The sequence below is a fragment of the Vipera ursinii genome (assembly GCF_947247035.1).
Source record: "Vipera ursinii genome assembly, chromosome: W".
Lineage (NCBI taxonomy): Eukaryota > Metazoa > Chordata > Lepidosauria > Squamata > Viperidae > Vipera > Vipera ursinii.
In genome coordinates, this window is record NC_139522.1 from 4,920,623 (window position 1) to 5,208,980 (window position 288,358).

Below are 288,358 nucleotides of genomic sequence, written 5' to 3' on the forward strand. Positions count from 1 at the left end.
TTGATTTAGTCCCTGATGCGCCTCTCCCAGTGGGGTGTTTGTACTCCATGTCGGACCCCGAGTTGGCTGCATTGCGGGACTTTCTGGAGAAGAATTTGGCTCGCGGTTTCATCCGGCCCTCGTCCTCACCAGTGTCTGCACCCGTGCTCTTCGTCAAAAAGAAGTTGGGCGAATTGCGGCGTTGCTGCGATTATACGAAACTCAATGCCATCACGGTGCGCAATCGTTACCCGCTGCCCCTCATCTCCGATCTCTTGGACCGACTCCGGGAGGCTAAGATCTTCACAAAACTGGACCTGCGTGGAGCTTACAACCTCGTCAGGGTTCGGCTGGGTGATGAGTGGAATACGGTGTTTGGTACTCGCTATGGACATTTTGAGTACACAGTGATGCAGTTTGGCCTGACCAACGCCCCCGCTGTGTTTCAGCATTTCATGAACGACAATTTCCGGGATTTGTTGGATCAGTTTGTCGTGATCTACTTGGACGACATCCTGATCTACTCCCCGTCACGTGAGGTGCACCATCAGCATCTCCATCAGGTCCTGCAGCGACTCCGAGAACATCGGCTGTTTGCCAAGTTGGAGAAGTGCCAGTTCTACCGGGTGACCATCGATTTCCTGGGTCACCGCATTTCTCCTGAGGGCATCGCCATGGAGCCGAGTAAGGTTGAGTCTTTGCAGAGTTGGCAACCCCCGCATCGCGTGAAGGATGTTCAGCGACTTCTTGGGTTCGCCAACTATTACCGAACTTTCATCCCTGGGTTTGCTGCCTTGACAGCCCCCCTCACCCGGCTCCTGCAGAAGAAGATTCGGTTCCAGTGGAACGCTCCAGAACAACGGGCTTTCCAGACTTTGAAGGAAGCCTTCATGAAGGAGCCAATCTTGAAGCGTCCTGAGTGTTCTGTACCAGCCTGCTACCGGCCCTGCAGAAAAGGCAACCCCTTTACAAACGGCAAGAGGCTGGAATTACGTCTGCCAAATTTATTACTACAAAAAATAAACAAGACACGAAACAAGAAACAGGAGCTTTGAAACACTATCTGAGCGGTTGCTTTCAGCAAACCAGCCCTCCCCACACATTCCCTTTATAAAGAGTTCAGGGCGTGGCCTCTCTCTGCCTCCTTCCGAGAAGCCCCACAGCCTTCCTCTGTTTACTCCTACTTGACTGCCTCCTGCGTCGGGCGTCCTTGAACAGGGCCAGCTGTGGGTCATCTTCATCCACACTGTCAGGCTCACACAGCTGGGTCTCCATGGTGACCAAGTGGGAGGGGCCTGCCTGAGGGCTATCAGCAAGATCTTCAACCCCCTCAGCAAGGTCTTCAACACCCCCCTAGTCCTCTGAGTCGTCCGACCCAACTGCCGAACCCACAGGCTGACCCTGAATCACAACACTATCCCGCACCGCAGGGCCCTTCCCCCGGGTCTGCCGATCAGGATGCGGTCGAGATGGAAATTGTTCATGAAAAGCAGTCACCAACGCAGGGGCATGAACGGTGGTCGCGTCTTCCCAGGTGAAGTCCTCTGGTCCGTAACCTTTCCATTCAATCAGGTACTGGAAACGACCTTTCAGCCAACGGGAATCCCTGATGCTGGCGACCTCGTACTCGGAGGTGCTGCCTCCATCACGAGGTCCTGATGGGGGAGGTTCCGCTCGGCGGAGTGGACAGGCCGGTTGCTCGGGGACCAACAGAGACCAATGAAAGACTGGGTGCACGCGCAGGAAACGTGGCAGAGTTAAGCGATAGGCGACCGGATTGATGACAGCCTCGACTGGGAACGGTCCTAAATATCGGTGATCTAACTTTCTCACCGGCCGAGTTGACGGTAGGTTCCTGGTGGACAACCAGACTCGATCTCCCACCGATAGTGGAGGCGTATCCCGTCTTGACCGATCAGCAAACCTTTTGTAATCGGCCTTGGCCTTCTCTAACTGACGTCGCACCAATCGATGGATCACCTGTAACTCTGCCATGAAGTCGTTCGCTGCCGGCTCCGGTGAGTCCACGGGAGAAAGGGGGAAAAACCGGGGGTGATATCCCACATTGGCCAAGAACGGTGTCATCTGTGTGGAGGTATGCTGCGAATTGTTAAATGCAAACTCAGCAACGGCCAGATAGTCCACCCAATTGTTTTGCTGCAGATTGACGTAGCAGCGCAGATATTGTTCCAGGATACCAATGACCTTCTCGGTTCCCCTGTCAGTTTGAGGATGATGCGCGGACGAGAGGCAAATCTTGATATCCAACGCATGCATCAACTCCTGCCAGAAGCGGGCTGTAAACTGGGGCCCCCTATCAGAGACGACTCTATCAGGGAGGCCGTGCAGCCGAAACACCTGCTGAATGAACATACGAGTAGTGGCGTGGGCTGACGGTAAGCCGCGACAGGGGATGAAGTGCGCCATCTTGGTCAGCATGTCCACCACCACATACACTGTCGTAAAACCAGAGGATGGGGGTAAATCCGTCAGAAGGTCCATGGACACAGCCCCCCAGGGTCTTTTCGGTGTTGGCAAAGGCTGCAGTAATCCAGGCGGGGTCCCTGTCGCTGACTTGGCCTGCCTGCATGGGATGCAGGAGGTAACATAGGACTGGACGTCGTGTCGGACTCGGGGCCACCAGAAGGTACGGGAGACCAGGTTCAGGGTCTTGAACAGGCCAAAATGCCCCGCCGCCGGGTTATCGTGACACTGGCTGAGGATGAGTCCCCTGAGTGGCCCTCCCGGAACGTAGAGCCGGTCACGATAATACAAGAGTCCATCCGTGACCGTCCAAGGAGAATCTGGCCCCACCTCCTCCTTCCGCTGAGCCACCCACACCTCCTGCTGCTGTGCCTCCCGGATCCGAGCCCGTATATCAACCGGCTCCCGCACCGCAGCAAAAGACTCGACGGGGATCACTGTCCTGGGCAGAAGCTTGTCTTCCACTCGGGAATATTCGGGCTTCCTGGACAGAGCATCCGCTCTTTGATTGTGCCCGCTAGGTATGTACCGAACCCGGAAGTCAAACCTCGCAAAGAAAAGAGACCACCGGATCTGGCGTTGGTTCAAATTCCGAGCGGTCTGCAGGATTTCCAAATTCTTATGGTCCGTCCGGACCTCGATTTGATGCCGTGCTCCCTCCAGATGATGCCTCCAGGCCTCGAACGCCGCTTTGATGGCCAGCAGCTCCTTCTCCCAGATTGTATAATTGCGCTCCGAAGGGTTCAGTTTTCGCGCAAGGGAAGAGGGTACCGCTGGGCGTCGTTGCCTGGAGTAACACCGCCCCAATGGCAATGTCGGAGGCGTCCGCCTCCACGACAAACGGCCGTTGCGGGTCAGGATGCTTCAAGATGGGCTCCTTCATGTAGGCTTCCTTCAAAATCTGGAAAGCCTGTTGTTCTGGAGCGTTCCACTGGAACCGAGTCTTCTTCTGCAGGAGCCGGGTGAGGGGGGCTGTCAAGGCAGCAAACCCAGGGATGAAAGTTCGGTAATAGTTGGCGAACCCAAGAAGTCGCTGAACATCCTTCACGCGACGCGGGGGTTGCCAACTCTGCAAAGACTCAACCTTACTCGGCTCCATGGCGATGCCCTCAGGAGAAATGCGGTGACCCAGGAAATCGATGGTCACCCGGTAGAACTGGCACTTCTCCAACTTGGCAAACAGCCGATGTTCTCGGAGTCGCTGCAGGACCTGCTGGAGATGCTGATGGTGCACCTCACGCGACGGGGAGTAGATCAGGATGTCATCCAAGTAGATCACGACAAACTGATCCAACAAATCCCGGAAAATGTCATTCATGAAATGCTGAAACACGGCGGGGGCATTGGTCAGGCCAAACTGCATCACTGTGTACTCAAAATGTCCATAGCGAGTACCAAATGCCGTCTTCCACTCATCACCCGGCCGAACCCTGACGAGGTTGTAAGCTCCACGCAGGTCCAGTTTCGTGAAGATCTTAGCCTCCCGGAGTCGGTCCAAGAGATCGGGGATGAGGGGCAGCGAGTAACGATTGCGCACCGTGATGGCGTTAAGTTTCCTATAATCGTAGCAAAGCTGTAATTCGCCCGACTTCTTCTTGACGAAGAGCACGTGTGCAGACACTGGCGAGGATGAGGGCCGGATGAAACCGCAAGCCAAATTCTTCTCCAGAAAGTCCCGCAATGCAGCCAACTCGGGGTCCGACATGGAGTACAAACGCCCCACTGGGAGAGGCGCATCAGGGACTAAATCAATGGGGCAGTCATAGGGCCTGTGCGGGGGTAATTGATCCGCCTCTGTCTCGCTGAACACATCAGCAAAGTCGGACAGTTCTTGAGGCAAGGAAACCCCTGGGGAAACCTCCACCTGGCCGGCACAGATATGGTGGGAGTGGTCCACGCACTGCAAGCTTGGAAAGGTGACCAAGTTCTGTGACCAATAGATCTGTGGGTCATGCGTCCGGAGCCACGCCAGTCCCAAGACCACGGGGAAGTGCAGATCTGAGGTGATATAGAACTGGATGGCCTCCACATGGGAACTGATGGCCATACATAATGGTTGCGTGGCGGCTGTAATTGGCCCAGACAGGAGCACTCGACCATCGATACTCTCCACTAACATGGGCGGATCCACCGGGCACTGGGGAACAGCCCATTTGGCCACAAATGCTGAGTCCATAAAATTTGTGGTGGCCCCAGAGTCAATTAAGACATGGACTGGAATCCCCTCTGGCTTGCCAGGAAGGATCAGACGTGCCTCCAAAATCAAATGCCGTGGAGGTCCACAGGCAGCATCGGAAAGACGTCGCTCTGTTGTTGTGGGACGCCCGATCTATCACACCGTCTAGATCGGGCTCGGGGCGTTTCCCGACAGAAAAGTAGGGGACTTTCTCGGGGCAGGCTCGGTCACTGATGCCCGCTTTCGCTTCTTTGGGCAAAAAGCAGCCAAATGCCCAGGGTCCCCACAGTAAAAACACAACCCCCCTGATCGTCGTCTGTTCATTTCAGTCACCGATAGACGAGATCTGGCGGCACCCAGCTCCATTGGCTCCTCCCTTTGAACTGGGGGCTCACGCACAACAGGGGCTGATGGGGTCTGTGGGGTGGCACGGCGACTCCTTCGCTGCTGCAACCGAGCATCGATCCGCAGGCAGAGATGGATCAGCCCATTCAGGTCTGAGGGAATATCCACACGGGCCAGCTCATCCAACATCTCCTCCGACAATCCATCCTGGAAGGCATCCACAAGCGCAGCCTCATTCCAGGCGGAATCCTGGCTAAGCAGCCGGAAATCGCTGATATAGCCTTGTAGGGGGCGTTGACCCTGCCTCAGAGCTTTCAGACGTTGAGTAACAGTCTGCGTCTTAATAGGGTCCTCATACATCAGACGCATATGATCACAAAACCCCACAAAGTTGTCCAACAATGGGCTAGGTGGAGCCAGCAGAGGCGTGCCCCAACGAGCTGCATCACCCGAAAGAAGGCTTAACACAAACCCCACCTTATCCCGGTCAGTGGGGAAATCAGCTGCTCTCACGCTGATAAAGAGCTGGCATTGTCCCAGGAAAGCAGGAAACAGTTCTGGAGTGCCTGTAAATTTTCTCCTGGGTGGGGGTGATGGTGGGGGTGCAGCATGAACCTGAGCTTGCAGTTGAGCCACCTGAGCTGCCAGCAAAGTGAGTTGCTGGGTGAGCTGGGCATTCTCAGCATGTAGCTGCTCCATAATATTAGTAAGGGGTGGGAGGCTGAAAGCAAACTGTTCTGTACCAGCCTGCTACTGGCCCTGCAGAAAAGGCAACCCCTTTACAAACGGCAAGAGGCTGGAATTACATCTGCCAAATTTATTACTACAAAAAACAAACAAGACACGAACCATGATACAGGAGCTTTGAAACACTATCTGAGCGGTTGCTTTCAGCAAACCAGCCCTCCCCACACATTCCCTTTATAAAGAGTTCAGGGCGTGGCCTCTCTCCGCCTCCTTCCGAGAAGCCCCACAGCCTTCCTCTGTTTACTCCTACTTGACTGCCTCCTGAGTCGGGCGTCTTTGAACAGGGCCAGCTGTGGGTCATCTTCATCCACACTGTCAGGCTCACACAGCTGGGTCTCCATGGTGACCAAGTGGGAGGGGCCTGCCTGAGGGCTATCATCAGCAAGATCTTCAACCCCCTCAGCAAGGTCTTCAACACCCCCCTCCTCCTCTGAGTCGTCCGACCCAACTGCCAAACCCACAGGCTGACCCTGAATCACAACACAGAGGACTTCACCTGGGAAGACGCGACCGCCGTTCATGCCCCTGCGTTGGTGACCGCTTTTCATGAACAATTTCCATCCTGACTGCATCTGGATCGGCAGACCCGGGGGAAGGGCCCTGCGGTGCGGGATAGTGTTGTGATTCAGGGTCAGCCTGTGGGTTTGGCAGTTGGGTCGGACGACTCAGAGGAGGAGGAGGAGGGGGGTGTTGAAGAGCTTGCTGATGGGATTGGACAGCTTGATGAGAGCCCTCAGCCAGCCCCCTCTCACCTGGTCACGACGCAGACCCAGCTGTGTGAGCCTGACAGCGTGGATGAAGATGACCCACAGCTGGACCTGTTCAAGGACGCCCGACGCAGGAGGCAGTCAATTAGGAGTAAACAGAGGAAGGCAATGTGGCTCCTTGGAAGGAGGCAGAGAGAAGCCACGCCCTGAACTGTATTTAAGGGGGAATGCGTGGGCGGCTGGTTTGCTGAAGGCAACCGCTTGAAAAGCTTCTGTTTCTTGGTTCGTGTCTTGTTCTATTTGTTTTTGTAGCAATAAATTTGGCAGGCGTAATTCCAGCCTCTTGCCTTCTTGTAAAAGGGGTTGTCCCTGCCTTTTCTGCAGGGCCGGTAGCAGGCTGGTACAGAACAACTGTCTTTGTTGATTTTCCACGTCCTCTATGTTAGCATCACTATCTTGTACATAGTATACTTCTAAAAGTATAGGCTCTTTTGATGGAGTCAAAAGTTGAGTATTAAGTTTTCCCATAGTTTGTTGTTGGTCCTTAAGGTTATTTGCCATAGTGATAGTTCCTTGTGCTTTTAGAGTTGTCTGTTCTTTGGATAGTTGTTGCTTATATTCCTCTGTCTCAATCTTCCAATTTTGTTATATTCTGAAGTATAAATTGTTTAGTTGCAGTCTGGGTTTCAATTTGTGACTTAAGTTTGGCATGTAAATTATTAAATCTGGAGATAGACATTTCAGTGACTCTGTAGATTGTTTCAAGTATGAGGTTATAATCAAGCAAGGTTTGTGACTGATCCTTCTCCATTTTGTAATAATTATAAATAGTCCTTGGTGGAGGCTACTTTTCAAACAAAAATCAGTAAGAGTCCACCTCCACAAGTCTAAGCCAAATTCATCTCCAGCTGTTTCAGGTTTTTATCTTAATGCCAAGGTCAGTCCAAAATGTAAGCAAGCTTGTCTGCCAATAGTATTCACTAGACATCCCCAGAAAACTTCAAATCCTTTTCAGACAGTATCTTTTTATTTATTTCTTATTTTGTCCCCTTTTTTAGACTAATAGGTAGAATAGTCCATTTCTGTAAATATAGGAACTTTGGGCCAAAAGTAGAAAGGCAGTAAGTCCAATAAATCAGTATAATTTAGTAAAAGGCTTTTTCTTTTCTCTCCCAATGTAGGCAAAGGCCGCTCTTAAGGAGGGTGGGGGGAAAAATCCCTTCCCTCTCTCCTTGCAGGGGGAAGCAAATTCAAGAAGCTTTTGACAGGGAAAGTAGACAATTAGGAAAACAAGAAGGCAATTCTTACCCAGTTTTCAAGTGCTTTCAAGTGCTTTGTTGTGCTTTTGGTTTTGGCAGGACACGGCTAAATAATGGGCCATGGGAGTGGCCCATCCTTTCTTCTTCGGTTTGGAGAGTAGCTCCAAGCTGACGGGAGAGCCGCCGCCGTTCTACCGCTGACTGGAGAGACCTCTCCCCCGCTCATCGCCCCTCCAGGGCGACTTTCAACCCCTTTACAGGGGCCCCCAATGAAGAAATCCAGGCAACACGAGGAGCGATTCCCTCGTGAGTCTGGCTGCACCGAAAATCCGGAATTGGAAGCCCAGATGACCACCTTTCTAAGGCATGTATCAACCCAGCTGTGCCTGACCAGCTGCATGAATGGTACCAGGCAGTGATGAAATTAGATGTTCAGCTCGCCTGCTATAAGAAGCCTCTCTTCCCTGAAGCCGAGTCAAGGTCAGAACAACCCAAATGGCAATCACCCCCACGAAAATCTCCAGCTACTGTGATGGCTGAAAGACCCAGACCACCTGTAGGCCCGGCATTTAAGTGTTTCTGATGTGGACAGCAGGGTCATCGAGCAGCGAAATGCCCAGTCCCCATCCCCCAACAGCAGAACAGACCAGGACCAGTAGTGAGAAAGAAACCTGCACAGCGGCTAATGGGAGAGAAATCCAACCGGATGACGCAGGAACCTGTTGCCCAGGTCACATCCCCCACACAGGAGGACGCTGGAACTCAGGCTGAACCCAACCCCATTCTACCCTCTTTCGACAGCAACAACAAAGGAGAGAACGACCTGATGGTGAGCCGACACGTCCCACCTTTCTCGCTACCTGCCAAGCTTGTAATCCCTAAGTCGGGTACACAGGTAGATTTAAAGGTGCTAATTGATTCTGGACACTCCCAATGCATCATTAGCTTGCCATTTGCCATGAAACTGAGCATACGAGCAAAACTACTCTCCAAACCTGTGACTTTAGTCACACAATTAACGGAGCCCCTACGTCTAGAAATAGGTGAGCACTAGGAATTTATTTGCTTCCTGGTGACTCCAAAAATGACTGAGGCTGTGATTCTAGCCTGGTTGGATAAACGGAAACCTTTTATCTGGTGGGAGAAAAGATTGATAACTGTGAGACTACCCATAGGGCCCGATCCCCCCATTGATTCAACAGATGTTACATGGGATTTTAGCCCACCCAATGAGTGAGCGCACATGGCTACCTCACGGCCACCAGGTGAGCTGCTCATCCCCAGTGAGTACCAGGACCTAGCAGAGGCATTTAGTGAGAAAGAATGCGATACCTTGCCTCCTCACCGGCCCAATGATTGTTCCATTGAACTGTTGCCGGCAGCCAAACTTCCACGACCAAGAATGTACGCTATGTCCCCCCTTGAAATGGAGGAGATGCAGCAATATGTGGATACAAACCTAGCGAGGGGATTCATTAAACAGGCCAAGTCTACTGTGGGAGCCCCTGTGTTGTTCAAAGAAAAAAAAGATGGGTCTCTGTCTCTGCGAAGACTATAAGGGCCTAAACGCTGTGAGTGTGGAAAATAAATACCCTGTCCCCCTCCTGAAAGAGTTACTAACCCACCTGGCGAAGGGGAGTATCTTCACCAAGTTAGACCTGAGAGAAGCGTATTACTGGGTGAGAATAAAAGAGGGGGATGAGTGGAAAACTGCCTTTAACTGCCCCTTGGGAAGCTACCAGTTCAAAGTCATGCCATTTGGACTGCAGGGGGCCCCAGCCATATTTATGCAGTTGATTAATGAGGTCCTACATGAACATTTATACAAAGGGGTTCTGGTGTATCTTGATGACATTCTAATATACAGTACGAATATAACTGATCACATAAAAATGGTCAGAGAAGTGTTAAAGAAACTATTGAATGCCAAACTTCATGTCAAATTGTCGAAATGTGAATTTCACCAAACCTGATTAGATTATCTTGGCTATAGAATTTCCGACGAGGGCATTGAAATGGACCCAGCCAAAGTGAAAATAATTGAATGGCAGCCCCCCAAAACAGAGGTTCCTAGTGTTTGCCAATTTCTACTGTCAATTCATTCCCTCTTTTGCCGAGATTGCTTTACCCCTTACAGTACTAATCAAAACGGGTAAGGGAGGGGGGAAACCGTGACCTGGCCAACCACTAGCATGGACTATGAGTTGTCAGAAAACCTTTGAGAATTTAAAAAGACTATTTGTGGCTGAACCGGTCCTAAAGCATCCCTGCCCTGGGGAGCCATTTGTAATTCAAGCAGATGCCAGCGACGTGGCAGTTGGAGCTGTGTTACTACAAAATAATAAAAGTGGAGTCCTACAACCTTGTGCCTACACCTCTAAGAAATTCACGGAAGGCGAGAGGAGATGGACAGTCTGGGAGAAGTAGGCCTTCGCAATTAGATGGGGGCTATTAAACTGGCGACACTATTTAGAAGGGAGCAAGGTGCCTTTTGAAGTATGGACAGATCACAAAAATTTAGAGGCACTAAAAACTCCCCGCAAATTGTCCCCAAAGCAAGTGTGATGGGCACAGTACTTTAACCGTTTTAACTTTACTTTAAAGTACATACCGGGAAGGAAAAACTTCCTAGCTGATGCGCTATCCCTACTGCCACAATACAAAAGTGAAAGCGAAGAGGTCTACGAGGCAATTATCCCCAGTTCACAATCTGCAGCACAACTCACACCTCGCAGAACCCCTAATCCTGATGGCCCGGGAGTGAAGAAAATAAAACGAGAGCTCCTTACCGATCAATGGTTCAAAGATAATCAAACCTCCCTAACACGCAGGGATGGTTTGGCATACATGGGGAAAAATTGTATCTACCTGAAACCCTCCGTCTCAATGCTCTCCAACACAGTGTTCTGTACCAGCCTGCTACCGGCCCTGCAGCAAAAGCAGGGACAACCCCTTTACAAATGGCAAGAGGCTGGAATAAAGCCTGCCAAATTTATTAACATAAAACAGAGCAAGACAAGACACCAACCATGAAACAGGAGCTATGAAACAGGAACTATCCAAGCGGTTGCCTTCAGCAAACCAGCCCTCCCACACATTCCCCTTAAATACAGTTCAGGGCGTGGCCTCTCTCTGCCTCCTTCCGAGGTGCCCCATTGCCTTCCTCTGTTTACTCCTGATTGACTGCCTCCTGCGTCGGGCGTCCTTGAACAGGGCCAGCTATGGGTCATCTTCATCCACGCTGTCAGGCTCACACAGCTGGGTCTCCGTTGTGACCAGGTGGGAGGGGCCCAGCTGAGGGCTCTGCAGAGCCTCAAGGCCATCATCAGCAAGCACTTCAACACCCCCCTCCTCCTCCTCTGAGTCGTCCGACCCAACTGCCGAACCCACAGGCTGACCCTGAATCACAACAGGAACCTTTACCTTTACCTTAGCATAGTAAGGGTCAAATGGCATCACCGTGTACTCAAAATGTCTGTAGCGAGTACCAAACGCCGTCTTCCACTCATCACCCGACCGAACCCTGACCAGGTTGTAAGCTCCATGCAGGTCCAGTTTCGTGAAGATCTTAGCCTCCCGGAGTCGGTCCAAGAGTTCGGGAATGAGGGGCAGCGGGTAACGATTGCGCACCGTGATGGCGTTGAGTTTCCTATAATCGCAGCAAAGCCGCAATTCGCCCGACTTCTTTTTGACGAAGAGCACGGGTGCAGACACTGGCGAGGATGAGGGCCGGATGAAACCACGAGCCAAATTCTTCTCCAGAAAGTCCGGCAATGCAGCCAGCTCGGGGTCCGACATGGAGTACAAACGCCCCACTGGGAGTGGCGCATCAGGGACTAAATCAATGGGGCAGTCATAGGGCCTGTGCGGGGGTAATTGATCCGCCTCTGTCTCGCTGAACACATCAGAAAAGTTGGACAGTTCGGGAGGCAAGGAAACCCCTGGGGAACCCTCCACCTGGCCGGCACAGATATGGCGGGAGTGGTCCACGCACTGCAAGCTTGGGAAGGTGACCAAGTTCTGTGACCAATAGATCTGTGGGTCATGCGCCCGGAGCCACGCCAGTCCCAAGACCACAGGGAAGTGCAGATCTGAGGTGATATAGAACTGGATGACCTCCACATGGGAACTGATGGCCATACATAATGGTTGCGTGGCGGCCGTAATTGGCCCAGACAGGAGCACTCGACCATCGATACTCTCCACTAACATGGGCGGATCCACCGGGCACTGGGGAACAGCCCATTTGGCCACAAATGCTGAGTCCATAAAATTTGTGGTGGCCCCAGAGTCAATTAAGGCATGGACTGGAATCCCCTCTGGCTTGCCAGGAAGGATCAGACGTGCCTCCAATATCAGATGCCGTGGAGGTCCACAGGCAGCATTGGAAAGACGTCGCTCAGTGTTGTGGGACGCCCGATCTATCACACCGTCTAGATCGGGCTCGGGGCGTTTCCCGACAGAAAAGTAGGGGACTTTCTCGGGGCAGACTCGGTCACTGATGCCCGCTGTCGCTTCTTTGGGCAAAAAGCAGCCAAATGCCCAGGGTCCCCACAGTAAAAACACAACCCCCCCGATCGTCGTCTGTTCATTTCAGTCACCGATAGACGAGACCCGGCGGCACCCAGCTCCATTGGCTCCTCCCTTTGAACTGGGGGCTCACGCACAACAGGGGCTGATGGGGTCTGTGGGGTGGCACGGCGACTCCTTCGCTGCTGCAACCGAGCATCGATCCGCAGGCAGAGATGGATCAGCCCATTCAGGTCTGAGGGAATATCCACACGGGCCAGCTCATCCAACAACTCCTCCGACAATCCATCCTGGAAGGCATCCACAAGCGCAGCCTCATTCCAGGCGGAATCCTGGCTAAGCAGCCGAAAATCGCTGATATAGCCCTGTAGGGGGCGTTGACCCTGCCTCAGAGCTTTCAGGCGTCGAGTAGCAGTCTGCATCTTAATAGGGTCCTCATACATCAGACGCATATGATCACGAAACCCCACAAAGTTGTCCAACAATGGGCTAGGTGGAGCCAGCAGAGGCGTGCCCCAACGAGCTGAATCACCCGAAAGAAGGCTTAACACAAACCCCACCTTATCCCGGTCAGTGGGGAAATCAGCTGCTCTCACGCTGATAAAGAGCTGGCATTGTCCCAGGAAAGCAGGAAACAGTTCTGGATTGCCAGTAAATTTATCTGGCATTGCAACTTGGCATTTTCTCCTGGGTGGGGGTGATGGTGGGGGTGCAGCATGGACCTGAGCTTGCAGTTGAGCCACCTGAGCTGCCAGCAAAGTGAGTTGCTGGGTGAGCTGGGCATTCTCAGCACGTAGCTGCTCCATAATATTAGTAAGGGGTGGGAGGCTGAAGGCAAACTGTTCTGTACCAGCCTGCTACCGGCCCTGCAGAAAAGGCAGGGACAACCCCTTTTAAAAGAAGGCAAGAGGCTGGAATTACGCCTGCCAAATTTATTGCTACAAGAACAAATAGAACAAGACACGAACCAAGAAACAGGAGCTTTTCAAGCGGTTGCCTTCAGCAAGCCAGCCCTCCCACGCATTCCCCCTTAAATACAGTTCAGGGCGTGGCTTCTCTCTGCCTCCTTCCGAGGAGCCCCATTGCCTTCCTCTGTTTACTCCTGATTGACTGCCTCCTGCGTCGGGCGTCCTTGAACAGGGCCAGCTGTGGGTCATCTTCATCCACGCTGTCAGGCTCACACAGCTGGGTCTGCGTCGTGACCAGGTGAGAGGGGCCTGGCTGAGGGCTCTCATCAAGCTGTCCAATCCCCTCAGCAAGCTCTTCAACACCCCCCCCCTCCTCCTCCTCTGAGTCATCCGACCCAACTGCCGAACCCACAGGCTGACCCTGAATCACAACAACAGTTTTCTGAAAGGCTGGATAGCCAAGCATTACTTACAAAATTGGATAAGACTCTTTACTTAAAGTAGATGAACCCAGTCCCAGACAGAAGAGGAATCCAGATCGAACTGAAGATAAAGTTTTTAGAGCAAATACAGAGACTAGATCTAACAGGGCAACAACATAATGATTACAAATGGTTTAGTTTTTGTGGATCACTGATGGCTAGATGGCCTCGTTCGATTCAAATAATATGTATTGGAGTGAAGGGAGACCTATCTGGCAATTCAAAGGCCTTGGTTTGGAAACCTGATTGGCAAAAAAAGAAACCCAGAGTTATATTTAAAAAGTGGGAGGAGCAGGCTGAGGCAGGCCTGGGCCCTTCAGGTTTGGAACAGGGAAGGCAGAGTTCAGGCGTAGAGCAAGCCCCTCCCCACCTGATCCTAGAGCAAGGACAGCAGAGAGGAGGAGAGAACAACGGAGGCAGGCTCAATTGCTCGGGAGGAGAGCGTCCCGCCCCACTCCACAAGGCACACCTGGGGATTAAGATTTAAAGAGACCCTGTGGGGTGGGGCATTTGCCGGGAACAAACATGTTATCTTGAGATAGTTGTGAATTGTGCTCTTGTCTTTGTTTACCCTGGACACTTTGAATTCTGGACCAGTTGGTTTCCTGCTTCAAGACCACAGACTGCATTTCTGAGTCTCTCCTTGCAGACTGCAGGCAAACTGAGAGTTAAAAGGACTCATTACATTTCTGTTTTGCTTTCTTGTTATCTGTCTTCCCTTGAGGACATTGTAAACTTCTCCGGCTGTATTGAAATTGCCTTTAGCCAGAGGCAGCTGGAAGGAATGTGTGTGTGCGCTATGGTTGAACTCTTGCCAGAATATGTGGGAGTTTTTGGGGAACACTGGCAGTGATTAAAGGACTGTTTCTCTTGCCAGCCAACTGCTTTGCCTCCATTCGGGGCCCTGGATCATCACAGCTCCCCCTGCTTTCTGGCAATTCTACAATAAAGTCCATGGCTATCTCCTCCCAAGGCTGGGAAGGATCTGCCACTTGTAACAGACCAGGAAGCTTGCCAGGATCCTTTTTCCTAGTGGCACAGGTAGCACAGCTTTGTACATAACTTTCAATGTCCTTTTTCATGCCTGGCCACCAAAACTGCCACTGCACCAAATGAAAAGTTTTTTTAAATCCAAAATGACCGGCTTGATTTGCATCATGACTATATTGAAGGGCTTGAAGTCTGAGGGATGCTGGAAGGCACAACTTGGAGCCCTTCCAGGCTAGACCATCTTGATGGGTCAATAGTGATTTATTGTCATTGAACCAAGAGTGTTTTTAGTTAAAAAGTGAGTTCTTAGAGAACCATTAAAGGTTATCCTTTTAGTAATCAGTGATCTATCAGGATCTAAAATAGAAAATGCTTATGAGATAGAACTAGAATGTGTTTATGTATCTATTAGGCTTATTTTAGACATTATAATTTGTGCACTGACATAATGGAAATTTGGTTTATAGATCCCACTTTTGATGTTAAAACACATTTGATTATTCTATTTAAGAATTAGCTAAAATTTAAAACAGAATCTGGTTGTGTATAAATAGTTGTAGATTGATAAACATAGGCTGTGGTCCTGTCTGTAACATGTGATGTATTAGGATGTGAAACAGACGATGTTTATTAGGTAGAACATAGCTACTCAGCCACTGCGTACATGTTAGATGCTATAGTTTTTGCTGTAATGAAATAAGGGAAATTTGGGTTGTGAATATTATTTGGGATGTTAAAGGCTAAATTTGAATAATATAATTAAAATTAAAATTAGGTAAACTTTAATAAAAGGACATAGATATATTTCAATGAAATTGAATTGACAAATTTTTCAACTGACCATGCTATTTGTAGAAATTTATTAGTTTAAACTGGTTGTATGAAATGTTAAGGTAAATTGAGAAGGATGTTTTGATAATGTAACCTGATTTTTTTTTATTAAAGTGTTTTACAAATACATTTTAAACATAAAAAACATCCTCCCCCTCCCTCCCCCCCGACTTCCCAGAGCAAATACAGGGTATTGACCCTAACAATCTTAAACTAAAATATGCAAACTAACTATAATAACACTTTAAACCCTATCACACTTTAACTCTCCTTAAAAATAACTAAATAATAACCAATCTTCTAAATCTAATACTCATTCAAATGCTAAATGAGACTTTTTGGTCCCATATTTATTCTAGATATAATCAATCCTTCTTCTCCATTCCAAAATATATCTTTGCTGCGAATGGTCCTTCAAATATGCTAAGATTTTTGCCATTTCTGCCAGGTTCGAAACTTTTAAAGTCCATTACACTTTAAATGCCCATTCTTCTACGGTAAACAAATCTTCCTTCTTCCAATATTGCTCCACCAAAAGTCTTGCTGCAATCATTAAACTCAAAATCAATTCAGTTTCTGTATCACAGTCTATGGTGATGCCCAAGAAAAATAGTTATAGAAAGGACCTCATCTTTTACCTAAAAAACCTATACATATTCCACCAAATTTTAATCCAATAAGCACAGATCCACCATACATAGTAATACATCACAACCACATCCCCTACATTTAAACTAACAATTTAAATACATACATACTAATTTTAAGATCTGCGTGCCATTTACAAAACACTCTATAAATATTCCCTCCCAAATTTTGTGTCTATATAGGTTTACATTCCTAATCCAAATTTCCCCAGATGTCCAACATTAATAGTTCTTAAATATTCTGGGCCCACCTTGTCATACAATCTTTAACAAATTCCATTTATGAATCTATGTCCATCAATACATTATATAACCTTCTTATCTACACTTAATTTTAATCTCTACTGTTGTCATTGCTGTTCCTTACAGCTAAGTGCAGCTCTTATTCTTTGAGTCTTTAGTTCTTCCAATAACACCAAAGATTGCACAATTTTCAAAATATGCTGTGTTTTTTGTAACTGTCGGTCTCCTTCTTCCTTCCCTTTTTTAACTTCTGAAGATGGCGGTAGGTCTGTTTTCAATACGTTAGAATAAAAATCACGTGCCTTCAAGACTGTATTAAGACGATATCTGACTTCAGCATAATTCACCACAATCCCTATTGGTATCTCCCATCTGAACTGAAGCTGTTGTTTTTTTAATTCATCTGCCAAAAAGGCAAAATCTTTTCTTCTTCTCAGAATTCTTGAAGGAATCTCTTTCAAGATCAAAACCTCCTGTTTAGCCACTTTGAATCTTTTATTGTAAAAAATTTGAATAATCTCATTTCTGATCTTTTTATTTATAAAATACACAACCACATCTCTTGGCAGTTTCCTTTGCCTGGCAATCCATGAATTAACACGGAATACTTTATCTTCCCAAAAAATTCTTCGGGTTGAAACCCCAAAATAGGCGACAGAGCATCCACCAATATCTCTTCCAGATTTTCCTGCGGCTTCTCCTTTAAACCTCTTATCCTCTTGGCAAACTCCATATCTCTATATTGCGTCATCAACATTTCGTCATCAATTTTATTCATTTTTCCTCAATTTCACCTATTTTAGCCTCCATCATCAAATTATTTTGTTTCACTTCTTCCACACATTCGTCCAGATTCTCAATACAGCCTGAAAGCGCCTGAAATGCCAGCAAAATATCCTCCCGTATTTTCTTATTTTTCTCTTCAATAAGTTCTGCCACCTGCTCAAATATTTTTTCAGACTGAGTTTTTAAAGCATCTTTTAAAGCATATTGTAAATCTTTTGAAGTCAGTACCTGTGCAGCAACTTCAGAGGGTGACTTCAAACACTGCATTCCAAACTGCTGAACAGGCAATACCACTTTTAAAAACATATCTAGATGATTTGGAAGCCATTTTTGCAACAAGTTAACTTTCGTTACTCACTTTCACTTTTCTAGTCCATTTGCTACTTTATAGTTTGACTGTTAAATAACCAAGTCTTATAGATCACATTTATGCATCTCCAAATTTTAATTAATTCTGTTAAGGTTTTAAAAATCAAGTTTACAAATTCCTCCTCAGTATCCAGGCAATCACTTTCACTTTAGAGAAAAACACTTTCACTTCTTGTTACAAAAAAGTCACTCAGACGCCATCTTCCCCTTCTCTTAGAACGATCGTTGAAACATGAAGAAAGTTAAAATTCCGGAGTTAAAGCCTTGTACTTGCTGTTTATACGACTCCCGCATCATTGTCGGCTGTTCCGCGGCTTAAACGGTGACGGAGGGCTGGCGGTCGATTTCGACCGTCCGCGCTGCTGAAGCGCCACCTGGAAGTCCCTGATAATGTAACCTGAATTATGTACTGAAAACTCTGTTACTGAATCTCTGATTACCCAGTCATCGTGATGCTTTCTAAATATGTAGATTTTAACTGAAAAACCAATAAAACTTGTTTAAAAAAATGAAAGGTGGTCATCTAACCCTTCTCTAAAAAGTTTAATTATGGATTGATCAGGTCATCTCTCTATCCGACCTGCCATCTTTCAAAACTCCCGCACGTACTCTAGGGCAGGCTGGCCAGCTTGCTTTATCTTATGGATTTGTTCTTCCGCTTTGAGGGCAATGGATGGGTCCTCAAATCTTTCCCTCAGCCCCAAGAGGAAAAGGTGGGGGTCCTCCAATTCAGGGGCCTGCTTGTTATATAAATTGTTCAACCATTTGGATGCTTCTCCCTCTAGGTTGGACGCAATCACATTGACCATAGCAACTGGGTCCAGGTAGAGGTGAGCCCAGCGATTCAAGTTAGAGCGTACTTGGTTGAGGAAGAAAATCAGTTTCTCTGGGTCCCCATCGAAGGTTGCTCTGAATGGTGGGCTCATCATTGGTTGCTGGGCCCCCCATTGCTGCTGGCCCCACACTGGTTGTTGGTTAAATGGTTGCTGGGGTCCCCACTGCTGTTGTTGTGTCTCCAGTTGCTGCTGGCCCCACTCTGGTTGTTGATTTAATGGCTGCCAGGGCCCCCACTGCTGCTGGCCCCACTGGTCCTGCTGTATCTTCAGGGGTTGCACGTTTGGGTCCTGCTGCTGCCACCCTTGCTGTTGTCCTCCCACCAGCTCCTGATCTCCAGGCTTCTGCACCACCCCCAGCTGTTGCAAGGCTTCTATTATCTGGGGCAAGCTCAGAGGTTGTTGAACTTTCACTTGTGGGGGTTTCCCAACCTTCCATTGCTGCAGAGGCCCCAGGCTGGGGTCCTCTGTCTCTATGGGTCTGGGGGGCTTGGCAGGGGACTCCTGTGGCTGGCAGGCAGTCTGGTCTGCAGACAGGATGTTCCACTCACCCAGATTCTCAGTGGTAGATGGTCTGGCAGCTCTACACCATTCTGCTTTTCGGGGCTCCAGCATTACAGTCTCAAGGCATGTGTAGTCTCCACTGGAATGGTTCCAGCCTGACGACCAGCTGACCTCTGCTAACTGCTCGGATTCTGCCCCCAGATGGGAGTTCTGCAAAAATTCATCTTCCCACAACATGCTATCTGTTAATTCCTGCTCTGGATTGTCAGCAGCCGCCAAATCTCCATCTCCCAGCCAATTCTCTGTTTCCATGATAAAGATTCTCCTCTGAATCTTTGCCAACTTCTCTCAAGGCCATATACAATGGCAGGTTGTTTGAAAGAATGTAGATTCTGGCATGATGTCATGGTTCTGATAAATGAGACAGTTCAAACAAAATGCAGGCACTGTTTATCTAAAAAGTCTTAATAATGAAACGAAACATCGGCATTCATGGAGGGATGCCAGAATCTGAAATCTCCTCCTCCCAAACCCACCGCAACACACAGAATCCCCGCCCCCATCCACACGTCATAAATCACATTATCTAATTAGTTTTATGTATGAAGTTTCACTTCTTATTCTGTACGCCGGCTTTCTTATCTTCTCAAAACATCCGGCTGACGTTTCCTCCCAAAGCGAAGCAATTAAAGTAACAGGCTGTCTCTTATATTGTCAGTGCAAAAACATGTCAATGTTTGCAGCATTGACAATTATATTTTATAATAGAGGTTTTTTTTTACTGTGGATGTTTAATCTGCATCAGTGATGGATGTTGCAGTTGTATACTGTATACTACTGGGAGTCACTGTAGTTGAAGTTATTTAATCTCTGCTAACTTCCCTACACACTACATAACTTGCCTCAACAGCTTGACCTAGAATTATTGATTCAATTAGGGGACATTTCCATAGCAGAATGCTGTCAGTAACCCAGAAAGTGTGGCAAGGCAGAAAAATAAGGCCTCATTTATTTGGAGCAAATGCAGTAACCACTGTAGGTAATACTGAACTATAACGTATTGGGCCTTTAGAATGCAATTACTTACAAAGTTTGGTTCTCCTCTCCCTGAAGAACATATTTCCTGGGCTGAAAGTAGACATCTGTTAATCAATATCCAAAAATTTAACCTGCAGTTAGGGAAAAATAATGCTTTTGTTGCTGTTGTTAAAGCAGCTTAATTTAAATATATGCAATCAAGAGAGCTCATGTAGCATAATGATTAAAACCATGATCTAGGAGTCAGCCACCCTCCCACCCATCCAGATAACTGCTCAGCCTAGTTCCAATTTCAAAGTTCAACAAAAACTCACTTGGAGGCCTTCCACAAGCTGTGATCTTTCAGCCTTCAGGGTCTGGTCTGAAATTTCAAGATTTGAGCCTGCTTCCCTGGGTCTCTAATGGAAATCTCAGAGTAAGGGGTCAAAAGCAAGGACCATATTATTATTGTTATATTTGGCTCAAAAACAAGGTCATGTTCTTTTTTTCTATGCTACCATGCTCCACCCCTTGCTCCAAGGCTCCACCTCCCAGTCAGCTCGAAATCTGTTACCCAAATGTGGGCACAAGAACAATATAGGTGTATCTTAATTACTACAGAGTCTATTACTAAGATGTCACTCTTTGTATCATTAAAAAAATCAGAACTATAAATACTAAGGGGTTTGTAGAGGCATAATACTGTAAATAATTTTCTACTGCATAAATCAGAACTGTTTTAGAACATCTGCAAACATTCAGATGTATACACGGTCATCAGAGTTTGCAGTCAAACATCAGCAACAAGTGTTTGACTTCTAATGGCAAAGCATTCTGAACAAAATCCTTGCAAATTCTATGCCTATAGAAAACTTAAGGTGCCATAGGTTGGCTGCATCTTATATAGACAGCTTTGCATTGGAAGGTCCCAGGAGTCACGGTTCCAATAGACAAGGCCAAACAAATCAGAACTCAGAGGCTAGAGATTTCCTCAAAGAACATGTTTATTGGTTACATAGTACCGGCACAGTCAAAAGTGAAACCAAGTCTGAAATCCCCTTCAAAAAGAAACAATATTACAAAGTTAAACTTCCCACCCCATTGCTATGCAATCAGCTATGCTTCCCAATAGAATAGTTTGGTGTACTTTCTAACCAAATACTCATGCCCCACACCTAACAGAGAGAAATGATCCTGGTTCCCACGGGACAGTGAAATGTTTAAACTAGCAGAAATCCTCCGCACCCTCTCCCATTCTAGTGGCAACCTAGAATGAGCAAAATGGCTGCAGACAGGTTCGTTGACAGTCGGAACCCCTAGGAAGAAAGCAAGTCCTGCAAATGAAACAAAATGCAAGTTAAGAATCCTCCCTGGGTTTACGTGGATATTTATCATAAAACTTCTGAATCAATCTGTCTGCTTTCACATCACTACTTTTTACCCAGGTAACCTCTGACAAAGGGTAGCCCTTCCACTGGACCAGATATTGTAATTTACCCTTATACCATCTGGAGTCAAGAATACGTTTTACCTCATAATGAGTTTCTCCCTCTACTACTGTAGAATGGGGCCGGGCGCTTTTTTGGGAATCAGCCTCAAGGACGATTCCATAACTGGTTTTAACAAACTGCAATGGAAAACAGAGTGGGAGTTGCAATTGAACTGTGTTGTGAGAGTTGCAATTAAACTGTGACAGAATTTATAATTTTGACTATGGGAAAAGGACCAAGGAATTTAGGTCCCAATTTTTTACTCAGTAATTGTAATCTTAGATATTTTGTGGAAAGATAAACCTTCTCCCCCACATGAAATGGCTTCTGGGGAGATCGTTTTTTTATCAGCCTGTTCTTTGTATGTATGTTCCTTTGCAGCCTGGGTTAGAGCTTTTTTCACAGTGGCCCAAACCACTTGCAAAGAGGTGACCCACTGATCTAAGGTTTGCGAAGTAGGAGGTTCCTAGGGTTATTTGGGCATAGAGACCAAATTCGGACCAGTAGCTATTTTAAATTCTATTGCTACTGTGTACAGTGTTGTTGTATGCCACCTCAGCAAAAGGAATTAGTCTGTTGGTAATTAACATAACATCTGAGGTATCGTTCCACTGTTGCGTTCATTCGTTCAGCCAATCCATTCATACTCGGATGAAAAGTAGATGAAAGCCCCTGGGTAGACCCAATAAGCCTCACAAACTCCCTCCAGAATTTTGCAGTAAATTCAACCCCTCTGATATAATCCGTTTCGGCGCCCCATGGAGCCTATAGATGTGTTTTAAAAACAACTTGGCTAGCTTTGGGGCAGACGGGAGTCCCAAACAAGCGATCAAGTGAGCTTGCTTCAAGAAAAGATCAATGACAGTCCAGATCACTGTGCTCCTGTCATGCCTCCATCCGAGCCTGAATCTGAGGAAGACATGGAGTTAGAGCAGGACTCTGTTGAGGCCCAGGAGGGGGTGTCTGTGGCTTCAGAGGACTGTAGGGAGGAGCAGGCTGAGGCAGGCCAGGGCCCTTCAGGTTTGGAACAGGGAAGGCAGAGTTCAGGCGTAGAGCAAGCCCCTCCCCACCTGATCCTAGAGCAAGGACAGCAGAGAGGAGGAGAGAACAACGGAGGCAGGCTCAATTGCTCGGGAGGAGAGCGTCCCGCCCCACTCCACAAGGCACACCTGGGGATTAAGATTTAAAGAGACCCTGTGGGGTGGGGCATTTGCCGGGAACAAACATGTTATCTTGAGATAGTTGTGAATTGTGCTCTTGTCTTTGTTTAACCTGGACACTTTGAATTCTGGACCAGTTGGTTTCCTGCTTCAAGACCACAGACTGCATTTCTGAGTCTCTCCTTGCAGACTGCAGGCAAACTGAGAGTTAAAAGGACTCATTACATTTCTGTTTTGCTTTCTTGTTATCTGTCTTCCCTTGAGGACATTGTAAACTTCTCCGGCTGTATTGAAATTGCCCTTAGCCAGAGGCAGCTGGAAGGAATGTGTGTGTGTGCTATGGTTGAACTCTTGCCAGAATATGTGGGAGTTTTTGGGGAACACTGGCAGTGATTAAAGGACTGTTTCTCTTGCTTTGCCTCCATTCGGGGCCCTGGATCATCACAGGTCCCCCTGCTTTCTGGCAATTCTACAATAAAGTCCATGGCTATCTCCTCCCAAGGCTGGGAAGGATCTGCCACTTGTAACAGACCAGGAAGCTTGCCAGGATCCTTTTTCCTAGTGGCACAGGTAGCACAGCTTTGTACATAACTTTCAATGTCCTTTTTCATGCCTGGCCACCAAAACTGCCACTGCACCAAATGAAAAGTTTTTTTAAATCCAAAATGAGTGGCTTGATTTGCATCATGACTATGTTGAAGGGCTTGAAGTCTGAGGGATGCTGGAAGGTACAAATTGGAGCCCTTCCAGGCTAGACCATCTTGATGGGTCAATAGTGATTTATTGTCATTGAACCAAGAGTGTTTTTAGTTCCTCTTTGAAGTTTTGCATTAATAGTCTACCAACTTCATTGGATCTCCTTTGCATTTGGCCTCTTGCAGTTACCTGAGAGGCTGACTGGGGCACAGGAATAATGGAATTAATGAGCTCCTCTTGATGGCTCTTATATTGGGGCATTCTGGTCAGAGCATCTGCCAGAATGTTCTCCCCCCCCCCCCAGGGAGGTATTTGAGAGTGAAATTAAAATGGTTTCAGTACTGGGCCCACCTAACTTGCTTAGGAGATAAGTTTTGAGGGGTTTTCAGTGCCTCTAAGTTTTTATGATCAGTCCAGACCTCAAAAGGCACTTTACTCCCTTCCAAGAAATGGCACCAAGTTAGTAAAGCCCATCTCACTGCAAAAGCCTCCTTCTCACACACAGCCCATGGTCTCTCTGTTTCTGAAAGTTTTCTCGAAGTGTAGGTGCAGGGTTGTAGATTCCCTCTAGGGTTCTTTTGTAGGACTGCGCCCACAGTGACGTCACTGGCATTGGCTTGGATGATGAAAGGTTCCTCAGGGTTAGGGTGTTTAAGAACCAGTTCTGCTGCAAACAGTCTCTTTAACTGCTCAAATGCTGCCTGGCATTCTATAGTCCATTGTAAGGGCTGACAAGGTCAAGACTCCCCCCCCTTTTTTTTTTCTTCTGGTTTCAGTAATAGGCATGGAGATTTTCACAAAGGAGGGGATGAATTGCCGATACAAATTTGCAAACCCCCAAAAGCGTTGAAGTTGCTTGCAGGTTCGTGGAGGCTGCCATTCCAGCATGGCTTTGACCTTGGCAGGGTCCATTTCCACTACCTCACTAGAGATTCAGTAGCCTAAGTAGTCGAGGCGTGTCTGATGACATTCGCCTTTAGAAAGTTTGGCATAAAGACTAGCTTTCAACAGTTTCTTGAGAACCTCCCGAAATAACTTGATGTGTTCTTCTGTGGTTTCAGTATAGATAAGGATATTGTCAAGGTAAACCAAAACCCCCTTGTATAGGTGATTGTGCAGCACTTGGTTTATTAGTTGCATAAACACTGCAGGAGCTCCTTAGAGTCAGAAAGGTATCACTTTGAACTGGAAACTCCCTAAGAGGCAATTGAACGCTGTCTTCCATTCATCTCCCTTCCTAATTCACACTCAGTAATAGGCTTCCCTCAAGTCTAATTTTGTGAAGATTTTGCCTTTGGCTAGGTGGGCTAACATGTCTTTCATCAGGGGGAGGGGGGACATATTTTCTACGCTGACAGTGTTTAACTCTTTAAAATCAATGCAGAGCCTCAAAGACCTGTCTTTCTTCTCTTTAAACAACACTGGGCATCCACGTGTGAGTTTCCCGGCTGGATTAAACATCTGGCCAGATTTTTGTCAATATATCTTCCATCTCCCTAGGCATCATAGAGTACATTTTTGGCTTTGGGAACTTGGCTCCTGGTAGTATTTCAATTGTGCCGTCAGTAGCCCAATGAGGGGGGAGGGTATTGCATTCCTTTTCACTAAAAACTTCTGCCAAATCGCAATACTCGCTGGGGATAGGTTGGATCCCTGGCAATTGTTCCATGGCAACCTTTAACATCTCAATAGACTCCCCCTGAGCTCTGATAGCAGCAGCCCCCTTTATCTCACTGAGGTTGGTTGGTAGGAGAGGGCCAGTGGCTAATCTCAGAGTTCACACACCGTTCTCCCACCAAATATTGGAACGCCACTTGTCAAGCCAAGACTAGAATCACTGTCTCTTTCATCTTAGGGACTACTATGAAGTGAATGATCTCCCAGTGCTGTCCCATTTCCAGACACAACAGCTGTTTGGTGCATTCCTGGGGAACCTCTGATAAATGACCCATTTGCCTGTTCAAACTTCATGGCTAGGGGCAACAATTTGCCACGAATCCCCAACTTAAGAACTGTGGGCAAGTTAATTAAGCATCTGGTGCAGCCTGAGTCTATTAAAACGTCTAAATCTGTTTAGGCCCATTTTTTGCACTATAATCTTGGGAATAGCGAAAGGTGGGATGGGTCGACTTACCATCGGGTCGTCTTCATCATCCTCATCACTCTTGTAAGGTGCCGGTAGGGGCAGATGTTCAAGTGGGGCTCCTGCTTCGCCTTGGGGCAGGGAGGAAATTTGGACAGCTTGCTCCTGTTTGGCCCAATTAGATTTCTCTTGTCCTGCTCGTGGTGGTTGTTTTCTTGGCTTAGCAGTTGAAACTGATGCAGCTTTTGCTTGGGGGGCAGGGGCTAAGCACTCAGTAGCACGATGGCCCTGCACCCCACATCAGAAGCACTTTATGGGAGCCCCGGTGGTTTCTCAAGGAGCGTCGGCGGTTGAAGTGGCTTGTGGTCACCGTCCAAACAGGCACTTCTCTGGGCCTCGGCTCAGCTTCGGCTCGGTGGCAGTTGATCTCTTGACACGATCCAATTCGATGTCCAAGGTTACTGTCATGTTATATCACTCTCACAGCTGGTTCGGGATCCTTCGGTAGATGCATGCTTGGAGCAGGTCACGGTCCAGCCCTTGTTTAAAGTAGTGGATCAGGGACCGCTCTGGCCACTGTTCAAAGCGACCAGCGACTCTCCGGAACTCTCGGACATATTCTTTCGCTGGGCGACCTCTCTGCTTCAAGCAATGGATCTCCTCTGCTTGCAGGGCTTGGGACTCATTCTCAAACCTGACCTCAGCTGTTCCATGAATAAATTCACATCCAAGAACTTCAGAGCCCCTTCAACATGAAGGTTGGTCACCCACTCTGCTGCTTTCCCTTCCATGTTGACCATCTCTGCATTCACCATTGTGGCATTGTCAGGCTAGGCATGGACATAATGATCCATATGAGCCCACACTTGGTTGAGGAAGAACGACAACTTTTTGGGGTCTCCATCGAAAGTGGGCTTGATCGGTGGTGGCTCCAGGTGTTGTGGTGCCAGGTACACTGGTTGCTGAGCAGCTTGCTGATCTCAGGGCCGAGGCCGCATCACCCTTCGGAATCCCCTCTGCTGGGGCTCACAGTGAGGCCACTGCAAAGGGCTTTGCTGGGATCGAGAGCTCAAGCCTGCAGCCTATGGAGGAGTGGGTGAAGTGGCAAGGGTGCCAGCAACAGGACTGGGACTTTGGCGAGGGGGTGGAAGCGATGGATAAGTCTTCGCCTTACCACCCTTCACACACTCACATTGGGTGGCAGGAACCCCTTCTTTGACTTCCAGCTGGTCAAATTTCTTCTTTAGTTGCTCAACTGAAGGACTGTGAACTGCAGTCTGGTACTTCCAGTCAGCGGAGTTGTCCCATCCAGTTGATACCTTCCCCTTCTTTTGTGCTGACCCTGGAGTGGAATTAACAACAGCTCCTCTTCGGCACTTAGGGGTGCTTCTGCGCTGAGGGATCAGTTCCGATTGATAGAGGTCCGCCAGGATAGTGGTCCCTTCTTGAGGCATCAACTTCCCTGGCTGGACGATCCTGCTTTTTGGCCGGGCCCCCATCATCAGACCCTCTTTGGTGGCCAGAGCAGCCACTATGTGAACCAACTACACCACACACCGGCCTCCCAAGTCAATTCTGCATAAGATTATGTCCCATTTAAAAGCCTAACAGCCCACGGATAAAAGCTATTTTTCAGCCTGTTGGTACGGCTGGCTATATTCCTATATCTCCTACCGGATGGTAGGAGAGTAAAGAGATACCGTCCAGGGTGTGAGTCATCCCTGAGAATCTTCCTCACTCTTCCAAGGCAACGAGCCCTGGCGATGTCATCCAGTGGTGTCAGGGAGCAGCCCACAATGTCTTGTGCTGTGTTCACTACCCTCTGTAATACTTTCCTATCCGCGGCTGTCAGACCAGCATACCAAACCACAATACCATACGAGAGGACGCTCTCTATGGTAGACCGGTAAAAGAGGGTCATTAGCTGTTGTTCTACCCTGTTCTTCCGCAAGATCCTAAGAAAGTGAAGCCTCTGTTGGGCCTTTCTAGCCACCTGGGTTGTGTTAACTTTCCAGGTCAGATCTTCACAGAGGTAGACTCCCAGAAACTTAAAGGAGGAAACTCTCTCTACACAGTCCTCCCTGATGTAAAGTGGGGCAGGTTCCTCCTTTTTTCTCCGGAAGTCTAACACCATCTCTTTCGTCTTGCCGATGTTTAGGTGCAAGTTGTTGTTACTACACCATATGGATAGTTTTTGTACCTCCGCCCTATATGCTGTCTCATCCCCACCTGTAATAAGACCCACCACAGTTGTATCATCTGCGAACTTGATTATCGCAGTGGATGGGTCAGATGATACACAATCATAAGTGTATAAAGAGTACAGGTAGGGGCTAAGCACACAGCCCTGTGGCGTGCCGGTGCAAAGCTTCAGGGGGGTGGACAAAGCAGACCCGACCCTCACTGTTTGTACCCGATCCCTAAGAAAGTCTTGAATCCAATCGCAGATAGCGGGGGAGAATTTCAAGTCAGTCAGCTTCTCGATGAGAATGCTCGGCAAAATGGTGTTGAAAGCCGAGCTGTAGTCAACAAAAAGCATCCTGACGTAACTATCGGCTTGAACTATCTTGCTTTGCATGTAATGAGTCTATCTCATATATTAGTTTCCCCTTTTAAGTTGCATTACTGAAATAAACAAACTTTTGCACGATATTCTAATTTTTCAAGTTTCACCTGTAAATGACATGGTGTAATATGTCATGTGTTGTTCATCTGAGGTTGCATTTACCTACTTGTAAGAACTGCTAAGGACCAGATGATGTTTACTATGTCCTGATACGTAAAACCATAGAACTCACAGAGGGTATACTTTCTTTTTCACATGACTGTATAATCTCTTCTATTGGAAATACATGACTGCCTATAATACCAATTTCCTATCCAGTTTTGTTTTCTAAATAAAATTTCAAAGGACAAATGACATTCTGCTGTTTACATTTATGTTTGTATGTTGATATATCTACATATATCCATATATAGAAGTGTGTGTGTGTGAATATGTGCATGCACACTTGTGCTACCATGGAAATTTGAAAGTTAAAATGTATGTATGTATGTATGTATGTATGTATGTATGTATGTATTTATTAAATTCTTACACCGCCCATCTCCTCTACAAGGTGACAATAAACTGTTCTTTAAAGGAAGACCATTCAGAAAAGTACAGGATACCAAAATGTACAACATATAGCTTTCTTTACACTGAATCAAGGAAGCCTGTAAAAAGGAAGCACAAATTTGATAGCAGGAAATTTGAGTTAAAAATTTACCTATAAAATATATACTAATTGGCACAATGACCCAATATTGAAGTAGCGATAGCAGAATGGTGTTGTACCAGCAAGTATCAATGTACAGTAGTGACATGATGTGAAAAGTACAGGAAGGGCTTTCCCTGGAATTAGTCATGAATGCAGATTTGGGCTTCTTGAAACTGTTTTTTCATTGATTAAAAGAGCATGTTGCTAGTCCTTGTGGTTACAAAAAGAAATACCATATATACAAATAGCTGGATTAACTACCTTCTATATCTTAGTCTTTTGAATATTCTGTTTTGGTACTTCAACTGAGACATTTTGAATTGAATATTGTGAATTAGTTTGCAGTATATTAACTGCTATTAAAATGCTAATTGTAAGCAAGCATTCACTAACTTGCAGATCAAAAGCTGGAATTATATTAAACTCAATGTGGTTTCTGCACAAATATGTACAGTACCTTTTTGTTATATATTTCTTACACTGTAATAGTAGGAGTCACAGGTAAATGCTGGATCATAAAGGTTTACAAATACAGTACAATAGGGGTCTTCAAACTTGGCCCTTTTGTGACTTGTGGACTTCAACTCCCAGAATTCCTCAGCCAGGCACGCTGGCTGAGGAATTCTGGGAGTTGAAGTCCACAAGTCAGAAAAGGGCCAAGTTTGAAGACCCCTGTAGTAGAATAATGAACAATTCACAGGACAGAGCCACAGACCAGTACCAGTAGCATCACTTTTTCATTTTTGTTTCTGTCCCCACATTTTACATGTTTGAGCAACCCTTTCTCAGACAAAATAACATGGCAGAATGCATCCAGTAAAGTAGATTTTGTGTATCAGAGCTGGAGTCTTCTTGTCTGTTACAGCTTCAGAACTACAGTACTCATGGTACATAACATTAGGTTTTCTTGTCAAGTACATTAATTATAGCACCCTTGGGGATCATTTCAAAAGTCTTTACTTACAATTTTTTTTACAAAACAAAACAAAAATGCTAATATTTCATGCTAATACCTTAGGGAGTACCTTAGGGAGCACCTGCTGCCGGTATCAACTTCCCTCCGCCCTGTGCGCTCCCACAGAGAGGGCCTCCTCAGGGTGCCACCAATCAGAGAATGTCGATTGGTGGCCCCCAGGGGGAGGTCCTTCTCTGTGGGCGCCCCGGAGCTATGGAATCGGTTGCCAGTTGAGCTCCGGATGGCGCCCGACCTTCGCTCCTTCCGTCGCGATCTGAAGACATTCTTATTTGAACAAGCCGGCCTGGCCTGAAGGGGGATGGGTTGGGTTTTTATGTCATTTTTAATATCTGTATTTATTGTTTTTAGCTGGGCATATGTTTAATTTTCTTTTAACTTTTGTATTTTTGTATTTTTTATATATCTGCCCTGTTCACCGCCTTGAGTCCTTCGGGAGAAGGGCGGTATATAAATAAAATTATTATTATTATTATTATTATTATTATTATTATTATTATTATTATTATTATTATTATTATTATTATTATTATTATTAGTTTGGTATGTTTAAGACCATGTTTATTCTTGGGTGGAGGAAAAATATTGCAGTTGCTGCCTGCAAAATTCCAGTGTACAAAGATGAGAGAGGACTTCTATCTGTATTCTGGCAAATTCATTTAAGGTTCAGATCAGTGATGACAAGTGCCTTCCTTGAAGGACAGTTTGTTCACTGATCTTTCCTATACAATATATAGATAAAGTATAGGCAAATAATATATTGATTTCCAACTCTGCAAAGCACATGCAAGACACAAACCTGGACAGTACCAAGTGTGAACAGCATTTGTGATCTTAAAAATATATTTTTAAGGGATATATTATAACCCTCCCTTTTATTTACCATACTCTACACATATAATTTTTTGCACATTAAGTATGAACTGAAGATTCAGTTTAAAAGTACACACAACATTTACACTTTGAATTTTGCAAACTTTCTACACTTTGAAGAATGGAGAAAAACAGTAGTTTTCTAATATAATGTGGCATATTATAGGTAGTCCTCAACTTACGACCACAATTGTGACCAGAATTTCTGTTGCTAAGCAAGGTGGTGGTGAAGTGAGTTACACCCAATTTTACAAGCTTTTTGCCAAGGTTAAATGAATCACTGCAGTTGTTAAGTGAATCATGGAGTCATTAAGTGAATCTGGCTTCCCCCACTGACTTGTCAGAAGCCAGCTGACAAGGTCACAAATGGTGATCAGATGACCCTGGAATGCTGCACCTGTTACATGCCACTAGCCAAGCACTCAAATTTTGATCACGACTGTGGGGATGTTGCAACAGTTGAAGTGCGAGGACTGGTCATAAGTCACTTTTTTCAGTGCTGTTGTAACTTTGGCCACTAAACAAATGGTTGTAAGTTGAGGACTACCTGTATTGAACTTAATGATCCCCCCCTTTCAGCTTCCAATTATGACATCATTCCCTCATCAAGTTTAAGGCATATTCAGCAACAGTGTGCTTCCCCAAATATTGCAGCTTTTCTTCTCTACAATATGAAAGCAGTTAAAAGTCCAAGTTTTATTTATGAATGATCTGTAGCAACTGTCACAATTCCCTGTACCTTTCAATTTCTGGCACACCTCTCCCTTTGAAAACTCAATTTAAAAGAATTGGGATTGGGGCAAGATGGAGATATGTTACTAAGAAATTACAGTATGTCTCTCCATAATGCTGAATTATGAAATCTTGGAGCATAATACAGTCTCCAGTGAAACTTTTCACAAAGATCTATATGTGGGAGAGGGAGCAAAAAAAATGAAATTGAAAATGAATTAGTATGAGTGAAACTAATAAAAACAAAAATGAAAACAGAAGAATTAAAAATAAGTATTGAAGAATGGTGCAAGAAGTCTTCTCAAACACTGAAAACTTTTATCACATAAGACAGGGGTCTTCAAACTTGGCCCTTTTATGACTTGTGGACTTCAACTCCCAGAATTCCTCAGCCAGCGTGCCTGGCTGAGGAATTCTGGGAGTTGAAGTCTACAAGTCATAAAAGGGCCAAGTTTGAAGACCCCTGATATAAGAGGTAGCAGCATTTACAGTCATGTGAAAAAGAAAGTACATCCTCTGTGAGTTCTACGGTTTTATGTATCAGGACATAGTAAAAATCATCTGGTCCTTAGTAGTTCCTAAAAATAGGTAAATAGAACCTCAGATGAACAACAACACATTACACAATGTCATATTTTGTTTTACACAAAGAAAGCCAAAATGGAGAGGCCATGTGTGAAAACCTAAGTACACCCTTACTGCTTCGATAGGTATGAAGAGGCTAAGTAGCAGCCAGGTGCTGCTAATCAAGTGATCAATTGATCATCACCAAGTGCAACTACCTCTATTAAAGCCAAAATTTTAGGAGTTTGCTGGTCTCAAGCATTGAGGTGTGTGTTAACACAATGCCAAAGAGTAAAGACATCAACAGTGATCTTAAGAGAAGCAATTGTTGCTGCCCATCAATCATGGAAGGGTTATAAGGCCATTTCCAAACAATTTAAAGTCTATCATTCTACAGTGAGGAAGGTTATTCACAAGTGGAAAACATTCAAGACAGTTGCCAATCTCCCCAGGAGTGGCCATCCCAGCAAATTCACCCCAAGGTCAGCAGTGCAATGCTCAGAGAAATTGCAAAAAATCCAAGAGTTACATCTCAGACTCTACAGGCCTCAGTTAGCATGCTAAATGTTCAAGTTCATGACAGTACAGTTAGGAAAAAGACTGAACAAGTATGGTTTGTTTGGAAGGGTTGCCAGGAGAAAGCCTCTTCTCTCTAAAAAAAACATGGCAGCACAGCTTAGATTTGCAAAGCTGCATCTGAACAAATCGCAAGACCAAAGTGGAGATGTTTGGCCATAATGCACAGTGCCACATTTGGTGAAAACCAAACAGCATATCAGCACAAACATCTCATACCAACCATCAAGCATGGTGGTGGAGGGGTGATGATTTGGGCTTGTTTTGCTAACCACAGGAACTGGGCACCTTGCAGTCATTGAATCAGCCATGAACTCTGCATATCAAAGTATTTAGAGTCAAATGTGAGGTCATCTGTCTGACAGCTAAAGCTTGGCTGACATTGGGTCATGCAACAGGACAATAATCCCAAGCACACCAGGAAATCTACAACAGAATGGCTGAAACAGAAAATCAAGGTGTTGCAGTGGCCCAAAGACCAGACCTCAAACCGACTGAAATGCTGTGGGGGGACCTCAAAAGAGCTGTGCATAAACAAATCCCCACAAACCTCAATGAATTGAAGCAATGTTGTAGACTGGGCCAAAATTCCTTCACATATATGTGAGAGATTGATGAAGTCATACAGAAAACAATTACTTCAAGTTATTGCTGCTAAAGGTGGTTCTACAAGCTATTGAATCATAAAGTGTACTTACAGGTGAAACTCGAAAAATTAGAATATCGTGGAAAAGTTCATTTATTTCAGTAATGCAACTTAAAAGGGGAAACTAATATGAGATAGACTCATTACATGCAAAGCAAGATAGTTCAAGCCGTGATTTGTCATAATTGTGATGATTATGGCTTACAGCTCATGAAAACCCCAAATCCACAATCTCAGAAAATTAGAATATTACATGCAATCAATAAAACAAGGAGTGTACATAGAACAATATCGGACCTCTGAAAAGTATAAGCATGCATATGTACTCAGTACTTGGTTTGGGCCCCTTTTGCAGCAATTACTGCCTCAATGCGGCGTGGCATGGAAGCTATCAGCCTGTGGCACTGCTGAGGTGTTATGGAAGACCAGGATGCTTCAATAGCCGCCTTCAGCTCTTCTGCATTGTTCGGTGTCAGGTCTCTCATCTTTGTCAGGTCTCTCATCTTTCTCTTGGCAATGCCCCATAGATTCTCTATGGGGTTCAGGTCAGGCGAGTTTGCTGGCCAATCAAGCACAGTAATCCCACGGTCATTGAACCAGGTTTTGGTGCTTTTGGCAGTGTGGGCAGGTACCAAGTCCTGCTGGAAAATGAAGTCAGCATCCCCATAAAGCTCGTCTGCAGAAGGACTGGACTTCAAGCATCTTGCAGTGTGTGCCTCTCCATTCTTCCTCCAGACTCTGGGTCCTTGGTTTCCAAATGAGATGCAAAAGTTGCTCTCATCAGAAAAGAGGACTTTGGACCACTGAGCAACAGACCACGTCTGTTTTTCTTTAGCCCAGGTAAGACGCTTCTGACGTTGTTTGTTGTTCAGGAGCGGCTTGACAAAAGGAATACATTTGAAGCTCATGTCCAGGATCCGTCTGTGTGTGGTGTCTCTTGATGCACTGACTCCAGCCTCAGTCCACTCCTTGTGAAAGTCCCCAACCCTTTTGAATGGCCTTTTCCTGACAATCCTCTCCAGGCTGCGGTCATCCCTGCTGCTTGTGCACCTTTTTCTTCCACACTTTTCCCTTCCACATAACTTTCTATTAATGTGCTTTGATACAGCACTTTGGGAACATCCAACTTCTTTTGCAATTACCTTTTGAGGCTTTCCCTCCTTATGGAGGGTGTCAATGATGGTTTTCTGCACAACTGTCAGGTCAGCAGTCTTCCCCATGATTGTGATTCCTACTGAGCCAGACTGAGAGACCATTTAAAGGGTCAGGAACCCTTTGCAGGTGTTATAGCTTAATTCGCTGATTAGAGTGGGACACTTTGAGCCTAGAATATTGTACCTTTTCACAATATTCTAATTTTCTGAGATTGTGGATTTGGGGTTTTCATGAGCTGTACAATTATGACAAATCACAGCTTGAACAATCTTGCTTTGCATGTAATGAGTCTATCTCATATATTAGTTTCCCCTTTTAAGTTGCATTACCGAAATAAATGAACTTTTGCACAATATTCTAATTTTTCGAGTTTCACCTGTAGTTTTTCACACATGGCTTCTCCATTTTGGCTCTTTTTGTAAAATAAATGATGACATGGTGTAATGTGTCATGTGTTGTTGTGCATCTGAGGTTGTATTTACCTACTTTTAAGAACTGCTAAGGACCAGACGATTTTTACTATCTCCTGATACGTAAAACCACAGAAGTCACAGAAAGTGTACTTTGTTTTTCACGTGACTGTACTTTTTAAAGACTGAGAAAAATAAACCTATTCAGGTTTCCTTCACTTTAGTATTAAATACCCTCCACTCCAATAATTTAAGAATTACAAAGTTCATATTTTTTATTTTATTTTAGCCATTCACTCGGGCTGTATGAACTACAACAAAAAGACACGTTCCATTCTTGAGAGAAAAATTTAAAAAAATCATTCCATCCACAAGTCAGTGGACTCATGGGCACTACAGAAACTTAGTTCAGCTAATGTTTGAAATGTGAACATAACAGCATAGGGATTTTCACAGTAAACCAGGAAACAGGTTACCCTTGGAAGAACGTAGCATCCTGCCTTTTCACATAAAGGAACTATAAATAAGAAGCGTGAAAATATCCCAAGACTTATATAACATAAACAAAGTTCTCCTAATTAAGTATAAAAGGCATGTAGGCACCATCTCACAAATCTTGAAATTCAGAAAGCAAGGGAAAAGCAAAACATGCATGGACTTTGCAATACTTAAGATTAGATCTACAGGAGCTGTAGAATAAGCTGGTTGAGTGACTGAAGGTGTTGACCTGCACTTTTCAAATGTTCTTCTTTCCATAAAGGCACAGTCTTGTTTTTAGAAAGAAATGAATACAGCCAAGGGTGGGCTGGCCTAGTATCTCTTTGCACAATATGAATATGAATTTTCTACCTGCAGGTGGGCAAATTTCTGTCTCTTGGTCCACATGTGGATTTCTCCACCTGCTATCTGAAACAGTACAGCTCATTCTAAGTCCTCATTCTGCAACATGGATAGACCAGGACACCAATTCACCTGATCCAGATTTTCAGTGGGCTGTCAGAAATAATGGCTCAAGTCTTGCAAGCACATTCATGTTTTCAATTTATTGTTTCAAGGAATCTTTCCTTTTCCCCCTCCCCCCATCTCAATGTAGCAAAACTCACCATATCAAACCCAAATCAGTAGATTTGGGGGAGAATGGAATGAGGTCACAAGAAGGCTAAAGAATTCTCACTCTAAAGGCCCTGAGGGGAAAGAAACAGCAGCAGCCTGGTGAGCAAAAGGGGGGAAAGTTATCAACAATAAACCATTTCTATGGTAGGTGGTCAATGGTCTTGCCCATCAAACTAGTTGCTCTAAGGTCAAGAGAATATAGTGATACCCCTCCCCATGCCACCTCTTTAGTCATTTTAGTAAGGTACCCCTCCTCCTCCTCTGGGAGGTACTCTATTCTGCCCACGAAAAGCTTTCCCATAAGCAGTGGACTGGATTGCGTTTCCCCACGTGTGACTTGTACCTGTGTCACTCAAATGAGCCTTTGTTACTCCCACCTCTTTGTTATGAATTTTGGCCTCTGAGTGTACCAGTGTATTATTACTCCCTTCAGTTTTGATGAAGGACTGCCCAACAGCAGAATGTATCCCTAAAGGGACTCGGGTGAAACGGAGGTCCTGGTCACCAGGGAATTGAATTGGTCCTGCGCTCTGGTAACTGCTTGACTCTCTGATGTCACTTGTGAAACCCAGGAAGGTCCTACTTTTCCCCATGGGTGATGATGATGTCTCTGCTATAGTCTGGTTGAAATTTCTTTCATCAATATCCAAATTGCAGCTCTCACGCCTGACGGTGGTATAAGTCCTGGATGAAGTTTGTGACCTGGTGTATTCCAAGAAGGGCCTTACAACTTGGGGTTCCTGCTTTGGGTGGCTCAGCAGCCCTGTCTCTTGCCGAGTTAAAAGTTGGAGGAGAGTGGCTGTCACAGCCGGGTTCAACTCCTGAGCTGCACTAGAGTTGTTTTCTTCAGTCAGATTGGGTGGTGGCAGCAGTGGTGGTCCAGGAGGCTCAGGGGGTCTCTTCTCTGGTGGGAGAATGTGATGACAGGCTGTGTGGAATGGTTACTTCTTTTAAACACCATCTCATAAGTACATGTGAACAAACATCAAACATTTCAGACACAGATATATAGGAAGTAGCCAAACTTAGGGAAGAGCACATTCTTTGAATAACTTCCAGATTATCAGACATAAAAAGGATTTCATATTACAGGACTCAAAAATTCTCTGAGATGTTTGAGAGCCAGTGCCAATCAGGGTAACAGTACTAGGTATGACATTACTGTGCATGCTTTAAAGCTTTTTTTAAAGCTTTAAAAGAGGTAAACAAAAGCAAAACAAATTTCTGCATCAAAGTAATCCAAATTCTGAGACCCATGTACAAGATAAGCATTTCTCTGTTTATTGTCACAGTCAGTTGCAAAGATCTAGGCAGGGTGTCCCCCCCACCCCAAAAATATGGTGCTGAGTCCCTCCATCTTCTAAAATGTTAGCAGTCATTGCCCATAGTATTTTCAAATACTATCTCTGAAAATAAAATGGCTAAATATACTCCTTTAAACAAATGAACGTATTTTCACTATGAAGAATATTACAGACAGAAAATTCCATGTAGAACATACAATAGCCCTTCCCATAATCAAAGCCCATATGGAATACCCAAAAGAAAGAAATGTACACTGATCCAATTGTACAAGAGACCAAGTAATATGCTGCTCATTTCTGTTCTGGTAAAATGTAGGGATTCTCCCCATAGTTACCTTGGAGTACTGCTGATATCCCAAACCAGTATAGCTGAATAAGAATGGACCCTCTCCACCAAATTTAGCCTAGTTCAGACTAAGCACCTGGCATTTCTACTTCAGTTTAGACCACAGTAGTTTTGTCCATAAGAAGGGCAAGATGATGGGACAAGCCTCAGTCTCAATGGGAGAATCTGTGTCCTCTCAAAAGTAGAGCAGACTTCTTTTGAAATCCTTTCCTCGGCACAGATCAGCACCAATTTTAAGTTCACCTTCATTAAAGGGCTTAAATATTTAATTTGAATAACATTAACTACAGGTTTAACTCATAGTCATAAGGTTTCGAAGCACAAAGCTAGGGCAGTAATGAGGAGGACCATGACCTAGCCTTCTCAGTACCACACTAGCTTTCACATACGTGAAAATTGACATGAGTATCTGAGCAATCACTTTTCAAGTTAATGTGGTACAAGCCAAGACTTCCCAAACTTACACTCTGAAAATTCTTTTACATGAGGGGAGCTGGGGACAAGAGTACACAACCTGCTCAAGGTTTTACCAGTATTTTCAGGAACCCAAAGCTGTCACCAGATTCCACACACACTCAGAGATGACTACCAGGCATGGTTAAAGAATATTCAAAGTGTTTTTTATTTACCACATGGAAAGACCCACATAATTTTCCCCCTTAAGTCCTGGGAGCAAGGGGGTGTCACAATTATTTACCTGCAGTTTCCTCCTGAGGCAAAGTGGGGGTTTTCTGTGGCCCCCACAGATCACTGTTCTTCTCACTCCTATTCTCTGTGTTTGTTGCAGGCTCTTGGGTTTTAATTAGCTGGCTCAGCAAAACTGCCAGGATGCTTTGCATGTCTCCCTGAGTGCTTGCCGCTTCTGGAGTGGCGTGCTCTTCAGAGGGACCGGCTGGTGGGGATGGTTCCTCAGCAGCTGTTTCCTCTTCAGGCACTTTCTGAGAATCCTGCAGTTGCTGAGTGGTGGTAGCTTCATTAAGTGCATTGATTGACTGGTTAAGGGCCTCTAGATGTTGCTGCATCTCAAGGTTTGAATGGATGTTGAGTAGTTGGGCCATCTGTGGAACACTTAGGTCTGTCTGGCTCTGCAACAAGTTCAATAAGACAGCCAGCTCACTCTGATTCAACTGCTGTGTGATGTCACCAAGACCTACTGCAAACATAAGGCAAGGCACCAGGGAATAGAAAAACGAGAAAAAAAGGCCTTAGTAAAGGTAGAACAGAAAATGTCTACATGTAACTTTACCCCATGCTTACAGACACATTTGGAGAACTATTTCTCTCCTCCTTTCCTTCAAGAAATAATTTAAAAAATTATTCAATGTAAGACCAATAATCTGGAAGTTGAGTCATGGCAACTGGACTTTTTTTATTTGAAATGTTTCACTGCTTATCTTTCAAAGCTACTTGGATAAGCAACAAAATGTTTCAAACAAACAAACAAAAAACAGTTACCTTGAATCAACTTCTAGACAACTCTACCTGGATGACTGAGAATCTTCATTGTAAGACCAGTAAATGAATTAACAATCTAAGGATATAGGGTGCATACATAGGGCCACAGCAAAAAATGTCAAACAGAATATTCATTCAAAATACTGGAGAGAGAACTACTATGTAAGTCCAGCTTCTAACCTGACATACCAGGATGGTTTGTCTACTTTCAGAGGTGAATATATAGAAACTTCTCTCAATCTGGTATCCTCTAGTCATAAGAACTGAAGTTCAGAAAAACTGACATTTACCAATTTGGAGAGATCAGTCTAAATTATAAAACAGGAAGGCACACGTTCCAGTCTTGCTATTGTGTTTCCCCGAAAATAAGACCTATCCCGAAAACAACCCATAGCTTAATGTGTGCACCTAATATAAGCCCTACCCCCAAAATAAGCCCTCCATCTGGTTATACAAGGTGGGGCAAGGCGCACACGTAAAAAGCTAGGGCACGGGTGGGGGGGAGCTACCCCAAGTGCCCTACACCAGCTTACCTCAGGACCGCCAAAGCCAGGCCTCCCACACCCCACCTGTCGCACCGCTGCCTGACTTCGTTTGCAGCAGGACCACCACTCGCAGGAGCTGCGTGGTGCGTTGCACCAGTGCCACTGCTTGTGTGTGCCACGGCACATGCCACATGGCATCCTGCCGCAAGCAGCAGCACTGGCGCAACATGCCATCCTGCCACAAGCAGCAGCACCAGCACCACATGGCCTGTCACAAGCGGCTGAAGTCGGGTGGCAGCACAACAGGTGTCAGGGCATGGGAGGCCTGGCTGCGGTGGTCCTGAGGTAAGCGGGTAAGACATCCCCCGGAAATAAGACCTAGTGCCTCTTTTGGAGGCAAAAAAAAATATAAGACCTGGTCTTATTTTCGGGGAAACACGGTATGTATGACTACAGCACTATTAAGCAATTTCTTCTGTTTGTTCCAGTTTTATACACCTGCTAGATCACACTACTGCCTATTGTAATTGCAGCCTCAGCCCCCTTGGTGCATTTGCCTCATCTGTCTTCAGCTTCCAGAATACTCTGCTCTGGTCAGTGTGGTGGATGAGAGATGTCAGGAAAGACAAAAGAATAACCCTGTTAATTTTTCTGGAACTCTTCAGCAACTATTGATTAATCTTCTACAAAGATCTTCTAAACTGAGAGTGAAAAGCAGCATTTTAGGGATCTATACTGTTTTTACAACTCCACAGGACTGTTTTGGTGTGATTTGTAACCAGGTTCTCAGGTGAGCAAATATGCTAAATAAGACTTTGAAGCCAGTGACACACTGAGTAAGGAACAGAAGGAGACGCTAGGAATAGATGCTTCAACAGTCAAGTTTAATTCATTGTAGGTGTATGCCTCAATGACTAAAATAATTGTGTATCTCAAATCTGAAACAGAATTTAATTCAAACTGGAGACCATTCTTCAATTATAAATCAATACATTAATTTATACCACAACCAAAATTTGGATTCCTTTCTGCATAATTTTTTACTAATAAAATACAGTCAATGACCAGCAGGACTGCATAAAGTCTATATTGTAGCTTTATAGGACTTCTAAAGTAGAATAGACTTTTAGTAGTATGGACTGAGTTTACCATTGTTCACAAATTTCATTTCCTGATTTATACTACTATTAACTATGGTTCTTGATATTTATGCTTTGCTTAGAGCTTACAATTGATGTTCAAGCTTTTAAGAAGATATAATGTATTCCATTATTCAGCATCAATTAATTATATTCTAGAAAATTATAATCTTTATGACATTTGTAAATCCCTTGCTTCTTCTTTTGTCCCTTTTGTTCTTTTTCCTTCTCTCTTTATATAATTACCTAAAACGTCTAATAAAAACATATTACAGAAGAGACCCAGCTGCTTAACAGGCACAGATAAACCCTGTCTGAAGAACACATTCTATTTATTGAAGTTAGTACATAATACATATGTACAGCATACTTTTTATTATATACAGTTTATGCATGTATAAATATGAATGGGATTTTATGCACATGTAAAATGGTAATGAGATTTCCATTAAGAGACTGCTAAATTGAAGTCCAGTAAATAAAGGATTTGCTGGCTCTTCACCCAGGCCTTTGGTGAGGAAGAGTAAAACCACTTGGTTCATCATGCTTGCCATCTTTTATCTTTTATTGATTTTATTTTAATTTCTTTGATTGTTGTGAGCTGCCCAGGGTCACTGACAATCAGGCGGCACACAAGTTTAATAAGTGATGATTCTTACTGGATAAATTTCCAGAAACTGCTCAGAAATGTAAGATAGAATATAGCTGTGAAGTGTCTAATCAAAATTGGATGTTGTCAACTTGAACTGGGCCTTTATTTATAAAGTAGTGGAAAAATGGACTTTGGATTGAGCTTTATACAGGGTCTGAAGTCCATCTATATACTCTAGAAAGCTCAGATCACAGTGAATAGAGATTTTATAAAACCATGTGAAATCCAAAATGGAACAAGACAGGGGTGTCCTTTATCCCCTTTATTATTTATTCTAGTGTTGGAACTGTTAAATAGAGATATTAGACAAAAATAACAGAGTAAAAGGACTACAAATTAAAGTGCATAATTACAAATTACATGCATTTGCTGACAATTTGGTATTGATTGTGCAAGACCCGCTAGAGAACACTGAATGTTATGAGGAAGATCAAAATGTTTGGAGAAATGGCGGGTTTAAAAATAAATAAAAGACAACAATACTAAGAATATCAATGTGGAAGATCAGAGGAAATTGGAATTTAAAACTGATTTTAAAGTTATGAAAATGGTACAGTATTTGCGGGTGACTCTTACTGAGGAAAATTGTAAGCTTTACAAAAATAATTATGGTAAAATATGGAAGGAGATAAAATTGGATTTAAATAGAAGGCAAAAAGATTTGTCATTAATGGAAAGAATTTCAGTAATTAAAATGAATGTACTACCTAGAATGTTATTTTTTATTCCAGACTATACCGATATTGATTAGAGATTCCACTTGCAAACAGTGGCAGAAAGACATATCTAAATTTATTTGGCAGAATAAAAAACCAAGAATTAAATACAAGCTCCTACAAGATTCTAAAAATAGAGGAGGTCCAGGTTTGCCTGCTTTTAGATTATATTACAATGTTTGTTGTCTGGTATGGTTAAAAGATTGGATAAGCTTAAAAAATTCAAGGCTGTTATACCTTGAAGGCTCTGATTTGAGATTTGGGTGGCAATTATATAAAGATGATAGTCAGGAGAAAGCGGAGGATTGTTTCCAAAAAGCCAAACTACCCAAAGTCACAGAGGAAATTAGAAATATGTTGAATGAAGGAATTAGGTTGTCTGAGGTGATAACGGCTATTAATAAACAAAAAAATAATAAAGCATCGGGTCCTGATGGCCTCCCGATAGAAATTTATAAGGAACAACAAAATATTTTAGTACAACACTTATTGGAGGTGTTCAATGCAGTCTTGGAAGAAGCAAGAATTCCTAAGTCATGGTCTGAGGCAAACATAGTCCTTATCCCGAAAGATAATGCCGATCATACATTAATTCAAAATTACAGGCCTATATCTCTACTTAATTCTGACTACAAGATATTTACAACAATTATAGCAGAGCGACTAAAAAGGTTCCTAAATGATTTTATACATGTGGATCAGAATGGTTTCCTTGCTAAAAGGCAAACTAAGCACAACATTAGGGTAATATTGGACACATTAGAATATTACGAATCACATAGAGGACAACAGATGGTGTTGTTATTCTTAGATGCCCAGAAGGCCTTTGATAATGTTAAATGGTCGTTTTTATATCAACAACTTAGATATATGGCTATGGGTGAAAATTTCACAAATATAATAAGGGCAATTTATACTAATCAGGAAGCAAAAGTAATTATAAACGGGGAAGCATCTAGGAAATTTCAAATACAAAAGGGAACACGGCAAGGCTGTCCCTTATCTCCATTACTGTTTATATTGACATTAGAAGTCCTAACGAGGATAATTAGAAATGAACTGCAGATAAAAGGATTGGACATTAAAAAGGAAACTCCCATGATTTCTGAAGGCAAGCTGTTCCACTGGTTAACTGTCCTCACTGTTAGGAAGTTTCTCCTTAATTCCAGGTTGCTTCCCTCTTTGGTCAGTTTCCAAGCATTGTTTCTTATCCTGCCCTCTGGTGCTTTGGAGAATAGTATGACACCCTCTTCTTTGTGGCAGCCCCTCAAATACTGAAATACTGCTATCATGTCACTCGTTTCTTTTCTTTAGACTAGCCAAACCCAAGTCCTGCAGCCGTTCTTCTTATATTTGTCTCCAGGCCTTTGATGAATTTAGTTGCTCGTCTCTGAACTTTTTCCAAGGTCTCAACACCCTTTTTATAGTATGGTGACCAAAATTGGTTGCAGTATTCCTGGTGTGGTCTTGTTAGGTTTTTATAAAGCGGTCCTAATACTTCGCGTGATCTTGATTCTATGCCTCTGTTTATACAACCCAGGATTGTATTAGCTTTTTTGGCTGCTGCTGTACACTGCTGGCTCATAGTCAAGTGATCATCCACTAGGACTCCAAGGTCTCTCTCACAGTTGCTGTTTTTGAGCCAGGTCTCGCCTAATCTGTACTTAAACCTTTGATTTTTCCTGCCTAAATGCAAAACTTTGCTTTTCTCCACATTAAAACTCATTTTGTTAGACAGGGCCCATTGTTCAAGTTTATCAAGATCTTTTTGGATCCTAAGCTTGTCTTCTGGCGTGTTGGCTATTCTTGCCAGTTTAGTGTCATCTGCAAATTTGATGAGTTCCCCTTTTATTCCCTCATCTAAGTCATTAATGAAGATATTGAAGAGCACTGGGCCTAAGACGGAGCCTTGTGGTACCGCACTGCTTACTTCTCTCCATGTGGATGTAGTACCATTGAGGACTACTGGATGGACTACTACTGGATGGACAAATAGACTAAAATTTACATTAAATTATAGCTTGAAAGTAAGTTTTTATAAAATGATGTATCGTTGGTATTTGACCCCAGGTAGACTAGCGAAAATATATAAAGGGACTTCTCATAAGTGCTGGAAATGTACTCAAAATCCAGGTTCATTTTATCGCATGTGGTAGTCTTGTAAATATGTGGAAACATACTGGATAAACATAACAATGACAATGCAGAAAATATTTAAGATACAAATATTAATGAAACCTAAAGTTTTTCTTTTAGGTATGATGGACAAGCCAATTGAAAAACAATCTGGGGTGCTATTCCTTCACATGGTAATGGCTACGAGGGTTCCACTTGCCAAGCACAGGAAAGAAAAAGGGATGCCAACTGTTGAAGAATGGATTTTGAAATTGAGTGAATTAGCAAAGATGGCGAAATTAACTGCTTTGATTACAGATAATGGACTACAAAACTTTGAGAGACTGGAAACTGTGGACTTTCTAGGCACTAAATACAACAACAGATGGTTAAGAGAGGGACTTGAAGATTAGTGTTTAACTTAACCTGATGACTTCTTCTTTAATATATATATATATATATATATATATATATATATATATATATATATATATATGTGTGTGTGTGTGTGTGTGTGTGTGTGTAAATTTTAAATTGCTAACAAAGAATTAAGGGAGATTGATATGCATTTCAAACTTATTAGTTTTCATCAGTCAGCCATACCCTTCTGAGATTCGAACCTGGGCTGATTGCACATTAGGCAGTTGTTTTCATCAGTATGGCTGACTGATGAAAACTAATAAGTTTGAAATGCATATCAGTCTCCCTTAATTCTTTGTTAGCAATTTAAAATTTACACAAATATGAGCTGTCACCGGTGTGACTACTGCCTGTCGATGGCCTTCAGGTTAGGCTGACACAGGAAATAAAGATTTGTCCCATGTTTGGGGCCTAGCAAGGTAATCTAAAAATAGTTAACAAGCATTTGACATATATCTCCCCTTGCTTCTCAGCTAACAAAGCGAGAGAGATCCTGTGGCTTAGAGGTGAAAACAACTGCCTAATGTGAAATCAGCCCAGGTTCGAATCTCAGAAGGGTATGGCTGACTGATGAAAACTAATAAGTTTGAAATGCATATCAGTCTCCCTTAATTCTTTGTTAGCAATTTAAAATTTACAGAAATATGAGCTGTCACCAGTGTGACTACTGCCTGTCGATGGCCTTCAGGTTAGGCTGACACAGGAAATAAAGATTTGTCCCATGCTTGGGGCCTAGCAAGGTAATCTAAAAATAGTTAACAAGCATTTGACTATATACAGTCAGGTCCAGAAATATTGGGACATCGACACAATTCTAACATCTTTGACTCTATACACCACCACAATGGATTTGGAATGAAACAAACACAATGTGCTTTAACTGCAGACTGTCAGCTTTAATTTGAGGGTATTTACATCCAACTCAGGTGAATGGTGTAGGTATTACAACAGTTGGCATATGTGCCTCCCACTTGGTAAGGGACCAATAGTAATGGGACAATTGGCTTCTCAGCTGTTCCATGGCCAGGTATGTGATATTCCCTCATTACCCCAATTACAATGTGCAGATAAAAGGCCCAGAGTTCATTTCAAGTGTGCTATTTGCATTTGGAATCTGTTGCTGTCAACTCTCAAGATGAGATCCAAAGAGCTGTCACTATCAGTGAAGCAAGCCATCATTAGGCTGAAGAAACAAAACAAACCCATCAGAGAGATAGCAAGAACATTAGGCGTGGCCAAAACAACTGTTTGGAACATTCTCAAAAAGAAGGAACGCACCGGTGAGCTCAGCAACACCAAAAGACCCGGGAGACCACGGAAAACAACTGTGGTGGATGACCGAAGAATTCTTTCCCTAGTGAAGAAAACACCCTTCACAACAGTTGGCCAGATCAAGAACACTCTCCAGGAGGTAGGTGTATGTGTGTCAAAGTCAACAATCAAGAGAAGACTTCACCAGAGTGAATACAGAGGGTTCACCACAAGATGTAAACCATTGGTGAGCCTCAAAAACAGGAAGGCCAGATTAGTGTTTGCCAAACGACATCTAAAAAAGCCTTCACAGTTCTGGAACAACATCCTATGGACAGATGAGACCAAGATCAACTTGTACCAGAGTGATGGGAAGAGAAGAGTATAGAGAAGGAAAGGAACTGCTCATGATCCTAAGCATACCACCTCATCAGTGAAGAGTGGTGGTAGTGTCATGGCGTGGGCATGTATGGCTGCCAATGGAACTGGTTCTCTTGTATCTATTGATGATGTGACTGCTGACAAAAGCAGCAGGATGAAGTCTGACATGTTTCGGGCAATATTATCTGCTCACATTCAGCCAAATGCTGCAGAACTCATTGGACGGCGCTTCACAGTGCAGATGGACAATGACCCAAAGCATACTGCAAAAGCAACCAAAGAGTTTATGAAGGGACAGAAGTGGAATGTTATGCAATGGCCAAGTCAATCACCTGACTTGAATCCCATTGAGCATGCATTTCACTTGCTGAAGACAAAACTGAAGGGAAAATGCCCCAAGAACAAGCAGGAACTGAAGATAGTTGCAGTAGAGGCCTGGCAGAGCATCACCAGGGATGAAACCCAGCGTCTGGTGATGTCTATGCGTTCCAGACTTCAGGCTGTGATTGTCTGCAAAGGATTTGCAACCAAGTATTAAAAAGGGAAAGTTTGATTTATGATTATTATTCTGTCCCATTACTATTGGTCCCTTACCAAGTGGGAGGCACATATGCCAACTGTTGTAATTCCTACACCGTTCACCTGAGTTGGATGTAAATACCCTCACATTAAAGCTGACAGTCTGCAGTTAAAGCACATTGTGTTTGTTTCATTCCAAATCCATTGTGGTGGTGTATAGAGCCAAAGATGTTAGAATTGTATGTATGTATGTGTGTGTGTGTGTGTGTGTGTATATATATATATATATATATATATATATATATATATATATATATATATATATATATATATATATATATATATATATATATATATATATATATATATATATATATATATATATATATATATATATATATATATATCCTAATAAGCAGGCATATACATAGAATGAAGGCTACTGCTAAGCTTGTAAGCCGCCCTGAGTCTTCGGAGAAGGGCGGGATATAAATGGAATTAAAATAAAATAAATAAAATAATATATATATAGATGTATATATATAAAAAAAATAAAGGGAACAGAAAATAAGACATCCTACTATTAAATACAGTACACTGTGTTGTTTAAGTGTTCCCTTTATTTTTTTGAGCAGTGTGTGTATATGTATGTATGTGTGTGTATATATATATGTGTGTGTGTGTGTGTGTGTGTGTGTGTGTGTGTGTGTGTGTAAAAGGGGAGGAGTTTACTTTTTTTTTCAGCACCCAACCAGGGTAGATCCTACGTTAAATTTATTTGATCACTTTTTTCTTTTTTGTACACTATTTTTTTGTTGTTGTTAGTGCTAAATGTACACTTTTGTTCTGTTTAGTATTTCTCTTTTTATGATAAAATAAATACACAGTGAGGGGGAAAAGTATTTGATCCCCTGCTGATTTTGTATGTTTGCCCAGTGACAAAGAAATGATCAGTCCATAATTTTAATGGTAGGTTTATTTTAACAGTGACAGAATAACAACAAAAAAAATCCAGAAAAACACATTTCAACGAAGTGATAAATTGATTTGCATTTTAATGAGTGCAATAAGTATTTCACCTTCACAAAACATGACTTAGCACTTGGTGGCAAAACCCTTGTTGGCAATCAGAGGTCAGACATTTCTTGTAGTTGGCCACCAGGTTAGCACACATCTCAGGAGGGATTTTGTCCCACTGCTCTTTGCAGATCATCTCAGTCATTAAGGTTTTGAGGCTGACATTTGGCAGCTCGAACCTTCAGCTCCCTCCACAGATTTCCTATGGGATTAAGGTCTGGAGACTGGCTAGTCCACTCCAGGACCTTGAGCTACTCCTTTGTTGCCTTGGCTGTGTGTTTTGGGTCATTGCCATGCTGTAATACCCATCCACGACCCATTTTCAATGCCCTGGCTGAGGGAAGGAGGTTCTCACCCAAGATTTGACAGTACATGGCCCCGTCCATCGTCCCTTTGATGCGGTGAAGTTGTCCTGTCCCCTTAGCAGAAAAACACCCCCAAAGCATCTGATCACAACACTTTTACCCAGTTCTCCTCTGAATCATTCAGATGTTCATTGGCAAATTTAGACAGGCCTGTACATGTGCTTTCTTGAGCAGGGGGACCTTGCGGGTGCTACAGGATTTCAGTCCTTCACGGCATAGTGTGTTACCAATTGTTTTCTTGGTGACTATGGTCCCAGCTGCCTTGAGATCATTGACAAGATCCTCCCATGTAGTTCTGGGCTGATTCCTCACAGTTCTCATGATCACTGAAACTCCATGAGGCGAGATCTTTCATGGAGCCTCAGACTGAGGGAGATTGACTTATTTTGTGTTTCTTCCATTTGCGAATAATCGCACCAACTGTTGTCACCATTTCACCAAGTTACTTGGCGACAGTCTTGTAGCTCATTCCAGCCTTGTGTAGGTCTACAACCTTCTCCCTGACATCTTTGGACACCTCTTTGGTCTTGGCCATGGTGGAGAGTTTGGAATTTGATTGCTTCTGTGGACAGGTGTCTTTTATACAGGTAACAAGCCGAGATTAGGAGCACTCTCCTTAAGAAAGTGCTCCTAATCTCAGCTCATTACCTGTATAAGACACCTGGGAGCCAGAAAACTTGCTGATTGATAGTGGATCAAATACTTATTTCACTCATTAAAATGCAAATCAATTTATCACTTTTTTGAAATGCGTTTTTCTGGATTTTTTGTTGTTATTCTGTCTCTCACTGTTAAAATAAACCTACCATTACAATTGTAGACTGATCATTTCTTTGTCAGTGGGCAAACATACAAAATCAGCAGGGGATCAAACAATTTTTCCCCTCACTATATATAAACTTAGCGCCTTGCTGTAATCCTGCCATCAAAGGCTAGGGGGAAGAGGGCATGGGGACAGTGGCGTAGCGTGGGTTGTCAGCACCCGGGGCAAGGCAAGTAATTTGCGCCCCCTAACCCGTGGATTTTAGCACTCGAGTCTGCCGCAGGGAGCCCCGCATCCTGGGCGTCCGCTGCACCCCCCACCCACGCCTCCCCCGGGAAAAGGGGGAAGGTCCGGCATCCCCTCCCTCACGTGCGGCAGAAGCGCCGGTACCCGAGGCCGTGCCAGGAGGCGGGCGGCGCAGCGGAGCCTCCGCTTCGGAGCCATCGGGGGGGCGGCTGGGGGCGCCGCCGTCCCTTTCTTACCTCTGATGCCTGGAAGAGAGCGGGACCCGCCAGCGCAGCTGCCCGTCTCGCTCAGGCATGCACCGCGGCTGGCCGGGGTTTCCGCCGGGGGCGCATCCGGGCGCAGGGAGCGAGGGAGGGGGCCGGCACGACGCCCCGTGAGCTTGGCAGCCCTTGGCCGGAGCTGCGGCTGAGCCTGGAGCCGCACCAGCCCGCACCTGCTGCCCCGGGAGAGCTTGGCTCGCTCCTCTGACCCCCCTCCCGCCACCCGCCGCCCCCTCAGCCACGTGCGCCAGGCCGCCACCGCGGCGGGGCCGCTCTAGCGCGGAGAGGGGGAGGCCGGTCCCTGTTCGGCCCGCCAGCCCCGGGAGAGCCCCGCGCGAGCGCCTCGCCAGCCGCTGAACTCTGGCTTTTCAGCAGGAGCGACCTTGCCCTGCTTGCCCTTGCCCGGCGCCGGGAGCAGCCGCCGCCGACTGCCCCGCTTTTCGCAAGCCCCGCTACGACGCCGCCACCTGCCGCGGGGTGAGGGAGTCGGGGCCGCACTGGCGGGCACTTCTCTGGCAGTGGGGCATGCTGGTGCCCTGCACTGCGCTCCGTCTGCGGGGGCCGCCCTGGGAAAGGTGGAAGTGCAGCTGTGGTCTGGGATGGCTCCGAGCCCTGTCTGGCCGGCTTTGTGCCTCCGTCCCCCAAGAGTAGCTGGTTGTGAGTTGCTGCTTCCCCGAGTGCGCCTCAGCCCCGGATCCCCCCCGCGGGACTCCAGCCGCGCGAAGGGCGCTTCGGCGCGTCTTCCATCCCTCCCGAGTGCGAGCGCGCCCCCCCAGATGTTGCGCCCGGTGCGGCCGGCCCCCCCTGCAGCCCCCACGCTACGCCACTGCATGGGGAGGAATGAACAAATGGGCAATACACCTGTGTCAGTATGTGATGGGAAATAGGGAGGGGGGAAATGACAGCTTGATGAAGAACAGAGCTCAGAACCAGTTTGTGCCAGCACTCAAGGCCATGCACCCCGAGAAGGAATGTGGATTACCCCAAACATCTCAGTGTTCTCAAACACCTAGGCAAGTATCTTAATTGGCTGAAGACAAACTGGTCATGGGGGGAGGGCTTGGATGAAGGGAAACCTTCTGTATCTTTTTAGTGCGGGAAATTTAATTCTACTCTGACTTTACTACAGCCAGCATCTTTTAGTAAAAGAACCTATCACTTCAACCAAATGGAGTTGAGGGTCTTCCTTTCGTAAGAGATTGGACTGGGGCAGGTTTGACATTAGGCTAGAACTGCAATTGTGGTCAACCCAGAGAAGTCACCTCTACTGTGGGGACCGTGCACACGATTTCGGCTCAAGGGCGTGATCAAGAGGAGATCGAAGTCTAGGGGGAAGCATCTTCAAAAACCCCTGGAGGGCTAGATCTCTCCAAATGGATGGAAGAGGTGGAAAGTTGTGGCGACCCACCAAGGCCCCAATGGTCCCTCAGGGTTGGGAAGAAGGAAGAGTGGTAAGAAAAACCCATGGGGGTAACTTTCACCTGCGGGAGTCATGACAGCCAAGAGCTGTGAGTGGAATTGGAGGAGCTGGAGGTAGAACTGATCACGGGGGACCTGGATCAACAACACTGGATGCTAGAGCAAGACAAAGTTCCTGAGAGGGGCTTTTGACAACCTCAAAGCACACAAAACCTTGGTGTGAGTGATGCATTCCACCATCCAGCTGATTCCAGCCATGATGTGCAATGGGGTGACCACTTCTGCCGCTGCGAGTACAGTGGCACCAGGTTCCACAGCAGCAGCAGCTGCCCCGGCGCTCGGCCCTGCAGCCCAACCTGCACCGCCTGTGGGAGCAGCACCGGTGAGGCAAAGACGTTGCAAGCCAGCAGAGCTTGGCGTAAAATTTAATGGAGACCACAAGCAGTTGGGATTCTTCCTGGTGCAAGTTTGCACCTACATGCAAGAGTATGATCCAGAGATAGCCACCGAAGGGGCCAAGGTGCGGTACATAACTATGGCATTGGTGAGGACTGTGACAGAATGGATGGTCATCCTCCACAACAACGATGCCCCGGAGCTAAGAAACTTTGACCGTTTCATGGTAGCACTTTGGAAGCGTCTTGAAGACCTCCTAGATGACCGCAAAGCTAGGGACCACATAAAAACCATCAGCAAAGGCCAGAGAGGAATGGCTGAATACACCCAACAGTTTCACCACCTGGCTTGTCGACCAACTGTAGGACATCCTGATTGGGTGTTTCTGGGATGGGCTGAGTAACAATGTCTACAACACCTGTATCTCGAGGGGCACCGCATGGCTGGTACGTTCTGACAGAGGAAGTGGAAATTCACCTGCCTCAGTCCAAATATCGCCCAAGCCACAAGTGGCGAAGATCTCTCCCTGAAAAGAAAGAGGTTCCAAAGCCACTGCCACACAACCAGAGCCCATACCGATGATCCACTAGCTGCTTCAAGTGCAGGAAGGAGGGACACCGAGCTGCCGCTGCTGAGCTGCGCATCTAACCCAGAAGGCACCTCTGGGACCTGCCAAAAAAATGGTGAACCTGCCACAGAGAAACCACAAGACAGCCCTGAAGGGAATGGAAGTCGTATAGTTCACTCCATTCCCCAAAGATGGCGAGAGAACTCCAACCGGCCCCACAGATAGCCCGATGGAGAATGACACTAATGATGACCCCTTGGTAAGTCACTCAGTCAATCCAGTGACCATCCCCATAGAGTTGATGGTTCAAACCTCGGGGTGCAAGGGGACCCTAATAGCCCTCCTGGACTTGGGTTGCACCAGATGTCTGGTCAAGCCCGCCCTGGTTGAGAAACTGGGCGTGAAACTCAAGCAGCGTAAAGTGCCTGTGGCTTTCTGCCAACTGGACGACTCAGTGGCAGGGGGGATTCCGGTGATGTTCATTACCAAGCCAATGGAGATGAGGATGGGGGCACAAACAGAAACTTTTGAGTTTTATTGTGGCCCCTGGTATGGAGAGACCCCTTGTACTAGGACTGGCTTAGGTATTGAAGTGGAACCCCTACGTGAACTGGAGGAGGGGGCTGTTAAAGATCCAGTGAGCTGGCCACAAAGGGGGACAGGAGAACTGTGAGAAACCTGGCCCTAAGTTACCGTGGGCGATACCAAGAAGGGAAGTGGGAGCGACAACGAAGGAACGCCCCAAAGATGATCGTCGGATCCCCAGAGAATATTGGGACCTACGGGATGTTTTCAATGAAAAGGGATTGGACCCACCAGCCACCTGACTGCTCCACAAAGATCCTGCCAGGGGCTAAATTGCTCAAGCCTAAACTGTACTCGACCCCTAGGGAATTAGAGGAATTATGAACTTTCATAGACAAAAACCTGAAGCGTGGCTTCATCCAGCCTGCCAGACCAAGGGTGCCTGCTCTGGTACTATTCAGGGAAAAGAACGATGGGTCCCTTCGTCTATACATTGACTATTGCAGGTTAAATTCTGTTTGCATTGAAAATATCTACCCGCTACCCGTAATGCAGGACATGTTAGCCCATTTGGCAAAGGGGAAAATCTTTACCAAACTGGACTTGCGAGAAGCATACAGTATTACCGGGTTAGGATCAAAGAGGGTGACGAGTGGAAGACAGTTTTTAATTGCCCCTTAGGATGTTTCCAGTTCCAGGTCCTTCCTTTCAGACTGCAAGGGGCCCCTGCTGTGTTCACACAGCTGATAAACGAAGTGCTGTATGAGCACCTACACAAAGGAGTGCTAGTTTACCTGGCTGACATTCTAATCTATACTGAGACTATGGCAGAACATGTAAAACTGGTCAGGGCTGTGCTCAAAAAGCTCCATGCAGCCCAGCTGTATGCCAAGCTGTCAAAATACGAATTCCACCAGAGTAAAATTGACTATCTAGGCTACTGCATTTCTTTCAAGGTGATAGAGATGGACCCTGAGAAGGTATGGGTGGTACTGGACTGGGCTCCTCCCTGTACTAGGAAGCAACTACAAAGTTTCCTGGGGTTTGCAAACTTTTACCGCCAATTCATCCTGTTTGCCTGAATAGCCCTCCCTATCACCTATCTGCTAAAGACAAAAGGGGAGGAGAAACCCAAGCCTAGCCAGCCACTGAAATGGACAATGTAATGCCAAGTGGCATTTGAAAAACTCAAGCACCTGTTCACAGCAGAGCCGGAGCTGAAACACCCAGACCCCAATGCCCCCTTCGTCATCCAGGCAGATGCTAGTGATGTGGCAGTGGGGACAGTACTCTTAGAAAAGAATGAGCAAGGGGCTCTACAGTTGTGTGCGTATACTTCCAAAAAAACTCACTGAAGCCGAGTGCAGGTGGGCGGTCTGGGAAAAGGAGGCATATGTGGTGCACTGGGCACTCCTAACTTGGAGATATTTCTTAGAAGTGAGCAAAACGCCTTTTGAGGTGTGAACTGACCATAAAAACCTAGAGGCTCTAACCCACCCACCCACCCCTGCAAGTTGTCACCCAAACAGGTCCACTGGGCTTAGTAGTTTAACCAATTCAATTTCACCCTGAAATATCTCCCAGGGGGAAAAAATTCTTAGCGGATGCCTTGTCTAGAAGGCCACAATATAACAGCTCAAAGCCAGAAGTGATCAGACCAGTCATCCCGTCCCACCAATTAGCAGCTCCAGTCACCACTAAAGCACAAGCCAAGTTAAAGTCCCAAGTAGCTGAGGACATTAGGGCTGCCCTGAAGGCAGCACTAGAGGACAAATGGTTTCAAACCCGTAAGGGCGAGTGTATGATACAGGATGGTTTAGCCTGGATGGGAGCCAAACTATATGTCCCTGAAAGTCTTGCAAAAAAGCCATGATTCTAAAGCAGCAGGACAGTTTGGCTTTGTAAAAACTGTGCATCTGGTTAAACAACAATTCTGCTGGCAGTCATTGAAAAAACACACAGGCACGTAGCTAGCTGTCCTATCTGTGCATCTGCTAAAAGACGACAAGGGAAAACACCAGGCTCCTCCAGCCAGTAGCTGACCCCAATGCCCCATGGAAGGAGATCTCAATGGACTTCATAGTAGAGCTGCCCAAGAGTTCTCAGAAAACCGTAATTTGGGTGATAGACCTGTTCTCTAAACAAGTGCACTTTGTGTCTTGCTGTTCTGTTCCAGCAAGGACAACAACTTTTTTCTTTTTAAATCAATAGGCTGGAAAAACCCAACCCAAATTTATTTACAGTTGCAAGCCCTTCAAACAAAAAAGCAGAATATTTTCCTTAACAAAAATAAATGATTCAAACCTCAAACAAGAGTCAAACAGGAAGATTAGCAAGAACAGACCAGGATTTTCTTTGGATTTCTATGAACGGTTGCTTTCAGCAACCAGCTCCGCCCACACCTTCCCCTTTTATTAACAGCCCCAAGGTGTGGCTTCTCAATGCCTTCTCCTCCTTTTGCTGAGTTGCTTCATAGACTTCCTCTGGTCTGGTCTGCTCAACTGCCTTCTGCTTCTAGCATCTCTAAACAGATTCAGCTGTGACTCCTCTGAGTCTGAACCCTCCTCCTCACACAGCTGAGCCTCATAATGAACATGACTGGAGGCGCCCCCCCCTTCCTGTGACTGAGAGTCTTGCATCAGAGCCTCCCTCTAACACCGAAGGCTCTTTAACCCCCCCCCCCTCCTCCTCAGATCCCTCGGACTCAGCTGCTGGGAGCACAGGCTGACACGGAATCACAACACCTGCCAAAAAAATCCCTCCTGAATGTGCCCTTGCCAAACTGCTTACAAAAATTCCATGAACAATATCCTGATCAGCCTAGATGACCATCCATCTAATTATGTATTTTATGTGTGTCTCTCCCTCCCTTCTTTTGTTTCCTCTGCACGACTAATGTCTCTGTCAAGGAGGGGCAGCATGTCAGGTCTGTCATCTTTGGCTTAGCACCTCGCTGGCATCCTGCCATCAAAGACTAGGGGGAAGAGGGCATGAGGAGGAATGAACAAATGGGCAATATGGGAAATAGGGAGGAGGGAAATGACAGCTTGACGAAGAACAGAGAAGCTCAGAACCAGTTTGTGCCAGCACTCAAGGCCATACACATACACACACACACACACACACACACACAGAAGGAATGTGGATTACCCCAAACATCTCAGTCTTCTCAAACATCTAGGCAAATATCTTCATTGGCTGAAGACAAACTGGTCGTGGGGGGAGGGCTTGGATGAGAGGAAACCTTCTGTATCTTTTTAGCATGGGAAATTTAGTTCTAGCCTGACTTTATTGCAGCCAGCATCTTTTAGTAAAAGAACCTAACACTTCAACCAAATGGAGTCGAGGGTCTTTCTTTCCTAAGGGATTGGACAGATGTAGGTCTGACAGATGTAGTCTAATAAAGTTACACTTATTTGATGTTTGGGTCATTTTTTTCTTTTTTTGTACACAATTTTTGTTTTGTTTTGTTGTTACTGTTGGATGTTTTTGTTTTTGTTGTTTTGCATTTTGTGTTGATAAAACATAATAAATATAAAAAAATAAAAACTGGATGTAGATAATATATTACTAATGTAGATGTGGTGTTAAAACCACACCTTTTACTATTCTAAGTATATCTAAAAGTGTTGATGCTTAGCTTAAAAGCCCTACAATGTCTTGGCACCCAGGTACCTGAAGAAATGCAATTCCCATGTCAACCTGAATGCATTGTAATAATCCATGGAGATACATCTTTGGATTTGAAACAAGGTGACAATACCACTAAATTTCAAATGAAGAGTTAGTGCCTCCAAGATCAGAAATGAAGTTGCAGTCCCCAGGATCTAAAATGATGTAGTTTGTGGATTGGCCAATTTATAGAATTCCCTCTTTAAAAGATTTGTCAGGTCCTACTCCAATTCCCTCCCCTCCAAATTCAGTATTTTAATTGTAACCTCCTGTTTTAACTTAAAAGTTATAATAATAAAAATATTATACCAGTTTTTATGCTGGGTTTCTTATGACTTGGTTTTCTTGAAAGCCATCTGGGAACAAATTAACTAAAGCTGTGATATAAATATATAAATTTAACATTTGCAATAGGATTATCTTTTTTCCCTGCTGTGGTGCATAGCTCCTTTCAAAATAGTTACTTCCATTTAATTAACTTCCCAAATATTTAGGGAAGCAAGAGGTTATGCTACTTGATTAAAACTTGAAGGCTTTTGCTAGGCTATGCACTAACCAAATGAGTGTCCAGCACCAGGTTGTGTTTTGATCTGAGCAGGCTGGGGGGGTACTGGGTTGCTATGATTCTTGATGGCATCAGTGCTTATTACAGAGGCTATCTCCTTCCTGGAAACCTTTGCCAAGGGGAGTTCCTCCACCACAATTCCACTTTGCCGTTGCCGCCGGCGTTTCTTGCTCCATAGTTCATGACAATCCTGCCAATGAGGAAGGCTAGAAAGACAACACACAAACATTAGAGACAATATTGGCAAGGGTAGACAATCAAAAGTAAAATTCTAATATTAGATTACTGGTATTTTTCTCCTCACAGATGATGTTTACCCTAATAGTCCAAAGCAAAACTTCTCTTCTTCCCCATGTTTTAGCAACTTAGTCCAAAAAGGAGGTCATCTGGGGTGAGTGAATGACTGAGGAGGACTAAAACTTGTCTTAAACTTCACAAAAGGTTTTAAAGGCATACAGAGGCTGCAAGAATTGCACTACTGCTTTTTGCAAAGCTTAAGACATATACTGTATATCATTGGGCCATTTCAGTAAATAAAATTTAGAATTGCAAGAAAATGTGGTTTCTAATCTGGACATGCCTATTGTTTTCTTTGATCAAAATATTCTCTCCTTGCCTCATCTACCTGTAGCTTCCACACATTTCATATGACCCTTGGTAAAAAAAGGGGGTGTATACAAGTATTACAGGAATACAGGAGATGGCCAGCAGCATCTCTGTATGTACTAAGAAAGAGCAGACATTGGGATTGAAACACAAGGAAGACAATTAATAAGCCACTCACATCCTCCAAATTTTAAGTACTTTGTAAACCAAGGGTGGGGTTCCTTTTCCCTGTGACATGCAGGTTGACTAAGATCCTTGAATCGTCTCCATTTCTTCTTGCTAGCATATTTATGAACATGCCTCCTTCCTAATTGTACAGGCAGCGATTCTAAAGGCATACAGTGAGGGAAAAAAGTATTTGATCCCCTGCTGATTTTGTATGTTTGCCCATGCACAAAGAAATGATCAGTCCATAATTTTAATGGTAGGTTTATTTTAACAGTGAGAGAGAGAATAACAACAAAAAAAAATCCAGAAAAACAGATTTCAACAAAGTGATAAATTGATTTGCATTTTAATGAGTGCAATAAGTATTTCACCCCTTCGCAAAACATGACTTAGCACTTGGTGGCAAAACCCTTGTTGGCAATCAGAGGTCAGACATTTCTTGTAGTTGGCCACCAGGTTAGCACACATCTCAGGAGGGATTTTGTCCCACTGCTCTTTGCAGATCATCTCAGTCATTAAGGTTTTGAGGCTGACATTTGGCAGCTCGAACCTTCAGCTCCCTCCACAGATTTCCTATGGGATTAAGGTCTGGAGACTGGCTAGTCCACTCCAGGACCTTGAGATACTCCTTTGTTGCCTTGGCTGTGTGTTTTGGGTCATTGCCATGCTGTAATACCCATCCACGACCCATTTTCAATGCCCTGGCTGAGGGAAGGAGGTTCTCACCCAAGATTTCACAGTACATGGCCCCGCCCATCATCCCTGTGATGCGGTGAAGTTGTCCTGTCCCCTTTGCAAAAAAACATCCCCAAAGCATAATGATTCCACCTCCATGTCTGACGGTGGGGATGGTGTTCTTGGGATCACAGGCAGCATTCCTCCTCCGCCTAACACGGCGAGTTGAGTTGATGCCAAAGAGCTCGGTTTTGGTCTCATTTGACCACAACACTTTCACCCAGTTCTCCTCTCAATCATTCAGATGTTCATTGGCAAATTTAGACAGGCCTGTACATGGGCTTTCTTGAGCAGGGGGACCATGCAGGCACTGCAGCAGTTCAGTCCTTCACAACGTAGTATGTTACCAATTGTTTTCTTGGTGACTATGGTCCCAGCTGCCTTGAGATCATTGACAAGATCCTCCCGTGTAGTTCTGGGCTGATGTTGTGATTCAGGGTCAGCCTGTGGGTTCGGCAGTTGGGTCGGACGACTCAGAGGAGGAGGGGGGTGTTGAAGACCTTGCTGATGATAGCCCTCAGGCAGGCCCCTCCCACTTGGTCACCATGGAGACCCAGCTGTGTGAGCCTGACAGTGTGGATGAAGATGACCCACAGCTGGCCCTGTTCAAGGACGCCCGACGCAGGAGGCAGTCAAGTAGGAGTAAACAGAGGAAGGCAATGGGGCTTCTCGGAAGGAGGGAGAGAGAAGCCACGCCCTGAACTCTTTATAAAGGACTTGTGTGGGGAGGGCTGGTTTGCTGAAAGCAACCGCTCAGATAGTGTTTCAAAGCTCCTGTATCTTGGTTCGTGTCTTGTTTGTTTTTGTAATAAATTTGGCAGACGTCATTCCAGCCTCTTGCCGTTTGTAAAGGGGTTGCCTTTACTGCAAGGCCGGTAGCAGGCTGTTACAGAACAGTTTGCCTTCAGCCTCCCACCCCTTACTAATATTATGGAGCAGCTACGTGCTGAGAATGCCCAGCTCACCCAGCAACTCACTTTGCTGGCAGCTCAGGTGGCTCAACTGCAAGCTCAGGTTCATGCTGCACCCCCACCATCACCCCCACCCAGGAGAAAATGCCAAGTTGCAATGCCGGATAAATTTACAGGCACTCCAGAACTGTTTCCTGCTTTCCTGGGACAATGCCAGCTCTTTATCAGCGTGAGAGCAGCTGATTTCCCCACTGACCGGGATAAGGTGGGGTTTGTGTTAAGCCTTCTTTCGGGTGATGCAGCTCGTTGGGGCACGCCTCTGCTGGCTCAACCTAGCCCATTGTTGGACAACTTTGTGGGGTTTTGTGATCATATGCGTCTGATGTATGAGGACCCTATTAAGACGCAGACTGCTACTCGACGCCTGAAAGCTCTGAGGCAGGGTCAACGCCCCCTACAGGGCTATATCAGCGATTTTCGGCTCTTTAGCCAGGATTCTGCCTGGAATGAGGCTGCACTTGTGGATGCCTTCCAGGATGGATTGTCGGAGGAGATGTTGGATGAGCTGGCCCGTGTGGATATTCCCTGCGGATCGATGCTCGGTTGCAGCAGCGAAGGAGTCGCTGTGCCACCCCACAGACCCCTGCAGCCCCTGTTGTGCGTGAGCCCCCAGTTCAAAGGGAGGAGCCAATGGAGCTGGGTGCCGCCAGGTCTCGTCTATCGGTGACCGAAATGAAAAGACGACGATCGGGGGGGTTGTGTTTTTACTGTGGGGACCCTGGGCATTTGGCTGCTTTTTGCCCAAAGAAGCGACAGCGGGCATCAGTGACCGAGCCTGCCCCGAGAAAGTCCCCTACTTTTCTGTTGGGAAACGCCCCGAGCCCGATATAGATGGTGTGATAGATCGGGCATCCCACAACAACACTGAGCGACGTCTTTCCGATGCTGCCTGTGGACCTCCACGGCATCTGATTTTGGAGGCACGTCTGATCCTTCCTGGCAAGCCAGAGGGGATTCCAGTCCATGCCTTAATTGACTCTGGGGCCACCACAAATTTTATGGACTCAGCATTTGTGGCCAAATGGGCTGTTCCCCAGTGCCCGGTGGATCCGCCCATGTTAGTGGAGACTATCGATGGTCGAGTCCTCCTGTCTGGGCCAATTACGGCCGCCACGCAGCCATTATGTATGGCCATCAGTTCTCAGGTTTAGGCCATCCAGTTCTATATCACCTCAGATCTGCATTTCCCTGTGGTCTTTTTTTTTATTTTATTTTTTAATTCCATTTATATCCCGCCCTTCTCCGAAGACTCAGGGCGGCTTACAAGCTTAGCAGTAGCCTTCATTCTATGTATATGCCTGCTTATTAGGGCTTTTGCCCCCCCCCAAGCGGCATTATTACAAAGTCAGATTATTGCCCCCAACAATCTGGGTCCTAATTTACCTACCGCGGAAGGATGGAAGGCTGAGTCAACCTTGAGCCTGGTGGGATGCGAACCTGCACTAATTGCAGGCAGCTGGTGTTACTTAAGGAGGCATTAGCCCACTGCTCCACCAAGGCCAGTCTTGGGACTGGCGTGGCTCCGGGCGCATGACCCACAGATCTATTGGTCACAGAACTTGGTCACCTTCCCAAGCTTGCAGTGCGTGGACCACTCCCGCCATATCTGTGCCGGCCAGGTGGAGGGTTCCCCAGGGGTTTCCTTGCCTCCCGAACTGTCCGACTTTGCTGATGTGTTCAGCGAGACAGAGGCGGATCAGTTACCCCCGCACAGGCCCTATGACTGCCCCATTGATTTAGTCCCTGATGCGCCTCTCCCAGTGGGGTTTTTGTACTCCATGTCGGACCCCGAGTTGGCTGCATTGCGGGACTTTCTGGAGAAGAATTTGGCTTGCGGTTTCATCCGGCCCTCATCCTCGCCAGTGTCTGCACACGTGCTCTTCGTCAAGAAGAAGTCGGGCGAATTACGGCTATGCTACGATTATAGGAAACTTAACGCCATCACGGTGCGCAATCGTTACTCGCTGCCCCTCATCCCCGAACTCTTGGACCGACTCCGGGAGGCTAAGATCTTCACGAAACTGGACCTGCGTGGAGCTTACAACCTCGTCAGGGTTCGGCCGGGTGATGAGTGGAAGACGGCGTTTGGTACTCGCTATGGACATTTTGAGTACACGGTGATGCTGTTTGGCCTGACCAACGCCCCCGCCGTGTTTCAGCATTTCATGAACGACATTTTCTGGGATTTGTTGGATCAGTTTGTCGTGATCTACTTGGACGACATCCTGATCTACTCCCCGTCGCGTGAGGTGCACTATCAGCATCTCCATCAGGTCCTGCAGCGACTCCGAGAACATCGGCTGTTTGCCAAGTTGGAGAAGTGCCAGTTCTACCAGGTGACCATCGATTTCCTGGGTCACCGCATTTCTCCTGAGGGCATCGCCATGGAGCCGAGTAAGGTTGAGTCTTTGCAGAGTTGGCAACCCCCGCGTCGCGTGAAAGATGTTCAGCGACTTCTTGGGTTCGCCCACTATTACCGAACTTTCATCCCTGGGTTTGCTGCCTTGACAGCCCCCCTCACCCGGCTCCTGCAGAAGAAGACTCGGTTCCAGTGGAACGCTCCAGAACAACGGGCTTTCCAGACTTTGAAGGAAGCCTTCATGAAGGAGCCCATCTTGAAGCATCCTGACCCGCAACGGCCGTTTGTCGTGGAGGTGGACGCCTTCCGACATTGCCATTGGGGCGGTGTTACTCCAGGCAACGACGCCCAGCGGTACCCTCTTCCCTTGCGCGTACCATTCATGAAAACTGAACCCTTCGGAGCGCAATTATACAATCTGGGAGAAGGAGCTGCTGGCCATCAAAGCGGCGTTCGAGGCCTGGAGGCATCATCTGGAGGGAGCGCGGCATCAAATCGAGGTCCAGACGGACCATAAGAATTTGGAAAGCCTGCAGACCGCTCGGAATTTGAACCAACGCCAGATCCGGTGGTCTCTTTTCTTTGCGAGGTTTGACTTCCGGGTTCGGTACATACCTAGCGGGCACAATCAAAGAGCGGATGCTCTGTCCAGGAAGCCCGAATATTCCCGAGTGGAAGACAAGCTTCTGCCCAGGACAGTGATCCCCGTCGAGTCTTTTGCTGCGGTGCGGGAGCCGGTTGATATACGGGCTCGGATCTGGGAGGCACAGCAGCAGGAGGTGTGGGTGGCTCAGCGGAAGGAGGAGGTGGGGCCAGATTCTCCTTGGACGGTCACGGATGGACTCTTGTATCGTGACCGGCTCTACGTTCCGGGAGGGCCACTCAGGGGACTCATCCTCAGCCAGTGTCACGATAACCTGGCGGCGGGGCATTTTGGCCTGTTCAAGACCCTGAACCTGGTCTCCCGTACCTTCTGGTGGCCCCTAGTCCGACACGACGTCCAGTCCTATGTTACCTCCTGCATCCCATGCAGGCAGGCCAAGTCAGCGACAGGGGCCCCGCCTGGATTACTGCAGCCCTTGCCGACACCCAAAAGACCCTGGGGGGCTGTGTCCATGGACTTTCTGATGGATTTACCCCCATCCTCTGGTTTTACGACAGTGTATGTGGTGGTGGACATGCTGACCAAGATGGCACACTTCATCCCCTGTCGCGGCTTACCGTCAGCCCGCGCCACTAGTCGTATGTTCATTCAGCAGGTGTTTCGGCTGCACGGCCTCCCTGATAGAGTCGTCTCTGATAGGGGGGCCCAGTTTACAGCCCGCTTCTGGCAGGAGTTGATGCATGCGTTGGATATCAAGATTTGCCTCTCGTCCGCGCATCATCCTCAAACTGACGGGGGAACCGAGAAGGTCATTGGTATCCTGGAACAATATTTATTTATTTTTTTATTTATTTTAATTCCATTTATATCCCGCCCTTCTCCGAAGACTCAGGGCGGCTTACAAGCTTAGCAGTAGCCTTCAATGCAGATTGCTACGTCAATCTGCAGCAAAACAATTGGGTGGACTATCTGGCCATAGCTGAGTTTGCATTTAACAATTCGCAGCACACCTCCACACAGATGACACCGTTCTTGGCCAATGTGGGATATCACCCCCGGTTTTTCCCCCTTTCTCCCGTAGACTCACCGGAGCCGGCAGCGAACGACTTCATGGCAGAGTTACAGGCGATCCATCGATTGGTGCGACGTCAGTTAGAGAAGGCCAAGGCCGATTACAAAAGGTTTGCTGATCGGTCAGGACGGGATACGCCTCCACTATCGGTGGGAGATCGGGTCTGGTTGTCCACCAGGAACCTACCGTCAACACGGCCGGTGAGAAAGTTAGATCACCGATATTTAGGACCGTTCCCAGTCAAGGCTGTCATCAATCCGGTCGCCTATCACTTAACTCTGCCACGTTCCCTGAGCGTGCACCCAGTCTTTCATTGGTCTCTGTTCGTCCCCGAGCAACCGGCCTGTCCACTCCGCCGAGCGGAACCTCCCCCATCAGGACCTCGTGATGGAGGCAGCACCCCCAAGTACGAGGTCGCCAGCATCAGGGATTCATTCCCGTTGGCTGAAAGGTCGTTTCCAGTACCTGATTGAATGGAAAGGTTACGGACCAGAGGACTTCACCTGGGAAGACGTGACCGCCGTTCATGCCCCTGCGTTGGTGACCGCTTTTCATGAACAATTTCCATCCCGACCGCATCCGGATCGGCAGACCCGGGGGAAGGGCCCTGCGGTGCGGGATAGTGTTGTGATTCAGGGTCAGCCTTTGGGTTCAGCAGTTGGGTCGGACGACTCAGAGGAGGAGGAGGGGGGTGTTGAAGAGCTTGCTGAGGGGATTGGACAGCTTGATGAGAGCCCCCAGCCAGGCCCCTCTCATCTGGTCACGACGCAGACCCAGCTGTGTGAGCCTGACAGCGTGGATGAAGATGACCCACAGCTGGCCCTGTTCAAGGACGACCGACGCAGGAGGCAGTCAATCAGGAGTATTGTTGTGATTCAGGGTCAGCCTGTGGGTTCGGCAGTTGGATCGGACGACTCAGAGGAGGAGGGGGGGTGTTGAAGACCTTGCTGATGATAGCCCTCAAGCAGGCCCCTCCCACTTGGTCACCATGGAGACCCAGCTGTGTGAGCCTGACAGTGTGGATGAAGATGACCCACAGCTGGCCCTGTTCAAGGACGCCCGACGCAGGACACAGTCAAGTAGGAGTAAACAGAGGAAGGCAATGGGGCTTCTCGGAAGGAGGGAGAGAGAAGCCACGCCCTGAACTCTTTATAAAGGACTTGTGTGGGGAGGGCTGGTTTGCTGAAAGCAACCGCTCAGATAGTGTTTCAAAGCTCCTGTATCTTGGTTCGTGTCTTGTTTGTTTTTGTAATAAATTTGGCAGTTGTCATTCCAGCCTCTTGCCGTTTGTAAAGGGGTTGCCTTTTCTGCAAGGCCGGTAGCAGGCTGGTACAGAACAGCTGATTCCTCACCATTCTAATGATCATTGAAACTCCACGAGGTGAGACCTTGCATGGAGCCCCAGACTGAGGGAGATTGAGTTATTTTGTGTTTCTTCCATTTGCGAATAATCGCACCAACTGTTGTCATCCTGTCACCAAGCTCCTGGCGATAGTCTTGTGGCTCATTCCAGCCTTGTGTAGGTCTACAACCTTCTCCCTGACATCCTTGGACACCTCTTTGGTCTTGGCCATGGTGGAGAGTTTGGAATCTGATTGATTGCTTCTGTGGACAGGTATTTTTTATACAGGTAACAAGCTGAGATTAGGATCACTCTCCTTAAGAAAGTGCTCCTAATCTCAGCTTGTTACCTGTATAAAAGATACCTAGGAGCCAGAAATCTTAGTGATTGATAATGGATCAAATATTTATTTCACTCATTAAAATGCAAATCAATTTATCACTTTTTTCAAATGCGTTTCTCTGGATTTTTTGCTGTTATTCTGTCTCTCACTGTTAAAATAAACCTACCATTAAAATTATAGACTGATCATTTCTTTGTGCATGGGCAAACATACAAAATCAGCAGGGGATCAAATACTTTCCCCCCGCACTGTATATTTTTTTGAGTGAAGCTAACTTATCTGCCTTGCTATGAATCCAACAAATCCAACACATATACTGTAGGTATATGAAGAGTGCATCTAAAAGTCTAGGTATTTTATTCAACGTTTCCTTCCCTTAGAGAGTGGGATACTTACTCTGGAGGATCCATCTTGCTGATATCAACATCCTTCAGGAAATCACTCTGCAAGGCTTGCTCTGCTGTACATCGTTTGCTGGGATCCAGTGTTAGCATATGGTCTAACAGGTTGAGGGCAGCAGAAGGAATACTGGAAGATGAGAAAAAATATGGGGAGGGGAAGCCCACAGTCCACACAATAATCAGCAATGCTATTTGATATAATTTTCAAGTATTTAAGGCAACCTGCATACTTTTATCACGCACAGCCAACTTGTAGCACACAAGTATAGGTGAAACTCGAAAAATTAGAATATCGTGCAAAAGTTCATTTATTTCAGTAATGCAACTGAAGAAGTTTGAAGACCTCTGCTTTAAATGGTCTCTCAGTCTGGTTCAGTAGGAATCACAATCATGGGGAAGACTGCTGACCTGACAGTTGTGCAGAAAACCATCATTGACACCCTCCATAAGGAGGGAAAGCCTCAAAAGGTAATTGCAAAAGAAGTTGGATGTTCTGACTTCCGGTGGCGACGCGACGTCGAAAGACAGCCGTTTTCGGGCTGCCCGCTCAGCAGCTGTGTTTTTCCATCGTAAACAGCGCCGATCAGCTGTTTAGATGGATTTGAAGCCCCCTCCTCGGGAGAAGAGGAGGGGGTGAGGCCCCAGGTAGGGGTTGAGCTCTCCGGGGCCGCCTGAGCTGAGAGCTTGGGCGGCTGAAGGATGAGCCCCCCCGAAGCCTGGGTTGCTCCGAGCTGCGCAGAGCCTCTGCTCTGGGATTTTTGGAGCAGAGCCAGGCGTTAGCAACCACCCCTGCCAAAAGGAAATACTTTTGATTATCAAGATGCAGGCAGAGCGGTACAGGAGGTCAAGGTGAAGTGGACTCTTTATTTTTACTCTCTAGCTCAATGGATTTTATAGCTTTAAAGTGAAAGTGCGTAATAAGTGAAAGTGGGGGAAGATGGCGGCTAAAACTTCTAAAGCTCTTCGGAATGCGGGGTCTTCCCTGGTGCAAGAGACCTCACTGCAAGCTTTGCTTCCTCCTGCATCTCCCCCGGTATTGACGCTTAAGGATTTACAAGACACTCTTGGAAAGCATGCACAATTGATGTCTGATATGATGGATGAAAAGTTGAAAAAGCTGGAGGAGAAATTGGAGGAGAAAATGGAGAAATTGGAGAAGAAGATGGAAGAGAAGCTGAGAGCAATGAGGGTGGACATCTTGTCTAAGGTTGAATCCGTAGCTGAATGTGTGCTACAGCTGGATATAAAAGTGGAGGATCTCAGTCAAAAGAACTCTATATTAGAAGCAAAGGTATTAGAAAATGAAAATATAAGGGATAAAATGGACGAAGAATTGAGCCTTGTTCAGTATAATCAGATGCAGTATGCTATTAGAATCAGGGGTTTAAAGGAGAATTGTAAAGAAGATTTAAAGCAGCTGATTTCTGAGGCTCTGGAAGGGGTACTGGGCCAGTCAGCATCTGAAATTGAGGGAAATATGGACAAAGTTTTTCGTGTAAATTCATGGATTGCAAGACAGAGGAAGTTACCCAGAGATGTGGTGGTCTATTTTACAAAGAGAGTAATTAGAGATGAAGTCATTCAAGCTGCTTATGATACTAATTTGGTAGTGGCTGAGCAAGAAGTTTTGGTTTTAAAAGAGATCCCTCCGAAGATCCTAAGGAGAAGGAAAGATTTTGCATTTCTAGTACAGGAACTTAAGAAACGTGATATTAAGTTTAGATGGGAGATTCCAGTTGGGTTGGTGGCGACGCACGAAGGTAAAAGACATCGTTTGGTTACTGTGGCTCAGGCACGTGATTTTTATAGTAATGTGTTAAAAGCAACCCCCCTATCATTTTTGGAAGCTGCAAAAGGATACGGTGTGGGAAAGCTTCAAGATGTTGCAGATAGACAGACAGAGGACAATGGTGTTGGAGGGGATCAAGCCACAGTCTCATCGGTTGCTGCAGGAGGCCAGAAGATGACGCGTGCCGCCCTAAGAAGAGCGAGACGAGAGCAAGAGCAAGACCAGCAGAAAGTTATGGAATCTTCAAAGTGTGCTTACAGTGAAGATGTGGGAGGAGAGCGGTCTAAAGAAGTTTTGGGGGTCATGACAGAGGTGCTCCAAAAGTTTTGGGGCGTTAAGATTGCTGATTAAATTTTTTGATTAGAATGTCAATGGAGTAAAATTATTATAGAGGAGAAAGAAAGTTTTTTTTTCTTTTTTAATATTTTACACAATTTAAGATTGACGTTATTTGCTTGCTAGAAAAGTATATTAGGGTTATGGACTTAAAGTATGTGTTGAACTAAGAATGGGTATGTAAGCTCCTAATTAACAACAAGTTGTCTTAGAGATTGCCTAAATTTTTTTTTTTATATACTCTTTTTATTTGAACTTTTATTTGAACTTAAGGATGATTTGGAACTGCGAGACATTTGGCGTGATACATGCAAGAACTATTTTTGATTATAGTTTAGTTTGGTCGGAGATTATTAAGATTAACAGAGATAGGCGCTTTTGGCACGTAACTGAGAATTTGTTTGGAAATTAGAGAAAGGTGGGAGAATGCAAATAGGTGAAAGTTTTTTTTTTTGAAATTAATATGAAGGACTGGGATTAAGAAAATTTATTTTGAGTAAAGCTCTTTTTCTGTTTTCCTCTTTTTCTTTTCTACTTTATTTGTAATATTAATATTGTTTGTACTCATTTTATATGAGCTAGAGAGAGATAGAATTTATAGTTTATTGTTGATAACATAGGGGTGTTTATGTTTGTTTTTTGATTTTATGCCCTGTATTTAGCTCTGGGAAGTCAGGGGGGGGGGGAGGAGGGAGTGGGGGAGAGGGATAGGGGTGGGGGAGGGGGGGATTAAAGTCAAAATGTATTGTAAAACTTTTTAAATAAAAAAAAAGAAGTTGGATGTTCCCAAAGTGCTGTATCAAAGAACATTAATAGAAAGTTATGTGGAAGGGAAAAGTGTGGAAGAAAAAGGTGCACAAGCAGCAGGGATGACCGCAGCCTGGAGAGGATTGTCAGGAAAAGGCCATTCAAAAGTGTTGGGGACTTTCACAAGGAGTGGACTGAGGCTGGAGTCAGTGCATCAAGAGCCACCACACACAGACGGATCCTGGACATGGGGGTCAAATGTCGTATTCCTCTTGTTCTCTTTTGGTAAGTGAGCACCTGTCCAGCCTAGACGAGTTCAAATCACCAGGACCAGATGGATTACACCCCAAGGTTCTCAAGGAACTGGCAGACGTGATCTCAGAACCACTGAACTATATTTTTCAAAGATCCTGGAGCAGTGGGGAACTACCAGAGGACTGGAAGAGAGCTGATGTAGTTCCCATCTTCAAAAAAGGGAAAAAAAACAGATCCAGGAAACTACAGACCTATCAGCCTGACCTCAATACCTGGGAAGATTCTGGATAAGATAATCAAACAACAAATCAGCGAACACCTTGATGCGAACAAAGTTATCACTAAAAGCCAACATGGGTATGTCAAAAACAGATCGTGCCAGACAAACCTTATTGCATTCTTTGACCAAGTGACAAAACTAGTGGACCAGAGGAATGCTGTAGATTTAATTTACTTGGATTTCAGTAAGGCATTAGATAAAGTAGATCACAACCTACTACTTGATAAGATAGAAAAATGTGGGTTAGATAGCATCACCACCAGATGGATTCGTAGCTGGCTGACAGGCCGTACTCAGCGTGTGGTCCTCAATGGAACTGCATCTACATGGAAGGAAGTGTGTAGTGGGGTGCCCCAGGGCTCTGTTCTGGGCCCAGTGCTCTTCAACATCTTCAACGATTTGGATGAGGGGATAGATGGGGAACTCATCAAATTTGCAGATGACACCAAGCTGGCAGGAATAGCCAATACTCCAGAAGATAGGCTTAAGATACAGGGGGATCTGGACAGACTCGAACACTGGGCACTATCTAACAAAATGAAATTCAATTGTGAAAAAAGTAAGGTTCTGCATTTAGGCAGGAAAAATCAAATGCACAGGTATAGTATAGGTGGTACCTTGCTCGATAGTAGTAACTGTGAGAGGGATCTCGGAGTCCTAGTGGACAATCACTTAAATATGAGCCAGCAGTGTGCTGCAGCTGCCAAAAAAGCCAACACAGTGCTAGGCTGCATTAAAAGAGGGATAGAATCAAGATCACGTGAAGTACTAATACCACTTTACAATGCCTTGGTAAGGCCACACCTGGAATACTGCATCCAGTTTGGGTCACCACGATGTAAAAAAGATGTCGAGACTCTACAAAGAGTACAGAGAAGAGCAACAAAGATGATTGGGGGACTGGAGGCTAAAACATATAGGGAACGGTTGCTGGAATTGGGTATGTGTAGTTTAATGAAGAGAAGGGTGAGGGGTGACATGATAGCAGTGTTCCAATATCTCAGGGGCCGCCACAAAGAAGAGGGAGCCAAGCTATTCTCCAAAGCACCTGAAAGTAGGACAAGAAGCAATGGATGGAAACTAGTCAAGGAGAGAAGGAACCTAGAACTAAAGAGAAACTTCCTGACAGTTAGAACAACTAACCAGTGGAAAAACCTGCCTCCAGAAGTGGTGAATGCTCCAACACTGGAAGTTTTTAAGAAGAAACTGGACAGCCATCTGTCTGAAATGGTATAGGATTTCCTGCCTTAGCAGGGGGTTGGACTAGATGACCTCCAAGGTCCCTTCCAACTTCTTCTTCTTCTTCTTCTTCTTCTTCTTCTTCTTCTTCTTCTTCTTCTTCTTCTTCTTCTTCTTCTTCTTCTTCTTCTTCTTCTTATTATTATTATTATTATTATTATTATTATTATTATGCCGCTCCTGAACAACAAACGTCAGAAGCGTCTTACCTGGGCTAAAGAAAAACAGACCTGGTCTGTTGCTCAGTGGTCCAAAGTCCAACTTTTGCATCTCATTTGGAAACCAAGGACCCAGAGTCTGGAGGAAGAATGGAGAGGCACACACTGCAAGATGCTTGAAGTCCAGTGTGAAGTTTCCACAGTCTGTGTTGATTTGGGGAGCCATGTCATCTGCTGGTGTTGGTCCACTGTGCTTCATTAAGTCCAGGGTCAATGCAGCCGTCTACCAGGAGATTTTGGAGCACTTCATGCTTCCTTCCGCAGACGAGCTTTATGGGGATGCTGACTTCATTTTCCAGCAGGACCTGGCACCTGCCCACACTGCCAAAAGCACCAAAACCTGGTTCAATGACCGTGGGAATACTGTGCTTGATTGGCCAGCAAACTCGCCTGACCTGAACCCCATAGAGAATCTATGGGGCATTACCAAGAGAAAGATGAGAAACATGAGACCAAACAATGCAGAAGAGCTGAAGGCCGCTATTGAAGCATCCTGGTCTTCCATAACACCTCAGCAGTGCCACAGGCTGATAGCTTCCATGCCACGCCGCATTGAGGCAGTAATTGCTGCAAGAGGGGCCCAAACCAAGTACTGAGTACATACGCATGCTTATACTTTTCAGAGGTCCGATACTGTTCTATGTACACTCCTTGTTTTATTGATTGCATGTAATATTCTAAGTTTCTGAGATTGTGGATTTGGGATTTTCATGAGCTGTATGCCATAATCATCACAATTATGACAAATCATGGCTTGAACTATCTTGCTTTGTATGAAATAAGTCTATCTCATATATTAGTTTCCCCTTTTAAGTTGCATTACTGAAATAAATGAACTTTTGCACGATAATCTAATTTTTCGAGTTTCACCTGTATATACTGCTTCACAGTGCTTTACAGCCCTCTCTAAGCGATTTACAGAGTCAGCATATTGCCCCCAACAATCTGAGTCCTCATTTTACTGACCTCAGAAGGATGGAAGGCTAAGTCAACCTTGAGCCAGTGAGACTCGAACTGCTGGCAGTTGTCAGAATGAGCCTACAATACTGCATTCTAACCACTGCGCCACCATGGCTCTTAACATTAGGATTAAATCACTGCTAAATGAGCCACATGTATGGATTTTCTCATTTCTTTCCTGCTGAAAGCCTACTGTCTAAGGACATGGATCACCATGATGTTCAGAGGTCTAAACCTCTTCCTTTGCTGGCTAACCAGATGTCTCCATTCACTTCCAGTAGATGTAGAAGTCACCTAAATCAGGGGTCCCCAATCCCCGGTCCGTGGCAGTGGCGTAGCGTGGGTTGTCAGCACCTGGGGCAAGGCAAGTAATTTGCGCCCCCTAACCCGTGGATTTTAGCACTCGAGTCTGCCGCAGGGAGCCCCGCATCCTGGGCGTCCGCTGCACCCCCCACCCACGCCTCCCCCGGGAAAAGGGGGAAGGTCCGGCATCCCCTCCCTCACGTGCGGCAGAAGCGCCGGGACCCGAGGCCGTGCCAGGAGGCGGGCGGCGCAGCGGAGCCTCCGCTTCGGAGCCGTCGGGGGGGGGGGGCGGCTGGGGGCGCCGCCGTCCCTTTCTTACCTCTGATGCCTGGAAGAGAGCGGGACCCGCCAGCGCAGCTGCCCGTCTCGCTCAGGCATGCACCGCGGCTGGCCGGGGTTTCCGCCGGGGGCGCATCTGGGCGCGGGGAGCGAGGGAGGGGGCCGGCACGACGCCCCGTGAGCTTGGCAGCCCTTGGCCGGAGCTGCGACTGAGCCTGGAGCTGCACCAGCCCGCACCTGCTGCCCCGGGAGAGCTTGGCTCGCTCCTCTGACCCCCCTCCCGCCACCGCCGCCCCCTCAGCCACGTGCGCCAGGCCGCCACCGCGGCGGGGCCGCTCTAGCGCGGAGAGGGGGAGGCCGGTCCCCGTTCAGACCGCCAGCCCCGGGAGAGCCCCGCGCGAGCGCCTCGCCAGCCGCTGAACTCTGGCTTTTGAGCAGGAGCGACCTTGCCCTGCTTGCCCTTGCCCGGCGCCGGGAGCAGCCGCCGCCGACCGCCCCGCTTTTCGCAAGCCCCGCTACGCCGCCGCCACCTGCCGCGGGGTGAGGGAGTCGGGGCCGCACTGGCGGGCGCTTCTCTGGCAGTGGGGCATGCTGGTGCCCTGCACTGCGCTCCGTCTGTGGGGGCCGCCCTGGGAAAGGTGGAAGTGCAGCTGTGGTCTGGGATGGCTCCGAGCCCTGTCTGGCCGGCTTTGTGCCTCCGTCCCCCAAGAGTAGCTGGTTGTGAGTTGCTGCTTCCCCGAGTGCGCCTCAGCCCCGGATCCCCCCCGCGGGACTCCAGCCGCGCGAAGGGCGCTTCGGCGCGTCTTCCATCCCTCCCGAGTGCGAGCGCGCCCCCCCAGATGTTGCGCCCGGTGCGGCCGGCCCCCCCTGCACCCCCCACGCTACGCCACTGGTCCGTGGTATACCAGCAACCGGTCTGCAGAAACAAGCAAAGCCCCATCCATGGGATGCAGGCAGCACACAAAACCACACACTCTACGGTCCGCGGAAAAACCTTTCTCCACAGAACCGGTCCCTGGTGCCCAAATGGTTGGAGACCTCTGACCTAAATTCTGTGGCTTTATGCCCATTAATGTTTTACGAACCATAGAAGTTCACAGGTATTGAAGTTCATAGCCCAGTAAAATTAACAACACACATTGAGCCAATAAAGTTATCTAAAACTGCAATAAGCATACATAAAACATTGTAGCTGCCAACAATTTCACCCTTCTCTTTCCCATCCTCAAAAGTTGGTTTAGTGGTTAAGACACCAGGCTAGAAACCAGGAGACTGTGAGTTCTAGTCCCACCTTGGGCATGAAAACTGGCTGGGTGACTTTGGGCCTGTTATTCTTTCTCAGTCCAACCTATCTCACAGAGTTGTTGTGGGGCAAACAGGATGAGGAAGGAATATTAGATAAGTCTGCCACTTTATTTATAAAAATTAAACTAACATTAAATTTATTATTTAAAAAAGGTTGCTCCCCAAAAGTCTATCTTAACCTGTTTCCTGAAAAGGAGGATCCCAAGCTGCACACCATGCTATGCTCTCACCTAAAGAGCACTACACAAACTTACAAGGAAAACTCCTCCCGTAGACGCCTACGATATTGCTTCTTTGGTTTCATGGTGTTGAAGTAGGGGAGTTTGATGACATCTGGCCATACAGCTGGACAGGGGCTCCCACAAAGACGGCTGAAAGAAAATGTAAGCATTGTTTTGAATCTCTCAATAAACATAATACTTGAATTAAAGTCACTCAGTTCTTTATTTTCAAATTATCCACCCAACTCTAACACCAAATAGTGCAGTAATCACATATATCATCATGCATGCATCATTTTCCCCGACTGCTTGATATCTTGCAATGTGGAGAGAAGATGGATAACTTTATAAGAAAGTTCAGTGTAGTGTTTAAGGTGCTGGCCTACAAACTAGACACTGTAAATCCTAGGCCTCCCTTAGGCATGAAAGCCAGCTGGGTGACTTTAGGCCTGTCACTCTCTCTCAGCCCAAACCACCTCACAAAGGTTGTTGTGGTGGGAAAACTAGGAGGCAGGAGTATTAAGCATGTTCGCTGCCTTGAGTTGACCAAAATATTTTTTAAAAGGCAGGGTAAAGTAATAATAATAGACTAAAGCATGAACAGAAAAAAGCAATTTTCATAAACTTTATGAAGATTAGGCACAAAATTAACTATATACAATCACTCAGGATTTTCCTATTTGAAGAACTATCATGATTGATTTAACTTTTAACCAGGATTTTTTTCACATTAAAGGTAAGAGATAAATTTAGCTACTAAATATTAAAGAGGAAATACACAAAGAGTATACATAAATGATTTTCAGTTTTGTCTAGTTAAACTCCAATTTTATTTTAAATATCCCAAAGGTTTTATAAATAGCTATTGGCCTTGTCTTTACAATTGAAGTAGAAAGGGCATCAGGGAAAAAATGAAATATAATTTGAGCAGTAGGAGTGAAATTTCCATTAATGATCTCTAAATACAGAAGATATATAAGTACTGTGACCTTAAGTAAGGAAGAGCCTATTTTTCTGTGGTATTCAGAGCATGCAGAAATGTCCCCCCATTCATATATAACAGAATTGAACTTTCCTTGTACAAACTGAAAATCACGACAAGCACAGAGATGATTAAGATTAGCTAAAGACACTTGGATATGAATAATAAAAATGTGTCAAAGCAATGGTTTTCAGATTTTAGAAAGATCCCCAACAATTAAGTTACTTGAGAAGAGAATGACGTTCCAGGAAAGATTTTGCAGTTGATGAAACTGGAAACACTATTTTCTGAGCATTTTTTTGACTATTTTTTTGTGACAAGCTAAATAAGCTGCATAGCCATTCTTTTCTGATCCTGCCTCTTTCCCAACTTTGTATGGGATTTAAAGGGAGCCTAAATGCCAGCTTCTAGTCCTCTAACAGTACCATTAGAACCACAGTTCAAAATTATAGCTAGGAATAAGCTGCACATATAGAATTCTGGGTTCCTGTCTGCTGAAGAGTGGATTGACAGGCTGGAGACAGAGACTCAGAAGATAAGAAACAGTTACATAAGTTCAAGAAACACAAGAAAGGCATTTGTCTCCTAATAAGAAAACATCTATATACATTTTTAACATGAGCAACCAGTTGGTACATATTGTTCATAGGTCTGATCTGGACCTAATGTAATTGCTGGCAATTCCAGCAACTATTACAACTGCTGGCACTGCCAAGGCAAAATACACACACTATTTTCTATGCCCAATGTCCTTTCCACCACTCACAGAATGCTTTACCTGATTAATTCAAGCTGAGACAACTCAAGATTAGCTTGAAAAACAGGTTTCTTTGTGAACAGTTCCCCAAGGATGCAGCTAGGAAGAAAACAGAACAAACTAAAACACCAATAGCAGAAATTGGGGGTTGGGGGGGAGGGGTGGGGTGGCAAGCTTCTCTTGGCTGCCTAGGGATCTTATCAGATAACCAGCAAATTCCCAATGAAACATGCATGCAAAGGAGTTCATAATGCTATCTCTATTTACAGAGCAGCATTTTCCCATTGCCTTGTGGAATGCCTTGTCTTCATCATTTCTAAAGAAAATTATTGCAATGAACAGTAGTAATATTTCAGTTCACATTTATAAAAAAGAACAGTAGAGTATCTTAAATATAAAAACCTGAAGGTTCTTTTTTAAGAAATGAGCTCTTGCATGTGCTTGTGGCTACTGTCCCAAAGAAACAGTAAAAAATTATATCATACTTATTTAAGGTGGATCAAAAGTATATGCCATTTCAACCAAACTATGCTTACAGTTTGAGGTATGAGTGACTGCAGATAGGAGCCACATGCTAACATCAGAGATGAAAACATGAAAGAGTCAATGGCTTACCCACAGCTCCAGACATCTATAGCTGGTGTGTAACGCTCCTCACCTAGCAGCAACTCAGGTGGTCGATACCATAATGTAATGACTTTATTGGTATATGGACGGCTAAGTAAAAAACCAATTATATAAAACAACACTTTAGGCTCAATTCTGTAAGAATCAAAGTAAACAGATGGTGCAATCAACAGAATACAGGTGAAACTCGAAAAATTAGAATATAGTGCAAAAGTTCATTTATTTCAGTAATGCAACTAAAAAGGGGAAACTAATATATGAGATAGACTCATTACATGCAAAGCAAGATAGTTCAAGCCCTGATTTGTCATAATTGTGATGATTATAGCGTACAGCTCATGAAAACCCCAAATCCACAATCTCAGAAAATTAGAATATTGTGAAAAGGTGTAATATTCTAGGCTCAAAGTGTCCCACTCTAATCAGCTAATTAAGCCATAACACCTGCAAAGGGTTCCTGAGCCTTTAAATGGTCTCTCAGTCTGGTTCAGTAGGAATCACAATCATGGGGAAGACTGCTGACCTGACAGTTGTGCAGAAAACCATCATTGACACCCTCCATAAGGAGGGAAAGCCTCAAAAGGTAATTGCAAAAGAAGTTGGATGTTCCCAAAGTGCTGTATCAAAGCACATTAATAGAAAGTTATGTGGAAGGGAAAAGTGTGGAAGAAAAAGGTGCACAAGCAGCAGGGATGACCGCAGCCTGGAGAGGATTGTCAGGAAAAGGCCATTCAAAAGTGTTGGGGACTTTCACAAGGAGTGGACTGAGGCTGGAGTCAGTGCATCAAGAGCCACCACACACAGACGGATCCTGGACATGGGCACCAAATGTCGTATTCCTCTTGTCAAGCCGTTCCTGAACAACAAACAACGTCAGAAGCGTCTTACCTGGGCTAAAGAAAAACAGACCTGGTCTGTTGCTCAGTGGTCCAAAGTCCTCTTTTCTGATGAGAGCAACTTTTGCATCTCATTTGGAAACCAAGGACCCAGAGTCTGGAGGAAGAATGGAGAGGCACACACTGCAAGATGCTTGAAGTCCAGTGTGAAGTTTCCACAGTCTGTGTTGATTTGGGGAGCCATGTCATCTTCTGGTGTTGATCCACTGTGCTTCATTAAGTCCAGGGTCAACACAGCCGTCTACCAGGAGATTTTGGAGCACTTCATGCTTCCTTCCGCAGACGAGCTTTATGGGGATGCTGACTTCATTTTCCAACAGGACTTGGCACCTGCCCACACTGCCAAAAGCACCAAAACCTGGTTCAATGACCGTGAGATTACAGTGCTTGATTGGCCAGCAAACTCGCCTGACCTGAACCCCATAGAGAATCTATGGAGCATTGCCAAGAGAAAGATGAGAGACATGAGACCAAACAATGCAGAAGAGCTGAAGGCCGCTATTGAAGCATCCTGGTCTTCCATAACACCTCAGCAGTACCACAGGCTGTGTTGTGATTCAGGGTCAGCCTGTGGGTTCGGCAGTTGGGTCGGACGACTCAGAGGAGGAGGAGGGGGGGTGTTGAAGAGCTTGCTGAGGGGATCGGACAGCTTGATGAGAGCCCCCAGCCAGGCCCCTCTCATCTGGTCACGACGCAGACCCAGCTGTGTGAGCCTGACAGCGTGGATGAAGATGACCCACAGCTGGCCCTGTTCAAGGACGCCCGACGCAGGGTCAGTCAATCAGGAGTAAACAGAGGAAGGCTATGGGGCACCTTGGAAGGAGGCAGAGAGAGGCCACGCCCTGAACTGTATTTAAGGGGAATGTGTGGGAGGGCTGGTTTGCTGAAGGCAACCGCTTGGATAGTTCCTGTTTCTTAGCTCCTGATTCATGGTTGGTGTCTTGTCTTGCTCTGTTTTATGTGAATAAATTTGGCAGGCTTTATTCCAGCCTCTTGCCGTTTGTAAAGGGGATGTCCCTGCTTTTGCTGCAGGGCCGGTAGCAGGCTGGTACAGAACAGTTTGCCTTCAGCCTCCCACCCCTTACTATTCTTATGGAGCAGCTACGTGCTGAGAATGCCCAGCTCACCCAGCAACTCACTTTGCTGGCAGCTCAGGTGGCTCAACTGCAAGCTCAGGTTCATGCTGCACCCCCACCATCACCCCCACCCAGGAGAAAATGCCAAGTTGCGATGCCGGATAAATTTACAGGCAATCCAGAACTGTTTCCTGCTTTCCTGGGACAATGCCAGCTCTTTATCAGCGTGAGAGCAGCTGATTTCCCCACTGACCGGGATAAGGTGGGATTCGTGTTGAGCCTTCTGTCGGGGGATGCAGCTCGTTGGGGCACGCCTCTGCTGGCACAGCCTAGCCCTTTGTTGGATAACTTTGTGGGGTTTTGTGACCATATGCGCCTCATGTACGAGGACCCAATTAAGGCGCAGACTGCCACCCGACGCCTGAAAGCTTTGAGGCAGGGTCAGCGCCCCCTACAGGCCTATATCAGCGATTTCCGGCTGCTTAGCCAGGATTCCGCCTGGAATGAGGCTGCGCTCGTGGATGCCTTCCAGGATGGCTTGTCGGAGGAGATGTTGGATGAGCTGGCCCGCGTGGACATTCCCTCAGACCTGAATGGGCTGATCCATCTTTGTCTGCGGATCGATGCCCGGCTGCAGCAGCGAAAGAGTCGCCGTGCCACCCCACAGACCCCTGCCGCTCCTGTTGAGCGTGTGCCCCCAGTCCAGAGGGAGGAGCCAATGGAGCTGGGTGCCGCCAGGTCCCGTCTATCGGTGACGGAAATGGACAGACGACGATCGGGGGGGTTGTGTTTTTACTGCGGGGACCCTGGACATTTGGCTGCTTCTTGCCCAAAGAAGCGTCAGCGGGCATCAGTGACCAAGCCGGCCCCGAGAAAGTCCCCTGCTTTGCTGTCGGGAAACGGCCCGAGCCCGATCTAGACGGTGTGATAGATCGGGCGACCTACCACGACCACGCCGAGCGACGCCATTCCGACGGTGCCTGTGAACCTCCACGGCATTTGATTTTGGAGGCACGTCTGATCCTTCCTGGCAAGCCAGAGGGGATTCCGGTCCATGCCTTAATTGACTCTGGGGCTACCACTAACTTTATGGACTCGGCCTTCGTGGCCAAATGGGCTGTTCCCCAGTGTCCGGTGGATCCGCCCATGCTAGTGGAGACTATTGATGGTCGAGTGCTCCTGTCCGGGCCTATTACGGCCGCCACGCAACCAGTGTGTATGGCCATCAGTTCCCATGTGGAGGCCATCCAGTTCTACATCACTTCGGATCTGCACTTCCCCGTGGTCTTGGGACTGGCGTGGCTCCGGGCGCATGATCCACAGATCTATTGGTCTCAGAACTTGGTCACCTTCCCAAGTTTGCAGTGCGTGGACCACACCCGCCATATCTGTGCCGGCCAGGTGGAGGGTTCTTCAGGGGTTTCCTTGCCTCCCGAACTGTCCGACTTTGCTGACGTGTTCAGCGAGTCAGAGGCGGACCAATTACCCCCGCACAGGCCCTATGACTGTTCCATTGATCTAGTCCCTGATGCGCCTCTCCCAGTGGGGCGTTTGTACTCCATGTCGGAGCCTGAGTTGGCTGCATTGCGGGACTTCCTGACAAAGAATTTGGCTCGTGGTTTCATCCGGCCCTCGTCCTCGCCAGTGTCTGCGCCCGTGCTCTTCGTCAAAAAGAAGTTGGGCGAGTTACGGCTTTGCTGTGACTACCGGAAACTCAACGCCATCACGGTGCGTAACCGCTACCCGCTGCCCCTCATCCCCGAGCTCTTGGACCGACTCCGGGAGGCTAAGATCTTCACGAAACTGGACCTGCGTGGAGCTTACAACCTCGTCAGGGTTCGGCCGGGTGATGAGTGGAAGACGGCGTTTGGTACTCGCTATGGACATTTCGAGTACACGGTGATGCCGTTTGGCCTGACCAACGCCCCCGCTGTGTTTCAGCATTTTATGAACGACATCTTTCGAGATCTGTTGGACCAGTTTGTCGTGATTTACCTGGACGACATCCTGATTTACTCCCCGTCGCGTGAAGCGCATCATCAGCATCTCCGTCAGGTCCTGCAGCGCCTCCGGAAACATCGGCTGTTTGCCAAGTTGGAGAAGTGCCAGTTCTACCAGGTGACCATCGATTTCCTGGGTCACCGCATTTCTCCTGAGGGCACCGCCATGGAACCGAGTAAAGTTGAGTCATTGCAGAGTTGGCAACCCCCGCGTCGCGTGAAGGATGTTCAGCGACTTCTTGGATTTGCCAACTACTATCGAACATTCATCCCTGGCTTTGCTGCCTTGACAGCTCCCCTCACCCGGCTCCTGCAGAAGAAGACTCGGTTCCAGTGGAACGCCCCCAAACAACAGGCGTTCCAAGCTTTGAAGGACGCCTTCATGAAGGAGCCCATCTTGAAGCATCCTGACCCGCAACGGCCGTTTGTCGTGGAGGCGGACGCCTCCGACATTGCCATTGGGGCCGTGTTACTCCAGGCAGCGACGCCCAACGGTACCCTTTTCCCTTGCGCGTATCACTCTCGGAAATTGAATCCCTCGGAGCGCAACTATACCATCTGGGAGAAGGAGCTGCTGGCCATGAAGGCGGCGTTCGAGGCTTGGAGGCATCATCTGGAGGGGGCGCGGCATCAAATCGAGGTCCGGACGGACCACAAGAATCTGGAAAGCCTGCAGACCGCTCGGAATTTGAACCAATGCCAGATCCGGTGGTCCCTCTTCTTTGCGAGGTTTGACTTCCGGGTGCGGTACATACCAAGCGGGCACAACCAGAGAGCGGATGCTCTGTCCAGGAAGCCCGAGTACACCCGAGTGGAAGACAAGCTTCCGCCCAGGACAGTGATCCCTGTCGAGTCTTTTGCTGCGGTGCGGGAGCCGGTGGATATACGGGCTCGGATCCGGGAGGCGCAGCAGCAGGAGGCGTGGGTGGCTCAGCGGAAGGAAGAGGTGGGGCCAGAGTCGCCTTGGTCAGTCACGGATGGACTCCTGTATTATCGTGACCGGCTCTATGTTCCAGAAGGGCCACTCAGGGGACTCGTCCTCAGCCAGTGTCATGATAACCCGGCTGCGGGGCATTTTGGCCTGTTCAAGACTCTGAACCTGGTCTCCCGTACCTTCTGGTGGCCCCGAGTCCGACACGATGTCCAGTCCTATGTCACCTCCTGCATCCCATGCAGGCAGGCCAAGTCAGCGACAGGGGCCCCGCCTGGTTTACTGCAGCCTTTGCCAACACCCAAGAGACCCTGGGGGGCAGTGTCCATGGACTTTCTGACAGATCTACCCCCATCCTCCGGCTTCACGACAGTGTTTGTGGTGGTGGACATGTTGACCAAGATGGCGCACTTCATCCCCTGTCGCGGCTTACCGTCAGCTCGCGCCACTAGTCGCATGTTCATCCAACAGGTGTTCCGGCTGCACGGCCTTCCCGATAGAGTCGTCTCCGATAGGGGGGCCCAGTTTACAGCCCGCTTCTGGCAGGAGTTGATGCGGGCGTTGGACATTAAGGTTTGCCTCTCGTCCGCGCATCATCCTCAGACCGACGGGGGTACCGAGAAGGTCATCGGCATCTTAGAGCAGTATCTGCGCTGCTACGTTAACCTGCAGCAGGACAATTGGGTGGACTATTTGGCCATAGCCGAGTTTGCCTTTAACAACTCGCAGCACACCTCCACGCAGATGACACCGTTCTTGGCCAACGTGGGTTATCACCCCCGGTTTTTCCCCCTTTCTCCCGTGGACTCACCGGAGCCGGCAGCGAACGAATTCATGGCGGAGTTACAGGCGATCCATCGGTTGGTGCGACGGCAGCTGGAGAAGGCCAAGGCCGACTACAAGAGGTTCGCCGATCGGTCGAGAAGGGATACGCCTCCACTATCGGTGGGGGATCGGGTCTGGCTGTCCACCAGGAACCTACCATCCACTCGGCCGGTGAGGAAGCTGGACCACCGTTACCTTGGACCGTTCCCAGTCGAGGCCGTCATCAATCCGGTCGCCTATCGTTTAACTCTGCCACGTTCCCTGCGCGTGCATCCCGTCTTCCATCGGTCCTTGTTGGTCCCCGAACAACCGGCTTGTCCACTTCGCCAAGCGGAACCTCCCCCATCAGGACCTCGTGATGGAGGCAGCACCCCCGAGTACGAGGTCGCCAGCATCCGGGATTCCCGCTGGCTGAAAGGTCGCTTCCAGTACCTGATCGAGTGGAAAGGGTACGGGCCGGAGGACTTCACATGGGAAGACGCGACCGCCGTTCATGCCCCTGCGTTGGTGACTGCGTTTCACGAACAATTCCCATCCCGACCGCATCCGGATCGGCAGCCCCGGGGGAAGGGCCCTGCGGTGCGGGATAGTGTTGTGACTCAGGGCCAGCCTGTGGGTCCGGCAGCCAGCGCACATGTATCGGATGACTCAGATGAGGGGGAGGAGGGAGACGAACTGGCTGATGATGGCTTGGAGGCTTGGCAGAGCTCCCAGCCGGGGCCCTCTTCTCAGCTGCGTGAGCCCGATAGTGCGGAGGATGATGACCCACAGCTGGCCCTGTTCAAGGACGCCCGACGCAGGAGGCAGTCGAGCAGGACCAAGCAGAGAAAGGCTGCGGGTCTCCTCGGGAGGAGGCAGAGGGAGGCCACGCCCTGAACTCTAAATAAAAGGACTGTTTGGGGAAGGGCTGGTTGCTGAAAGCAACCCTTCCGCTTGAGGATTCAAGTTCCAGTGTTTTTGTTTGTTGTTCTGTTAATTGAGTAATAAATCTTGGCAGACGCTTTGCAGCCTCAGACCCTCTCCAGTCTCTACTGTTTGAACAGGGGTTTGCCTTATTACAAGGCCGGTAGTTGGCTGGTTCAGAACAAGTTTGCCTTCAGCCTCCCACCCCTTACTATTCTTATGGAGCAGCTACGTGCTGAGAATGCCCAGCTCACCCAGCAACTCACTTTGCTGGCAGCTCAGGTGGCTCAACTGCAAGCTCAGGTTCATGCTGCACCCCCACCATCACCCCCACCCAGGAGAAAATGCCAAGTTGCGATGCCGGATAAATTTACAGGCAATCCAGAACTGTTTCCTGCTTTCCTGGGACAATGCCAGCTCTTTATCAGCGTGAGAGCAGCTGATTTCCCCACTGACCGGGATAAGGTGGGGTTTGTGTTAAGCCTTCTTTCGGGTGATGCAGCTCGTTGGGGCACGCCTCTGCTGGCTCAACCTAGCCCATTGTTGGACAACTTTGTGGGGTTTTGTGATCATATGCGTCTGATGTATGAGGACCCTATTAAGACGCAGACTGCTACTCGATGCCTGAAAGCTCTGAGGCAGGGTCAACGCCCCCTACAGGGCTATATCAGCGATTTTCGGCTGCTTAGCCAGGATTCCGCCTGGAATGAGGCTGCGCTTGTGGATGCCTTCCAGGATGGATTGTCGGAGGAGATGTTGGATGAGCTGGCCCGTGTGGATATTCCCTCAGACCTGAATGGGCTGATCCATCTCTGCCTGCGGATCGATGCTCGGTTGCAGCAGCGAAGGAGTCGCTGTGCCACCCCACAGACCCCTGCAGCCCCTGTTGTGCGTGAGCCCCCAGTTCAAAGGGAGGAGCCAATGGAGCTGGGTGCCGCCAGGTCTCGTCTATCGGTGACTGAAATGAACAGACGATGATTGGGGGGGTTGTGTTTTTACTGTGGGGACCCTGGGCATTTGGCTGCTTTTTGCCCAAAGAAGCGACAGCGGGCATCAGTGACCGAGTCTGCCCCGAGAAAGTCCCCTAGTTTTCTGTCGGGAAACGCCCCAAGCCCGATCTAGACGGTGTGATAGATCGGGCGTCCCACAACAACACTGAGCGACGTCTTTCCGATGCTGCCTGTGGACCTCCACGACATCTGATATTGGAGGTACGTCTGATCCTTCCTGGCAAGCCAGAGGGGATTCCAGTCCATGCCTTAATTGATTCTGGGGCCACCACAAATTTTATGGACTCAGCATTTGTGGCCAAATGGGCTGTTCCCCAGTGCCCGGTGGATCCGCCCATGTTAGTGGAGAGTATCGATGGACGAGTGCTCCTGTCTGGGCCAATTACGGCCGCCACGCAACCATTATGTATGGCCATCAGTTCCCATGTGGAGGCCATCCAGTTCTATATCACCTCAGATCTGCACTTCCCCGTGGTCTTGGGACTGGCGTGGCTCTGGACGCATGACCCACAGATCTATTGGTCACAGAACTTGGTCACCTTTCCAAGCTTGCAGTGCGTGGACCACTCCCGCCATATCTGTGCCGGCCAGGTGGAGGGTTCCCCAGGGGTTTCCTTGCCTCCCGAACTGTCCGACTTTGCTGATGTGTTCAGCGAGACACAGGCGGATCAGTTACCCCCGCACAGGCCCTATGACTGCCCCATTGATTTAGTCCCTGATGCGCCACTCCCAGTGGGGCGTTTGTACTCCATGTCGGACCCCGAGTTGGCTGCATTGCGGGACTTTCTGGAGAAGAATTTGGCTTGCGGTTTCATCCGGCCCTCGTCCTCGCCAGTGTCTGCACCCGTGCTCTTCGTCAAAAAGAAGTCGGGCGAATTGCGGCTTTGCTGCGATTATAGGAAACTCAACGCCATCACGGTGCGCAATCGTTACCCGCTGCCCCTCATCCCCGAACTCTTGGACCGACTCCGGGAGGCTAAGATCTTCACGAAACTGGACCTGCGTGGAGCTTACAACCTCGTCAGGGTTCGGCCGGGTGATGAGTTGAAGACGGCGTTTGGTACTCGGTATGGACATTTTGAGTACACGGTGATGCTGTTTGGCCTGACCAACGCCCCCGCTGTGTTTCAGCATTTCATGAACATTTTCCGGGATTTGTTGGATCAGTTTGTCGTGATCTACTTGGATGACATCCAGATCTACTCCCCGTCGCGTGAGGTGCACCATCAGCATCTCCATCAGGTCCTGCAGCGACTCCGAGAACATCAGCTGTTTGCCAAGTTGGAGAAGTGCCAGTTCTACCGGGTGACCATCGATTTCCTGGGTCACCGCATTTCTCCTGAGGGCATCGCCATGGAACCGAGTAAGGTTGAGTCTTTGCAGAGTTGGCAACCCCCGCGTCGCGTGAAAGATGTTCAGCGACTTCTTGGGTTCGCCCACTATTACCGAACTTTCATCCCTGGGTTTGCTGCCTTGACAGCCCCCCTCACCCGGCTCCTGCAGAAGAAGACTCGGTTCCAGTGGAACGCTCCAGAACAACGGGCTTTCCAGACTTTGAAGGAAGCCTTTATGAAGGAGCCCATCTTGAAGCATCCTGACCCGCAACGGCCGTTTGTTGTGGAGGCGGACGCCTCCGATATTGCCATTGGGGCGGTGTTACTCCAGGCAACGACGCCCAGCGGTACCCTCTTCCCTTACGCGTACCATTCACGAAAACTGAACCCTTCGGAGCGCAATTATACAATCTGAGAGAAGGAGCTGCTGGCCATCAAAGTGGCGTTCGAGGTCTGGAGGCATCATCTGGAGGGAGTGTGGCATCAAATTGAGGTCCGGACAGACCATAAGAATTTGGAAAGCCTGCAGACCGCTCGGAATTTGAACCAACGCCAGATACGGTGGTCTCTTTTCTTTGCGAGGTTTGACTTCCGGGTTCGGTACATACCTAGCGGGCACAATCAAAGAGCGGCTGCTCTGTCCAGGAAGCCCGAATATTCCCGAGTGGAAGACAAGCTTCTGCCCAGGACAGTTATCCCCGTCGAGTCTTTTGCTGCGGTGTGGGAGCCGGTTGATATATGGGCTCGGATCCGGGAGGCACAGCAGCAGGAGGTGTGGGTGGCTCAGCGGAAGGAGGAGGTGGGGACAGATTCTCCTTGGACGGTCACGGATGGACTCTTGTATTATCGTGACCGGCTTTACGTTCCGGGAGGGCTACTCAGGGGACTTATCCTCAGCCAGTGTCACGATAACCCGGCGGTGGGGCATTTTGGCCTGTTCAAGACCCTGAACCTGGTCTCCCGTACCTTCAGGTGGTCCCGAGTCCAACACGACGTCCAGTCCTATGTCACTTCCTGCATCCCATGCAGGCAGGCCAAGTCAGCGACAGGGGCCCCGCCTGGATTACTGCAGCCCTTGCCGACACCCAAAAGACCCTGGGGGGCTGTGTCCATGGACCTTCTGATGGATTTACCCCCATCCTCTGGTTTTACAACAGTGTATGTGGTGGTGGACATGCTGACCAAGATGGTGCACTTCATCCCTTGTCGCAGCTTACCATCAGCCCGCGCCACTAGTCGTATGTTCATTCAGCAGGTGTTTCGGCTGCATGGCCTCCCTGATAGAGTCGTCTCTGATAGGGGGGCCCAGTTTACAGGCCGCTTCTGGCAGGAGTTGATGCATGCGTTGGATATCAAGATTTGCCTCTCGTCCGCGCATCATCCTCAAACTGACGGGGGAACCGAGAAGGTCATCGGTATCCTGGAACAATATCTGCACTGCTACGTTAATCTGCAGCAAAACAATTGGGTGGACTATCTGGCCATAGCTGAGTTTGCATTTAACAATTCGCAGCACACCTCCACACAGATGACACCCTTCTTGGCCAATGTGGGATATCACCCCCGGTTTTTCCCCCTTTCTCCTGTGGACTCACCGGAGCCGGCAGCGAACAACTTCATGGCAGAGTTACAGACGATCCATCGATTGGTGTGACGTCAGTTAGAGAAGGCCAAGGCCGATTACAAAAGGTTTGCTGATCGGTCAAGACGGGATACGCCTCCACTATCGGTAGGAGATCGGGTCTGGTTGTCCACCAGGAACCTACCGTTTTTCATCAGTCTCTGTTGGTCCCCGAGCAACCGGCCTGTCCACTCCGCTGAGCGGAACCTCCCCCATCAGGACCTCGTGATGGAGGCAGCACCCCCGAGTATGAGGTCGCCAGCATCAGGGATTCCCGTTGGCTAAAAGGTCGTTTCCAGTACCTGATTGAATGGAAGGGTTACGGACCAGAGGACTTCACTTGGGAAGACGCGACCGCCGTTCATGCCCCTGCGTTGGTGACCGCTTTTCATGAACAATTTCCGTCTCGACCGCATCCGGATCGGCAGACCCGGGGGAAGGGCCCTCCGGTGCGGGATAGTGTTGTGATTCAGGGTCAGCCTGTGGGTTCAGCAGTTGGGTCGGACGACTCAGAGGAGGAGGAGGGGGGTGTTGAAGAGCTTGCTGAGGGGATTGGACAGCTTGATGAGAGCCCCCAGCCAGGCCCCTCTCATCTGGTCACGACGCAGACCCAGCTGTGTGAGACTGACAGCGTGGATGAAGATGACCCACAGCTGGCCCTGTTGAAGGACGCCCGACGCAGGAGGCAGTCAATCAGGAGTAAACAGAGGAAGGCAATGGGGCACCTCGGAAGGAGGCAGAGAGAGGCCACTCCCTGAACTGTATTTAAGGGGAATGTGTGGGAGGGTTGGTTTGCTGAAGGCAACCGCTTGGATAGTTCCTGTTTCTTAGCTCCTGTTTCATGGCTGGTGTCTTGTCTTGCTCTGTTTTATGTGAATAAATTTGGCAGGCTTTATTCCAGCCTCTTGCCGTTTGTAAAGGGGTTGTCCCTGCTTTTGCTGGAGGGCCGGTAGCAGGCTGGTACAGAACAGGCTGATAGCTTCCATGCCACGCTGCATTGAGGCAGTAATTGCTGCAAAAGGGGCCCAAACCAAGTACTGAGTACATATGCATGCTTATACTTTTCAGAGGTCCGATATTGTTCTATTTACACTCCTTGTTTTATTGATTGCATGTAATATTCTAATTTTCTGAGATTGTGGATTTGGGGTTTTCATGAGCTGTACGCCATAATCATCACAATTATGACAAATCACGGCTTGAAATATCTTGCTTTGTATGTAATGAGTCTATCTCATATATTAGTTTCCCCTTTTAAGTTGCATTACTGAAATAAATGAACTTTTGCACGATATTCTAATTTTTCGAGTTTCACCTGTATCAGGAGATCAAGGAGGATACCTTCATTGGCAGAGAAAGATAGGTCAATGCTTTATCTTTGGTTTTAGTTTTAAACAAAATTAGGAAAATCATTGCTTTTATGGTCAGGGATCTAAAGCTTAGAATAATTTGCCTAATGGCTTCAAATCAATTTCAACACTGAGGTGTGTTATAAGTAAGCTATAAATTTAGTTATAAGTCCGAAACAGAAACAAAATTACCAGGCAATAAACAGGTAACGACAGTGCAATCAGCTCACTCATTAACACCAGACTCAAAAAGAGAGACAACAAAGAGAATTCCTATACGCTTGTATGCAAGTGTGAAATGGGACAATTAACTACAGGTACATGGCTATGCCCACTTCACCCCCTACCGCAGCCAACCCATTGGGGGCATTTATCGTTGATGGCGTCCAATGGGAAGGCAGAGCAGGGATGCACCGTTACTTGTCCTGTGCTGTGGATTGGCCAGGGACAAGTATCCTTCAGCAAATTGCCTAGGAGGAGGGTGCGTTGGAGGAGTGCCGGCAGACCATTTGCAGGCAAGAAGGGCTGGCAAAGGGCAGCCAACGATAAATGCCAGCGATGGGTCAGCTGTGGTGGGGGGCCCGCGGTGAAGTGGGCACAGCTATGTGGCCATGGTTAATTATCCTAGACCCTGCAAGTGAATTCAATAAGGTTTGTACAAAAGTCCATCCTGGTGTATTATGCGTAAAATATCTAAAGCAGACATGTCAAACTTGCGACGTCACATGACGTCACGCAACGTATTGGGACAGTTTTGCCATTGCTGGCAATGGGGTGGGCATGGCTTCCAGATGACGTGTCCGGCCCGTGGGCAGGCAGTTTGACACCTCTGATCTAAAGTCATGTCTACAGGCGTTTTAAACATCTTACCTTTCTTCTGAACTGTAAAGTCGGGCAAGACCAAAATCTGCCAGCTTGATCTGCCCACTGCAAAAAGATAATAATGGACATTTAATAATAAGGTTTTACACAAAAGGGCAACAATACATGAACAAAAATTATTGAATTGGCAGCAGACAATCACTCCTATAAGTCACTTTCAAAACAGAGAGATCTCTTACAGAAGTGGTCTATACAAAATTATCGTACAAATTTTTAGATATAATTCTATTTTCCAACTAAAAATCTATCTTTTATATAAATCTTGGGGGCAGGAAGAATGCATGGAAATGCTATTTCAAGTCATGTACCAGTTCCTTGACTTTTTTCTCTTGCCAGTGTAATAGTGGGGGAAATATGCAGCAGGAACAAAATTACAAATGGTGAAGGAAGGCAATTGAGAAATAGCCTTCTATTTCTCTCTGCCCATTCTCTGAACTGTTTTCATAATGAGAACTACTATTTTAGTCTTTCCTACAATGTATTTTACTTTGTAAACATGAGGTTGGGAATCCAAAATGTAACTGTCTCACCCCATGGGAATGGCCCGCCCCACCCGTGTCAGCAGCGGGGGCATACTACGGATGATTGTAAGTCAACTAGAGTTACCTTGAGGTAAGACAGGCGGCCTATAATATTTATAAATAAATAAATATAAATAAATAATAAAATCCCATCAGCCAAAGAATTTCAGCTGGCAGAATCCAGAAAAATCTTCTCTGCCATGGCTCCTGCCCTCTGGAACATCCTACCCCGAGGTGAGACTGGTTCCCACCCTCTAGACTTTTCGTAAAAGCCTTAAGACCTGGCTCTGCCAGATGGTTTGGAAACTCAGTGCGGAAGCGTCATGCTGGAGGTGGTGACCTAATTAATATCTAATCCCACCTCCCTCCCCTATGTATCCAGCTCCCTCATTTGCCATCTTGCGTTAATGATTTTTGTGTTAATTTACTTGGACTTCATTAAGGCATTTGATAAAGTAGTCCACAACCTACTACATGATAACATAGAAAAATGTGGGTTAGACAGCATCACCACCAGATGGATTCGTAGCTGGCTGCCCGGCCGTACTCAGCATGTGGTCCTCAATGAAACCGCATCAACATGGAGGGAAGTGTGTAGTGGGGTGCCCCAGGGCTCTGTTCTGGGCCCAGTGCGCTTCAACATCTTCATCAATGGTTTGGATGAGGGGATAGATGGGGAACTCATCAAATTTGCAGATGACACCAAGCTGGCAGGAATAGCCAACACTACAGAAGACAGGCTTAAGTTACAGAAGGATCTTGACAGACTTGAACATTGGGCGCTATCTAACAAAATGGAATTCAATGGTGAAAAAAGTAAGGTTCTACATTTAGGCAAGAAAAACCAAATGCAGAGGTACAGTATAGTGGGTACCTTGCTCAGTAGTAGTAACTGTGAGAGGGATCTCAGAGTCCTAGTGGACAATCACTTAAATATGAGCCAGCAGTGTGCTGCAGCTGCCAAATAAGCCAACACAGTGCTAGGCTGCATTAACAGAGGGATAGAATCAAGATCAAATGAAGTGTTAATACCACTTTATAACGCCTTGGTAAGGCCACACTTGGAATACTGCATCCAGTTTTGGTCCTCACAATGTAAAAAAGATGTTGAGACTCTAGAAAGAGTACAGAAAAGAGCAACAAAGATGATTAGGGGACTGGAGGCTAAAACATATAAGGAATGGTTGCTGGAATTGGGTATGCCTAGTTTAATGAAAAGAAGGACTAGGGGTGACATGACAGCAGTGTTCCAATATCTCAGGGGTTGAGAAGAGGGAGTCAAGCTATTCTCCAAAGCACCTGAGGGCAGGACAAGAAGCAATGGATGGAAACTAATCAAAGAGAGATGCAACCTAGAACTAAGGAGAAATTTCCTGACAGTTACAACAATTAATCAGTGGAACAACCTGCCTCCAGAAGTTTTGAATGCTCCAACACTGGAAGTTTTTAAGAACAGACTGAACAACCATTTGTCTGAAATGGTATAGGGTTTCCTGCCTGAGCAGGGGGTTGGACTAGAAGACCTCCAAGGTCCCTTCCAACTCTATTATTATTATTGGTATTGTTATTTGCTGTGTTATTTTATAATTCATGATTTTAATGTTTTTTAATGTTTTTATGTTATAAGGCACCCAGAATTGTTGGACACGACATGAACAGCAAATAAATTTCAAATAAAAATTAAATTAAATTAAATTAAAAATAATAAACAATAAAATAATATTCCAAGAAGTTCTCCAGCTGAGATCAGATTAAAATATGGCGTTTAGTTCAGCTGTTCAGCAGCACATATGATCAGCTGTTTGGCAGCAACAGCACTGTGAACCTGAAGGCACAGGTATCAGAGGGCACCCGGAACCAGAGCTGGGACCTGAACCAGAGCTGTGGCTTGACTGCAGGGGTAGGACCAAGGGTAGTGATGGCATTGGCGGCAGCGACAAGGGTCAGGCTGTGGAGATGGAGCTGAAGCTGGTACTGGAGCTGGCCAAGGTTGGATCTGCAGCTTGCTCCAGAAGCGTGGAGTGAAGCCCCACAGTTGAGACTGAGGACAAATGTTGCTGAAGGTGATGGCAGTAGCATTTGATGCTGGGACGTGGAGTGGAGCCCCGCAGGTGAGACTGAGGGTGGTGGCGATGAGAGGCTAACAGCAGAGACTGGGCGGTGCCATGAGGACTGAGGCTGAGCAGCAATGCTGCAACAGGGCCTGAAGTCAGCGGCCAGTGAGTTGAAAATGTTTGAGCTGGTGACTTATGACCAGGGCCTCTGCGGAAGAAGTGGTGGTGGTCAAGGGCTGGCAGTCCAAGATTGGGACCCAGAGCAGATGTTACAAGACCACGGCTGGAGCTTTGTGGCCCCTAGGAAATATTTTGGAACACCTAAAACCAAAGCCGAAGCGGGGTGACTTGAAGCCATGGCCAACACCCAGCGGCCCTCATAAGGAGAATAGGAAAGAACGTGAGGACAGTGTAGCCCCCCAAGCGGAATGGGACAACTTGCCGTGGCCAGCTTGGTGCAACCAGCACATTGTCAAGGTTCTGACTGATGAACCCAGCCAAGTAAACACCTTCGAGGCTTTTTGAATTCTTAATGTAAAACTTTATTGAGTACATCAGTAGACCCTGGAAGGCTTTTCTGGGACACTCACACGCTCAAGCATTACAAATCCTCAGTCGAATAGTATAAATAGTAGAGCCTCAAAAGGTAAAAGTGGGCTTCGGGGTGGGATCTCGCATCTGGTTTCGCCCCGCTGGGGGACCCTGGAAAGGGTCGAAAGTCACCCCGTAGAGGCAGCAAGCGAGGAGGGGAAGCTCGTTGATCGTGTGTGTGTGTGTGTGTGTGTGTGTGTGTGGCAGCCGCCCCCCCGTTTGATCCGAGGAAGTCCTCCAAACTGGCGGGGGAAAGACTGGCTGTATTCATGCAGCCAGCCCTAAGTTGTGCACTACTGAAGTCAATAAGCACCACCAAGCAACTTTACAGCAACGTGGATGAAACTGGGTGAGACCTGATCCTTTCTTTATGATTTTGAGACCTCTTCCTGAAAAGTTGCCCAAAGCACTCCCCACAATGAAAGAGGGAAAGGGAATTTCCGCCCCACTCCCTCAGAAAACAAAAGCAGTGAATTAATACTTGGGGATACTGGCGAACCTATAAGACCTATCTGGAAATAAAATATACCGTATTTTCCGGCGTATAAGACGACTGGGCGTATAAGACGACCCCCTACATTTCCTGTTAAATTATAGGGTTTGGGCTATACTCGCCGTATAAGACTACCCCTCTTCCAACGCACACTAAATAAAAATTAAAAAACATCAGATTTGATTTTAATATGGTAATTTTAATTCAAATGCTTATGACATGCAGGTGCTTAGTAGGAAAACTGTCACTTATAAACATAAGGCTGTTTGTCATCAAACATGTAAACATAAAACAGTGCAAGTGGATTAAACAACAACAACAACAACAATAATAATAATAATAATAATAATAATAAGTTCGAGGGGACCTTGGAGGTCATCTAGTCCAACCCCCTGCTAAGGCAGGAAACCCTATAAACCCTGTAAAAAATCACAGACTGCAGCTTCTCCAATTGGTCCTGCTTTCCCTGCACAGACTAAATGGGAGATCCGCTCCAGGTTTTCCAGCCAGCCCTGTCCCTAAATTTTCAGCACCCGGCATATAAGACGACCCCTGACTTTTGAGAAGATTTTCATGGGTTAAAAAGTAGTCTTATACGCCAGAAAATACAGTACTTACAGCTTGAAAATTTGGAGACTAAAAGTGTTTTTAAGACATTTTTATTTTTTGTAAAGAAAAAGACTTGAAAAGTTTAACAATATGTTCTGGATCTAAAAACCTGGAAGTGGCGTTGATGACATCTAGTGGTGGATTACAGCACTACAACTTTGTTGTTGTTAGCTGCTAAGTCGTGTCCGACCCATCGCGACCCTATGGTCAACGTTCCTCCAGGCCTTCCTGTCATCTACAATCTTCTGGAGTCCATTTAAGCTCACGCCTACTGCTTCAGTGACTCCATCCAGCCACCTCATTCTGTCGTCCCATTCTTCTATTGCCCTCAATCTTTCCCAGCATTAGGCACTTCTCCAGTGAGTCCTTCCTTCTCATTAGGTGGCCAAAGTATTTGAGTTTTAGCTTCAGGATCTGGCCTTCTAAAGAGCAGTCAGGGTTGATCTCCTCTAGGACTGACCGGTTTGATCACCTTGCAGTCCAAGGGACTCGCAGGAGTCTTTTCCAGCACCATAGTTCAAAGGCCTCAATTCTTTGGCACTCAGCCTTTCTTATGGTCCAGCTTTCACTACCATACATTGCAACTGGGAAGACCATAGCCTTGACTATATGCACTTTTGTTGACAGGGTGATGTCTCTGCTTTTTAGTTTGCTGTCTAGATTTGTCATGGCTTTCCTCCCAAGGAGCAAGCGTCTTTTAATTTCTTGGCTACAGTCCCCATCTGCAGTGACCTTGGAGCCCAGGAAAATAAAATCTGTCACTACCTCCATTTCTTCACCATCTATTTGCCAGGAATTGAGAGGGCCGGATGCCATGATCTTGGTTTTCTTAATGTTAAGTTTCAACCCAAGTTTTGCACTCTCCTTCTTCACCCGCAACAAGAGGCTCTTTAGTTCTTCTTTGCTTTCTGCCATTAGAGTAGTATCATCTGCATATCTTAGGTTGTTGATATTTCTTCCGGCAATCTTAATTCCAACTTCTGATTCATCTAGCCCTGCCTTTCTCATGATGTGCTCTACATATAAGTTAAATAGGCAGGGCGACAGTATACAGCCTTGCCGGACTCCTTTCCCAATTCTGAACCAATCAGTGCTTCCGTGTCCAGTTCTCACTGTTGCTTCTTGGCCCACATATAGGTTTCTCAAGAGACAAATAAGATGGTCTGGTATGCCCATCTCTTTAAGATCTTGCCAGAGTTTGTTATGATCCACACAATCAAAGGCTTTAGCATAGTCAATGAAGCAGAAGTAGATGTTTTTCTGGAACTCTCTCGCTTTCTCCATGATCCAGCGTATGTTGGCAATTTGATCTCTAGTTCCTCTGCCTCTTCAAAATTTAATTTAATTTTAATTTATTAATATTTCTATACCGCCCTTCTCCCGAAGGACTCAGGGCGGTGTACAGGGCAAGAATAAAACACAAAGTTACAAAAATTAAAAAGTAATTAAATACATGCCCATAAAAACAATAAATACATTAATAAAACCCCAATAAAATGATAATAAAAAACCCCACCAATCCCCCCTCAGGCCAGGCCGGCTTGTTCGAACAGGTATGTTTTCAGATCGCGGCGAAAGGAGCGAAGATCGGGCGCCGTCCGGAGCTCAACCGGTAACTGGTTCCATAGCTCCGGGGCGCCCACAGAGAAAGATCTCCCCCTGGGGGCCACCAATCTACATTCTCTGACCGGTGGCACCCTGAGGAGTCCCTCTCTGTGGGAACGCACAGGGCGGAGGGAAGTTGACCCCGGCATCAGGTGTTCCCTAAGGTACTCCGGACCCCTGCCATGTAGGGCTTTAAATACCATAACTAGTACCTTGAATCTCACCCGGAAGACAACTGGCAACCAATGCAGCTCACGGAGCAGAGGTGTGACATGGGAGTATCGGGAAACTCCCAACACAACTCTCGCGGCTGCATTCTGTGCCAGTTGGAGCTTCCGGGTGGTCCTCAAGGGCAGCCCCATGTAGAGAGCGTTGCAGTAGTCTAGTCGAGAGGTCACGAGCGCGTGAGTGACCGTGCATAGATCATCCCGGCTTAGATAGGGCCGCAACTGGCGCACCAGGCGAACCTGGGCGAAAGCCCCCCTAGTCACAGCTCCTATGTGGTCTTCCAGGGTGAGCCGTGAATCTAGGAGGACTCCCAAGTTGCGAGCCCTATCTACGGGGGTAATAATTCGCCCCCCATAGCGAGAGGTGGGATGTCCGAGTAAACCCGGGATGAAGGTATGCAAAGCCACTCGGTCTTCTCGGGGTTGAGTTGAAGTCTGTTCCTCCCCATCCAGACCCGAACCGCCTCCAGGCAACGGGACATCACGGTGAGGGCATCACTGGGGTGGTTTGGGGTCGAAAAGAAAAGCTGGGTATCGTCAGCATACTGATGATACCCAACTCCAAAACCACGAATGATCTCACCCAGCGGTTTCATATAGATGTTGAACAGGAGAGGCGAGAGGACCGACCCCTGAGGAACTCCACAAATGAGAGACCTCGCGGTCGACCTCTGCCCTCCTGCCAACACCGACTGCGAGCGTCCCTGGAGATAGGAGGAGAACCACTTTAAAACCGTGCCTCCCACTCCCAATCCCCCGAGACGCCGCAGCAAGATACCATGGTCGATGGTATCGAAAGCCGCTGAGAGGTCTAATAGGACCAGAACAGAGGAATGCCCCCTGTCCCGAGCCCTCCAGAGATCATTCAACAGCGCGACCAATGCCGTCTCCGTGCTGTACCCGGGCCTGAAACCCGATTGGTACGGGTCTAGATAATCCGCTTCATCCAGGACCAGAGGGAGCTGATGTGCCACCACACTCTCAACAACCTTCGCAAGAAAGCGAAGGTTGGAGACAGGACGAAAGTTGTTCAATACAGCTGGGTCCAAGGCAGGCTTCTTGAGGAGAGGCCTCACCACCGCCTCTTTCAAGACGGCGGGGAAGCTGCCCTCACTCAAAGAAGCCGATATAACTGCCTGGAACCAGCTGCGTGTCCTCTCCCGGGCTGCATAGACCAGCCAGGAAGGGCACGGGTCCAATAAACATGTGGTGGTGCTCAGCCTCCCCATGATCCTGTCCACTTCCTCCGGAGTCACAGAATCAAACTCCTCCCAGGTGATATCGACAAGACCACCCGTGTCCTGCTCGACAGACTCTACCCAGTCACAGTCCAGACCGGTCCAAATCCGAGCGATTTTGTCCGACAGATGCTGGTTAAACTCCTCGGCACGACCCTGCAAGGGATCCTCCCTCACCTCCTGATTCAGGAGGGAGCGAGTCACCCTAAACAGGGCGGCCGGGCGATTATCTGCGGACGCGATAAGGGTGGCGAAGTGGTTAGACCTCGCCTCCCTTATCGCAGCGAGATAAGACCTAGTATAGGTTCTTAGTCGCAATCGATCGGATTAGGATCGGCTGGATCTCCAACCGCTCTCTAGGCCCCGTCTCCGACGCTTCATCTCCCGGAGCTCCACAGAGAACCATGGGGCTCGACGGGATCTGCACCGGGTCAGGGGCCGCAGGGGTACAACTCGGTCAAGAGCCTCAGTGGCTGCCCTTTCCCAGGCTTCCACTAAGGTGTCTGCCGAGCTGTGAGCAAGGGAGGCAGGTGGGGACCCCAGCGCCGCCTGGAACCTCTGGGGATCCATTAAGCATCTGGGGCGGTACCATTTGATAGGTTGCACACACCCACGGCGGGGGGTTGCAAAACGGAAGACCAGCCGCAGGAGATGATGACAGGGGAATAACAATTGGGGAGCCCCCACCAAGATCATCTAACCACCGTCCAGATAAGAAAACTAGGTCAAGGGTGTGGCCTCCCTCATGAGTCGGTCCCGAAATTACTTGCGTCAGGTCCATGGCCGTCATGGAAGCCATGAACTCCCGAGCCAACTCAGATGATCCTCCCAGAGATGGTAGATTGAAGTCCCCCAAAACTATAAGTTTCGGGAACTCAATCACCAACCCAGAGAGGACATCGAGAAGCTCAGGCAGGGCTGCTGCTGCGTGACTAGGCGAAAGGTACACCAGCAGCAAGCCCAACTGCGCACCAGGGCCGCATCTCAAAAAGAGAGACTCACACCCGACTATCTGGGGAACGGTGGCCTCCCGTGGGCACAAGGTCTCCCTCATAACAACAGCCACTCCCCCACCCCTTCCCTGAGCCCGAGGCCGGTGCAGCACCCGGAAACCTGGTGGGCAAAGATCAACCAGAGGAATACCGCCCTCTGGGCCCAACCAAGTTTCCGTGATGCAAGCCAGGTCCGCCTGCTCACCCTCGACCAAGTCACGGACGAGAGGAGCTTTGTTAACGACCGACCTGGCATTCAAGTACACCAGCCGGAGCTCAGGAGGCTGCACATCCTCACTGTACTGCTGGTAGTTCTCGGTCCACATACTGCTGGAGTCTAGCTTGTAGGATTTTAAGCATAACTTTACTAGCATGAGAAATGAGTGCAATGGTGCGATAGTTTGAACATTCTTTGGCACTGCCTTTCTTTGGAATTGGAATGTAAACTGATCTTTTCCAATCCTGTGGCCACTGTTGAGTTTTCCAAATTTGCTGGCAAATTGAGTCTAGCCCTTTTACTGCATCATCTTTTAAGATTTTGAATAGCTCAGCTGGAATAATGTCACCTCCACTAGCTTTGTTGTTGCTCAGCTTTTCTAAGGCCCACTTCACTTCACACTCTAGGATGTCTGGCTCGAGGTCAGTGACCACCTCATTGTGATTATCAGGGACATTAAGCTCATTCTTGTATAGTTCTTCTGTGTAATTTTGCCACCTCTTCTTAATCTCTTCTGCCTCTGTTAGGTTCCTGCCATTTTGGTCCTTTATCATGCCCATTTTTGCATGAAACGTTCCCTTCATCTCTCCAATTTTCTTGAAAAGATCTCTGGTCCTCCCTATTCTATTGTTTTCTTCTATTTCTTTGCACTGTTCATTTAAGAAGGCATTCTTATCTCTTCTAGCTATTCTTTGGAATTCTGCATTTAATTGGGCATATCTTTCTTTTTCTCCCTTGCCTTTCGCTTCCCTCCTTTCCTCAGCTATTTGCAAAGCTTCCTCAGACAGCCATTTTGCTTTCTTGCATTTCTTTTTCTTTGGGATGGTTTTGGTTGCTACCTGTTGTACAATGTTGCGAACCTCTGTCCATAGTTCTTCAGGCACTGTCTATCAGATCTAATTCCTTAAATCTGTCACCTCTACGGTATATTCAACAGGGATATGATTTAATTCATACCTGAGTGGCCTACTGCTTTTCCCTACTTTCTTCAGTTTAAGCCTAAACTTTGCAATGGTCTGAGCCACAGTCAGCTCCTGGTCTTGTTTTTACTGACTGTATAGAGCTTCTCCATCTTTACCTGCAGAGCATATAGTCAATCTGATTTCTGTGTTGACCGTCTGATGATGTCCATGTGTAGAGCCGTCTCTTGGGTTGTTGGAAAAGAGTGTTTGCTATGACCATCGTATTCTCTTGACAAAATTCTATCAGCCTGTGACCTCCTTCATTTTGTACTCCAAGGCCAAACTTGCCTGTTATTCCGGTTATCTTTTGGCTTCCTACTTTTGCATTCCAATCCCCCATTATGATAAGGACATTATTTTTGGTGTTAATTCTATAAGGTGCTGTAGGGCTTCATAGAAGCAGTCAATTTCATCCTCTTCAGCACTGGTGGTTGGGGCATAGACTTGGACTACTGTGATATTGAATGGTTTGCCTTGGATTCGAACTGAGATCATTCTGTCATTTTGAGGATTGTATCCCAGTATTGCTTTTCCTACTCTTTTATTGACTATGAAGGCTACTCCATTTCTTCTGAGGGATTCTTGCCCACAGTAGTATACCTGATGGTCATCTGAATTAAATTCACCCATTCCTGTCCATTTTAGTTCACTGATTTCTAAGATGTCGATGTTCAGTCTTGTCATCTCTTGTTTGACCACGTCCAGATTGCCTTGATTCATGGATCTTACATTCCAGGTTCCTATGGAGAAAAAATCTTTACAGCATCGGACTTTCCTTTCACCACCAGACACATCCACAGCTGAGCGTCCTTTCGGCTTTGGCCCAGTCGCTTCATTCTTTCTGGCGCTACTAGTACTAGCCCTCTGCTCTTCCCCAGTAGCATATTGGACGCCTTCCGACCTGAGGGGCTCATCTTCCAGCGTCATATCGTTTTGCCTTTTGGTACTGTCCATGGGGTTTTCATGGCAAAGATACTGGAGTGGGTTGCCATTTCCTTCTCCAGTGGATCATGTTTTGTCAGAACTCTCTGCTATGACCTGTCCGTCTTGGGTGGCCCTGCACGGCATAGCTCATAGCTTCATTGAATTACACAAGCCCCTTCGCCACAACAAGGCAGTAATCCATGAAGGGGCACTACAACTTATTTATGCCTAAAAGAAATTTGGCTTGAAGCCCAGAACTAGGTAAGGTTTTGACTGGCCTTGAAACTATTTTATTATTGAAAAATACAGTTGAAAAAAAAGGAACAACCTTGGGGGCTGCTTATCTATGTGGCAGAGATGATAAACATATTAAACTTGGCCTGTCTGAATTTTGAACATAAATACTGACTTCCAGAACTGTATTCTAGATTTTTTTTTGTAGAAGAAATATATGGAACACTTGGGATTATAAATTTTGGCTGTTAAACAACCCTCAATGATTCTTTTTTTCTTCCTGGACAGAAAGGATATATTTCTTATTGGACAGAAAAAATTTGAACTTTACCTATATCTGCTTAGGGGAGATTCAGGAATGGACAGTCGGTTGGATAAATCTATAAAGGCTACTTATAAAGCTAAAATAAAATAAAATAAAATTGATGTTTCATACTCAGCATTAAATAGTAAAAAATCATCTTTAACATCTGTTCCCAGCAGCCTTAACTTGCTATATCACCAAGAAAATACTGATGAAACACAGAAAGAAATTCTCTCCATGCTGAAATTAATACAAAAAAACAATTATTCTAGCTTCTGAACAGGTTACTAATAACACAAAGGAGATAAAAGAACAATTTTTTAACTCAAATCTACAAACTCAGAAGACAACTAGAGAAGGAACCAGCAACCCAGAAAATAGAAGGAAAACTAGAGAATGTTGACGCAAACATTGATAATTTAAAGGAGGAAATAAACTACCAGACTCAGATAAATGAAAACTCAGAAGATATAATGATAATATTGGAAACGGAAAGACATTTTATAAACCAAGGTTTCAAAACATACTGGATGACAAGAAAGGAGAGCCGATGGAATGGAAGACAAAGTCGTTAACAGAACCATGGAGAACCAGAGAAGGAGGGAGGCGGTTTAATGAATATCAATGGGCTAGCTCTTCCAAAAGCATTTTAACCAAATTGTTTATCTTGTTCCAAATAATATATATAAAAATAGAGGAAGAATTATTTGATGATCCAAATGCACTAACTTGGAAAGTTAGTCGGCAAAGAAAGAAAGCTAAAGTAAGACTGAAGGAAACAGAAGCTTTGACCTATTAGAGGGGATGCTATATTATTGATTAGAGGTTTAAATATGGTTAAGAATAGATTGCTAGAAATAGAAGTATTATCATAACTAGATAGTTAGGATTTGTAATCAGAATATTATATCTTGCTATGAAAAGGGAAATAAGAATATGTTAAGAACTTTGAATAAGGGATGCTTTTGGTTGCCCAAATATAACTTGGTTTGAAATTATAAATGATTGGATACTTTGAACATGGATGGGAAACTAAAATTGGAAAAAAAGCAAAAATAGGATATGGGTTACATATGTGGAAATTGAGTGCAAATGCAATTAAGATATGCTTTGGCTAGGAAAGATATATTAAGCTGATATTATTATTATTAGAAAAATGTAATAAATGTTGATACGCAATTGTATGTTTACTAACAATAATAATTGTATTTGCCTAATGTGGAAAAATTGTTATTACCAGAAGAGAGGATGTACTGGTGGGTGTAACACTGGACTTAGTTGGAAAAACTTAGATGCATCACCAAATTATTAATGCAGGGCTTTTCAACCTTTTCACCTATTGTACCACTTTTTAGGATAAGGCAATATCCGAGTACCACCAGTTGCCCAGCAAGGTGTCAAAAACTTGACAAAAAAGAGGAAAAAGTGATAAACTACAGGTAGTCCTTGACTTACAACAATTTGCTTAGTGACTGTTCGAAGTTACAACGGCACTGAAAAAAGTGACTTATGACCATTTTTCACACTTATGACTGTTGCAGCATTCCCAGGGTCATGTGATTTACATTTGGATGCTTGGCAACTGATTCATACTTATGACGGTCACAGTGTCCCAGGGTCATGTGATCACCTTTTGCAAACTTTTGACAAGCAAGTCAATGGCCGTGGGGGGGAGAGCTCATCACTCAGGTCGCAGGGTGCCTGTGGGGGGGAAATCCATGGGTCTCTGGTGGAGGGGGGTGGGACTGGGGTGGTTGCCCTTCTTCCCTCCCTCTCTCCCATTGTCCCTTCCTTCTTTCCTTTTCTTCCATCCTTCTTTGTCCCTTCCTTCCTTCCCTCCCACTGTCCCTACCTTTCTTCTTTCCTTCCTTTCTTCCTTCCTTTCCTCCCTCTTTGTTCCTTTCCTTTTGCAAGCAGGAAATCTTCCACAGAAATTGCAGCCGGGGATTACACACACACACACACACACACACACACACACACACACACACACACACACACACACACTTTCCCTGGCTTGCCCCACATCTGGGGGTTTCATCATTTCTTCTTTCCTTCCTTCCCTCCCTCTTTGTCCCTTCCTTCCTTCCTTCCTCCGTCCCTCCTTCTTCCCTCTTTGTCCCTTCCTTCCTCCCGCTGGGAGCTCTCCGTGGACTGGAGCCCATCGGCAGAGGTCGAGGCCAGCTGTACGGAGTTGCCAACAGGGGGGGAGGGAGTCAGGCGGGCGCGTTTTTCCCTCCACACCCACGTTCTGATGGCTTCGCCTGGTGTGCATCAGCAAAACAAACATGGGCCTCGATTCCCACCTGCTGCCATGGGATGAGTCCTCAGGGAGGGCGCGCACCATCTGGCCGCTTTGCTTTCCCCTCTGTAAAGCCAGGCACCTCAGGAAGAGGAGAGGGGGAAAAGTCTCGAGCCCCGGGAGGCAACGTGAGGGCCATGAGGGGTATCGCAAGCTCAGGGGGGGGAGGAAGAGGAAAAGAAGATGGAAGAGAGTGAGGCCGCAACAGAGAGAGAGAGAAGGGGGGAAAGAGGGAGGGGGCGGTTCTGAGGTTGGCGCTGAGGGCCATGACGCGAGTGGTTTCAAACACCTACCTGCCAAGGGAGTGGATGGTTCTGTCCCCTTCAGGCTCGTGCTTGCTTATGAAGAAGACGGGGGGAAGGACGACACGGATCCCGCACGAGAAGAGTTCAATACGGTTGCTGCACAATGAGTCCCTGGGGAGGGCGGGGCCTCGCTCTGCGCCTGCGCTCTTCGTGCGCCCTTGGTAGGGTTCCTGCAGGCCACCACCAAGCAGCATGTTTTCCGGCAGCAAGTAAGCTGGGAAGGAGCGGAGCGGGGGGGAGGCGGGGGGGAGGAAGGCGACGCCGCATACCACCAGCCAGGTGCTCACGTACCACTGGTTGAAAAGCCCTGTATTAATGGACTCAGTCATCACGTTGTTTATTGAGCACTTGTTTGTGAAAATAGAAAATCAATAAAATATTTATACAAAAAGGTAAAAGTGAATTTACCTTAAAAATAATTTTATACCTACAATAAAAATGGATAACAAAGCTATTCACAAACTCCGTGCTGTTGCAAAACAACAAGGATTGGTGTATAAACTCAGAAAGGCTGAGTTGATTGCTCTACTTAATAGCCCTACAAAAACCATTACTTGATGAGTCAGTTCCTGTCATACAGGATGCACCTAAGAGTCTTTGGGACAAGACCAAATCCGTCATCAACACATTTGCCGATTGGATTATTAGCTATCTGCCTGACAAACCAAAGAGAATTGTGAATGAATACTTGGAAGAGCTCGGGCCTATCTTTGACAGTTATTACAAAAGCAAAACAGCAAGTGAGAACCTCGGAGAGTCGGTTCTAGATATCGTGAAACTTGAAGTTGAAAGAGGGTGTGTTCCTGTTGAGATACTTGCAAATATGCAGATCATGATCGATCATGATCCAAGGTACAGGTACCTTAAAAAGAAATATTCACTTTCTGTCCTGAAGCAGATAAAGACAACAATATTATAAGGATATCATTTATGAACAAACCAGATATCTTGGAACTTCTCAATGACGGAGGGCTTCTTCCTGATGAGGTTCCCACAAAGCCATCAAAGATTGTAAAAGAGATTCACCCAAGGTACAAGCTCCTTAAAAAGAAATACAGAGCTCCTGCCCTAAAGCAGATAATAATAGACAACAATATCTTTGGCGTATGGCCTTAGAACAAATCAGGGATGTTGAAAGTTTTAGGCCCCCACACCCCCCTGGACAAATGGCTGTCCAGTCTCTTCTTAAAAACTTCCAGTGTTGGAGCATTCACCGCTTCAGGAGGCAGGTTGTTCCACTGGTTAATTGTTCTGTCAGGAAGTTTCTCCTTAGTTCTAGGTTGCTTCTCTACTTGATTAGTTTCCATACATTGCTTCTTGTCCTGCCTTCAGGCGCTTTGGAGAATAGCTTGACTCCCTCATCTTTGTGGCAGCCCCTGAGATATTGGAACACTGCTATCATGTCCACCCCCCGTCGTCCTTCTCTTCATTAAACTAGACATACCCAATTCCAGCAGCCGTTCCTTATATGTTTTAGCCTCCAGTCCCCTAATCATCTTTGTTGCTCTTCTCTGTACTCTTTCTAGAGTCTGAACATCTTTTTTACATCGTGGTGACTAAAACTGGATGCAGTATTGTAAAGTGATATTAGTACTTCACGTGATCTTGATTCTATCCCTCTGTTAATGCAGCCTAGCACTGTGTTGGCTTTTTTGGCAGCTGCAGCACACTGCTGGCTCATATTGAAGTGATTGTCCACTAGGACTCCAAGATCCCTCTCACAGTTACTACTATTGAGCAAGGTACCCACTATACTATACCTGTACATTTGGTTTTTCTTGCCTAAATGTATAACCTTACTTTTTTCACAATTGAATTTCATTTTGTTAGATAGCGCCCAGTGTTCAGGTCTGTCCAGATCCTTCTGTATTTTAAGCCTGTCTTCTGGAGTGTTGGCTATTCCTGCCAGCTTGGTGTCATCTGCAAATTTGATGAGTTCCCCATCTATCCCCTCATCCAAATCGTTGACGTTGAAGCGCACTGGGCCCAGAACAGAGCCCTGGGGCACCCCACTACACACTTCCCTCCATGTAGATGCAGTTCCATTGAGGACCACACGCTGAGTACGGCCAGTCAGCCAGCTACGAATCCATCTGGTGGTAATGCTGTCTAACCCACATTTTTCTGTTATCATGTAGTAGGTTGTGGTCTACTTTATCAAATGCCTTACTGAAGTCCAAGTAAATTATATCCACAGCATTCCTCTGATCCACTAATTTTGTTACTTGGTCAAAGAATGCAGTAAGATTTGTCTGGCATGATCTGTTTTTGACAAACCCATGTTGGCTTTTAGTAATGACTTTGTTTGCCTCTAGGTACTCGCTGATTCGTTGTTTGATTATGTTTTCCAGAATCTTCCCAGGTATTGAGGTCAGGCTGATAGGTCTGTAGTTTCCTGGATCCATTTTTTTTCCTTTTTTGAAGATGGGAACTACATCAGCTCTCTTCCAGTCCTCTGGTAGTTCCTCTATGCTCCAGGATCTTTGAAAAATATAGTTCAGTGGTTCTGAGATCACATCTGCCAGTTCCTTGAGAACCTTGGGGTGTAGGCCATCTGGTTCTGGTGATTTGAGCTCATCTAGGCTGGACAGGTGCTCACTTACCATTTTCTTGCCTATCTTGTGTTTCTATTCTGTTTTTTATGGCACTATTTTTGATAGGTTGGTCTGTTTTTTCCGTTTGTGTAAAGACAGATGCAAAAAAATGAGTTAAATAGTTCTGCTTTCTCCCTGTTGCTTGTCACCTTCTTGCCACTTTCACCCACTAATGGACCAATAATTTCCTTCACTTTTTTCTTGTTTTTTACATGTTGAAAAAAGCTTTTTTGTTATTGTTGACTTTGGTCGCAAGCCTTAGTTCATTTTGAGCCTTAGCTTTCCTCACTTCATATTTGCAGGCTCGGGCTATTTGCTGATATTCTGACTTAGTTATGTGCCCCTCTTTCCACTTTCTATACTTGTCCTTATCTTTCAATTTATCAGAGTGTTCTTTATACAGCCATGCTGGTTTCTTTTGAGAGCTGTTATTTTTCCTCTTTGTTGGTATTGTGCTAGACTGGGCTTTTATTATCTCATTTTTCAAAATTTCCCAAGCTTCTTGAGTTGTTTTCCCCTTGAGGATTCTCATCCATGGAATCCTTCTCAAGCCCTAAGTTTATTGAAATTAGCTCTCTTAAAGTCCAAGACTCTAGTTTGACTGTGTTCCATTGCTTGTACTTCCATAATGTTGAATTCCAATATTGCATGATCACTTCCTCTCAATGTTTCTGTGGCTTCAGCACCTTCTATCATTTCATCTCTGTTAGTGAGAATTAGGTCCAATGTGGCTGATCCCCTAGTTACCTTCTCTACTTTTTGGGTGACAAAGTTGTCTGCTAGGTTTGTCAGGAATCTGTTTGATCTTCCACTTGGTGCAGAGTTTGTCTCCCAGTTGATGTCAGGGTAGTTAAAGTCCCCCATTACTATTGTGATGTGCTTCCTACACACCTTGGTTAGCTGACTAGCAAAAAGTTCATCTATTTCCTCTGTTTGGTTGGGTGGCCTATAGTATACACCTATGGCAATGTCATTTTTTTCTCCCTTTTATATTGACCCAAATGCATTCAAGTATATAGTTTTCATCATTGTTGTGCTCTATTTCTGTAGAGATGTAGTTATTTCTTATAGAGCAACTCCACTTCCTCTTTTATTTGGTCTGTTTCGTTTGAATAATTTAAATCCCTCTAGCTGTGTGTTCCATTTGTGGGTTTCATCCCACCATGTTTCCGTAATAGCAACAATATCATATCTGCCCTCATTAACCTGAATTTCTAGTTTACCCTGTTTGCTGTTCATACTCTGTGCATTGGTGTATAGACATTTGAGTCCTTTATGACTGACGATGTGTTAACTTTCTACATAACCTGTGTGGTGCCTGAGTTCCTCTATTTTCTTACCACTTATTTGGTTAGTGCACTTTGTGTGGCACTCGCTATTACACGCTTGATTTTGCTTGACAGCAAGGTTGATATTCTTGTCCACACACGCATCTATGTTACATGCACTGATAGCCCTATAATTTTTAGATTGCCAGGGACAGGGATGTTCTGTATCAATTAACTCACTGTCCCCGCTGTTTAGTTTAAATATTCCTCCAGAAAAGCTGTGAATTTATAGCCGAGTAACTCAGTCCCTTTCTTTGATGGATGCAACCCATCTCTTTGTACATTTTTTCATTGGACCAGCTACAGACATTGTGACTAATATATCCAAAGCCTTCCCCTTTACACCACTCCTTTAGCCACATATTAAATTCTGCTATACACTGGCCTTTTCCATTTTGCTCCTTATACACTGGTAAAACCTCTGAAAAGGTAAGCCTACAGCCTATTCTGCTAAGTTCCTGCCCCAAGCTCTGGAAATCATTTTGCACAGAGTACATATTTTTGGGACAGATCGTTAGTGCCAAGATGTACAATAGCCTCCACATCACAATCCTTGCTGGCATTCTTGATTATTTTAGAAATACGCTTCTTGTTCCTACTGGCAGTAGCACCTGGAAGACACCTGACCTCTTTTGAAACCTCTGTGTCCTTTCCTAAATTTACATCCCTTATAATTGAATCACCAACCAGAAGGTGGCTTCTCTTTTTGGATGCCTTTCTGTTCTTGCATGACTGATGTGTAATACCTGATTCGCACTTCTCGCTCTCAAAAACAAGTTCTTCGCCTCGAACCACGATCCCCTGCTTATTTGAGTTATCATCACAGATACCTTTACCTGTCTCCTTAATGTCCCTATTAAGGTCAGCAAGGGCACTGTATCTGTTGTTCAGGGACACAGCGAAAGCTTTGTGTTTATGGTTCACAGCTTTCACCCTGCCAGATCCCACGGTTGTCCACACTGCCCTTCTCCTGCAGGAACTTTGTGCTAGAGGGGACTGATAGCGCGGAGGCTCAATAGAGTAGAAGGGCTGAACTGGAGACCTAATTTCTGCCTGAAGAGCACAGATTACAGACCCTAGATAAGTAATCTATCCTTGTAGACTAGTGATTTGTTTACAGATAGGACAGTTTCCAAGTTTGAAAAGATTACTGTGAAAGACAGCTGCAAAACAAGTGTTGCACTGAACTAAGCCAGACATTCTTAGATACAAGGAGTCTGAGAAGCACTTGCCCTGAATGTACCGCTGTTCTTTTTCCGTTATATAATTTGTGCGCCGTTACGCATACAGGCCGCTACTTTTCTGCTCCAGCCTCCCCAAACTTACAGACTGTAGCACTTCCCAGCAAGCTCTGGGCAGTTTAAATACAATGGGGATCCAGGACTTCTGGTTTGTCACGCAGCCGCTATGAATGGCTGAGAGACTTGCTCTCTCTCCCCCGTCCAGTTTCGCATCGCTGGGGGGCCCTGAAAAGGGCCAAAAGTCGCCCCAAAGAGGCAACCATCAAGGAGGGGCACTCGCTGGATTGCGGGAGAGCCGCAACTCCCCCATTAGACCTGGCGATCCCTCCAAACCCACGGACGAAAGGACTGGCCATTATGGCTTGTCCCTAGGTTGTGAACAGCCGAAGTCACATTTTTCACCAGGCAACTCTTAAAGCAGCGCGGAAGAGACTGGATGAGATATACCTCTTTTACACCCTAATTACTTTCTGTACCTCCTTAAGCTGCTAAGCATTTTTCTCCCTGCGTTGAGGGAAGGGGAACTTTTGCCCTCCCTCCAGAAAGAGCGGCGACTAAATACCCAGGGGTGTTTTAAACGTTGAAAAAGTAACTGAATCCCAATTGGAACTTTATTTCTCAAAGCATGTGACTAAAAGATTTTTTATTTCTTATTTTTCATTGTCTACTTCTGTTGGAAATCTGGATTCTTTCTTATGAAAAAAAGAAAAAGAAAAACTGAAAAGATTAAGACAACTTTGGGACTCAAAGGGAAACTTTAAAAGGGGCCTGGCTGACTGCCCAGGGAAATAGATAAGATACATAACCTTGAGAACTTTGAAACAACAGCTGTGAAAGGCTTTGTGTTCCTTACCTAGAAAAAAATTCTCTTTTGAATTTTGTAAGTGTAAAGCCTTTAGCTTAAAATACCAATATGGAAGAAGACCAGGAACAAAATTTATTTATGAATGAAGATCAACAAACTCTCGCTATGTTAAAAACACTAATCCAAATTCTTACTACAACCAATGAAATACAAAGAGGCTATGTGAAGGAACAAGAAGACAGCCTAGATATGAAAACCCAAACTTTGGCCACAACTAAAGAATCATCTATACAATATACAATAGAAAAAATGAAACATTCAAATACAATGACAGAAGAATCTACTATTAACCCAAAATTGATATTTGAAAATCCAGAAAAGGCATTGACAACTTGGAAAAAGGAAAAGGTTTCTTATACAACTCAGAAGGAACTATAGGATCTAGAAAAAGAACAGTTGGATGAGAAGACAAACAATTCATAACAACTACGTCGATATGGAAGAATAAAGAGACGACCCACTATTGATTTGTGCATAAAGGTCATGTAAAGGTGAATAATGTAGACAAGCTAAAAACCTATTTATTGTTGAAAGTAATAAATAGGTCTATATAGAATGTTAAAAACAAAAAATATCAGTTTAAGCAAGAGATAGCAGATACAAGGAGGAAGAGAGGAAGTATTAAATACTGAAATAAAAATAAATTTTGATTACTACTTAAAAAAACAACTGAAAATTAGCAAAAAGGAAAGGATATCATATTGTATCCTTAATTTGTTGACATAGAGGGTGAGAAGTTAAGTAAATGGGATGTGTATTTTGAATATTAGATTTTGTGAGGATTGGTGATAGATGAATTGGAAGTATGTTAAAAATGTTGGGAATGATAAATATCAAACGTTAAATCTAAATGTTAGTGGAAATTAAAATTGAAAAATCTATTAGGTCATTGATTGTCTAAAAGATTGTATGTTAAAATAATTAGAATATGTCTAAACTAAAAGCTATGGATATATGTAAGAAAGTTATTTTCTATGTGATTGATAGGATGAAACTTCTCCTTAAATCTACAAATAGACAGTATATATGAAGGGAAAAAGAGAGGAAATGTTTATGGTGGCAATTTGAAATCTGTACTAATGATATCTGTATGTAATTGAGTTACTACTACCCAGCCACCACGTTGCTTTTCAAATATGTGAATGTAATATCAGAAAATCAATGAAACTTGTAAAAAATAAAAATAAAAATAAATACAATGGAGATCCAATCAGGGCCTTAGCTACTTTTCTGCTCCAGCCTCCCCAAACTTACAGATTGTAGCACTTCCCAGCAAGCTCTGGGCAGTTTAAATACAATGGAGATCCAATCAGGGCCTTAGCTACTTTTCTGCTCCAGCCTCCCCAAACTTACAGATTTTAGTCTCTCTGTGTGTGTGTGTGTGTCTATACACACACACACACACACACACACACACAGAGAGAGAGAGAGAGACACTACAATCTGTAAGTTTGGGGAGGCTGGAGCAGAAAAGTAGCTATATATAATTATTGTCATATATATATGTGTATGTGTATGTGTGTGTGTGTGTGTCTGTGTGTGTGTGTGTGTGTATATATATATATATATATATATATATATATATATATATATATATATATATATATATATGGATCCTTGGTTTTTCGGGTTTTTCCCCGCGTAGAACTAGAGGTGTAGGCGCAACGTTTCGACGGAATCCCATCCGTCATCATCAGGCTTTAGCTTCCTTCTTCTGGGAGAAGCATGTGGCTGTTTGTTCCTCTTTTTTAAACTGCCAGAGGGGGTGTGTTCTGTGGAGGTGTGCTCTGATTGGGTAGGGGACCAAGTGTGTTCTGATTGGGTGGGAGTGTGTTTTGAATGGTGGGTTTGTTCTGATTGGGTGGGGGGGTGTTCTGAGTGGATGGGCTGGTCTCAGCTGCCAGCTCCAGACCTGAGCTGGTGAGTTGTGCTGCTTTTGTTCGGCTTCGTGTTTGTGGTGGTGCCATGTTTTTATAGTGGGTGTCAGTTTGCTTATTGTGTGGTTTGGAGGGGTTTAGAGTGGCTGATGTTGCAGCTATAGTTAGGTTTCTGTTTTGTGGTTGTGTGTCTTTATCGTTGTGGGTTCGGATTTGCTTTTTGAATGGTTGTGTGGTGGTGATGTCATGTGATGTTATCATGAGTTTGGGTCTGGTATCATTCTTGGTGGTTGGGTCTCGTCTGTCAATCAAGGCGGGTTTCCAAATGTCTGGTAGACGAGAGGTATCATCTCGTTTATTCATGCTGTGGGGGCGTTTTTCTATCTCAATGGCTTCTCTGATTATTCTGTTGTTAAAATGTTCAATTTTGGCAATAGTTTTGGTTTTTTTAAAATCAATTTCATGTCCCGTGGCTTCAAAGTGTTGGACCAGGGATGAAGTTTGTTCTCCCTTTCTGAGTGAGTTTTTGTGCTCTTCAATGCGTGCACTTATTCTTCTGTTGGTCTGTCCGATGTATGTGGTGGGGCAGGTGGTGCATGGGATTTCGTATACTCCTTGGTTTTCTAACCCAATTATGTCCTTGGGGTTTCTTAGGATGGTGGATATTTTTCTGTCTGTGTAGAATGCTGTTTTGATGTTGTGTTTTTGGAGGACCTTGCTGATTCTGTCTGTGGTCCCTTTTAAGTATGGGAGGAGGGCTTTGCCATTTTCTTGTTCTCTGTCTTGGGTTTTTGTGGGTGTCTCTCTTCGGATTAAGTTGGTAATCGTGTTTCTTTGGAATCCATTGGCTGTTAGTACATTAGTGAGAGTGTGTAGTTCGGTTTTTAGGTGTTGTTCGTCAGCTAGGTGTTTTGTTCTGGAGATGAGTGTCTTGGCTACGGAGTTGATCTGTGCTGGGTGGTGGTGTGAGAGTGCGTTCAGATAGCGGTTTGTGTGTGTTTTTTTATGGTAGATAGTGTGTCCTAGGGAGCCGTTGGATTTCTTGTAGACTAAGACATCAAGGAAGGGAAGTTGATTGTTAGCTTCTGTTTCCATGGTGAATTGTATTTTGGGGTGTAGGCTATTGAGGTGTATGAGGAAGTCATCCAGTTTTTCTTTGCCGTGTGGCCAGATTACGAAGGTGTCATCTACGTATCTGAGCCAGAGTTTGGGTTTGTGGTTGGATTTTTCTAGAGCGAGGGTTTCAAAGTGTTCCATGTAGAGGTTTGCGATGACAGGTGAGAGGGGTGATCCCATGGGTGCTCCTTCCATTTGTTTGTATCTTTGTCCATTGTAGATGAAGTATGTGTTAGATAGGCAGTGGTTGGTCAGATCTAGGATGTGTTTTGGGGGGTTGTATTTATTTAGGATAGCTGTCAAGGCTTCTTTGATTGGCACTTGGGTGAAGAGGGATACAACATCGAAGCTCACAAGTAGGTCACAGGGCTGTAAGTTTAGTTTACTTATGATCTCTATGAATTGGAATGAGTTTTGTACGTGTGAGGTGATGGAATTTGCATAAGGCTGTAGTTGTTTGGCAAGAAATTTGGCTAGATTTTGTAGAGGTGAGCCTATGGAGCTGACTATGGGTCTGAGTGGAGTTCCTTCTTTGTGTATCTTGGGCAGACCATAGAGCTTAGGACATCTGGATGATTTTTCTCTGGGAATGATTGTTTTCTGGATCTCTTCACTGATGGGGGTGGCTTTTATTTTTGATTTTGTGGTTTTTTCCAGGTAGGTGGTGGGATCTGTCTTGAGGAGTTTGTATGTGGAGTCTCGGAGTAGGTTGGATAATTTGGTATGGTAGTCAGATGAGTTCATTACCACCGTGGCGTTGCCTTTGTCTGCTGGCAGAATGATTATGCTGGTGTCATTTTTTAGGTTAAGTAGTGCTGTCTGTTCCTCTTTGGGTAAGTTGCTTTTGGGTGGTTTGCTGGTGCAGAGGATGTTGGTAACTTCGAGTCTGATTTTGTTGGCGTCATCAGGGTTAATTTTGGTCAGGCTGGATTCGACTCCGCATATAATGGTTTCCGTGGGAATGTGTTTGGGAGCGACTGCAAAATTAAATCCTTTAGACAGGACGTTGGTTTCGGCTTTGGTGAGAATCCTATCTGAGATGTTGTGCACAGTTTGTTTCATGTGTTGCTGTGGGAGAGGAGGGGTTTGTTTCACCTCACACGTACAAAACTCATTCCAATTCATAGAGAGCATAAGTAAACTAAACTTACAGCCCTGTGACCTACTCGTGAGCTTCGATGTCATATCCCTCTTCACCCAAGTGCCAATCAAAGAAGCCTTGACAGCTATCCTAAATAAATACAACCCCCCTAAACACATCCTAGATCTGACCAACCACTGCCTATCAAACACATACTTCATCTACAACGGACAAAGATACAAACAAATGGAAGGAGCACCCATGGGATCACCCCTTTCGCCTGTCATCGCAAACCTCTACATGGAACACTTTGAAACCCTCGCTCTAGAAAAATCCAACCACAAACCCAAACTCTGGCTCAGATACGTAGATGACACCTTCGTAATCTGGCCACACGGCAAAGAAAAACTGGATGACTTCCTCACACACCTCAACAGCCTACACCCCAAAATACAATTCACCATGGAAACAGAAGCTAACAATCAACTTCCCTTCCTTGATGTCTTAGTCTACAAGAAATCCAACGGCTCCCTAGGACACACTATCTACCATAAAAAAACACACACAAACCGCTACCTGAACGCACTCTCACACCACCACCCAGCACAGATCAACTCCGTAGCCAAGACACTCATCTTCAGAACAAAACACCTAACTGACGATCAACACCTAAAAACTGAACTACACACTCTCACTAACGTACTAACAGCCAACGGATTCCAAAGAAACATGATTACCAACTTAATCCGAAGAGACACCCACAAAAATCCAAGACAGAGAACAAGAAAATGGCAAAGCCCTCCTCCCATACTTAAAAGGGATCAGACAGAATCAGCAAGATCCTCCAAAAACACAACATCAAAACAGCATTCTGCACAGACAGAAAAATATCCACCATCCTAAGAAACCCCAAAGACATAAATGGGTTAGAAAACCAAGGAGTATATGAAATCCCATGCACCACCTGCCCCACCACATACATCGGACAGACCAACAGAAGAATAAGTGCATGCATTGAAGAGCACAGGAACTCACTCAGAAAGGGAGAACAAACTTCATCCCTGTTCCAACACTTTAAAGCCATTGGACACGAAATTGATTTTAAAAAAACCAGAACTATCGCCAAAATTGAACATTTTAACAACAGAATAATCAGAGAAGCCATCGAGATAGAAAAACGCCCCCACAGCATGAACAAACGAGATGATACCTCTCGCCTACCAGCCATTTGGAAACCCGCCTTGATTGACAGATGAGTCCCAACCACCAAGAATGATACCAGACCCAAACTCATGATAAAATCACATGACATCACCACAACCATTCAAAAAGCAAATCCAAACCCACAACGATAACGACACACAACCACAAAACAGAAACCTAACTACAGCTGCAACATTAGCCACTTTAAACCCCTCCAAACCACACAATAAGCAAACTGACACCCACTATAAAAACAGGGCACCACCACAAACATGGAGCCGAACAAAAGCAGCACAACTCACCAGTTCAGGTGCAAGGCTGGCAGCTGAGACCAGCCCATCCACTCAAAACACATCCCCACCCAATCAGAACACAGCCCCCATTCAAAACACACTCCCACCCAATCAGAACACAGCTAAGCCCCCACCCAATCAGAGCACACCTCCACCCCATCAGAACACAGCCAAGCCTCCACCCACAGAACACACCCCCTCTGGCAGTTTAAAAAAGAAGAAAAAACAGCCACTATCACACACTTCTCCCAGAAGAACGAAGCTGAAGTTACCAGCCTGAGGATGAGATTTCATCGAAACGTTGCCCTGATACCTCCAATTCTACGTGGGAAAAACCCCAAATGACCAAAGATATCTCTCTCTCTCTCTCTCTCTCTCTCTCTCTCTCTCTCTCTCTCTCTATATATATATATATATATATATATATATATATATATATATATATATATATATGTATTTGTCAAGGCTTTTTGAATGGACCTTGCTAACTAACTCTTTCATTCCTGTTTTGGCCCGGCTCAGGGCTTATCCACAGGAACTAGTCAACTTATGACAGCTCATTATTTGTGCAAATTATTCAAATTGCTAATAAAGAATTTGGGAGGCTAAGATGATCATTTCGAACTCATTTATGTTCTCATCAGTTAGTCATACCCTTTATCTGAGATTCGAACCCGGGCTGATTGTATATCAGGCAGTGTTTTAACCTCCTGAGCCATGGGGTTCTTTCTCTCTTATATTAGCTGGAAGGCAAGGCAAATGTATGTTTAAGTATTTGTCAAGGCTTTTTGAATTGACCTTGCCAATTAACTCTTTCATTCCTGTTTTGGCCCGGCTCAGGGCTTATCCACAGGAACTAGTCAACTTATGACAGCTCATTATTTGTGCAAATTATTCAAATTGCTAATAAAGAATTTGGGAGGCTAAGATGATCATTTCGAACTCATTTATGTTCTCATCAGTTAGTCATACCCTTTATCTGAGATTCGAACCCGGGCTGATTGTATATCAGGCAGTGTTTTAACCTCCTGAGCCATGGGGTTCTTTCTCTCTTATATTAGCTGGAAGGCAAGGCAAATGTATGTTTAAATATTTGTCAAGGCTTTTTGAATGGACCTTGCTAATTAACTCTTTCATTCCTGTTTTGGCCCGGCTCAGGGCTTATCCACAGGAACAAATTTGCACAAATAATTTGCACAAATAATGAGCTGTCATAAGTTGACTAGTTCCTGTGGATAAGCCCTGAGCCGGGCCAAAACAGGAATGAAAGAGTTAATTAGCAAGGTCCATTCAAAAAGCCTTGACAAATACTTAAACATACATTTGCCTTGCCTTCCAGCTAATATAAGAGAGAAAGAACCCCGTGGCTCAGGAGGTTAAAACACTGCCTGATATACAATCAGCCCGGGTTCGAATCTCAGATAAAGGGTATGACTAACTGATGAGAACATAAATGAGTTCGAAATGATCATCTTAGCCTCCCAAATTCTTTATTAGCAATTTGAATAATTTGCACAAATAATGAGCTGTCATAAGTTGACTAGTTCCTGTGGATAAGCCCTGAGCCGGGCCAAAACAGGAATGAAAGAGGTAATTAGCAAGGTCCATTCAAAAAGCCTTGACAAATACTTAAACATACATTTGCCTTGCCTTCCAGCTAATATAAGAGAGAAAGAACCCCGTGGCTCAGGAGGTTAAAACACTGCCTGATATACAATCAGCCCGGGTTCGAATCTCAGATAAAGGGTATGACTAACTGATGAGAACATAAATGAGTTCGAAATGATCATCTTAGCCTCCCAAATTCTTTATTAGCAATTTGAATAATTTGCACAAATAATGAGCTGTCATAAGTTGACTAGTTCCTGTGGATAAGCCCTGAGCCGGGCCAAAACAGGAATGAAAGAGTTAATTGGCAAGGTCCATTCAAAAAGCCTTGACAAATACTTAAACATACATTTGCCTTGCCTTCCAGCTAATATAAGAGAGAAAGAACCCCGTGGCTCAGGAGGTTAAAACACTGCCTGATATACAATCAGCCCGGGTTCGAATCTCAGATAAAGGGTATGACTAACTGATGAGAACATAAATGAGTTCGAAATGATCATCTTAGCCTCCCAAATTCTTTATTAGCAATTTGAATAATTTGCACAAATAATGAGCTGTCATAAGTTGACTAGTTCCTGTGGATAAGCCCTGAGCCGGGCCAAAACAGGAATGAAAGAGTTAATTAGCAAGGTCCATTCAAAAAGCCTTGACAAATACTTAAACATACATTTGCCTTGCCTTCCAGCTAATATAAGAGAGAAAGAACCCCGTGGCTCAGGAGGTTAAAACACTGCCTGATATACAATCAGCCCGGGTTCGAATCTCAGATAAAGGGTATGACTAACTGATGAGAACATAAATGAGTTTGAAATGATCATCTTAGCCTCCCAAATTCTTTATTAGCAATTTGAATAATTTGCACATATATAGATAGATAGATAGATAGATAGATAGATAGATAGATAGATAGATAGATAGATAGATATATTTGTGTAAATTACTAACAAAGAATTAAAGGGAAACTGAGATGCATTTCTGACTCCTTAGTCGTCCTCAGTCAGCTATACCCTTCTGAGATTCGAACCTGGGCTGATTGCATATGAGGCAGTGTTATTTGCCTCTGTTAGTAATTTACACAAATATATGAATTGTCCGGTGTGACTACTGCCTGTTCGATAGCCTTCAAGATAGGCTGAAAACAGGAAATAAAGATTTGCCCCATGTTTGGGGCCTAGCAAGGTAATCTAAATAGTTAACATTTGAAACATATATGTATATATATATATATATATATATATATATATATATATATATATATATATATATATATATATATATATATATATAAAATTAGTTTTTTAATTTTACAATTAAGCATTTAAAAAGCAACGTGGGGACTGGGTTAATCAATAGTTCAATAATATACATAAATGTTTAGTACAAATCTCAAGTTACAATATCAGATATTTCCTTTCTTTTTCCCTTAATATCTACTATCTCATATTAGGTTAATATAGTTCTTATTATAAACTAAGTAAAAACATTGTTATTACATGTATCAATAATTTTTAGCTTATACATATCTTAACTGTGTTTACATTCAATCCTTATATACAATGTCCTATTATTGCTTTTTTCCCAAGCTTTAATTTCCCATCAATATTCATGTTAACATTTGATATTTATAATTTCCAAGCTTTAGATAATCAGTTTCCCTTATCTCAACGTTTTTCCTTTTTCATAACAAAATCTAATATTGTAAATACACATCTTATCTATTTGAGTATAATCTTGTTCTGTTTTCTAAAAGTTATTTATCCATATTAAACCATCTAATTAATAATACAGTATCCCCTTCAATAAATCAAAGCCATTATATGTATTGTCTGGGTTAACCAATAAATCAGTAATATTTATATTTTTTTTTCTTTTGGGTCTAATTTTTAAAAGTTCAAATACTCCCTCTCTTTTTCTGGTAATATCTTTTATCGGAGGTTGAGCTCACAGACGATGACCAAATCTGCTTGCATCACAAAGCAATGTATCTGAAAAAGTATGACATGAAGCAAGTCATGCTGCAAACCATTTGACAAAAACACATAGCTAAACATGGGCTGTTGAAAGTTGATCTAGCCATGTTTAATGATTTAACAAAAGTGGCGAAAACAAATGTGAAGCCGGGTGAAAAGATTTGTTTCAAGTGACAGCAGACTTGTCGTCGGATAATTACGATATGGACATTTCAGACACTGTTAATTGAAGTTTGACCGATTTAGAGACTTCTACGTTAAAAATTTGGAAGTTGAGCAGTAGGGATAAAACTGGCTATGTGAAACGAAAAATTGAACATGTGCAGAAAGTGGTAGCAGACAAAATAACATTAGCCGCTGGAGTAGCAGCTGAAGATATTGGACAAACTATCGAGTCTGCTCCTAAGGAATGCCATTTATGCCAGGATTACACTGACCTAATCGAAGACAGGAAAACAAAAATTAAAACATCTGATAGATCGACGAAAGTTCAATTATTGACTTTGGCCCCAAAGAGTTGGTTGATACCGGTGACAGCAAAAACATTTGGTGTTTCAGAACGTATGGTTAAAACAGCGAGAAAAAGAGAGAGGCATTTGTGCACTACCAGATGTAAAAGTTGGCAAACTGCTGCCAAATGAAATCACCAACAGAGTTCGAGATTTCTACGAGGATGACGAATTTAGAAGGATGTGCCCCGGCAAAAAGGATTGTGTTTCTGTTCAGCTTGATGGCGTCAAGGTTCACAAACAAAAGCGGTTGCTACTGTGCAATCTTAAAGAACTGTATGCGGCATATTTTTTTTCCTACCCAAGATGGCGACGGTTGTTCCTTGAGTTCCATGCTCTCTGCGATGGGCTCCAAATGTGCTTTTGGGGAAGTCCAATCGTGGTGTGGTGACCCGATGGAGAGTTGGAGGTATTAACAGCAGTCGGGGGCCACTTCTTAGCGGCGTGGAGGCTCTCCTCTCTTTTTTGTAATCCCGCTGGCCCGAAGATCGGCCGAGGCATGGTTGTGCCGTCTGGAGCATTATTGCTTCTATGAATCAGCTGGTGGGCTCCCTTCTCCCTCCGGAAGGCCTCCCGGCCTGAAGATCGGCCGAGGTGTGGCCTTGCTATTCGGTGCGCTGCCGCTTCCAGGAACACCAGGGGGGCTCTCTTCTCTCCCCAGAAGGCCCGAAGATAGGCCGAGGTGTGGCCATGCCGCTCGGAGCGTTGCCGTTTCCATATACAGCAGGTGGGCTCCGTTTTCTTCCTGGAAGTCCTCTCGGCCCGAAGATCGGCCGAGGTGCGGCACGCTCAGATTGCTTCCGCTTCCATCGACAGCAGGTGGGCACCGTTTTTAGCTGCGCGGAGGCTCCTTCTCTCTCGGGAGGCCTCCCGGCCCGAAGATTGGCCAGGGTGTAGCTTTGCGGTTTGGGACGGCTGCTGGACGCTTTTTGCTCTGTGGAGCAAAAACAGTGGGTGGGCGCCCTTTTTGGTGGCATGGAGACCCGCTTCTCCGTTTCAGAAGGCCTGCTGGGCCGAAGATCAGCCGAGATGTGGCCTTGCTGTCTGGACTGCTGCCGGGCGCTTTTCTGCTGAGGATGGTGGCTTAATGGCTTGTGGACTTTCCGTGGCATGGCCCTCGTGCTTTGTTCGGTTGGGGGGGCTGCTTTGAGCCCCTTGGATTGGCTGATATATATTGTTTTGGCACAAAGGACTGCCTCCTTAACGCCCGGTTGGTTGGAGCAGGGTGGAATACGAACATTTGTCCCCACTCCTAAGGCTTCCTATTGCCAGTTGGATCAGGCCGTAGTAAGAGGGCGGTCTGGACTGGCCATCAACCACCCACTGATGTGAGAGATCAGTGGGATGGGTTTTCCTGGTACTCTGGACTCAGTCCACCCTAGGTGGGCTTCCCTCAGCAGCGGTGAGAAAGTGGCTGTGGTTGCTCTACCTGGTTGACTCGGGTGAGAGCCAAGTTGAAATGAGTTGGTGGACTGAGATATATCCTGGACCTATAACATCATTATAGTCATCTAATTTTCCATTTGGTTTATTGCCCTATGCAGTTTTTATTATGTTATGGCTTGTATTTGATATTCTAGCACGGACTTGTACGCTCTCAGGGGGGCTCCTCCCTCCTGGATACAACCTGTCGCCATGTCCCTCACTTCCCTTAAGGACAGGCCCAATTGTTGGGACCCCGAGAGGTGGTTGGGCTTAGATAGGGGCCTCTGGTGGAAAAGCATTAAGAGGCCCCAGGTATGTTTTTTAGCTGGTTATTTTAAAGGGTTAGGGAGGGGGGAATGGTAGGGAGGGGAGGGAATCGGGGTGTGTCTCATCAACCGGCTGTCAGTCTGGGCCTACAATGGTTCCCGGTGAGATGGGGTTGGGGGTATGGGCTTTTGGTTCCGTTTGTACTGGGGTGGGGTTGCAAATCCCCACGACGATTGGGAATGGCAGCAGGCAGTCACACGGAGGGCAGTATCAACATCTGGGATCGTGCCCCTGCTGTCTTTGAGCAGTGGCGTGCTCTGACCCTCCGGTTGGTACCCTTTTATCCGTGTTCTATACCAGCCTGCTACCGGCCTTGCAGAAAAGGCAACCCCTTTACAGACGGCAAGAGGCTGGAATACGTCTGCCAAATTTATTACAAAAACAAACAAGACACGAACCAAGATACCGGAGCTTTGAAACACTATCTGAGCGGTTGCTTTCAGCAAACCAGCCCTCCCCACACAAGTCCTTTATAAAGAGTTCAGGGCATGGCTTCTCTCTCCCTCCTTCCGAGAAGCCCCATTGCCTTCCTCTGTTTACTCCTACTTGACTGCCTCCTGCGTCAGGCGTCCTTGAAAAGGGCCAGCTGTGGGTCATCTTCATCCACGCTGTCAGGCTCACACAGCTGGGTCTCCCCCAAGTGGGAGGGGCCTGGCTGGGGGCTCTGCGGAGCCTCAAAGCCATCATCAGCAAGTTTTTCAACACCCCCCTCCTCCCCCTCATCTGAGTCATCTGACCCAACTGCCGAACCCACAGGCTGACCCTGAATCACAACAATCCGGGGGTGAGGGGGATCAGGACCCTGAGCTCAGGCTTGTGTATTTTAATGCCAGATCCGTTGTGAACAAGGCTCCCCTTGTCCGGGAGTTGATCGAGGAGGAATACGCGGATCTGGCATGCATTACAGAGACCTGGTTGGGCCCAGAGGGCGGTGTCCCTCTGGTTGAGTTGTGCCCTCCGGGTTTCTGTGTGCTACACCAGCTGTGAGCTCAGGGCAGGGGCGGTGGGGTGGCAGTGGTTATACGGGAGACCTTATGTCCGCGGGAGACCACTGTTGTACAGATAGGCGGGAGCGAGTCCCTCCTCCTGAGATGTGGCCCTCGGGCTCAGTTGGGCCTGTTGCTAACATACCTGGCGCCCAGCTGTGTGGCAACGGTCCTACCCAAGCTGCTCGACACCCTCTCAGGGTTGACGGTGGATTTTCCCAGACTCATAGTTCTGGGCGATTTCAACCTGCCTTCCCTGGGAGAGTCGTCAGAGTTAGCTTAGGAGTTCATGGCTTCCATGATGGCCATGGACCTGACCCAAGTAATTCAGGGCCCGACTCATGGGGGGGTCACACTCTCAACCTGGTTTTTCTATCTGGGCAATGGTTGGATGATTTGGGAGGGGGCTTGCCAACTATTGTCCCCCTGTCATAGTCCGATCATTATCTCCTGCGGTTGGTCTTCCGCTATGTCACCCCCCGCCGCTGGGCTGCAGAACCGACCAGGTGGTTCCGCCCCAGGCGCCTAATGGACCCAGAACGGTTCCAGATGGCGCTTGGGTCCTTACCTATCTCCCTCACTCACAGCCCGGCCGATGCCTTGGTGGCGGCCTGGGAAAGGGCTGCCACCGAGGAACTCGACCGTGTTTTACCCTTGCGACCCCTGACCCGGCACAGATCCCGTTGGGCCCCATGGTCTTCTGTGGAGCTACGGGAGATGAAGCGTCGGAGACGGGGTCTAGAGAGCGGTTGGAGGTTCACCCGGTCTGAATCTGACCGATTGCGACTAAGAGCCTTCACAAGGTCTTACCTCGCGGTGATCAGGACGGCGAAGTCTAATTACTTCGCTGCCTTCATCGCGTCCGCAGATAATCGCCCGTCTGCCCTGTTTAGGGTGACTTGCTCTCTCCTTGATCAGGAGATGAGGGAGGAACCCTTACAGGGGCGGGCTGAGGAGTTTAGTCATCATCTGGCGGACAAAATCGCTCAGATCCGGACCGGTTTGGACTCTGACTGGGCAGAGTCTGACATGGAGGAATCGAGTAGTCTTGAGCATGTTATCTGGACTGAGTTCGACCCTGTTTCCCCCGATGACGTGGACAGGATTATGAGGAGACTGAGCTCCACCACTTGTTTACTGGACCCGTGCCCCTACCGGCTGGTTTATGCGACCCGGGAAGAGACACGAGGCTGGTTCCAGGCAGTAATAACTGCTTCCTTGAAGGAGGGTATCTTTCCCGCCGCCTTGAAGGAGGCGGTGGTGAGACCCCTCCTCAAGAAGCCTGCCCTGGACCCGGCTGTTTTAAATAACTATCGTCCGGTCTCCAACCTTCGCTTTTTGGCGAAGGTTGTTGAGAGTGTGGTGGTGCATCAGCTTCCTCTGTTCCTGGAGGAAACTGATTATCTTGACCCAAACCAATCGGGTTTCAGGTCCGGGTACAGCACGGAGACGGCATTGGTCACGCTGGTGAATGATCTCTGGCGGGCTCGGGACAGGGGTTGTTCCTCTGTCCTAGTCCTATTAAACCTCTCAGCGGCTTTCGATACTATCAACCATGGTATCCTACTGCAGCGTCTCAGGGGGTTGGGAGTAGGAGGCACTGTTTTACAGTGGTTCTCCTCCTATCTCCTGGGCCGCTCGCAGTCGGTGTTGACGGGAGGGCAGAGGTCCACCCCGAGGTCTCTCGTTTGTGGAGTCCCTCAGGGGTCGGTCCTCTCTCCCCTCCTGTTCAACATCTACATGAAACCGCTAGGCGAGCTCATTCGTGGTGGGGTATCATCAGTACGCTGATGATACCCAACTTTTTCTTTCTACCCCAAACCAACCCAGTGATGCACTCGACGTGATGTCCCGTTGCCTGGAGGCGGTCCGGGTTTGGATGGGGAGAAACAGGCTTCGTCTCAATCCTGCCAAGACTGAGTGGCTGTGCATACTGGCATCTCGGGTTAGCCAGGCTGTTCCATCATTAATGATGGGGGGTGAGGTGTTACCCCCCGTCGATAGGGCTCACAACTTGGGCGTCCTCTTGGATTCACAGCTCAGCTTTGAAGACCATATAGGAGCCGTGACCAGGGGGGTTGAGAGCCACACGTGTGGACGGACCACAGGAACTTAGAAGCCCTACAATCCCCACGTAAGTTGGCCCCTAAACACGTACGGTGGGCTCTGTATTTCAGGCGGTTCAGGTTTACCCTGAAATACGTTCCAGGGGGGAAGAATTTTCTGGCGGATGCCCTCTCACGGCTTCCGCAGTATGATAACCAGTGGGAGGAGGTGGTACAAGCTCTTATCCCTCCTCTCGGTCCCGAGGTGGTACAGGCCGTACAGGACAAGACTGTGGATGACCTTGTACAGCGGCTGAAAGAGGCTCTTGTGGGGGACAGCTGGTTACAGCAGCACCCGCGACTCCTAACTCGACAGGGTGGCTTGGCATGGTACGGGAGTAAGATGTACGTGCCGCAGGCCCTGCGTGAGACTGTACTTTATAGGTGTCATGATGCCAAACAGGCCGGACACCTCGGGTTCCTAAAAACCCTGCACCTCGCCAGACGTCAGTTCTGGTGGCCCGGAATGAGACGGCAGGTCAAGGATTATGTTCGGCGTTGCCACACATGTGCTATGGCCAAACCCCAGCCCGGGAAACCAGCAGGGCTTTTACAGACAGTGGCAGACCCTAGCCGGCCATGGCAGGACATCGGGATGGATTTCATTGTGGACCTACCAGAGAGTCGAGGATACACTGTCATCTGGACCGTGATTGATCTGTTTTCCAAACAGGTCCATTTTGTCCCGTTGAAAGGCCTGCCTTCAGCCCGGCGTTTGGCTTGGCTGTTTATAACCCACGTGTATCGTCTACATAGGGTGCCTAGACGCATTATCTCAGACCGGGGAGTGCAGTTTACCGCCAGGTTTTGGCGTGAATTCCTCCGGTTTATAGGGTCATCCCAGGGACTAAGCTCGGGGTACCATCCCTGCACGAACGGCGCTGCGGAACGGGCCAATGCAGCAGTGGAACAATATCTGCGTAGCTATATTTCGTACCGGCAGGAGGATTGGGCAGACCTACTGGCGTTTGCGGAAATCGCCCACAACGCTATACATAGCAGCACTGGCCTCCCACCGTATACAGTGGTGTCCGGCTACGACTTCCCTCCCGTACCCGAGTGCGACCAGGGGTCGCCCTCTTCCTGTCAACCCCAGGAGTGGATGCTGCAGATCAGGAAGGCATGGGCAGCAACTAAGGAGGCACTGAACAAGCAAGCCAGTATTGTGAAGGCCCAAGCAGACAAGAAGCGCCAACCGTTCTACACCCTAGGGGTTGGGGACTGGATGTACCTGTCCACGAAATATTTGCGATTGCAACTACCCAGCAGGGAGCTAGGCCCTAAGTATATAGGCCCCTTCCAGGTTACCCACATCATCAACCCGGTCACGGTGCGCCTTCGGCTGCCTAAGTTCCTAGGCAGGGTGCACCCTGTATTCCATGGAAGCCTGTTGAAACTGGCTCCCGTTCCTGTTAGGGGGGAGTCAGTGGGCCCAGGGCCTGTGGGGGATGGCCAGTACGAGGTTCAGGAGATTCTGGATTCCAGGGTGCGGAGGGGGCGGCTGCAATACCTGGTGCTTTGGAAGCAGTATCCGGCTACTGAGGCATCTTGGGTGGCGGAGCCGAACATTCAGGCCCCTCGGCTGGTCAGGGCCTTCCACCAAAAGCACCCCAGTAAACCCTCGGGAGGGGGTCGGGGGGACTCTGCTGTTCATCTCGGTGCATGTATAAACTCTGTGTCTTGCCTTCCAGGAGGAACACTGGTAGGAGGGGCCGACTGTCAAGCCCTACGGGCTCGACACTACAAGGGGAACCAGGGGAGCACTTCCAACAATGCCCGCGCAGCACCGAAGGCCCAGCCGCGCCCGCATCCCCCAACTGTTCGGCGGGCGAACGCCAGACCCGCTGCCGCACTAACAGCTGTTCGGCGGGCGAACTCCAGACTGGCGGCCGCACCAACAGCTGATCGGCGGCCGGAGGAGATTGTGGACGGGCGCAGAGGGTCCGCGCCGGCACAGACAGCTGATCGGCGGCTGAAGGAGACTGCGAGCGGCTGCAGAGGTTCCGCGGCCGCACCAACAGCTGATCGGCGGCCGGAGATTGTGGACGGGCGCAGAGGGTCCGCGTCGGCACAGACAGCTGATCGGCGGCTGAAGGAGGCTGCGAGTGGCTGCGCAGGTTCCGCGCCAGCACAGACAGCTAAGGGGCGGCCGGGGACGTCTACCGGTGGTCACGCAGCGCGGTCAGCTGAGCGGCAGCTAGAAACAGCCGCCGGCGGTCGCACGGGCCTCACGGGACTTTGCGGGACCGATGGCGGCTTGGAGAGTGTGGACGTGGATGGCTGCTTCGCGGACCTGGCGGCTGTAGCGGCATGCAGGCCTGCAGCGACACAGGGCGCTATTCAGTTGTGCCCAGACTTTGGGGACCGCCAAGGGGCCATGGGTGTGGCGCAGGGGGTTGCAGTGGTGGAGGGGAGCACAACCGGGACTTTAGGAGGGGGGTGGGCTTGTGTCTTTTTCCACGCTGGGAATCACGGTGCCGGTAGAGGGAGCTGGGCGTGGGTTAATGGAGTAGGGGGGTGGACTATTTACGCAGGCCAGGCGGATGCTGGTCTGCGCAGGGGAGGGGTGGGGCCTAAGGGTGGGGCTGCTACCTAGTTACAGGCATAGAATAAAAGGCGCGTTGGAGCGTGTGGCTCTCAACGCTGACTTTGCAATTGCTTGGATTTCCTGCTAGTAAAGGTACTCTCGCAGTCAACCGTACTACGTCGTCGTTTTTGCTTGCTTGCATTTCCCGGCGTAGACGAGGATTTGACAGTGGGCTTTTGCCCAGGTTCGCCTGGTGCGCCAGCTGCGGCCCTATCTGGACCGAGATGCCCTACGCACAGTCACCCATGCACTCGTGACTTCCCGGCTAGACTACTGCAATGCTCTGTACATGGGGCTGCCCTTGAGGACCACTCGGAGGCTTCAACTGGTGCAGAATGCAGCTGCGCGAGTTGTGATGGGAGTTTCCCGATACTCCCGTGTAACACCTCTTCTCCGCGAGCTGCACTGGCTTCCGGTTGCCCTCCGGGTGAGATTCAAGGTGCTGGTAATGACCTATAAAGCCCTAAATGGCTTGGGTCCGGATTATCTAAGGGAACACCTGCTGCCAGCATCAACTTCCCATCGTCCTGTGCGCTCCCACAGGGAGGGCCTTCTCAGGGTACCGCCGGTTAAGGAATGCCGGCGGGTTATTCCCAGGGGAAGAGCGTTCTCTGTGGGCGCGCCGGCCCTATGGAACCAACTTCCCACGAAACTTAGGACTGCCCCCGACCTTCGTTTATTTCGCCGAGACCTGAAAACCTGGCTCTTCGAGCTGTCTGGCCCAGACTGAGGGGTTTTAATTTTAATTGGGTTTTAGTTTTAAATTTCGGGGACTTGAATTAATTAATTGTTTTAACTGATTTTAATTTTTGTATGTTATGCTTTTAATTTTCCCTGTAAACTGCCCTGAGTCCTACGGGAATAGGGCGGTATATAAATTTAATAAAATAAAATAAAATAAATAAATATTGAAACAAATATGGTGCTGAAATTGGTTTCTGCAAATTCTGTGAACTCAGACCAAAGTGTTGTGCCACCATCTGTGCCTCAGGCACACATTCCATCTGCATCTGCACCATTCATCAAAATGTTAAGTTTATGCTACAAGGTGCCAACATTAAAGACTACAAGCTGCTCTTGGGAAAGGCAGTTTGCGATCTGAACACCAAAGATTGTATGTTGCAGGGATGCCAAAACTGCCCTGGTGAAGAGGCACTGATAGCGCATTTGGATGAAATATTTGAGGACTGGGATTCGGAAGAATCAATAGAATTCAAACAATGGGTTCATACTGACCGCGAAACACTGGAAACAAATGTTCTCACTGTTGATGGCGTCATCAAAAAAATTGCTAGCAAAATGTGGAAACTGACTGGCCACCACTTCGTTTCAAAACTTCAAAGCAAGTATTTGAAGTCGTTGAAAGCCGGTTTTGTGGCCCGGACCCCCGAGCCTGTCCTACCCGAGGAAGAGGACTCTGAGGATGATGGGGAGGAACTGGCAAGGCCTCCCTCTCCGGGACCCTCCCCTCTGGCAAGACCTTAACCCTTGCTAGTCGTGCCTGCTTGTCTGTCTGTTTGTACCCCGGGGGGGAAACAGAACAACTTGTTCGTCACCCCAAACAGACCATCTTTTAACCAAGATGGACCAACAACAGGAGCAGCAGCAGCAGCAGCAGGCTGACAATCAACTCCTGCAACAGCAAGTGGCACAATTAACTGCACAACTCGCCTTGCTGAATGCTCCTGCAATTCACCTCCCCAGTCGGAAATGCCCGGTAGCAGTGCTGGATAGGTTTTCTGGACAGCCTGAGATGTTCCCAGCCTTCATTACATTACAGAACAGAACAGCCGGCCTAAAAGAAACCGAACTGATTGTATTGATGGATTTTGCAGAGAATTACTCGTTTGTTGTCCAAGATTCTGCTCAAGGCTTTCAATGGGAGAATTCGCAAACCACAGTGCATCCGTTCATCGCTTATTATGTCGATAAAGATGGCGCACTGCAAATTGTCAACTGTTGCATAATTAAAGGACGGTGAAATTTCAGACGACGAATACTCTCTCATCCTGAGCAAGCTCAAAAAATTTAACCAAATGAAGGAAGAAATCAGGACTAAAATCAAAATAGCCATCGATGAGGAGACAAAACTATCCCTTATCGCTAAAGGACGTGAAGACGCAATAGAATCTTTTCAAAACATGTTTAGTAAATCACAAGACTTTAAACATGCATTAACATTAAAAATCACATTAAAAATCAAGTTTCAACACATGACGTTATGTTGAAACATTATGTTACTAAAAATGTCGTTCTTAAACATAATAGATCCATCAAAGAGAGACTTTTTCGTGGAGGAGTTTCAAAAGACAAAGAGGAACATTCAACAAAAATTTTTATCTGATTAGGCGACATTGGGTTACAGAGAGAGCTAGCGAAGCTTTACAAACCCATAACCGAGTCACAATCAGCTCAAATAGCGACACTAATGAATGCTTTATCATCGACAGCACTGCTGGCGGTAACATTTCCTTTTTTAAAAAAAGTATTTTATTGATTTTCCAGTTTTACATATAAGTATTTAGAAGGCAATGTGGTACTTGGGTTAAACAGTAATTCAGTAATACAATCTTTAGTAGGTATCTCAGGTTACATCATCAAAAATTTCTTCTGTTTCCCTTGACATTTGCTATTTCATATTTAAACTAATAAATTTCTAGTTGTATCAAAATTCAGTATAAACTTCATTATCGCATTTATAAATACATTTTTGCTTATACATATCTTAATAAATCTTGATAAATGATGTCCTGTTATTAAATTTTACCTAATTTTAATTTAAAATTATGTATTTCCAGTTTAATCTTTAATAGCCATAGTATTTAACTTTCAGGTAACCCAAATTTCCTTTATCTCACTTCATAAAAATTATAATGTCTAAAATACACATATTAGTTACTTAACTATATTCTTATTCTATTCCATAAACATTTTTTACTTCCCACCCTAATACACCTCCACCTTAATAATAGAGTGTCCTTTATTAGTTCAGATCCGTCATCTATATTCTCTGGGCTAGTCAATAATTCAAGCCTATTTCCTAATAATTAGTTTACATTTCCCTTAGAAATCTAAATCTTCAATATCAGACAAATTAATCCCTTATTTTTTACTATTTTCTGACTCTTTTAAATCTAGTAATCAAATTTCCCTTTGTCTCAAAATCTCCCTTTAGCCCACTAGCTAACAGTGTAGGGTCCTCTCTAATAAATTAAAAGGCCCCAATTTTTCAACCTAATTCTAGCTTTCTTCTTTTGCCAACCAGGCTTCCATACCAATGATTTTAAATCATCAGATAGATCTCCCTTCATTCTTGTATAGATTATATGGATTAAAGGAGACCATCTAATTGCCAATTTTCTGAAAGATCTGGCCCATTTATAATCATTAGGTTGTCGCCCTGATATCCCAGATCCTCGTGTTTGTTCTGGTATAGTTGTCTTCAATTCAATCTGGTCTTTTTCTTTCTCACATTTTTTTTATTGAAAAGTTTTACAATACATTTTTTTAACAAAACAAAACCCCTCCCAAACCCCTCCCCTCTCCCCAACCCTCCCCAACCCCTCCCTCCCTTCCCCCTCCCCCCTCCCCGACTTCCCAGAGCTAAATACAGGGTATAAAAATACAAACAATCATAATCTACGTTATGCAAACAACCATAAACTATTAACTCTATCGCACTTTAACTCTTATAAAATAACTACAAGCAATATAAATATCACATCAATACTTATTCAAATGCTAGATGAAACTTTTTAGTCCCATATTTATTCTGGATATAATCAATCCATTTTTTCCACTCCACAATATATCTCTGTTGCGAATGGTCTTTCAAGTACGCTGAGATCTTTGCCATTTCCGCCAGGTTGGAAACTTTTAAAGTCCATTCTTCTATAGTCGGCAGTTCTTCCTTCTTCCAATATTGCCCTACTAAAAGTCTTGCTGCCGTAATTAAATTCAACATCAACTTAGTGTCCACAACAGTAGTATCAGTAATAATGCCCAATAAAAACAATTGCGGACAAAACTTTATCCTTTTCTTAAATATCTTTTGCATGTTCCACCAGATTTTAATCCAAAAAGCTTTAACCTTTTTACAGGTCCACCATATATGAAAATACGTTGCATCTTCACCACCACACCTCCAATCTGGTATAGTTGTCTTCAATTCAATCTGGTCTTTTTCTTTCTCACATTTTGTCTGGTTTGCATAGAAGGTAATTTCCAGTTTTGGAGTTATTATTTTGTTGTCTGTATTTTCAGTAAACTGTGCTTGTTCTGTAAAGGCCTCTGTCTTGGTATTCACTTGTTCCATTCCTGTTGTTTTTTGAGTTAGTAGTTTTCTAGCTGCAATCAGGGTTTCGCTTTCTGGAGGTAAGCTGGCACCTTTGTCTTTCAGATTAGCTTTGAGTTTCTCAGTATTTGCCAAAATACTTTCAAGTAAAGATTTTAACATATCCAAGGTCTTTTGCTGATTCTCCTCCATTTCTGACAAAGTTAAAAACGGTTTTTCTAGTGAAGGCTATTTATTAAACAAGAGTCAGTAAATGTTCACCTCCACCATTCCTAGAAGCCAATTTCACTGCCCAGCTGCTCTATCCAAGATAAGTCTCTCATAGATAGTACCAAGGTCAGATCTGGGTTGTGGGCAAGTCTCTTTGTCACAGGTAATAAAAGCTGCTGTACCAAGCTTCACCACAAGAAGTCCCTGATAGCATTTAGAGTCTTTTTCAGATCCCGGGCTAGGTTCTTATCCAATTTAAGTTCTTTTTACAAATAAAGTAGAATAGCAGGTTCCAGTAAGAATAGGAACTTTTTGAGCTCCAAATTCCAAACAGAAAATAGATATCCAATTATATTAAGTTGATGTTTTCAAAGCTTTGTTTTCCCTGCGTAATCAGACACCGCCATTTTAGAGGGTGGGGGAAAGGAGTTCCCATCCCTCTCACCTCAAAAGGAGATAAATTTTCAAGAAGCTTTTAACAGGAAAAGTACTTGGGGTACAGAGAAGGTAAAATCTCACCCAATTTCTCCACGTTGCTTTCAAGGTGCTTGTTAGTAAGTTTAGCCTCAGCTGTCAGCAGCTTGGTGATGGGCCATAAATGGCCAATCTTTTCCCTGTCAGTTCGAAAAGCTGCCTCGGATCAAACGGGAGGGCTGCCGCCCTTCCGCGGTCACTCGGGGGTCCACTTCATGCACGTCGCCCCTACAGGGTGACTTCCGACCCTCTTCAGGGTCCCCTGGCGGGAGAAAACCGGACGGTGGAGGGAGTGATCACCCCACACATCCGCCAGGGCCACGACTGCAAACCGGAAGCCCCAGTAACATTTCCTAATTATCCTAGCATACAAGCAGAAATGTATGAAGAAAGCCGATTAATAATAGGACCGACAGCCGCCCATTACCTGAGATCGATGACGAGCAAAACAGCAACAGATAAAATATTCGGGCTGTACAACAGATGGAAAGTTCACCAAAGTTGTTATTTCGGGGGATTATATCATTGGATCAAACACCTATCAAGGCACACCAGGATTATGGGAATTAATAACATCAAAGAGTTCAAATAGAGGTGCATGCACTTCAGAAGACCTTGAAATGTACAAGGACATTTTACTGGAAATGCCGTCGTTCTGGTGATTAATCGATAGAACGGCACCTATTACACAAAAATTAAAAGAGGAAACAACAAATATACATGATCTGTTAGCGGGCATGGATGTTAACACTAACGGTATTGCTATTCAAGACTTGGTGAAAAGATTAAACAATGAATAATCTTTGCAATATAAAATGTCTTGTCTTGGTGATATTCTCAGCTTTAGAGAATCTGTTAAACTCAATGAAGACGTAGAGTTATGTGTTTCACGAGTATGAACCCGCTGCTCGCACACACCGCTGGTGAGATTCATATCAACATTGAAATGCAAGATCTCTTTACTCATCCTGCAGAATCTTATCTGCTGTTTGAGGGATGTTTAACCAAAACCGACAATGGAGCATATATGAACATCGATGCTGTAGCTTTGGCAAACAATGGTCTGATGCACCTGTTCTCGCAGATTCCATACTACTTGTTAAACCAAGAAATTGAGACCAAGTTTTATCCAGGGCAGACCACAACTAAACCAGCTTTGGACAAAGGATACCATTGCGGCAGCCGTACTTGCAAACAATGCAGGATTTGCCATTTGTCAAGCATACTTGATCAAAAAGCCAAACGACAAATGAACGTTTTTGTTCCTCATTCCTGTGAAACACATTTTCAGGTTTTGCAATGACTATGACAAGATTGTCTACGGGTTCAAGCACACACTGGTGCTAGTTAGAAAGTCTGACAATGCAACCTTCCGAGCAAGCAGCTGTTCTGTTTCAGCCTACGACCGGCCCTGTTTGAATGTCAGGGACAACCCCTTTTTATAGTCAACAGGCTGGAAAAACCCAACCAAATTTATTTACAAAGAAACCAAAAGTTCAAAAAAGAGTTAAACCAAAACTTCAAACAAGAGTTAAACAGGAATAACAGACCAGGACCCTAGCAGAAGATCTTCAAACAGTTGCCTTCACCAACCAGCACCTCCCACACCTTCCCCTTTTATCAGCAGTCCCAAGGCGTGGCTTCTCATTGCCTTCTCCTCCTCTCACCGAGTTGCCTCATTGCCTTTCTCTGTTCTACTCTACTGGATTGTCTCCTGCTCCTAGCGTCCCTGAATAGATCCAGCTGTGAATCATCTACGTCCAATACCTCGTGCTCACACGGCCGAGTCTGATGAGGAACATGACGGGAGCGGCCAGGCTGAGAGTCCTGCAGTGCATCAGAGCCTCCCTCTGACACCAAAGGCTCTCCAAACCCCCCCTCCTCCTCCTCTTCAGAATCATCAAACTCAGCTGCCGGTATCAAAGACTGACGCTGAATCACAACAGCAGTGTTACCACCAGAAAGGTGGAGCTACATAAAATTTCATGGTTCATGCTGCACATTCTGTCAGATTTAGAGCGAGTGCAGTTCTACAAAACGATCGAAGGCAACAATACCAGTGAGTTTTTGATCCAGACACTGCGATACTATACAGGGAGTGCAGAATTATTAGGCAAATGAGTATTTTGACCACATCATCCTCTTTATGCATGTTGTCTTACTCCAAGCTGTATAGGCTCGAAAGCCTACTACCAATTAAGCATATTAAGTGATGTGCATCTCTGTAATGAGAAGGGGTGTGGTCTAATGACATCAACACCCTGTATCAGGTGTGCATAATTATTAGGCAACTTCCTTTCCTTTGGCAAAATGGGTCAAAAGAAGGACTTGACAGGCTCAGAAAAGTCAAAAATAGTGAGATATCTTGCAGAGGGATGCAGCACTCTTAAAATTGCAAAGCTTCTGAAGCGTGATCATCGAACAATCAAGCGGTTCATTCAAAATAGTCAACAGGGTCGCAAGAAGCGTGTGGAGAAACCAAGGCGCAAAATAACTGCCCATGAACTGAGAAAAGTCAAGCGTGCAGCTGCCAAGATGCCACTTGCCACCAGTTTGGCCATATTTCAGAGCTGCAACATCACTGGAGTGCCCAAAAGCACAAGGTGTGCAATACTCAGAGACATGGCCAAGGTAAGAAAGGCTGAAAGACGACCACCACTGAACAAGACACACAAGCTGAAACGTCAAGACTGGGCCAAGAAATATCTCAAGACTGATTTTTCTAAGGTTTTATGGACTGATGAAATGAGAGTGAGTCTTGATGGGCCAGATGGATGGGCCCGTGGCTGGATTGGTAAAGGGCAGAGAGCTCCAGTCCGACTCAGACGCCAGCAAGGTGGAGGTGGAGTACTGGTTTGGGCTGGTATCATCAAAGATGAGCTTGTGGGGCCTTTTCGGGTTGAGGATGGAGTCAAGCTCAACTCCCAGTCCTACTGCCAGTTTCTGGAAGACACCTTCTTCAAGCAGTGGTACAGGAAGAAGTCTGCATCCTTCAAGAAAAACATGATTTTCATGCAGGACAATGCTCCATCACACGCGTCCAAGTACTCCACAGCGTGGCTGGCAAGAAAGGGTATAAAAGAAGGAAATCTAATGACATGGCCTCCTTGTTCACCTGATCTGAACCCCATTGAGAACCTGTGGTCCATCATCAAATGTGAGATTTACAAGGAGGGAAAACAGTACACCTCTCTGAACAGTGTCTGGGAGGCTGTGGTTGCTGCTGCACGCAATGTTGATGGTGAACAGATCAAAACACTGACAGAATCCATGGATGGCAGGCTTTTGAGTGTCCTTGCAAAGAAAGGTGGCTATATTGGTCACTGATTTGTTTTTGTTATGTTTTTGAATGTCAGAAATGTATATTTGTGAATGTTGAGATGTTATATTGGTTTCACTGGTAAAAATAAATAATTGAAATGGGTATATATTTGTTTTTTGTTAAGTTGCCTAATAATTATGCACAGTAATAGTCACCTGCACACACAGATATCCCCCTAAAATAGCTATAACTAACAACAAACTAAAAACTACTTCCAAAAATATTCAGCTTTGATATTAATGAGTTTTTTGGGTTCATTGAGAACATGGTTGTTGTTCAATAATAAAATTAATCCTCAAAAATACAACTTGCCTAATAATTCTGCACTCCCTGTAATGGTACTGCAATCGACCACGTTCAGTTGGAGGTTGGGCATCAGGACCTTGCCGAAAAAGCCTAGGTGGATACTAGTTGCGTTCCATACCAATCGTGCCGGTAGCCAAGAACCAAACCCGTCAATCTTTTATCATTGTGACCTGAAGAACATGTACATTATGTTAAACCAAAAACAATATCCCGCCGTTGACTGCAACTTACCTTTCCCCAATCAAAAGTTTTCAACAGCTTACCGGGATGCGGCAAGTTCTATGGGATGGAACCACTAGTTACACAGAGCAACATCTCCCTGGCAGAGTTCAAAGATTTCTTCCTGGGAGTTTCCGCTGATGTCAGCTGAAGACAGACTCGGGGAATTGTCTCTCTCTTCCCCGGGTCCGAATTCTACCAGCTGGTGGGTCCAAATGGACTGAATACCGCCCTGTAGAGGTGGCCCCCAACGGGCGAATGTCTGAGGATTGCGGCTAGGTGGCAGCCAGACCGCTGGTCCCAACAGAGCCCCTGGAACCGGCAGGAAGAAAGGCGGACCGCATCTTGCGTTCTGCCATTAGCAGCTGTTTGGTGGAGACAAAAGAACGGCAACTGAAAGAGCAATCAGCTGAGCTGAGTGAGAAAATTCCTTTTACTCTCCCTACAAGCCAAGATCTTTAGCGGAAAGCACTTTTCCAGCCCTTGAAAGCCAACCCTTACTATCAGGGAGGGGGGTGGAATTTTTTCCTTTCATTGCCCCCCCCCTCCCAAATTACAAGCGGCGGTTTAAGTGTCTGGCTAAGTGAAAACTTAACCTTATTACATGGCTGTCTGTGACATAAAGGTTTGGGACACTTTTGTTTTTATAGAAGTGGGCATTTTGCTAAAAGCCTTTATAACTTCTATTTTTCCTTTCTTTTCCCTTTCTATTTTTATTTTTACTTATATTTTTCAAACCTTTTAAAATCGAAAGTTATATATTTTTTTTCCGTCTCTCCCGGCAAAAAGGGTGGGAATGTTAATGCCATCTACTGGCAAAACATGAAAACTACATCCTCCACCACCCTGAACGGAGTTATCTATGCCTGAAACTTGGCTGTTTGCCCAGACATTCCTTTCAAAGTCCTTGAAGACTTTGTTTCAAAAAAAAAAAAAAAGACTCCCTGTTGTCTTTTTGGCCTGCCTGGTGTGTTTCTACTTTTCTCAAGATAGACTATTGCCTAAACAAATTTGTCTTTGAAGATTTTTGACTCCCTTTGATTATAAATATAGAGAAGCTTGGAATTCTTATTATTGGTTTTTGAATATAATTTCCTGGATTACAATTTTGAAAATTTTACTTATTTTTACTACATTTTACGTATTCCCACCACCTACTTTGATCATTTTTTAGTTCTATTTTTTGTCTTTTACTTTTTCCTTTTACTCTTTCGTGTGACTTCATTTTTTTCTTCTTTTTCTTTTCTCATTTTTTATGCTTTTTGGGGTAACCTTTTTCTTTTGCCCTACTATTTTTCCAGATACCTCCTATTTTGCTCCTTTTATTTTTGCCTGGTCTCTATTTTTTTTCTTTTTGCTCCCCTTCCATTTTTGGGGTGTGTGTGTGAATCTTTATTTTTGTTGATCCCCATATTTCTTACTATTTTTACTACTTTGATGGTTCTCCTCTCCTAACCATTAGGAGCCTATTGGATTACAAAATTTGGCCATTTGGCAGACACACCATATGACTTGAAGACAAAGATGAGCACCTCTAACTTATCCAAACTTGAAAAAAAAGGCTCTTCTGCCCCTGCTTCAACTTTTGCAAGCCCAGTCTATCAGAAACCAATTACTACAATGTTACAACAGAAGACCGATACCCAACAGAAAGACACCCAAACAATTCTACAAGCAATCTATGATTGAACCAAAAAATTAATAATATAGACTCCCAACTGGAAAACTTCAAAAAGATGATTGCAGAAAATCAACAAAGAATCCAAAAAATGGAACATAAGTCAACGGAGGTTGACCAGAAACTGGAAGACCTGAAAAATGAAAACCAAAAACTGATGCAAATAAATGGAGAACTGGAAGATTCTTTGGCGATCATAGAAATGGAGCAGGCATCATACTTTTTAAGATTCCAAAACATAGAAAGAAGACAAGGAAGAAGATCTCTTAAAATTGATAAGAGAGTTGCTGGCAGACATATTAGGATGGGGGAAGTCACATATCAAAGGGGAGGTCGATCAGGTGTTTCGCATTAATTCCAACTATGCTAGAAGAAACAAAGTGCCCAGAGAAGTGCATGTCAGATTTTTAAAAAGTGCTACAAGAGACGAGATCCTGAGAAAAATAAGAGATGAACCATTGAAATATAAACAAAAAGAAATTGTGGTTCTTAAGCAAATCCCTAGAAGGATAAGAGAGGCTCGAAGAGACTACCAATTTCTAACTAAGAAACTTGTTGAAAAAGGAGTGAACTTTAGATGGTTGATTCCAGAAGGGATCTTAATCTACTGGGATACGAAAAGATACAGACTGGATACAACGCTTAAAGCATTGGATTTCTTTGATAGCCAAAGAGCCTTTCTGGAGAGAGATGATTCGGAACCCAAAAAGCAAGATGAAGTGCAAGTGGAAGGTGAGACCGACCAAACAGTAAGAGAAGAGACTAAAGAAACTAAAACTACATACTCTTATTCAGAAAAGGGCACAAGACCAAGAGATCAGAGACAGCTAAGATCAACTAGAAGATTAAGACCTAGATATAATTGAAAAAGATGGAGGAAATTGGGATTTTATCAATAAACATCAATGGCTTAAACTCCCCCTCAAAAAGGAGGAAAATTTTTACATGCTTACAAAAATTAAAAATGGACATAATTTGTCTTCAAGAAACCCATATTAAGAGGCAACATATCAAAATTTTAGAACAACCAAAAATCGGCAAACTCTACTTTGCATCGTAATCTCAAAAGAAAAGAGTAGCCTTTTATATTAAAGAAAAAATGATGCCTAAACAAATTTATGCAGATGATGAGGGGAGAATTCTAATGGTTGAAATCATGATGGACCAAAAGCAGATATTAATGATTGGAATATATGCACCTAATGATAAACAAGAACAATTTTATCTTGAACTATATAAGAAAATATTAGACTTCAAATACCAAAACTTTTGTATAATGGGAGATTTTAATGTAATAGTGGATGGAACTTTGGACTATAAAAGTGCTAAACAAGAACGGAAAGGAGGAAATTTACTACCTAAAGCGTTTTCAAAAATGATAGAAGAATTCAGTATTCTAGATATATGGTGAGAGAAAAACCCAGAGAAACTACAATATACATTATACTCAAATAGACACAAATCATGGTCAAGAATTGACATGATATGGATTTCGTTGGACTTGAAACTGATGATTCAAGAGGCGGAAATTGAAACCAATGACTGTGCAGACCACAATCCAATAAAAATGATCTGGAAAGGAATTAAGAAGAAACCTAGATGGTCTCTAAATAAATCGATATTGAAAGACAAAGAATTCCTACAACTAGCAATAAAGGAAATGGAATTTTTCTTTAAAATAAAGAAGAAGGAAGAAACATCACTTCAAAATGTTTGGGACACTGCCAAAGCATATTTTAGAGGCCTGGCCATAACTTATATTGCTAAGAAGAACAAAGAAAAGAAACAACTACAATTAAAGTTGAGGGAGGAACTTAGAAAACTAGAATTAGAATTACAAATAGATAAAGATAAAGTAATACTCAAGAAACAAATGGAAATAATAAAGCATAAATTAAATTTGCCTGAGATGGAATTAATGGCTCAACAGATTAAATGGACTAAACAGAACTTCTTTCAAAACGCTAACAACATGGCTAGCATATAGATTGAGAAAGGAAAAAGAAAAGAAAATAATAAAGAAACTCCAGGATACAAAAGGAGAAATACAGTTTCAAAACGATGCAATGAAAAAAATTGTGAAAGAATATTGTCGAGCCCCGTGGACCCGACATACAGCAAGGGTGGGAGAAAGAGTTCCGCGACGGCACCCCTCCCTTGCCTCCTGTTCTTCCGCCACTGCAGCAGCCCACCGCAAGCCCTCCGCCGACCCGACCGCCTATCAGCTGGCCGATGCATGGCGGTCCCGCCGCCCATCAGCTGGCAGCTGTGCACCTCGCTGGGATTCTGGAAGCCTCAGAAGGTGGTGCTCAGATGCTTCCCGCGTTGCCGGCTCCCTGCCCAGTGCTGCCTGTCAGCTGGCTGTTGCAGACCTTGCTGGGACTTTGGATGCCTTCGAGGGCGCGTTTCCCGTATTACCGCCTCCCTGCCTTGAGCCGCTGATGTCGCCGGTCGTTGCGGATGCTCTGCTGACCTCCCCACCTCCCAGCTGGCAGCTTGACTCCTGTGGCCGGTCGTGTGGGTTCGGAAGTGGGACTTGCCTGAAAAGCTTATCTGTGGAACATGAGGGAAAGGCTTGTAGGACGCATGGAGGGTGGTATAGAGCAGCGTGAGCTGTTTTGCAGAAGATATTGCAAAGGGGGAAGAGAGGAGTTGTGGGTGGATGCTGGTTTGTGACCTGGGGGCGGGGTTCTGCCTCCTGGTGGTTATGTAAGCTCTGGGAGCAATTCACTCCCAGTGCTCACTTTGCTTTCGATCTGAATAAAGCCTTTTGTTTGTCATACGTTCCTGTTTGGAGACTCCTGCTTGCATCCTACGAAGGACGTGACTTGACAGTAAGCCGGCGCTCACTTTCTTCTTGTTCACCTCACCCTATCCTATTGTACTATTTAGGTATGGCTGAGGGAACACAAGGGGCTACCCCGGTGGCTGAAGAAGGAGAGCCAGCTGGAGCTGCAGCACCAATACCAGTGACAGAGCCAGGGGATGCTCAGCCGACAGTTAGGCCTAAGGTGCGGGACCCACGGCCTGTAACCACAGTGGGTGAGCCTCAGGAGAGAGGGGGACCCTGCTCCTGGAGGGGAATGGTGGTTTAGCCCCGCCCTTGGCCACTCGGACCCTGGTCGAGGGCAAAAACCAAGGGCTGGAGGACCTTTAACAGAGTGGAGGGAAAGGCGTCTTACCGACGATGAGGAGGAATGGAGTTACTCCAAGGCACTGGGCAGACAAACCATGAATATTCTCCGGAACAGGTTTGGCCAGATAGGGTACCGGGAGCCCCTGTCTTGGTCGGGCCCAGAGGCTGGACATGATACAACACCATGGTCTCGCAATGAGATGCAGCTTGTTTGCTCAGGGCCGCCCCATTTCCGGCTGGCTAGCCCACGGTTTCAGGTTCCATCCAGCCTTGGCATGTCCCAGGCAGGAGGTCCTGCTGTGCACGTCCCGGCGGTAACATCACGGTCTGGTCAAGATGCCAGGCCATCGACGGAGTGCCTACCAGGCAGACAGCAAGGCCATCCGGTGCTTTGGACTGGCAGGCAACAAGCTTTCAATGTTACGACAACACTCTATGAGGGACAGGGCCGCATACGGGACTGTGGGGTTCGGGGTTGGTGTGGGGTCTGCCACCACTACCGATGTCGTTCGACAGACATCCTGATCGCCTGGCAATGTTTCTCAGCCATGCCATTAGCCATCTGGACAGATATGCCCCGGCCTACCTGTCTCAGTGGGCAGTGGTGGTGGCAGTAACGGCTAGTCTGCAGGGTGAGGCGGCGGCTTGGGCAGCAATCTTTATAGTGACCACACCAGGGAGCTGGCCGATGCCAGTCTATTTCTGGAGGCATTATGGGCAAGGTTCGAGGATGTCTCTCGGGTCCAGCGAGCTGAGGCAGAAGTGGTGGCCTTGAGACAGCAAGGTCGTCCTGTCATAGAATACGTCCATGAGTTCCGGCAGGTGGCTGGTAGACTAAGATCGTGGCCGGAACGCCTTCTGGTCCACCATTTCCGGGCGGGTCTCGACAGGGCTCTTCGCCGGGCATGTATTGTCAGAGGTATCCCGAACCGGTTGCAGAACTGGTTCCAGGTGACAGTCGAGCTGGACATGGGTTTACAAGAATTCCGGGGTAGAATGGAGAACCCACCCGGGCCCCGGAACTCGATTGAGAGACCCAGGGAAGAAGGACAGAAGACCCAGTCCGCAACACCAGGAGCTTCCACTTCAGCACCCCGTCCACCAATCAGGTGTTTCTGCTGCAAGCAGCCGGGACATCGGGTATCAGTGTCCAGTTCCAGTACCGCGTGCTGTCCCGCTGACTCCTGCAATACGCAGCGCCACACCGAAAAAACCTGTGGAATGGACACAGGCAGCACACCAGCAGGAAGGGGAGACGTCCCGACGACCATCCCAGACAGAAGACACCGACGGCTGCTAGGCATCAGCTGGTGGTTTATGACAGCGCGGATGACTCAATCGAAGACCCTATGGTGAGTGCGCCGGTGTGCCCCTTTGCCATCCCCATTGCTTTGGTAAGCCCACTGTCAGGATATAGGGGAACATACAAGGCCTTGACTCCAGTTGTACCTGCTGTCTTATCAGTAAAGCGGTAGTGACTGAGGTGGGAATTAAAATGGAACAATTAACCACCTCACTCAGGTTTGAACAGGTAGATGGGCCCCTTTTGGGGGGAGCGCCTGTTACCCACATAACAGAGCCTGTTTGGATGGAGATGGGGGCTCACTGGGAGGTCCTCCGGTTCATAGTGGTACCCTCAATGATTGAGGCAGTGATTCTGGGGCTTACCTGGCTTGATAAATGGGGCCCAATGATTTGGTGGGAGGGAGGTTGTCGTAAGATACGCATTGGGGTTGGTCCCTGGCCACCAGCCCATGACCCTGGGAAACTCAAAGGGAAAAGCAAGGTGGTAGGGGCATGCAAGGCTGGTACAGGACAGGAGGCCCAAGTCCCGGACGTGTACTCAGACCTTGCTGAGGTGTTCGACGAACAAGAATGCGACATCCTGCCACCCCACTGACCGAAGGAATGTGCCATCGAATTAGAACCAGGAGCTAGACTACCCAAGCCCCGTATGTATGCCACGACACCACGGGAAATGGAGGAGTTGTGACGCTACATTGACCGGAAACTGGCCAGAGGCTTCATTCAGCCGGCCCATTCCCATATAGCAGCACTGGTCCTGTTTAAAGAAAAAAATGGCTCCCTGCGTCTATGTGTGGACTTCTGAGGCATAAACAGGGTATGTGTAGAACATGTGTACCCCCTTCCCCTGATGAAGGACCTCCTGGCCCACCTGGCTAAGAGCAGGATATTCACTAAACTGGACCTATGGGAGGCATACTATAGTGTCCGTATTAAGCAGGGTGACGAATGAAAGACGGCATTTAATTGACCACTCGGCAGCTATCAATTCTGGGTTATGCCGTTTGGGTTGCAAGGGGCTCCTGTGGTATTCATGCAATTAATTAACGAGGTGTTGCATAAACACCTGTATCCTCATCTATACCACCAACATGGAGGAACACGTCACTTTGGTGAGACAAGTGCTGAGGAAGTTGTTGCAGGCCCGGTTATATGTGAAACTGCCTAAATGTGAGTTCCACAGGACTTGGTTGGACTACTTGCGGTACAGGGTATCTGGGGCAGGGGTGGAGATGGATCCCAACAAGGTCAAGGCTGTCCTGGAATGGCAGGCGCCGAGGACTCGCCGCCAACTACTACGTTTTTGGGGGTTTGCCAATTTTTACTGGCAGTTTATCCCATCCTTTGCCACAATAGCCTTGCCCCTTACAGACCTCCTACGCACGTGACAAGTAGTGATGAATCCTCATCCTGGGCAGCCACTGGCATGGTCTACGGCGTGTCAATGGTCCCTTGAGGCTTTAAAGGCCTTGTTTGCCAGAGAACCCATTCTGCTTCACCCAGACCCCGAGCTACCGTTTGTGGTGCAGGTTGATGCCAGCGACGTTGCGGTAGGAGCAGTCCTTCTCCAACGAAATAGCCACGGCTCCCTGCAACCCTGTGCCTATACATCAAGGAAGCTAACGAACACCGAACATGCATGGACTATATGGGAAAAGGAGGCTTTTGCTGTATGTTGGGCGCTCGAGACGTGGCGACACCTCCTGGAGGGGGCTAGAAAACCGTTTGAGGTGTGGACCAACCACAAAAACTTGGAAGTGCTACAAACGCCAAGACATCTGTCCCCGAAACACATCAGATGGGCTCAATACTTCCAACGATTACATTTTACTCTGAAATACGTGCTGTGGGGAAAGAACTTCCTGGCCGATGCCCTCTCAAGTCTACCACAATACGATAGTAAGAGGGAGAAGGTGGTGCAAGCGATTATGCCCCCTTACCAACAAGACGTGGCAGGAGCAGTGTACCGCGTAGTGAAGGGGGATTTGACACATGAGTTACAGAAAGCGCTCCAGGATGATTCCTGGTTGAAAGACCATCCGAATGTTCTGATGGGAAGGGATGGTCTGGCCTGGCATGGGGATAAAATCTACGTCCCACAAACAATGAGGCAAGGGGTACTTCGTCGGTGCCATGAGGCTAAACAGGCGGGCCACTTCGGGTTCTTAAAAACTTTACACCTGGCACGACGGCAGTTTTGGTGGCTGCAAATGAAAGCGGAGATCAAGGACTACGTCTGAGGGTGTCACACCTGTGCCACCGCAAAACCCCATATGGGGAAGCCATTGGGATTATATCTGTAGAAGATCCCACCAGACACTGGCAGGATATCGCAATGGATTTCATTGTTGAGTTACCAGAGAGTAGGGGCTACAATGTGATCTGAACAGTAATCAATGTCTTCTCTAAGCAAGCGCACTTTGTGCCCTATAACGGACTGACGTCTGCCCGAAAGTTAACCTGGATGTTTATAACCCACATCTATCGCCTACATGGAGTACACCAAAGAATCATCTCAGACTGGGGGTACAGTTCACGGCTCGCTTCTGGCGTGAGTTTGTTCAATTCATCGGATCATCCCAAGGTCTCAGTTCGGCATACCATCCTAGCACCAACGGGGCAGCAGAGCGAACGAATGCCATGGTAGAGGTGGTAACTGAGGTGTTATGTGTCATATCAACAGTCCAACTGGGTGGTCCTGTTGGTGTTCGCAGAGGTGGCACACAACAATGTGGTGCACAGTAGTACTGGGTTTTCCCCGTTCAGGGTGGTGTTTGGTCATGAGTTCGTTCCCATCCCCGAGTATGTTCAAGGGGATCCCTTACCTTGCCAACCTAGGGAGTGGATGACACAGGTGGGGGATGTGTGGGATACAGTAAAAAAGGCCCTAGCAAAGGCTGGAGAAACAAAGAAAGAGCAGGCAGATAAAAAGAGGAGACCCTTTAAGCCCTTCCAGGTGGGGGACCTGGTGTACCTCTCCACGAAGTATTTGCGGCTGCAGGTACTGTGTAAGAAGCTAGGGTCGAAGTTCCTAGGACCCTTCAGAGTGATACAGGTCATCAACCCCATAACCGTACAACTCCGGTTACCCAAGTATCTGGGGAAAATACATTCTGTCTTCCATAGCAGCTTGCTGAAGCCGGTTGGGGAATCATCCCGTGAATCAGTAGGAGGGGGCCCAGGGCTCGTACGGGACGATCACTTTGAGGTCCAGGAAATCCTTGACTCTCGGGTGCAGAGGGGGAGGTTGCAGTACCTTATTCTGTGGAAGGGGTATCCCATTACGGACGCATCCTGGGTGAGGGAGGTGGACGTTCATGGACTTCGTCTGGTTCGGGCGTTTCATCACCAACATCCAGGGAAGCCGGGTGGGGGGATGGCTGAACCATCCAGTCGGGTGGACGAGTGTTCATCCATAGCCTCTTGTGTTCCCGGTGGAGCCCTGGTAGGGGGAGCCAACTGTCAAGCCCCATGGGCCCGACATACAGCGAGGGGGGGAGAAAGAGTTCCGCGACAACCCCCCTCCCTTGCCTCCTGTTCTTCCGCCGCCGCAGCAGCCCACTGCAAGCCCTCGGCCGACCCGGCCACCTATCAGCTGGCCGATGCATGCCGGTCCCGCCGCCCGTCAGCTGGCCGCTGTGCACCTCGCCGGGATTCTGGAAGCCTCGGAGGGTGGTGCTCAGATGCTTCCGGCATTGCTAGCTCCCTGCCCAGCGCCGCCTGTCAGCTGGCTGCTGCAGACCTTGCTGGGACTTTGGATGCCTTTGAGGGCGCGTTTCCCATATTACCACCTCCCTGCCTTGAGCCGCTGATGTCGCCGGTCGCTGCGGATGCTCTGCTGACCTCCCCATCTCCCAGCTGGCAGCTTGACTCCTGTGGCCGGTCGTGTGGGTTCGGAAGTGGGACTTGCCTGAAAAGCTTACCTGTGGAACATGAGGGAAAGGCTTGTAGGACGCGTGGAGGGTGGTATAGAGCAGCGTGAGCTGTTTTGCAGAAAATATTGCAAAGGGGGAAGAGGGATTATAAGGAGTTGTGGGCGGATGCTGGTTTGTGACCTGGGGGCGGGGTCTGCCTCCTGGTGATTATGTAAGCGCTGGGAGCAATTCACTCCCAGCGCTGAATTTGCTTTTGTGCTTTTGATCTGAATAAAGCCTTTTGTTTGTCGCACGTTCCTGTTTGGAGACTCCTGCTTGCATCCTACGAAGGACGTGACTTGATAATTATGAGACACTTTATAAGGCAAAGGAAAAATAGAGCAGTATTTAATAAAAGCAAATTTAATGATAATTCCCCAGAATATCCGAAATATATTGAACGAATCAATATCAATGATGGAGACTACAGAAGCTATAGTGGGCGCACCTGCCCTCTGGAATCAGCTCCCTGTTGAGCTCCGGATGGCTCCCGACCTTCGCTCTTTCCGCTGCAACCTGAAGACTTGGCTATTTGAACTTGCCTGCCTAGACAGAGAGACTGGGATTTTAGATTTTAAATTTTACATTTTAGAACGTGTTTTATTGTTTAGGGCTACTTGGTTTAATTTATTTTAATTTTTGTATATTATGTGTTGTATATAGTGTTTTAATTGCCCTGTACACCGCCCCAAGTCCTTTGGGAGAGGGGCAGTATATAAATTCAAATAATAAATAAATAAATAAATAAATAAAAAAGGCAAAAAAAGAACAAGACTCCAGGGCCAGACGGACTACCTGCAGAATACTACACTAAGTCATGCTTACTCCGATCCTGAAAGAATTTTGTAATGAAACTCTCCTGAAAACCAAAATACCAAAGCCATGGTCTGAAGCGAATATCACTTTAATACCTAAAGAAGATACAGATTTGACACATATAAAAAATTACACACCAATTTCATTGCTAAATGTAGACTATACAATTTTTGCCTCGATAATGGCAGAAAGAATTAAGAAATTCTTGATTGAATTTATACACACAGATCAAAATGGCTTTCTGCCTAAAACACAGATAAAAAATAATTTAAGAACAATCTTGGATGTTTTAGAGTACTATGAAGCTCATCTAGGCAAGCAGATGGCTTTGATAATTCTTGATGGACAAAAGGCATTTGATAACTTGAATTGGCAATTTATGTTTCAGCAACTTGTGGAAATGGATTTGGGGGAAAACTTTATGAATGCAACTCATGCAATTTGTGATAAACAGACTGCTGGAATAATTGTAAACGGAGACTACACAGAAAACATTAATATTAAAAAGGGCACAAGACAAGGATGTCCTTTATCCCCATTGCTATTTATATTAACCTTGGAAGTATTGAACACAAATATTAGACAAGACTCTGAGATTAAAGGACTGGAGATAAAGGGTGAAAAATATAAATTGCAGGCATTCGCGGATGACTTGGTCTTTATATTGGAAGAACCTCTTCAAACAAGCACAAAATTGTTAGCCACAACAGAACAATATGGTGAGGTCACAGGCCTGATAATAAATAGAGAAAAGACTAAAGTTTTGACAAAGAACTTAAAAGAAAAACAAAAAACGCAACTTGCAAGAAAAACAAATCTTCAAATAGTTAAAAAAGTTCAGTACTTGGGAATTTACTTAACAGCAAGATGTATAACAGTAAAAGAGGACAACTATACAAAATTATTAAAACAAATAAAACTGCACTTAGAAAAGTGGAAAAATCTCCAACTGTCAATACTGGGGAGAATAGCTACAATTAAAATGAATACCTTACCGAAAATACTTTTTTTATTTCAAACTATTCCGGTAAAATTAGGAAAAGCCTTCTTTGATGAACTGAATACCATAATATTGAAATTTATTTGGCAAGGGAAAAAAGCATGAATCAAAGTGAAACTGCTACAGGACGTTAGAGAAAGGGGAGGATTTGGACTCCCAGATTGGAAATTTTATTACCAAGCAGCTATTTTAACGTGGATTAAAGAATGGATAACACTTAGAGACAAAACACTACTATACCTAGAGGGGCATGACCTGCAGATTGGCTGGCATGCCTTTCTGTGGTATGGGAAGAATAAAGCGCATAGATATTTTCAGAACCATGTTAAAAGAAATGCACTTCTCTTAGAATGGGGAAAAATTATACTAAGATACCTGAATGCCTTTCAACAATGGAAGCCTTTGCTTACCCAAACTTAATTAACTATGATAAACTTGTAACATATAAAGACTTACTGGACAATGAAGGAAGATTGAAATCTAGACAAGACTTACAACAACAAGGTATTGACCTATCATGGTGGCCATACCTACAAATCCAATGAAGATATGAAAAAGACATGAAAACAGCGGGGCCCTATAAGGAACAGACAGAACTTGATCTTGCATTGCTAAAAACAGATGAAAAGCTGATTTAAAAACTTTATAGATTACTGCTTAACTTAAAGATGGAGGAGGAACAAGTTAAAGAAACAATGATAATTGGGCAAAAAACGTCGGACATACTATAGAGCTTGATGAATGGGAAAAGTTATGGGACAGAAATATTACATTAACCAAAGCTGTACCATATAAAGAAAATTTGTATAAAATGTTTTACAGATGGCACATGACACCAGTGAGACTAGCCAAAATGTTTAAAAATACTTCAAATGTCTGTTGGAAATGTAACCAAAGACCAGGTACTTATTACCATATATGGTGGTCATCTCCTAAAGCAAAGAGGTTTTGGCTTAAGATACATTTATGGTTGGAGAAGATGATTAAAAAACAAATAAGAATTTAAACCAGAATTGTTTCTGTTAGGAATGATAGGCCCCAACTATGACAAGGAGAGCGGATACTTAATGTTACATGTATTGACAGCAGCGAGAATTATGTATGCCCAATATTGGAAAAATGAAAAATTACCGACTGAAGAAGTATTAATTAAGAAAATATTGGATTGTGCAGAAATGGATAGATTAACTTTAGAGATTAAAGAGAAAGAACATTCAGTTTACTATAGAACTTGGAATAAATTCTATCAATGGCTAGATAAGCGAGTTAGAGAGAAAGGAATGTGATATGCAATTTTGAATTTATTTGAGTACCGTATTTTCCGGCGTATAAGACGACTGGGCGTATAAGACGACCCCCTACATTTCCTGTTAAATTATAGGGTTTGGGCTATACTCGCCGTATAAGACTACCCCTCTTCCAACGCACACCAAATAAAAATTAAAAAACATCAGATTTGATTTTAATATGGTAATTTTAATTCAAATGCTTATGACATGCAGGTGCTTAGTAGGAAAACTGTCACTTATAAACATAAGGCTGTTTGTCATCAAACATGTAAACATAAAACAGTGCAAGTGGATTAAACTATAATAATAATAATAATAATAATAATAATAATAATAATAATAATAATAATAATAAGAAGAAGAAGAAGAAGAAGAAGAAGAAGAGGAAGAAGAAGAAGAAGAAGAAGAAGAAGAAGAAGAAGAAGAAGAAGAAGAAGAAGAAGTAGTTGGAGGGGACCTTGGAGGTCATCTAGTCCAACCCCCTGCTAAGGCAGGAAACCCTATACCATTTCAGACAAATGGCTGTCCAGTCTCTTCTTAAAAACTTCCAGTGTTGGAGCATTCACCACTTCTGGAGGCAGGTTGTTCCACTGGTTAATTGTTCTAACTGTCAGGAAGCTTCTCCTTAGTTCTAGGTTGCTTCTCTCCTTGACTAGTTTCCATCCATTGCTTCTTGTCCTGCTTTCAGGTGCTTTGGAGAATAGCTTGGCTCCCTCTGCTTTGTGGCAGCCCCTGAGATATTGGATCACTGCTATCATGTCACCCCTCACCCTTCTCTTCGTTAAACTACACATACCCAATTCCAGCAACCGTTCCCTATTTTCCTAATTCACTTTTTCACTTTTCCTAATTCACTCTAAAGCTTTCCCTGCGCAGAGCCTTAAGTAACACCAGCTGCCTGCAATTAGTGCAGGTTCGCATCCCACCACGCTCAAGGTTGACTCAGCTTTCCATCCTTCCAAGGTATGTAAAATGAGGACCCAGATTGTTGGGGGCAATAAGCTGACTTTGTAATAATGCTGCTGGGGAGGGGGGGGGGTGAAAGCCCTAATAAACAGGCATATACACAGAATGAAGGCTATTGCTAAGCACATTGATTTGTGCTTTAAATTGTAAGCCACCCTGAGTCTTCGAAGAAGGGCAGGATATAAATTGAATTTTTTTAAAAAAAGACCAAATGGGAGATCTGCTCCAGGTTTTCCAGCCAGCCCGCCCAGTTCCTGAGTCAAATGTGTCCTTAGAGCTAAGCCGCTGCTCTGGCTGCTGCCTTCCCCACCTGCCTTTCAAGTTGGGATATACTACAGCTGCTCTTCAACTTTAGAAGGAAAGATGCCCAGACCCCAGCCTATAAAAAAATCACAGACTGCAGCTTCTTCTCCAATTGGTCCCGCTTTCCCTGCGCAGACTAAATGGGAGATCCGCTAAAGGTTTTCCAGCCAGCCCTGTCCCTAAATTTTCAGCACCCGGCGTATAAGACGACCCCTGACTTTTGAGAAGATTTTCATAGGTTAAAAATTAGTCTTATACGCCGGAAAATACGGTAAGAAAAATACCATACAACTGAAAACTTAGTATTGTTTATGATAATCTATTATACCTTTTGTTGTTGTTAGTTACGAAGTCGTGTCCGACCCATCGTGACCCCATGAACAACGTTCCTCCAGGCCTTCCTGTCCTCTACCATTTTCAGCAGTCCATTTAGGCTCACGACTACTGCTTCAGTGACTCTATCCAGCCACCTCATTCTCTGTCGTCCCCTTATCTTGCCCTCAACCTTTCCAAGCATTAGGCTCTTCTCCAATGAGTCCTTCCTTCTCATTAGGTGGCCAAAGTATTTGAGTTTCAACTTCAGAATCTGGCCTTCTAAAGAGCAGTCAGGGATGATCTCCTCTAGGACTGACCGGTATGATCACCTTGCAGTCCAAGGGACTCGCAGGAGTCTTCTCCAGCTCCATAGTTCAAAGGCTTCAATTCTTTGGCGCTCAGCCTTTCTTATGGTCCAACTTTAACTGCCATACATTGCAACTGGGAAGACGATAGCCTTGACTATACGCACTTTTGTTGGCAGGGTGATGTCTCTGCTTTTTAGTGTGCTGTCTAGATTTGCCATGGCTTTCCTCCCCAGAAGCAAGCGTCTTTTAATTTCTTGGCTGCAGTCCCCATATGAGGTGATCTTGGAGCCCAGGAATATAAAATCTGTCACTACCTCCATTTCTTCCCCATCTATTTGCCAGGAATTGAGAGGGCCGGATGCCATGATCTTGGTTTTCTTAATGTTAAGTTTCAACCCAACTTTTGCACTCTTCTTCTTCACTCATAACAAGAGGCTCTTTAGTTCCTCTTCACTTTCTGCCATTAGAGTGGTATAATCTGCATATCTTAGGTCGTTGATATTTCTCCTGGCAATTTTAATTCCAACTTTTGATTCATCTAGCCCTGCCTTTCTCATGATGTGCTCTGCATATAAGTTAAACAGGCAGGGCGACAGTATACAGCCTTGCTGGACTCCTTTCCCAATTTTGAACCAATCAGTGGTTCCGTGTCTAGTTCTCACTGTTGCTTCTTGACCCGCATATAGGTTTCTCAAGAGACAAATAAGGTACTCTGGTACTCCCATCTCTTTAAGAACTTGCCAGAGTTTGTTGTGATCCACACAATCAAAGGCTTTAGCTTTGTCAATGAACCAGAAATAGATGTTTTTTCTGGAACTCTCTAGCTTTCTCCATAATCCAGCATATGTTGGCAATTTGATCTCTAGTTCCTCTGCCTCTTCGAAATCCTGCCTGTACTTCTGGTAGTTATCGATCCACATACTGCTGGAGTCTAGCTTGTAGGATTTTAAGCATAACTTTACTAGCATGTGAAATGCGTGCAATGGTGTGGTAGTTTGAACATTCTTTGGCACTGCCTTTCTTTGGAATTGGAATGTAAACTGATCTTTTCCAATCCTATGGCCACTGTTGAGTTTTCCAAATTTGCTGGCAAATTGCACTTTTACTACATTGTCGTTTAAGATTTTGAATAGCTCAGCTGGAATACTGTCACCTCCACTAGCTCTGTTGTTGCTCAGATTTCCTAAGGCCCATTTCACTTCACATTCTTGGATATCTGGCTCGAGGTCAGTGACCACCTCATCGTGGTTATCAGGGACGTTAAGGTCGTTCTTGTATAGTTCTTCTGTGTAATTTTGCCACCTCTTCTTAATCTCTTCTGCCTCTGTTAGGTCCCTGCCATTTTGGTCCTTTATCATGCCCATTTTTGCATGAATCGTTCCCTTCATCTCTCCAATTTTCTTGAAGAGATCTTTGGCCCTCCCTATTCTATTGTTTTCTTCTATTTCTTTGCACTGTTCATTTAAGAAGGCATTCTTATCTCTTCTAGCTATTCTCTGGAATTCTGCATTCAATTGGGCGTATCTTCCTTTTTCTCCCTTGCCTTTCGCTTCCCTCCTGTCCTCAGCTATTTGCAAAGCTTCCTCAGACAGCCATTTTGCTTTCTTGCATTTCTTTTTCTTTGGGATGGTTTTAGTTACTACTTCTTGTACAATGTTACGAACCTCCGTCCATAGTTCTTCAGGCACTCTGTCTATCAGATCTAATTCCTTAAATCTATTTGTCACCTCTACTGTATATTCGTCAGGGATATGATTTAGTTCATACCTGAGTGGCCTAGTGCTTTTCCCTACTTTCTTCAGTTTAAGCCTAAATTTTGCAACAAGAAGCTCATGGTCTGAGCCACAGTCAGCTCCTGGTCTTGTTTTTACTGATTGTATAGAGCTTCTCCATCTTTGGCTGCAGAGCACATAGTCAATCTGATTTCTGTGTTGACCGTCTGGTGATGTCCATGTGTAGAGCTGTCTCTTGGGTTGTTGGAAAAGGGTGTTTGCTATGGCCAGCGTATTCTCTTGACAAAATTCTATCAGACTGTGCCCTGCTTCATTTTCTACTCCAAGGCCAAACTTGCCTGTTATTCTGGTTATCTTTTGGCTTCCTACTTTAGCATTCCAATCCCCCATGATGATAAGGACATCATTTTTTGGTGTTAGTTCTATAACGTGCTGTAGGGCTTCATAGAGCGGGTCAATTTCATCCTCTTCAGCACTGGTGGTTGGGGCATAGACTTGAACTACTGTGAAATTGAATGGTTTGCCTTGGATTCAAACTAAGATCATTCTGTCATTTTGGGGATTGTATCCCAGTCCTGCTTTTCCTACTCTTTTATTGACTATGAAGGCTACTCCATTTCTTCTGAGGGATTCTTGCCCGCAGTAGTATACCTGATGGTCATTTGAATTAAATTCACCCATTCCTGTCCATTTTAGTTTGCTGATTCCTAAGATGTCAACGTTCAGTCTTGTCATCTCTTGTTTGACCACGTCCAGCTTTCCTTGATTCATGGATCTTACATTCCAGGTTCCTATGGAGAAAAAATCTTTACAGCATCGGACTTTCCTTTCACCACCAGATACATCCACAGCTGAGCGTCCTTTCGGCTTTGGCCCAGTTGCTTCATTTTTTCTGGCGCTACTAGTACTAGCCCTCTGCTCTTTCCCAGTAGCATATTGGACTCCTTCCAACCTGAGGGGCTCATCTTCCAGCGTCATATCTTTTTTTACTTTTGGTACTGTCCATGGGGTTTTTATGGCAAAGATCCTGGAGTGGGTTGCCATTTCCTTCTCCAGTGGATCACGTTTTGTCAGAACTCTCTGCTGTGACCTGTCCATCTTGGGTGGCCCTGCACGGCATAGCTCATAGCTTCATTGAATTATGCAAGCCCCTTCGCCACGACAAGGCAGTAATCCATGAAGGGGCTATTATACCTATCATTGTTATTATTAGCTATATTACTTTTATTTATATATATTTACCCAGACAATATGCTGTTTGCCAAATATTGAATGTTACTGGGGGAAACACCAAACCTTACCCCCAACCTCTCCTGTACCCTATCCCAAATTCCCATTCCCTTATCCCCCACTTTAACCCTATAAAACTAATTAAAAAAATTAAAAAAAAAAAGATTTCTTCCCAATCATGGTGTTCGATGGAAGTAAGCAGAGCGAAAGACTAAAATCGTCAGCTATAGATGTTCAAATCAAGGCAACGTTCAACAATGAGGTACCAGCCGCAAGAGAACCTTTTGCACTGGTAATTTCACACAGGTTGCTAAACTTTCAATCTGATGAATCAAAAATATTGGTAGTGTACTGGGATTGCGGTTATTGGGTTTCTAAACTTAAATAGGGTTTGAAAACATTAGTTTCTCTATCAATAATGTGACAATCAGGTTCAAATTAACAGCATCATTAACAACGGTGTCGTGGGATAGGTTTAACATGTGGGTAAAAAACTGATTTTTAATAAAATCCATGATTAAACTCGATACAGTCTCATGAACTATCATGGCGAGCTCAATTTTAGCCTCTTGGTTTGCTGTTTTACCGAAAAGCGAAAGCCTCCAGAAGCAGGGTTTATGATAAATCGTATCAGTAGTGTTTTCGATCAACGAGCTAACGTGAGGTTTGCAAGTGGTGTTTAGGTCAACTGACTGCCAGGTCGATAGCAAGCTAGAAGATTCAATACTGCCTGTGTAGATGTCACATGCGAACGAGCTATCCACGTAGATTTTTGTCGCTGCATCTTGACCATCACTAGGCTCTGGGAGGAACGTGAGATGGCTGGTCATGCTACCATCCTTGTGGATCTTTATGCTGTCTGCAGTACTGAGCCGGCACATGGTTTGGCCGGCGACTCAGACCAGAAATCCATGTGTGGTTTCCAGAGTAACTGGCATCTCTTTGGTGGTTTGGCAATCACTTTGCTACCAGCCGATCACTTTGCTACCAGCATCCACATAGCTCTTTGTTGCGACATCTTGCGCATTGGTTGGATCCACTACATTAACGATCTTGTGAGAATTCAAGTCAATATCGTCGGTTGCAGCATTACCACCGTCGCGTATTAGAAACGTGTTAACTTGTGATAAAGTAACTACCCCAGAAACTATTCTTTGTGAGTCGCCAGTATCTATTCTTCCAAATTTGTCGATGTGCATTTTATATATATATACTTTACTTTTATTTTTAATACAGTGTATTTATAACCTCCTGAAATTTGTAGCTGTCACTCAACTTTTTAAGTATGAAGACACAAATGACCGCAAAACGTCTCGCCATATGGCTGTATTCACTCGCTATTGTAGTACACAGGACGAGCCAAGTACCCGACGAGTTCGTTGGGCGGTGATAACCCATAACTGTCAAAGTACAGCTTCTCACTTCCTTTCTTAGACCAAGCCATCCAAGCCTTTTCTGTTGGAGGTATCCAGGTTCAAAATACCACACTCTATCTTTTGAGGTCTTTTCAGCAGCTTTGTCTCTTACAACAACTCCTTTAAAGTTTTTAATTTTTAGCTTCTCAGCCGCATCCGTCAGCTGAAAGTTTTACAATGGAACGTTCGGAAGCACGACTCCGACGTCGGTGTTCATTTTGTATTATGCAGTATATAAAAAAGGTAGTAGTTTTGTTATCCATTTATAACAAAACTTTTTGGGAGGTGATAATATGCTATTGTTTGACCAGAATCTTTCAAAGCCATGTCTCTATAAACTGCTTTGCATCACTGTAAAGTGCGGTGAAGTGTAATTTGGGATTAACCTGTTCATTATTAGTATTTGCTTTAAAGTTAACAAAAATTAAAGGTAGGTCTTTTTTGGAAACTTTTGTGGCTATAAACCCATGGCCTGTAAGTTGCTTCAGGTCGTTGTAAGGCATGATGACAACCTTTTACGTCTAATCATTTTTTTTAATTTAGAAGAATACAAGATTTTAATTCAAATTCAATTTTGTACTTTGTAGTGGCCATGTGCTAATGTGTGCATCCCATCATCCATGATGACTCATTTGTCGTCGCTCAAAGCTATTTTGCTGTTCTCTTCGGTGTAGACGTCGTGGAGGTGTAATCTAATAACGTTCATCATTCTGTACTGTTCCTTATGACTGAACAGCGTCTCTTTATAGCCGTCGTGATGGTATTTTTGACTACAGCCTTCTTTACACCCTTACACTTTTTCTCTTCATCACCCTCAAACTTTTTGTACGAGTAAAGCTTGGCCCTCAACCTGAGAAACTCTTCAATCAGTATTCCCTTGGGCTCATCCTTGAACATGCCAAGTACATGAGGTAAATGAGGGCTGATATGATATTGTTGCCATTACAGAAACATGGTGGGACGAAACCCACAAATGGAACACACAGCTAGAGGGTTTTAAATTATTTAAAAGAAATAGAATAAACAAAAGAGGAGGTGGAGTTGCTCTATATATAAGAAATAACTTTATCTCTACAGAAATAGAGCACAATAATGATGAAAACTGTAAACTTGAATGTATTTGGGTCAATATAAAAGGGAGAAAAAATGACATTGCCATAGGTGTATACTATAGGCCGCCCAACCAAACAGAGGAAATAGATGAACTTTTTGCTAGTCAGTTAACTAAGGTATGTAGGAAGCGCATCACAATAGTAATGGGGGACTTTAATTACCCTGATATCAACTGGGAGACAAATTCTGCACCAAGTGGAAGATCTAACAGATTCCTGACAAACCTAGCAGACAACTTTCTCTCCCAAAAAGTAGAGAAGGGAACTAGGGGATTAGCCATATTGGATTTAATTCTCACTAACAGAGATGAAATGATAGAAAGTGTCAAAGCCACAGGAACCTTGGGGGGAAGTGATCATGCAATATTGGAATTCAACATTATGGAAGCACAAGCAATAGAATACAGCCAAACTAGAGTCTTGGACTTTAAAAGAGCTAATTTCAATAAACTTAGAGAGACCTTGGGAAGAATTCCATGGATGAAAATCCAAAAGGGGAAAACAACTCAAGAAGCTTGGGAAATTTTGAAAAGTGAGATAATAAAGGCCCAGTCTAGCACAATACCAACAAAGAAGAAAAATAACAGCTTTCAAAGGAAACCAGCATGGCTGCATAAAGAACTCTCTGACAAACTGAAAGATAAAAGGGACAAGTATAGGAAGTGGAAAGAGGGGCACGTAACTAAGGCAGAATATCAGCAAACAGCCCGTGCCTGCAAAGATGAAGTGAGGGAAGCTAAGGCTCAAAATGAACTAAGGCTTGCGACCAAAGTCAAAAATAACAAAAAAAGCTTCTTTCAACATATAAGAAACAAGAAAAAAGTTAAGGAAATGATTGGTCCACTAGTGGGGGAAAGTGGCAAGAAGGTGACAAGCAACAGGGAGAAAGCAGAACTATTGAATTCATTTTTTGCATCTGTCTTTACACAAAGGGAAAAAACAGTGCAACCTACCAAAACCAGTGCCATAAAAAACAGAATAGAAACGCAAGTTAAGATAGGCAAGAAAAAGGTAAGTGAGCACCTGTCCAGCCTAGATGAGTTCAAATCACCAGGACCAGATGGATTACACCCCAAGGTTCTCAAGGAACTGGCAGACGTGATCTCAGAACCACGGAACTATATTTTTCAAAGATCCTGGAGCACTGGGGAACTACCAGAGGACTGGAAGAGAGCTGATGTACTTCCCATCTTCAAAAAAGGGGAAAAAACAGATCCAGGAAATTACAGACCTATCAGCCTGACCTCAATACCTGGGAAGATTCTGGAAAAGATAATCAAACAACAAATCAGCGAACACCTTGATGTGAACAAAGTTATCACTAAAAGCCAACATGGGTTTGTCAAAAACAGATCGTGCCAGACAAACCTTATTGCATTCTTTGACCAAGTGACAAAACTAGTGGACCAGAGGAATGCTGTAGATTTAATTTACTTGGATTTCAGTAAGGCATTTGATAAAGTAGATCACAACCTACTACTTGATAAGATAGAAAAATGTGGGTTAGATAGCATCACCACCAGATGGATTCGTAGCTGGCTGACAGGCCGTACCCAGCGTGTGGTCCTCAATGGAACTGCATCTACATGGAAGGAAGTGTGTAGTGGGGTGCCCCAGGGCTCTGTTCTGGGCCCAGTGCTCTTCAACATGTTCATCAACGATTTAGATGAGGGGATAGATGGGGAACTCATCAAATTTGCAGATGACACCAAGCTGGCAGGAATAGCCAATACTCCAGAAGATAGGCTTAAGATACAGGAGGATCTGGACAGAGTCGAACACTGGGCACTATCTAACAAAATGAAATTCAATGGTGAAAAAAGTAAGGTTCTACATTTAAGCAGGAAAAATCAAATGCACAGGTATAGTATAGGTGGTACCTTGCTCAATAGTAGTAACTGTGAGAGAGATCTCGGAGTCCTAGTGGACAATCACTTAAATATGAGCCAGCAGTGTGCTGCAGCTGCCAAAAAAGCCAACACAGTGCTAGGCTGCATTAACAGAGGGATAGAATCAAGATCACGTGAAGTACTAATACCACTTTACAATGTCTTGGTAAGGCCACACCTGGAATACTGCATCCAGTTTTGGTCACCACGATGTAAAAAAGATGTCGAGACTCTAGAAAGAGTACAGAGAAGAGCAACAAAGATGATTGGGGGACTGGAGGCTAAAACATATAGGGAACGGTTGCTGGAATTGGGTATGTGTAGTTTAATGAAGAGAAGGGTGAGGGATGACATGATAGCAGTGTTCCAATATCTCAGGGGCCGCCACAAAGAAGAGGGAGCCAAGCTATTCTCCAAAGCACCTGAAAGCAGGACAAGAAGCAATGGATGGAAACTAGTCAAGGAGAGAAGCAACCTAGAACTAAGGAGAAACTTCCTGACAGTTAGAACAACTAACCAGTGGAACAACCTGCCTCCAGAAGTGGTGAATGCTCCAACACTGGAAGTTTTTAAGAAGAGACTGGACAGCCATTTGTCTGAAATGGTATAGGGTTTCCTGCCTTAGCAGGGGGTTGGACTAGATGACCTCCAAGGTCCCTTCCAACTTATTATTATTATTACATCTCCGTTAACTCCAGTTTTTATTCCAGACGGATGATCCTTATGATACTTGCTCGTTTTTAATAGTTTATCGATGTCGTCAGCAATGTCTGTGTAGAAATCTTTGGTTTTTATTTCGTATGCCAAACTGTCAGTGTCGGTAAACAACTCTGCTCTATCTCTGTACTTGGGTTTGATGTAGTTGTAATGGCAATTGTACATCAGAGTCTTGCTCAAGTCCACTATACACGGGCCTAGATATATCAGCTTGTTGTAAGTCAGCTTTGTTTTTGTCATGCGAATGGCGTTCAGGTTTTTGTTGTAGTTTGGTTGTTCTTTGGCGTCGAATATCGTGGATCTGTCAGTTTGGTTGGGCGATCAGTTTCACCGTTTCTCGCTTGTAACCAGCCTTACATCCACATGGTTCTCCATGGTCTTGCCGAAGACGCTGTTCTTAAGTTCGCAGAAGGCTTTCTCAAACTCGTTGGTAGCTTCCATTCTCAAGCCGGTGTTCAGATCGATGTACTTTTTCAGCCACAGCTCTTCTTTGAACTTTATTCCACTGTGAATTTTTGTAATCTTCATCCTGAGACTCTTGTACTGCTTCAAGGCCTCGTAGTGCACACTGTACTTGGTCTTATTGTACAAGTTGGGTATTAGCGTTTGCACCTTGGACCCTTAGGGAATAATAATTTCCGGAGCCAATGGGTGATTGTTGTGAAGATTGTGCAGCTCTTTCGAGTATTCTGAGTCAATCGTGAGCCAACAACTTACTCCATCTTGGCTCGAAAAGTTTTTCCAGTCGTTGTCATCCATTGAAATCCACCAACCGGAACTGGTTTGCTCATCGCCCATACGTACAGGTTGTTGGTGTCCAGATAAATAAATGTTGAAGGGATACACTTGTCAAAGACCTCACCCATATACTTGTTTGCTCGAGTGTATAGTTTTGAGATGATAATGACCCCACCACGTATTTAGTGTTTAAAATTGAGCAGCATATCGTAATCGCTCAACAACTCCAGTTCAACATTCATCATCGTCAGCGTCATGTTCCAAGCAAGTCCCGGTGACATATAGTACCAGGCAGGTTCTAGTTTATAGTTTTCCATGCAAATGTCTCTAAATTTTTCAAAGACATCAGCTAATAGCAACACGTCACTCTTGTTGTACAGATTGTGGTATTCCCTGAGTGTTTTACAACCAAATTCCTCCCACACCTCCTTTGCATGCTTATAGTCGTTGTCGTTCAGTTTCGAATAGAAGGCGGACTTTGGAGGCAACTCGGTTTCGTTTAATCTTTTGGTGGGGTCCATGTACTCGTAGGGGTAAACTACTTTCCTCAGCAATATATTGAACTGTTTTCTGCTGTATTCCTTTGCCAAATTTTTATACTGGTCTTTGCTAAGATTCATCAAAGTAGCAAGGCTTGTAAGCGTGAACCTAAAGCTGTTGATAAACCATAATTGTCGGCTAACTAGTTTTACCTTTCTCTTTTTGTTGACAAACTTGTCAACAACCACCTCTCTGCTGAACGAACTATACTTTTCCTCATTGTTTGGTATACAATATATTTTTTCCATTGTTTTCACCTTGTAGCTTTTTAATGAATAGATGGTTGTCGTACCTGGAAAGGTTATGGAATATTATGGGGGATAAACCATGGTACTTTGAATTTTAGATTGCATTTATTCTGTGCCACGCCTCTCAACCTTCCCGTCAAGTGACAGTGATTGCGAATTTTTGTCTTTTTCATTCAATTTACCTTCACATAGGCGGCATTTAGCAGCTGCATCTTTAGACCTTCACATCAAGTGACAGTGTTTGTGAACTTTATCTTTAAAGCCTAACTTGTCTCCGCATATGTGACACGTAGTATCCAAGGCTACTCTCTGCATCGTCTTTTGTAAATATCATCTTCTCTGGGAATTTGAACCACTTGTAATTATCCTTAACATCTTGCACAAGCGAGTTGACAAATTTCTGCGCTATGTCTTTATTGTTATTAGCGGTGAATGCAACCGGATCTTGATTATACGTCGTATCGTTGAAGCATTTTATCTGGTAGCAAAACGAGCTTGGAACATGCTTCTAATATTTGTGCATGTAAGACTTTTCAGGGTTTGGTTGGCGCTTATGCATATAAGGTTTGTAATCTGTGTAGATTACAAACAGCACTCTCATTGACCTGTTGTGGTTCTTAAAAGAAAGCATCATGCTGACTTCTCAGAGTTCTATCTTTACAGGTTCGTGCAACAAACAAAGCTCGTCATGTTTCTTGAGAGACTCTATCAAATGGTAACCAGTCACACATCGCATACAATAGTGCATTGAATGGACTGACTTTTCTCTTTCCTTTGTCATCAGTCTCTTAAAGGTTTTTATCCAGGTATAGTGCTTCTTAACATTGTCAGAAATAAGCAACAGTTTAACAACTTTATCGCTTTGACGTTTGGTCACATACAGAGGGTATACACGTCTATTATATCCAAAGACGTTAAGGCTGATGTTGTTTTGTTCAAACTTGATGTAAACATTTTCCTTGACAGCAACCAGTAATTCAATACCACTCCAATCGAGTTTCTCAGCTTGCTTCCTCAATATCTTTGATATTGAGTATGCTGATGATACTCAATTTTACATGTTCAGCCTGGGTGACTCAAGTGATGCTGTTGCTGCCCTCTTGCAGTGACTGGAGGCTGTGGGGGTCTAGATGGGGCACAACAGACTTTTGCTGAACCCTGGTAAGACCAAGTGGCTTTGGGTGTGTCACTGCACGTTTTTTTTGTTCGTCAGAAAAGTTCATTTCTAACTGTACATTTCCCCTGCTCTCTGCACCTGTTGTGATAACTTATCTGGTAACCATAGTGACCCTCATATGACTAGTTATGTTATGGTTTCAGACTGTTTAGTGCGCATGTCTAGAAAAAGTTGTCAGTTATTTCTTTATTGTCTTTCATCTTTGCTGTTACTGTCTGTTACGTTAGGATGTAGTCAGCTAGCTCTCTTTATAATATATATTTAGTTTTTATATTTTTGTAATTAAAAGGTATTTAGTAAGATTATGCGTCGTGTTTTATTTCCTTCCTTCATGCACATCATGCATCCTCTGAAGCACGGTCCTTCACCCTCTACTAAGGTGATTTATACCTTAACAATTTGGTATCGAGGATGGTTTGATTTATGTTTTTAGAGATGCATGTTTCTGCGGCTGTTATCAGTTAGTGCTAGCGAGGCAGCGGTGATTAACTGCTGAAACATGTCAGGAAGGAAGCCACGGATGAAAAGGGAGGCTAGGAGCTTGTCTGTGGGGCATCTCCCTTCAACTTTACAAACTCCGATCGCTTCAGCCACACGCCTTGGAGAAGACGCACCTGCTCCTGTCGACGATGCAAGGTCAGTCACTCCTTTTTCTATTTTTCCAAGCTCCCTGGCAGCTGCTTTTGAAAATGTTCACACTCCAGGGGCTCAAGATGCATTTCAAAGGCTTGGAGCGAAACCTAAAGTTCAGCCGAAGAAAATTCCTTCTGCTCCTTCAGGCCCCAAGCAAACTATGCGAGATAGGGCTATGCAAGGCTACTGTGAACAAATTGGGGTGTTTGAAAAGCGTTTGCAGCAGGCAAAGGAATATGTGTCAATGGTTCAGCAATATGAGAGGAATTATGAGCATGAACCGGCCATATTGCCACACCCACAAGGAGAAGCCATATTGCCTCCTTTTTCCCCAAAGCCAAAGTCACGCCCATCACTGAGTGTCATGCAAGACGAATGGGAACCGGAGGCTCCTATGTCACATGATTATGGGCTGTCCCAAAGGCCATACAGAGCCACAGTGATGCCTGAAGCAAATGTTATAGCACCATCTACTGGTGAAGCTGCATTAAGACATGAATTGGAGCTCTCACTCTTGCAACTGTCTGTGCAGGAATCTTTGCTCAGAGATACAAGTTTTCTGCCGTTATCTGAGGCTCCAGCCCCTGATGGTGCTAGGATTCCTGTTACTATTGCTTCTCCTGTTAATATTGCTTCTATGCAAGTCCCTCTACCTGGCAGAACACAGCCATATTTAACCCACATGCAATTGCCACCGGGTTCTTATATGCGAAGGCCAGTGTCATCTGCAGGTTATGCTAATGCACCAGCCCCAGCGCCAGCGCCTCCTGCTGGCCAGGGTAGAATAGCAGCTCAAAGACAGTCACAGCCAGCACCAAGACTACCGGCAGCTTCAATGCAACTGCCGCACGTCCAGGCACAGGCACAGACGCCACTGGTGCCCCCTGCAGGTTATGGTCGGATTGCACAACCTGCACAGCCAGTACCTCAATTGTATATTCCTCATCAAACACCTTCCATTGTACCACTGGCTGGTGACTCAACATTACAGAAGTCAGGACAGAATTACAGGGCATGGGTCAGTGAGGTTGGACTTTTGCTACGCAGAGAAGGTACTCACATGATGGTGTTTAATCCTCCTGCCCAGCCATGGACTCCTGACATATGGGACTTGGATAATAGAGCATGCACAACATTATTGATGTCAATGGACACTGAATTGCAGCTCACATTTTCACAAGATGCAACTGCCCAACAAATTTGGACTCAGTTAGAGACATGTTATCGGCCTACATCAATTGAGTCTACATGTTTACTTTTGTCTGAGTTCCATGGTTCCAGATTAGAATCTGGTGAACATATTGGAGCACATTTGACTAAAATGAAAGGTATTAGAAAAGAACTGGGTGAAAAAGGCTATCCTATTGATGATTTTCAAATGATCAGCATTATCATCAATTCTTTGAATCATGAGTGGAAAGATGCTATTTCCAAGATCAATCAAGTGCCTATTGCTCAACGCACAGTGGATCATGTATGCAGAATTTTAACCGAAGAAGAGGCACTTATGCAAGCTGCGCCACATTTAAGGGAACCACCTGCATCAAGAGCTCCAGCGAGGCGTTCCTTCCGTGGAAGGACCTACATTCCAAGGATGCCAAGATGCTACATCTGCAATTGTGTGGGACATGCCACCCGGGATTGTCCCCAACGAGTTCCAGCGCCCGTCACATACCAGCCCAGAGGAACAGATTCCAGAGGAGGCAGAGGTAGAGGCAGACGACAAGCTCATGGTCGTGGTTCCAGGCGTGATCCACAAGCTCCAATTGTCACATTGGTTGTGACCAACGATCCACAGCCTCAACCAGAGTACGACAGACGACTTCTTTGGACTTTGGACAGCGGAGCAGCATTACATGTTACCTACAGAAAAGAGCTTTACACAGAGATGCACGAGCCTGAACCTGAACTTCGTGAACTTTACTCTTTTCAAATCATCCTGTTCAGATCATGGGAAAAGGAACTGTTTATATTGAAGAGCTCGGTGCTCTCATTCCAGATGTCTACTACGTTCCGTCTGCCAGTAGTAATTTGCTTAGTCAGAGTCATTTGTCTAGGTTTTCTCATTTTCAGGTCCACCATCTTGAAAAAGCAAGTTATATAGTCAAAGACGGAGATATTGTTGCTGAAACCATGTTGATTGGTGGTGTTTATTACATAAAACCAAAGTCTAAGCAGCAAGAGCAGGCAAGTATACACGTTCCAAAAAGCACAGGCCCAGAGAGAGACGTCCCAGAGAGAGATCCTGTTGCTACTCCAAAGGTTCCTAAAGATAATAAAAATACAAAAAAGACACAGGTTGCTCATGACAAGCCTGAGGTTCCTAATAAAAATACTAATGTTGAGAATTCACTAACAGGTAAACCTTTGCATTCCAGGTGTATCTATAAGTGGCATAGAAGATTGGGTCATGCCAGTTTCCGTGTTCTGAAGAAGATGCCAGAGTTCGCAAGAGGTTTGGATCTAAAGGGGTATAAGGTGTTCTTGGACTGTGCTGTCTGCAAGAAAGCCAAATCCAAAGCAGCAGCAATTCCAAAACGTGCTACACGCCTGTCAACACGCATTTTTGATTTGGTACACACTGACATAGTTGGTCCTTTTGCACCAACACTTGGTGGTAAAAGATATTTCTTGACAATCGTTGATAATTATTCTAGATATGGATATGTATATCCTATGAAAGAAAAATCTGAGACCTTTCAGATCTTTAAAGACTTTGCTAGTCTTGTCTATACCCAATTTGAGGTCAACATTGCCAGAATCCAGAGTGATCGCGGTGCTGAATTCATGTCTCAGCGTTTCCAGGACTGGATGCGTGAGAATGGGATAGTACATCAGACATCTGCTCCTTATACTCCAGCTGAAAATGGAGTGGCAGAACGCAGAAATGGGGTTTTGCAAACCATGATGCGTTGCCTTCTTGAAGATGCCGACCTTGGTCTTCCATACTGGGGTGAAGTTATCAAATATGCTAACCATATCATCAACCGTACTTGGAGTAGTGTGATAAATCAGACCCCTTATTTCATGTTGTATGGACACAAGCCTGATCTCTCACATCTCCATATTTTTGGTTCATACGCTGTGGTGAATATTCCCTTAGCCCAAAGAATGAAAGGGGGTCCTGCAGCAAAAAGGATGAGATTTATGGGTATTGACGATAATTCAAAATGGAGCAAATACATTGACTCTCATCATGTTATTGTGATTTCACAATCTGCTACTTTTGAGGAAGATGCTGACTGGTCCAGGATTCATTCTAATGATCCTGGAGTTTATTTTCCTAGAGATGATGTTGCTGATGCCACTCAACCTGATGATCAAGATTCACAGGATAATGTTCCTTCCACGAGTTCTTCTCAACCTACTGTTCCGTCTTTGCAAGCCGACGATGTTGCCGCTGGCGACGATGATGAAGACGAGGATGACACGGAAGAAGAATGGACGGTTGTTCCGAGACGTTCCAAGAGGTCCACAAAGGGAATCCCACCAAAACGTTGTTCATGGCAAGTAACAAAAACACCTGTACCTTTGATTTGTAATGTTACACTTCCACCTGAGAAGTTCACACAGATCAAACATCTTCCTGAATCAGAGCAAGATAAATGGTTTGAGGCAATGCAGGCTGAAATGGACAGTCTAAAGAAACTCCAAGTGTTTACGCCTGCAAACCCTCCAGCAAACAAGAAAGTTATTGGCACTCGATGGGTCTACAGGATCAAAAAGAAGCCGAATGGTGAGTCGTTGTACAAGGCCAGACTCGTAGCCCAGGGTTTCTCTCAACGTTATCCTGAGGACTATACAAATACTTATTCACCCACAGTGCGGACGGAGAGTGTGAAAATTGCTTTAGCCACTGCAACTATCCTTGGCCTGGAAGTTTTCCAGTTCGACGTTGAAATGGCTTATCTACATGCTGATCTTGATGAAGAAATTTATGTCAAAGGTCCTCCAGGTTTCCGACAGCAAGAAGGGGATACCTGGTTTTTACACAAAAGTCTTTATGGTCTGAAACAGTCTGGTTTAATGTGGTACTTATGTCTTTCTGACAAACTAAATTCAATGGGCTTTATTAAGTCCGAAACAGATGAATGCGTGTTTACTAAAAGATCCGGTAATAGGTATGAGATAATTCTTGTTTATGTCGATGATATTGTTTATATTGGTCCAAATAAGCAGATGAGTGAGGTTTTTGCTAAAGCTTTACAAATGTTTTTCACATTGAAGTCTTTAGGATGTATTAACACTTATTTAGGTGTTCAAATTACCAAAACTCAGAAGGGGTTTAGTCTCACACAGGAAGATAAGATTGAACAACTGTTACATCACTGCCACATGGAGGACGCTAAGCCTGTGAGTATACCCATGCAAACCGATTTTCACAATTTGGCACATGAACCAAGTCCTGAGTTCGAAGATCAAACACTATATTGCTCAGTCATTGGGTCGCTGCTGTATATTAGTAGTTGGACTAGACCCGACATTGCACTTAGTGTTAATCTCCTATCACGACATGTAGGCAAGGCAAAACACATTGGACATGTGTTAAAAAGTTATTGAGGTATCTAAAACACACCAAAGACATGAAGTTGTTGTTGGAACCAACACATACTGACTATGCAGAGTTGTGTTGTTATGCAGATTCAGATTGGGCAAGTGATAAGAAGTCACGAAAAAGTACTTCAGGTTACATGATGTTCTTAAATGGATGTCCGTTTACTGGCATGTGCGTAAACAGAATTTTGTTTCTTGTTCCTCTACAGAAGCTGAGTATGCTTGTGTGTCTGATGCATGCAATTCTTTAACCTGGTTTGATGCTTTAGTCACAGATATCTGGACACATCCGATTCGACCGATCACTGTGATGGAAGATAATGAATCTGTGGTTTATATTTCTGAAACATGTTTTACAGGTTCAAGGTCCAGACACATTGACATCCGATATCAAAACATAAGGGAACTGGTTAAACAAGGTTTTGTGACATTACAGTATGTGCCTACACGTGATCAAATTGCTGATATGTTGAACAAACCACTACCTACAACCCAGCATGAATGTCTGCGTGAGAAGATGTGCCTTACTTGAGTCTTCACTTTGCTGACGAAAGAAGGGGAATGTCACTGCACGTTTTTTTTTGTTCGTCAGAAAAGTTCATTTCTAACTGTACATTTCCCCTGCTCTCTGCACCTGTTGTGATAACTTATCTGGTAACCATAGTGACCCTCATATGACTAGTTATGTTATGGTTTCAGACTGTTTAGTGCGCATGTCTAGAAAAAGTTCTCACAGTTTTCTTTATTGTCTTTCATCTTTGCTGTTACTGTCTGTTACGTTAGGATGTAGTCAGCTAGCTCTCTTTATAATATATATTTAGTTTTTATATTTTTGTAATTAAAAGGTATTTAGTAAGATTATGCGTCATGTTTTATTTCCTTCCTTCATGCACATCATGCATCCTCTGAAGCACGGTCCTTCGCCTTCTACTAAGGTGATTCATACCTTAACAGGGTGCGTGGAGCTCCAGGTTCTGGGACTCTGACTTCTTTAGTTCTGGATGGGGTTGTACTACCTCAGACAGACCTGGTGTGCAACTTGGAGGTTCTCCTAGACTCGCAACTCTTGCTCAATGAGCAGGTAACAGTTGTGGCTAGGACACTCTTTGCGCAACTTCGTTTTGTGTGCCAGTTGCGCCCTTTCCTAGATCAGGAGTCCTTCCTCTCAGTCATTCAAGCCCAGGACATCTCACAGTTGGAATATTGCAACATGGTCTACATGGGGCTATTCTTGAAGATCATCTGGAAGCTTCAGCTGGTAAAGAACGCAGGCACACAAGCAGTTCTTGGGGCTCCTACAGTGGCCCATGTCACACCACTGTTCTGCAAAGCTGCACTGGTTACCAGTTTGCTTCGGGGTCCAATTCAAGTTATTATCACCTTTAAAACCCTTCATGGCATGGGTCCAGGCTATCTGAGGAACTGTCCAAGCCCAATGGGATTGGCCTGCCCCACCTGCACCAGCAGAAGAGGCATGCTGTGGACACCATCAGTCAAGGAATTTCTCCTGGCGGGGTGCAGAAGAGCCTTTTCTGCTGTGGCACCCACCTTCTGAAACACTGTGCCCACCAAGGTAAGATCCACACCCACCCTTTTGGCATTCCAAAAGGCCTTGAAGACCTGCCTCTGCTAACTGGCTTGGGGCTCCAATGGGGGAGCCACATTGTAGAAGTGGCTAATGGATTAGAATAGACCCCACCTCCTCCCCATGCTCACTTTGCTCCCTTCCTCTCCATCTTGGTCAATTGAATTTTAACTGAATTTTAAATTTATGGTCTTTATTTACTGTTTTAATGTTTTAATTGGTATTTTTATTGAATGACTGCAAGCCAGCTACAGTCATCTCAGTGAGATAGGTGGCATAGAAGTTTAATAAATAATAAAATATATTAAATAATACAAATATTCACGACAAATTCCCCTTTGCTGTGAAACTTTATATATGAGGTCACATAGATCAGGGCTTTACAACCAGTGGTACATGAGCACCTGGCTGGTGGTACATGCCATCGCCTTCCTCCCCCCCTGCTCCGCTCCTTCCCAGCTCACTTGCTTGCAGAAAACATGCTGCTTGGCAGCGGCCTACAAGAACCCAAGGACGCACGAAGAGCGCAGGCGCAGAGCGAGGCCCCGCCCTTCCCAGGGACTCGTTGTGCAGCAACCGGATTGACTTCTTCTCTTGCAGGATCTGTGTCGCCCTTCCCCCCCCCCTCTTCTTACTTCACAAGCAAGTGCGAGCCTGAAGGGGAGAGAGCCATCCACTCCCTCGGCAGGTAGGTGGTTTGAGACCGCTCGCGTCACGGCCAGCTCCTTCTTTTCCCCCTTCTCTTTTTCCCTCTGTTGCGGCCTCACTCTCTTCCATCTTCTTTTCCTCTCCCCCCCACCTCCTGCAAGCTTGCGATACCCCTCACGTTGCGTCTCGGGGCTCGAGACTTTTCTCCCTCTCCTCTTCCCGAGGTGCCTGGCTTTACAGAGGGGAAAGCAAAGCAGCCAGACGGTGCGCGCCCTCCCTGAGGACTCATCCTGTGCCTCTCTTGAAAGACAGGGATTTCTCCAGCAGAACAAAGCAGAGAGGGCAAAGACGCCTGCGCTCCACCACTGCAGAAAAAGAAGTGCCACGTTTCCCGCCAGTGCAGGTAGTCCGGATCCTGCAAGAGGCCAAGCGGGAACGAAGCAGGCCTCGGGTAAGCGCTTCAGAAAAGCTGCAAGCGCCAGTATCACCTGGGCTCCTGCCCAGCTCACTTGCTTCCCAGGAAGGCGGTGACAATGGTTGTGTCAAGCCCCATGGGGGGTTCCAGTTCTCACTTTTCCCCTTTGCAAAATGGGCTTCAATTGAGCTGCTCTGATTTTGGGCACCATTCCTTGGGAATCCCCCCCCCCAAAAAAAGCAGGGCTTTTACTTGCTTTTCGGGCCACCACCCTTTGCACAACTCACCCCTTCGCTGGGGTGAGTCGTGCAAAGCGCGGTGGTGCAAAAAGCAAGTAAAAGCAAAAGTCCTGGGAACTGGCGCCCCCCCCGGACTGCCTTCCCTCCTCCCAGTGGGTGAAGGCGGCGAGGGGAGACCGCCTCACTACGCTCCTCCCGCCTTGGCAAGACCCCCACTTGCTCTCCCACCCTGTGCGCAGACCTGCCGCCTCGGCTTCCTCTACAGGCGCCAATCCCACCCCAGGAAAGGCTGTTCCCAGAAAAATCTCCCCTCGAAACTGAGCAGGGGCACCACTGCCTACTTTGGGCATCCCTCCGCAGCCGAAGCGTGGACCCGACACACAAAAAGGGGGGGAACCATAGCACCGGGCTGCCACCTCCCTCCCAGCCTCCTCACCGGCGGGGGTCGCTGGGAAGCCGTCAACCCGTCAGGAGTTCTCTGAGCCCAGCAAAGGTCGGGGCTGGCCGTACGGATGCGGCCTCCCGGGGTCGATGCAGCAAGGCCGGTGCATGGGCACGACTTTATTCCATCCCAGAGGACACTTCCCAGGGCAGAAGGAGAGACCATGGCGAGGTGGGACTGCTGCGTCTTCCCGGAGGGAGCAGGGGGGGTTGCGGGGGAAGTGTGTCTGCCGGCTGGGTCCCGGAGACAGTGGGCTTCGCCCGGGACGGTGTGCATCCCTGCCCCCGTCATGCTGCATTCAGGAAAGCAGGGGCGTGAGACACGGGTCCCTGCAGCTGGGGTCCCAGGAAGGCTGCAGCAGGTTGGACCGCCCAACCAGCCGGCCTGTCAGCTGGGAAGGTGGCCCTCGGCACAAGCCAGTCTCAGCTCTGCCTGCTTGAAGGTGATCTTTACTTACATCAACCTTCCTCCTGCCCTGCTTCAGTCTCGTCACAGGCACGCCACTTCCCTTCATCTCGGGATGGAGCATCGGGGGCCTGCCCCCTTTCCATCAGTGGAGTTCCGTGTTCACCTGGGGCGCCTTGAACGTGTGGAGGGGCTTCGTGGGGCGTTAACCCTTTCCGTGCCATGACTGGGACGCTCCGCGGGGGCAGCCACGCGCTCCTGCCATGGAGAGATTTCTGAAAGAGGCAGCAGTGCCCCTCCTAAGTTTCGAGGGGAGATTTTTCCAGGAAGAGCCTTTCCCGCAGAGGAAGCAGAGGCGGCGGGTCTGCATGCAGGGTGGGAGAGCAAGCAGGGGTCTTGCCAGGGCGGGAGGAGCACGGTGAGGCAGTCTCCCCTCGCCGCCTTCGCCCACTGGGAACTGGGGGGCGGGGGCACCAGTTCCCGTGACTTTTGTTTTTACTCGCTTTTCGCGCCGCCGCGCTTTGCACAAGTCACCCCAGCAAAGGTGCGAAAAGCAAGTAAAATCCTTTTGGCGGGGAGGATTCCCAGCTCAATTGAAGCCCATTTTGCAAAGGGGAAAAGCAAGAACTGGAACCCCCCCCCCCCACGGGGCTCGACACAACCATTGCCACCACCTTCCCTGGAAACAAGTGAGCTGGACAGAAGCCCAAGCGACACCGAGCTGCTTTGTTCCTGCTTGCCCTCTGGCACGACCCGGACTGCCAGGAAGGAAACCCCAGATGTGGGGGCAAGCCTGGGAAAGATTGTGTTTGTGGGGGGGAAAGAAATCCCCGGCTGCAATTCCTGTGCAAGATTTCCTGCTTCCAAAAGGAAGGGACAAAGAGGGAGGGAGGGAAGGAAGGAAGGAAGGAAGGAAGGAAGGAAGGAAGGAAGGAAGGAAGGAAGGAAGGAAGGAAGGAAGGAAGGAAGGAAGGAAGGAAGGAAGAAAGGTAGGGACAATGGGAGGGAAGGAGGGAAGGGACAAAGAGGGAGGGAGGGAAGAAAGAAAGAAAGGAAAGAAGAAAGGTAGGGACAGTGGGAGATAGGGAGGGAAGGAAGGCATCAACCCCAGTCCTACCCCCCACCAGAGACCCATGGATTTCCCCCCCACAGGCATCCTGCAACCTGAGTGATGACCTGGCCACGCACCACCACCCCCAGCCACTGACTTCACTTGTCAAAAAGTTGCAAAAGTTGATCACATGACCCTGGGACACAGAACATCATAAGTATGAATCAGTTGCCAAGCATCCGAATGTAAATCACATAACCCTGGGGATGCTGCAACAGTCATAAGTGTGAAAAATGGTCATAAGTCACTTTTTTCAGTGCCATTGTAACTTCAGTCACTAAGTGAATTGTTGTAAGTCAAGGACTACCTGTACTTTATCATTTTTTCCTTTTTTTTGGTCAAGTTTTTGACACCTTGCTGAAAGGGTTGAAAAGCCCTGCTTTGGAGAATAAGTCAATCCCCTGTTCTCTGTGACAACCCCCCCACACACACGCAAGTACTGGAAGACAGTTATCATATCCCCCCACATTGGTCTCTTCTATAGGCTAGACATACCTAGCTCCCTCAACCATTCATCATGCAATTTAGTCTCCAGAACCTTTATCATCTTTGTTGCTCTTCTCTGCACACTTTCCAGGGTCTCAACTTCTTCTTTGTTTCATGGTGACCAGACCTGGACACAGTATTCCAAGTGTGGTCTCACTATCCAATATAAAATAAATTCACATTTACCTGTTGTTTAATAAGATGTTGGAACATTTGATATCGCGATGAAGAAAGTTTCTTTTGTGACAGTAGTCCAGTCCCTCCATCAACTGCTTCATGAATGATTTGATATGGTCCTCTGAGAAATGCACCAGCCCAGATTCTAGCAATCCCATGAGGTCATGGTCCATATATTCAAATACAAGATAAAATGCACCTAACGGAAAATGAAAGAGAGAAAACACCAACACTTTTATTAAGAATAAAAGTATGAATATTTAGCATATCAAATGTCCTATGAATATTTTAAGGCAGACTATGCCATAAGTAGGAAAATGTAAGTGCCATAAATTTTGCTCTGGGTAAAAAGGAGGATTAGTATTGAATATTCCCTTAGTATTCATTATCAAGACAGTTGTGTCTGTATATCTCCTTGAATAATTTCCATCCATTGCTTCCTGTCCTGCCTTCAGGTGCTTTGGAGAATAGGTTGACCCCTCACTGATGTCACCCCTAGTCCTCCCCTTTGTTAGACTATACACACCCAATTCCTGCAACCGTTCTTCATATGTTTTAGCCTCCAGTCCCCTAATCATCTTTGTTTCTCTTCTCTGCACTCTTTTCAGAGTCTCAACATCTTTTTTATATTGTGGCGACCAAAATTGGATGCAATATTCCAGGGTATCTAAATTTCTCTTCCTAAGAATAGCAACATTCCTCCCCTTACCTTTTATTAAAGTTAACCCGATTATCCTACATAGCATAGAACTCCTCTCAAAATTTCACAAAAGATCCTCAAGATGAATAGGATGTTTCTTATAAGGTAAGCCTTTGACATTCTGGCAGTTTAGGCAAAATTAAAATATACCTCCTCACAATACATTGTGTATTTTTATGTTCAAAGCATGTTCATTACAGCTAAGAAAACCAGCTGATTTGAAGCACAGGCCATAATCTCACAATTTATTTCTGAACAATTTTCTTTGACAATGACTACCTTTGTCCTTCTTGAAATCCAGTGCATCTTGTTTGTCTGTAACAATTTCCTTCATGTTGACAACACTCTGGTGAATCAACTGTCGAAGGATCTTGATCTCACGGATAGCTGTAATAGGGAAGCCTTCCTTTTCATTGTCCAGCCTTACTTTTTTCAAAGCCACCAATTCACCTGCCAAATATAGATCACAGGAAATATAATAATGAAAGTAATAATGGACAAAATAAACAAGAGAAATGAAAAATATGGTCTTCTTATGCATGTCCCTCTCTGTCAGTTACCTGAGCGGACACTGTCAATACAGGTAGTCTCAAATTTGGACTGGTTGTTTAACAATCAAAGTTACAACAAACTTTTAAAAAGCTACTTACGGCCCATCCTTGAAGTTGTGACTATTGCATACACACCTCACAGTCATGTGATCATACTTCAGGCATTTTGCAACCAGCTCATATTTACGACCTGTTACACCATCCTGCAATCACACAACTGTTTTTCTAGCAAAAAAATGCCCATTTGGAAGAACGGATTTGCTTAATGACCACATGATGTGCTTAACCATGGTGACCCACATTACAACCATTGTAAAAGAGTTGTAAAATTGAATCTGGTCATGTGGTGCCTCAACGTACGATTACAACTGCCAATTTATTATTTATTTTGTATCCCACCTTTATTAATAATTTTTACAAATAACTCAAGGTGACAAACATATCCAATACACCTTCTTCTTCCTATTTTTTCCCACAACAATAACCCTGTGAGATGTGTTGGGCTGAGAGAGAGTGACTAGCCCAAAGTCATCCAGCTGGATCTCACAGTCTCCTGCTTTCTAGCCTTGTGCCTTAACCACTAGACCAGAGATGTCAAACTCACGATGTCACGTGACGTTGTGCAACGTTATCGGGACATTTTTTCCATTGCTGGCAATGGGGTGGGCGCGGCTTCCAGATGACACATCCGGCCCGTGGACCGGCAGTTTGACACCCCTGCACTAGACCAATATGGCTCTCTTATTTCTCAATTGTGGTTGTAAGTTGAGGACTACCTGTACAATAAAATTTTTTGATAAGATCAACACTGGGTGTATCAGAAATATAAAACCTTTCATATTTCAGAACTCTTCTTCATTTCCATACTTGAAATTGATTCAGTAACAGATATTTTGCATCCATTATCATTGAAACCAAGAGGGCAACCATTTTATCTTATTATAGGCAGGTCATTTGTTCCTTTATATAAAGAAGCCATCAGTTATACTTTTTATTTTATAATAAAAGTAATTAAAACAAATACACAGAGAGAGAGCATATATGTCTGTGTGTGTATACACAAATACATACATACACACATACACAAAAACCAGAAAAGGTTAAAAATAGTACACGTTTTATACTCACCTGTATCCTTGTCCTTGGCTTTGTACACTTGCCCATATGTTCCTTCACCAATAATACCAATAATATCAAATTTGTCCACACAGCGCTTTCCCCAATCACTTTCTGTCTGTCTCCTCTCACCATAACGAGAGCAACAGATTCTGGAAGAGATTTTTTTTGGGGGGGGGAATATACACAAGAACTCTTACAATGCAAAATTCTTACTTAAAAATTCTTTCATAAACCTTTTCTGACCTTCCTACTCTGATCTGCATATGTGTATGTATATAAATTGTATATAAGAATTGCTGTTTTACCTAACATATTTATTATAAATATGTTCCACTCTTTTTCTTAGAAGCTCCAAGAAGTTTATACATAGTTTTCCAGGTAGCAGATTACAATACTAAAAGGTACGAAACTGTAAATTCCAGGTTCAGACTAGAAACATGGCTTATCAGGTTTATTAAATAAACCACAATTGGCCAGATTTATACATGATTTATTTTATTTATAAAATTTATTGGCAACCCATCTTACCACAGGGTAACTGTGGTTTTAAATATTAACCACAGTGTACAAACCACAAAATGGCTATGTACACATGTGCTAAATCAAAATAAAAACATCACTGTTTAGCTTAACATCTGAATAATACCACTTCCAAGTTGTCACCAATTTCAGATTTCTTATCCTAGTGTTGTAAGAAATTTGAAGACTTTGACTCAAATGATTTGTTCACGTCTAGTCATGGTTCCCTTTGGTTTCAAGTTACATTATATTTAACACAGTCTTACGAAAATATACATTAAAGATATAAATGTGATGATGAGTTATACTCCTAAAGTATGGAATTTGACATTTTATGAAAAACTGTGGCTTAATTAAGTGTAGGGCTCAACAAAGACATTTCATGTGGATAGATATAAATTTATATTCTTTATGTTAAAGAATAGATTCAAACATGTGGTCTTTATCAATTTTTGAAATGCGCTTATATTCTAAAAATGATATATAATTTTAAGGATTTAATTTTATATCACTATATGAATTTTACTTTTTTGTTTTCTTACATTTTTTTCTTTTTTCTCTCTAGTTTAGTTTAATTACTGCAATATATGTTCTGTGTTATCACTGATACATTTTTGGTTGGTTGGTTTTTAACTTTTCAAAATGTTTATTAATGAAATATAACAATCATTATTTCATCAGCTAGCATCTCTGAATCTAATCATAGACAATAATGGGCCTGGAGGGAGAGGCATATAAGCAATGATAATGTCCATTTACTGAAGCAGGTGAAGATTTCTAATTACTGAAACACTTTAAAAAGGTCACTAAAGTTTTTAGGTAAAGATTTACAAGACTGTAAAATTATGCAAAACATTATTATAATACAAATACTGAAGAGACTTTTGAAGAATGGAATTAGAAAATAGTAGCCACAATATCAACAATCAACAATGTGTCAGTAATCAGATCTGCTTCTCTGTATAGACCAGGGGTCGGCAACCTCGGCTCTTTTATGACTCGTGGACTTCAACTCCCAGAATTCCTGAGCCAGCATAGCTGGCTCAGGAATTCTGGGAGTTGAAGTCCACGAGTCATAAAAGAGCCGAGGTTGCCAACCCCTGGTATAGACTATCTTTAAAAGTTGTTATTGAAGAAATGAGAGGTGTAGAACAAATTTTATCTGACAAAATAGAAATGAGACAAAAGTGGATTTACAACTGACAGGTCAAGGGAATGGCCTAGAAAAGGATGTTTCACTGGATCTACAAAAGAGACAGGCTGAGGTTTTAAAATTTAAAAGGGAAATACAAATGACAAACCAAGAGAGTGACCTGGATAATTTTTTCCTACTGTATTTACAAAAGAGACTTGTTAGAGCCTTGGAAAAATCTGTGTGATGGGACAAAAAAGAAATGAAGAGAAATCAAATCCTATGGCAATATTTTAATGAACTAAAGATTAAGACTGTTAGAAGTAAAAGGAAGGAATATAAAAGTGGCTTATTTGATCAAGGTTAAAACAAGGTATGTTACTTCTGGCAACCCTTTATGGACTTTCTGTTGTTACCAGGATTGAAAAGATGTTATATGGATTCATTTATAGATAAGAGATGGGATATGGGATGAAAACGTAAATATTTGTAACCTTACAGTGGGTGAAGAGTCACTAAATTTATACTTACTGTGGTAAAGGCTAGAAGTCACTTCTTTATATATTTCTTTTTTATATTCTTACTTTTCACTTCTCTTTTTTATTGCATTTTTTCCTTTCTATTCTATTATCTTGCTTTAAGTTTAGTTTGTATTAGATTTTACTATTATAAACTAAATTCTTAATAAAAAATTATATATACTGTATTAAAAATAGAATTCAAAGTTGTTCCCTGTAAAGCAACAGCTGAAAGAATCTTAACTGCATAATTCTATTTTTTTGCTCTGTACAAATGAAGGGTGTTCATTAAACTGTTTTACCTTTAAGGCAGATAAAAGATTAATATACATGTGTATTCATGAAGTCTGAGTTCTCTTCCCCTGATACCTGCATACTGACCAGAACATCCAAATTTTCTGGGCACCTGGACCACGTGTGGGCATTACCACCAAACGGCTGGGGAAAGGGGTGACATGCCTCATCACAAAATGGTTTCTATACGGTGGTTAACAGTGCGTACAGGAGGTCCCCTCCCTTGAATGTTGGCATTTTTTCCTAGACTGGATTCTCACAATACACTAAATGTTAAACTCAGGTAAACGAAATCTAACTGCAATGTTCACATAAAATATACAGCCCATAGTATTCTTAATGATAATGACAGGGTTCCTGAAATACACTAAAATACAAAGTACTCAACTCTATTCTACATCAGCAAAAGTAATGTTCTGAGTATTTTAGTATTGTTTTGAGCTCAAAACAGAGTTTCAAGTTCAAAATGCTTCCAAAATGCTGAAAATCAGCTAGTTTTTCATCCAAACAGGACACTTAGCTTTATTTTCATTTTTCCCTAGGGAGATAGGTATACTTAGAAACAAAGCTCTATACTGTAGCTAAAACCATCTACCATTTTATTTTCAATTATTTCTGAGATGTGAAGCCCGAACACATTAACAGAAATACAGATGGTACTTACATGCTTGATTCTTATTTTATTTTAATTATAGAATATAAACTAAATTAAAACTAAATAGGCATGAAGTCCAACAGATTCCAAGGGAGATGATGTTGGACACACTGGTACCCATGGGTATCAAGCTGAGGATCAAATTTTATCCTCCATGCACTAGGAACAGAATCTGCATTGTGAGTTTCTCTCATTTTCCATTTCTTTCCATTTCAAAATGGGTTGTATTTCAATTGGAAATACAAGTGTTATTTACCAGTATTAATTACATCTAGAGTAATGAGAATAAACAGATACAATAGCCATTCTTATGTCACTGCATAAGATGTAAGGTGATATGGCTAACTATGCTGACTATCCAATTTATTATTCTATCCCAATCCTTAATGTTATTTATTTTTTGTTTATTTATATTTCATGTTTCTAGACTGCCCATCTCCCTCAAGTAAAGTACTCAGAAACAGATCCAATAAAGTATATTTAGTTCTTACTTTGGTCTCTTTCTCAATGACTGCTGAGGCGGTGTGACTGCCTTTGGTTCTGGAGATTCTGGCGGTGAAGGGTCTCCACCAGGAAGCTCTGGGGGGAGTGGGAGGTCTGTAAGCAAGTGTCGTGGTCTCTTCTGTTCTTTGTCTTTCTTTACAGACTTCAGAGGAACAATCTCCTTTGGACTAATGCACCAGAGAAAATTGTTATGAGATATTTAGAGGCCAACCACGGTTCCACAACTCCAAGTTTTCACACACATGGATAATAATTGTTAGTATTATAGGAGCAATACAGCAGCTGCCACAATTACAATGTTACTACTGGAAATCAATCCAGCCAAAGGCTACACCCATGTTAGCATTGAAGTCCAGTACCTGATACACAGCTGAAATCTCAAAATTTGGGGCTTTAGAAAATATATCACTTTTAAAGTGTTGGAAGGGAAAAATAAATTTAAAGAGTACAGTCATTAATTGAACTAATTTAATTTAAATCATATTAATTTTCTCTTGGCCCCACAAGTTTACAAGTACATTCTCCACACCCACACTACTCAAACATCAAGTGCAGTCATTGCTTGAAAGGGACTGTCAACTCCAAGCCAGGTTTGACTACCCCTTTCCCCTTAAAACCAGCTGTCTGTCCCTTATTACTAATATGAATTAGCTAACTTTATTAATGTTGAGTATTGAAAATATTCCCAATGATTTGCTATGGCAGATCACCCCTAGATTACCACCAATACCTAGAAAAGTGTCTATGGGTAAACAACTATACTAACTACAGCTTTGTAAACGAACACTTTAAAAATAACATTCTCTCCATAGATTAGTATTTGTCATCCATTCTTTTACAAGTCCTGGATATTACAATCTACTGCCTTCCCAATTAACAGATACAGAAATAGGACTGTACACTTATTGACATGTGGAAGGTTAGCAATGCAATATCAAGTGATAATGTCCAACTGTACCATTAAAGATGTCACAGAATTCTCATCACTTCATCACTTCACTTTACACACTGTCACTGGCCCCTGCCAAACATGGGATGGTGCAAACACACTTGAGAATTAAGTTATGTTTGCTAGATTTAGAATCAGGAAAATTTCTTTTCCTGGAAATCCAACTGGGTAGAAGTCTTAAAAACAACTGGTAGCAATAATAATTTAATTTCTATACCGCCCTTCTCCCGAAGGACTCAGGGCGGTGTACAGGGCAATAAATACAATAGAAATACAATGTACAAAAGTTAATAAAGAATTAAACATTGTAGCCCAATTACAGTAAAAATAATAAAATCATTATTAAAACACCCCAAACCCATCAGACCAGGCCGGCTTGTTCAAATAAGTAAGTTTTTAGGTCACGGCGCAAGGAGCGAAGGTCAGGAGCCATCCAGAGCTCAACCGGTAAACGGTTCCAAAGGTCTGGCACGCCCACAGAGAACGCCCTCCCCCTGGGGGCCGCCAGTCGACACTCTCTGACCGACGGCACCCTGAGGAGGCCCTCTCTGTGGGAGCGCACTGGACGAAGGGAAGTTGATGCCGGCAGCAGGTGCTCCCGTAAGTAATCTGGACCCATGCCATTTAGGGCTTTATAGGCCATCACCAGCACCTTGAATCTCACCCGGAGGGCAACCGGAAGCCAATGCAGCTCGCGGAGTAGAGGTGTTACATGGGAGTATTGGGAAACCACCACTCGCGCGGCCGCATTCTGCACCAGCTGAAGCCTCCAAGTAGTCCTCAAGGGCAGCCCCATGTAGAGAGCATTGCAGTAGTCTAAACGAGAGGTCACGAGCGCATGAGTGACTGTACGCAAGGCATCTAGGTCCAGATAGGGCCGCAACTGCCGCACCAGGCGAACCTGGGCAAAAGCCCCCCTAGTCACAGCTCCTATATGATCTTCCAAGGAGAGTTGCGAATCTAGGAGGACACCCAAGTTTCGAGCCCTATCTACGGGGGGTAATAACTCACCCCCCATAATTAGAGATGGAGTAATCTGAATTTCCCGAGATGCCGGCACGTACAACCACTCAGTCTTGTCGGGGTTGAGCCGAACCCTGTTCCTCCCCATCCAGACCCGAACCGCCTCCAGGCAACGGGACATCACATCGAGGGGCATCACTGGGGTGGTTTGGGGTAGAGATGAAAAGCTGGGTATCATCAGCATATTGATGATACCCAACCCCAAAACCACGAATGATCTCGCCCAGTGGCTTCATATAGATGTTGAACAGGAGAGGCGAGAGGACCGACCCCTGAGGAACTCCACAAACGAGAGGCCTCGAGGCCGACCTCTGCCCTCCTGCCAATACCGACTGTGAACATCCCAGGAGGTAGGAGAATCACTGCAAGACCGTGCCTCCCACTTCCAACCACCTGAGACGCCGCAGTAAGATACCATGGTTCCTGAAGAATTAAATCTGGCTTGTTTATTGGAAAAAAAGTTATTTGTTCTGCAGACTTCTATTGTACAATTCTCAATATTGTGTTCTATGGGCTGGTAGATGGAATTACCTTCTTTTAGACAGAGGTGCAAGTTGTCTGGGTTCTGTGTCAAATATCAACACAATTACAAAAACAGTAGGGATGCTTAAAACCAAATACTAGAAATTTCACTTATTGCCTCCCCTCTTCCTGATAAGTTTATTACACAACTATTTTTTAAAGTGTCTTTCATCCAGAGGACTTTTGAAGCAAAAAACAAACTATTTTAAGCAATATTTCTACTATAATAATGATAATAATTGCAAAAGGTGGCTTTACTCGGAACAACTTACATCCTGTGATGATATCTATAACACCATCAAACATCCACATCTGCCAATCCCAGGTCCTTGGGAAGGATGCGATAGGTAGATGCCAAATGCCAAATCCAGTCTGAACATCTGGCTGACTGTGTGACAAACCAATAGTAATAACAACAATAACCCCCAGTGAGGCACTACCTTGATGTGGTTGTGGGGCTTGTGTGTTTTGAGGAAGATGAAAGCTATGCCAGAGATTCAACCATACTGGACAGGTCTCACCAGAGGAGTCAGACAAAGAGTGTCTCTCCCACAAAAAATATGGTGAGATGTAAAATATAGAAACCCATATCAGCTTGTTCGTCGCCCAGGTCAACAAGGACCCCACTAGGTGTTGGAGTTCCTGGACATCTGGTGAAAAATGGGCTAAAGGACTCAGGACTGTTGGCTGAGCAACCAGGACCAGCAGCTGCAGAACTACTGGAAGAAAAGGTGTTTACCTGTTCCAAATATACAGAGATAGAAAACAAAGAAATAATGATCTGTTATTACAAATCAAGTCCAACAAAAAGAGGATACTTGAAACAAATGCACCAGTTCTGAATTGAACAACATCCAGAATCAGAAATAACAGAACAGAGGCTAGCAGATCAATGCTGATTTATAATACAAAATAAAGTATTCACAGAAGCAGAATTGGAAGAATTGCAAAGGTCTACCCAGGGCAAAGAAATCAAATCCTTACCAAAAGTAACTCAGACTATACAGGCAAACCAGAGGGAGTCTGCAGTAGAGGAAGCCAGCACAGCTACAGAACTGTTTTAATTGAGAAACCAGGCACCCTCTCCTCTGCCTCAGAAAGAACAAAGCCCTCTAACTAAAGAAGTAGAAGAATTAAAACAAATAACTGAGCATCTAGAACAGCACAAAAACAACAGAATATGGTTGCCTGTGTTGACCAAGACACAGGTAGCACAAGCATTAAAAGATGCCAATGATGTAATATCAAATATAAGCACTGGCTCACTGAAAGAAACAAACCAACTAATCTACAGCATGACTGCAGTGTGACTGAATACCTGGGATGCAAAATCAACAAAGAACAAAAAAAGACAATGCACCACCAAAACGGAAGATCAGGCTGGAAAATAAGATTAGCAAGCTGAGATCAGATGAAAAGTAAGCTAGAATAGATGAAAGAAAAGAAGCTGAAGAACAAGAAGACCGAAGAATACTTAATCAAGAAATACCACCTAGACACAAGGAAGATCAAGAAAGTACTAGAAATAATAAAGCAGCAAATAACAGCTATAGCCAAGATCAGCAGATACAGGTGAAACTCGAAAAATTAGAATATCGTGCAAAAGTTCATTTATTTCAGTAATGCAACTTAAAAGGGGAAACTAATATATGAGATAGACTCATTACATGCAAAGCAAGATAGTTCAAGCTGTGATTTGTCATAATTGTGATGATTATGGCGTACACCTCATGAAAACCCCAAATCCACAATCTCAGAAAATTAGAATATTACACGCAATCAATAAAACAAGGAGTGTACATAGAACAATATCAGACCTCTGAAAAGTATAAGCATGCATATGTACTCAGTACTTGGTTTGGGCCCCTTTTGCAGCAATTACTGCCTCAATGCAGCGTGGCATGGAAGCTATCAGCCTGTGGCACTGCTGAGGTGTTATGGAAGACCAGGATGCTTCAATAGCGGCCTTCAGCTCTTCTGCATTGTTCGGTCTCATGTCTCTCATCTTTCTCTTGGCAATGCCCCATAGATTCTCTATGGGGTTCAGGTCAGGGGGGGTTTGCTGGCCAATCAAGCACAGTAATCCCACAGTCATTGAACCAGGTTTTGGTGCTTTTGGCAGTGTGGGCAGGTGCCAAGTGCTGCTGGAAAATGAAGTCAGCATCCCCATAAAGCTCATCTGCGGAAGGAAGCATGAAGTGCTCCAAAATCTCCTGGTAGATGGCTGCATTGACCCTGGACTTAATGAAGCACAGTGGACCAACACCAGCAGATGACATGGCTCCCCAAATCAACACAGACTGTGGAAACTTCACACTGGACTTCAAGCACCTTGCAGTGTGCATCTCCATTCTTCCTCCAGACTCTGGGTCCTTGGTTTCCAAATGAGATGCAAAAGTTGGCTCTCATCAGAAAAGAGGACTTTGGACCACTGAGCAACAGACCAGGTCTGTTTTTCTTTAGCCCAGGTAAGACGCTTCTGGCGTTGTTTGTTGTTCAGGAGCGGCTTGACAAGAGGAATACGACATTTGAAGCCCATGTCCAGGATCCGTCTGTGTGTGGTGGCTCTTGATGCACTGACTCCCTCAGTCCACTCCTTGTGAAAGTCACCAACACTTTTGAATGGCCTTTTCCTGACAATCCTCTCCAGGCTGCGGTCATCCCTGCTGCTTGTGCACCTTTTTCTTCCACACTTTTCCCTTCCACATAACTTTCTATTAGTGTGCTTTGATACAGCAACATCCAACTTCTTTTGCAATTACCTTTTGAGGCTTTCCCTCCTTATAGAGGGTGTCAATGATGGTTTTCTGCACAACTGTCAGGTCAGCAGTCTTCCCCATGATTGTGATTCCTACTGAACCAGACTGAGAGACCATTTAAAGGCTCAGGAACCCTTTGCAGGTGTTATGGCTTAATTAGCTGATTAGAGTGGGACACTTTGAGCCTAGAATATTGCACCTTTTCACAATATTCTAATTTTCTGAGATTGTGGATTTGGGTTTTCATGAGCTGTAAGCCATAATCATCACAATTATGACAAATCACGGCTTGAACTATCTTGCTTTGCATGTAATGAGTCTATCTCATATATTAGTTTCCCCTTTTAAGTTGCGTTACTGAAATAAATGAACTTTTGCACGATATTCTAATTTTTTGAGTTTCACCTGTACAAAGCTTGAATTGCAAATTATAGGCAGAATCTCCAATTTCAATCAAATCAGAAATGTTTCTACCGATCCATCAAGGGAGAGACTGCAGTGAATCAGTCAGCACCTGACAAGGAAGAAACAATACAGTTTTAGGCGCAGATATGGGATAACCCAAAGAAATACAACAAGAACACAGCTTGATTAAAGGAGGTGGTTAAAAATAAAAAAGAAGATGCAATGAAACAACTTGTAATAACTGCAGAAATGGTGGAGAAGAGGGCAAGGAAGATCAAGAATTGGTCAGCACCAAGTGAAGATGAATTGTATGGATTTTGGTTGAAACATCTGACTGGTCTATACCGACTTGTTGCCAAGCAGTTTAAGAACATACAGCAAGGAGGTGAAACTGAAGAGTGGCTAAGGTAAGGTAAGGTGCGTGCTAGTCGTTTCCGACTCTAGGGGCCGGTGTTCATCTCCGTTTCAAAGCCGAAGAGCCAGCGCTTGTCCGAGGACGTCTCCGTGGTCATGTGGCCAGCGTGACTAGACGCCAAAGGTGCACGGAACGCTGTTACCTTCCCACCATAGTGGTCCCTATTTTTCTACTTGCATGTTTACGTGCTTTCGAACTGCTAGGTGGGCAGAAACTGGGACGAGTAACAGGTGCTCACTCTGTTACGCGGCACTCGGGATTCGACCCGCCAAACTGCCGACCTTCTGATTGACAAGCTCAGCATCCTAACCCACTGAACCACCGCGTCCCTCAGGAAGAGTGGCTACCATCTGGCAAAACCTACCTGATAATGAAAAATTCAGCAAAAGGGGCAGCACCAGGCAACTACAGGCCAATTACCTGCTTACCAACAACTTTCAAATTGTTGAAACATCAAAAGCTTTATGCAAAGATCAATTGCACAATGGAAGAGACTGATGAATGGTGATAGACTCGGAGAGGTTAAAAGAGGAATCTTTCAAGAAGAGTCACTTTCACCACAACTGTTTCTCACTGCACTGATTCCTGTCAACAATACTGAATAACTCAGACCATGGCTCTCAAACATCAAAAACATCTGCCAAACTATTCCACCTCCTTTACATGGACGATCTGAAGCTGTGTGGAAAAACACCATATGAAATAGAACTGCTGCTCAACACTGTCCGTATATACAGCCAAGATATTGCAATGGAGTTGTGGACTGAACAAATGTACCATGTGTTGTTGTTAGCTGCGAAGTCGTGTCCGACTCATCGCGACCCTATGGACAACATTCCTCCAGGCCTTCCTGTCTTCTACCATCTTCTGGAGTCCATTTAAGCTCATGCCTACTGCTTCAGTGACTCCATGCAGCCACCTCATTCTCTGTCGTCCCCTTCTTCTATTGCCCTCAATCTTTCCCAGCATTAGGCTCTTCTCCAGTGAGTCCTTTCTTCTCATTAGGTGGCCAAAGTATTTGAGTTTTAGCTTCAGGATCTGGCCTTCTAAAGAGCAGTCAGGATTGATCTCCTCTAGGACTGACCGGTTTGATCGCCTTGCAGTCCAAGGGACTCGCAGCAGTCTTCTCCAGCACCATAGTTCAAAGGCCTCAATTCTTTGGCGCTCAGCCTTTCTTATGGTCCAACTTTCACTGCCATACATTGCAACTGGGAAGACCATAGCCTTGACTATACGCACTTTTGTTGACAGGGTGATGTCTCTGCTTTTTAGTGTGCTGTCTAGATTTGCCATGGCTTTCCTTCCCAGGAGCGTCTTTTAATTTCTTGGCTACAGTCCCCATCTGCAGTGATCTTGGAGCCCAGGAAAACAAAATCTGTCACTACCTCCATTTCTTCCCCATCTATTTGCCAGGAATTGAGAGGGCCGGATGCCATGATCTTGGTTTTCTTAATGTTAAGTTTCAACCCAAGTTTTGCACTCTCCTTCTTCACCCGCAACAAGAGGCTCTTTAGTTCCTCTTCACTTTCTGCCATTATAGTGGTATCATCTGCATATCTTAGGTTGTTAATATTTCTCCCAGCAATCTTAATTCCAACTTTTGATTCATCTAGCCCTGCTTTTCTCATGATGTGCTCTGCATATAAGTTAAACAGGCAGGGCGACAGTATACAGCATTGCCGGACTCCTTTCCCAATTTTGAACCAATCAGTGGTTCCGTGTCCCGTTCTCACTGTTGCTTCTTGACCCTCATATAGGTTTCTCAAGAGACAAATAAGATGGTCTGGTACTCCCATCTCTTTAAGAACTTGCCACAGTTTGTTATGATCCACACAATCAAAGGCTTTAGCATAGTCAATGAAGCAGAAGTAGATGTTTTTCTGGAACTCCCTAGCTTTCTCCATGATCCAGCGTATGTTAGCAATTTGATCTCTAGTTCCTCTGCCTCTTCAAAATCCTGCCTGTACTTCTGGTAGTTCTCGATCCACATACTGCTGAAGTCTAGCTTGTAGGATTTTAAGCATGACTTTACTAGCATGAGAAATGAGTGCAATGGTGCGATAGTTTGAACATTCTTTGGCACTGCCTTTCTTTGGAATTGGAATGTAAACTGATCTTTTCCAATCCTGTGGCCACTGTTGAGTTTTCCAAATTTGCTGGCAAATTGAGTGTAGCACTTTTACTGCACTGTCTTTTAAGATTTTGAATAGCTCAGCTGGAATACTGTCACCTCCACTAGCTTTGTTGTTGCTCAGCTTTTCTAAGGCCCACTTCACTTCACATTCTAGGATGTCTGGCTCGAGGTCAGTGACCACCTCATTGTGATTATCTGGGACGTTAAGCTCATTCTTGTATAGTTCTTCTGTGTAATTTTGCCACCTCTTCTTAATCTCTTCTGCCTCTGTTAGGTCCCTGCCATTTTGGTCCTTTATCATGCCCATTTTTGCATGGAATGTTCCCTTCATCTCTCCAATTTTCTTGAAAAGATCTCTGGTCCTCCCTATTCTATTGTTTTCTTCTATTTCTTTGCACTGTTCATTTAAGAAGGCATTCTTATCTCTTCTAGCTATTCTCTGGAATTCTGCATTCAATTGGGCATATCTATGTTTTTCTCCCTTGCCTTTCGCTTTCCTCCTTTCCTCAGCTATTTGCAAAGCTTCCTCAGACAGCCATTTTCCTTTCTTGCATTTCTTTTTCTTTGGGATGGTTTTGGTTGCTACCTGTTGTACAATGTTGCGAACCTCTGTCCATAGTTCTTCAGGCACTCTGTCTATCAGATCTAATTCCTTAAATCTATTTGTCACCTCTACTGTATATTCAACAGGGATATGATTTAATTCATACCTGAGTGGCCTAGTGCTTTTCCCTACTTTCTTCAGTTTAAGCCTAAACTTTGCAACAAGAAGCTCATGGTCTGAGCCACAGTCAGCTCCTGGTCTTGTTTTTACCGACTGTATAGAGCTTCTCCATCTTTGGCTGCAGAGCATATAGTCAATCTGATTTCTGTGTTGACCCTCTGGTGATGTCCATGTGTAGAGCCGTCTCTTGGGTTGTTGGAAAAGTGTGTTTGCTATGACCATCGTATTCTCTAGACAAAATTCTATCAGCCTGTGCCCTGCTTCATTTTGTACTCCAAGGCCAAACTTGCCTGTTATTCCAGTTATCTTTTGGCTTCCTACTTTAGCATTCCAATCCCCCATGATGATAAGGACATCATTTTTTGGTGTTACTTCTTTTTTTTTTTTTTTTTTTTATTGAAAAGTTTTATAAAATACAATTTTCCTTTAAAAAAACCCCCCTTCCCCCTCCCTCCTCCCCTCCCTACCTCCCCCCTATCTCCCCCCCTCCCCCTCCCCCTCCTCCCTCCCCTACCTCCCCCCCTCCACTTCCCCTCCTCCCCCCTCCCCCCCCCCGACTTCCCAGAGCAAAATACAAGGTATATATCTAAAAGGCAATCATAAACAATCATATACTAACAATTATAAACTCTAAAATCCATCACTCTCTAGCTTGTATATAGTAAACCAATCCTTAATAATACTAAATATATATAAAAAACTAAAATAAAAGAAAACTAGCATCATTCCCATCTATGTTCTTCCACAATTCACTATTACCTTAACATATTCTCATTTGCACATTAATAAATAGTTCTTACACAAATTAACCCACATTAACCCACAAAACTTTCTTCCTCTTCCTCTGTAGTAAGTTGTCCATTAATTCCAAATTAAAAAAAAAAAAATCTATTACCATACATAGCATCCCAAAACTTTTTTTTTTTTTTTTTTAAAAAAACACAACTACCACTTAACTATAAATATTTTGTGGAAGTTCCATAGATTTCTACTGGTCTTATTTTTTTTCCTTTTTTGAGCGTTTTAAGGCAGCACGCGTCACCCTCTGTTCTCTAAGATCATCCAAAAGAGTTGCAGCTTGAACTCCTCCTGTACCCTTCTCGTCTATCTGTGCATCTTCATCCTCTTGATGTTCTCCTTCTCCAGATCCCTCTGCAGCTTCCAGAAGTGTTGATGGGGTTACTTTCAAGACATTATTATAAAAATCATGCGCTTGCTTCACATTACTCAAACAGTACCTTTTGCCATCATACATGAAGCTCAACCCAGCTGGGATCTCCCATCTGAACCTTATATCTCTTTGCTTGAGCTCTTGCACAAGAAATATAAAATCCTTCCTTCTCTTTAAAATCTTTGGAGGAATTTCTTTTAGAACCAAAACTTGTTGACCAGCAATCACAACTTTGGTATCGTAGGCAGCTTGTATAACTTCATCTCTAATTTCCCTTTTTACAAAATAAACCACCACATCTCTAGGCAACTTTCTCTGTTTAGCAATCCACGAATTCACACGAAACACTTTGTCCATACCTTGTTTTAATTCAGATGCTGGATGGTTCAATACTCCCTCAAAAGCCTCAGAAACCAGCTGCTTTAAATCTTCCTTAATATTCTCTTTTAGGCCTCTAATTCTCACAGCAAACTGCATCTGGTAAAATTGGGCCAAGCTCTGTTCACTGTCGATTTTGTCTTTTAAATCTTCAATTTCCAATACTTTTGCTTCTAATAAAGCATTCTTTTGAATCAAATCTTGCACTTGATCATCCAGCACCTCCACACATTTAGCAACTTTTTGCACTGAGGACAAAATGTCTACCTTCATTTCTCTAAGTTTCTGTTCCATCCTTTCTTCCATTCTCTGCTCCAATTTCTCCAATTTCTCCTCCATCTGTAGAAATTTAACACCCATTGACTCCAAAATTAACTGGGTATGTTTTTCAAGATCCTTCGATGTCAATACATCAGGAGAATGCAACGCCTGCAGCAATGATTGTTGTTGCACCGGAGAATTTCCAGCACTCCGAAAAGTTCTAGGGGGAGGTTTAGCCGCCATCTTTTACTTACAATTGTGACGCACTTTCACTTTAAGTTTTAAGCAAAGTCCATCAAGCTTGAGAGTAAAATAAAATCTTCTTCATCTCTTCATCTTTCCCTCTTGTACTGCTCTGCCTGCTCTTTCCCTTTCATAGTCTCTCCTTCAAGCAGGGATGGTCGCAGACGCCTGGCTCTGCTCCATGAAGTCCGGAGCAGAGACGCTAGCCAGCTGGGAGCAGCCCAGGCTACGGGGGAGTTCAATCCTTCAGCCGCCCAAGCTCCAAGCTCAGGCGGCCCCGGAGAACTCAACCCCCACCTGGGGGCTCACCCCCTCCTCTTCTCCCGAGGAGGGGGCTTCAGATTCGCCCGAACAGCTGATCGGCGCTGTTTCGGGCGAAAAAACACCAGCTGAGCCGCGGGCAGCCCGGGAAGGCTCCCTCCGTCGCCGCGGAGCCACCGGAAGTCCAAGATCATTCTGTCATTTTGAGGATGGTATCCCAGTATTGATTTTCCTACTCTTTTATTAACTATGAAGGCTACTCCATTTCTTCTGAGGGATTCTTGCCCGCAGTAGTATACCTGATGGTCATCTGAATTAAATTCACCCATTCCTGTCCATTTTAGTTCGCTGATACCTAAGATGTCGATGTTCAGTCTTGTCATCTCTTGTTTGACCACGTCCAGCTTTCCTTGATTCATGGATCTTACATTCCAGGTTCCTATGGAGAAAAAATCTTTACAGCATCGGACTTTCCTTTCACCACCAGACACATCCACAGCTGAGCGTCCTTTCGGCTTTGGCCCAGTCGCTTCATTCTTTCTGGCGCTACTAGTACTAGCCCTCTGCTCTTCCCCAGTAGCATATTGGACGCCTTCCGACCTGAGGGGCTCATCTTCCAGCGTCATATCGTTTTGCCTTTTGGTACTGTCCATAGGGTTTTCATGGCAAAGATACTGGAGTGGGTTGCCATTTCCTTCTCCAGTGGATCACGTTTTGTCAGAACTCTCAGCTACGACCTGTCCGTCTTGGGTGGCCCTGCACGGCATAGCTCATAGCTTCATTGAATTACGCAAGCCCCTTCGCCACAACAAGGCAGTAATCCATGAAGCAATGTACCATGCTTACCATCAAATGGGGAAAAGTAGTGAAAACTGAAGAAATCAAGATACCCTATGGAAATAACATCAAGAGTCTGGATGAACATGATCACTATACATACCTGGGGATCCTTCAAGCTGACATCAAGCACACTGAAGTCAAGAAAAAGGTTAGAAATTGTCATGGCTCCATCGAAGCCCAATTCAGAGGAGGAGGAGTTGGAACTGGGACCATCCAACAAGGCAGGCACGTCTCCCTTGGAATGCTTGTAGAGGCCAGGGGCTGAGGACAATGCTGTCCCAGGCCCCTCAGGCATTGGGGGAGGTGGTCAACCGGAGAGCTGCCTGCCCTCACAGACACAGGGGAGGATCAGCTGCTGACAGGCAGTGGTGCTGATAGGCAGTGGTGCTGATAGGCAGCAGTTCCCCTCTGGTGAGGAACAGCTGCTTCCCCCACTGGATCCAAGGAGTGTAGGCAAGCTCAGAGAAGGGCTGCAAGGCTACTTGGGAGAAGGTCGCTCCACCCCTCCTCAAAAGGAACACCTGGAGTGGACTGACTTAAGGGTAAGCCTGGGGAGCTAGTCTGTGCCAGGAACAATTGTTTGTTTTCGATTACACTCCCCCAGGTTTTGACTCCTGCCTTTTGCCTTGAGGACTGCCTTCTGCCTTTTCTCTTGTACTTTGCCTTTGCTTGAAACTGTTTTTTGCTCTTTGCTTTGCTTTGCCTTGAGAACTGCCTTTTGCCTTGTACTTTGTCTTTGCCCTGAGAACTGCCATTTTTCTTGTGCCTTGACTTTGCCTTGTGGACTACAGTTTGCCTTGTAGAGTTACTTAGCTGGGTGGACTGGACTTGGAATCCTGGACCTTGCCCTGTGGACTCTCTTTGTAATATACGGGCCGTTGTTTGGGGGACTGAGGGTGGCTGCCTTCAGGGTAGCATGGGGCGGAGCCTTACCAGTCGTTGGAAGGACTCTCTAGAGGCCTGCCTTGCCTTGACCACCTGGGTCATAACAGAAATACATCAAGAGAGTAAAGATCTTCCAAACTCAGTAGAGGCAATACTGTCAAGCACACTGTCAAGCCCTGGATAGGAAGACCAGAAAAATAATGACAATGAATCATGCCCTCAACCATGCTGTTAAGCAAAATCAAGCTTTTAATAGTGAGTGCCACACAAAGTGACTAGACGCCAAAGGCACACGGAACGCTGTTACCTTCCCACCGTAGTGGTCCCTATTTTCCTACTTGCATTTTTACGTGCTTTCGAACTGCTAAGTTGGCAGAAGCTGGGACAAGTAACAGGCGCTCACTCTGTTACACAGCACTCGGGATTCGACTCGCCAAACTGCCGACCTTCTGATCAACAAGCTCAGCGTCCTAACCCACTGAACCACCGCGTCCCTGCGTACTAATGATATCTGTATGTAATTGAATTACTACTACCCAGCCACCACGTTGCTTTTCAAATATGTGAATGTAATATTAGAAAATCAATAAAATTTGTAAAAAAGAAAAAATAAATAAAATGGTAAGGGAGCACCTATCCAGCCTAGACAAGTTCAAATCACCAAGACCAGATGGATTACACCCCAAGGTTCTCAAGGAACTGGCAGATGTGATCTCAGACCCACTGAACTATATTTTTCAAAGATCCTGGAGCACAGGGGAACTACCAGAGGACTGGAAAAGAGCTGATGTAGTTCCTATCTTCAAAAAAGGGAAAAAAATAAATCCAGGAAACTACAGATCTATCAGCCTGACCTCAATACCTGGGAAGATTCTGGAAAAGATAATCAAACAACGAATCAGCGAACACCTAGAGCCATGGTGGCGAACCTATGGCACGCATGCCACAGGTGGCACGCAGAGCCCTCTCTGTGGGCACGTGCGCCACTGCCCCAATCCTAGGCGTTCAGCTGGGTTTAATAAAACCTTTTCGCTTTAGGCCTCCGCTGCAAAGAAAAAGGTTCAATCTATCAATCAATTTAAACTTCTCGCAGGAAAAAAAAGATCTCGTAAAGTTGGAATTGATTGAACTTTTTAGTCCCACCCAGTCTGCCGTTACTACCACAGCCACGCCCACCCAATGGGCCACACCCATCCAATGGGCCACGCCCACCCAGCACCCGATGATACATAAGTGGGTTCTGGGTTGCAGTTTGGGCACTCGGTCTCCAAAAGGTTCGCCACCACTGACCTAGAGGCAAACAAAGTCATTACTAAAAGTCAACATGGGTTTGTCAAAAACAGATCATGCTAGATAAATCTTGACCAAGTGACAAAATTAGTGGATCAGAGGAATGCTGTGGATATAATTTACTTGGACTTCAGTAAGGCATTTGATAAAGTAGATCACAACCTACTACTTGATAAGACAGAAAAATGTGGGTTAGACAGCATCACCACCAACATGGATTCGTAGCTGGCTGATCGGCCATACTCAGCGTGTGGTCCTCAATAGAACTGCATCTACATGGAGGGAAGTGTGTAGTGGGGTGCCACAGGGCTCTGTTCTGGGCCCAGTGCTCTTCAACATCTTCATCAATGATTTGGACAAGGGGATAGACAGGGAACTCATCAAATTTGCAGACAACACCAAGCTGGCAGGAATAGCCAACTCACTCCGCCACCATCAGGGCTCTGCTCATCTCCCTCGCTTCCCCAAAGCATCCCTTGACTAACCTCTTTTACAGCTCCTTTCTCCGCCACCACATGCAGGGCAACAAAAGAAGTTTGTGGGACTACTGGTAAAAAAAAAGTTCAATCAGACCTTCCAATTTTGCGAGAAGTTGGAAGGTCGGATTGATCTCTTTTTTTTACTCCCACAAACTTTTGTTGCCCTGCACACGGAGAATGGAGCTAGAAAGATTAGTGAAGAAATGTGGATGCCCTGCGGTGGGGTGGGGGTTAGGATTTGGCATTTTATTTATTTATTTATTTAATTACATTGTGGATGCCCTGCGGTGGGGATTAGGATTCGGCATTATGGATGCCCTGGAGTGGGGGTTAGGATTTGGCATTGTGGAGTGTTTGTGCTCTGGTGGGGCTATTCAAAACACAGCAAATCCCTACGTTTTGAATAGCCCCATAGGCGCTCAAACACTTTTTATCCAAACTGAGACCTGAGTCACACGGAGTTTCAAGCAGTCACACGGAGCATTCCTTTCTGTTTCTGAAGCACCCCACTGCAGGCACATGGACCTTCCGATCTCTCTCAGGTCTGGATTTGGATAAAAAGTGTTTGAGCGGCAGCAACTTGAGTTTCTCCGCTCCGTCCCGAAGGAAGAAACCGGAGGCACAGAGCAGGATTGCTCTCAAGAAGATGCAGGTGTGCTGCATGCGCCAGCCTTATTGAGAGCAATCCTGCTCTGCACCTCCGTTTCCTTTCACTCAGACAGAGCAGAGAAACTCAAGCCTGCTGCTCAAACACCTTTCATCCGAACAGAGACCTGAGTCACACGGAGTTTCAAGCAGTCACACGGAGCGTTCCTTTCCGTTTCTGAAGCACCCCACTGCAGGCACACGGACCTTCCAATCACAGGTCTGGATCTGAATAAAAAGTGTTTGAGCGGCAGCAGCTTGAGTTTCTCCGCTCCGTCCTGAAGGAAGAAACCGGAGGCACAGAGCAGGATTGCTCTCAAGATGCAGGTGCGCTGCATGCACCGGCCTTATTGAGAGCAATCCTGCTCTGCACCTCCGTTTCCTTTCACTCAGACGGAGCAGAGAAATTCAAGCTGCTGCTGCTGAATGAGTGAGGAGGATGAGAAGGAGAAGTGTGGTGAGGATTTGTGCCGGCCGGCCGGCCAAGCAAGGACTAGGTCGGGTGGGGTGGCTGGCTGGCTAGGGAGGGTGATCATGGCCGCTCAGGTGGTAGCCGCCGACTTGAATGCCGGTGCAAGGGACCTGCCTCCCTGCTCAGTTGAAGGCTTTGTTCCTATCCTCGAACTAAGGCTGCTGCACCAAGCAGCACACCCGGGCCACAGACGGCATTGTTTCCTGCACCTGGCCGACTCCAATTCCACACTTTGCCCCATAGGCATGCAAACAAAGCAAACACTCCCCCCCCCAGAGAATGGAAGCATCCGGGGGCCATGATCTCTTTTGTAGAGAATTTGTGTTTGAACTTGCAAGATATTACAGCACCCAGGAGCTTCCATTGTCAGTGCAAAAAGCATTTCCAAGCCAACTCTCCTCTCCCTCAAAGAGAAAGAAACCATGGCAGAGAGGAGAGATTTTGCAAGGTAAGTGAATCTGGCGCAGCAGGAAGGGAGGGGGAAGCAGTTGTGGGGAGTGGGGAGAGGAATAGGGTGAATATTGCAGAGCCTCTGCAATAACTTGTAAGGGCGAATGGCTGCTGTGGTGCTACAATAGTCGTAATTTTGGGATTTGCTCATAAACATTAGGGGCGCTGATAACGTAACTTCGAACGAGTGTTAAGTGAACGGTCGTAACTCGGGGATTACCTGTAGTCTAAGAAAACTTGTTGCCATTTGCCTCTTCCATACGGAATGATTAATTATTTCAACAAACTCCTCCAGTGCTATTAAATCAATTAGAATCCACGATGAGGGAAAATATCATCATTATTTTCCCTGCTAGCTGCTGAGTTTTGCTTTTGGAACTCTCTATCTGACTTTGAAAAAGGAACTGTGTATTCTTACCTGCTTTTCTGCTGCCAGCAACTGGTTGTGAGAGAAGAACTGTACATATTTACAAAAATGCCTCCTAGGAAGGAGTTGAAGGAATCAAAACATGACTTGGAGGAGCCCAGCGCCAAACTCCTTATGGAAGCATTTGAGAAAAAGTTTTCTATGTTACATTACACATTAAAAGAGATGAATGGAAAATCCAGAAAAAAGTTTGAATTATTAGTAACAGAGTTAAAACAAACTAAAGAAGATGTTAAAAATATACAGAATAGATTGAATAAGATAGCCACAAGGTTAGATCTTGACTCAGATTTATTGTTATTGGATTTGAAACAGAAGGAAGTTTTTCTGTGAATTTCTGAACAAATTCATAATTTAAGTCATTTAACATTTCTGGAAAAGAGGTGCAAATATTCAGAGAAATTCCAATTACAATATTAAGGAAACACAAAGAATATTTCTTCCTGACAGATCTCCTGAAGCAAAATAATATTCCCTTTTGCTGGGATAAACTGGAAGGTGTTATCTTTACCTTTCAAAAACAACGATATAGACTAAATTCAGTCCTTAAAACACAAGGGTTTTTTTGGAAAGATACGGATCAGAACTACGGTATTTTTCAAAAGATAAAGATCAATTACCACAAGAATTGGGTCTGAAAGAAAAAGATAAAAAGAGTTCTGACACTGATGAAGGGCAGGCTGCGGAGATAGAAGCCACAGCTGAAATCCCTGGAACTTCCTCTTCGTAACAGATAGATTGCAAGATTCTAGCATGGAATGTAAATGGGGCAAATTCCCCACAAAAGAGAAAAGTTATTTCATTATTTGAAAAAAAAACCCTGAATCATTATATGTTTGCAAGAAACTCATATCAAAGAGACTGACAAAAGTACGTAATAAATAACACTTTGGGTCTGGAATTTATTTTTGCTAATTCTAAGAAAAAAAATCAATGGGGTAGTTTTGTATATAAAACCGCAATTACATCCACATTTATTGTTTGCTGTTGATCAAGGCAGATATGTAATTGTGCAAATTGAATTACAAGGAATAAAACTGATTATAGTGGGATTATACACTCCACACCAAGGTTTTTCAACATTTGTCCAAACACTTACTCTCCTATTCCTTTCAGTATTGGTGTATAATTGGAGACTACAATGGGGTAGTAGCCCCACAACTGGACAGATCAGCTGATAAAGGTATTAAATTAAAGAAACACAAGGGAAACTGTGCCAAACTTTTTTCAAACTAATACTTTAGGTTTGATTGATCTTTCGAGGTGTAAAAATAGACTAACAAAAGACTTTACCTTTTTTTCAGAGACACAAATCCTTTTCTAGAATTGATATGATTTGGATTACAAAATATTTACTTCACAAAACAACTAAAGTTACTATTCTTCCAAAAACTTTCTGACCATAATCCAGTGTCTTTACACCTTAAATTTGGTTTTCAGTCTTTTAAATGGAGACTAAAAGAGTCTATTTTGCAGAGGCCACAGATCCTTAAACAATGTAAACAAGATTATTTCAATAATAACTTAGGTAAGGGAACCAATTTGACAAGTTTGGAATGCTTGTAAGGCTGTGTTATGAGGACATTTTATACAATGCAATACAGTAATCAAGATGAATGAAACATTCAAAATGTGTTACAAGAAATTAAATTGAAGGAGAGGGAACTCCAGAATTCACCAGAAGATTCTAACATACTTAATCAACTAAAATTATTGCATTTGATAATGTTTCCTGGCAATTTATGATCCAGCAATTAAAAATAATGGACTTTGGACAAAACTTTATAAATATGATTAAAACAATATATAATAAACAAACAGCGAAAGTGATTGTAATTGGAGGCTATACAGAGAACTTTGAGATAAGAAAAGGTACAAGGCAAGGATGTTGCCATTGTTATTTATTTTAACTTTGGAAGTTCTAAATAGAAATATTAGACAAGATACAGAAATTAAAGGAGTAGAAATAAAAGGTGAAACATACATATTGCAAGCATTTGCAGATGATTTGGTATTTATCCTAGAAGAACCTTTGGAGACGATTCCTAAACTGCTGGAAAAGATAGAACAGTATGGAGAAATAGCAGGACTGAAAATAAACAGAGAAAAAACTAAAGTAACAGTTAACAATCTTTCAGATAAGCAAAAAAATCAAATGTCAGGAAAAAAAGAACTACAAATAATCAAAAAGGTTAAATATCTGGCAATATACTACTTAACAGCAAGATGTTCAACAATAAAAGAAGATAATTATACAAAATTATTGAACCAAATAAGATTGGACTTGGAAAAATGGGAAAACTTGCAACTGTCGATATTAAGAAGAATTGCTACAGTGAAAATGAATATACTACCAAAACTTTTATTCCAAACAATACCTATAAAACTTGAGAAAAAATTCTTTGAAGATTTAAATTCATTAATTTTGAAATTTATTTCGCAAGGAAAGAAAGCTAGAATCAAGATGAAAATTTTACAAGAAACTAAGGAAAATGGAGGTTTTGGTTTGCCAGAGTGGATCTTATATTATCAAGCATCCATATTAACATGGGTAAAAGAATGGAGTGTTTCCGCTGACATTGTTTAAGACAGACTCAGGGAAATGTTTCTCTTCTCCCCAGGTCCAATTTCTACCAGCTGGTGGGTCCAAATGGACTGAAAGCCACCCCGTAGAGGCGACCTCCAAAGGGTGAAGTCTTGAAGATTGTGGCTGGTAGTAGCTGGACCGCTGGTCTCAATGGAGTCCCTGGAACCGGCAGGAAGAAAGACTGACCGCATTCATGCGTTCCGCCATTGCCAGCTGTTCGGCGGAGACAAAGAACTCTAAATTGAAAGCAAACGGCTAATCTGGGTGAGAAAATTCCTTTCTCTCTTTCCAAGTGAAGACCTTTGGCAGATAGCACTTTTACAGCCCTTGAGAGCGAAGCCCTTAGTTTTAGGGAGGGTGGTGGTGGAATTTTTCCTTCCTATCCCCCCATCTCGAATTACAAGCAGCGGTTTAAGCTCTTGGCTAATTGAAAACGCCACTGTATTGCAAGGCTGTCTGAGGCATAAGTTTGGGAAGGATTCTGGTTCTATAGAATTTTGTGTCTATTTTTTGTGAGAAAGCCATCACAATTTTTACTTTTTTACTTTTTAAGTTTTAAAGTTACTTTTTGTTTTTAATCCCGTCTGTAAATAGGGTGGGAATGGACAGTTAATGCCATCTAGTGGTGAAGCCTGAGAATTTTATACACCCTCCCTGAATGAAGTTAACTTAGACTGGAAGTTGGCTGTTTGCCCAGACATTCCTTTGAAGGTCCTTGAAAACTTTCATTGAGGATAAAAAAAAAAGATCCCCTTTGGTCTTTTTAGCCTGCCTGGTTTTATAAGATTGTTTTTGAAGACATCTGACTCCTCTGGACTATAAATACAAAAAGACTTGAAACTGCTATTAGCTGTTTTTGATAAGTGAACACCAAGAAATTCTTTAGAATACAACTCTGCGGATTACAATTTTGACATTTTTATTTTCTGCCTTTTCTATTTTCTTTTTCTTTTCCCATGTGTCTTTGCTTTTTTTCTGTGCTTTTTCTTTTTATTTTTGGGGCATTTTTTCCTTTTTGCCCTGCTATTTTTACAGACATCCTCTATTTTTTCCTTTTTATTCCTCTTTGGCTTTTTTTCTTTTTTCCCCCCTTTTCTTTGGATTTTTATTTTTTAACTACCCTTACCTTTTACTATTTTTGATGGTTTGTCCCTCCTAACCATTAGGAGCCTTTTGGATTACAAAATTTGGCCATTTGGCGGAGATACCATATGAATTGAAGATAAAGATGAGTGTTTCCAATTTATCTATACTTGGAAAAAAAGGATCCTCTGCTCCTGCTTCCACTTCTGCAAGTCCAGTCTATCAGAAATCAATTACTACAATGTTACAGCAGAAGATTGAAACCCACCAGAAGGACACCCAAGCGATCCTACAAGCAATTTATGACTCCAATGCTGCCCAGTCTGCTACAGCAACTAAAAACCATGAAGAGCTGAAAAATGACCTAGACAAAATGAATAAAAAAAATCAACAATATAGATTCCCAAATGGAAAACTTCAAACAGATGATTACAATTAGCAAAGAATCCAAAAAATAGAGGATAAGTCAACTGAGGTAGATCAGAAGTTAGAAGTGTTAAAAGATGAAAATCAAAAATTGATGCAAATAAACGGAGAATTGGAAGATTCTTTAGCGGTCATAGAAATGGAGTGGGCCTCATACTTCTAAAGATTTTGAAACATAATAGAAGATAAGGAAGAGGATCTCTCAGACTTGATAACAGAACTGCTGGCAGACGTATTAGGACTCGGAAAGTCACAAATGGAAGGAGAATTAGATCAGGATTATCGTGTCAACTCAAACTATACCAGAAGAAATAAAGTCCCTAGGGAAGTACATGTCAGATTTTTAAAAAGATCCACAAGAGATGAGAAAAGTGAGAGACGAACCATTGAAATACAAAGAAAAAGAAATCGTAGTTCTCAAGCAAATTCCTAGAAGAATAAGAGAGGCTCGAAGAGACTACCAATTTCTAACTAAGAAAATAGTCGAAAAAGGAGTGAACTTTAGATGGCTGATTCCAGAAGGAATTTTAATCTACTGGGATACGAAAAGATACAGACTCGACACACCACTTAAAGCAATGGACTTTTTTGACAACCACAGAGCCTTCCTGGAAAGAGGCGACCCTGATCCAAAAAAACAAGAAGAAATGCCAGTTGAAGGTGCGGTCGAACAAAGAGTGGAGGAAGAAACTAAAACTACATATTCGTACCCAGAAGGCACAAGACCAAGAGATCAGAGACAGATAAGATCGACTAGAAGATTAAGACCTAGATATAACTGAAAGGGATGGAGGAAACTGGAATTTTATCAATAAATATTAATGGCCTAAACTCCCCCTCAAAAAGGAGAAAATTTTTTACACGTCTACAAAAATTAAAAATGGACATAATTTGCCTTCAAGAAATGCATATTAAGAGCCAGCATTCTAAAATTCTAGAACAACCAAAAAGAGGAGTAGCCTTTTATATTAAAGAAAAGATGAATCCCAAACAAATCTATGCAAATGAAGACGGGAGAATATTAATGGTTGGTATTATGATGGATCAAAAGCAGATATTGATGATTGGAATATATGCACCTAATGACAAACAAGAACAACTTTATCTAAAACTATGTAAGAAAATACTAGACCTAAATTACCAAAAATTTTGTACAGTTTCAACAAAAAGTATGTGAACCCTTTGGGATTACGTGGAGTTTTGCATGAATTGGCCATAAAATGCGCTCTAAACGTCATGTAAGTCACAACAATAGAAAAACACAGTCTGCTTAAAATAATACTACACAAACATTAGCTGTTGTCATGTTTTAATTGAACATAAGATGGAAACATTCACAGTGCAGGGTGGAAAAAGTATGTGAAACCCTAGCCTAATGACTTCTCCAAGAGCTAATTGGAGCCAGGAGTGAGCCAACCTTGACTCCAATCAGTGTGATGATATTGGATGTGTTGCTGACAGCTGTCCTGCCCTTTAAAAACACACACCTGTTTTGGGTTTACTAGTCTCAAGAAGCACTGTCTGATGTGAACCATGCCTCACAGAAAAGAGCTCTCAGAAGACCTACGATCAAGAATTGTTGACTTGCATGAAGCTGGAAAGGGTTACAAAAGTTTCTCCAAAAGCCTTGATGTTCATGTGTCCATGGTAAGACAGACTGACTACAAATGGAGAAAGTTTAGCACTGTTGCTACTCTCCCTAGGCGTGGTCGTCCTGTAGAAATGACTGCAAGAGCACACCGCATAATGCTTAACGAGGTAAAGAAGAATCCTAGAGTGTCAGCTAAAGACCTACAGAAATCTCTGGCACATGCTAACATTTTTGTTGACACATCTACAATAAGGAAAACATTAAACAAGAATGGAGTACATGGGAGGACACCACGGAGGAAGCCATTGCTGTCCAAAAAAAATATTGCAGCACGTTTGAAGTTTGCAAAAGAGCACCTGGATGTTCCACAGCACTACTGGCAAAATAGACAGATGGACAGATGAAACCAAAATTGAGTTGTTTGGGAAAAACACACAACACTATGTGTGGAGAAAAAAAAGGCACAGCACACCAACATCAAAACCTCATCCCCACTGTAAAACATGGTGGAGGGAGCATCATGGTTTGGGGCTGCTTTGCTGCCTCAGGGCCTGGACGGATTGTTGTCATTGATGGGAAAATGAATTCCAGAGTTTATCAGGACATTTTGCAGGAAAACGTACGACCATCTGTCCGCCAACTGAAGCTCCGCAGAGGATGGGTGATGCAACAGGACAATGACCCAAAGCATACAAGTAATTCAACAAAACAATGGCTTCAACAGAACAGAATACGCCTTCTGGAGTGGCCCAGTCAGAGTCCTGACCTCAACCCGATTGAAATGCTGTGGCATGACCTTAAGAGAGCGATTCACACCAGACATCCCAAGAATATTGCTACACTGAAACAGTTTTGTGAAGAGGAGTGGTCCAAAATTACTCCAGATCGTTGTGCAGGTCTGAACTGCAACTACAGGAAACGTTTGGTTGAGGTTATTGCTGCCAAAGGAGGGTCAACCAGTTATTAAGTCCAAAGGTTCACATACTTTTTCCACCCTGCACTGTGAATGTTTCCATCTTATGTTCAATTAAAACATGACAACAGCTAATGTTTGTGTAGTATTATTTTAAGCAGACTGTTTTTTTCTATCATTGTGACTTACATGATGTTTAGAGCGCATTTTATGGCCAATTCATGCAAAACTCCACGTAATCCCAAAGGGTTCACATACTTTTTCTTGCAACTGTATAATGGGAGATTTTAATGCAATAGTAGATGGAATTCTGGATTATAAAAGCGCTAAGCAAGAAAGAAAAGTAGGAAATTTACTACCTAAAGAGTTTTCAAAAATGATAGAAGAATTTTCTATTCTAGACATATGGAGAGAGAAAAACCCAGAGAAACTACAATATACATTCTATTCAAACAGACATAAATCATGGTCAAGAATCGATATAATATGGATTTCTTTGGACTTGAAAATGATGATTCAAGAGGCCGAGATAGAAACCAATGACTGGGCAGATCACAACCCAATAAAAATGATTTGGAAAGGAGCCAAGAAGAAAAATAGATGGTCTCTAAATAAATCTATACTGAAGGAAAAAGAATTTCTACAACTACAGGTGAAACTCAAAAAATTAGAATATCGTGCAAAAGTTCATTTATTTCAGTAATGCAACTTAAAAGGGGAAACTAATATATGAGATAGACTCATTACATGCAAAGCAAGATAGTTCAAGCCGTGATTTGTCATAATAGTGATGATTATGGCATACAGCTCATGAAAACCCCAAATCCACACTCTCAGAAAATTAGATTACATGCAATCAATAAAACAAGGAGTGTACATAGAACAATATCGGACCTCTGAAAAGTATAAGCATCCATATGTACTCAGTACTTGGTTTAGGCCCCTTCTGCAGCAATTACTGCCTCAATGCGGCGTGGCATGGAAGCTATCAGCCTGTGGCACTGCTGAGGTGTTATGGAAGACCAGGATGCTTCAATAGCGGCCTTCAGCTCTTCTGCATTGTTCGGTCTCATGTCTCTCATCTTTCTCTTGGCAATGCCCCATAGATTCTCTATGGCAGACATGTCAAACACAAGGCCCAGGGGCCAGATCCGGCCCGTGAAGTGGTTTCATGCGGCCCGCGAAGCCATCCTGGAAACAGTGAGGGAACGGCCCCCACTGCTTTGGCCCTGGCCCAGAGACCCTCCTTCTGCCAGAGACCCTCAGATCTGTCCCACTCCTGCCCAGGCCCCCATAGGCACCCTTGATGTGAACGATGTAGAGCTGGCCATGCCCACCCAGTAGGCCATGCCCACCCAGGCCATACCCACCAGGCCCCCTGAGGGCAACCGCAATGCTGATGCGGCCCTCAGTGAAATTGAGTTTGACACCCCTGCTCTATGGGGTTCAGGTCAGGCGAGTTTGCTGGCCAATCAAGCACAGTAATCCCACAGTCATTGAACCAGGTTTTGGTGCTTTTGGCAGTGTGGGCAGGTGCCAAGTCCTGCTGGAAAATGAGGTCAGCATCCCCATAAAGCTCGTCTGCGGAAGGAAGCATGAAGTGCTCCAAAATCTCCTGGCAGACGGCTGCGTTGACCCTGGACGTAATGAAGCACAGTGGACCAACACCAGAAGATGACATGGCTCCCCAAATCAACACAGACTGTGGAAACTTCACACTGGACTTCAAGCATCTTGCAGTGTGTGCCTCTCCATTCTTCCTCCAGACTCTGGGTCCTTGGTTTCCAAATGAGATGCAAACGTTGCTCTCATCAGAAAAGAGGACTTTGGACCACTGAGCAACAGACCAGGTCTGTTTTTCTTTAGCCCAGGTAAGACGCTTCTGACGTTGTTTGTTGTTCAGGAGCGGCTTGACAAGAGGAATATGACATTTGAAGCCCATGTCCAGGATCCGTCTGTGTGTGGTGGCTCTTGATGCACTGACTCCAGCCCCAGTCCACTCCTTGTGAAAGTCCCCAACACTTTTGAATGGCCTTTTCCTGACAAACCTCTCCAGGCTGCGGTCATCCCTGCTGCTTGTGCACCTTTTTCTTCCACACTTTTCCCTTCCACATAACTTTCTATTAATGTGCTTTGATACAGCACTTGGGGAACATCCAACTTAAGTTTAAGTTTAAGTTTAAGTTTAAGTTTATTATATTTGTATACCGCCCTTCTCCCGAAGAACTCAGAGCGGTGAACAGGGCACATATAAAATGCAAAATACAAAAGTTAAGAGAGAATTAAATACGAGCCCGAGCTAAAACAATAAATAATGGTATAAAAAAACCCGCAATAAAAAACCCAACACATCCCCCATCAGGCCAGGACGGCTTGTTCAAATAAATAGGTCTTCAGATCGCGTCGGAAGGAGCGAAGGTCAGGCGCCATCCGGAGCTCAACCAGCAACTGATTCCATAAGTCCGGGGCGCCCACCGAGAAGGCCCTCCCCCTGGGGGCCACCAGCCGACATTCTCTGACCGGTGGCACCCTGAGGAGGCCCTCTCTTTGGGAGCGCACAGGGCGGAGGGAAGTTGACGCCGCCAGCAGGTGATCCCCGAGGTACTCTGGACCCATGCCATGTAGGGCCTTGAAGACCATTACCAAAACCTTGAATCTCACTCGGAAGACAACTGGTAGCCAATGCAGCTCGCGGAGCAGAGGTGTAACATGGGAGTATCGGGAAACTCCTAAGACAACTCTCGCGGCTGCATTCTGTACCAGTTGGAGCCTCCGAATGGTCTTCAAGGGAAGCCCCATGTAGAGAGCGTTGCAGTAGTCCAGATGAGAGGTCACGAGCGCGTGAGTGACCGTACACAGGGCATCCCGGTCTAGATAGGGCCGCAACTGGCGCACCAGGCGAACCTGGGCGAAGGCCCCCCAGTCACAGCCAATATATGGTCTTCCAAAGTAAGCCGCGAATCTAGGAGGACTCCCAAGTTGCGAGCCCTATCTACGGGGGGTAAAAGCTCACCCCCCATGGAAAGAGGTGGAATATTCTGAATATCCCGGTATGCCGGTATGCACAGCCACTCAGTCTTGTCGGGGTTGAGTTGAAGTCTGTTCCTCCCCATCCAGACCCGAACCACTTCCAGGCAACGGGACATCACGTCGAGGGCATCACTGGGGTGGTTTGGGGTCGAAATGAAAAGCTGGGTATCGTCAACATACTGATGATACCCAACTCCAAAACCACGAATGATCTCACCCAGCGGTTTCATATAGATGTTGAACAGGAGAGGCGAGAGGACCGACCCCTGAGGAACTCCACAAACGAGAGGCCTCGCGGTCGACCTCTGCCCCCCTGCCAACACCGACTGCGAACGTCCCAGGAGATAGGAGGAGAACCACTGAAGAACTGTGCCTCCCACTTCCAATCCCCTGAGACGCCGCAGCAGGATACCATGGTCGATGGTATCGAAAGCCGCTGAGAGGTCTAATAGGACTATCCCCTGTCCCGGGCCCTCCAGAGATCATTCACCAGAGCGACCAATGCCGTCTCGGTGCTGTACCCGGGCCTGAAACCCGATTGGCACGGGTTTAGATAATCCACTTCATCCAGGACCAGAGGGAGCTGATGCGCCACCACACTCTCAACAACCTTCGCAAGGAAGCGAAGGTTGGAGACCGGACGAAAGTTATTTAACACAGCTGGGTCCAAGGCAGGCTTCTTGAGGAGAGGTCTCACCACTGCCTCCTTCAAGACGGCGGGGAAACTACCCTCACTCAAAGAGGCAGATATAACCGCCTGGAACCAGCCTCGTGTCCCCTCCCGGGCTGCATAAACCAGCCAGGAAGGGCACGGGTCCAATAAACATGTGTGTTGTGATTCAGGGTCAGCCTGTGGGTTCGGCAGTTGGGTCGGACGACTCAGAGGAGGAGGAGGAGGGGGGCGTTGAAGACCTTGCTGAGGGGGTTGAAGATCTTGCTGATGAGAGCCCTCAGCCAGGCCCCTCCCACTTGGTCACCACGGAGACCCAGCTGTGTTAGCCTGACAATGTAGATGAAGATGACCCACAGCTGGCCCTGTTCAAGGATGCCCGACGCAGGAGGCAGTCAATTAGGAGTAAACAGAGGAAGGCAATGGGGCTCCTCGGAAGGAGGCAGAGAGAAGCCACGCCCTGAACTCTATATAAGGGGAATGTGTGGGAGGGCTGATTTGCTGAAGGCAACCGCTTGGATAGTTCATGTTTCTTAAAGCTCCTGTTTCTTGGTTTGTCTTGTTCCGTTTGTTTTTGTGGTAATAAATTTGGCAGGCGTAATTCCAGCCTCTTGCCTTCTTGTAAAAGGGGTTGTCCCTGCCTTTTCTGCAGGGCCGGTAGCAGGCTGGTACAGAACAATGTGGTGGAGCTCAACCTCCCCATAATCCTGTCCACTTCCTCAGGGGTCACAGAATCAAACTCCTCCCAGATAACATCGACAAGACCGCCCGTGTCCTGATCGTCAGACTCTGCCCAGTTGGAGTCCAGACCAGTCCGAATCCGAGCGATTTTGTCCGACAGATGTTGACTAAACTCCTCGGCACGACCCTGCAAGGGTTCCTCCCTCACCTCCTGATTAAGGAGGGAGCGGGTCACCCTAAACAGGGCGGCCGGGCGGTTATCTGCGGACGCGCCAAGGGCGGAGAAGTAATTAGACCTCGCCGCCCTTATCGCTGCGAGATAAGACCTAATATAGGTTCTTAGTCGCAATCGGTCGGATTCGGATCGGCTGGACCTCCAACAGCTCTCTAGGCCCCGTCTCCGACGCTTCATCTCCCGAAGCTCCATGGAGAACCATGGAGCTCGCTGGGATCTGCGCCGGGTCAGGGGCCGCAAGGGTACAACTCGGTCAAGTGCCTCCGTGGCTGCCCTTTCCCAGGCTTCCACTAAGGCATCCGCCGAGTTGTGAGCAACGGAGGCAGGTGGGGACCCCAGCGCTGCCTGGAACCTTTCAGGATCCATTAAGCGCCTGGGGCGGTACCATCTAGTTGGCTCCATACACTCACGGCGGGGAGTTGCAAAACGGAAGACCAGCCGCAGGAGATGATGATCGGTCCATGACAGGGGCATAACAATTGGGGAGCCCCCACCAAGATCATCTAACCACCGTCCAGATAAGAAAACCAAGTCAAGGGTGTGGCCTCCCACATGAGTCGGTCCGAGAATTACTTGCGTCAGGTCCATGGCCGTCATGGAAGCCATGAACTCCCGAGCTAACTCAGATGATCCTCCTAGGGATGGTAGATTGAAGTCACCCAAAACTATAAGTTTGGGGAACTCAATCACCAACCCCGAGAGGATATCGAGTAGCTCAGGCAGGGCTACTGCCGCGCGACTAGGCGAAAGGTACACCAGCAACAAGCCCAACTGCGCCCCAGGACCACATCTCAAAAAGAGAGACTCACACCCGACTATCTGGGGAACGGTGGTCTCCCGCGGACACAAGGTCTCCCTAATAACTACCGCCACTCCCCCGCCTCTACCCTGAGCCCGAGGCCAGTGTAGCACCCGGAAACCTGGAGGGCAAAGATCAACCAAAGGAACACCACCCTCTGGGCCCAACCAAGTCTCCGTGATGCAAGCCAGGTCCGCATGCTCACCCTCAACTAAATCCCGGACAAGGGGAGCCTTATTAACAACGGACCTGGCATTCAGGTACACCAGCCGGAGCTCAGGTGGCTGCACATCCTCGCTCCCGGGACCTCGGGGAAGAAGCAGAGGGTCGGAGCGCCTCACCACTTGTAAATAGCGGAGATGCCCTCCCCGGTATCGATGCGGCCCTCTGTTCGTACACCTGCTACCATTCCCCAGCATCGTGGGAATCAGTAGTCCCACGACCTGCTCCAGAGCCCCGGAGGCGACCGACCCCCGCTCTCCCCCCACGCGATCAATCCCGGACCTGGCCTGAGCAACGGTTGATGGACCACCCCCCATTTCCAAACAACCATAACACACTCCCGCCCCCCTCCCTAACCCCACAAAAAATTTTACTAAAAAATTAACCAGGGGCCTCTTATTAAATTTATACTGGCGGCCCCTGCCCCTGCCCAGCCATCTCTCAGGGTCCCAATAATCGGGCCCTTCATCGAGGTTGGAGGTGGTAAGAAAGGCGGGTCGCACCCAGGAGAGGGGGGCACCCCTGAGGGCGAACAAGTCCGTGCTGGTATAACAAAGATGCATGAGTGTCCGAGAAAATCCAGGAGAGGCAGTCCCATAATTAATAATTCAGTTAGGAGGATCAAATCAGAGGATAAGTGGGTATCTGGACCATCACCCAGCTTCACTGCCACTCAAGCTAGGTGAACCCCCAGAACAGGCCAACCCCCATCCTCTCACGACGGGTCATAACTCTGTTCCCGGGGGTGGTCCAGAATATGCACTCTGGGTAAGGCATACCCCATAGAGCTCTCACCTCTATGGGGCTGCAGATGTTAGTCCAAGCCACTCTCTCACCGTGGCTTGTACCCAGGTCCATCTGAGTCCTATGGGGAGAGGGAGGCAGGCAGGAGAGTTTGTCAAGCAGGCAGATGTATATCCAGGGCAAAAAACTGGATAGGCCATAGAGTGGTAAACTCCTGTCTGGTAATGGCAATTCTTTTGCAATTACCTTTTGAGGCTTTCCCTCCTTATGGAGGGTGTCAATGATGGTTTTCTGCACAACTGTCAGGTCAGCAGTCTTCCCCATGATTGTGATTCCTACTGAACCAGACTGAGAGACCATTTAAAGGCTCAGGAACCCTTTGCAGGTGTTATGGCTTAATTAGCTGATTAGAGTGGGACACTTTGAGCCTAAAATATTGCACCTTTTCACAATATTCTAATTTTCTGAGATTGTGGATTTGGGGTTTTCATGAGCTGTAAGCCATAATCATCACAATTATGACAAATCACGGCTTGAACTATCTTGCTTTGCATGTAATGAGTCTATCTCATATATTAGTTTCCCCTTTTAAGTTGCAGTACTGAAATAAATGAACTTTTGCACGATATTCTAATTTTTCAAGTTTCACCTGTATTAAGACACCTGAATGGCTTTCAATAATGGAAGCCTTTGCTTACCCAAACTTAATTAACTATGACAAACTTGTAACTTATAAAGATATACTGGACAATGAAGGAAGACTGAAATCTAGACAAGACTTACAACAACAAGGTATTGACCTAGCATGGTGGCCATATTTGCAAATTCAAACAAGATATGAAAAAGATGTGAAAACAATGGGACTCTATAAAGAACAGACAGTATTTGATCTTATATTGTTAAAAACAGATGAAAACCTGATCAAAAAGCTTTACAGATTTCTGCTTAATCTAAAGATGGAAGAAGAACAAGTCCAAGATACAATGATAACATGGGCAAAAAACTTTGGACGCACTATAGAGCTAGAAGAATGGGAAAAACTATGGGACAGAAATATTAAATTAACCAAAACTGTACCATATAAAGAAAACTTGTATAAAATGTTTTATAGATGGCACATGACACCAGTGAGATTAGCGAAAATGTTTAAAAATACTTCAAATGTTTGTTGGAAATGTAATCAAAGACCAGGTACTTATTATCACATCTGGTGGACATGTCCCAAAGCTAAAAGGTTTTGGCTTAAGATACATCTATGGTTGGAAAAGATGACTAAAAAACAAATAGAATTTAAACCAGAATTGTTTTTGCTAGGAATGATAGGACCTAACTATGAAAAGGAGAGTGGATATCTAATATTATACGTACTAACAGCAGCGAGAATTGTATTTGCCCAATATTGGAAAAATGAAAATTTAATGACTAAAGAAGTATTAATTAAGAAAATATTAGAGTGTGCAGAAATGGATAGACTAACTTTAGAGATTAAAGAGAAAGAACATTTAGTTTACTATAGAACTTGGAATAAATTTTATCAATGGCTAGAAAAACGAATTAGAGAAAGGAATGTGATATGTAATTTTGACTATATATTAGCAAGAAAAATACTATGGATTGAAAAATTAACATTGCTTATGATAATTAACTATATTTACTATTGTTATCAATCACTAGATCTATTACTGTTATGTACGTATATCTACCCAGACAATATGCTGCTTGCCAAATATTGGACATACTATTTGGGGAAACCCCAACTCTGACCCCAACCTCCCTTTGACCCCAACCCTAATCCCTATCCTTCAACTCTATTACCAACCCTATAAAAACCAATGAAATCTTTTTTAAAAAAAATGGATAATTCTTAGAAAAAGGTTGATATATTTGGAGGAACATGATTTACAACTGGGGTGGCACGCTTTTTTATGGAATGGGAAAAATAAAATCCATAAGTACTTTCAAAATCACTATATAAGAAATGCATTATTATCAACATGGGGAAAAATAAAATGTAAAATATATCTGAAAATTCCAGGTTGGCTTTCAACAATGGAAGCATTTGTACATGCAAATTTAGTTAATTTTGAAAAAAATCCAGACATACAGACATATTCTAAATTCTGAAGGGAACTTAAAATCTAAACAAGAAATGGAAAATCAGGGTATCAATCTATCATGGTGGGCATACTTACAAATGCAAGCTAGATATGATAAAGATGTTAAACTGTATGAATTTTATAAGGAGCAAACCTTGTTTGATAAGATATTATTAACTTCTGATGAGAAACTAATGAAGAAAATTTATAATTTTCTATTAAATCTGAAAATGGAAAGTGAACAAGTTAAAGAAACCATGATAAGATAAATTGCTTGGTGCTTTAAACCTAAGCACCGAGACCGGAGCCTCGGGTTGGTAAGGAGGTGGAGGCTTCAGGTGGGGATGGCAGCCACAACGGGGCAGGTCAGGTGACGAGTGGAGTGTTCCACCACTGCTGCTGCTTCTCCCTCAGAGCTGCAAGTGTGAGGCACTCTCCTTTAAGTCCGAGGCTCCGGTCTAGGTGCTTAAGAGTTAAATAGCATGCAGCTAGCACCAGCAAGGCCGTCCTGCAGGGATTCTGCTGTTGCTCGTGGCGGCGGCGGCACCACCACAACACACATGGCATCCTGCCGTGAACGTTCACAGAAGTGGGGCAGCGGCACAACAGGTATCAGGGCATGGGAGGCCTGGTTGCAGTGGTCCTGCAGCAAGTAGCTGCAGGATGCATGGGGCAGCTGTCCACCACCTGCCTCGCCTCGTGGCAGTGGCGGCACTGGGCTCCTAGTGGACGGGGCTGTTGGTGCTGCCCTGAGGCAGGTGTCAGGAAAAAAATAAGATGCCCCCCGAAAATAAGACCTAGTGCCTCTTTTGGAGGCAAAAAAATATATAAGACCGGGTCTTATTTTCGGGGAAACACAGTAAGTGAAGGATTTGCTTGTGATTGGTTTAATTATTATAGAATTTCTAAAAGATTTCAACTTGATAAAAAAGGTTTTGCTTTCACAGGAACTAAATCTGAACTGGATGTTAATTTATGTTCTGGAGATGACCACTTGGTTGCTAAAGTATACAAAATGTTACTCAAGATGAATCTGGAAGATGACTATGTTAAAGATTGTATGGAAAAATGGGCAAAACTTTTTGGGTAAAGCATAATGCTAGATAAATGGGAGAATGTATGGACTAATGGACTAAAATTTACATTAAATTATAGCTTGAATTTTTTTATAAAATGATGTATTGTTGGTATTTGACCCCAGATAGACTAGCAAAAATGTATAAAGGGACTTCTCATAAGTGCTGGAAATGTAGTCAAAATCCAGGTTCATTTTATTATAAGTGATGGTCTTGCAAATATGTGAAAACATACTGGATAAATGTAACAATGACAATGCAGAAAATATTTAAGATACAAATATTAATGAAACCTGAAGCTTTTCTTTTAGGTATGATGGGCAAGCCAATTGAAAAACAATTTGGGGTGCTATTCCTTCACATGGTGATTGCTACGAGGGTTGTACTTGCCAAGCACAGGAAAGAAAAAGGGATGCCGACTGTTGAAGAATGGATTTTGAAATTGACTGAATTAGCAGAGATAGCGAAATTAACTGCTTTGATCAGAGATAATGGAATAGACAGCTTTATAAGAGACTGGAAACTGTTGGTGGACTTTCTACGTGCCAAATACAATAACAAATGGTTAACAGGGATTTGAAGATTAGTGTAATGTTTAGCTTAACATGTTGACTGCTCTTTTTTCATATATACATGTACATGTACATGTATACATATACACACACACACACACAGACACACACACACACACCTTCATTACGTTAAAAATTCCCAGGTATATTGATATTAAAAAAAAGTTTGAACACCAGGATAAGATAAAAACCAAAGCAGTTTAATAAAATCGAGCTTTCGTTGGCCAACTGCCAACGTCGTCAGGATAGAACTGCTGGAGAGGCGAAACTACATTTATATCACTAGCGCTTTTGCGCTCCACTCATGGAGCGCGTCACTGGTCTGTTTCCATCGGCTTCGCACTCATTCCCATGGAGTGCGGTTGCCTCTGGGTGCTCGCTGTCAGCGGGGAATCGCTGCCTGTTCTTCTGGTCACGATCGATGCCCTCGTCATTGCGCATGTCCTCATGCCAAACGTCCTAAAGATGCGCCTATGGCTAGATTCTATGGCCTCCCAAAAATCCATAAGGAGGGGGCTCCCCTACAGCCTATTGTGTCATTTATGGGAACCCCAACCTCAGGGCTGGCCAAATGGTTGTACGGTAGAATAAGACACCTGGTGACAGACAGTAACACCACGGTAAGCTCTTTGGGTGAATTCCTAGATAGAATAAGATCTCTTAATATAGAGGAGGATGAAGTCATGGTATCCTATGACATCACCTCCCTATTCACTTCTATCCCACAGAACTTAGCAATCGCGGTAATTAGAGACCGCTTGCAACAACATGGAGCGGGGCGGCATCAGGACTCACTCGACAATGAAGATCTTTTACATCTGATGACCCTATGCCTCAAAATGTTTTTTACGCTTCAAGGCACCATTTATGAACAGGTAAAGGGTATCCTTATGGGATCCCCGATTTCCGGAGTCATTGCAGAGGCGGTCCTGCAACAATTGGAGACCCAGGTGATGTCCACATATCGTCCCAAATTTTGGATGAGATACGGAGACGACACATTTGTGGTCATCAAGAGACAGGACAAGGATAGGTTCATTGGGGAGCTTAATTCCGTCTACCCCGATATCCGCTTTACGGTGGAGGAAGAAGCCAATGGAGTTCTGGCTTTCTTTGATGTGTTATTTAACCATCAATCAGACAGTTCCCTTCACACATCCGTCTACCGTAAACTTACACACACGGACAGGATTCATTATAAGACTAACCATCCCATGACTCACAAGGTTAGCTGCATCAGAACGCTCTTTAAGCAGGTAGATACGCAGTGCAGCACGCATAAGGCGAAAAAGGATGAAAAGTGTCATCTCTATCGCATCTGCAGAAGTAATGGGTATCCACTAAACTTCATCAGACGATACAGCAAACCACGTGAACATGAAAGCACGCCGATGGCATGGATAACACTACCTTACATCCATGGTATATCTGAAGCCACGGTGCACATATTCGTCCCCTACAAAGTCAGTGTTGCCCACAAACCTGATCAAACCCTGCGTGCCCGTGTCATGCATCCAAAGGATCCGCTCCCCAACAAAGAGAAGTCCTCAGTTATATATAAAGTGGCATGTGAGAACTGCCACTGCAACTATATTGGGGAGACGGCAAAACGGTTGGGGACTAGGATACATGAACACGAGCTTGCAGTTAAAAGACAGGAACAGCATTCACAAGTGTGGGCGCACATGGCTACACAAAACCATACCTTTTGATTTGGAAGGGGTTGAGGCGATTGCCCGGGGTAACACCAAGGGTGGCCGATTATTTAATGAAGCCTGGTTTTCAGACTGTTCCTCAATTAACCGTCATATAGATCTCCTCCCTGCATACCAAGCCCTTAGGAGTTGGGAAGAAGAACGGCGCAGACAACACGAACACTCACAGAGTATACCGGTGAGCCGAGATCTGGATCGCATGGTTACACAGCAACACTGCATCACAAAAAAGGGGGAGTAGCAATCCCCAAGGACGTTTGGCATGAGGACACGCGCAATGACGAGGGCATCGATCGTGACGAGAAGAACAGGCAGCGATTCCCCGCTGACAGCGAGCACCCAGAGGCAACCGCTCTCCATGGGAACGAGTGCGAAGCTGATGGAAACAAACAGACCAGTGACGCGCTCCACCAGTGCAGCGCAAAAGCGCCAGTGATATAAATGTAGTTTCACCTCTCCAGCAATTCTACCCTGACGACGTTGGCAGTTGGCCAACAAAAGTTTGATTTTATTAAAATGCTTTGGTTTTTATCTTATCCCAGTGTTCGAACTTTTCTATACACACACACACACATATACACACATACATGTATACATACATTTGTAAAAGGGGAGGAGAATTTACTGTTTTTTCTTTTTTTCAGTGTCCAGCCAGGGTGGATTCTATATATTAAATGTTAAATTTATTTGATATTGGGATCACCTTTTTCTCTTTTTTTGTACACCATTTTCTTTTTGTTGTTGTTAGTGCTGGACATATGTTTTTGTTTTGTTTTTTCTGTTTTTTATTTTACCTTTTAATTATGATAAAACAAAATAAATATACTTAAAACAAGAATGAACATTGAGTCTAAAAGCATGGTACTAGCATACTTAAAAATTTTCCAGTCGTGAACATTTCAGAGCTATCTTCATAAACAGCACTGCAAGCAAGAGTAAACACTGAAAACAACAATAGGATTATCAGCCACATCATTTAAGTCAAAGTATCCTGGCTAGCAATACCTATCAAGCATTTCAGGCTAAGCAGTGCTACTCAAATTCTTCTCTACTGAGGAGGTACATCCTTCATATCCTGCAAGGAATTCCCAATCCTGTCCACATTACAGGTAGTCCTCGACTTACAACAGTTCATTTAGTGACCAAAGTTACAGCAACACTGATAAAACATTTTTCACACAACCATTGCAGCATCCCCATGGTCAAGTGATCAAAATTCGGATGCTTGGCAACTGGTTCATATTTATGATGGTTGCAGTGTCCTAGGGTCATGCGATCAGGTTTTGCGACCTTCTGACAAGCAAAGTCAATGAGGAAGCCAGATTCACTTAACAACCATGTCACTAACTTAACATCTGTGATGATTCACTTAACAACTGTGGCAAGAAAGGTCATAAAATGGGACAAAACTCACTTAACAAATGTCTCACTTAGCAACATAAATTTTGGGCTCAGTTGTGGTCGTAGGTCGAGAACTACCAGTAATTCAAGGTTTCAGAGGCAGCAACCAGACTCCTCCTCCTCTATTGACTATACAATATACCACACCAGTTCAACAGTTTTTAGATACCAAGCTTTACATCAGAACAGTGAAGTGAGTAAGCCATTACACTAGCAAGACTTTGTAGAATAGCAGCATCTACAAACCTTACCTTTCCAACTCATCTTCCCCAGGCAAGATTGGTGGCAAAGGGAGTGGAGGCAATGTTGACGTTTTCAGATGGGGGACAGCAATGGTCACAGAAACATGTCCCTTTGAGGAGGATTGCATGGTGAACTGAGAGTTAGCCTGCAAAGTTAAGGGTGTCTTACAGTGGACAGAAGATGACAGCCACAAAGGAACTAAAGCAGGGCTATGAATGGTAGATAACTGGGCAGGTGGCAGAGGGGGAACAACTGGCAATGGAGGCAAGGGGGGCAATGGAGGAATCTGAGGAGGTGGGGATGATGTTGGTAAAGGAGGGAATGACTTTACAGGAGGCAAAGGAGGTGTGACCTTTTGCTCAGCTGTCTCTATTTCTTTTGGAGTCACAATTTCTTCCTTTGCTATAGTAAGTTTCATATACTTTGTTCCCACTGTTTTTGAGTCTCTAACTGAAGCAGATAGTTTCTTGTCAGAATTTTCTGTCTTTGTTTTGGCAGGCTCAAGAGTTGTTTTCATCTCTGCACTGTATTGTAGAGTATTTACTGTCTCCAGATTGGGAGGATATTTTTCAGGCTTAGCAATTTTTGCCTTCCTGACATCCATTATAGACTCTTTTACTTCAGTTAAGTTAATTTTTTTCCTAGACAACAGACTAGGTGAGTCCTTGCTCTCCTTTCTATCAACTTTTGCTGCCTCTACAGCTGCAGCTGCAGCCCTCTCCTTTTTCTTCCTACTCAGCTCAGCTCCCAAACTGGAGGCCAGTGGTAGCTGAACAGGTGAGATACTGGAATGACGACTGCGAGACACAGTTCTCTGCTTTTTGTTACGAAATGATGAATGCCTTGAATAAGCAGGACTTCTGCTTCGGGATTTCATGGGCTTCCTATGAAAACAAAATAGGATAAATCAGAATCCTACAAAATCTCAACTGCCATAATTTTATGTAAAAATCAACCTCTAGCTCTCAAGAAGTATGCATGATATTTCATACTGTTTTTCTACTATACCGTACGTTTGGTTTGGAGTTACAAGGTATGTGAATCCAGCCACTGTATTTTGTAAATCATGGTTAAGTACTGGTTTATTCATCAAACGATGATTAAAATTGGTCATGGTTTAGCCATTTCACAACCCACTCTATGTACAGACACTGACCATGACCCTAAAGCTCCAGTGCACATTCCAACTTCCTACAGGCTTTTTCATTTTCTTCTACAGGTTCACATTATATGCATAGCCTGAAACTGCACTTTCCACTCATGTATAAGGGATAACATAATACAACAATCTTCATTGTACCAAATATTAACATAAAAGGGGTCAAACAGTTTTGGCCCGGATATGTTTAGACCAAAACCCTTTTGCTTGGAATCTCTAAACCATGGTATCACTGTATGTGCATAAACAGATATACTGTATATACTCCCTGCGCAAAATGTGACAAATAAGAAAAATCTTTACTGCAAAGGTTTTCTTTAAAAGGTTCTGTCTGAAAGAGAGATGGGAGGGAGGGAAGCTGAGCTGCCTTTGCTTGGGTCAGCATTGTTTTCAAGTTTCACTCTCCCACAATGGTGGTTACCCTCCCAAGATGCCCTAGAGGTTCCATTTAATCAGAAAAAGGTTACTTTTGGGGTTACTTTTTCTTTAGCACCAAGAAGACTGAGAGTTCATTGGCCAGCTCAGAACGGAAATATATTTTCAGCTCTGCTGTTCACCATAGGCTATGTACTTTCCAGTATAGTGTAGCAGTTAAGATGTTAGACTAGACTAGAAAGACCCAGGTTCTAGTGCATCCTCAGCCACAGAAAATTGCTATGCAACTGTGGTCCAATCGCTATTTTTTTAGTAAATCCTATGTCATGGGATTATAATAAAAAAATAATGAGGGGTGCTATATGCCTTACCTACAGCTCCTGAAAAGTAGAAATTAAATTAAAAGTACTGGCAACATCAAAACTGAATACCATGTGTCAGAAATCCACACGTTGGCTGTTAGTCTTCCCTAGTCCTTACCTGACAGTGAGTCTTCTCAGTTTTAACATGACTGGACAAAACTGTTCTAAGAATCAGTTCTCAGCAGATCACTAATCTTATCCAAATCATTCCTAATCCCAAACATTAACATTCCAACAAAATTTGTAACACAAAGATTTGAAAACAATTTCCAGAGTTAACTACAGACAGAAATTACAGGCAGCTGAGAATGTCTAATGGGAGCACTGCAAGTCTTTGTAGTGTAGGTTACTAATCTAAAATTTAGAAGATATACCGTGTTTATTTACATATATATGTACGTATGTATGTATGTATGTATGTGTGTGTATATATATGTGTGTATATATGTGTGTGTGTATATATATGTGTGTGTGTGTGTGTGTGTGTGTATAGTAAAGGTAAAGGTTCCCCCGCACATGCATGCTAGTAGTTTCCAACTCTAGGGGCCGGTGCTCATCTCCGTTTCAAAGCCGAAGAGCCAGCGCTTGTCCGAGGACGTCTCCGTGGTCATGTGGCTGGCATGACTAGACGCCAAAGGCGCACAGAATGCTGTTACCTTCCCACCGTAGTGGTCCCTATTTTTCTACTTGCATTTTTACGTGCTTTCGAACTGCTAGGTTGGCAGAAGCTGGGACGAGTAACAGGCGCTCACTGTTACGCGGCACTCGGGATTTGACCCGCCAAACTGCCGACCTTCTGATCGACAAGCTCAGCATCCTAGCCCACTGAGCCACCGCGTCCCTTTGTGTGTGTGTGTGTGTGTGTGTGTGTGTGTATGTATATATCCCCTCCAAAAGAGGCACTAGGTCTTATTTTGGGGGGACGTCTTATTTTAGAGGCAGAGGCGCAGGGAGGAAGGGGAGCCATCGCTGGTGGGGCGCAGTGGGCAGAAGGCTCGATGGACCATCAGGTTGGAAGGCAGGGGCACCAGCAGCAGGCAGAGGCAGAGGGGGGGGAGGAACAGGAACTACGGAGTTTTGCATGGTACAAATGAGGTAGAAGATACTGTTACTGCATCCAAGCCATTTAGTCCGAGGTGAATTGGAAAGAAGTGTGGGGAGCTTGGGCCGTGCTGAAGGAAAAGGGGAACGATCCCTGAATTAGACTCTTTGTAGTCAAGGGACAGTGTAAAAGCTGAAACCACATTCACTGGTCACCTTGGACTAAATGGCTTGGATGCGATAACTGTCCCTCCCCCCCCCCAGCCCTGCCCAGGCTCCCTCATGTCCCATGTGGGCAATGTCAAGCTGACCACGCCCATCCACCCCTGCCAACCACAATGCTAGGGCTTACTTTTGGGGTAGGTCTTATTTTTGGGGAAACATGGTAGTAGCTGCTTAAAATATGAACGTTAGCTGCCCCCTTTTTAATTTGTAATTTTTTTAGTAGTGAAGTATATTAAAAGCTGCCTAGTTACTTTGTTGCCTCTTTATTTTCAGATTATTTTGAATAAGTTTTGAATAAGCTATCAACAAGTAACTATAAAGATCTTGACAGACCTGAACATTGGGCGCTATCTAACAAAATGAAATTCAATGGTGGAAAAGGTAAGGTTCTACATTTAGGCAAGAAAAACCAAATGCACAGGTACAGTATAGATGGTACCGTGCTCAATAGTAGCAACTGTGAGAGGCATCTCGGAGTCCTAGTGGACAATCACTTAAATATGAGCCAGCAGTGTGCTGCAGCTTCCAAAAATGCCAACTCAGTGCTAGGCTGCATTAACAGAGGGATAGAATCAAGATCGCATGAAGTGTTAATACCACTTTATAATGTCTTGGTAAGGCCACACTTGGAATACTGCATCCAGTTTTGGTCACCAAGATGTAAAAAAGATGTTGAGACTCCAGAAAGAGTACAGAAAAGAGCAACAAAGATGTTTAGGGGACTGGAGGCTAAAACATAAAGAATGGTTGCTGGGATTGGGTATGTCTACTTTAATGAAGAGAAGGACGAAGGGTGACATGATAGCAGTGTTCCAATTATCTCAGGGGTGCCACAAAGAAGAGGGAGTCAAGCTATTCTCCAAAGTACCTGAAGGCAAGACAAGAAGCAATGGATGGAAACTAACCAAAGAGAGAAGCAACCTAGAACTAAGGACAAATTTCCTGACAGAACAATTAATCAGTGGAACAACCTGCCTCCAGAAGCTGTGAATGCCCCAACCCTGGAAGTTTTTAAGAAGAGACTGTACAGCCATTTGTCTGAAATGGTATAGGGTTTCCTGCCTAAGCAGGTGGTTGGACTAGATGACCTCCAAGGTCCCTTCCAACAACAACATTTTCTTCTTCTTCTTCTTCTTCTTCTTCTTCTTCTTCTTCTTCTTCTTCTTCTTCTTCTTCTTCTTCTTCTTCTTCTTCTTCTTCTTCTTCTTCTTCTTCTTCTTCTTCTTCTTCTTCTATTTTAGGCAGTTTAAACTGTTTTCATGGCTTCCAATATGAAAAAAGCTAATTGTATTCTTGGGAATACCAGTCATATTTACTGAAATTATTTTGGAAACATAAGGACAGACCTCTTATCAAGAACAAAGGGGAATATTCTTTCTTGAATGTAGCTTAACTGGGGCCCAGATCAGGGATCTTTCTTTGCAATGATGAATGTGATTACTAGGAAACACCAATTATCTACAGAAATTCAACAATAATAATCATGTTAACACTTTAATTAAAAACTATTTTGTTTTGGCTGAAAGACTGTTATGCCCAATGAATGCACTCGCTGAGTTCACATATCACACTACAGTGTGGTTTGTTTTAAAAGCTATAGTGGCCTAGTTTTACCACACTGTGCAGACCACAATAGCTGGATTCACCCAACATACTAAGTCATAACCAAACAAACCTCCACAAGGTTAAGTGACATGTGAACCCAATCAGTCAAATGTTATGCTTCAGGGCACACTTTGAGGTAACATATAGACAGACTACAATACAGGTGAAACTCGAAAAATTAGGATATCGTGCAAAAGTTCATTTATTTCAGTAATGCAACTTAAAAGGGGAAACTAATATATGAGATTGACTCATTACATGCAAAGCAAGATAGTTCAAGCCATGATTTGTCATAATTGTGATGATTATGGCGTACAGCTCATGAAAACCCCAAATCCACAATCTCAGAAAATTAGATTATTACATGCAATCAATAAAACAAGGAGTGTACATAGAACAATATCGGACCTCTGAAAAGTATCAGCATGCATATGTACTCAGTACATGGTTTGGGTCCCTTTTGCAGCAATTACTGCCTCAATGCAGCATGGCATGGAAGCTATCAGCCTGTGGCACTGCTGAGGTGTTATGGAAGACCAGGATGCTTCAATAGCAGCCTTCAGCTCTTCTGTATTGTTCGGTCTCATGTCGCTCATCTTTCTTTTGGCAATGCCCCATAGATTCTCTATGGGGTTCAGGTCAGGCGAGTTTGCTGGCCAATCAAGCACAGTAATCCCACGGTCATTGAACCAGGTTTTGGTGCTTTTGGCAGTGTGGGCATGTGCCAAGTCCTGTTGGAAAATGAAGTCAGCATCCCCATAAAGCTCATCTGCGGAAGGAAGCATGAAGTGCTCCAAAATCTCCCGGTAGACGGCTGCGTTGACCCTGGACTTAATGAAGCACAGTGGACCAACACCAGAAGATGACATGGCTCCCCAAATCAACACAGACTGTGGAAACTTCACTCTGGACTTCAAGCATCTTGCAGTGTGTGCCTCTCCATTCTTCCTCCAAACTCTGGGTCCTTGGTTTCCAAATGAGATGCAAAAGTTGCTCTCATCAGAAAAGAGGACTTTGGACCACTGAGCAACAGATAAGGTCTGTTTTTCTTTAGCCCAGGTAAGACGCTTCTGACGTTGTTTATTGTTCAGGAGCGGCTTGACAAGAGGAATACGACATTTGAAGCCCATGTCCAGGATCCGTCTGTGTGTGGTGGCTCTTGATGCACTGACTCCAGCCTCAGTCCACTCCTTGTGAAAGTCCCCAACACTTTTGAATGGCCTTTTCCTGACAATCCTGTCCAGGCTGCGGTCATCCCTGCTGCTTGTGCACCTTTTTCTTCCACACTTTTCCCTTCCACATAACTTTCTATTAATGTGCTTTGATACAGCACTTGGGGAACATCCAACTTCTTTTGCAATTACCTTTTGAGGCTTTCCCTCCTTATGGAGGGTGTCAGTGATGGTTTTCTGCACAACTGTCAGGTCAGCAATCTTCCCCATGATTGTGATTCTTACTGAACCAGACTGAGAGACCATTTAAAGGCTCAGGAACCCTTTGCAGGTGTTATGGCTTAATTAGCTGATTAGAGTGGGACACTTTGAGCCTAGAATATTGCACCTTTTCACAATATTCTAATTTTCTGAGATTGTGGATTTGGGGTTTTCATGAGCTGTACACCATAATCATCACAATTATGACAAATCACGGCTTGAACTATCTTGCTTTGCATGTAATGAGTCTATCTAATATATTAGTTTCCCCTTTTAAGTTGCATTACTGAAATAAATGAACTTTTGCACGATATTCTAATTTTTTGAGTTTCACCTGTATTCTTCATTTGTTCCTTATATAATTCAAGAGGGCACTGTTACAGGTGCTCCCAGGTTCAGTTTACAGTCACTCACTCACACATTCACAGACCCGTTGAAGTGTGCACATCTTGTAAGTCCCCCTTGCTTTCCACCTAGTTTTTCCAGATAGGTGCAACTAAAGCAGACAAGACACACATCCCTGGTCAACAACTGAGAAATAAAATTGGGGAGACACACAAATCACTTTCATCCAAACACTGAGGCACAACAGGTTCTTTGGAATACACAGAGACCCACCAAATTTAAAAATAACAGCAAAACGTTACTGATTACAATGTACATTTGCTCTTTCTCATACACACACATACACTCTTACCAGTTCTCCTCAACTAGGCTGTCAGTACTAGCTAGAGGGACAGAAGCCACCAAGTCTGGATCCAAAGAGACCTCAAGGAGTGGGTGGGCTTTAGGACCCCCTTTATCCCCCAAAGGCTTTGTTGATTCATATGTTTGGTAGCTGTTGATGAAATTGGGGGTGGGGGGTTGTGCAATTCAATATACTCAAGTCCAACTTCCTTTGTCTTGTTCAGATGACTTTTTTCCCTTTGTTTCCTTAAGATTTGGTTCCTTCTTACCTCCCTGAAGGGATCTTTTAGATAAGAAACCACCCATGTTGGCAGAGGAGCCATGCTGCAGGCCTGATTATTCCAGCAGGTGAGGTCCAGGAAAAGGGCCTTCTCTGCCGTTGCACCTGCCCTCTGGAACATCTTGCCCCCATGTGATGTCCGGCCCAATCCTCCTGACCTTCCTCAGGAGCCTAAAGACCAGGCTCTGCCAACTAGCCTAGGGCTCCAATTGGGGAACATCACAGTGGAGGTAGTTGAGCGATTAACAGCAGATCTCACCTTCCCCCCATCCTACACCCACCCTCCCCATCATTAATTGGATCGTAGTGGTTGGCTTGTTTTAACTTATTTATGTTTTTAATATATTTATCTTTTATGATTGTAAGCTGCCCAGTTACCTTGTGGTAAGATGGGCATTCAATAAATTTTAGAAGGAAAGAAGGAAGGAAGGAAGGAAGGAAGGAAGGAAGGAAGGAAGGAAGGAAGGTTGGTTCCTGGCTTACTGTCCTCCCCGCTTACGTGTCTTCATCATCTTTAGCTTCAGCCTAGTCTCACAGTACCCTACAATGTTCCCCAGAATCCAGGTCTCCAAAGTGTACTAATAAATCGGCAATTAAATCCTTCACAGGATATTTAAACTCTAGTGATCCATATCCCATTCTCCAAACTTCAATAACATTAGCAGTCTGTCAATCCCTGCTCATTTAGGAATCCAACACTGGTTCTTGAGAATTAGCACTTAAACTCACTACAGACATATAATTTGATAGTGTATTCTACCACATTTTTAGCCCAATTATAAGGAGCCATTCTCCAGTTAATACGAACAGTCAGTTTAGAGGAAGGGCACATGTTTTTTATAGAAGAGTCCAGTGGAGAATACAAATTAGAAATGATTAAGAGTTGCAGAACCCAACATATGTAGCAGGTGAGTGGCTAGTACACCAGACAGAACTTTGTAAAGACTATGAAGTGAAATTTAAGACAATATAAAAAATGAACAGGAATGAGATAACCCCTTGCAGTTTCACATTTACATATTTGTTCTAGTTTGTTCTACTCAAACCCACTTTATCCAGCACATCATAAAGACTCAACCAAGTCACTTTCATCAGCCTTGTGGCAAGATGGGTGGCAAACAAATTTAATAAATACATTCTCTAAAAATAGTTAAGATCAGATGTTTACTCATGCTAATTCTTTCACAATAGACATAGAGATGCTTTCCTGACATTTGGTCTGTGGTGAGCAGAAAACAGCAGCTCCATTTGTCCTACATTATTTAAAAGTAACTGCCCAGAGTTAAAGAACCAACCATCGTTAACCATCGGGAAAAAAAAAGTATTGGATTCAAAATGTAGCACACCAAGTGCAGTGTGTGTGTGTGTGTGTGTGTGTGTGTGTGTGTGTGTGTGTATTCTCTCTCTCTCTCTCCATGGTCCAAAAGAAAATTATACACTACAAAGAACCTACCTAATTATACTTTTTTTCTTATTCCACTTAGTGGGCAGTTTGCCTAGTAATCAATAATATTTGTTTCACAACACTCCATCCATACAAAGTGCTATATGTTAAACTATTATATACTTTCTCTCAAGGTCATTAACTATCCCATTGCAGGGAATGGAGCTGTGAGAGACACACTGCAGGAAGACCATCCAGAATTCACAATTAAGAAGATATGAGCCCTCTAAATCAGGGGTCCCCTACCCCTGGGCCGCAGCCTGTTCAAAACCGGGCTGCAGCAAAAATGGGCAAGCGCACGTGTGCAAAGCTCCACTCATAGAAGCGGAGCGCGCTTGCACTCAAAGATCCATTCGCGTGAATGGAGCTTTGTGCACAAGTGCCCTCCGCTCACACAAATGGAGCTTCATGCGCAAGCACAAGCACCCTCCGCTCACATGTGAAGCTCCATTTGCGAGTGGAGGGCATACGTGGCACTCGCAGGAATGGAGCTGTGTGTGCACACTTGCCAGTCACACACCCAACCCAACCCCCCCCCCAGGCCACCGAGCTGGAAAGGTTGGGGACTGCTACTCTAAATGGGAGAAGACTTTTGTTCAGCACTGCCAGAGTTTTAACTGTTTCACTGAACAGAGAGCTTAGCTCAAACGCTGACATTATGTATTAAAGCAGGGGTCCTCAACCCCCAGGCTGCATCCTACTTGCAACCAGGCCGCGCGAGGGACGGGCCGGCATGCCCGCAGCTCAAGTTGTGCGAGTTGAGCTGCTTGCACATGCATGTGCGCACCAGCCCACTGCTCACACTGGTTAAGTTGTGCGCATATGCATACCAGCCTGCCACTCGCACAGCCCGGTTCTCTCTCCCCCACTCCACTAAGCTGCAAAGGTTGGGGACCAGTGTATTAATGTGTTAATAGAAAAGATAGAAACATATCCATGGACATGTTAATTCTGTAATGTCCAGTGATAACCAGTATTAGCAGTTTCATTCATTCACATTATAAAGGGAGAGTAACATCTTCAAAAGTATTAGCAGAATAAAATCTTATTTAAAGGTGAACAGTATAAAGTTTAGAATCAGTGACAAATGTTGATAAGGAACTGGCCTATTTTCAAAGTTCCTTTCAGCTTTTAGGTTTCAATACTGTAGTTAAAATTACAGTTCACAAGGAATAATAGAAAAATATTTTAGCTACACTGACTTCCCTTATGGTATTCATAAATATCCGAAGCTGCAATCAAATTTTTTTTGAGCACCTAACTACTGTTGTTTATCTAAAGCAGGGGTGTCAAACTGCCAGCCCGCAGGCCAGATGCATCATAGCGAAACTGCACCCACCCCATTGCCGGCAATGACAAAAAAGTTGCTATATGTCATGACACGTCACATGACATTGCTAGTTTGACACCCCTGATCTAAAGGTTTATCAAAAGTAGGTCTATCTCCATTAAAAAAGGTCTAGTAAAATAATTCTGATAAAACTATCAAAGCAAAACTATATGGAACTATACTAAAACCATTGGGACTTGCCCACTTTCTTACTAGCATAAAGCTGAGAGAATAGAACACCATGAAGGCTGATAAAATTTGAAACTTACTATATACTTAAATGGTATATTAAATGTACCTCATTTTCTTTGCTAAAAAAGAAAGTACTTTGCAACACTGAATTTTACGTATTTAGTAAGCCCATTCTGGCACCCCTTCCAATTCTTTAATTTTATAAAACCTGAAAACCTACAATATAGATCAGGCATGTCAAACTCGCGATGTCACATGACGTCACACAACGTATAGGAGCTTTTTCGCCATTGCCGGCAATGGGGTGGGCGTGGCTTCCCAATGATGCATCTGGCATCCGGCCCATGGGCCAGCAGTTTGACACCCCTGATATAGATCATGGCCCAGGAGTATAAATTAAGGTGGAGTTTGGTTTAGTTTTCAAAATTGCTTCCTAAATTTACACTATATCTGAATTTAGCAGGATGAAAGCAATCATCAGTAAACCTTAGAAGCTGTCTGTTCCTCACACACCTCTGACACAGAAGGTACTCATCTGCATTAACTATAATGTAGTATGTCATCCAACTTTAATGAACTGCATTTGCCAATCATGATTTGATCAATGATTCTAGATTGCCAGGTTTTAATGATATGACAAATTGTAGACAAACCAAACTAAAATAAAAAGATATGTTGAAAAATATTTATGAAATTTCTATGCCACCCATTTTATTGATACAGCAATTCTGGGCAGCTAACATGCAAGACTGCAACTAAGTTTTCATATTCAACTATGTTTTAGAATGATATCCAATCATATCAGTGTTGTACTGGCTGACCTGGCTTCTTTTCAACTTCACATTCTCCAAATCAGTAAGGTAGAAATTATTACCTAGAATAAAACAATATTACAAGACAAACAAATACCTTAAATCAGCCTGCTTTAATATTGTGCCCCCCATATGTGTTAGACTCCAACTTGAATCACTAGCATGAGCATGCTACTTTGTAATAGCAGGTGTTATAATACAACACATAGGGACAAATCATGGTGGGAAAGGCTACCCTAATGAATCATGGAACAGAGGAATATAAAATATTTTGTTTTGAGGGGCAATATCAAAGTTTCTGGGACATTAGCCCCTTCAGTTATGTTTGTACTTAAGAGGCCCAACAGTTCTGATTTAAGTACAAAGACCAAATACCTGGAAACAGGACTACGGCTCAGAGACCGCTTGGAAACAAAAGGACTGCTGGAGCTCCTTCGATTGAATGAACTGGGGGATCTTCCACTGTATGATCCACTTCCCCTTTCAAAGCTGGATGAACGCCTCCTGCTGTATGGGCTGACTGACCGCTGTCTCCTGCCATAAGGGCCTGGAGAACATATACTGGATTGGTAGGCAGGTTCCTTATATGAAGGGCTGACTGATGGTCGTTGTGAGGATACACTAGGACTCTTCTTATACGAATCATAGTTACTGGATGTGTGTGAGTGTGGAGGGCTGTTGTCATAGTCCTGTGTATCAGGTGCTCCTGAGGGACTGTCATCTTGTTTGGGACTATCTGACCACTTATGGTGTGGACTTCTGGATTTCCACTTTGGACTGTCCAGTGACTTGTAGCTTTTGGGGGCAGCTCTTTTCCGATGACTTTTACTGTGATCCTTGTAACCAGATTTCGCCTCCCGCTCTTTCCTAGACTTCTCTTTATGCAGTTTGGCTGACCAAGAGTCTTTGCTACTACTCTTGAATGATTTAGATGAATGGTCATCCTTCTCATGTAGTCTTTTGGAAGTCCCGAATATTCTATCTTTACTAGAACTCAACTTGCCTGAGGACTCTCGATTCCTGTCCAGTCTCTTCTCCTTGCCTCCCAGCTTACTTTTCATCAACTCACGGACATGCTTGTGCTGCTGCTGCTGTCTATGTAATCGATCACTCCTGTCCGATGTCCCTTTCATCTCATCATTTTCTCTACGGTCCAACTTGAGGACTGCTTCATCTGAGAAGGTGTCAGAATCAGAGCTGATATCATCATATTCTACCAATGGCTTGATCATGCTGCCAAGTGTTGCTCCTCCTTCTTGGGACCCCAACGGTGAATCTTTGGAATACTTGGATCTGTGTCTTTTATGCTTAGAGGGCCGGTGCCTCTCTCTGTTTGAGCTCCTACTGCTGTATACTGCACCTTGATGCAAAGACCCCCCTCCTCCCATGTTCTTGCCCCCATGTCTCTCTGGGTTTGGCATTCCTTCTCCACTGTGCTTGAAAATAGGGAGGAATCCTCCAAAAAGCGCAAATCTTCAAGACACCCCCCACCCACGATGAAAGGGCTATTTTCTCTTTTGTTACCTATGTCCTACATTCAACCCACTTATCTCTTTACAAGAGGATAGATGGGGGTTGCTCTATGAATGCCTGATTCTACAATAACATGCAGAATATAGTAAGATAAAGCTGTCTCAGAAATAGATCTAGAACTGAGTTGAACCCACCTTTTAACTGGGGAGAAAAAAATTGTTCTGTCAAAATATCCTGATCCCACACAAGCAGGAAGGGAAGAAAAGGGTTTTTAACCAAGTAAGCACCTGCTCTTAATTCCAGGTCTCAATTAACTCCTAGTTTTAGGATATAAATTGCCCCAAACGATTGATTAAAGGGGTAAAAGTATAAATAAACCTCAGTTTGTAAATAGGTAAAGAGCTGAACTTTTCAAAAACAAAGTTTGGAAAGCAACTAGTTCACTTGCAGATTTTTGAAACAGGGGTTCCCTAATAGTAGTCCCCTAACGTACTTAAGCAGTGGACTCCCTTGGGTCAAGGCTGCCTTGCCATTAACTAAAGGGCCCACATCCTTAAAAAATAAAGTGGGGTTTGAATTTATTTGCTATCTCCTTAACTTCCTGAAAGGGATTACTATAAACACCCTCCAGCCCGCCCAGGCTCGTTGGAGAAATCCTGGAGGCCCGTGACCAAATCCAATGAGCTTTTCCTAAGACCCCCTTCCTCAGCCTGAATTCCTAATAAGTTCCCCAAGCCAGGATCCCCATCTTTTTCCACCTACTTCCCAGACCAAAACGGCGCTGTTTCCAGATTGGGGGTAGGGGGAAGGGAGAGGAAAGAAAGTGAGGAGGGAAGGTTAGCGACTAATTCTCGCGAGAATACGAAAAAATCGCCGTCGTTGTCCTCCTTCCAGCCGCCGACACCGTAGCTCGTTTAGTACAGCTCGGGATTCCACTCCCCCAACTACTCTCTATCGGCTCTTGGTTCTCCAAATATCGCGAGAACATGCACGTACGTGCGCGTACATCCGGCTCTCATACAGGCGCACGCGCTCCCACACAGCCGGAATTTTGAGAAGTCTCGCGACGCCATCATAAAGATCAGGGATGGGACGGGGAATAGGTTACTCCGGTTTCTGACCTGCTGGGGTTTTTTTTTTACACGAAGTTTGGTGTCATGTTCTCGCGGGATCTGGGCTTATTTTTCTTCAAAACCTGGATGGCCCTAGGAAGTTGAGACTAAAGCACACTATTCTTGATTAAAAATTTTGTTACTCAAAAACCTACAACACCGAAAAAACGAAGGAGTTTGCTTCCCGGCAGTCACTTTTCCTCTCAATCGTTAACAACAAATTGAGAAAAAAACATAGTTTAGATACATTGTAACGCTTTTGTGCGATCCTAATTCATTCTGATTTCCTTAAACCTTATCACAAGGCAGTTGCGGATGGGTTGTTTTTTTTTTTTTTGGCTTTCCACAAAAACGTAATATCCTCTGGAATACGAACAGTGATTTAGAAACGGTCGCTCCCCTTCCCTTTTCTCAACATGCTTAAGGAACTTGGGAAACGATATCCTGTCAGCAGCAGACGTGAGAGAAACGTTGCTCTTCCTCTCCGGATAATAACACTTTATAAGAAAGCATACTTGAAAACAGCGGGGGGAAAACCCTGCCAGCTACTCTATTACTGTGGAGGTTAAAGCGGGCGTCCCTTCAGAGAATTAGATGGAAGGGGGAGAGAGAAAAGACGATTTCAAATCTCGCGAGAGCTATTGCTCTTCCTGCCGTTATATTGGCTGCTATTCTGGATGACACCCTGGATTCTCGCATGACTTTCTGCTCTGTGCTTGTTATGTTTCGATCCCGGACAGGAGCGGGGACGTGGGTTGGCCGTTGCTGCGCAGTAGCTCAGGGAGGCTGCTTTTGCCGGGCTGCCCCTTTATCACCACGGGAGAGGGGTCTCGCTGAGGAAGCTCCAGGCCTCCATATGATGGAGTGGGGGCGCCTGTCCTCTTTCCCCCCACCGTACTAGGAGGGATGAAGGCAACTCAGAGCAACGCCGAGGGTGGGCGTTGGGACTTCCGCCTGAGGAAAAGCCTTTGCTCACCTCCTCGGAGTCCTATAGGCCTTCTGATAGGATGGGAAAATCCCTTTACCAACTGCTCAGTAGGGCAATGATAGTTGGGATAGTCGTGCATTTGGGAAATTGGGATCCTTTCAGAGTTAATATTTATAAATGAATCCGTATTTTGAAGTGAAAACATTCTCAACAAGCTCCTCCTGTCTTAGTTATGTGTCCCTCTTTCCATTTTTTGTACTTACCTGTTTTTTTCTTTGATTTTTTTTCAGGGAGTTTTTTGTGTAACCATGCTAGTGTCTTCTTGGATTTCTTTTCTTTTTCAGTGGTATTGAGCTGGACTGGACTTTTATAATATTTTTCAGTTTCCCAAGCTTCTTGAGTTGTTTTACCCATTAAGATTTTTCTCTTGGAAGAAAAGTCTTCATTATGGTTCATCCAAGCTGGGAATAAATATGGCAACTGCTTTGGGAAGAAGATTGTAGTTTATTGAAGAGGAGAACCAGACAGGAAGATGGCTGGCAGAAAAGAAGGACTGACCACATCTAAGGAATAGGTTTTTATACCCTCTGGATCCTTTTGTTTGGAGTTGCTTCCTGTTCCTGTTTGAGGCTATTTCCTGTGAGGCAGGCCATAAGGAAAAATATAAATAATACATATGGATGCTGTATGTCATAAATGTGAGGTAGGACACAACAGTGAGGCATAGAGAATAATGCGTGTATTAGTTAGAAGAAGAACAAGGAAATGGAAAATGTCAAACCACAAGTTCACCTGTGGGTCACATCTAATAAGCTAGCACACATTTCAGTTTCAGCTAACCACATATGTCTCACTTGTAGCTAACCACATACATGGTACAGGAAACCTAGATGCTAGGAAAGAGACAAGTTTGCAAAACAATTTAGCAATGCAAAGGGGGGCTAGAAATGAGCTAGAAGGGGGCCTGTAATTCATGTAACCAATCAGAATTAATAATTTACATTTCTGTGTTCTGTGACTTTTGAAGACTATAAATGTACCTGCTTGTTTCCTGGAAAGTTGTTCAGACATTGCCTTTGCTTTCTAATCTGAACCTTTTGCGCGCAAAATAAAACAAACTTCTTTTGATTCCGAGGTCTGAGTCTCTTAATTCTGCAACATTTTCTGGCACCCCAGATGGGACTTGGAGTGATATTTCACTGAGGACGGCACGGACCACCTGGGGCCCAGCCAGGGTCGTCCTGTCTTCCTTTAGCCGGCACGGACGATTTCTCCGAAAGGAGGCGGAGGACTCTGTGGGGGCGCCTGGTGGACACCCGACCGATCCAAGAACCCGCACGGAATCAAAATAAGTCATCCACAACCAGAACTTGACGTCTGAGGGAGAAGACGCCTGCAGGCAAGTATATTGAAAAAAGGGTAGTCCCACTCGTTTAAAAAAAAAGTGGATGAAATAGTCCCATTCATTGTAAAACGTAGGGACTATAGACCCACTAAGAGTGGAAGAGGGGGCCTGATCAACCCCCTGGGTCCAGGATCAGCGCGTCCTAATGTGACCCTAGAGATAGTGTTGTGTGGGTGGTTAAGCCATTGCAGTTCCTGTTGGTGACCGTTGGAACGTCCGGCACCACAGGTCAGTGGCAGTGTCTTAGAAAATGGGTGGTGGAGGAAGTGTCCCTCGGACACCTCTTCAATGTATGCTGAAGAATTTCAAGAAAGGTTTTAGTGGAGATTATGGTCACCCAGATCAATATCAATAGTGGCAAATAGTAGTAAAGGAGAATCCTGAATGGCTCCACAAATGCTGAGTAGAATTCCTGCGGGTCTGTGTGGCACGAATGAATAGAAATCCTAGATGTCAAGGGAAAAAAAAGGGTCAGATTGAAACCATACCTGTTTCAAAAACTGATCCCTATGAAGAAGATGCGCCCCTCCCCCATGTCCCTGTGTATCACGCTGTGCCTCAAGTCCCACCACCAGTGGCTCCAGTCCAGCAGCCAGTGGTGAGTCCAGTGCAACCCGCAGATGTTGATAATGACACTAATAAAGTTCAAGGGATAGGAGCCCAAGGAACTCACCAAGAAATCCTATTAAAAGCACTAGTGCATTTTGCTCACAATATGGAAGTTTTAAAAATTGGCTATGTCAAGCACTAAACATATAGGTTAATAAAATAAATTTATGTGCCTGATGGATCCCAGGCAGTATATAGTCCATTTTTGTTAGAGGAGTGTGGAGGTAGTGTTTGTGTGTCTGTGTTGTGTCTAATAATAATAATTAAGTGTCTGTGTTGTGTCTAATAATAATAATTAATAAAAAGGCCTTATTAAAAAAAACAACCAACAAACAAGGGAGCTCATTGGCTTCTGAACAGCTCCTTGTAATTATATTAGTTATTGATTTGTCAGAAGAAAGTATGTGAAATTGTTTATGCAAGCAGTTTGAATGGAAATGAATGTATGGATATGATAATCCTCTGTGTGTGTGAGAGAGAGTTTGTCCCCCACCACAGACTGTGAAAGAAGCAGTAAACTGCAGAATTTCTTTTGTTTGTTTATTAAAAAGTGAAATGAAAAAGCAATATAAGCGTTTGCATGAAAAGTCTCATGGAAGATGTGTGAGAGAATTCATGGAAATGCATGTGAAGAAGAGAAAACTATTTTGTTAGTGGTGAGATTTTTCTGTAATTCTTCTTTTTCTGTCTTCTCACCTTTGCTGGTTGTGTTGCTTTAAGAGCAAGAGAGACAGAAAGGAAAAGGGTGTCTAATCTTTTTAACTATTTTTTTTCGGTTTAGAATTCTGGTTTGAGGAAGCTGGGATGGATGTGAAATTTAATGTTTTAACCTACTTAATGGAAATTTGTTTCCATCTGAATGGAATCTGATTAAATTGGAATTTGACTAAATTTATATTAAGAGCGAAGAGTTGATATTAGAGTTTGATACAAAACTATTTCAGTAACTCACAATATCTGATTAATCTTGTTTATTTAATTTATTTTGCTGGAGTTGCGTTTTGTTGTCATTTTTATTTTTATTTTTTTAATGTTTTTATGCCTGTGTGTGGGGCACACTGATAGAAAACAATACCTAAGAGAATTGAAGGAATTGTAATTCAACCCTTGTTTAAAACGAAGAAGTTGAGAAAAAGTTTGGGATTATAAATGAGTTACTGTATATTGTTTTGAGTGAAGATTTATGTGCAAACAAACTCAACCAGAGTTTGGTGAGGATTCCTTTGTTGCTCTTTACTAAGCAATTTGTTTGTGAATACAGACAAAGAAATAGCTACAGGAAGAGGTTCTTTACCCAGAAGTGGGGAAAAGAAAAGAAAAAAAGAGAAAATAGAGGCTGAGGCCAATTTCAAGAAAAAGTTGAGGCCATAGGGTTGGCAGCAGCTGAACAATGGACTGAAAACTGAAGGGGACCAGAGTTAAGTCAAGCCCCCCCTGAACCCTTGGTCCGAATGAAGATAGGGGGCAATGATGTGACCTTTTTAGTTGATACAGGGGCATCTAGATCTGTAATTACTAAGTTATTGGCTCCTTTTTCTACTGCCACTATTAATGTACAAGGAGTTGATGGTTCCGTTAATTGCCACACCTTTTTGAAGCCCCTGAGATGTTCCCTAAACGGAAGACACCTGGAACATCAATTCCTATATATGCCTGAATGTCCCATTCCTTTATTGGGCCAAGACATATTGTGTAAGATGGGAGCAACTCTATCGTTTGAAGAAAATCAAATGTCACTCAGAATGAAACACCCTCCAGATGAAATGTGGCGAATCATGGTGGCCCACGAGACTCCAATATCTGATAACTGGCAGGACTTTGGAGTGCCTCAGTTATGGGCAGAAGATAACATGCCAGGCTTTGCAGCCCACCATGTACCATTAGTCATCCAAGTGAAGCCTCTAGTAGTGCCTGTTCGCCTTCGACAGAGGAGTTACCCCCGCCCGATTGCACAAGCAATTCAAGATCATATTGTTAAGTACCTCAAAGCAGGCATTCTAACAACCATCCAATCTCCATGGAATACAGTCAGAAGTTGTTTGCCTTTGAATGGGAGGATCCAGTAACAGGTCGCAAGCGACAATACGCCTGGACCAGGCTTCCCCAGGGCTTTAAAAATTCACCTACCCTATTTGGCAATGCCCTGGCCTCAGACTTAGAAGACTTTCAGCCGTGTGAGGAAGGGGATGTCCTACTTCAGTATGTTGATGATGTTTTAGTCATGGGGAGAACCAAGGAAACTTGTTGGGAAAACACGAACCAACTACTTCATCTTCTAATGGAAAGAGGATATCGTGCCTCTAGGAAGAAAGCCCAGTTAGTAAGAACCCAGGTAAAATACTTAGGTTACATCATCAGTCAAGGTCAGAGATGTATAGGACATGAAAGAAAGGAAGTTGTGTGCCACATTGCAGAGCCCACTAATAGACGAGAATTACGGGGTTTTTTAGGAGCAGCAGGATATTGTAGAATATGGATACCAAATTTTGCCCTGTTAGCCAAACCACTCTATGAGTCCACACAGGGGGGAGAAAAGGAGCCTTTTGTCTGGATGCATGCACAAAGACAGGCTTTTGAGACTCTAAAAACGGCCTTATCACAGGCTCCGGTGATGGGACTTCCTAATCTTGACAAGCCTTTTAATTTGTATGTGGACTCAAAGAGTAATGTGGCTATTGGAGTCCTGACCCAAGAAAAGGGAAGTTGGCAACAGCCCATAGCTTATTTGTCAATACAACTTGATGCAGTTTCAAAAGGGTGGCCACAATGTCTAAAAATTCTGGCAGCCACAGCTCTCCTAATAGAGGAAGCTAATAAATTGACATTTGGACAACCAACCACAATCTATACAAGCCATGCAATCCGAGGGATATTAGAGACAAAGGGACACTTATGGATGACTAATTCCAGAATTTATAAGTATCAGGCCCTTCTCATCCAAAACCCTCAAGTGACACTGAAGCAAACAAATGGTCTGAATCCGGCCACTTTGCTGCCACTACCAGGTCCTGAGGTTGAACATAATTGTATGCAAGTCATAGAAAGTCAATTCTCATGCAGACCTGATTTAACTGATGTGCCAATGGAAAATGTGGACTATAACTGGTTTACAGACGGATCCAGTTTTGTCTCAGCGGGCGAACGCTATGCTGGTTATGCAACAGTCTCTCTTGATGAAGTTGTAGAAAGTGGACCACTCCCCAAAGGCACAAGTGCTCAGGCAGCAGAACTATGGGCTCTAATACGGGCACTGGAGAGGGCACAGGATGAAAGTATTAATATTTGGACAGATTCTAAGTATGCATTCCTCACATTACATGTACATGCTGCCAGTTTATATAGAGAGAGGACTTTTAACAGCAGCAGGAAAAGAAATTAAACATCCCCTCTTGATTGAAAGACTTATCAAAGCGGTCCGAGGACCTAAAAGAGTAGCGTCATGCACTGTAAAGGACATCAAAAGGGACAAGATGATGTAGCCCGAGGAAATACAGCAGCTGACAAAGAAGCAAGGTTATCAGCAACTCGAGATAGCCAACCCTACCCTGACATGACAGCTTGTGTAGCATTAGAAATGCCAAGAGGACTGAGCCCTAAATATTCCAAAGCTGAGGAATTACAGGCAAGTGTAGACTTGCAAGGACACAAACAGGGAGAGTGGTACATGCTCCCAGATGGAAGGATTTTTGTCCCTGAGAATTTAACCTGGCCAGTAGTAAAAGAAGCTCAGTTAACTACTTACATGGGGAAGAGTGCACTAACTGAAGCCCTCCGTCGTATTGTGTACATTAATCGCCTTCACTTGCTGTGTGCCCATGCAACCAAGAGATGTAATACCTGTGCCCAGGTTAATCCAAAACAAGGACCTACTCTTCCACCAGGAAGCCAGCCTAAGGGATATCACCCCATGGATTCTTTAGTTGTTGATTTTACAGAAATGCCAAAATGTGGACTATATAAAGCAATGCTAGTTATGGTGTGTAATGATACTGGGTGGCCTGAATGTTTCCTTACCAAGACAAAGCATGCATGAGAAGTGGCTAGAATCTTACTCAAGGCAGAATAGAGGAAAAGGTGACTAAGGTGTGCCTTGAAACTCGCCTTGGATGCATTGCCACTAGCACTTTGGTCTGTGAGATGCACCCTTCAAAAGGGAATTAGGCTATCTCCTTATGAAATGATGTTTGGAAGACCTCCCCCTCATGAATACTAATTTGAAAAATCATGTAGGGAACTTAAGTCAAATAGGGACTTCATGGGTGAGTCAAATGGTGGGAGAGTTAAATAAGCAAATACAAGAAATCCAACACTATTGTGTGTCCCTAAGCCCACCATTTCTGAGTACTCCCAGTCATAATATCCAAGTGGGAGACAAAGTATGGGTAAAACACTGGAAAGGGAAAAACTTGAAACCTAGATGGAAAGGCCCGTATATTGTGGTCATGTGTTCTCCCCTAGAAGTAAAAGTGTTAGAATCCAAGTCTTGGATTCAGTGGAGTTAAGCCCGCAGCTGATGACTGTTGGGAGGCAGAGCAGGACGAGTGGATACTAAATTTAGCCAATAAGACTAGGCTTTGTGATTCATCCAATACTGATACTGTCCTTTCCCAAATTCCACCTAATCCCCTCCATCCTCCGGGCCTGGTAACCTTGTAATTGTAATTATTCCCCTTGTTGTGACTGTGAGTGTGGAATAGAAATAATAGAAAATGACATTGACCTATTTCAGGTTGTCAACCATGAATCTCCTATGGCTATGGATACTATTTACAAGTGGCCTATTGGGTAAGAAAGCCAGGGATGGTAGTCCCAAATGTTGTGAGAATGGTCAGACAGTTCCTTTCACCCTAGAGGAAGGCTCAGGGGCTGTTGAAGAACCTGAAGGGACAAGTAAAGCCCAGGCTTTGGGGCCACTGGAGATACTCGGCAAAGAGGGACCGGAGAAAACCCACTCCTGGTCTTATTTCCCAGTGGGGAGTTCACCCCAGGCCAACCCCAGCTCCTAAACCTAAGCGTGTTATTCCTAGACTAAAACCAGGTTTGGAGCAATGAGTATAATCATAGATTTCATGCCTTTTCCATGAGTATGGCAGTGTGTTTGGAAGAGGATGGAGTCTTTTTCTTGTGTGGAGAAAATGTGTATGTATGTTTGCCTACTACTTAGACTGGAACTTGTACTCTGGTACACCTCTTCCCAAAGATGGGTGTTGTTAATGGGGAACAAGCCCTCCCTGTTCCTCTCATAGGACATGTGCAAAAAGAGTACCTCTAGTGATACCCTTGTTACCTATCTGAGGAATAGGCACTGCAGTTGGAACAGGTGTGGGAGGCTTAGCCCATTCTACAACCCAGTTTAAACAGCTTTCTGAGGAATTTCAACAAGGCTAACTCAGATTGCTGGGACCTTGGTCGAAGTACAAGACCAAATAGATTCCTTGGCAGCAGTAGTCTTGCAGAACAGGCGGGCCCTAGACCTCCTGACAGCTGAAAAAGGTGGCTTGTGTCTCTTTTTAGGAGAAGAATGCTGCTTTTACATGAATAAATCAGGAATGGTCAGAGAAGTGGCAAAGGATCTGCAAGACAGAGCGTCCAGGATTAGCCAGAGACTCCAGGGAACTGACCAATGGTTCTCATGGTTACCAGGAACCGCATGGGTCAAGCAAGTGCTGTTACTATTGCTCCGTGGAGTAGCGGGGTTAGCCTTCATCCCGTGTGTAATTCCCTTAATGAGGCAATTGGCTGTGAGATCAATGAAAGAGATAAGGATCGAAAAGGAACTGATTATGCTCGAGGGATCTTTGGAAAATGGATACACACCTGGGATTCCAAGGGAAAGAAGGGATCCGGATGGTGGAATATATGTGCGGTTTGGACCGTGGGGCTTAGAGAGAGTGCCTGAGGAGGATGAAGTCTAACTCATGGAATACTTCTTTCTCTCTTTGCTTGTCGCTATCTATCTCTATCTTGATAAGTGTCAGTTCAAAGTGTTGGTCTGCTATACTGTTCACCTATCCTAATATACAATGGTTTTGATCTTTGCTTGCTGGGGAAACTGGAATTGCTTGCTGAAATAAAGGAATATCATGGAAGGTGAGACTCCTTGTCCAAATGGAAATTGAGTCTCAACAGGGGGGAATGAGGCAGGCCATAAGGAAAAATATAAATAATACATATGGATGCTGTATGTCATAAATGTGAGGTAGGACACAACAGTGAGGCATAGAGAATAATGCGTGTATTAGTTAGAAGAAGAACAAGGAAATGGAAAATGTCAAACCACAAGTTCACCTGTGGGTCACATCTAATAAGCTAGCACACATTTCAGTTTCAGCTAACCACATATGTCTCACTTGTAGCTAACCACATACATGGTACAGGAAACCTAGATGCTAGGAAAGAGACAAGTTTGCAAAACAATTTAGCAATGCAAAGGGGGGCTAGAAATGAGCTAGAAGGGGGCCTGTAATTCATGTAACCAATCAGAATTAATAATTTACATTTCCGTGTTCTGTGACTTTTGAAGACTATAAATGTACCTGCTTGTTTCCTGGAAAGTTGTTCAGACATTGCCTTTGCTTTCTAATCTGAACCTTTTGCGCGCAAAATAAAACAAACTTCTTTTGATTCCGAGGTCTGAGTCTCTTAATTCTGCAACACCTGTGTCATCAATGAACTTTTGACCCGAGTCTGAGTGTGCCCTTCTGGCATTCTGACAGTGATGGGTTAATCATATGTCCAGATATAGATTTTAAGTGTCTTTGTCTTCTTAATGTTCTAGCTCCAACTTTCCTGATGGTTTACATTTGCATATCTATAGAACTGGTTTTTCTGCTTGGGAGGAGGAGGAGACCTGAGACTATTAAGAAAACTGGGCATGCTTTCCTGGTTCTTCAATATCTTTTTAGGAAATATATTTTTCTGCCCTTTTAATATTTCCTTCTCTGGGGAGCTGACTTCCCACATCTCCATGGAATCCTTCCCAAGCTCTAAGTTTGTTAAAATCAGCTCTTTTAAAGTCTTAAGACACTGGTCTGATTATGTTCTGTTGCTTGTGTTTGCATTATTGAATTCCAATATTGCATGATCACTCCTCCCCAAAGTTCCAGCATCTTCAACCCGCTCTATCACTTCTCTGTAAGAATTAGGTCAGTGGTGGCAAACCTTTTAGAGACCGAGTGCCCAAACTGCAACCCAAAACCCACTTATACATTGCTGGGTGCCAGGTGGGTGTGGCCCACTGAGTGGGCATGGCTATGGTAGTCATGGCAGCATGGGTGGGCGTGGCCACTTCCATGTTGCTCCTAAGGACGGATGCCTGTGGCGGCCGGGTAGGGTTGGAGATCCAGGGGGGTCTCTGGTGGGTGGGACAGTGGGCAGGAGGCTCATCTTTTGGCAATAAGCCAATCAGATCACAGGATTCAATTGTCATGTATGGAAGCTGAGAGAAGGACATTTGTCAGTGTGTTATGTGATCACTATCAAGTTGGTTGTGTTTTTTGTGTTCTTTCATTGAGTTTGTAAAATGTAATAAAATTAAAGTAATGGTGCTGGTTGCCCAGAAAGTGATGTAAAATAGTATTATTAAGTGAACAAGGCTACAGTTATAAAGAAATTACAAGAAAATTTGGTGGAAACTTAACCAAAGGTAGCATTTCTACTGTATACTTTTCCCAAAAGGTTTCCACAATTTTGGCCACTACTGTATGAGGGGGGAATTAATGAAAGCACAATGTCTTGGATTTTACAGGTTGTTGGAAAAGTACTCATTCATTTTACCAGATGCTGAAAATGACAGAAATCTGAAGCAGAATGCCTGTACAGGTGAAACTCGAAAAATTAGAATATCGTGCAAAAGTTCATTTATTTCAGTAATGCAACTTAAAAGGGGAAACTAATATATGAGATAGACTCATTAGTTCAAGCTGTGATTTGTCATAATTGTGATGATTATGGCGTACAGCTCATGAAAACCCCAAATCCACAATCTCAGAAAATTAGAATATTGTGAAAAGGTGCAATATTCTAGGCTCAAAGTGTCCCACTCTAATCAGCTAATTAAGCCATAACACCTGCAAAGGGTTCCTGAGCCTTTAAATGGTCTCTCAGTCTGGTTCAGTAGGAATCACAATCATGGGGAAGACTGCTGACCTGACAGTTGTGCAGAAAACCATCATTGACACCCTCCATAAGGAGGGAAAGCCTCAAAAGGTAATTGCAAAAGAAGTTGGATGTTGCTGTATCAAAGCACATTAATAGAAAGTTATGTGGAAGGGAAAAGTGTGGAAGAAAAAGGTGCACAAGCAGCAGGGATGACCGCAGCCTGGAGAGGATTGTCAGCAAAAGGCCATTCAAAAGGGTTGGGGACTTTCACAAGGAGTGGACTGAGGCTGGAGTCAGTGCATCAAGAGCCACCACACACAGACGGATCCTGGACATGGGCTTCAAATATCGTATTCCTCTTATCAAGCCGCTCCTGAACAACAAACAATGTCAGAAGCGTCTTACCTGGGCTAAAGAAAAACACCTGGTCTGTTGCTCAGTGGTCCAAAGTCCTCTTTTCTGATGAGAGCAACTTTTGCATCTCATTTGGAAACCAAGGACCCAGAGTCTGGAGGAAGAATGGAGAGGCACACACTGCAAGATGTTTGAAGTCCAGTGTGAAGTTTCCACAGTCTCTGTTGATTTGGGGAGCCATGTCATCTGCTGGTGTTGGTCCACTGTGCTTCATTAAGTCCAGGGTCAACACAGCCCTCTACCAGGAGATTTTGGAGCACTTCATGCTTCCTTCCGCAGACGAGCTTTATGGGGATGCTGACTTCATTTTCCAACAGGACTTGGCACCTGCCCACACTGCCAAAAGCACCAAAACCTGGTTCAATGACCGTGGGATTACTGTGCTTGATTGGCCAGCAAACTCGCCTGATCTGAACCCCATAGAGAATCTATGGGGCATTGCCAAAAGAAAGATGAGAGACATGAGACCGAACAATACAGAAGAGCTGAAGGCCGCTATTGAAGCATCCTGGTCTTCCATAACACCTCAGCAGTGCCACAGGCTGATAGCTTCCATGCCACGCCGCATTGGGGCAGTAATTGCTGCAAAAGGGACCCAAACCAAGTACTGAGTACATATGCATGCTTATACTTTTCAGAGGTCCGATATTATTCTATGTCAGGGGTGTCAAACTCCATTGAGGGCCACATCAGCATTGCGGTTACCCTCGGGGTGGGTGGGTGTGGCCAGAGTGGGCGTGGTCTAGTGGGTGGGCATAGCTGGAGTCCATGTGGCCTAGTGGGTGGGCATGGCCAGCTCTACATTGTTCGCGTCAAGGGTGCCTATAGGGGCCTCGGCAGGAGTGGGACAGATCTGAGGATCTCTGGCAGAAGGAGATGGGACCGGGGCAAATGCCAAGGCATGGTCCACTGGAGGAGCCTCACTGTTCCTCTCAGACCATGCGGGGGGCAGGGCTGGATGGTGGTGCAGAGGTCAAATACCCGGCCCAGCCCTCAAGCACTCGTGGCACTAAGCCCAGCCCCACTTCCCCAAGGGGGCGCCCAGCTGCACTTATGTCCTCCTCAAGGCTGCTGCTGCTGTGCTTGCTCTCCTTAGCCAGGTTGCTCATGATGGGTATGAGGGCAAAGTCAAGAGGGAGACCCACTCCCTCTCCATGTGAGGAGACCTGGCTTTGTATCCAAAGGTTCCTTAGCAATAGGATGGGAAACCCCCCAGGATAGGCCAGGAGGAGGGGGCAAGGGGATGGTGAAAGGGCAGCAGGGAAGGTCTAAGGCAGGACTTCCCTCAGACCCTCCCTCTACTTCCTTCCTTCCTTCCTTCCTTCCTAAGATTGGTGGGAAAATATTTGAGATGAGGGAGGGCGAAAAACAGGCAAGAAATGCAGCTGGGGAAGTGTCATCCTTTATGAGGAATGAAGAAATGTACCATCGCCTGGAGGTGGCCAGCACATGGCCCTTGCCTACTTCACATATCCAGCTTGGTAGGCTCTGGGGGAGCGGATGCCATGAACAGCATGAGAGTCAATGTTACCTGTGCAATGCTGCCCAGCCCCCAGCCCGCCTGGTTTGGGCAGGCAGCGGGGCGTTCTCCTCACAGTGCCGAGAGGCTGAGCCGGGTGGCATGAATCTGAAGAAAAGTGCAATGCTGCCCAGCCCCTAGCCTGCCCGAAGTAGACAGGGCCATGTGCTGGCCACTTCCAGGTGATGGTGCATTTCTTCATTCCTCACAAAGAGTGATACCTCCCCAGCACGCGCCCAGGGAGCAGGGCTGATGCGGCAGGGGCAGGTCCCTCGCTGTTTCCAGATGGTCTTGTGGAGCTAAGACTGAATGTGTTACAGCATAGATGGCCACCATGAAATTGTACATTGGCTCCTGCCCGGCCTGGGCCAGGGCCAAGGCAGCGGGGGCCATTCCCTCACTGTTTCCAGAATGGCTTTGCGGGCCACATGAAACCACTTCGTGGGCCAGATCCGGCCCCCCGGGCCTTGTGTTTGACATGTCTGTTCTATGTATACTCCTTGTTTTATTGATTGCATGTAATATTCTAATTTTCTGAGATTGTGGATTTGTGGTTTTCATGAGCTGTACGCCATAATCATCACAATTATGACAAATCAGGGCTTGAACTATCTTGCTTTGCATGTAATGAGTCTATCTCATATATTAGTTTCCCCTTTTAAGTTGCATTCCTGAAATAAATGAACTTTTGCACGATATTCTAATTTTTCGAGTTTCACCTGTATGACCATTGCAGCATCCCCAGGGGTCATGTGCTTCTCTCCTTCTCCTTCCCATCTCCTTCCTTCCCTCTTCCCTCCTTCCTTGCCTGCCACCCTTTCTCATTCCCATCTCCTTCCTTCATTCTCATTGTCTCTTCCTTCCTCCCTCCCATTGTCCCTTCCTTTCTTCCTCCCTCCCTCCCATTGTCCCTTCCTTCCTTCCTTCCCTCCCCCTCTGTGCCCAGGAAGTGTGAATGAAGGGAGCAGAAAGAGCTTGGAGCAAAGGTGGGGAGGGACGGGAAGTGTGAATGAATACTTTCTGCTCTGTACATCCCCCCCACCCGTTCCCTCCAAGCTCTCTCTGCGGTTCCCTCCAGGCTCTCTCTCTCTCCGTGCATTTGCACATTCCCCCGTTCGCTCCAAGCTCTTCTGTTCCCTCCAGGCTCTTTCTCCTCCATACATTTGCACATTTTGCAGCACCCCAGCGACCCAATCTGAGCTCCAGAGGCTTGTAAAAGGCCTCTGCTGCCCGGATTGGCCATGGGGGCCCCCCACAAAATCGCTCTGCAGGCTTACCTGGTCTCACGCTGGCAGCTGCTTCAACCATCCAACCCTGATCCGCCCAGCTCTTGCACCTGCTTCAACTCAAGAGTGCAGAGAGAGAGAAAGAGAGTACAGGCGTATGTGGAGAAGCAGAGGGGAGGAGCCTGGCCCCTCCTCCTTCAGGGTGATGGCATGCGTGCCCACAGGGACGGCTCCACGTGCCACCTGTGGCACACGTGCCATAGGTTCACCACCCCTGCCTTATGCATTCCTCCTGGCCCATGCCATTCCTACTTCCCTGTGTCCTTCCCCTGAATCCCTGATTCCAACTTCCCCTGTTCCAATCTGCTTTCCCATGTCCTGGTCCTCCTTCTTGCTGCCTTACTACCTCCCTAACTGTGGCTACCATCATTCTCCCTTTTTGCTTTACTTTCTCTGTGTCTCTCTGGACATACACTTTCTGAGCCACTTTTAATAAGTCATCTATAGGTTCGGTAATCCAATTATCCAGTTTTTGCAATTTCCTCGAAATATCTGGCCAAGCCTTAGTCACGAACTGGATTCTGACAAGCGGCACATTTGCCACATCATCAGGATCCACTCCTGAATACCTTCTCATGGTGTCCTTTAATCTTTGTAAGAAGGTGGTGGGAGATTCCTCTTTTTCCTGCTCAAGGCTTAGACCCTTTGTCATATTTTGTGCTTTTGGGATTGCCTCCTTTATTCCCCTTATAAATTATGTTCCTCATATCTTCCATATTTGTCCTATGTGCCTGAATGTTATTATCCCAATTAGGTCTCACAATGGGAATTTTATCCTCTCTCTTTATATTATTATTAGTTGAAGGGGGATGGTCCCGCTCCCAGACTCGTATTGCAGCAGCCCGGATCAATTGCCTCTCTTCCGCCGAGAACAATGTGTTTTGTATAGCCATTGACTCATCCCACGTATAAATGTTTGGTCCTAATAAATTGTCTAACTGTTCAGCTGCTCCTAAAGGGTCCTCTATCAAATTTTTCATTTCTTTCCTAAAAGATCTTACCTCCGATGCCCGGAGTGGAACCTGTACAAAACTTATTAGTGATTGGGCCTGGCCGTTTACTCCGTTTGGAACCTCTTTCAAAGGAAACATTGTATCCTTTTCCTCTATGGGTTTAAACAGAAAGTCCTCTATATCCTTTTTACATTGTTCCAATTCTTTCTGTAAGGCTTTATACTGATTAACCTTTTGTCTTATTTGGCGGCTCCCTGGGGGTGATGGCACACCGGGTGGAGCCTGGGCTATGTTAATCAGACCCAGACTGTACAGTGAGGGTAAATACTTTCTCTTCTCATCTTGTTCCTCTTCTTCATCTACTAAGAAGACACGAGAAGGGATTTTTTCTGATATATTGGTCCATTTGCCCAGATTCCAGACCACAGCATTATCTAATTCATTATCTAGGGATTCACAAGCCTTAGTTCTAATGTAATCATATAAGTTTGGGCAGGTGAAATAATCGTTAGTTCCTAATTGGGGCCATTCAATTTTCTCATCCTCCCACCATACGAAGCAGCACAAATTTACTATATCTTCTTTTGTTAAATTTAACTTAGTGATCAGTTTGTTATATGGTGGTTTCCCCCAGTTTTCTAACCATTTCCCTAATGGACTGTGAGGATCTATTTTTAGTTTTGGGTTTTTCCTAATCTTTTTCACACACTTCTTCTCCTGGGACCCTCCTGAATTACCCATGGTTGGTTTACCGCACAATTCTGTTGTCCTTACCAATCTAATGAGACCACAGTTTGCTTCACCAAGCCGCTTCCTCGTTTTCTGACCAATCTCCTCGCGGAGGTATGGAAGTGCATACTCAGGAGTCCACTCTCACTTCGCCTTGCCAGCCCTTACGGCCCTTGGGGCGTCTCACACACACCTCTCACAAATCTCAGACTCAAACTGTCCTACCCAACCCTCCTCGATTGCCTAGGTTTTATTCCTTGGTTCACCCCAAGTTTTACTCACCTAGGTTTGTGCACGAAGTTGCCCGGTCCTTATCCTGGTAATTCTCTGGCCCCCTCTCCTCAGTTCTTACCAATCACTATTTGGTCCATGGGCCTGGCTCCGTTCTGCCTCCTGGACCTGCGACTGCAACCTTGGACCATTGAAATCAATGGGGCATGCCTTCCTCAGCTGATCTCGCCTCCCAAAGATGCAGGAACAGATGCCTGAGCTCCACGTTGGGCGCCAATTTGTTAGAAATCATTGATGAAGATATTGAAGAGCCCTGGGCCCAGAACAGAGCCCTGGGGCACCCCACTACACACTTCCTTCCATGTAGATATGGTTCCATTGAGGACCACATGCTGAGTACAGCTGGTCAGCCAGCTATGAATCCATCTGGTGGTGATGCTGTCTAACCCACATTTTTCTATCTTATCAAGTAGTAGGTTGTGATCTACTTTATCAAATGCCTTACTGAAGTCCAAGTAAATTATATCCACAGCATTCCTCTGATCCACTAATTTTGTCACTTGGTCAAAGAATGCAATAAGATTTTTCTGGCATGATCTGTTTTTGACAAACCCAAGTTGACTTTTAGTGATGACTTTGTTTGCCTCTATTTATTTTTATTTTATTTTATTTTATTTTATTTTATTGAGATTTCTATACCGCCCTTCTCCCTAAGGGACTCAGGGCGGTTCACAGGGCATATATAAATAACAGTACAAAAATTAAAAGAGAATTAAACCAATGCCCAATTAAAATACAACAATGATAAAATAATAAAAACCGATTAAAAAACCCATATACCCCTATGAGGCCAGACCAGCTAATTCAAATAAATGGGTCTTCAACCCGCGACGGAAGGATCGAAGGTCCGATGCCGTCCGGAGTTCAACCGGCAGTTGGTTCCATAATGCCGGAGCACCCACAGAGAAGGCCCTCCCCCTGGGGGCCACCAGTCGACATTCCCTGACCAGAGGCACCCTGAGGAGGCCCTCTCTGTGGGCACGCACAGGGCGGAGGGGAGTTGACGCCGGCAGCAGGTGGTCCTCGAGGTATCCCGGACCCATGCCATGTAAGGTGCTCGCTGATTCGTTGTTTATCTTTTCCAGAATCTTCCCAGGTATTGAGGTCAGGCTGATAGGTCTGTAATTTCCTGGATCCATTTTTTTTCCTTTTTTGAAGATGGGAACTACATCAGCTCTTTTCCAGTCCTCTGGTAGTTCTCCAATGCTCCAGGATCTTTGAAAAATATGGTTCAGTGGTTCTGAGATCACATCTGCCAGTTCCTTGGGAACCTTGGTCCTGGTGATTTGAACTCGTCTAGGCTGGACAGGTGCTCACTTACCATTTTCTTGCCTATCTTAACTTGTGTTTCTATTCTGTTTTTTATGGCACTATTTTTGATAGGTTGGTCTGTTTTTTTCCTTTGTGTAAAGACAGATGCAAAAAATGAGTTAAATAGTTCTGCTTTCTCCCTGTTGCTTGTCACCTTCTTGCCACTTTCACCCACTAATGGACCAATCATTTCCTTCACTTTTTTCTTGTTTTTTACATGTTGAAAAAAGCTTTTTTTGTTATTGTTGACTTTGGTCGCAAGCCTTAGTTTTCCTCACTTCATCTTTGCAGGCTTGGGCTATTTGCTGATATTCTGACTTAGTTATGTGCCCCTCTTTCCACTTTCTATACAATTTAATTCAATGTCAGAATGCAGATGAGTGATGGCACAACATGTACATGCAGACCTTTTAGTAAAACAGTTCCATGCTAGATATCCCCAGAAACCAGGTCTGAAGGTAGAAGCAAATAACAAACTTTGATGAATGTCTTTTATGTTCTAGGTTACCTTTCCTCTGTAAAGGGGGGGGGCGATCTGTCAAGCTATGAACCTGGCTACCTTTAAGACTGCTGCATACCTTTAGCTTGCCTTCAGAGTGGGGAGGGGGGATGGAGAAACAGAGTGGAATCCACAGGTGGCTTATCATCGTGAGAAAGCAGAGAAGTGAAAGGTCTGTTTTGGCAAACAGAGAAAGGCTTCTGACAACAAACACCTGTGATTTAATTGGACATTGTGACCTGACCAGTCAGAGGAGAGAGGAGGAGAATGTTTCATGTAATTAACTGCTTCCCACATTTTCTTTAGAGCCAGATTTCGTTTTCTAACTTACCGCTATGATTCAACCCAGTGCTTTTTTTGTAAAAGAAAAAGGTGCCGGAACTCACACATGTCATACAACCCGCCTTGCCTACCCTACAAGGTTCCATCCAAAAAAGGTGCCAGAACTCCGTTCTGAGCGTTCTATGAGAAAAAAAAGCCCTGATTCAACCCATTAAAAACAACATTAGAGGACTTTTCGACCCTGATGTGTTTCTTGCTGGGGATTTCAGGTGGAGGTTGACATCAGTGTGTTTAGTGCTCTCTTCTCCTTTTGGCTGAGTATTTCATTTGTCTGTTGCATTGCACATTGGGGATGATTCTTTGTCTGATGTCTTCTTGTGTTTTTCTCTCTGCATATTTATAAGGATTTATAAGGATTACAGTCTCTATGAGCTAAATGATATTGAATGAACCAAATATGAATTTTTGTGATCCTGAGAAAACCGAGTTATTATTTATTCAAGCCTCTGCTTACACAAGGCTGTTTACACTGACCACTGGGACTGCAAATTTATGAGGACTGTAAACTTTTACAAGGATTGTAAAACTGTACCTGGAGCTGCAATAGGACACTGCAGATTCTATTCATCTACATATTATCACTCTACTTTCTTTTGTGGATTACAAATTATCAGAGACTGCACATTTTTAAAGGAACCTCTTCAATATTATTGCAGACTACTATTTTTGTATAATTTTTACACTAACTACAACAGGGGTCCCCAACCCCCAGCCCGTGGACCACTACCGGTCCGTGACATGCCAGCAACCAGGCCGCACAAACAAGCAAAGCCCCATCCGCAAGATGCAGGCAGCACACAAAACCACACACCCTCCAATCCGTGGAAAAACCTCTCTCCACAGAACCGGTCCCTGGTGCCCAAAAGGTTGGGGACCTCTGAACTACAAGCTATTTCATTTTTTACTCTCAGCTGAGATACTATTTTTTCTTTTCATCTTTTATTCATATGTCATTTTTAATACACCTGTGGATTACAAACTGTATCAAGAGGGCAACTTCAGCATTAACCACAGGAGGAACCAAAAGGAGAACTAAGAACTCCTAGAACTAAGGAGAAATTTCCTGACAGTGTAAGCTATTAACCAGTGGAACGGCTTGCCTTCAGAAGGTGTGGGTGCTCCATCACTGGAGTTTTTTAAGAAGAGATTGGACAGCCATTGTCTAGAATGGTATAGGTCCCTTCCAACTCTGTTATTCTGTTATTCTAAAAGACTAACATTTAAGAATAGAAATTTCAGTTTAAATTAAAGCAAAATCTTCTAAATGTTTGGAAATTTTGAAAATGCTTATTTTTAAATGAACTTGTAGAATTTTTAAAATTTTTGAAAAAATCCTTTTAACGTTGCATGCTGAAAAGCTGAGAGGAGGCCTACTTCCCACCCAAGCGGTGGCCCGGCTGAGAGGCAGCCTGGCAGCGGTGGCCCACCTGAGAGGCAGCCCAGAGGCCCAGCAACCCAGGGGCCTGGAGTTTACAGGATGGTTGTTGAGGCAGCTGGAGGCCAGCTGAGCAGAGGTGGTGGTACAAACAGAAGCCAACTAAGCAGCAGTGGAACAGAGCTGGGTGGCAGTAAACCAGCAGCTGAGAGCAGCGTGGCAGACCAGCTAAGCAGCGGTGGTGCAGACTTAAGTGGCAGCGGATTGCCCAGAACAGCACATCACACCTGAAAACCCCTGCAGTGGCCAGGCAACTGAAGGACAAGAAGGCAGGGAGGAAAGGATAAGTACAAAACACTTGTAGAAAGGGAAGAAAGGGATAAATTTTCAAGGTAGAGGGTTAAGAGCAAAGCATCTCCTAGAAAGCAGCCACTTCTTTTTGCAAAAAGAAGTGCATATCAAAGTGCACACTTTTACATACTTTTATATTTGTAAATGACCTTTCAGAATTTTAAATTTTTAAATTATTTTTTTCTAAATCTGTGGTTAAATCTTTACATTTCAAACATTTATAATTTTTTTAAATTTTAATCCTTAAAAGAACTAGCAAAAAGAAACATAATCATGGAAAAAGGGACTGGCACTGTTGTGATTTGTAAAATATGTTCTATGTGCTTATGCCCATAGAAGACCAAAATTACAGATGTACCAACCCTCGGGCTCAGGGTAGGGGCGGGGGGGTGGCAGTTGTTATTAAGGAGGCTCTTTGTCCGCGGGAGACCACTGCCCCTCAGATTGGCGGATGTGAGTCCCTTCTCCTGAGGTGGGGTCCTGGGGGTCAGTTGGGTCTGTTGCTCGCGTACCTTTCTCCCAGCTGCGTGGCAACAGCCCTGCCCGGGCTACTCGACGCTCTCTCAGGGTTGGCGGTTGAGTTTCCCAGGCTTATCGTTCTGGGAGATTTTAACCTGCCTTCCCTGGGTGGTGCGTCGGGGGTGGCCCGAGAGTTCATGGCTTCCATGATAGCCATGGACCTGACCCAGATTATTCAGGGTCTGACACACGAGGGGGGAAACACCCCCGACCTTATTTTCAGCTCTGGGCAGTGGCTTAATGGTCTGGGTGGGGTTACTCCAACATCTCAACCCCTTTCATGGACAGACCATTATCTCCTGCGGCTGAGCCTCCGTCATGCCACTCCCCGCTGCTGGGAGGCGGAACCGACCAGGTGGTTCCGCCCCAGGCGCCTGATGGACCCAGATAGGTTCCAGACGGTGCTTGGACTTATTCCTTCCTCCCTTTCCCACAGCCCGGTCGAGACCTTAGTTGATGCCTGGCAACGGGCGGCTTCGGAGGCTCTCGACCGTGTTGTGCCTTTGCGGCCTCTGACCCGGCGCAGATCCCGGCTCCCTCCTTGGTTCTCTGCGGACCTGCGGGAGATGAAGCGCCGGAGAAGGGGCCTAGAGAGCATTTGGAAGTCCAGTCGGTCTGAGTCTGACCGAACACAGTTAATATCCTTTTCTAGATCTTATCTTGTGGCAATGGAGGTGGCGAAGCGTGCTCACTTCGCCACCCTCATTGCATCCGCAGATAACCGCCCGGCCGCCCTGTTTAGGGTGACCCGTTCCCTTTTAAATCAGGGGACGGGAGAGGACCCCTTGCAGGGACGGGCCGAGGAGTTTAGTGAGTATCTGGTGGATAAAATCGCTCAGATTTGGGCTGGCTTGGACTCCGACTGGGCAGTGTCTGACGAAGGGGAAATGATGGGTTTGGCTGATAATATCTGGGAAGAGTTTGATCCTGTGACTCCGGATGAAGTGGACAGGATCATGGGGAAATTAAGTGCCGCCACGTGTTTGTTGGACCCGTGTCCCTCCTGGCTGGTTTATGCGGCCCGGGAGGTTACACGAGGCTGGCTCCTGGCAGTTATAAATGCTTCCTTGAGTGAGGGGTGCTTCCCTGCCGCCTTGAAGGAGGCGGTGGTAAGGCCCCTCCTCAAGAAACCTGCCTTGGATCCAGCTATTTTAAACAACTTTCGTCCTGTCTCCAACCTTCGCTTTCTTGCGAAGGTTGTTGAGAGCATGGTGGCACGGCAGCTCCCTTTGGTCCTGGAGGAAACTGAGTATCTGGATCCATACCAATCAGGTTTCAGGCCCGGGTACAGCACGGAGACGGCATTCGGCGCACTGGTGGATGATCTCTGGCGGGCCCGAGACAGGGGTTATTCCTCTGTCCTGGTCCTTTTAGATCTCTCAGCGGCTTTTGATACCATCGACCATGGTATCTTGCTGTGACGTCTTGCGGGGTTGGGAGTGGGAGGCACCGTTTTACGGTGGTTCTCCTCCTACCTCTCGGGCCGTTCGCAGACGGTGTTGACAGGAGGGCAGAGGTCAACCCCTAGGCCCCTTAGTTGTGGGGTGCCTCAGGGGTCGGTACTCTCGCTCCTCCTGTTCAACATCTATATGAAGCCGCTGGGTGAGATCATCCGTGGTTTTGGGGTGAGGTATCATCAATATGCCGATGATACCCAGCTTTTTATCTCCACCCCGAACCAAGCCAGCGATGCCCTCGATGTGATGTCCCGTTGCCTGGAAGCGGTACGGATTTGGATGGGGAAGAACGGGCTCCAGCTCAACCCGGCCAAGACTGAGTGGCTCTACGTACCGGCATCTCAACTTGTCAAAGAGGTTCCATCTTTGGTTATGGGAGGAGAGGTGTTGCCTCCCATTGATAGGGCGCGCAATTTAGGCGTCCTCCTGGACTCACGACTCAGTTTTGAAGATTATATTGGAGTCGTGGCCAGGGGGGCATTTGCCCAGGTTCGCCTGGTGCGCCAGTTGCGCCCCTATCTGGACCAAGATGCCCTATGTACGGTCACGTATGAACTCGTTACCTCTCGGATAGATTACTGCAATGCTCTCTACATGGGGCTGCCCTTGAAGACCACCTGGAGGCTTCAGCTGGTGCAGAATGCGGCCGCACAGGTAGTGATGGGAGCATCCCGATACTCCCATATTACACCCCTCCTGCGTGAGCTGCATTGGCTACCAGTTGTCTTCCGGGCGAGATTTAAGGTGCTGGTACTTACCTTTAAAGCCCTACATGGCTTAGGCCCGGGATATTTGCAGGACCGTCTGCTGCCGGGGACGACTTCCCATCGCCCAGTGCGCTCACACAGAGAGGGCCTCCTCAGGGTGCCGTCGGCCAGACAATGTCGGCTGGCGACCCCCAGGGGGAGGGCCTTCTCTGTGGGAGCACCAACCCTTTGGAACCAACTCCCCCTTGAGCTTCGGATAGCCCCGGACCTCCAGTCCTTTCACTGCGACCTCAAAACTTTCCTCTTCCATCAGGCTGACCTGGATTGACGATGGGTTTTTAAATATGTTTTAATTTTTAACTGTGTAGTTAATTTATTTTGGGGCTGTTATTTAATTCTTTTTTAATTTTTGTATTGTTGTTTTTTATTGTTGTTAGGGTCTAGAGGCAACTCTAGCCACTCTGAAATTCAACCTACAAAATGAGAAAGTCCAACCTAATTCAGAAGACTTTATCCAAATTGAACATAATAAAAAAGAAACAACTTCTAAAAGAAACAACCCTGTATATGAACCTTTAGGGGAAGACTGATGGAAACATGTCACTCATAGAAAAAAGCAGCAACTAAGAAAAATGCCTCTGCTGTCTAGTCCAGCCCCTTTGAAGCTGAGCAATTGATTTCATAGCCTCTCCCTGGAAGGCAGCATGCAGACACCTAGAAAAGAGGCATCATCAAGTGCTCCTATGAAATGAAAAGTAGCCCAAACTTCCCTAGGAAAAAAAGGTGTGTGTTGGTGATAGGACAGAGGTCCCCAACCTTTTAGGCACAAGGGACCGGTTCCGTGGAGAGAAGTTTTTCTGTGGACCAGAGGGGGCATGGTTTCATGTACTGCCTGCATCCCACAGATGGGGCTTTGCTTATTTGTGCAGACCAGTTTCTGGCATGCTGCAGCCCGGTGCCGGTCCATGGACTGGTGGTTGGGGACCCCTGTGATAGGAGATTCAATTCTCAGGGGAACAGAACCAGCCATCTGTAGACTGGACATTCAATCTACTGTAGGGAGGTATGTTGTCTCCCTGGAGCAAAAACCAAACATGTGGCTGAGAACCTTACTAAAATAATCAAGCCCACAGATTAGTACCCGTTTCTTCTCCTTCACATAGGGATGAATGACACGACAATGAACCTGAAAACAATATTGAGAAATTATGAGCAGCTAGGCAAGAAAGTTAAGGAGTTACAAACACAAGTGGTGTTTTCATCTATACTTTCAACGAAAGGTCAACATCCAATGAGGGATGTCTATGGAGATTCTCAGTCATCCAGGTCATGGCTGGATGACTGAGAATCTTCTTTTCGTGCTTCTTTTCACGAGGCAACTGGACTTTGTTTTTCTTTGAAGACGTTTCGCTTCTCATCCAAGAAGCTTCTTCAGCTCTGGCTGGATGGTGGGAAGTGGCAGGATTTATACTCCTTGCAGACAGCTGGTCATTTGCATTCTTTTTGCAAGTTGTTGAAGCCCCTGGAGGCTTATCTGTGTTGTCAGGGTCACCTGAGTAGTGCAAATGGGTGTGGAGCCTTCTTGGAACTGCTGAAAGGACTGTGTTGTAGACTGGAGATAGATGATGTCATATCCTTCCCCCTCTGTTGAGAGAGAGCTGTTCAGTTATGACATAGATGGCCTCTTTGACCCCTCTTTCAAACCAGCGGTCCTTTCTGTCCAGAATGTGGACTTTGCTGTCTTCAAGAGTGGCCTCTGTTTTTTAAATGCAGATTGACTGCTAAATCTTGTCCTGATGGGTTTGTTCTCCTATGTTGTGCCATGCGTTTATGAAGTGGTTGTTTTGTTCCCCCAATGTACAGATCTGCACATGACTCACTGCATTGTACTGCATATTTATTTATTTATTTATTTATTTTAATTCCATTTATATCCCGCCCTTCTCCAAAGACTCAGGGCGGCTTACAAGCTTAGCAGTAGCCTTCATTCTATGTATATGCCTGCTTATTAGGGCTTTCACACACACCCCAAGCGGCATTATTACAAAGTCAGCTTAATTGCCCCCAACAATCTTTTGTCTGGGTGTTTTATCCTTGGGGTGGACAAGCTTCTGCCTTAGTGTATTCTTGGGTTTGAAGTGTGCACGTATGTTGTGTTGGCTAAAGATCCTCCTGAGCTTTTCCAATATTCCTGCAACTTATGGAAAAAGCACCTTTGGGACATCCAATGAGGGAACAAAGAATTTTAGAAATGAAACACTGGCTAAACAGTTGGTGCCACCAAGAGAACGTCAGATTCCTAGACCATGATTTGAATTACCTACATGAAGGGCTTCTGGTGATGGGTTGCACCTCATAAGAACGGGGAAGAATGTATTCGAAAGACGACTGGCTCAACTTATCAGAAGGGATTTAAACTAAAATTGAGGAGGGAGGGTGACCAATCCTTAGGATCTTTAGGACCTAATCCCAAACATGAAACCACAAGAAAACCAATCAAACAATGAGGTAGGGAGTGATGGGAATGAAGAAAAACTCAGATATAAAGTAGGAGATATAGGAAGCATACCCAGGGTGAGCCATACAGCAGGGCTTTTCAACCTGTGGTACACCTACCACCAGTGGTACGTGAGCCCCTGGCTGGTGGTACACAAGCCCAGCCTAGCTAATTATAGTGTGGGAGGGAATCAGTCAAAACGGAGCCGCACAGACCTGGAGATCAGCTGGAGCTGCAGAGCTTGCCAAAATCCCCAGGATCTGTGGCAACATGCTAATTGGAACTTCCAGTGCACCCAGAAGAGAAAAGGAGGGCAGACCGGCCTGTTTTCGGAGGAACAGCGAGCGGAGCGGTAAGCAAGGAAGGGTGAGTGAGCAAGTGGTGTGTTTGGGGGGGGAAGGACTAGCAAGCGAACGGCTCCTGCCCAGCTCGCTTGGGGAAAACATACTGCTTGCTAAGTGAAGCACCAGGATCAGCGCCAGGTAGCCCGCTGATCCTGGGGCTTCACTTAGCAAGCAGCCTATTTTCTGCAAGCGAGCCGGGCAGGAGCCCAGGATCAGCGTTTCTGAGTGCAACTTCTGATCGTGGCTCAGCTGATCCCGGGCTCCTGCCCAGCTCAGTTGCTTGTGGAAAAGAGGCTGCTTCCTAGGTGAGCTGGGCAGGAGCCTGGGATCAGCTGAGCCGCTCTCAGAAGTCACGGCTCACTTAACAAGCAGCCTCTTTTCTGCAAACAAGTGAGCCAGGCTGGAGCCCGGGATCAGAGTTTCTGAGCGTGGCTCAGCTGATCCCAGGCTCCTGCCCGGCTCCCTTGCTTGCAGAAAAGAGGCTGCTTGCTAAGTGAGCTGAGCAGGAGCCCAGGATCAGCTGAGCCACGCTCAGAGGTTGCACTCAGAAACGCTGTTCCCGGGCTCCTGCCCAGCTCATTTAGTAAGCAGCCTCTTTTCTGCAAGCAAGGGAGCTGGGCAGGAGCCCAGGCGACACCGGCGCTTGCGGCTTTTTCACAGCGCAGACCCGAGGGCTGCTTTGTTCCCACTCAGCCTCTCACAGGACCCGGGCTGCCTGCATTTGCAGGAAACGCAGCGCTTTTTCCACAGCGGGGGAGTGCAGGCGTCGCTTGGTAACAACTCTGTGAGATGCACCTTTGCAGTGGGTTTCCCCTTCTGTTAAATATCAGAGGTTTGAAAGGCAAGCTGCTCCCGGGGTGTAAAAGTAGAGGGTCCAAACGGCGAGAGTGACGCAGCTCTCTGACTCTCTGCTTCAGGCTAAAACAGTCTCATAGTTGAGTCCAGAGATTACTTCGCCCGAAGGGTGACTTGGTGGCGATGCGGGTTTGTCTCCCTTTGGAGGAGGGAGAAAAGCATTGCTCTCTTCCTTCGGGCGGGTGCAAATGTAACTTAAGAACAATAGCAATGCGGCCAGAAACGGGTATCTCTTGACAGTGCTGGGGAGAGCTATGGGAAGAACGATGTACATGGAGAGGATTGGGGAACCTGGCTCAAACGCTGGGCTCCGGTAGGGGAAAAATGACTGGGAGAAGTAGCCAGTTCACAATGTACATGCCTGAAAACAGGAGGTGAACCGGCGACATCCCCACCCTGCCTGTGTGCATGCTGAGGCGCATGCGCTCTCCTCTGCCTCTGTGTGTGTACAGGCAGGGCCGTGATGTCGGTGGTTTTACTTCGTCCGGCTGCTCCGTGTGGATGAGAATGCGCCGCTGCCTGCCAAAACCAGGCTGGGATCTGGGCGGCATAGCACAGGACAATGGGAGGGAGGGAGGGAAGGAAGGAAGGAAGGGACAAAGAGGGAGAGAAGGAAAGGAAAGAAAGAAGGGACAATGGGAGAGAGGGAAGGCACCCATCCCAGTCCCATTTCCCTCCACCAGAGACCCACAGATCTCCCCCCACAGGCACCCCGCAACCTGAGTGATGAGCTGGCCATTGATCACATGACCCTGGGACACTGAATGTTATAAGTATGAATCAGTTGCCAAGCATCCAAATGTAAATCACATGACCCTGGGGATGCTGCAACAGTCATAAGTGTGAAAAATGGTCATAATTCACTTTTTTCAGTGCCATTGTAACTTAAAATAGTCACTAAGCGAATTGTTGTAAGTTGAGGACTACCTGTACTTTATCATTTTTTTCCCTTTTTTTTGGTCAAGTTTTTGACACCTTGCTGGGCGACTGGTGGTACTCGGATATTGCCTTATTTCATACTTATGACCGTTGCAGCATCCCCAGGGTCATGTGATTTATATTTGGATACTTGGCAACTGATTCATATTTATAATGTCACATTGTTCCAGGGTCATGTGATTGCCTTTTGCAACCTTCTGACAAGCAAAGTTAGTGGGGAAACCAGATTCACTTAACAACCATGTTACTAATTTAATTTCTCTCTCTCCCCCTCTCTCTTTCTCTCTCCCTCCCTCTCTCTCCCTTTCTCTCTCCCTTTCTCTCTCTCCCTCCCTCTTTCTCTCCCTCCCTCCCTTTCTCTTTCTCCCTCTCTATTTCTCTTTCCCTCTCTCTATTTCTCCCTTTCTCTCTCCCTCTATTTCCCTCCCTCTTTCTCCTCTCTCCCTCTTTCTCCCTTTCTCTCTCTCCCTCTCTCTATTTCCCTCCCTTCCTTTCTCCTTCTCTCTCTCTCTCTCTCCCTCTTTCTCTCCCTCTCTATTTCTCTCTCTCCTTCCCTCTCTCCCATTGTCCCTTCCTTCTTTCCTTCCTTTCTTCCTTCCCTCCCTCTTTGTCCTTTCCTCCTTCCCTCCCTCCCTCCCATTGTCATTTCCTTCCTTCCTTCCTTCCTTCCAAATCCATTTTTACCAAGAAACCTGATGGCCACTTAACTCTCCCGGGGCTGGCGGGCTGAACAGGGACTGGCCTCCCCCTCTCCGTGCTAGAGCGGCACTCGCGGAGGCAGCCCTGCGGCCGACTTTCTCTTGCAGAAAGCAAGCTGAAACTGAGGAAGATTGCAGGAGCACGAGATCGGCGTTTCTGAGAAAATGCCAATTCGCGGTTCTGGCAATCTCGCTCCTTTGCTTTCACCTTGCTTTCTGCAAGCAAGCGGGATGTGCAGGAGGCGAGATCGGTGTTTCTGAGCAAATGCCGATTCGTGGTTCTGGCAATGTCGCTCGTCCCGGAGCCTCCGCTGCCGGAAGCCTGTAACGGCAGCATAACGGGGCTTGCAAAAAGTGGGGTGGGCAGCGGCAGCTGCTCACAGCGCTGGCCAAAAGCAAGCAGGGCAAGGCCACTATCGAGCCCCGGGCTCGACAATCAACTCGGTGGGTGTGGGGGGAGGAATCTGCGCAGCAAACAAACTGATCGGCAGAGCAATGAGCGGCTGGCTTTGGTGCGTCTTCCCTGCACTGCGCTCTGTCGGCAGTTCAAATCCGGAGTCTCAGCCTCCCAGCTGATCGGCGGAGCAACGAGCGGCTAGCAGGCCAGGTAGCCGGGTTGCTGCACGGATTCTCCCCCCCACACACAACCAGTTGATTGTCAAGCCCGGGGCTTCATAGCGGCCTTTTCCTGCTTGCTCTTGCCCGGCGCCATGAGCAGCTGCTGCCGCCTTCCCCGCTTTTTGCACGCAGGCTTCCGGCAGCGGAGGCTCTGGGGTGAGCTTTGGCGCATCTTCCCTGCGGTGCGCTCTGTCAGCGGCTCAAATCCAGAGTCTCAGCCTCCCAGCTGATCGGTGGAGCAATGAGCAGCTGGCAGGCCAGGTAGCTGGGTTGCTGCATGAATTCCTCCCCCCAACCCAGTTGATTGTCGAGCCCAGGGCTCGACAGCCACTCCTGCTCAAAAGGCAGGGTTCGGCGGCCAGTGAGGCGCTCGTGCGGGGCTCTCCCAGGGATGGCGGGCTGAACAGGGACCAGCCTTGCCCTCTCCACACTAGAGCAGCACCCGCAGAGGCGGCCAAGGGCAAGCAGGGCAAGGCCGCTCCTGCTCGAAAGGCAGGGTTCGGCGGCCGGTGAGGCTCTTGCGCGGAGCTCTCCCGGGGCTGGCGGGCGATGGGGGAGGAGCAGGCTGATCGCCTTACTGGTACCTGGGACTCCGACGCACCTTCCTAGCCATGTGTGCCCCGAAGAAGCGCCGATCAGAAGTCAATCTGGTTGCTGCACAACAAGTCCCTGGGGAGGGTGGGGTCTCGCTCTGCGCCTGCGTGTGCCCACTGTAGGGTTCCTGCAGGCCGCTGCCAAGCAGCATGCTTTCCGGCAGCAAGTGAGCTGGAAAGGAGCGGGGGTGGGGAGGAGGCGGCGGGGGAGGCGGGGGGAGGCAGGCGACACCGCGTACCACCAGCCAGGTGCTCGTGTACCACTAGTGGTACGCGTACCACCGGTTAAAAAGCCATGTTCCAGTCCACCAATCGACAATGGTTGGTGACCTCTGCTCTACTACCTCTACTCGAGCTTGCTAGTGGTCTGCTTCGCCTCCTTTGTGCTGGGAGGGGCTCCTCCGGCGGTAGCAGCCTGATGGACCTGCTTCTGGCGGTGGTGGCAAGTGTGCCAACAGAGAGGGCTTTGAGTGCCGCCTCTGGCACGCGTGCCATAGGTTCGCCACCACTGCTATACACAAACAGTGAAAGTTTGAGGAGCAAACAGTGTTAACCTGAAGTACTAGTACATGAGGGCAGGTATGATATACTGTAGTTGCCATTACCAAAACATGGTGGGATGAAACTCACGGCTAGAATGTACTGATGGAAGGATACAAACTGTTCAAAAAAACAGACCTAACAAAAGAGGAGGGAGAGTTGCATTATATGTAAGAGAACACTACATCTCTACAGAAATGCACAAAACCAAGAATGAAAGCCTCCTAGAATGCATATGGGTCACTATAAAAGGAAAAAGTAATGACATTGCCATAGGTGTATAGTGCAGGTCAACCAACCAAGCAGAAGAAATAGATGAACTCTTTGCAAACCAGTTAACAAATGTATATAGGAAACACACCACATTAATAATGGGGGGCTTTAACTACCCTGATATCAACTGGGAGAAAAACTCTGCATCAAGTGGGAGATCAAACAGGTTCCTGACCAACCTAGCTGACGTGTCATCTAAAAGGTACAGGAGGGAACTATAGGGACTGCTATACTGTATGACGGGTCCCCAACCTCTGGGCCGCAGCCTGGAAGTGGGCTGTGGGCTGCTGGCCACTGGGCCGTGGTACAGGCTGGCCAGTGCGCATGTGTGTGTGCACATCCCCCCACTCGCACTAGCGCTGTGGCTGCGGGGCGCGAAAACAGGATAGCATGCGGCACAGTGCAAAACCGGACCATTGCCGCAACTCAGGGTGCGAAAATGGGATGCCGCCATGCCTTGGGGCACAAAAACAGGGTACCACCACACCTTGGCACACAAAATCGGGATGCTGCCATGCCTTGGGGTGCAAAAACTGACCAACGCTGCACCTCAGGGCGCAAAAACAGGCCAACGCTGTGCCATGGGGCGCAAAAATGAGACGCTGCTGTGCCGCAGAGCACAAAAATGGAACACTGTGCTGCTGCACTGCACGAAAAGGGGCTGACACCATGACTCAGGGCACAGAAACAGGGCACTGTGTACAAGAGCAGGGCAGGGCTAGCAAGTATCATGCAAGTGCTAGCCCCGCCCCCATTAGCATCACGCACATGCTTTCAGCCCTATGTGCTTGCGCACATGCACGTAAAATGCTTCCCTCTCACTTTTCTTCCAGTCCACCAACCAAGAAAGGTTGGTGACCTCTGCTGTACTGAACCTAAGGAGATGCTTTGGGTGTGGGCAGCCCGGAAATTTTAAGAAATATTGTCCTGTGCAACAGAAGGAAACACAAGTGTACAGGTTAATGGAAGGGGATGAGGAACAATATTAAGGGTGTCAGGGGCACTTTATATTTAAGTCCCATGGAGAGCCCTTGATAAATTTATTAGTGGGACCCAACGAAGAAGAATTCGTATTTCTAATAGATACAGGAGCAGCCCGAACTTCCGTTTCTGTATTAACTCTGGAAATGAAATTAAGTGGGCAAGCGATCAGAGTTTATTGGGTAAAGGGGGAAGGATTTCAAGTCCCCAAAATCAATCCCCTGGAAATTAAAGTAAAAGATGGGGCACAGAAAATCAATATTGAGATGTTATATATTCCTGAGGCTGGAGTAAACCTATTAGGGTGAGATGCTCTGATGGCATTACAATTAAAATTAAGAGTTCAAACCTGAGGCATTCATGAGAAAACTGACCCAGGAGGAGGAGGAGAAGATCAACCCATCTGTTTGGGTGAAAAAGGGGAACCGGGGGGTTACAGATCCCCCCCTTTAAAAATCAACTTGAAAGAACCCAACGAAACAATTAGGCAAAAACAATATCCCATTTCAATGGAAGGAAGAAAAGGTCTACAGCCAGTGATTGATGTCCTCTTCAAGGATGGTCTTTTGGAATCCTCTATGTCACCTTGTAATACTCCGATATTACCAGTAAAGAAACAAGATGGGACCTATAGAATGGTCCAAGATCTAAGGCTTCTGAACAAAATTGTTCAGACCTAACACCCCGTTGTGCCAAATCCCTACACTTTAATGGGGAGAATTCCCCCAGACCACCAATGGTTCAGTGTAGTGGACCTGAAGGATGCCTTCTGGGCATGTCCTCTAGATAAGAGTCGAGACCCATGTTTGCCTTTGAATGGGAGAATCCTTACACAGGAAGGAAACAACAATACCAATGGACTGTACTCCCTCAGGGGTTTAAGGAATCTCCCAACTTATTCGTACAGGTCTTAGAACAAGTTTTGGAGGCTTTACAGTTGCCCAAGGGAACCTGTTTAAATACAGTATGTGGATGATCTTCTAATCTCTGGGAAAAGGAAAGGGGAAACTATTGACACTACCAACGCGTTACTAAACTTTCTGGGACAACAGGGACTAAGAGTTTCCAAAACCAAATTGCAATAATGTGGAAAGGGAGGTGAAATACTCTTAGGACATTTAATTAGTCAAGGGAGTCGACGAATCACCCCTGATAGAATAGAAGAGGTGGCCTCACAACCCCTACCCAAAAACAAAAAGGAACTGAGAAAATTCCTAGGATTGGTGGGATATTGCAGATTGTGGATCGATGGATATGCAGATTTAACTAAATCCTTATATTCTAAATTAATAGATGCTGAACCATGGGGTTTAAAATGGGAGGGCCATGAAAGAGGAAACTTTGAAAATCTGAAGCAAGCTTTAGTAAAAGCCCCAGTTTTAAGTCTACCAAATTTGGAAAAGCCTTTCCATTTGTTTGTAAATATGGAAGATGTAATAGCACAGGGAGTGTTGACCCAAAACTGGGCTGGACAAAGAAAGCCAGTCGCCTTCCTTTCAAAAATTATGGACCCTGTAATAAGGGGGTGGCCCATATGTGTACAGGCAATAGCCACTGAGCTTTTGGTTCAAGAAAGCAGAAAACTAACCTTCGGAGGAGCGCTTATTGTAAGTACTCCCCACCAAGTCAGAACAATATTGCAACAAAAAGCAGGAAAGTGGCTTACAGATTCTAGAATGTTAAAATATGAAACCATACTAATGCAAAGGAGTGACCTGGTACTAACCACTGATCACAATTTAAACCCTGCCCAGTTTCTAGCCAACACTAGACAAATAGATCAAGAGGGTTTGGAACATTATTGTACAGAGGTGATTGATTTGCAAACAAAAATTAGACCGGATCTGGAAGAGTACCCACTAGAAGGCGAGGAGGCATTATTTAAAGATGGCTCCTCCTGGGTAGAGAATGTGTTTAAAAAAACGGGTATGCAATCATAAATGGACACACCAAAGAGTTGGTAGAATCCAGTAGTCTGCCAAAGAACTGGTCAGCCCAAACTTGCGAAATGTATGCATTAAATCAGGCCCTAAAATTGTTAGAAAGCACAGCTGGAACTGTTTATATGGATTCAAAGTACGCCTTTGGGGTGGTCCATACCTTTGGAAAAAATTGGGTGGAAAGGGGAATGATTAGCAGCAATGGAAAGGAATTGTTTCATGAAGGGCTGATCAAACAGATAATGGAGTCAGTTACCAAAAAAGAATTGCCATAACCCATGTGAGTGCACATCAGAGGGCCAATTCTTTTGAAAGTGTGGGAAATAGGATTGTGGATGAGGAAGCCAAGAGGGCAGCAAATGAAGAAAGCATAAATGTCTTAATACCCATTGTAGAAACACTAGAAGAGATTCCTGTGTTTTCAGAAAGAGAGGGAAAAGAAATAATGCAGATAGGTGGGCAACAAGGAGAGAAGGATAAATGGTTTCTCCCAGATGGGAGGCAGGTAATCAGATAAACCCATAGCATGAGGATTGTTGGAGAAGTTACATGAATCATTAACTAAACTAATTTTAGAGACCCACATGCCCTGGACTAAGTGCCTGCCACTGGCACTGCTGAGAATCAGGACTCAGCCACGAAAAGACATAGGACTGTCCCCCTATGAATTATTATTTGGAGTTGCTTTTACTCCAGGACAAATTTGTATAGACTCACTCCAAACTTGAGATAGAGTACTGAAGCAATATGTACATAAAGTGTCCAGATGTTTTGATTTTCTCAGGAAACAAGGATTGCTGGCACAAACACCTCCCTTGGAGTTTCCAGTCCGCAGATTCCAGATCAGAGACTGGGTACTGATCTGGAGCTGGAAGAAAGAAAAGCTGGTTCCAAAGTGGGAAGGCCCTTTCCAGGTGCTGCTGAAATCCAAAACAGCAGTACGAACGGCAGAAAGAGGCTGGACCCATTACACTCGTGTGAAAGGACCAGTGGACGCTCCAACTGAGTGGAGAAGTGTGCCTCAACCTGATCCTTTGAAGTTGATAATAAGAAAAAGCAAAATATAGAGACATTAAGGGGAAAAAGGGGGGGGTTAAATGTGTTGGTTTTGTGACTATAAATGTTGGTGTAATTGTTGCACTGACACACAGAGACTCCAGAGAGGAGTGTGATATAGTCAGTGCTTTTTTTTGTAAAAGAAAAAGGTGCTGGAACTCACACATGTCATACAACCCACCTTGCCTATCCTACAAGGTTCCATCCAAAAAAGGTGCCGGAACTCCATTCTGAGCATTCTATGAGGAAAAAAGCCCTGGATATAGTGATCATCGAAGACTGGTGTCCTGAGTACTGATCTTAGCCCCTGTTGCAGACGGTGGTATCAAAGAGGTGAAAGGGAGGAAGTGCTCTTCCAGGGGTGGACAGAATTGGGATAATGTTAGACCTCAGTGTGGCTCTGGTTACAGGGGTAATTAAAATTTGGATGATAGTGGAAGTAGTAGGGTTCGGAAGCATATGCAAAAGCCAAAGTACAGATAAGCCTGATAACTGTAATGCTTGCATTAAAACCACTAAAATGGGTAATAAGAGAACTGAAACTCTGACATATCATACTCAGATGAAGTGCAAGTTGGTGGTGGGAACGTGTGTTCATAATACTACCTAATTTTCCCTTTGTAATGAAACAGGAAGAATTACATGCGTTGACCCCTGTAGTGTGGAATATCAAACAACCATTCAGGTATTTGCCCTTCAAAGTGGAAGGAGCCAAAAGCTATTATTATCAGGACAAAACACCAGTACCTCTGCAAATCACAGGAGTAGAATCTGCTTTGATGCTTGCTATACCATGAAATTTAGTCCTTGGACCACCTGTGGTGGCCTGAGTTGGCAGTGGAGTTAGCTCACACAAAGGATATATGTTTTCTATGGGGCTTCCCAGACATATTGTTATTCCGATGATAGAGGCCCACCTAGAGTGTGGACAGAGGGCAGTTGGTTTAATTTAACCAAGGGGGTCGGGCAATCTGATTGTTTAGAAGACCATTGTACCCCCATCTGCTTGCATTTTGTAGTTCCCAACGAAGGATCATAGGAATATGGGCTGGGAATTGAGAGCACGGGAAAGGACCTGAGCACCCGCATCTCCATTAACTTAACCAGGAAAAATCTGACCCCAATAGAAAGGAAATTATTTCATTCCTTTTATGAGGAAGTTGAAAATGCCAATCACCCTGATACCTTGGGACTCACCTTTCTCACCAGAAATCTGTTTATAGATCTAGCTGAAAGAATAGCTACCACCCTGGGAGTAAAGAATTGTTATGTATGTGGTGGGACAAATATGGGGGAACAATGGCCCTGGGAAGCCAAAGAGGTTGACATCCAAGATACTAATATTACATCTACATGGACTACTAAATTAGCAAAGAGAAGTCAAAAGTGGGCTCTAACTACATCCATTATAGGTTACTTCTGCTTTCAGAGAAACTGCTCCAAAACCAGGAGGAAGTAGGAATTATGGTATGCAAAGGTCAGAGATCTTACAGGGACTCAAGTATTCAGAATTGGGGAACCATGCATAGTATTGATTATAATTCCTTTAATAATACATTTTACAGGGATTATGGAACAATGCATCCCAAGAATGGCCTGCTCTGCAAGGATTTTATTGGATATGTGGAAAGTTTCCATATACCAGCTTGCCTAACAATTGGTATGGTTTATGTGTATTGGGAAATATAAAACCCAGTTTTTTCCTACTTCCCATTCCTCAAGGGGAAAAACTTGGAGTAGCAGTATAAGAGGATAAGGGAGCTAGGAAAAAGCGATGATTGAAAATTGGAGATTGGAAGGATAATGAATGGCCCCCTGAACGTATAATACAGGTATATGGACCTGCTACTTGGGCTGAGGATGGATCATGGGGATATAGGACTCCAATTTATATGCTGAATCGCATTATTAGGCTACAAGCGGTTTTGGAAATTGTTACTAACGAGACAACACTAGCATTGAATAAGTTGGGTAAACAGAATACCCAAATGAGGACTCCAATTTATCAAAATACAGGTAGGTTACCATTGGATTATTTACTGGCAGAAGAAGGGGGGGTTTTAATCTCACCAACTGTTGTCTGCAAATAGATGAAGAAGGGAAGGCCATTGAGGAAATAACGAATAAAATGAGAAAAATAGTCCATGTACCGGTCCAAACCTGGACTGGAATACTTGATGATGAAGGATTCCTGGGAGGAATTTTTAGGAATTGGAAACAAGCTTTATTTATGCTAATAGTGATATTTGTAGGATTAATGTGCTTACCCTATTTGATTTCTATATGAAGTATTGTACAAAACACTGTGGTTGTTGTTGTTAGCTGTGAAGTTGTGTCCGACCCATCGCGACCCCATGGACAACGTTCCTCCAGGACATGTTCCTCCGGGACATTCAAAATGTTCCATCTCTTTCTATGGGGGGTGAGCTCTTACCCCCCGTGGATAGGGCTCGCAACTTGGGAGTCCTCCTAGATTCACGGCTTACCCTAGAAGATCATGTAGTGGCCGTGACTAGGGGGGCTTTTGCCCAGGTTCGCCTGGTGCGCCAGTTGCGGCCCTATCTGGACCGGGATGCCCTGTGCACGGTCACTCATGCGCTCGTGACCTCTCGCCTTGACTACTGTAATGCTCTCTACATGGGGCTTCCCTTGAAGACCACTCGGAGGCTCCAACTGGTACAGAATGCGGCCGCGAGAGTTGTCTTGGGAGTTTCCCGGTACTCCCATGTTACACCTTTGCTCCGCGAGCTGCATTGGTTACCAGTTGTCTTCCGGGTGAGGTTCAAGGTTTTAGTTATGATCTTTAAGTCCCTACATGGCATGGGTCCGGGGTACCTCGGGGACCACCTGCTGCCGGCTTCAACTCCCCTCCGCCCTGTGCGTTCCCACAGAGAGGGCCTCCTCAGGGTGCCTCCGGTCAGGGAATGCCGACTGGCGGCCCCCAGGGGGAGAGCCTTCTCTGTGGGTGGCCCGGCTTTGTGGAACCAACTGCCGGTGGAGCTCCGGACGGCATCGGACCTCCGAACTTTCCGTCGTGGTCTGAAGACCCATTTGTTTGAATTGGCCGGTCTGGCCTGATGGGGAGCTGGGTTTTAAATTGTCATTTTAGATTATATTATTGTTTTTTAATTGGGCACTGATTTAATCTTTGTTTTAACTTTTGTATAGTATTGTATTTTATTTATATGCCCTGTGAACCGCCCTGAGTCCCCAGGGAGAAGGGTGGTATATAAATTAAATAAAACTAAACTAAACTAAACTTCCTGTCCTCTGCCATCTTCTGGAGTCCATTTAAGCTCATGCCTACTGCTTCAGTGACTCCATCCAACCACCTCATTCTCTGTCGTCCCCTTCTTCTATTGCCCTCAATCTTTCCCAGCGTTAGGCTTTTCTCCAGTGAGTCCTTCCTTCTCGTTAGGTGGCCAAAGTATTTGAGTTTCAACTTCAGGATCTGGCCTTCTAAAGAACAGTCAGGGTTGATCTCCTCTAGGACTGACCGTTTTGATTGCCGTGCAGTCCAAGGGACTCGCAGGAGTCTTCTCCAGCACCATAGGTCAAAGGCCTCAATTCTTTGGCGCTCAGCCTTTCTTATGGTCCAACTTTTACTGCCATACATTGCAACTGGGAAGACCATAGTCTTGACTATACACACTTTTGTTGACAGGGTGATGTCTCTGCTTTTTAGTGTGCTGTCTAGATTTGCCATTGCTTTCCTCCCGAGGAGCAAGCGTCTTTTAATTTCTTGGCTACAGTCCCCATCTGCAGTGATCTTGGAGCCAAGGAAAATAAAATCTGTCACTACCTCCATTTCTTCCCCATCTATTTGCCTGGAATTGAGAGGGCCGGATGCCATGATCTTGGTTTTCTTAATGTTAAGTTTCAACTCAACTTTGGCACTCTCCTTCTTCACCCGCAACAAGAGGCTCTTTAGTTCCTCTTCACTTTCTGCCATTAGAGTGGTATCATCTGCATATCTTAGGTTGTTAATATTTCTCCCAGCAATCTTAATTCCAACTTTTGATTCATCTAGCCCTGCTTTTCTCATGATGTGCTCTGCATATAAGTTAAACAGGCAGGGCGACAGTATACAGCCTTGCCGGACTCCTTTCCCAATTTTGAACCAATCAGTGGTTCCGTGTCCAGTTCTCACTGTTGCTTCTTGACCCTCATATAGGTTTCTCAAGAGACAAATAAGATGGTCTGGTACGCCCATCTCTTTAAGAACTTGCCACAGTTTGTTATGATCCACACAATCAAAGGCTTTAGCATAGTCAATGAAGCAGAAGTAGATGTTTTTCTGGAACTCTCTAGCTTTCTCCATGATCCAGCGTATGTTGGCAATTTGATCTCTAGTTCCTCTGCCTCTTTGAAATCCTGCCTGTACTTCTGGTAGTTCTCGATCCACATACTGCTGGAGTCTAGCTTGTAGGATTTTAAGCATAACTTTACTAGCATGAGAAATGAGTGCAATGGTGCGATAGTTTGAACATTCTTTGGTACTGCCTTTCTTTGGAATTGGAATGTAAACTGATCTTTTCCAATCCTGTGGCCACTGTTGAGTTTTCCAAATTTGCTGGCAAATTGAGTGTAGCACTTTTACTGCATCTTCTTTTAAGATTTTGAATAGCTCAGCTGGAATACTGTCACCTTCACTAGCTTTGTTGTTGCTCAGCTTTTCTAAGGCCCACTTCACTTCACATTCCAGGATGTCTGGCTCGAGGTCAGTGACCACCTCATCGTGGTTAACAGGGACGTTAAGCTCGTTCTTGTATAGTACTTCTGTGTAATTTTGCCACCACTTCTTAATCTCTTCTGCCTCTGTTAGGTCCCTGCCATTTTGGTCCTTTATCATGCCCATTTTTGCATGAAACGTTCCCTTCATCTCTCCAATTTTCTTGAAAAGATCTCTGGTCCTCCCTATTCTATTGTTTTCTTCTATTTCTTTGCACTGTTCATTTAAGAAGGCATTCTTATCTCTTCTAGCTACTGTATTCTCTGGAATTCTGCATTCAATTGGGCGTATCTTTCTTTTTCTCCCTTGCCTTTCACTTCCCTCCTTTCCTCAGATATTTGCAAAGCTTCCTCAGACAGCCATTTTGCTTTCTTGCATTTCTTTTTCTTTGGGATGGTTTTGGTTGCTACCTGTTGTACAATGTTGCGAACCTCTGTCAATAGTTCTTCAGGCACTCTGTCTATCAGATCTAATTCCTTAAATCTATTTGTCACCTCTACTGTACGTATATTCAACAGGGATATAATTTAATTCATACCTGAGTGGCCTAGTGCTTTTCCCTACTTTCTTCAGTTTAACCTTAAATATTGCAACGAGAAGCTCATGGTCTGAGCCACAGTCAGCTCCTGGTTTTGTTTTTACTGACTGTATAGAGCTTCTCCATCTTTGGCTGCAGAGCACATAGTCAATCTGATTTCTGTGTTGACCATCTGGTGATGTCCATGTGTAGAGCCGTCTCTTGGGTTGTTGGAAAAGAGTGTTTGCTATCACCATCGTATTCTCTTGACAAAATTCTATCAGCCTGTACCCTGCTTCATTTTGTACTCCAAGGCCATACTTGCCTGTCATTCTGGTTAACTTTTGGCTTCCTACTTTAGCATTCCAATCCCCCATGATGATAAGGACATCATTTTTTGGTGTTAATTCTATAAGGTGCTGTAGGGCTTCATAGAACTGGTCAATTTCATCCTCTTCAGCACTGGTGGTTGGGGCATAGACTTGGACTACTGTGATATTGAATGGTTTGCCTTGGATTCGAACTGAGATCATTCTGTCATTTTGAGGATTGTATCCCAGTATTGCTTTTCCTACTCTTTTATTGACTGTGAAGGCTACTCCATTTCTTCTGAGGGATTCTTGCCTGCAGTAGTATACCTGATGGTCATCTGAATTAAATTCACCCATTCCTGTCCATTTTAGTTCACTGATTTCTAAGATGTCGATGTTCAGTCTTATCTCTTGTTTGACCACGTCCAGCTTGCCTTGATTCATGGATCTTACATTCCAGGTTCCTATGGAGAAAAAATCTTTACAGCATCGGACTTTCCTTTCACCACCAGATACATCCACAGCTGAGCGTCCTTTCGGCTTTGGCCCAGTCGCTTCATTCTGGCGCTACTAGTACTAGCCCTCTGCTCTTCTCCAGTAGCATATTGGACACCTTCTGACCTGAGGGGGCTCATCTTCCAGCATCATATCTTTTTTTTTCTTTTGGTACTGTCCATGGGGTTTTCATGGCAAAGATACTGGAGTGGGTTGCCATTTCCTTCTCCAGTGGATCACGTTTTGTCAGAAATCTCTGCTATGACCTGTCCATCTTGGGTGGCCCTGCATGGCATAGCTCATAGCTTCATTGAATTATGCAAGCCCCTTCGCCACGACAAGGCAGTAATCCATGAAGGGGAAACACTGTGGAGGAAATGGTAAATACTATTAACAAAAGTGAGAAGGAAATGATGATGTTAAACAAGGTAACTGAGCATACTACAATAATTGATTTCGAGAATGCTGAGGAGATCAGGGAGTTTAAAACTATTTGAAAAACAATTTTTATTTTTAAATTATTGTAAAAACAGAAAAGGGTGGATTTGTTAGCAACACATAAGTTTTAAAATAAAATGGTTATCAGAACCCGTTCCTATTCTATTTCTCCTGGAGGGAAGGGGGGATGTACCTGTGAAGTTATTGCTTCCTCTATTTGCTTTGTTTATTGCCTCATATAGCCTTTTGCTTTGTGTCGAGCCCCGTGGGCCCGACATTCAATGGGGGGGGGGGGCGGCCTCTCGCGCCGGCCCCTCTCCTCCCTGTCCGACCCCGAACAGTCTCCTCGTGGGGCCTACCGCCAGGCGGCCGTGTCACTCGCCTGTTCCCATGGACGCCGTTGGCCTTCCCGGGCGTCTTGCTTCGTCGGCCGGCCTCCAGCTGCTTCCGGGATTGCTGGCAGGCGCGGCTGCGCAGACGGACCTTCCTGCCGGGCCTGCCGACTGCCAGCTGATTCCTGCTTCCTTGGCCGCCTGCCAGCTGCTTCTGGGAATACTGGCAGGCGCAGCTGAGCAAACGAACCTTCCTGCTGGGCCTGCCGACTGCCAGACGATCCCTGCTTCCTTGGCCACCTGCCAGCTGCTTCCGGGAATGCTGGCAGACGTGGCTGAGCAAATGGACCTTGCAGCTGGGCCTGCCGCTGAACAGCTGTTCCAGAAGGTGCTGGAAAGGGCCACACGGAGTCTGGAGCGTCCCGGTGGCTCCACTGCTGACCGGTTAGGTGTGGGGACCTTGGGGGGGGCAGTGGAGTGTTTGGAGCTCCCTGCCGGGATGGCTGCCTGCCGGAAGAGCTCAGGAATGGACCTCCTCGGGTTTGCGGATGGTGGTTTGGGCCGCGGCTCCCCTTGTGCAGCTGGGTACGGTGGGGCCAGACACCTGGGATTAAGTGTAGGGGTTACCTGGTCTACTTACCTGGCTGGGGGTGGGTTGCCGGACAGGAGGGAGGCAGGCTGAAGTATGCGCGTGGGGATGGCATCTGGAGACAGCAGCAAATGGAGGAGGGAGGAGGGTTTATATGGATGTGTGGGCAGATGTTGGTCTGTGGATTGAGGGCGGAGCCCTGTTCCTGACGACTATGTAAGCATTGGGAGCGATGTACTACCAACGCTGACTTTGTTTTCACTTTATGTGCATTGGAGCTGAATAAAGCAACCTCTGTTTTGTCACACGTTCCTGCTGGAGATTTGTGTTTGCTTCCATTCGAGGACGTGTATTGACAGTAAATCAGCGTTCCTTTGTTTATGCTGTTCACCTCTACCTGTCTTTTTGCTTAGGCATAGGCATGGCAGAGGGAACACAGGGGTCTGCCCCAGCGGCTGATGAGGGAGATCCAGCTGGAGCTGCAGCACCTATTGAGGTGGCAGAGCTAGGAGAAGCTCAGCCGGCGGTTAGACCCAAGGTACGGGACCCACCGCCGGTAGCCACAGTGGATGATTCCCAGGAGGCAGGGGACCAGACCCATGGAGGGGAATGGTGGTTCAGCCCTGCACTGGGCCACATGGACCCTGGTCAGGGACAAACAGCAAGGCCAAGAGGTCCATTAATGGAGTGGAAAGAGTGACATCTCACCAACGATGAAGAGGAGGAGTGGAGTTACTCCACAGCACCGGGCAGGCAAACTATGGAGATACTCCAGGACAGATTTGGTGAGATAGGATACCAGGAGCCCTTGCCATGGCCGGTCCCAGAGGCTGAACATGACACAATGCGGTGGTCGCACACTGAGACCCAGGCTGTTCGCTCAGGGTCGTCTTGTTTCCGGCTGGCCAGCCCGCGGTTCCGGATTCCACCCAGTCATGGTACGTCTCAGGGAGGGATCCTGCTGCTCACATCCCGGCAGCAACAGCACGGAGTGGTTCTGATTCCAGGCCAACAGCGGACGGAGGGCCCACCCGGTAGGCAGCAAGACCATCTAGTGCCTTGGACTGGCAGGTAGCGGGTTCCCGATGCTATGATACCACTCCACGAGGGCCAGGGCCACAGATGGGTCCATGGGGGTCGGGTGTGGTTTGGGGTCCGCCACCACTGCCGATGTCCTATGACGGGCATCCTGACCGCCTGGCTATGTTTTTGAGCCACACCATCAGTCATCTGGACAGGTATGCCCTGGCTTACTCATCCCAGTGGGCGATGGTGGTGGCAGTGACGGTTAGCCTGCAGGGCGAGGCCGCAGCCTGGGCAGCGGATTTATACAGCGACCATGCCAGAGAACTGGGTGATGCTGGTCTCTTCCTGGAGGCGCTACAAGCATGGTTCGAGGACGTCTCCCAGGTCCAAAGAGCTGAGGCTGAGGTGGTGTGTCTCAGACAGCATGCACTGCTGCTGGCACGTGCGGCGTGTTTTTCTTTTGCGTAGAATAATAAAAAAAATTAAACGGCCAAAAGTTAGAAATGGTTGAAAAAAAAGAGAGATAGGCGTGGATATTTAGAAGGGCCTGACTGATGGTGGTGGTGGTGGCGGCAGCGGCAGAAATATTGAAAGGAGGGGTTGCAGTGGAAGTGTATGTACCTGTGGGAGCCCTGTGTAACGATAAAAATTATAAAACTGCTGCCATAGCCTTGTCTGCCATGTATTTTTTCATTTTAATTTCATTTTAATGTATGCCAATTAGTGTACATTTAAAGTGACAATAAAGTTATTCTAAGGGGAGATGAGCATGTATGATGTATTCTGTATGTTTTGGAAGTAAAAAGGACAAAGTAGGAGGATGAAAAACTACTAGGAAAAGAACAGGTAATTGAAAATTTTATGTCTAACATTTATGTTGGGGTTATGTAGGTGGACAAGTATATGGAGCTCATGTAATTACTGTATATGTTGATGAAATGACAGCAGCTACAGGTGAAACTCAAAAAATTAGAATATCGTGCAAAAGTTCATTTCAGAAATGCAACTTAAAAGGGGAAACTAATATATGAGATAGACTCATTACATGCAAAGCAAGATAGTTCAAGCCATGATTTGTCATAATTGTGATGATTATGGCGTACAGCTCATGAAAACCCCAAATCCACAATCTCAGGAAATTAGAATATTACATGCAATCAATAAAACAAGGAGTGTACATAGAACAATATCGGACCTCTGAAAAGTATAAGCATGCATATGTACTCAGTACTTGGTCTGGGCCCCTTTTGCAGCAATTACTGCCTCAATGCGGCGTGGCATGGAAGCTATCAGCCTGTGGCACTGCTGAGGTGTTATGGAAGACCAGGATGCTTCAATAGCGGCCTTCAGCTCTTCTGCATTGTTCGGTCTCATGTCTCTCATCTTTCTCTTGGCAATGCCCCATAGATTCTCTATGGGGTTCAGGTCAGGCGAGTTTGCTGGCCAATCAAGCACAGTAATCCCACGGTCATTGAACCAGGTTTTGGTGCTTTTGGCAGTGTGGGCAGGTGCCAGGTCCTGCTGGAAAATGAAGTCAGCATCCCCATAAAGCTCGTCTGCGGAAGGAAGCATGAAGTGCTCCAAAATCTCCTGGTAGACGGCTGCATTGACCCTGGACTTAATGAAGCACAGTGGACCAACACCAGCAGATGACATGGCTCCCCAAATCAACACAGACTGTGGAAACTTCACACTGGACTTCAAGCATCTTGCAGTGTGTGACTCTCCATTCTTCCTCCAGACTCTGGGTCCTTGGTTTCCAAATGAGATGCAAAAGTTGCTCTCATCAGAAAAGAGGACTTTGGACCACTGAGCAACAGACCAGGTCTGTTTTTCTTTAGCCCAGGTAAGACGCTTCTGATGTTGTTTGTTGTTCAGGTGCGGCTTGACAAGAGGAATACGACATTTGAAGCCCATGTCCAGGATCCGTCTGTGTGTGGTGTCTCTTGATGCACTGACTCCAGCCTCAGTCCACTCCTTGTGAAAGTCCCCAACACTTTTGAATGGCCTTTTCCTGACAATCCTCTCCAGGCTGCTGTCATCCCTGCTGCTTGTGCACCTTTTTCTTCCACACTTTTCCTTTCCACATAACTTTCTATTAATGTGCTTTGACACAGCACTTTGGGAACATCCAACTTCTTTTGCAATTACCTTTTGAGGCTTTCCCTCCTTATGGAGGGTGTCAATGATGGTTTTCTGCACAACTGTCAGGTCAGCAGTCTTCCCCATGATTGTGATTCCTACTGAACCAGACTGAGAGACCATTTAAAGGCTCAGGAACCCTTTGCAGGTGTTATAGCTTAATTAGCTGATTAGAGTGGGACACTTTGAGCCTAGAATATTGCACCTTTTCACAATATTCTAATTTTCTGAGATTGTGGATTTGGGGTTTTCATGAGCTGTAAGCCATAATCATCACAATTATGACAAATCACGGCTTGAACTATCTTGCTTTGCATGTAATGAGTCTATCTCATATATTAGTTTCCCCTTTTAAGTTGCATTCCTGAAATAAATGAACTTTTGCACGATATTCTAATTTTTCGAGTTTCACCTGCAGAAAGCAAGATCTAAGGTTCTATCCTTTTGCTTACATCCCCACCGTTGACTGAAACTGAAAGCGTAGATATTAACAGTACAGCACGTATGCACAGAAGGAAATACATAATTTAGTGAGCTCGTGACGTAAAGGGTCAGCGAGCATACCCAATACCTGAACTTCACAGGGGAAAAAAACTGCATCAGCCTCTGGTGGCTGCTGCAGCTGCAAAGATCAGAGGAAAAAAGACACCTCCTCCCTATTCCCCGTAGAAGGCGCGCCCACAGCAGCTCGCTCCAGGCGTCGGGAGCGCGCGTGGCCTAGTCTCCCTCTACGTGTGCGCCGTCCTCGTCCAATGAGCGGCACTGCTGCTGGCAGGTGCGGCGTGTTTTTCTTTTGCGTAGAAGAATTGCTTGTAATTGAGGAAAGCCAGGTTCCTTAGTTTTGCCCTTCGGAGTCGCGCAAGCCAGGAAGTAACTCTAGCCGACCAGCAATCTCGAGCGTGCCAAGAGGGTGGGTATACGGCTCCTCCTCCCTCTCCATACCCCTCCCAAGGCGAAGAGGGAGGACAACGGACAAACAGGAAACCGAAGCCGCCGCGCCAAGGAGGTGGGGGGGGCAAGTCTGGCTCGGACCCCCGCTGGGCCTCAGCCATGAGGAGGGAAATGAACGGGGTCACCAAGGGCCGGTTTGAGGTGAGCGGACGGTCGGTTGTCTGCTTGGCCTTCTTGAAGTTTCGTTGGGTGGAGAGGCTTTGTTTAGTGTGTGGTTGAGGGGGAATTGGAGCCGAGGTCCCTCTACCGGAGATGGTGCCTTTTCTCTCCCCCTTCCCGAACTGGTGATGACGAGCGGCGACGGATGAAGGGCCGTGCGTTTTCCTGAGCGAGTTGGGGGGGGGGGGAGAGCATACACGGTTGGAGGAGATGTCCCAGGGTTGAAGGCTGCCCTCTTCCTCACTGCCCAGCCGAAGGAAACAACTGATTGAGGAGGGAGCAAGTTTTTTTCTAAATGGAATTTGGGAGGATACTAAGTGTTGAGAATTGGGAGGCGAGGCAGGGAGTCGTTCCTCTGGGCGGCTAAGGCATCCCTTCGGAAGAGACCCTTTGCCTGCCTGTCTCTCCTCTATGCAGACAATCCCCAAACCAAAGATTGTCAAGTAAATGCCTCCGGTTGGGGGTCGAGATAGCTCCATTGCCCAGAGGGAGGTGCTGGTGCTGCTTTTTTCCGCCGATGCGCTGCCCCTGACTGGAAGGAAGAGACCGGGGTTTCAGCTGAGCTGAGCCTTTGCACCGAGTTTTGTGTCACATCACCCCATAACTCTGAGGAGAGGGGAGGAGTTTGAGTACTGTGTGAAGTGGAAGCCCCAGGTCGTCGTGTTCGATCTCGGGACTCACCCTCAATAGAGAAATGTGACAGCGACGTTATTGTTTTGGAGGGTGTGCGGGGAAAGTGAACGCGGAAGAAAGAGGTTGTGGGTATATGTCAAGAACAAAAGGAGATTGCACGGAGCAGGAAGGTTTTTTCTCCTTGTTAATGATAGCTAGAGATAGGCGTGGATATTTAGAAGGACCTGACTGGAAATATTGAAAGGAGGGGTTGCAGTGGAAGTGTATGTACCTGTGGGAGCCCTGTGTAACGTTAAAAATTATAAAACTGCTGCCATAGCCTTGTCTGCCATGTATTTTTTCGTTTTAATTTCATTTTAATAATAATAATAAGTTGAAAGGGACCTTAGAGGTCATCTAGTCCAACCCCCTGCTCAGGCAGGAAACCCTATACCATTTCAGGCAAATGGCTGTCCAGTCTCTTCTTAAAAACCTCCAGTGTTGGAGCATTCACCACCTCTGGAGGCAAGTTGTTCCACTGGTTTATTTTATTTATTTATTTTTATTCACAAGGTTTTTTAAAACAGTACAACAAATTACATAGATTAAAAACAATTAAAATGATTAAACTAACCTTGAAACTAAAAACCCCAATAACAAAATACAATTAAAACCCCAGTTAATATTCTCAGTCCAGGCCAGAAAGCTCGAAGAGCCAGGTCTTCAGGTCCCGGCGGAATGAGCGAAGGTCAGGGGAAGTCCTAAGCTCTACAGGTAGCTGATTCCAAAGGGCTGGCGCACCCACAGAGAAGGCCCTCCCCCTGGGTATTGTCCGCCGGCAATCTTTTACTGGCGGTACCCTGAGAAGACCGACCCTGTGGGAGCGCACAGGACGAAGGGAGCTTGATGCTGGCAGCAGGTGTTCCCTCAGATATCCCGGACCCAAGCCATTTAGGGCTTTATAGGTCATCACCAGCACCTTGAATCTCACCCGGAGGGCAACTGGAAGCCAATGCAGCTCGCGGAGTAGAGGTGTTACATGGGAGTATCAGGAAACCCCCATCACAACCCGCACGGCTGCATTCTGCACCAGCTGAAGCCTCCGAATGGTCCTCAAGGGCAGCCCCATGTAGAGAGCGTTTCAGTAGTCCAATTGGGAGGTCACGAGCGCATGAGTGACTGTGCGCAGGGCATCTCGGTCCAGGTAGGGCCGCAACTGGCATACCAGGCGAAGCTGGGCAAAGGCCCCCTTGGTCACGGCTCCTATATGGTCTTCAAAACTGAGCCGCGAATCCAGGAGGACGCTCAAGTTGCGAGCCCTATCAACGGGGGAAAACACCTCACCCCCATCATTAAAGATGAAATGGACTGGTTAGTCCGAGATGCTGGTATGCACAGCCACTCAGTCTTGGCCGGATTGAGACGAAGCTTGTTTCTCCCCATCCAGACCTGGACCGCCTCCAGGCAACGAGACATCACGGTGAGGGCATAACTGGGTTGGTTCGGGGTGGAGAAAAAACGTTGGGTATCATCAGCATACTGATGATACCCCATCCCGAAACCACGAATGATCTCGCCCAGCAGCTTCATATAGATGTTGAACAGAAGGGGAGAGAGAACCGACCCCTGAGGAACTCCACAAACGAGAGGCCTCGCGGCAGACCTCTGCCCTCCCTTCAACACCAATTGCGAGCGGCCCAGGAGATAGGAGAACCACTGCAAGACAGTGCCTCCCACTCTCAACCCCCTGAGATGCCGCAATAGGATACCATGGTCGATGGTATCAAAAGCCGCTGAGAGATCTAATAGAACTAGGACAGAGGAGCAGCCCCTGTCCCGAGCCCGCCAGAGATCATTCACCAGCGCGACCAATGCCGTCTCCGTGCTGTACCCAGGCCTGAAACCCGATTGGTACGGGTCCAGATAATCAGTTTCCTCCAGGAACAGAGGAAGCTGGTGCGCCACCACACTCTCAACAACCTTCGCCAGAAAGCGAAGGTTGGAGACAAGACGATAGTTGTTTAAAATCGCTGGGTCCAGGGCAGGCTTCTTGAGAAGGGGCCTCACCACCGCCTCCTTCAAAGCGGCGGAGAAGACACCCTCACTCAAAGAGGCAGATATTACTGCCTGGAACCAGCTTCGTATCTCCTCCCGAGCTGCATAAATTAGCCAAGAGGGACATGGGTCCAATAAACAGGTGGTGGAACTCAGCCTCCCCATAATCCTGTCCACATCATCAGGGGAAACAGGGTAGAACTCAGTCCAGATAATATGCTCAAGACAGTCTGATTCCTCCATATCAGAATCTGCCCAGTTAGAGTCCAAACTGGCCCGGATCTGAGCGATTTTGTTCGTCAGATGATGACTAAACTCCTCGGCCCACCCTTGCAAGGGCTGCTCTCTCACCTGATTAAGGAGGGAGCGAGTCACCCTAAACAGGGCGGCCGGGCGATTATCTGCGGATGCGATGAGGGCAGCGAAGTAATTAGCCTTCGCTGTCCTCATCGCAGCAAGATAAGACCTTATGAAGGTTCTTAACTGCAATCGGTCAGATTCGGAACGGCTGGACCTCCAACCGCTCTCTAGACACCGTCTCCGACGCTTCATCTCCCGGAGCTCCACAGAAAACCATGGAGCCCACCGGGATCTGCGCCGGGTCACGGGTCGCAAGGGTACAACACAGTTGAGTGCCTCAGTGGCCGCCCTTTCCCAGGCATCAACCAAGGCATCAGCTGGGCTGTGAGTGAGGGCGATGGGTATAGACCCAAGCGTCATCTGGAACCTGGTCGGTTCCGCAGCCCAGCGGTGGGGGGTAGCATAACGGAAGACCAACCGCAGGAGATAATGGTCAGACCATGACAGGGGAAGAATGACCGGTGAACCCCCTCCCAGATCATCCAACCACTGTCCGGACAGGAATACCAGGTCGAGAGTGTGACCCCCCACATGAGTCGGGCCTTGAATTACCTGGGTCAGGTCCATGGCCGTCATGATAGCCATGAACTCCCGGGCTAACTCCGACAACCCTCCCAGGGAAGGCAGGTTGAAGTCACCCAGCACTATAAGCCTGGGGAACTCCACCGCCAACCCTGAGAGGGTGTCAAGCAGCTCGGGCAGGGCTGTTGCCACACAGCTGGGTGCCAGGTATGTAAGCAACAAGCCCATCTGAACCGGAGGGCCACATCTCAGGAGGAGGGTCTCACTCCCGCCAATCTGGACAATGGTGGTCTCCCGTGGACATAAAGTCTCCCTGATAACCACCACCACCCCTACCCTGAGCCCGTGGCTGGTGTAGCACACGGAAACCTGGGGGGCATAACTCGGTCAGAGGGACCCCTCCCTCCGAGCCCAACCAAGTTTCCGTAATGCATGCCAGATCCGCGCGTTCCTCCTCGGATCTGGCATTAAAATAAACCAGCCTAAGCTCAGGGACCTGATCACCCTCACCCCCGGGCAAGAGGGTGCTAACCGGAGGGTCGGAGCGCGCCACCGCATGAAGACAGCGGGGGCGCGATCCCAGATGATGCGGCCCTCCGTGCAACCACCTGCTGCCATTCCCTATCGTCGTGGGGATTTGCAACCCCACCCCAGCACACACAGAACCAGCAGTCTCCACCCCAACCCTATCTCGCCGGGACCCCTCATAGGCCCAGACTGAGTACCAATTAAAAATTCCCTCCCCACCCTACTATCCCTCCCCTTCCCTAACCCTTTAAAATACCCAGCTAAAAATGTATCGGGCCTCTTAATGCGTCTCCACCAGAGGCCCCTAGTTAAGCCCAGCCACCTCTCATTAATTGTTCTAACTGTCAGGAAGTTTCTCCTTAGTTCTAGGTTGCTTCTCTCCTTGACTAGTTTCCATCCGTTGCTTCTTGTCCTGCTTTCAGGTGCTTTGGAGAATAGCTTGACTCCCTCTTCTTTGTGGCAGCCCCTAAGATATTGGAACACTGCTATCATGTCACCCCTCACCCTTCTCTTCATTAAACTACACATACCCAATTCCAGCAACCGTTCCCTATATGTTTTAGCCTCCAGTCCCCCAATTATCTTTGTTGCTCTTCTCTGTACCCTTTCTAGAGTCTCGACATCTTTTTTACATCGTAGTGACCAAAACTGGATGCAGTATTCCAGGTGTGGCCTTACCAAAGCATTGTAAAGTGGTATTAGTACTTCACTTGATCTTGATTCTATCCCTCTGTTAATGCAGCCTAGCACTGTGTTGGCTTTTTTGGCAGCTGCAGCACACTGCTGGCTCATATTGAAGTGATTGTCCACTAGGACTCCGAGATCCCTCTCACAGTTACTACTATTGAGCAAGGTACCACCTATACTATACCTGTGCATTTGATTTTTCCTGCCTAAATGTAGAACCTTACTTTTTTCACCATTGAATTTCATTTTGTTAGATAGCGCCCAGTGTTCGAGTCTGTCCAGATCCTCCTGTATTTTAAGCCTATCTTCTGGAGTATTGGCTATTCCTGCCAGCTTGGTGTCGTCTGCAAATTTGATGAGTTCCCCATCTATCCCCTCATCCAAATCGTTAATGAAGATATCGAAGAGCACTGGGCCCAGAACTGAGCCCTGGGGCACCCCACTACACACTTCCTTCCATGTAGATGCAGTTCCATTGAGGATCACACGCTGAGTACAGCCAGTCAGCCAGCTACGAATCCATCTGGTGGTGATGCTATCTAACCCACATTTTTCTATCTTATCAATTAGTAGGTTGTGATCTACTTTATCAAATGCCTTACTGAAGTCCAAGTAAATTATATCTACAGCATTCCTCTGGTCCACTAATTTTGTCACTTGGTCAAAGAATGATCTGTTTTTGACAAACCCATGTTGACTTTTAGTGATGACTTTGTTTGCATCAAGGTGTTCGCTGATTTGTTGTTTGATTATCTTTTCCAGAATCTTGCCAGGTATTGAGGTCAGGCTGATAGGTCTGTAGTTTCCTGGATCTATTTTTTTCCTTTTTTTGAAGATGGGAACTACAGCAGCTCTCTTCCAGTCCTCTGGTAGTTCCCCAGTGCTCCAGGACCTTTGAAAAATATAGTTCAGTGGTTCTGAGATCACGTCTGCCAGTTCCTTGAGAACTTTGGGGTGTAATCCATCTGGTCCTGGTGATTTGAACTCATCTAGGCTGGACAGGTGTTCACTTACCATTTTTTTGCCTATCTTAACTTGCGTCTCTATTGTGTTTTTATGGCATTGGTTTTGGTAGGTTGGACTGTTTTTTCCCTTTGTGTAAAGACAGATGCAAAAAAACGAATTAAATAGTTCTGCTTTCTCCCTATTGCTTGTCACCTTCTTGCCACTTTCCCCCACTAATGGACCAATCATTTCCTTAACTTTTTTCTTGTTTTTTATGTGTTGAAAGAAGCATTTTTTGTTATTTTTGACTTTGGTTGCAAGCCTTAGTTCATTTTGAGCCTTAGCTTTCCTCACTTCATCTTTGCAGGCACGGGCTATTTGCTGATATTCTGACTTAGTTATGTGCTCCTCTTTCCAATTCTTATATTTGTCCTTTTTATCTTTCAATTTATCAGAGAGTTCTTTATGCAGCCATGCTGGTTTCTTTTGAGAGCTGTTATTTTTCTTCTTTGTTGGTATTGTACTAGACTGGGCCTTTATTATCTCGCTTTTCAGAATTTCCCAAGCTTCTTGAGTTGTTTTCCCCTTTAGGATTCTCATCCATGGAATTCTTCCCATGGTCTCTCTAAGTTTATTAAAATTAGCTCTTTTAAAGTCCAAGACTCTAGTTTGACTGTGTTCCATTGCTTGTGCCTCCAGAATGTTGAATTCCAATATTGCATGATCACTTCCCCCCAAGGTTCCTGCGGCTTCAACATTTTCTATCATTTCATCTCTGTTTGTGAGAATTAAATCCAATATGGCTAATCCCCTAGTTCCCTTCTCTACTTTTTGGGAGAGAAAGCTGTCTGCTAGGTTTGTCAGGAATCTGTTTGATCTTCCACTTGGTGCAGAGTTTGTCTCCCAGTTGATATCAGGATATTTAAAGTCCCCCATTACTATTGTGATGTGCTTCTTACATACCTTAGTTAGCTGACTAGCAAAAAGTTCATCTATTTCCTCCACTTGGTTGGGCGGCCTATAGTATACACCTATGGCAATGTCATTTCCCCCCCCTTTTATATTGACCCAAATGCATTCAAGTATATAGTTTTCATCATTGTTGTGCTCTATTTCTGTAGAGATAAAGTTATTTCTTATATAGAGAGCAACTCCACCTCCTCTTTTGTTTAGTCTGTTTCTTTTAAATAGTTTAAATCAATCTAGCTGTGTGTTGCATTTGTAGGTTTCGTCCCACCATGTTTCCGTAATGGCAACAATATCATATCCGCCCTCATTTACCTGAATTTCTAGTTCACCCTGCTTACTGTTCATACTCTGTGCATTAGTGTATAGACATTTGAGTCATTTATGACTGACCCTGTGTTTACTTGCTGCATAACTTGTGTGGTGCCTGGCTTCCCCTATTTTCTTAGATTGCCGGGGACAGTGATGTTCTGTATCAATTAACTCACTGTCCCCATTGTTTAGTTTAAGTGTTCCTCCAGAAAAGCTGTGATTTTATTGCCAAGTAACTCAGTCCCTTTCTTGGATGGATGCAGACCATCTCTTTTATACATTTTTTCATTGGACCAGCTACAGACATCGTGACTAATATAACCAAAGCCTTCTCCTTTACACCACTCCTTTAGCCACATATTAAATTCTGCTATACGCTGGCCTTTTCTATTTTGCTCCTTATACACTGGTAAAACCTCTGAAAAATTAAGCCTACAGCCTATTCTGCTAAGTTCCTGCCCCAAGCTCTGGAAATCATTCTGCACAGACAGTACATTTTTTGGGACAGATCGTTAGTGCCAAGATGTACAATAGCCTCCACATCACAGTCCTTGCTGGCATTCTTGATTATTTTAGAAATACGCTTCTTGTCCCTACTGGCAGCAGCACCTGGAAGACTCCTGACCTCTTTCAAAACCTCTGTGTCCTTTCCTAAATTTACATCCCTTATAATTGAATCACCAACCAGAAGGTGGCTTCTCTTTTTGGATGCCTTTCTGTTCTTGCATGACTGGTGTGTAATACCAGATTCACACTTCTCCCTGTCGAAAACAAGTTTTTCATCTTGGACCACGATCCCCTGCTTATTTGAGTTATTATCACAGATACCTTTACCTGTCTCCTTAATGTCCCTATTAAGGTCAGAAAGGGCACTGTATCTGTTGTGCAGGGACACAGCAAAAGCTTTGGGTTTATGGTTCACAGATCTCACTCTGCCAGATCCTGTTCTGTACCAGCCTACTACCGGCCCTGCAGATAAGGCAGGGACAACCCCTTTTACAAGAAGGCAAGAGGCTGGAACTAAGCCTGCCAAATTTATGAACACAAAAGCAAATAGAGCAAAACAAGACACGAACCATGAAACAGGAAATATTCAAACGGTTGCCTTCAGCAAACCAGCCCTCCCACGCATTCCCCTTTTAAACAGTTCAGGGCGTGGCTTCTCTCTGCCTCCTTCCGAGGTGCCCCATTGCCTTCCTCTGTTTACTCCTGATTGACTGCCTCCTGCGTCGGGCGTCCTTGAACAGGGCCAGCTGTGGGTCATCTTCATCCACGCTGTCAGGCTCACACAGCTGGGTCTGCGTCGTAACCAGGTGGGAGGGGCCTGGCTGAGGGCTCTCATCAGCAAGCTCTCCAACCCCCTCAGCAACCTCTCCAACACCCCCTCCTCCTCCTCTGAATCGTCCGACCCAAATGCCGAACCCACAGGCTGACCCTGAATCACAACACATCCCACGGTTGTCCACACTGCCCTTCTCCTGCAGGATCTTTGTGGTAGAGAGGGCTGATAGCGCGGAGGCTCAATAGGGTAGAAGTGCTGAACTGGAGACCTAATTTCTGCCTGAAGAGCACAGATTACAGACTCTAGATAAATAATCTGTCCGTGTAGACTAGTGATTTGTTTACAGATAGGACAATTTCCAAGTTTGAAAAGGGTACTGCGAAAGACAGCTGCAAAACAAGTGTTACACTGAACTAAGCCAGACATGCTGAGCTACAACGAATCTCAGATGCACTTGTCCTGAATGTACCGCTGCTGTTTTTGATTTTTAGTTATATACTTTTTTGGTGCAGCTCTTCCAAAACTTACAGGATGTAGCACTTCCCAGCAGCTCTGAACAGTTGAAATTCTGCTGAAAAGCGATGGAGATCCAATCAGGGCCCCAAATGCAGTTCAAATACAATGCAAACCAATCAGGGCACTAGCTACTTTTTTGGTGCAGCCCTTCCAAAACTTACAGGATATAGCACTTCCCAGCAGCTCTGAACAGTTGAAATTCTGCTGAAAAGCGATGGAGTTTGCTGGCCAATCAAGCACAGTAATCCCACGGTCACTGAACCAGGTTTTGGTGCTTTTGGCAGTGTGGGCAGGTGCCAGGTCCTGCTGGAAAATGAGGTCAGCATCCCCATAAAGCTCGTCTGCGGAAGGAAGCATGAAGTGCTCCAAAATCTCCTGGTACATGGCTGCGTTGACCCTGGACTTAATGAAGCACAGTGGACCAACACCAGCAGATGACATAGCTCCCCAAATCAACACAGACTGTGGAAAATTCACACTGGACTTCAAGCATCTTGCAGTGTGTGACTCTCCATTCTTCCTCCAGACTCTGGGTCCTTGGTTTCCAAATGAGATGCAAAAGTTGCTCTCATCAGAAAAGAGGACTTTGGACCACTGAGCAACAGACCAGGTGTTTTTCTTTAGCCCAGGTAAGACGCTTCTGACGTTGTTTGTTGTTCAGGTGCGGCTTGACAAGAGGAATACGACATTTGAAGCCCATGTCCAGGGTCCGTCTGTGTGTGGTGGCTCTTGATGCACTGACTCCAGCCTCAGTCCACTCCTTGTGAAAGTCCCCAACCCTTTTGAATGGCCTTTTCCTGACAATCCTCTCCAGGCTGCGGTCATCCCTGCTGCTTGTGCACCTTTTTCTTCCACACTTTTCCCTTCCACATAACTTTCTATTAATGTGCTTTGATACAGCACTTTGGGAACATCCAACTTCTTTTGGATGTTCTTCATATACCTTCTTCATATACCTTTTGAGTCTTTCCCTCCTTATGGAGGGTGTCAATGATGGTTTTCTGCACAACTGTCAGGTCAGCAATCTTCCCCATGATTGTGATTCCTACTGAACCAGACTGAGAGACCATTTAAAGGCTCAGGAACCCTTTGCAGGTGTTATAGCTTAATTAGCTGATTAGAGTGGGACACTTTGAGCCTAGAATATTGCACCTTTTCACAATATTCTAATTTTCTGAGATTGTGGATTTGGGGATTTCATGAGCTGTAAGCCATAATCATCACAATTATGACAAATCAGGGCTTGAACTAACTTGCTTTGCATGTAATGAGTCTATCTCATATATTAGTTTCCCCTTTTAAGTTGCATTACTGAAATAAATCAACTTTTGCACGATATTCTAATTTTTCAAGTTTCACCTGTAGTCCTTTGAAAAATATCCTAGAAGACATAAATTTATCTGTTACAACTATTAATAACTATTGGTGGTCTTGATGAGCAGATATGACTGATTTTAAGGAGATTGTGGTGCTTATATCTTGTTAATGGGAAGGACAGGTTTTCTGAGAATATATACGGTAGTTCACGGGTGTCAAACTCAACGCATTACATGACGTGTTGCAATGTATCGCAACTTTTTTTCACATTGCCAGAGCTGGGGTCGGGTCGGGGTGGGATGGGCAAGGTGCTTGTATGATGCAACTGGCCGGCAGGCTGGCAGTTTGACACCCCTGATATAGTTGATCATGTCAGTTTGAAATTGTGCTAACCAAATGCTGAAGGTTATTTTACAATAGGAAAGCAAATGATTAGTATTTAATATGTGATTGGGCAAAAGCAGCACAGTGTAATGCTATTGTTGCTTTCCTATCATGAGGTTGAGAAATTGAACTGAACACTTGGAAACTGAAGGAGAGAGATTTTGGAAGGGAAACAAAGAGTAAACAATAAACAATTCAGGAAAATATGGCATGTAATCAGAATCTGGGACCACAAAAAAGCTCCCTGTTTAACCAGACTAGACACCTGTCTTTTCTGCAGTTCAAATGCTTCCTGAATTAATGATGGTAGAGGAAAACGAGGGAGACACAAATAAGAAAAATGAGGAAAATAAACGTAAGTATTCTCACTCAGGAATATAATGCAGGAATAATTTAAGTGCAACAACAAGAATAGTCTTCCTCAGAAACTACAACTCTGAAAATTATTGCGTCTTCATTTTGTATAGTACTGTGCAAATGTGTTAGGCAGTTGTGCAAAAATGCTGTAAATTAAGAATGCTTTTAGAAATAGTTTATCAATTAACAAAATGGAAGGTAAGTGAACAGAAGAGATATTCAATATTTGGTGTGACCACCCTTTGCCTTCAAAACAGCTTCAATTCTTACACTTGCAGAAAGGGGTTTTGTAGGATTAAAGTCAGGTGTATGATTAACTATTATACCAAGCACGTGCCATTGATCATCAATTTCATATGTAGGTTGAAACACTGTCATTAACTGAAACAGAAACACCTGTGTAGGAGGCTTAAAACTAGGTGAGGAACAGCTGAACCCTGCAACTAAGGTGATGTTGTGGAAGACAGGTTCATGTCACAGGTCATACACCATGGCAAAATGACACAGGAACAAGACAAAAGGTAGTTATTCTCAGTGGTGGGATTCAGCTGGTTTGCACTAGTTCAGCAGAACTGATACCTAACTTTTTGTTGAGTTTGGTGAACCAGTTATGAGCCTGGATGTGGGTCCATTGGTGTTGGAGAAAGGCCAGCAGAGCTTCAGCTGAGTCTGAATGCTCGCTGTCCATTGGCTATGGCTGGAGGGTGGGGGTGAATGGGGAAGAGAAAAGTCCCATTCCGGCCAAAGAAGAGCCCTCCTGGAATGGGAAATGGGGTGGGTTCCTGTTGCCCTCTTTCTAACTTCTTCACTCCAGGGATTCATTGGGGGTGACCCCTCTGTCTGTTCCCCCCTGGGCACCTGCACAGCTGCACTTCCAGGATCTTTGGGATCCGAATGGATCTGCTTGGTGTTTCTTCCCATTCATCCCCCTAGTGCTCCCCCAACCTCAGCTGCATGGAAGACCCTGCCCTGCTTCTCCTGTCCCATCTCAGCCACGGAGGGGACCCTGGACTGTCTGGGGCGGCTCCTGCTTTTCCCCTGGGAGCGGCTCTTCCTCAGGGTCTGCAGTCCCTCCCTGCCCTCTTCTCCACCCTGCGGGAAATGCTGCAATCCTTGCAATTCCTTCTGCAACTCTTTGGCGGCCATCATGGAGCTTCAGTTTCCATCCCGATGCTGGACCAGGAGGCAGCCCCACCTAGGCACAGCAGGGCACTCTTTGCATGGGCAGAGGAACCCTGACGCAGATGCCCAGCAGAGGAAAAGGGAGTCCCAACTGGAAAGGCAAGGGAGGGGAGGGAAGGGGAAGGAGAGGAGGCTGCCACGGGGTGGGCCTGAAAGGCGGAGGCAGAGGTGGAGCCTGAGAGGAGAGTAGAAGCTCTGCCCCACCTCCACCCTCCCACTTGTTGGATCTCTGCAGAGAACTGGTTGTTAAATTATTTGAATCCCACCACTGGTTATACTACATCAGCAAGGTGTCTCCCAGGCAAAGATTTCAAAGCAGACTGTGGTTTCAAAATGTGCTGTTCAAGCTCTTTTGAAGAAGCACAAAGAAATGGGCAACATTGAGGACTGTAGATGCAGTGCTCGGCCAAGGAAACTTAATGCAGTGGATGACAGACAAATCATGCTTGCTTCTCTTTGACATTAGAAGATGTCCAGCAGTGCTATCAGCACAGAACTGGGGAAAACAGTGGGACCCAGGTACACCCATCTACTGTCTGGAGAAGTCTGGCCATAAATGGTCTTCATGAAAGAATTCTGCCCCAAAAGCCATACCTCTGATGTGGAAACAAGGCTAAGTGACACAACTATGCATGAAAACATAGGAACGGTATAGAAAACAGTATATAACGGTATAGAAAAATGGCAGCAGGCGCTGTGGACTGATCAGTCAAAAATTGAAATATTTGGCTGTAGCAGGAGGCAGTTTGTTTCACTGAAGGGCTGGAGAGGGTTACAATAATGAGAGAGTGCAGGCAACAGTGAAGCATGGTGGAGGTTCCTTGCATGTTGGGCTGCATTTCTGGAAATGGAGATTTGGTCAGGATCAGTGGTGTCCTCAATGCTGAGAAATACAGGCAGATAATTATCCATCATGCCATACCATCAGGGAGGCGTGTGATTGTCCCCAAATTTATTCTGCAGCAGGACAACAGTCCCAAACATACATCCAATGTCATTCAGAACTATATCATAAAGAAGAACAAGAAGTCCTGGAACTGATGGGTTGGCCCCCACAGAGCCCTTATCTCAACATCATTGAGTCTGTTTGGGATTACATGAAGAGACAGAAGGATTTGAGGCAGTGTACATCCACAGAAGATCTGTGGTTAGTTCTCCAAGATGTTTGGAACAACCTTGAAGGAACCTTGCCAAGTTCCTTCAAAAAAAATGGTGCTATTTTGAAGGCAAAAGGTAGTCACACCAAATAGTGATTTGATTTGGATTTCTCTTCTGTTTATTCACTTTCCGTTTTGTTAATTGATAAAAATAAACTATTAACACTTCTATTTTTAAATCAATTTTTATTTTGCTCAAAACATTCAAATACAAACTCCAAAGAAAAAAAGACAAAAGACCAAACTAAACAAAACTACACCAAAAAAGTGCATACAAAGAAAAAGATTCAGTCACAGTTTTGTTCCATACAGTTTTAACCTTGTGAACTCTAAAGCTTCCTCCTTCCATTATATATTCAAGATGGACAGTGATTAATATTTATATGTTACTTATATGTAATGGTGTAGGTCTATACATATGTTGTATATAGTATGTTTAAATGTGTGTTACGTATGTGTACACTTTGAGAGCAAGAAACTAAATTTCATTTTTAATGTGTGCATTGCGCCCACAGTAAAAAATGACAAGGTTATCTATCTAAAAAAACAAAAATATACATAAATTCTCACTGGCTTAAGGTTGACTGAGCCTTCCATCCTTCCAAGGTCGGTAAAATGAAGACCCAGCTTGTTGGGGGCACTATGCTGACTCTGTAAACAGCTTAGGGCTGTAAAGCACTGTGAATTGGTATATAAATCTAAATGCTATTGCTATTGTCCCCCTTAGTTGAATAGTGATAAATATATTCCAAAGATGATAACTCCTTCCCCCTTGTGAAGGAGGCACACAATTTGTAAATTTCTAAAACCCTTTTTTTTGCTTGCAGCAAAAAAATATATCAAAAGTTAAAAAAAATTAAGACCAGAATTTTCTTGATAAATTTATAAAATACAAAATCACTGTAGTGAAAGTTCGATACTAATGTAAATCAAAACAGTTCTCTTTCACTACACAGAGTTGCCATAGTTTCCATGTGGAAGAGACTGTTAAGGTATAAATCACCTTAGTAGAGGGCGAAGGACCGTGCTTCAGAGGATGCATGATGTGCATGAAGGAAGGAAATAAAACATGACGCATAAACTTACTAAATACCTTTTAATTACAAAAATATAAAAACTAAATATATATTATAAAGAGAGCTAGCTGACTACATCCTAACGTAACAGACAGTAACAGCAAAGTGAAAGACAATAAAGAATAACTGAGAACTTTTTCTAGACATGCGCACTAAACAGTCTGAAACCATAACATTACTGGTCATATGAGGGTCACTATGGTTACCAGATAAGTTATCACAACAGGTTCAGAGATCAGGGGAAATGTACAGTTAGAAATGAACTTTTCTGACAAACAAAAAAAACGTGCAGTGACAGAGACAATTGGTTTATGGCAGCTTATAAAACAACAAAAAGAACATTAAAAAGCCACTTTAAGAACTAGCAGGTGGTTAAATTGAGTCAGCATTCAACCAGTAGATTAACATTTAAAAGGAGGCATCAAAAAAAAAATCAAAATGTGCAGTTAAAATCCAGATGTTCTTAAAAAGCAGACAGTGGAAAGGAAAAAGATGGAGAGATGGCTCTCTGACCACTCCCACTTAGAATTGTTACTGTAATGTATTGGTCACAACTGTTTTAATCACTTGCTTAATGTCTGGCCTTAATTGCTGTATTGCTTAACGGTTTCTGTTACTGTAAGCCAGACTGGCTATCTCCAAGCTCATAATTAGGTTGGGGCGGGAAACTGTTACTTTAAACCTATTGGTTGCCGCCTAGAGGTCAACAGTATAAATAGCTGTGCAGCAGCCATTACGACTGCTTCTGTTCTGAGTTAATAAACTTGTTTGCTGTTTCAACATTTCGTCTCGCTTAATGCCTAAAGAACTGAAGGTATAACAGTGGCAACGAAGGTGGGATGTGCTGCTTCATCGTAAGAGTCTGAAGTCACTAGGGGGTGAGGGCAGCACAGAGCCTGGCAGGAACTACGTTTCCCCCCCCCTTGGTCTGCCAGCAAGCCACGCTGGAGACCACCTCGCCCTAAGGATCCATCCTAGGGCCTACGCAGAAGCCAGCAGCACAAGGCAACGCGAGCAAGAAACAAGCAACTCACCATGGCGAAGGTCAGGAAGCTAGAAGAATTTGATGTGACACACCTGGAGAAATGGGCGTCCTACATTTCCTGCGTCGAAAATTACCTCTGCGCCAACCAGGTCGGCGAAGATGGGTTGAAGGCCGCAACCCTCCTCTGTGTGTGCGGCCCCACCACCTTCAACATTGCCGAGAACCTGGTCGCCCCGACGCTGCTCGAGTCGGTCACCTATGCGGACTTGAAGAAAAAGCTCCAAGACGGACTTCCGGGTGGCAAGGCTCCGCTGCCGGCAGCCATTCTGGCTGTCAGCCCCGTCGTCTCCGTAGAGCCGCCGAAAACAGCGCCGATCAGCTGTTTTGACTGCTCGGAAGCCCGCTCCTCGGGAGAAGAGGAGGGGGTGAGCGCCCAGGCAGGGGTAGAGCTCTCCCGGGCCGCCAGGGTTGAAACTCTGGTGGCTGAAGGATTGAGCCCCCCCCCCCCCCGAAGCCTGAGTTTGCTCCGGACTTCGGGACTCCTCTGCTTCAGGACTTTGGAGCAGAGCAGGGCGTCGTAACCATCCCTGCCAGCAAGAGTGAGCTTCAGATAACTTGGATGCAGGCAGAGCGATACAGGAGATTCAGGTGAAAGTGACTTTATGATCTTTAACTCGGTGGACTTTCTGAAGTTTGATAAAAGTGAAAGTGCATAGCAGGCAATAGTGGGTGAAAATGGCTGCCAAATCTTCTAAAGTTCCTAGAAGCGCGGGGGCTTCTCCGGTGCAGCAATCTTTGTTACAAGCTTTAATGCCCCCCCCTGCACCTGCACCTGTACCAACTTTTACAGTGAAAGATTTGCAGGATGTTTTGCAAGAGGCTTTGAAAAAGCAATCCCAACAATTAGCTGAACTTATGGAGGAGAAGCTTACAGAAATGAGGGCAGACATCTTACTTGCATTTCAGGGCATGGCTGTATG

At 45.4% G+C, this 288,358-nt stretch overlaps 2 protein-coding genes across 2 annotated transcripts in view; one reads left to right on the forward strand and one right to left on the reverse strand.

Moving 5' to 3' along the window:
* Positions 1–35,804: 35,804 nt before the first annotated feature.
* On the reverse strand, positions 35,805–225,160 carry LOC310648198 (cyclin-dependent kinase 12-like; the record flags this gene model as incomplete). Its single annotated transcript, XM_083375947.1, has 14 exons — positions 224,105–225,160; positions 212,793–213,668; positions 175,955–176,134; positions 172,355–172,494; positions 170,955–171,125; positions 169,985–170,174; positions 87,922–87,978; positions 75,095–75,196; positions 74,501–74,578; positions 72,774–72,890; positions 64,804–64,935; positions 56,199–56,413; positions 37,916–38,368; positions 35,805–36,496 (listed from the first exon to the last, which is right to left on the reverse strand). Exons 1-14 carry the CDS (start codon positions 225,148–225,150, stop codon positions 35,805–35,807), a joined length of 4,449 nt encoding a protein of 1,482 aa, XP_083232073.1. The 5' UTR covers positions 225,151–225,160.
* Positions 225,161–278,837: 53,677 nt separating this feature from the next.
* Positions 278,838–288,358, forward strand: part of LOC310648202 (septin-7-like) — a 688,898-nt gene continuing 679,377 nt past the window's right edge. The window contains exon 1 of the mRNA XM_083375952.1: positions 278,838–278,926. The gene's annotated coding sequence lies outside the window, so the exon portion shown is untranslated. The remainder of the gene's footprint in view (positions 278,927–288,358) is intronic.